General features: G+C 37.9%; 1 non-coding gene and 1 pseudogene across 1 annotated transcript; both read left to right on the top strand.

The window, feature by feature from the left end:
• Window positions 1–136929: 136929 nt before the first annotated feature.
• Window positions 136930–137036, top strand: LOC137771097 (U6 spliceosomal RNA). Its single transcript, XR_011075311.1, has one exon. It is a non-coding gene; the product is annotated as a U6 spliceosomal RNA (small nuclear RNA).
• A 31159-nt stretch (window positions 137037–168195) lies between these two features.
• LOC137770277 (large ribosomal subunit protein eL6 pseudogene) lies at window positions 168196–169038 on the top strand (annotated as a pseudogene).
• The last annotated feature ends 119320 nt before the right edge of the window (window positions 169039–288358 follow it).

Here is a 288358-nt window from a genome sequence, read left to right as displayed (position 1 = left end):
AGAGAGAGAAAACTCTCAAACTCTCAAAGCAAACAGAGGAAGGAGTAATGCAAGATAGCTTATTTTAATGGTATGGACATTAAACATAATGAGGCCTAGAGGAAAGGGCAGGTTCCCTGGAGGAAACGGGACTGAAGTTAGGTTTTGATGGATGGATGAGGGTTGGAAAGGAAGATGGGCAAAGGAGATGCCTTTGAGGTAGAGGAGCTATAGGTGGGGTTTTGGAGACCCGAAGAGCATGCAGCGTTGTTGGGGCAGCTCTTGATGCAGCTGGAAAACAATTTTGAAGACTGGAGTGTCTGAGGTTGTGTGATGAAAGTGCAGCTTCCTATTATAGTCAGGCTTTGTGTCTGAGCCCCTTCAGGGACCATGGAAACCACCAGCGATTCTGACCGCCGTTAAAGAACAAGAGGGGACGGTCTCTGCATTCTGGGCTCTCCTCGAAGCTAATATTTCATCAATAAAGAAGTGAGTAGCCAACCCTTCAACACTTCTTTTACCTAAAGGTGATTGAATTTCCTCTATTAGTCTGCCGTCCACGTTTAAATGAAACACAGTATTTTGAAATTTTTACTTATGGTTAAAAAGTTTCTCAGTGGTTTGGAAACTTGGGTAGTCCTAAATTTCTCTCAGATTTCCCCTCCTTATTAGTTTGTATAAATATTGATTCACCCTAGCAATGAGTTATGGGTAGGAGGGATTTTCCTCCTCTTTTGTGCTATAGAACACAGCATTCCAGAAAAACCTCATTTCCGTTGATGAATGGCTATTGGCATACAGAAATCTGGCATGTGGTTGAGGAGAAGGGATACAGCTGACATGAGAAAACCTGGAGAAGGAGACCATAATCCCCCTTCAAATTCACTGCTTATTAGAGGAGCTAAAATGATTAAGCAGCTGGAGGTTTTGATGTATGAGGAAAGATTAAAAGAATTACATGTGTGTAAGTTGGCCGTAGAGCTAAGGGGTATGTGCATGTGTGTGGGGTGGACCCTGATAGCTGTTTGCAGATAATTGAAAGTATAAGCTCCACAGAGGGAAAGGGATTGTGGAGGTGGTCTTTAGGGGATTATCTAAGGGCAATGAATGAACTGAAGAAAAGGGGGAAAAAATGGCTTCATCAGGAGGACTTTCCTAATGGGTGAGACTTAAGAGGCCATAAAAGAATCTCCCACAAGGGGTGGTGAAATTCCCATCCCTTGAGTCATCTGGAGGAGGCCTATAAAGTGTTGGAAGCACACCATGCTGCCCTGTGGGGGACAGACTTAGTAAGCAAGACCATCCTTTGTCTTGATGTTTTACAGCTCAATTTCGAGGATGAATCAATTGGTAAACAGTAAATCTGGAAACTCCCCAGGAACGGAGTCTGTCTCATCTCACTGATAATTTTCTCCAAGTAAAAGAGACATGTCCCACACCTCTTCCTCCCCTGATTTCCACACATTGTCCTTGACATTATATCATTTCTTAAGGGACATAATGGTCCAATGGTAGAGGGATTGCAAGATGGAAAGTGTAGGCAGCATGTAATTCATATGAACGAACCCTCCCTGCACTGCAATCTCTTCCCCTGAACACGCCTGCCATCTGTTGTGTTAGGAGGATGTGCTGTATTGTGTTCCTCATGGGTCCTCAGTGTTAATGAGCATTTGGACCACGCTACTCCTGGAAATGAAATTGGTCAAGGCTAGCTTTTCTCCAGTACCATGACAAGGCAGAAATTCTTTCTGGTGACTTTTGATAATGAAAACCAGAGTATGTCTATTTTTATAATTTGCACAAACTGAAAGAGGTAGGATCTCAGAGCTCTTCATTTCAATGCAAATGGAAAAAGAAAGAAAGAAAGAAAGGAAGAAAGAAAGAAAGAAAGAAAGAAAGGAAGAAAGGAAGAAAGAAAGAAAGAAATCCCATAACCTTGTAGGATAATATGCTTCAACCTCATAGTTTGCCTCTCAGGTTTTTCCCCTGTGGGAGGAATAATACATGATTCTCACGCGAAGATTTACATCCAAGTTTTTCTGCACAGTGTTATTTATACAACTAATTACTAGAAATAACCTAAATATTAATAGTAGGTTAAAAAGTTTTTACGTCTTTATGATAAATTGTCACAGCTGCAAAATTCATGGTTTTGAAGAATACATAATAATATGAGAAAATGCACATGATGTGTTGGAAGAAGTAAGCAAGACATACAAATACAGGGGCATTTAAAATGTATTTAGATAAGAAGATGGGTGGATAAATGGAGAGACATTTATATCAGCCTTGTTATCTCTGAGCGGTGGGATTATGAATGATGTTAATTTTCTTCTTCATACTCTTTCATGTGTTTTGCAATGAATACATATTACTTATCACACTGTGGTTTAAACAGATTTTTACATTTGAAAGTAAAAGAAATTTTTTTAAAAACACGGGTATTTGGATAAGAATATTTTGCATTAAGCAATAGACTAATCAGAGCTCAGAGTGGACTTTTCTGCATAAAAAAATAGATTAGGTGGAAAAAATTGTGGTACTTCTGTACAATTTAGAAAGAGAAAAATTAAATTTTGTATTTTTTATCCAAAATATTTTTATAAGCTGAAACAAACAGAAAGTTGAGCATTGGTTTATGTCAGCATTTCACAAACTCCTCCCAAGTAACCTAGTGTATCAAAATATTTTATTATGTTTACTTCCAAAAACCTTTCATTGGGGTACAATGTCAGACATTTTATTTATTTTTAATTTTTTTAAAATTTTGAACTCTTCAAGTTTAATTCCACCAAAATTACATCACAGAATTGGGACATAATGAAGTATTTCTAATGAAAGGAATAAACAGAACTTGCCTAAGCACTGGTTCATATTTGTGACATGTTATGTACACACCAGGCCTGGAATTTCACCACTCCTGTCAATAGAAATTCCCAAACTCAATACGTTGTACATTTTAAAAAGTACTAACAAAGATAAACATGTTTCTGTTCTTCTGGACTTACTAGAATCTTTATATAGTGATATGTATTTCTGACTCTTCAAGAGAGAGATATTACGACATCATTTTCTACAGTAAATCAATAGAGGAATTACTATGAAATGTAGCATAAAACGTTTTCTGGTATTATCTTTAGTATTAAGTTTTCTCCTATTACCTTTATTATTTAGCATTGTTGTAGAATATCAGAATTATGAAAAAATTAAAATTATGAGAATCAGAAAGAAAAAAATGATCAAATGAAAGCAATTAAAACTATAAAGAATTCATGAGACCATCACAAGTAAAAAATATAAGATTTCATTCATTCATTTTACAAATATTTATTGTGTGCCTTTGATGGCTCTGGTGCTCTTCTAGAGACAATGAATAAAAAAGGACAAAGATCCCTGACACTGTGAGGTTTTCATTACGGCAAACTTTAAATCTTCCATGGCACACTAAATATTGTGAAAGTAATCTTTATGTGAAGTTTTGCGCTTGTTTGTTTTTCCCTGGAAGTAGAAGCACTGAACTAAAGAAGTTATACTTTAGAGATCCCTGACAGATATTGTTAAAATGGTCTAAATGATTTGATGTTTTTCTCTATTAGTGTAAATTATTGTCTTAGCATCTTTTATTAATTTATCTTTAATTTATTCATCAGTCTGATATGCCACATTCAATGGCATACAAAATATATTATATATACATATATGCATATATATTCTATTTTATTAATCTACCTATTCTACTTTCCATATGAAGAAGCAGGGGACAGACGTATTAATTAACTTTCCCATCCATTAATTAACTTTCCCAACCAAAATATATTATATATACATGTATACATATATATTCTATTTTATTAATCTACCTATTCTACTTTCCATATGAAGAAGCAGGGGACAGATGTATTAATTAACTTTCCCAACCATTAGAACAAAAATATGAATTGTCTAAATTATTTGAAGACGTATATTCAAAACAAAATAAAACAAATAAAGCAGACTATATAGTAAATAAAGAAAGCAGTGAAATTTGAAGCATAACAGAACATGTGATGGCAGGGACAAGACCAAAAAATTTATTGATAAATATGAATGGGCTAAGTGAACCCACAAAAAGAAAAGACTCTGATTGAATCACAAAGCAACACACAACTAGTAATTGCTACTACATGAGATATGTCTTTAAAAAATAATTTAGTAATGTTGAAACTAAAAGCATAGGAAAAGACACAGCATATACACACTACTATATATAAAATAGATAACCAACAGGGACTTACAGTATAGTACTGGGAACTCTATTCAATATTTTGTAATAGCCTATAAGGGAAAAGAATCTGAAAAAGAATATACATATAGATATATAACTGAATATAAAACTGAATATAACTTTATATATATATATATATATATATATAAAAGTATATATATAACTGAATCACTGTGCTGTACACCTGAAACTAATACAACATTGTAATTCAAGTATACTTCAATAAAAAAAAGAAAATACAAACAAAAAGTGAAAGGGTTGTTATCCTCACTGAAGACTGGAGTGAAATAAGATGAAAATGTTACATGAGATAAGCAGGATAATTTATTAATTATCATACACCAAGTTATTTTTTTTTGAAAGTTCCTTTTTTTTTTGTTATAAATTTATTTATTTATTTATTTATTTTTGGCTGCGTTGGGTCTTCGCTGCTGCGCGCGGGCTTTCTCTAGTTGTGGTGAGCAGAGGCTACTCTTCGTTGCAGTGCAGGGGCTTCTCATTGCAGTGGCTTCTCTTGTTGTGGAGCATGGGATCTAGGGGGGCGGGCTTCAGTAGTTGTGGCACGTGGGCTCAGTAGTTGTGGCTCATGGGCTTTAGAGCGCAGGCTCAGTAGTTATGGTGCACGGGCTTAGTTGCTCCGCAGCATGTGGGATCTTCCCGGACCAGGGCTCGAACTGGGTCTCCTGCATTGGCAGGCAGATTCTTAACCACTGCGTCACCAGGGAAGCCCTACCAAGTTACTTTAACTTAGACAAGTTTATTAATGTTTTCGTCCCCCTGCTTCTTCACATGGAAAGTAGAATAGGCAGATTAAGAAAATAAACTGGGCAGCCAGCACTGAGACCAAGCAATCTTGCTTTCTAGCACCACTCCTTACCTGGATCAAAAGTCAGTGCATGGATTTTCCCTCCTTCTCTGACGCAAGAATGTATATATGGCAGACTTTCCTGACAGTGTAATGCCATTGAAGGTAGAAGTTACATCCAAGGGCAACAGAGTCAGTAACTTACAATTGAACCATCGGTAGTTCCACCCTTAAAAATTCTTTAGCCATTAAGAAATTTCACGCCCCTCTTCACAGGGACCTAGCTATCACGTTTCTTGTCTTCTTGTTCTTTCTTTTCTCCTTCAGGCTGGTCAGAGACCTTGACAGTTATTCCCTCTGTATTGGTTAAGTATGTGGTTCTCTTTTCTCACTTCCAACCCATAATGGTCATGCTCTGAGGTCATCCTACAACCAGAAATGCTGATCAAGGTGCTGCTTTGTCAATGGAGGGCATTTTCTTTTCTAACAGGGATTCTGACATCAGTTGTTAAGTTACCTTTTCTTTTTCTTCTTCTCATTGCACACTTTTTGTTCCATAGTTGAGTTTTTTTCCCCTTAGCTTTACTGAGGTATATTTGAAAATAAAATTATATATATTTAAAGTGTACAATGTAATGATTTGATCTATGCATACAATGTGAAATGATCACCACAATCAAGTTAATTAACACATCCATCATCTCACATAGTTACCATTTTGTGCGTGTGTGATGAGAATGATTAAGATCTACACTCCTGCCAAATTTCTAGTGTATAATAGAGTATTATTAACTATAGTCACCATGCTGTACATTAGATCTCCAGTGCTTATCTATCTTATAACTGAAAGTTTTACCCTTTGGCCAACCTCTCCCCATTTCCCTCACCCCTCAGTCCCTGGCAACCACTTTTCTACTTTGTTTCTATGAGCTTGACTTTTTTTTTTTTTTTTTTTAAGATTCCACATATAAGTGAGATCATACAGTATTTGTCTTTCTCTATTTAACCTATTTTACTTAGCATAATGTCCTCCAGATTCATCCACGTTTTTGCAAATGGCAGGATTTCCTCCTTTTTAAAGGCTGAATAATATTCCACTGTGTTTATCATCTCTATCATCTCCCACATTTTCTTTATCCATTCATCTGTTGATGGACATTTAGGTTGTTTCTGAGTCTTGGCTGTTGTGAATATGCTGCAATGAACACCAGAATGCAGATATCTCTTTGAGATACTTAGTTTCCTTTGAATATATACCCAGCAGTGGGATTGCTGGACTGTACTTAGTTCTACTTTAAATTTTATGAAAAAAATTAAAATTATAGTTGAGTTTTGATGGATCAGTGTAAATTATGTCAAATAATTTCATTCTCTCTTTTGCTTTTTAGCTAATACACATGAGCTGATCTTGTCCATGTTTAAAATTTTGATACTTTGTTCATTGTAAGGTTTTTTGCACTCATTTTGATTTCTAAAAATATTACTTATAAAGATTATTTCTCTTATTTATTGAGTCTTTTTGGCACCCTCTTGAACTTTGCGGCCAAGGCAAAAGCCTCACTTACTTAATCCTGGTCCTGGCCCTGCCCATTTGTCAGAACTAGCTATTGGGAAATCCCAAGAGAAAGCAAAGTCATAGCAAAGGGTTTAGCAACACTTTTCCGATAGACGTAATTAATTTTCTTCCCATTTTTCCCTCATAGAGCTAAGATAGCTTGCCAGTTTTTTTTTATTATCATTTTCAAGTCATCTTAGATAACAGTTGGAATGCAGTCCATTTCTTGATTTATTTGCCCATGTGTCAAGCACACTAGCAATGCTTGTTGACCGACAAGACGAACTTCTGCTCATGGTTTAAGTCTGTTGCAGTTTATTTGAGAGAGTTTCTGGAACTTGGGAGACCACATAGCTCTGAAAAAAATCAAATAAGTTGGTGCAGAATATATTGGTAAATTCTCAAATAACAAAACACATAGTCATTTTAACGTTTTCATAAATTATCCTTCCCATCCTTCCCAGAAAAATGCTCTCCTATTTTATGTAAATGAGCAAATGATAGCTTTTGTTAGAGAAGAGTTTTGGACGTCTGAAAATATTGAGTTATTTAGTATCAAGGGGGGCAAGAGAGGAGGGCAGTTGTGAATAGTTTTGGAGGGGGCAGACCATTGGGTCTGTCATTTAAAGATTGTGAATATTTCATATATTCTTCTGGATTTGAAGAAAAAATTCTTATGAAAATAGTGTAATTAAGCTTTTGGAGGAATTGGGGCATCAGATCTAAGAAACAGGCAGAGCAGGAAGAATGTAGATAGAGCTGAAGGCCAGTCTGAGGTCCAAGGGTAGGAGATTTGGGGACTCTGTTTTCTATGTTGAGTCATATATTTAAAAGAAAGAGAGGGAGCTTTTGGTAAAAGAAGGTCAAGACAAAATATTTTTGTTGCCTCTCTGCACCCAGTAACTGCAGCTTTTGGGCGACCAGGATGGCAGGGAGCCCAGCTCTGCTCAAGCAGTTCTTGATTCACCTCCAAGTGACCATTGGTGAACAGGGTCTCCTCACTGTGTTACTAATTAACCCTGGCAGACTTTCAGCATTTTCATTACCTTGGCAGAACGTGGGTTTCTTCCTCAGTGTGCTGTGCTAGCCTCTGGGACCACACTTACCTCTACGCCAGCTCCCCTCTGAAGGCATGAAAAACCATCACATTCCAAACCATCACATTCCACCCTGCTACTAACTGCCGATGTCGAGACAGACCTGGGAACAGGGACGCCTCATTTAGGTGTCATTTGTTTCCTTTAAAAAGTGCTATCCAAGGTCCTGTTTCTACTTCCTGTTCTGAAATAATTATCAGAGTTCCTTGTTTCAGTTGATCCAATTGATTTGGGAATAGAAAAATCATAGGCTAATGTACCATGATTTCTGCCTTGTTAATTACCTGAAGAAATTAGATTTGTGGTTTGTAATTAACACAGGATCAAAGGATGAGAATCACAGCATGTTTAATTGCATGGTTCAGCCCCCACATGTACACATGATCGTCTTTATAACATCCCTGGACATCTTGCCATTCAAAATCTGCATGAATTCTTTTCATATAGTCAATTTCATCTTTGGGAAAGAAGCTTGGTTCAAAGACCAAACAGAAGCTTTTGAGCTGTATAACTCAACCTACAAGACAGAGTTGATATTTAGGAACCATATTGTTTTGGGGTGGGAACTTAGCTCCCCAAACCTCAGTTTCCCATCTATGAAGCAAAATTTACATACCTACTTCAAAGGACTGTTTTGATACTTAACTACCGGAAAATAATGTGTATGATGTGCGATTTCAGTCTAGAAGTCACTAGACTGAGGTCACATTTCTCTTTTATGTACAAATTGCAATAGTTTGAGTTGAACTTCTACTTTATAGCAAGCGGTTTGTCTTCTACCATGTTATCTCATGTTCTTATCATGAATATTTTGGGGAATCCAGTAGGTCTGGGTGTTTCACAGACCCAATGTAAGATTTGTTTTCTGGGGTTCTGCTCTGCTTCTCCCTTGAGCCTTTCCTGCTATTTCAAGGACTCACACTGGCTTCCCTCTGGCTGCTGTTCTGTGTCACATATGGCATCACCACCCACACGGGATACATGCAGACATGACAAAGGCAGGATGCAGCTACAACTTGCAACAAGACGTTGTTAGAGGCTTGGGGAAATGCAAGGAAATTCCAGCAATAAAAAATCTGAAACTGACTACTAAAGGTGGATGTTCTCAGATACGGGAATGAGACCGAGTCCCATTACAGGGCTCCCCTACTGCAGCGTTTTTACTGAGTTCCTGGCTTGCCTCACTGGGGCAGACCTCCAGCTTCCGCCTCTGTTCCCAGCCTATTGCCATGTCACAGCAAACACCTTACCCTCCCAGCAGGGCAGCCCTGGTGTGATTTCACCTACTTCAAATTCAGTCCCTTAACTCTTTGTGACCTTGAGATGGGAAAACATTTTCTTTCTACCTCCACCTCCAAGTCCTCAGCTCTGCTCCAGAATTTAACTGTACCCAGGAAGATGGGCCATGGCAACGTCTACGACATCTGTGGAAAATTTTCTTTCGTACCTCCCCACAATATAGGGTATGTTCAACCATAAAATTTCTAGCAGAGTATAACAATCTAACATCAGTGTTTTCCCCAAAGTTGCCAGCCTTTCCCCCAACTCAAGGTAAACACCAGGCCTGTATTTTTTCCTGCTAATTTTATACACACTCACACACACACACTGCTATCTACTGAAAGTTTATATTCCCCAAAAATTCTTATGTTGAAACCTAACCCTCAAAGTGTTGGAGGTGGGCCTCTGAGTGGTGATTGAGTCATGAGAGCAGAGATTAGTGCCCTTGTAAAAGAGACCCCAGAGAGCAAACTAGCCCCTTCCTCCATCTGAGGACAGAGAGAGAAGACAGCCGTGTATGAACCAGGAAGCGGGCTCTCACCAAACACCCAATTTACTGGTGCCTTGATCTTGGACTTTCAGCCTCCAGAACTGTGAGAAAGAAATTTGTTTTGTTTACAAACCACGCAGTCTATAGTATTCCATTATAGCAGCCCGAAGAGACTAAGACAGAATGTATAGACACACATATACAAATACAGACATAGATATCAAGACACATATGAATCAGTGTAGGGAATTCTATCAAGACGCATATGAATCAGTATACATCTTTCTCCATCAGTATTTGTCAGACAGGACACTTTAGGGAAATATTTCTTTAAAATAATAGTAGTAATCTGAGTTTAAGGGGCCAACCATACTATGATCATAGTTGTTTTTTTTTTTTTTTCTGCTGCTTACAGAGGAATTAGCTAGCACTAAGTAAATTGTCAACTTTTCCCTGTTATACAGACTAGTTTAGCTTCTAAGGTAATGCATTGTCCCAGATCTTTTTTTTTTTTTTCCAGAAGACAATTTTTACTTAGCTTTTGTGCATATAAAATTTATTTATATGTGTTGGTTTACCTAGAAAAAAGGAACAGTTTCATCCTTTTATTTAAAATAATGTCTGTTTCTCACAACACAGAATGCAGCTTGAAACTTATAATTGAGTTTTTCAATTCTCTTCCGTCAGCTGTTCAGAACCATTGAGTGACACAAGAACCAACTTGTCATATATTTAAACTTCTTGCTGCACACTGGGTGTTCAATAATATCGGTTTCCCTTTCTGATCTTTAAAAACTTTTCCTTCAGCTGTGTCAAATTTAATTCTCTTGAATTTTCATTCATAGATTCCAATTCTGTACTTTGGGAAGCTGTACGATTTCATACAATTTAAATTGCAGCTCTGCACAATATTTGGTTTTTTGCAGCTGGCAAAGGGCAGCACAGATTTAACCCTGTGTCTTAGTGAGTGTTGAGGCACAAAGTGTGCCAGAGGAAATCACATGCACACACACACACACACAGACACCTACTTTCCAGGCATGAAATAAAGCACGAGGCTTTTTTATATGCCTATTTTCCTTGGATTGGGAAAGGAAACAAGGAATTTTGGTAATCAATGCTGCTGACTAGTTTTTTGGAAAGGGAAGGTCTATAATTCATGGTTAAAACTTTAGTGCATAAGGTATTATATTTTATCATTTAGAAAACTGGACCAATCGAAGGCAAGATGATTTTCATTATATCTCTGACTTTCCTCTTCATAAAGTCTTTCTCCGTCAGTATTTGTCAGACAGAGGGGGGCTCTCATGCAGTGGGCCTTCCCCAGGAGTCATGTTTAGGTTAACGATGGAATTTTGTCTTTAGTATCTCATCACCTTACTTAACAAAATATCACTTTTTCAGAGTCCTATGAGCCATTTCTCCATCCATCCATCCATTTGATTATTCACTATCTGGTCAACTCTTTGAATGGCTCAGTGACTTACTCTATTATTCCTCTTTAAAAAGAATATATGTGTGTGTGTGTGTGTGTGGCTTAGAACTGGAATTGGTCTCTACAAGCATTCTCCTTTATTGTATTCTGTTAAACAGTTGCCTTGTTCACTTTCAAGTATTTCTTGAATAAAGACATAAATAGCCAATTGTCAAGTTTTAGAAAAACTGCAAGCTATGAGACATAACAAATACAATAGATGTTATTTTCGTTATTTAAAATAATTTCCACAAGTTGGCATTAATAGATTAATACAGGCAAGATAAAATTTAATATAAGTCTACATGAAAAAAATGTAGACATATATTTATGGGTAAAGGGTCAGTTGTACAGGTATAAGCTGGAGCTATATGACTAAACATCAGAACCTATAAAAGATATTTCAGAATTTTTATTGATGTGTGTTTCATTCTATAATGAGGCATCAAAAAATTATGCCATTTTAGTCTGCATTACTAGAAACATTAATATCTGGAGAAAGAGAGGTTATCGCATGCTTCTATATTCTCCTTAGAGAAGATTTGGAGTGCTGTGCTCCCTTCTGGGTAGTTCTCTCTGCTGGGATATTGACAAACTGGGTATGCCCAGAGCAGAGCGGATAGGACAGTATAATCACAGAATCCCTAATACAGGTGACATGGTGGGAGGTACTGGGTGTGTTTAGCTGGGAAAAGGGTAGACTTGCAGAGAAATGATCATTACTTTTGAGTATGTAAAATTTATCTGAATACAGCAATATGAAGAAAATCTTAGTCTCTTCAAATCTGCGTTTGAAATACTGTTTTGCTATTTAGTAACATTCTATCAAGCAGGTTAGCCCTTTATATCATCTAGAAAATATGGGGCTGATGCAATATTGCTTCTCAGTTTAGTTGTGAAGATTAAATGATGAAATCTATGTGAAGTGCCTGTTGTCACTCCTGGTCCATAATAAGACCTCAATAAATGGTAATGATTATTCTGGCTAATATTTTCAGATGGCAGGAGGAGATCAAAGGTAGGAGATTACAATGAGACTGATCTTAATAAATATAAGAGTACAAAAATGAGTATAAGAAAGAAGTTTCTAAAAGTTGGAGCTAATAATAAATAGTGGGTTCTCTATTACTGGGAGTGTGGAAGACAAGATTGTATAACTACTTATTCAATAAGTGATAACTGGATTATATGAACACTCTTCAGTTATAAGTTTCTACGAAAGTCTTAGAAGCAGGATGTTTAGAAGAAAAAGAAATTATGGTTGTGCACAATAATGAGAATAAACTTCCTGGATTATATGATTTGACAAAGTTATCACTTAAAATTTCTTCTGCTCCAAGTCTAACTGGGCTTCAGCATTTTCAGAGGACATGGCTTCAACAAAGTCTTACTTGGCTCTGAATTTTTGTTGTTGTTATTCTTTGTGATGATATTCAACAAATATTTAAGATATTTCAAAATAAAGTTTTTGGTTGAGGAAAATCTAAATTTGGAAAAGTTACAAACTGTTCAAACCAAGAATTCTTCTATCAAGATAAGTACACATTGTTGGATTTCTAGAAAGGACAGACTGGAGTCAACTTTGCTGATTTCAGGCTTCTAATGGCATAACTATTGACACAGTAGAGATATATAGACATTGGCAATGAAAGTGAATGCAAATTTTCATTATTTTTCTTTTCTCAGACATTTTCTAATGATAGACAGTTGTCAATTATTACAAAGAAGAGTATAGTAAAAAAAATTCAGCAACAACAGTGATGTGTGTTGTCATACTACAATTGATTAGGTGAAGCATTATTGGATTTAAGAACAAATTTTTAAATCGAATGTGTTATCTATTATATGTAGTAGGCAATTAGTTTAAAAATGATTTGTGTGTGTGTCTCAGAGACCTTGCATCTGTCCACAATGAGATCAGAAGAACTATCCCCAAGACTTGTTGATTGTGTACCACCTTTTCACATCACGTGATCATAGAAGCTCTGGGCCAGGGGTGTGAGAAATGGTTTTAGAAAGTTACCCTTGCTGGTGTACCTGTAGGTAAGTTTACACTTTCTGCCATTCCTGGTTTGATTTCTTTATAAATTTATTTTATAATTTTTCAGGAAATACATTTATAGTAGACAATTCAATAAAATGAACAAAGACAGGAAAACAGTTCACTTAGTTGCTTTAATGACCAAATAATGAACTACAATTGCGGCCAAATTTCAAAAGTCTTTTATAGGGAAACATGAAAATTATTAACAAAGTGCAAAGTAAAATGTTCATCTTGTTTTTCTTAATGAATATGTGAGACACATGTCTTTAAAATCACTGTAAAGGAAACAAGAGAGTATAAGCAACTGAAGGCTGGTTGAGAAGACTTTTTCCTGTGGTCAATGATCTGCTCCTTGGGAACATTTTGGTTATTTTCCCACACACGCTCCTTGATCACAAACAAAAGAGCACAAAAGAAAAAAACCACTTAAATTTTGCGATTAGATAGAGACTCTTCCTGAAAGGTTGCTTTTCTTTAAAAAAAAAAAACAAAAAACTAGTAATGATTACGATAATTTCGGATAGTTTTAACTATATATTTCCTTCCATCAGCCCTTATCTCTAGAGATCTGCTTAATTTATAGTGGAACCTAAGTGAACTTGCAGATACATTGCAACTAGAAACTTTCACTCACACTCCTATCATTTTCACCCAGAAAACATAAGAAACTAGAACTTTTCCTGCTTCCTGCTTTAAACTCATTACATTTAAAAGGCACCTTGGTCTTCAGCACAAAGGGAGTGTTAAATTCGTGTTTTCACATGTATGCATTCTATAAGCATGTTTAAAGATACATATTTGATATATTACTGTTGCTTTTATATAAACATAAGATCCAATTACCTCATATATTATACTGTGTTATATTTACTGTCCTTGAACTCTTCCTCTAAAAATTTTAAACTACTCAGGGTGCCCATCCTCTAGGTCTATTAATATTTTATTATGTCAGATGGACAATGATAAAAATAAAACCAACATCTATATACTAATGCAAATTCCAGCTTTCTTCCCATTTAGCATCAAACTTAAAAGCTCAAAGTGCATAACTTTAAATTTATACAATAAACGTCATTATTCACAAAAGTTGAACATAATGAACAGTAAAAATCCCAAAGTAAATATCCAACCCAAACACTCTCACTAGAGCAGACCAATTATATATATATACATATATATCTCACATATATACATATATATAAACTTAATTGCATCATGCCCCCAAAATATTTAGTGAGTAAAGTAGGAGGGTTCAGGTAAAGTCTTCCAGATACCTTATTTACATCAGCTTATAGGACTTCTTATTTTGCTTAGAATTCAAGTTATTGAGTTACACAATAAGAATCATAGACTTACAGGACAATAAACATAGCCACAGGTTACATAATACTCAATGGTGAAAAGCTGAAAGCTTTTCCTCTAGGATCAGGAATAAGACAAGGGTGCCCACTCTTGCCCTTTTATTAACGTAGTATTGGAACTTCTAGCCACAGAGTCAGACAAGAAAAAATATAACAGGCATACAAATAGGATAAAAAAGTAAAACTGTCACTATTTGCAGGTGACATGACACTATATATTAAAAACCCTAAATACTCCATCAAAAAACTATTAGAACTAATAAATTAATTCAGTAAAGTTTCAGGATACAAAATCAAAATAAAGAAATTTGTTATGTTTCTTTACACTAACAACAAACTATTGGAAAGAGAAATTTTTAAAAAAATCCTATTTACTATTGCATCAAAAAGAATAAAATACCTAGGAATAAATTTAACCAATGAAGTGAAAGACCTGTACTCTGAAAACTATAAGACATTAATAAAAAAATTGAAGACAACACAAATAAATGGAAAGATATACCACACTTAAGGATTGGAAGATTTAATATTATTAAAATGCCCGTACTACTCAAAGCAATCTACAGATTAAATGCAATCTCTATCAAAATACCAATGGTGTTTTTCACAGAACTGGACAAATAATTTTAAAATTTGTATGGAACCACAAAATACACCCAATAGCCAAAGCAATCTTAAAGAAGAACAAAGCTGGAGTTATTATGCTCTCTGTGTTCAAACTATACTTCAAAGTTATAATAATCAAAATTGTATGGTGTTGGCACAAAAACAGACATGTAGGTCAATAGAACATAATAGAGAGCCCATTAATAAACCTATGCTTACATACTCAATTTACTATGATAGAGCCAAGAATATACAGTGGGGTAAAGACAGTCTACATAAACGGTGATGGGAAAACTGGACAGCTATCTGCAAAGGAATGAAACTAGACCCCTCTCCTACACCATATACAAAAATAAACTTAACGTGGATTAAAGACTTAAATGTAAGACCTGAAACCATAAAACTCCTAGAAGAAAACACAAGCAGTTTGCTCTCTGACCTTGGTCTTAGTAGTATCTTTTTGGATCTGTCTCTGCAGGCAAAGGCAACAAAAGCAAAAACAAACAATTAAGACCACCTCAAATTAAAATGCTTTTGCACAGCAAAGGAAACCATCAATAAAACGAAAAGGCAACCTACTGGGTGGGAGAAGATATTTGTAAATGATATTGCCAATAAGGGGTTCTTATGCAAAACATATAGAGAACTCATGCAGCACGAAAGCAAAAACCAAACAATCTGATTAAAAAATGATCAGAGGAACTGAGTAGACTTTTTTCCTAAGAAGACATACAGATGGCCAACAAACACATGAAAAGATGCTCAACATGGTTAAACATCAGGGAAGTGTAAATTAAAACCACAATGAGATATCACCTCACACCTGTCAGAGTGGCTATTATCAAAAAGACAACAAAAAACAAGTATTGGTGAGGATGTGGAGAAAAGGGAGCCCTCTTGCACTGTTGGTGGGATGTAAATTGGTGCAGCCACTATGGAAAACAGTATGGATTTTCCTTAAAAAATTAAAAATAGAACTACCATACAATCCAGCAATTACATTTCTGGGTGTTTATCCAAAGAAAACAAAAACACTAAAAATTCATAAAATGGTGAAGGTGATATATATGCACCCCTATGTTCATCACACATTGTTTACAATAGCCAAGATATGGAAGCAACTTAAGTGTCCATCAATAGATGAACGTATAAAGATGTGAGATATATATATATATATATATATATATATATACCATTAATATATATACCATTTATATGCACCACATACTATATATATGATGGAATATTACTCAGCACTATAAAAGAATGAAATCTTGCTATTTATGGCAACATGGATGGACCTAGAAGATATCATACTAAGTGACATAACTCAGACAAAGACAAATACCATATGATTTCACTTATATGTGGAATCTAAAAAACAAAATAAGCCAATAAAATAAAACAGGAAGGGACTCATAGATACCGAGAACAAACTGGAGGTTGCCAGAAGGTAAGGAAGTGGGAGGTTGGGGGAAATAGGTGAAGGGGATTAAGAGATAGAAACTTCCAGGTATAAAATAAATAATCTAATGTACAGCATAGAGAATATAGTCAATAATACAGCAATATTTTTGTATAGTGATGGAAGGTTACTAGACTTATCATGGTGGTCAACTTGTAATGTATGTAAATGTTGAATTACTATGTTGTATACCTGAAACCAATATAATATTGGTTGTCAACTATACTTCGATAAAACAATATTAAAAAAAGTTACAAGTATTGATATCAGTACAAAAAATAATGTCATAAATAATGAAATGTGTTGGTCTCTGCGTATTTAAGAACATCTAGAAAGTACAAACTGTTTCTGCTTATCACAAGAACAACTTATTAAATATTACATTCATAAAAAGAGCAATAGCCTTGCCAATCAGTATAAATATATGTAATCTGTGTAAGGTTAAAATAGTCCTTAATTGTTTATAAAGACAAAATTTCGATGATTGATTAGATTTTAATTAACATTAAGCGTTCTTTTAAATTAACAGTTTGCTTCAGTTTCTCAGTGATTCAACAGAGACTGTTAATATTGGTTTATTTTGATTTAAATATGCCGAAATACCTCATATTCTCAATAGCCATGATTACAGAGAAGAGTTCTTTTGTTTTTCTATTTAAAACAATTTTTGGCTTGGCTTAAAATATTACATACCCATGTTTTGTATAAGGATAATTTCAATACTAGTGCCTAAACCTGTAAGCTTTCTATTAAATCTCGGTAATTTTTTAAAAGTATAAGAGCCTAGAAATGGTATTGTATGATAATGTATTTGTAGTGTTGACCTTAAAAATAAAAGAGCCGTTATTACACCAGCAGAATGAGCTTAATTAGGAATATCAGAGAATCGCAATTCGTGACAAGCAAACTATGACGACGCATAGGCAAGTCCGAAGAACAACGGAGGTGAGGTGTTTGCTTGTAGAGAAAAGTGGAAGTTTGGGGGTTCTGAGTCCGGGGTGGCGATGGCTTCTCATTGAGTTGACTGCGGCCAGGCAAGGAGAAACTCTTCCTTCTGCTGGGGCCTGAAAGGAAGTGCGTGAGAGCGCCCCCTTCAGGGATTCCATTTTAAATGAGGTTTCCTTTATTTTCACAGTAGACAGCAAACATAATTATTCTGCTTACAAAAATGAAAGCATACTATGATGTTACATATGCCGACAGAGAATGCTAATTTGATTCATACTTTTTTGTTTAAATGTGTCAAATTGTGGAGTTTCTAATAGTAAAAAATATTTGCCAGCCAAGCCTTTAATTAATAAGACTTCAGACCCCTTAAGCTTATAACATTGAAGAACCAAACTTAAAATTTACTTATTGGACTTCTTTTCTGAATAGGATTGTAGTATTATGGTTTAAAATAGCAGACATCCAAAAGGAAAATCTTTTCAAGTTTCACTCTGAGGAATTTTGGATTTTATATAGATGTTGCCTTTTCTTTGCCCACATGTATAAATTTTAGGAGAAAAGGATGCTGAATTTGTGTGTGTGTCTGTATATAATGATGTCATTATAGCCTATTATACTCCAATAAAGATGTTAAAAAATATATATATAATAAAAAATAGTCAAATATGTGGAATTTTAAGTAATCCTATAAGAATACAGAGAACTAAAGCTTCTTTGCCTTTTTGAGGTAATGTGCACATGTAACCTGTAAAATGAGCATTTGAGAACCGATTTCCTTTTCTCTCTCTCTCTCTTACTTCCTCCTTCACTCCCTTCCTTCTTATCTTTTTTCTTCCTTCCTTTTCTCTTTCTTCCCCACCCCGGCTGTCCCCCACGACTGCATTCTGTAATTGTTGATAGAGCTGGTCATGTACAAGATCTAATTTATAAATTTAGATTGTCCCAAACACACATTCATTATTTTTTAACTTAATTTTTTTTATGGATAGGAACATAATTCTTTTCCTATGCATAAAACAGGAATCAAATTGACAAAGACATCTTGGTTGCCAGCTATAGTTTCTCTTTCCACTGGCCATCAGGAAAATCACTTAACACTAAACAAAGTCTTTGAGATCCATGTGTGAAATATGTAATCTCAAATAGTAGGCCCTTTTCCAATTATGAAAATATTCTGGCCTGTGTCTTTTTTTAAGAATGAAAATACAAAGTTAAAAAGACATAGGTCGTTAAATTTAGATAATGTTATCAATGTAGGCCACGGAACTAAATTCTTCAGGAAAAAAACTAAAGGAGTCTATTTCAGCTACTGTGCAATTGCCGGTTTGCCATTTCCCACACTGCTCTCAAGCTGAGGGCACGTGGATTTTAACAAATTTCTACCTTCCTCAGGAATTTTTCAGGCTTTAAAATTTTTTTTTTTTTAAGTATAGCTGATTTACAGTGTTGTGTTAGATTCAAGTGTACAGCAAAGTGATTCAGTTATGCATGTATATACATTCTTTTCCATTATAGATTATTACAAGATACTGAATATAGTTCCCTGTGCTATACAGTAGGTCCTTGCTTTTTATCTATTTTATATATAGTAGTGTGTATCTCTTAATCCCAATTATCATGCAAGTGAATTAGGTCAGACAAAGACAAATAGCATATGCTATCACTTCTTTTGTTTTAATCACTTCTTTGTGGAATCTAAAAAATGGTACAAATGAATTTATTTACAAAACAGAAAGAGACTCACAGACATAGAACACAAACTTTATCAAAGGGGAAAGTGGGGTGCTGGAGTGTTGGGGGAGGGATAAATTAGGAGTTTGGGATTAACAGACTTTTATTTTAAGAACATTTAAAAGCCACGATTTTATTTAATTATTTAAGGACAGATCTCCGTCAGGATTCAGTAACGTTATTAAGAAATATTTATCATTTTTTTCAGATGAATGAAATAATTTTAATTCAAATCAAAGTCATCTAGGCTAAAAGCGGGGAGCTTTTCTGCATAAGGTAAGGTCAGTGGAAACAAAGGCTTGTGGGTCATATTAAGCCTGCATTAAGCCACTGTAAAGGGTTTCCTTGGCTTCAAATGTAAATGCTATGCGGTCTACAGAGAAACGCAGCAATGGCTTCCTCGTGTTTCCTACTTGTTAAGTGATCAGACTCACAGTTATGATGTACCCACTTCAAAGCCATAGTCTGAGTACCAAGTAATAAAACTAGTTTTGTTAAAGTATTTTTTTTTTAATTTCTGAGGTTAAAATCGAAAAGAAAGGCTATATTCAATATGAATTGTTCTCTTTTACGAAACAACGTAATGAAGCTGGGATATTTTTCTTGTTTCTACAATTTCAGGGAAATGACAAAGCAGGGATTTCAGAAGTTCTGAGGATATATTTTGATATTTTAATAGGCCTCTTGCCAGGTATGATTAGACACTCAATAAATAATTGACTTGAATTGTTTGGGTGTTTTCATCGGGGAGCACATAATATCGATTCCTTTTTGTTTTTACTTTAGGAAAATTCCTGGAAAGTCTTCATTAAGTAGAAAACAAAACAAACCATGAGACCCACGAGGAATAAATAACAAAATTGACTTTGGGGCTATGGAGTTTGACTTTGCAGCTTGTACTCGAAGCCTCTACAACAAAACCTCTCCGCTAATGTGAAGCAGCTGTGGCAATTGCGCAAAATGGTCCAAACTGTTGAAAAGCCATTAAGAGTCTGATGTATGTAGAATAAAAAGGTTCATTCAGCTTTTTAAAAGGTTTCCCAATATGGAGTGTTATTTTATTTTATAACCACGTCTTAGTCATATTAAGTTTAAACGCCACAGAAAATTTTAATGACCATGTGGCTGGCTTTTTTGGTGAAATAGCAAGAATTCTTTAACATGCCTAAAATTCTTTTAGGAGAAAAATGGTACAAATCTATTAGGGACACTGTACAAGTTCCCACTATGAAGTGTATGTTTAGAAAATTGAGTATCACATAGAGGATGATTTACCATTTGTTTGTAGGGGAACCTAAATAAATTAGAGTTAATTTCTTTAATCCTAAGGCATAGAGACGCTTTTGGAAATAATGAAAGCCACTTGCTTTCCCAGCCCTTTCATAAGTCTGAGCCTCATGTATTGACTGTACATTTTAAAATTGATTTTTAATAGATTGTATGATTTTGTGACACACGTTTTGAATCTTTTCCTAAGGATGTATGAAAGATTATACCTTCTGTTTCTCCCATTTTTCCTCTGAAGGTGATAGCTATATGATGTTTTTTATGCATTCATCTGCTTTATTTATCTTGCTTTTTAGGAGGTCTATCTCTGTGCCCTTCAAGTTCTACCTGAAGCTAACACAACGTTGTAAATCAACTATACTTCAATAAAAAATTATTTCTAAGAGAAATGAGGCATTAGTTTATTACTGTAGTCAGTAGTCTACTTGATATGAGTTCAATGTTTTCAGTAGATTATAACTGTACAGCTACAAGAGCTGTAAATGTGTTCCTTAGAAATCCGCTGGGCATTTTCCTGGGTTATTCTGCTGTATACACTGATATACACGCTATGAAGATGCATTCAGCTGGACCGCAGTCACCAAGCCCAGAGAAGCCCTGTGAGTGCTGAGGCCACACACCAGCGACAGGGCAGTTCCGACCTGCTGAACTTCATCGCTCTGCTATGTTCCCCTAAGACCAGTCGCGGTAGAAACCCTGATTCACAGGGAAAACGACTGGTCATCTTCCAAGACATAAACAAGCCCAAGAATTGGGAGCCTAGGGTTTGGTTTGTTGGCTCGAACGTTGGAGTCCTTTGATTCTCTGAGAGCTCCATCGGCCCTGCTCTGTTCAGGGCATTTTGCTAGATGCTGTGAGGAAGATAACATTGCCTTTGACTTCAGAGGGCTTCCTCTTGTTGGAAAGGAGAGATGTATATACTTTTTTTTTATTGCGAGGCAGTGTTGTCATAGCAGTGTTCTCCTGGTGCATGGCACTGGCGCTCAACGCTATGAGAGTGGGGTAAGTGCCCATGGGCAGCAGAGGTTTTCCAAATGCCTCACTGGGCAGGTGAGATTTGAGTAAGACTAATGGTGGGGGATGGCACCATCTCCATGGGGTGGATGTGGCATATTTCAAGACAGAAGAGTCAACCAGAGTAACAAAAACTAGTGCATTCTAGTGCACTATAATAGTGAAAGGGAAGTTTGGAGAAGTCAGTAGAAGTCATATTCTAGTCTCTTAATAAATATTCATTGACCAACAATCCAGATAAGCTATAAAATCCTTGCTTATCTATTTTCCAAAACTCACCAGAGAGCTGAGGATGCAGAGAAGCTGAAGTAAAGTAAATTCTAGAGAGTCACAAGCCCTTCCTAAGAGAGGAGAGACCTGTGGTTATTTTCAGAAGCAAATACACCATTGACTGGGGTAAGTAGAAATGAGTCCAACATTGAATGGACTTTTATTAGCCACCTGTGGGCTGGTGCGATGGATTAGAACTCCAGAGAGCCTTGTCACAAAGTGAGCCCACACCCCCCTGCCATCTCCTTCCCCCAGGGCTTTTGCTGAGTGCCAAAGATTGGGACAGGGCCCAGGGCTGAAAGGGTGTCCCACCTTGCCCCTGTCTGGTACACCAGACTTTCTCGAGTCCATAACAGCAGCCCACTGAAGGCTGGCACAGGGCAGCCGGATGGAGATGAACGTCACACAGTTTGGAAAGCTGAGGACTGAGCCATAAAGCAGAGGGAGGTCTCAGTGTCTCCCTGGTGCTCACACCAGGTCCTGCGGAAGAGATGAAACCAGTGGTAAACTGGACCTAAGGCTACCACAGAGTCCAGAACCATCTCAACAACAGATTAGAGTGACTTGGTCCCACCTACCCCATACCATAGCAGAGGACTGGTTAAAAAAAAAATGGGCATGCCCTTTTCTGGGGGGTAAAGAGTATTATTGACTTCAGTCTCCTTTTTTCTTTTAGCCAAAATGTCCTGCATACAATAAGATTAAGATGAGACGCTTTTGGTTTGCTTTTTACTTGCCTACAGCTATTTTTTTTCCAGTTGTTAAATTATCCTTTTTGCACACACACACACACACACACACACACATACACATGTTGAAATTAAGGAATCTTTTTTAATCCTTTGTATTCCACAGCCACCAGTATTGTCAGCTAGTAGACAGCAAAATTACATAAAATAATTCAATCATTTATTTGACCAACAGCTTAATATTTCTAGGTACTATGAAAATGACAAAGATGAATAAGACACCATACTGCCTTCAAGCTGCTTGTGATCTACGAATTGATTGATTGACATCTGTGATAGACGGAGAACCAAGACACAACTAATCTTTGACAATGTCGTGGCATTTGTCTTCTTAAATTCCAGTGTGATTTTCTTTGATTAGATTCGATTAGATCATGCACGTGAAGTAGTTAGCTGAGTGCTTGACACATAGTAATCCCTCGATCATTGTTATTTATTTATTATTTGAATCATTATCATTATTATAAAATTAAAGTATAGAGATGCTCCGAAGTTCTTTGATAAATTTCACACTACCATTTTCATTACTCTCTAAAATGGCAAGTGAGGTACCCTGAAACTTAAGCTTTTGGATTCATGGTAAATTGGCTTTCACTCCATCTGTATTTAAAAGTGTTTTCAGAAATAAGACAATCAAATTTGTTTGCTCTATCAAAAATTTACTGTTGTTTCAGTGCCACTTTCCTGCTTTCTGTCCCATCATCCCATCTTATGAGGTGAGAAATGTGAGAGATACAGCTTCTACTGATTATAATTATGTTAGGTTCATTGGAAACAAAGGTAGAATAAAGGAAATAGAAAGTAACAAAACTTAAATTTCTTTTGGGATAGTAATATAATTTCTATAGGTCTACCATCAGATCCCCTTTCAGTTTGCCTCCTTGCAAAAATTCTATTGAAAGAGTCAAGCACCTATTTTCTTGGTTGCATCTGCAAGTGTGTGGGTATAAAATATACTCCAGGTTATTTCGATCATAACTCTTGTGCAATATCATCAGTATCTCACATAGGGTGGAAATGCGGCCACATAGAATATAAGCAACTTGATCATAGCCTTAAGAAATTCCATGGATTTTTAAATCCCACAAAATATGTTGAACAGCTACTATCAGGCACTGTGTCTTCCTGAGTCACTAAACTAGCTCTCGCTTTCTTTTATTCTTTTACCTTCTATTACTTCTCCACATCTTTCACCCTCCTTCCTGCCCTCTTCTGTTTGTCTTTAACACGGTCCCTCATGGATTCCTCTGGCAGTGTTAGCTTTTCTCCTCTGATATACTAGTTTCTAGGTGATAAGTTGAGCATTGCGTTCTTAAACATCTAAGGATAGCTTTAATTGATTTAACCACTTGACTTTAAGCCACAGTTCAATTTTCAACTGATATGATGGCACCTTTTATAAGGGAAGAAAATAGGAGACCTATAAGTCAACTGGAAGATAGGGTAAGTGCCTCTATCTGACATCTTGATTAATATGAATTAAGTCAAGCCTGGTTTAGTAGTTCATAGGTTCACATCAGCAATGATAACAGTAGCCATTAGTGATGACACTGAAGGGTCCAGCCTCTAACTAGGATTTCCTTTGAAGTTCAAAGGACCTAGCTACCAAGTTCAACTCCAAGATAGGATGGGAAATAGAGCATAGAAAACTCTGAAAGCATCAAATGGATATAATTTACTTTTTCATCATCATGCTTCCTAAAACTCTCAGGTCATTTTCATGAGTTATGTAATTATGATATAGTGTGACTATTAAATAAAAGCCACCAATTTTATTTTCAGAAAAGAGATCCTAGTACATGTTGAGAAGATACTTCTCTGTAGTGCAAAAAGAAAAGGGATAATTCATATCTTCCTGGAACAGAGTATATAACAAGTTCCATGTAGCTGCTTTGTGAATTTCTCAGTGATCGTGGAAGGACCACATATAGGAACATTACAGTCTAACTGTTAGGTTTTAACATGTCCAGGGCACAGCTGCTTTTCCATTAGTCTGCACGGTTTCTCATGCAGGGGTCTTGAATCATCTGTATTAGGAACACCTGGGGAAATTATTAAACAATGACATCCCACCCCAGATCTACCGAACCAGAATCTCTGGAGACAAAGCCTGGGATTCTGCATTTAATATCTGCTCTTATAACCACTAAGTCTGCTATTTTATTTTATTTTATTTTTTGGCCACACTGTACGGCGTGCGGGATCTTAGTTCCCCGACCAAGGATGGAACCCAAGCCCCCTGCAGTGGAAGCCCGGAGTCTTAACCAATGGACTGCCAGGGATGTCCCTCCCAGTGCCTTCTAAGCACACAGTTTTTCAGTGGAGTATTTATGAAACTTACTTTCTCAGTCCTTTGAACTCAAGGGAAAACTGGGATTTTTCTCTTTAAGCAAAGGAGACATTAGCAAAGTTAAACTTTGGTAGTCCTACATCTTCCAATGAAATGCTTATCACAATCATGGTGCTATCAAATCACAAGAAAGGAGAGTCATAGAATTGCACCTTTCCCCCCAAAACTCAGTCAGTTCTGAGAAGATCTGGTGGGTTGCTTGTAGCATAACATAACTGAGGTCATTAGAGGTGGGATTCTGAGCTCTGTCATCCACAGTCCTCACCATGGGAGCAGGTTTGGTGGCAAATGTCACGGTTAGAAGTCTACTTAAACTGTAATAAACCTCCCACTGGAGAGATGGTGGTGCTTACTCCTGTCTGGGGAGACTAAGTCATTCGACTACGCTGGCCCCGTGTAATATGTGTCCAAACAGGAATGTAACTGAGCTTCTGGTCCTAACTTGGTCAAGAGATGCTATTAAGGCAGGTGGAAGGCGGCTGGATTTGGAGTCTGGTAACATGGTAGCCTGAGTCATCCCTACTTTTGTAACCTCCATTTACATTCCTTGAGCCTGTGCTCAGGCGTTCCACTTGTTTGCGGATCTATTTTTATCTCATATGAACTTGACAGTAACTCTCTTGGGCTCCCCTCGCACCAGAGACTGGAGCTTGATTCCGTGCTCAGACCGTGTATTAATCCAGTTGCTTCCTCAGAGACCTTGAGCCCACGTTCCCATGGAAGCAACAGAGAGCCCTGCAGCATGGTTTAGACAACCTATGAGGCCAATTTCTAGGCCTGTGGCAGCAACCTGCCTTCTGGAAGGAGGTCTTTTTTTGTCAGGGTCTGAATTTCAGGTTGGCTGTTAGTACTGTCTCTTTATCTTTTTCCAGAAATATTGGGGATGGTAGAGATTCATACTGGAATCTAGAAGGTGTTTAATCCTTTTGCCCACATGGACTGTTTTTAAGTGTTCCTAACAATGATCTTATGGATATAAGAGCAAGGGCATGGGAACAAGGGTGCCTTGGTCTGTATATACAAAGAAGATATGATTATATATACATATATATGGAATATTACTCAGCCATAAAAAAGAATGAAATCATGCCATTTGCAGCAACATGGATGGACCTAGAGATTATCAAAATAAGTGAAGTAAGTCAGACAGAAAAAGACAACTATATGATATCACATGTGGAATCTAAAAAGCAATACAAATGAACTTATTTATAAAACAGAAATATCTCACAGACATAGAAAACAAGCTTACGGTTATCAAAGGGGAAAGGTGGGGGAGGGATAAATTAGGAGTGTGGGATTAACAGATACACACTACTGTATATAAAATAGATAAACAACAGAGAGCTACTGTATAGCACAGGGAACTATATTCAAGATCTTATAATAACCTATAATAGAAAAGAATCTGAAAAAGAATATATGTGTATACACACACACACATATATATACTATAACAGAATCACTTTGCTGTACACCTGAAACTAACACAACATTGTAAATTAACTATATTTTAAAAGATGGTCAATACAAAAATACACACACACAGAAGACCAGGATGGTCTAGGGACAGGGGTCCCATAGGATTGGATGGTCAGTGAAGGCCTCTTTAAGGAGGTGACTTAAACTGAACCAGAGTGACAAAGAAGGGCCAGGCCCTTGAGGTTTAGAGATGGGGTCCCAGACAGAGGATCTGCTGAGGCAGATGCCTGTGGCAGGAACAGACTTGTCCTGTCTGAGAGACATTGAGGTCAGTGCAACTGAAGTCAAGCCACAGGGGAGAGGGGAATGAGGTGCAGCTAGAGGTCTGGGTTCTAGGTGAATCATTTGCATTATTTTCTAAGAACAATTGGAAAGCCATTGAAGAATGCTGAGTAGTGCTTTGATGACTTCAAATCCACTTGTTCATGACAAGGAGGAAATTGTGAGTGAAGTTGTTTTGATCTAAGAATGAAATTGTTTTTATAAGTAAAGTTGTTTGGATATAAAAGTGAAATTGATGTGTCAGGATATAGTCATCAACATCTGGTGTTGCTGATAAGCTGTAAATACCCAGAGTCTGTGACGGCTATCCCAGAGTGTTTGATCTGGGCAAGGTGATGTTTTGCTGCTATAAATAGCTTGCTGAAGACCTAGGGCCATTAGCTCCTGCCTGGGCAAGGCGAATATTTGCTCTGCAGTGGTGAACACTGAGCAGTGGCCTCTTGCCCACAACACGGGCAGCCTGGTTCCCTAGCAACAAGGGACTTATTTTTTGTAATGGCAGCTGGACATCAGCTCTGGGTTGGGTAAGCCGTCTCCCCGGAGAACCAACTGGTACAAAGGTACACCTCAACTAAATATGGACATTCTTCCTTTCATCTCCCTTTGCCTGGAACAATAGTGTAATTAATCTGTCATAGGTTCGGACTGTGTCATTTCTTTATTGGCTCATTTAGGGACATTATCCTGTACGCTATTGGCTTGTGAAATTATTATAATTCCCGCAGTGAACCGTGTTCAATAAAATATTGGCAAAGACAGTCCCAGTCTCTGAGCATAACTTGCCCCAAAACAGCACAAAGAGCTTTAAGAATTTAGGTCATGTATTTTTGGCAGGAGTACCTTACACCTGACGTAGCATAAGAAGTAAGTTTTTTTGCTTTCCCTTCTCATTTTATTTTCTCTGCTTTTCTCTTTCTGTATTAATAATAGAGAAGTCATATAGAAATGATAAGGTGTATATATATATATATCACTTTCTCTTTTTACTACCCTTCAACCTACGCTTAGTCTCAATCCCCAGGCATCCGCTTCTCTATTAAGTGAGTTCCTTATGAGGAAACTCGCCTCAGTATCATTTTGGTTAGGCTTTCCCTGGTCTTTTTAAGTATAATTAAAATCACTTATATATGCATTTATCATGGCATTTATTATACTGTGTTGTTAGAATTGTTTTACTTGCGTCTCCTTCACTGGTCATGATTTCTTCCTCCCCTGAACAAAACGAGTTTGTACTTTATAAGGATTTATGTTATTTGCTTAGGTCCCATGAATAGAACACAATTCCTGGCACATAGTGTACATATGGTAAGTGTTTGCTGGATGAGTGTTAACAGGTCAGTTGACTTGCAAGTGAGTAGCCGAGCTGGGAGTAAAACCAAAGTCTTGATCTACAGACTGAATTCCTGGGCAAAAGCATGGAGTCTGCCTTAGTTATTGGAAATCTGTCAATTTATGAACACTGTACGTGTGCTGACTTATTCCTGATATAAGTTCCTGAACAAAATCTGTTTTCACTGCTTTAACTACTGTCTGGCCCTGGTGTTCAGTGTGTGTGTACTTATTGAAAAGCCTCATTAATTCATGCCAATTCTGTGCAAAGGAGTCTACATTAATTAAAAAAAAAAAACTCACAAAATACCTTGTTGGTAAAGGTCCTTGAAGCCTTATTTTAATGACTAGATAAGGCTGCCTTGTATCTTTTTTGTAAAGTTTCTTCCTGAGACCTTTCTTTTCTAATAACTGACAAAAGCTATGAAGGCCTAGCTAAGTAAGGGTCAACATCAGGAAAGTGCCTGTTGAAATTCTTCTACAAATGTTAATATAATCAACATACATTTTTGGGTGAGGTATTTTCTTTCTAGAAGTTTATGGTATGCACCAAGACTTAATCAGCTCAGAGATATTAATCGAGGGCAGCACAGTGGAGAATATAGTTTTATGGGTGAAACATTGAACATTTTTTTTGTTAATATTTCTTTTTAATCCGAAGACAGCCTTTCTACTGCTTATGAACACGATATTAATCCTGCTTTCCTTAAATTCATTTCCTAAATCATATTTTCTTTTAATATAATTGAAAATTTTAATATTATTATGAACATGGTTTCTCTGATCCCTCAGTCAAAATGAGAAAATTTCTAATTTTAATTTTTAAGTGAACTTTGTGAGATTTTAGCTGCATCAACTTAAATAACAATCAAGTGCTTGCTTCTGGAAAAAAGAAACATTGAGCATAATTTAGGTGATTTATTCAACTTCAGGTAATGGAGGAAACCAACTTTACTTTTATGTAATACTTCCATATTTTCTTGGTAGAGTTCCCTAGAGGAAAGCTCACTTTAATGTTCATAAGTCTAACTAATATCTGTTAGTTATAGTAAAAATGAAAAGTTGACGCATTTTATGTTTTTTTTCCGATAACTCACTTGATTAGAAGTGTAAAGTTTATTATATTTTTATTGGATGATTTTTATTCTTAAAAGGAGAATTCTAAACAATGATGATAAAACGATTCTTTTCATGGAGAGATTTTTTTTTTTTTTAAAAGGGGACTTCTGTAGGGAAAGATCACACACTTCCTTGTGTTCTACAGCCAGCATCCTGTGTGTTATTTAGAGGTCCTTTATCATGGAGGGTGGTCCAGTAGGAATTTACCAGAGGGAAAAAAAGGAGTGTACAAAAATTTAATTATTATTTGACCTCAAATAATTATATGCCACTTAACTAATTAAAGAGCAAATTAACAATGTACCACTAATGGGCAGTCTGTTCCTTGCATGACTCACTCATCTTTCACAAAGAATAAGTGATTTGTATTAGAAATGAGTTGTGAAGGATGTTTTTGGGGATAACTATTGCTGTCATTGCTATGGTAAATCACAGACTCAACCTCTGGACAAAAAGAGACTGGCTTATCAGAGCCAGGGAAACAGAAGCCCCAGCCTGATAGCTCTGACTCAAGGCCTTGTTTCAAAGCTATGACTCAGTGCAACGCGGCCAGGCAGCCCTGGCCTTCTCTGTTCCTTCCAAGCCAGCCATTCACCCGCTAATGTGCAGGTTGCGTGCCTCACGCCGATTATTTCTGTGAAGTCCTTCAGAGTCAGCCTTATTTTCTCGCAAGCATTCATCTTCATTTTCAAGTGAGTGAAGGCGGGGTTTCAGTGGTAGCACTGTCCGCAGAGCAGAGCGAGCAGTTCAGTCAAAACAACAGCTGAAGAAACTGCTAGAAGAATGTTCACAGTAACAGAGAGGCTTTTCGTATTTCAGTGTGGGGTGTAGGTACGTTGGCGGTGAGTGTGCTTGTGAAGCTTGTGCAGATCATTCCTATGGTGAGAATCAGAATATCTGCAAGTGTCAGCAGGGATCTCCTCGTTTACGTGTGTTGTTATTGAATGGATCTTTTTATGTTCATTGCTTCCCTTCTTATAACTTTTTATGACTTCTTTTATTTATTCCATCCCTTCTTGGGACTAAACTACAAAGATTTATTTTTTATTGCTTCTTTATTTAATCACTTATATTTTCATGTAATTGGTTGATCAAAGGACAACGACCTAGTGACCCAGCATAAGTAAGACTACATGTCCATCAGCAACAGCCCAAGTGCGATAATAGACAGCAATTGTCAGTGTGCAGACACACAGGGGTTCGGGCTCCAGGGAAAGACCTCAGCCTTGGTACTCAGGACCGGTCTATTACCACCAGGCTTAGAAAGAGGCTAAATCAGAAATCCAGATTTTTGTGTGAATTCAGCTGACACTGTGCTGGTCAACAGTTTCCCAAATTGTTTCTGGCCCTGGGGCTGCCAACAACACGTGCAGCTTCTGATGTGAACTAGAAGTTTCTGCTGGCATCCTCTATTTCACCTTAACTTACTGAGAAATGATCCTCATTTTCTGTTACCTCCGGCCAGTGGAGAGTTTCGCAATAAACCAGTTGAAATTTGAGTCGAGTGATTACAAGTAATTTGATATAAAATAATTATTGTTGCTATTTAATAGGTGAGAAAGGAGATGCTTAGAGAAATTACAGTGATTTGCCCCAACAGTACAAAGCTGATAGAACTTGTACCTTCTAAATACAAATCTTGTGTTCTTTCCAGTCTTTCTGTGCGATGGACTGAATTGTGTCCCCTTCCCTCCCCTAATTCATACATTGTAGCCCTAACCCCTAATATGACCGTTTCTGGAGATAGGGCTTTTAAAGAGGTGACTAAGGTTAAATAAGGTCATATGGGTGGGGCCCTAATCTGATAGGACTGGTGTCCTTATAAGATGTGGAAGAGATACCAGGGGCATATATACATGGAGAAACAGCCGTGTGAGGACCCAGGGAGAAGACAGCCCAGGAGAGAGGCTTCAGGAGAAACCAACTCTGGAGGCACCTGGATCTTGGACTTCTGGACTTTGGGAAAATAAATTTATGTTAAGTTAAAAAAAGAAGAGGCAACAACAGCCTCCTCTACTCAAATGACCAGACATGGATTGCTTTACATTTTTTGATCCAAGTATACTTCATTTGTCTATGATGTTAAGTTCAAAATATTTGAAAGAAAATAAACTGATTCTTATTAACATTTGGATGTCTGGTCTCATGTAGCATGTAATGGGGATGTGATTATATTTGCTGAATGAAAAACGCTGCTAAATAGTTTAATGTTTGGAAATAACAGTTTGATGAAAACATTTCTCTTTTCTTTTGAATGACAAACAGTGAGTAGATATAGATATATAAATCTTCAAAAAGTCATGAGAAAAATGCAATATTTTTCTTAAAAAATAATAATTTGTTGACACAAACCTCCATTTTTTCCTACTTAAAATGTGTGAAGAAAGGTTTTTATTTAGACTTAGTATTATATTAAATTTCACCCAAAAATTATACTTTTTCCGTTCCTATATGTTTTTATATAATTTCTAATTATATATTTTGACTTAGTTGTGAAAATGTTACTAAAAAATGCTAAAAAATCTAGAACATGGCATTATAAGAATAAAATTATAATTAAATATCAACATTTAAAAGTCTCTCTAGTATGGCTATACAGTATTAAAAACAATGAAACTATTACATATATATAAGTTATTTGGAAAAATAATTAGCTAACATTCTCCAAAGTATAAAATACAGAAAACAGAATAATATATATTATTTGGAATGAATAGTTAGGAAAAAGTTATTTTGATTAGAAATTGAATTTTAATGATGGATATCTTCCAAATTTTTCAGAATGAGGAAACTGAGTAACACAGTTGAAAATTATCTCATCTGAAAAAAATTTTCAGGCATGGATGTAGGTGAGGTGGTTGTATTACTCTATAATGTGAGGGGAAAAATAAGGATTAAGAAATTAAAATATGTCTTTAATATAGTACTCAAGTAGAAATGGACTATTTTCAAATATGAAAATAATCAGTTATTTAGAAGAGTGATGTGTATTTGTTACCTGAAAATAAACATTTCTATAAAATTATATTTAACAATGAATAAGGGACATTCATTCTCATGACATCCAAATATAGACTGTGTTTACTGTATGTATATAAATGACATAGAGAAACTGGAAAGAGGGGGGAAAAGGAAGAAAATGCTTTAATTTATAGCAGATGTTTAAATGCACCTTGGGATACATTCCTTATGGACATACACAATTAATCCTTCAGAGACTGCAGCTCGCATCATGCTTGCCTTACCTGTTCACTGGTTTACACCTGCACGTTAGCAGTGCACCTGGCTGAAATGTGAGTGACTCCCAACATCAGCTTCTTAAATTTTTTTCTATAAAATTTCCTCTTTAAAAGGTAACAAAGTAAATTCAGAAACAAAGAAATGCACCTGCATAAACAAGGAGATCCCTGAAAATCATAAGCAGCCACTGGACTCAACCAGAAAGCACAGGTGGAATGAGAGTTTAAGGGACTTTAGAGCACTATGAATATTTTTCATGGCGTCACAATTACAGAAACACCTGGTTCTGCAAATGGGTTGGTCCACTGAGAAAATTTTCCACAGTGTTCAATGAGCCTCCGAGTAGGTTTAACGCCTACAACTCTACATAGAAGATTATGTAGATTTCAGCTACATGCTCCAATGAAGTTAAAAATATCCTGGCCAAAGGTCTTCTTGGTAACTATTGTTCTGTCCACAGTAAATAAAGCTTTATTATGCACTTTTACTTTGCATGTTAGTAGCAAAACTTAAAATATTGTGAAACTTGCCTGATTTGGAGAACATATTGGGATTTAAATCAACTGGTTCTAATTTGGTGTGAAGACCTAAGACATCATTAGGTAAAATAGTAAACACTATACCTGCTAAACAATAACTTCCCTTTCTGTTCCCCACTGCAGCCTGCCACCAGTCCCCCAAAACCACCTCTATACTTTCTGTACTTATGATTTTGATTATTCTAAGTACCTAGAATAAGTGAAATCATATAGTACTTGTTTTTTTGTGACTAGCTTATTCCACTTAGCATAATGACCTCAAGTTTCATTTATGTTGTCGTATATTGCAGAATTTCCTTCCTTTTTGAAAGCTGAATAATATTCCACTGTAGGTATATATCACATTTTGTTTATCTGTTCACCATCATTGGTCACTTGGATTGCCTCCATGTTTTAGCTATTGTGAAAAAATGCTGCTATGAATATGGGTGTACAAATATCTCCTCGAGGCCCTGCTTTCAATTCTTTTGGGTGTATACCCAGAAGTGGAATTGCTGAATCATACCATAATCCTATTTTTAATTTTTTGAAAAATTGCCATAATGTTTTCCACAGTAGCTGTACCATTTTACATTCCTACCAACAGTGCACAAGGGTTCCAATTTCTTCACATCCTTGACAACACTTGGTATTTTCTGTCTTTTGATAGTCGTCATCCTAAGATTGGGTATAAGGTGGCATCTCTTTGTACTTTTGATTTGCATTTCCCTAATGATTAGTGATGTTGAGCACCTTTTCATATGCTTATTGGTCATTCATATATCGTTTTTAGAGAAATGTCTATTCAAATCCCTGCCCATTTTTAAATCAGGCTGTATGGGGTTTTGTTGTTGAATTTTAGGAGTTCTTTATATATTCTGGATATTCATCCCTTTTCAGATATATGCTTTTCAAATATTTTCTCCCATTCTGTGTGTTGCCTTTTTATTCTGTGGACAGTGTCTTTTGATGAACAAAATTTTTTATGGAAATCCAATTTGTCCATTTTTTCTTTCACTATCTGTACCTTTGGTGTCATATCCAAGAAATCATTGCCAATGATTTGAGAAGCTCTTCCCCTATGTTTCCTTCTAAGAATTTTATTGTTTTAGGTCTTCATTTAGGTCCTTGATCCACTTTGAGTTAATTTTTGTGTATGGTGTTAGATAATGGTCCAACTTTGTTTCTTCTTCCTGTGGATATCCAATTTTCCCAGCACCATTGTTGGGAAAGACTGTCCTTTTTGTATTAAATGGTATTGGCACCCTTATCAAAACTCATTTGACCATATATGTGAGGGTGTATTTCTGGACTTTCTATTCTATTCCATTGGTCCATATGTCTGTCTTTATGCCAATACCACACTGTTTTGATTACTGTAAATTTGTAGTCAGTTTTTAAATCAGAAAGTGTGAGCCCTCTAGTTTTGTTCTTTTTCAAGATTGTTTTGGCTACTCAGGGTCCCTTGAAATTCCACATGAATTTTAGGGTGGGTTTTTCTATTTCTACAGAAAAAAAATGTCATTGAGATTTTAATAGGGATTGCATTGGGAAGAATCTATAGATTGCTTTGGGTAGTAATAACATTTTAACAATATTAGGTCTTCCAATCCATAAACGTGGGATGGGTTTCCATTTATTTATGTCTTCTTTAATTTCTTTCAGCTATATTTCATAGTTTTCATTATACAAGTCTTTCACCTCCTTGGTTAAGTCCTAAGTATTTTATTATTTTTGATGATATTGTAAATGGAATTATTTTTGTAATTTCCTTTTCAGGTTGTTCATTGTTTGCGTATAAAAATGCAACTGATTTTTGTGTGTTGATTTTGTATCTTGCTACTTTGCTAAATTCATTAGTTCTAATAGCTTTTTTGTGGAGTCTTTAGGATTTTTTACATATAAGATCATATTATCTACAAAGATAATTTTACTTCTTCCTTTACAATTTGGATGTCTTTTATTTCTTTTTCTTGCCTAATTGTTCTGGCTAGAACTTCCAGTACTATGTTGAATAGAAGTGGTGAAAGTAGACATTCTTGCTCTGTTCCTGATCTTAAAAGAAAAGCTTTCAGTATTTCACCATTGAGCATATTGTTTACTGCGGGTTCAAATTATTTTTGTTAGAGTTTGTGGTTTGTCTTTCTAAATTTCTTTAGTTTCAGCCATTTTGTTTCTGTGTGGAATGTCTCTTCTAAGCGTCACATAGCTAGAGTTTTTTCTTTTTTTTTGATCAAACCTTTAAATAGTATCTAGTCTGATTATTTTATTATGATAGCTAAAATAATTATGTCTGATTTTACTATTATTATTATTTATCTTATTTCATTTTCCCCATTATCTATATTCTATTTAGTTTAATAATCTTTCTTTATTCTGCCTTCTCCTCTCTAATGGGTTGAAAGTTACATAGTTTTCCCCCAGTGGTCATAACTCACCTGTTTGGTGTGAATACTTGACTTACAAAAGTCTAATATTAATTACTATTTTTATCTTCCTTAAAACTATGGAAGAAATCTACAATGTTTTAATTATTATCACCTCCCTCTATCTCACATATTACTGCTTTACAGTATTTTAATTGACTCTATTTTTATAACAAGTAAATTAGTTATTATTTTATGACATTCTTGCTTAATTAGATTTACCCATATATTTAATAATTTCCTTGTGTACCCTTGTTTGTTGCATTCCATCTTTCTTATGAACTCAGTTTCCTTATTCATCAAGTATGAACTTTCTTTCAGTGAGGATTTGTGAAGAATAAACTTAATTTGTATTTCACAGAAAATGAGTTTATTTTACCCTTATTTTTGAGTAATAGCTTAGTATATAGTTTATAATAGTTTTGTATATCCTTGGATATCAGTTATTTTATCAGAGTTTTGAAGATTACTCCATTGTCTCATGGCCTATTATTGCTATTGAAAATCTATTATTAAAAGTAACCTGTCTTTTCTCTTTAATTACACTTAATAGTTTTTTCTTGTTTTGTGTATTCTATCGTTTTTCTCTCATATGTGGAGGTTTGGTTTTTTCTTTCTTATGTTCTCCACTTTCTCTTTTAGTCACTTAATTTTACTTTTTTTATAGCCTCTATTAGGTTGTTCTATTATTTGAGATTTTTGGGAATCTAATTTGGGTGTTCAATTTTCTATTGATTCTTTTTAAAATTTTCTTATTTTATATTGGAGCATAGTTGATTAACAATATTTTATTAGTTTCAGGTGTACAGCAAAGTGATTCAGTTATACATATGCATATATCTATTCTTTTTCAAGTTCTTTTCCCATATAGGTTACTACAAAATATTGAACAGAGTTCCCTGTGCTATACAGTAGGTCGTTGCTGGTCATCTATTTTAAATATAGCAGTGTGTATATTCTTATTCATGGTGGGTTGTTTCCTATGTGTTTTAAATTTTGATTTGTGAACTCCTGTTGAAAAGTTTTTGTCTATGCATCTTAGATGTAAGATGTGTCCTTCCACAGCATTTTTAAAAAGTTTCTGCTCAGTTTCCTGTGAATATCACTGGCCCAGGAACAATTTCTATATTAATTTATCAACTGGAGTGTTCTAGGATTCTGATGAAAGTAAATCTAAAACCTCAAATATGCATGAGGTATAAGCTATGGTTACACATTTTCAAGGGAAACTTATTTATTTATTAATTATTTATTTATTTATTTATTTTTGGCTGTGTTTGGTTTTCGTTGCCATGTGCAGGCTTTCTCTAGTTGCAGCGAGTGGGGGCTATTCTTCGTTGCGGTGAACGGGCTTCTCATTGCAGTGGTTTCTCGTTGCGGAGCATGGGCTCTAGGCATGCAGGCTTCAGTAGTTGAGGCGTGCGGGCTCAGTAGTTGTGGCACATGAGCTCAGTAGTTGTGGCTCGCGGGCTCTAGAGTGCAGGCTCAGTAGTTGTGGCGCACTGGCTTAGTTGCTCCGGGGCATGTGGGATCTTCCTGGACCAGGGCTCGAACCGGTGTCCCCTGCATTGGCAGGTGGATTCGTAACCGCTGTGCCACCAGGGAAGTCCCAAGGGAAACTTTTTTTTCCCATTCAGAGCACAGGTGGAGACAGGTTTTCTTCTTTATCTTCCTATATGGGACAGACTGTTTTCTAGCCTCCCCCTTCATGGAGGGAGCAGTCTTCCGAGCGTCTCAGTTCAGTGAAGGAATTGTAGTTCGTATGTTCATCTCCTCTACTTTCTTTCCTTTCTTCGGGTTGTCCTATTAGCATAAGTGCCATTTTTTACTATGAGACAGCCATTTTCCAGGAGATTCCTGGTTTTTAAACCCTCTGTGTTACTGACACAAAAGTAATTTTAGAAGGTTACAAAAGCCCTTAAAGAAGGTTTACTTTATCTTACTCAATTACTTTTACATATTGGAAGTGGGAGAGCTTTAGTTCTCCATATAGCTTGAACCTGGATTTGAGAACTAATTTTTAAACTTTCTTTTTTGGTAGGAGAATCTTTCTAAACATAATGTCAATATATTATCCAAAATTACATTGTATAAAACAGAAGAAAAGAGAAAGTGCTTAGGTCAAAGTGGATACAGAGTAGAACATCTTCCTTTTTGCCCCTCTGTGACTCCTGGGGTAGCTCAAAGGAGCATTAAGTCTTCAAGGCACAACCTTTACAACCCTCTCTAGTGAGATAAATTTATTTTCATAGCCTCTTGACATAAGCCTGGTGTCACAGAAAATGCAATGGAATTTGAATCAGGTGACCTTGATTAAAGCCCCAACTTCACTGTTAGTTAGCAGTATCACCTTGTGTAAACCACTCAACATCTCTGGGACTCAGTTTCCCCATTTTTAGAAACAAAGACTGCTGAACCAAATGATCGCTAAACAGCTTTTCTGCTGAAATATTGTAGGATTATAGTGCTCAACCAAAAGTGCTCCTAGCACAATATTCTGGAGATACTAGGAATAAGAATGTCATTATAGAACTAAATTAATCGAACTCAATACTCTACTATGTGTACTCTTGGGATTATTTAGCAATTCAGTTATTATATGTAGCTTGCTCACAAGATATATTTTAAAATATTTAAATTTAGACTTTGGCTGAATGGTTAGAAATTGAATTCAAATTATAGCTATATTTGAATGTTTATGACTAAAAATAGCTTAAATGATAAAACAGTCCTGCACACAGCCAACTTTAAGTCTAATGTAGGTGGAAAAGGAATAATTGGTAAAGATGAGTTTTGAAAAGATGTTTATAAATGAAATTCCTCATCAGTCTCATTTATCTTTCAACCACCACAATTGGTCACAGTATTTAACATCTAAGAAAAAGTCTTCAAAACATAAATTTCTTTTTAGTAACTATGACAACATTCAAAACAAAGAGAATTCTAAGAGGGCTCTATTTTTTCTCCTTATTTACTTTTTGGCAATAATTATTTCTGCTTCGAAAACAAGTTCATTTAAATTTATTGTGCTTCTTGACTTAGAGATTAGTACATACCACAAATTAGCTCTGTTTTAGCTTTAGGATAAAACTAACAGCAGTAGAAAGAGACCTGAAAGCGTTGGTGTGATATTGTGTTAAATTATATTTTACAAGCCTTACACTTAAAGTGTCAGGTATATCATTATATAGTTTTCTTTCCATTGCACTTTAAAGTTTCATTTTAATGATCAAATACAGAGTAAGACATATTCTTTGTAAAATAGGTCAGACTTGGACTTGAAGTTGGTGACCTTACTGTATTAAAAATTGAATCTGAGGGACTTCCCTGGTGGCCCAGTGGTTAAGACTCTGCACTCCCAACTCAGGGGGCCCGGGTTTGATCCCTGATCAGGGAACTAGATCCCACATGCCACAACTAAGAGCCTGCCTGCCGCAACTAAGACCCAGTGAAGCCAAATTAAATAAATAAATAAATAAATAAATAAATAAATAAATAAATAAATATTTTTAAGAAATTGAATTTGAAATATTTTAGTATGGTAGATTATTCTAGGGAGGTACAGATTGAGAAAATGCACTTTTACCCCAAATTTTGGAAGTTGTTTCTTACCCTTTTTCTGTGATTTGATTTTCAAATTGAATTTAGGTTTGCAAATTTGAATGATAATATTTTATCCCACACTGGACTTCTACTTAAAGCCAACTCACTTAAGATGGTGTTTGGCAGCAAAAAGAAAAATCAATAAAAATGAAAATGCAACCTATGGAATAAGAGAAAATATTTGCAAACCATCTATCTGATAAAGAGTTAAAATCCAAAATATGTAAGGAACTCACACAACTCAACAGCAAAGAAACAAACAATCCAACTTAAAAATGGGGAGAGGACCCGAATAGACATTTTTTCAAACGAAGACATAGAGATGGCCAACAGGTACTTGAAAAGGTACTCAGCACCACTAATCATCAGGGAAATGCAAATCAAAACCACAACGAGATATCACCTCACACCTATTGGAATAGCTATTATCAAAAAGACATGAAAGAACAAGTGCTGGTGAGGTTGTGGAGAAAAGAGAACCCTCTTGCACTGTTGGTGGGAATGTAAATTGGAGCAGCCACTATGGAAAACAGTATGGAAGTTTCTCAAAAAGTTAAAAATGGAACTACCATATGACCTAGTAATCCCACTTCTGGGTATATATCCAAAGAAAATAAAATCAGGATCTTGAAAAGATACCTGCACTCCATGTTCACTGCAGCAGTATTCATAATAATCCAGAAATGGAAAAAACCTAATTGTCTGTCTATGAATGAATGGATAAAGAAGACGTGATACATACAGGAAAGAAGGACATCCATCCTGCCATTTGCAAAAACATGGAAGGAACTTGAAGGTGTTACGCTAAGTGAATTAAGTCAGAGAGAGAAAGACGAATACCGTATGATATCACTTATGTGTAAAAAAGCTGAACTCATAGAAACAGGGAGTAGAATGGTGGTTGCCAGGGTCTGGCGGATGAGGAAGTGAGGAGATGCTGGTCAACGGGTACAGATTTCCAGTTAAAAGATAAATAATTCCTGGGAATGTGATGTACAGCACGATGACTAGAGTTAACACTGCTGTATTACATTCTTGAAAGCTGCTATCAGAGTAGATCTTAAAAGTTCTCATGACACACACAAAAAGGTAATTATGTGAGATGATAAAAGTGTTAACTAACTCTATTGTGGTCATCATTTTGCAATATGTCAGAGTATCAAATCCCCACGATATTCACCTTAAACTCACGCGTTATATGTCAATTATATCTCAATAAACCTGGGAAAAACATGCCACTTGCTCACCTAGTTGAGAAAAAAGTTGTTGGCTTGAATTCAGCTGGGTAATGATTAAGCATTCATATGTTTATATTTTACTAAATCAGAAGAGAAAATGACCCTATATTCACATGTAAAAATTTAGGATGGTGGGTAAGGCCTATTTTATAAATCAGGAAATAACGTCTGCATGTAGTCACTGGATTCTCAGGGGAATTAGAATAAAGAGATCCCTCCATAAGAGTTAAAACCTCTCAGGCAGAAAGGATAAATAATTTTTCAAATAAGTCATTTTTTAATCCCAGAGAATGTTGAGTTAACAAACAACACGTACTTGTTCCCTCTCCCATTATTGTTAAGGACCCATAGGATAAAAACCCCCAAAACCACAAGAAAGCACCTCATGGTTTTGCTTGTATCTTGTTATAAAAATAAAAGAGATTGAATTAAAATTCTCACAACATTTCTTACAGACATATAAATGAGCAAATGATAGCTGTTTTACATAATTCTTTGGAATACTCTAGTTTTAAAATAATTTTTTTTGCAGGAAAAATAACAGGAAGACCTATGTGGCAATCTTCTTAATAGGTCCTGAGTCACACTATAAAGATAAGTTGCTTGTTTTTCATGGACTTTTCCAGTTCTTAATGGCAGATCTTTCTTATCGGGTAGTATTAAGTAGTTACATTTAGATACACATCATGCTTCTGGTATTCAATGAAACTTAGAATCTTTAAAAGTACTAGACAACAGAAAAATACTTGGTAGTTAAGCCAGTTAAATCTTTTACAAATCAGAAATGTTTTATGGGTTTCTTTAAAACTTCTTCTTTCAGTTGACACCATTTTCATTGAAATGCCCAAATGATGAAATTAAACCTTTTTGGTCGTTGTAACGGTATAAATCTGCAAAGAGTTTCTTTAGTTAGCTTATCTTGAATGCATTCTTTGCTATTGTTACAGAACATAACTTTCCTTTTAGGGACAGAATTTTATAAGAAATTCTCAGTGGTATTACTCATAATAAATATATTTCACGTGCATGAATAATGTTTAGAATCTGTCAAACACCACCAAGACATTTTAAAACCTAAATTTCCCATAAGGCCAAAGAGAGGTGTGTATATGAAAATGCAGGTTAAATTCTTGATCTATAGAGTCACTTAGTTTCAAACATCCTATTAACTGGAGGGAGTTTGTAGAGGTACATGACCTCATTAAAATGCTGCACGATGAACACTCTTCCTGGCTTTTCTATCTTCTCCGGCTCACAACTGGTTCGTTTCACACCAGGATTCACTCTATGGGAAGCACCTTACCCAGCGACTGACTACACAAGTCCTGGTTTGGATAGGTGTTTCCACTTACCAGGGTTTGACCATAAGAAACGTTAAAAAATTGAAGGTTAAAAAATTGTGAAATGTCAGCAAATTCATATTTTTTCATCTAGTACTTGTATGACCCTGGGAAAGTTACTGAATTTCTTTAGGGTTGAAAATTCTCATTTATAACATGGAGAAGATAAAGTTTACCTCATAAAATCACTACAAGAATTAAATGTAATACCAATGTTTTCTTAGGTCAGTCTCCCAAAGCAATAGAAATAAAAACAAAAATAAACAAGTGGGACTTAGTCAAACTTACAAGCTTTTGCACAGCAAAGAAAACCATAAACAAACAAACAAACAACAAAAAGACAACCTAGGGAATGGGAGAAATATTTGCAAATGATGAGACCAACAAAGGCTTAATCTCCAAAATATACAAACAGCTCATACAACTCAACAACAACAACAAAAACCACCTAATTGAAAAATGGGCAGAAGACCTTAATAGACATTTCTCCAAAGAAGATATACAGATGGCCAGTAGGCACATGAAAAGATGCTCAACATCACTAATTATTAGAGAAATGCAAATCAAAACTACAATGAAGTACCACCTCACTTTGGTCAGAATGGCCATCATTAAAAAGTCTACAAATAACAAATGATGGAGAGGGTGTGGAGAAAAGGGAACCCTCCTTCCCACACTGCTGGTGGGAATGTAAGTTGGTGCAGCCACTATGGAAAACGGCATGGAAGATCCTTGAAAAACTAAAAATAGAACTACCGTATGATCCAGCAATCCCACTCCTGGGCATATATCTGGAGAAAACTCTATTTCAAAAAGATACATGTACCCCTCTGTTCATAGCAGTGCTGTTCACAATAGCCAAAACATGGAAACAACCTAGATGTCCATCAACAGATGAATGGATAAAGAAGATGTGGTGCATATATACCATGGAATGTTACTCAGCCATAAAAAAAGAATGAAATAATGCCATTTGCAGCAACATGGATGCAACTAGAGATTAACATACTAAGTGAAGTAAGTCAGAAAGAGAAAGACAAATACCATATGACATCACTTATATGTGGAATATAAAATATGGCACAAATGAATCTATCTACAAAACAGAAACAGACTCACAGACATAGAGATCAGACTTGTGGTTGCCAAGGGGGAGGGGGGGAGGGAGAGGGATGGACTGGGAATTTGGGGTTAGCAGATGCAAACTATTACATTTAGAATGGATAACCAAGGTCCTACTGTATGCACAGGGAACTATATCCAATCTCCTGAGATAAACCATCATGGAAAAGAATATAAAAAAAGAATATATATGTGTATAACTGAGCACTTTGCTGTACAGCAGAAATTAGCACAACATTGTAAATCAACTATACGTCAATAAAAAAAGAATTAAATGTAATGATGCACATAAGGTAATTTGCTAGTGTTTAGTCTACAGTAGTTCTTTTGGTGAAAGGTTAACTATTGTTATAGCAACCCTCCTGCTACCGTGGCAGTAGAGCAGGAGTTTAAGGAAGTATTATTACAAATAAAGTCCATGTTCGTGAGGGTTCCCTTATGAAACAACCCAAAAAACCCACATTCCCTTTAGTGTGTGATACCCAGGTTTCTAGTTTTCATCGGAAGAGTACGGCTAAGTTCACACATGCTGACTTAACAGAATGGTCCCCCCAACTCCATGCAGGGGCTTCCACTGGGGTCACATGCACTGTCTTTTGTTCTAGTTTGAGAGAGTTCAAGACCTTGATGCGAAGATATCTAATCCGGGAATCTTATTATTGGTGTTTTTCCTTTAAATTCTTATTCATCTCATATTCATTCAATTCTTCCATTTTATAGGTTCTTCTCAAGACCCTTGATGTGCCTGAAGTGGTCAGACTAACACATTTCTGTGAAAGGGTCTCCATTTGTCAGGATGCTCTGATCACACACTTCTTGTCCTCACCTCCCATGACTTGGTCCCCCCTATATCCTCCCCACTCGAGTTTCCACCAGGAGCCTCTGGATGAGCCCGGGTATTGCAGAGGACACCTTGTTACCTGCCAGCCCCTCCTGCCTCTGTTTCTCCGTAGGGATATAAGAATACCAGCTGTACCTCACAAAGTCCAGAAATGTGATACCGATGACTCCTAACATACATATTAAAGGTGGGCAGTTTCCAGCGTGAAACAGAAGTACCCAGCACATTCTAAACATTTTAGCCTTTTTCCTCCTCTACCAGAAGGAAATCAAAGTTTGGGGAATTTACGTAATTTGCGTAATATGTCACAGCTAAACGCGAAACTGGCTTTAGAACATAAGTCTAGTCTTACGTCAAAGCCTTGTTTGGGTTACATTTCCCTCCTACATTCTCCTATAAAACTTAGCAATCATTACTTTGTGTGATAATGAGCCATGCACTTTCTGCCTCTTTCCAAACTGAGGGCACGTGAAGGGAGAGGATTATTTTTGTCCTCTTTTAAGTCCAATGCCAGGAATTGCATGATGAATAAGGGGAAGAGGAAACTTTCCTCGTATTCCTGTCACTTGAGACTTTGAGGCAGCTTCAGTATTTTTGATTTTCGCTTTTTCCCTGGCTACAGCTTTTGGCAACTCTCAATTAAAATCTCAGCATCTTCCAAAGATCTTGTGGGCCCCACTCCTCATCCGTGCCATCATCTCTTACATTTTGGTTGGAACCGTCCCTCCTACTGGGGAGCCCCAAGTTTCCATTTGCTTGGTCTGGGTTGCGCCAGGAGTGAAAAGGAGCAGAAAATGGAAAGAGAACACACATAATCTGCGCTAGCAGAGAAATATTGTTATAACTGACATACCGCTGGCGAGTGCAACCTTTCACCTTCTTACATGAGAGATAAAAGCCTTCTTTTCAAAGTCTTGGCAGATTTCACCACCGAGATGTAAGACAAGTGAAGTGTCAGCTTGGTTCAAGTTTGCCCTGATGTTCAATATCTGTGGGATATGTACAGATTTATTTCAGGTTCAAATGAATTTACCATTTTTAAAATAATTGTGTTCCTGTAGGCTTAAAGTTCAGTAAGTTGGTGTAGCTCATTTTCATTTTCGTATTGTGCTTCTATAGAAGTCCTTGGTTACTACTGAGTGATTGGCTGTTATGTTGAAGGTACCACATGTTCACACTCCTATCTTTCTCACTACCGCTTTGTAGGAAATCCAGGTGCCAAATAGATCTTTATTATTATTGTTATCATCACGATTTACTCAAGAAATGTTTATTGACTGCTGACTATTGGCCCGGTTATGGAGGAGACATACAATCAGTAAATAAATATTAGTATGTCAGGGGGTGATAAATTCTATGAAGAAAAATAAAGTAGAGCAAGGTGAGAGAATGTGAGGTAGTAGAAGGTTGTAGCCATTTTACATGGGATGGTGAGATTTGGCTTCTTTTGGTGAGATCACACTTGAGAAGAGACCTGAAGAAAGTAAGCCAAGTGGTCCTCTGGAGGAAGAGCATGCCAGGCAGAGAGAAGAGTAAGTGCAAAGGCCCTGGGGGAGATCAGATGATGTGTTTAAGGAGTAGCAAAGTGGCTGGACGAGAATGAGCCCGAGTTGATGGAGATGATGTCAGAGAGCCGACGGGGACCTTATGAAGGTCTTTGACTTTTACTTAAATGGTGGAGTAGTGACACGACCTTCTCGAAAGGAGAATGAAGAGAAAGGTGTTGGGATCAGGAAGTCCAGGCCAGAGGCTACTGAAAATAATCCAGATGGGAGACAGTGGGGGCTGAGGTCACAGTGGCAGCAGCAGAGGTGGTAAGAAGCAGTCAGACTCTGGATGGATTTGGAAGATAGAGCCAACCGAGTTGATTGATGTATTGGGGAGGGGAGTCCAGGCTAATCCCCTGGCCTCGGGCCTGAGTAGCTGGAAGAGGAGGGTTGCTATGGACTGAGACGGGGGGCACTGTATTAGGAGGAGGCTTCGTGGTGAGAAGGGGGACAGCACCATAAAAAATGCAATGCATTTTTCATTGTAAAATTTAAACAAATCTAGCTGGCTTTAATTTTGGCATCCGTCTCACATGAATCCACTGAGAATTTCTTTGGAGAGACAGATCCTTCTCTTTAAGGCAATGAATAAGATTTTTATTCATCATAACTTAAAGGGACAATAAACCGAAGTTGGTCATGATAAAACACAAAATCTCTACCGTCAGTCTGTGTATACAACTGTCTCATGGATTTCACCTCCTTGAGTAACAGGGGTGATTTTGTGGTGTGTGAAGCCAGAGAGCATATGGTTAATGTAAATAGTGAACTAGCTATCTGGGATTTTAAAAGTCTGGGCTTAGATTAAATTAATGGGAAATATTTATGGAGAACCCAAGTAGTAACGCAAGGGTGATGTCGACTGGGAACTAAAAAGTGTGGCCCCGACGTCCATGGAGATTGTTGGGTCCTGGCTGCTGTGGGGACTCATGAATATTTGGGTGGTTTTCCTGTGTGTATAAAGAGGAGGCCATGCATGGATGGTCAAGAAACCCCTTCTTCAAGTGCACAGAGATACTTACTGAGCGTGAATGGCCACCTTTTCCTCTCTGCATGTGCAACTGACAATTGTGTGTGTTGGTTTACTTTTCATATATTGGTTTGAAATCTACTTTCTTAACAATTAAACTATCCCTCTTATTCAATCAAAACAATACAGAAACTCGAATCTATCATGATGTTTACCCAGAATAGTAGGCGATAAAACCCCACGATTAATAATCCTCTCAGGAATAGCCATGGTAGCTCCCCAGACACACTTGCCAAGGGTCCCTGCACTTTCCTAACAAGTGCCTTTTCATCAACCAAACACCACAAAAGCCTAAGTTAGGAAGTGGAGTCCTAGGAATAACAGACATCTATAAAGAGGTGAGACTCTGACCGGCAGCCTCAACAGAGCAATCTTGTTTCTAAACATAGAAGCAATTTTCGGGCCTCTTTCAGGGCAAGGAGACAATTATTGCCAAAACAAATAGGGCAGTGTGTCTATACCTCAGGCGCTGAGTGGACGCCGTCTGGGCAGGGCCTCCAGCTGGGGAGGCTGTACATCAGCTCAGCTGGACCACACTGGGCTGAGGACCACTCTTGATTGTCTTTGAACAGTTTAAACACGTCTCCTTAATTGATGGATTAGCTGAATACAGAATACGAGACACAAGAGGATTGCTGATGCATTTTGCACCCATTTGCTTAACAACAAAAATGTACTGTCTTCATGAGGGATGGGAGGCTTTCATCAAGAATGTTAAGAACTTTTGAAACTTTAGGATAATTTTCAAGTTGTCTCAGAATTCTGTGTATGCCCCGAAACTATCCCTTCCAATTTATCTTGAGTGTCAGGGCAGGAATGTTATGGATTAATGTTCTTCTCTTCAGTTATGTTAGGATTCTATGCAGGTTTCCATAAATAGCTTCATTGAGCTTCCAAATTTTTGCTCAGTAATGATTACTTCTGGTCACTCTTTTAGACCCCGTGCCACCCACTTACATCAATGGGTTTGCTTGGATTCCACCCCCACCCTACCTCTGATTTAACTCTGGGACCATGGTCTTCATCTCCACCCACCCCTGTGGTTGGGGCTGGATATCCAGATTGTGTGAATCTGTATAGAACTGTAAATAACGCCATAACGAACATCTTCATATGTACACATTTGAATATATTTTGTATTATTTACTTAGTTTAGATCCTCAGAAGTGGAATTATTATGGGAGTTTGTACCAATTTATACCATCAACAAAATGTACGTGTACTTGTTTCTGTATACTTTTACTTTTATTTTCTAACTTAACATTAAGACTTTCAGCACCTACAGATACGTCATTCTTCTTTAAGACTGTTATGAGTTCTTCATCTTATTGTAAATTCTCTTCTTCATTATTCAGCTATAAATGCCTTGTGAGGTGTAGTGTGATTCTTCCTACATGTTGTATCTGCTATTTCAGATCAAAAACTCAGGTATATAAAAAATTAACTTTATTTTTTCTACAAGAGAACCGCACACTCCAACTATTTAACCTCATGGCAGAAAGTAAATCTTGATCAGCTCCAAGTAAATTCAGTACATTCTGGTTTTTTTTTTTTTTTTCCCCCAGTAAGTTCAGTTCAGTCTTGAGTTCATCCTACCTTGCCCTCTAGGGCTGCTCTGCAGAGCAGTATTAAGTCTTCCTGGCCTCAGTGCATCATGTCACCACTGCTTTCACCCCACGATAAGCATGGATTTGGTGGTTCTTACAACTTGTGTCCAGCCCCACTATCTTGGCTTCTTCTGGAAAGTTAAGCACAGGTCTCCCCAATGCTCAGATCTCTCCGACCCTTCTCATCATCTTACTATTTTGTTTCCAACTGAACTTCTCCTCAACCTCATCCAGGGAAATTCTCTCTCCTAAGGCATGGGGACAAAACGAGCTTAGTCAATAATCTTCTAAATCCCCAGAGTTTCCATAAAGTCTAGAAACTTAGGCAACTTCTGCATAATATCATTAAGGACATTTCCAATCTGCAAAAATATAATATAATATTATCTACATTTCCAGACATGTAGGCGCCGTGTATTACATATGATAAGAACTCAGCTTTTGAAGCTCTAAAGTAAAGAATCAGCTTGTTTTGTTCTTTACATCCTACTGGGTTCTCTTCCTTAAGCTACCAAGGGGAAATACTCTGGCCTTCTGGATTGGAGTCGGGGGTGGGTGGGGTGTTGGGAGAACACACAAATTAATACTTTCCACTGTTATTCAATTAACCACATTCATTCTTTACCCATGTTCATGAGAAATGGCCAGCAGAACAATTTCAAGATATGCCTTTGCAATTGAACACATAGGATAGAACAAGCTAATTAGTCTAGGGTGTTGATAAGAAATCTGTGGGTAGTTCCCTCCAGTTCTTTGTCTAATTCCACGGTCAGCCTATTTGAGGTATGATGCGGGTGCTTTTGTTTCTTTGGTGGCTAGGACAGTGCGCCTGCCACCTAATATATTCTCAATAAATGTCTGATAAAGAAATAAATGATAGGGATGCCACAGTGGGCACTATTAGGCAAGCGGGGTCCCCCAGGCAGAGGCAAATCTAACGTCTGTTTGCAGACAAGATCTAGGTAAGCATAGTTGTTATGCAGCCCAGATTTATATGCCAAAGAGCCAAGATCATGGCTATGGAAGCTATGGCAACGGTCACCCAGAATAGGGAGATGACAATAAAAATTAGAGACTGACCAGAAGGCAGAACACAACCAAACCTGGCTGAACACCAGGGCTGTGAGTGGTAAGTACATGTATCCTTTTTGTGTGTTGGTGGTCTTCAGGACAGCTAAAAGGAGAATGGCAGACCTGACTTATTCTCTCCCGTTTTCTGGAACACTGTGTGCTCTTTTGGGGCCCACTCCATGGTTATGCTCACAAATTTATCACATCCTTTCTGCTATGTCCCTGTAGCTCCTCTGACAATGAAGAATAAGGATGCTCCAATTAAGTGACTTTCCTATAATTTCTCATAAATGAAGTAAAATCTGGAGCGAATGAAAGGAAATTCAGCTACAAAATGGAAAGTATGTCATCTTTGAATTCTTCGAACCATGTATTCTTTCTAGTCAAGTGGCTGTACATTCAACCCTTTTTTCCTTCTCCTTTCATAAGTGGGTAAAATTCATTTTCATTCCACATGTGATTTGTCACCTAAACAGCTCCTGGGAAGGTGATTTCTGAAGTTAGAAAAGTTTGTTTACTTTTATGCTGGTATTGGTTCAGTATTTCCTTCCCAGTTTTGTTTATGTTGTTTGTTAGAAATTTACTTAGCAAACTCCGCTTTTGTGGAAGTTCCACAGACTTTGGCTCAGCCTGTGAATATGCATTTACTGACTTGAAAAGATTCCAATCTTTTTACTAAGGCTCACAAAATGTATTTAAGTTTATATTTTAGGTCCCTATTTTCACTTTCTTGTCAACGCTTCTCTACTTAAATAGGAAGGTGCTTTGACTCTAGCAAAACCAATATGGACTAATCTGATATGTACTATTTCTGACTTATAAAATACTCAGAAATTTATTTCATGTTTTTCTTAACATTGCATTTGTATTAAACCTGTTTTGTTTGTTTGTTTGTTTTGTACAAACAAAAAGATTCTATACTGAAATATATATAAAATGTTACTCAGAAGGCATAATATTTTAGAAGATTTAGTTAGTTTACTATAAATCAGAAAGTATACAGATTTAACCTATTCCATTGTCTACCTCCCTTATCAAGAAATATGCTAAACATAACGTTACAGTTTTTCTATGTCAGCAAGAAGGTAGTCAATTTTGAGGAGAATATAGTCTTTAATTTTGTCAAGGGAATGATTAAAAGAAGCAAAAAGAAAGATATGTTGGTATTCTTGTGAATTGCCAGGAACATCTTTATCCTGAGTTCAGAAATGATCTTTTTATAATTTAAAGTTAGCTTTTCAAGTTAATTTTCAAGTGAGTATATTTAAATTAAAAACTAAAAAAAAAAAATCCCAGAACAAACAAAAACATGAGCTTAATCTCATCTCCTGTACTCATTGATGTAGACTGTGGTTGAAAAAAAAATTTTACAAGAAAACTGCTTAATTTTATCAATATAGGCACTGCTCTCATGCTATCATTACTGAAGAAAACATTCTGATGTAATAGCTGTTGTGATTCAAATGAAATTACATACCTCTGTGTAATTCCACATGGCCACAAATTTGTGTGCTTCAGCTAGTATGGACTAATAAAATTCTTTCTGGAAGTGTGTTTCTGTCTAGTGTCCTTTTTCATGATTTCCATCTCTAGGTATTATAGGGAAATATTTGGGATTTGAGAGTGAGAGAGATTTGGGGGGAGAGAGTTGCAACTTAGCTTCTGATTTCTTGATTACTCTGCTTGAAAATCTCCTGATTTCCTTACTCTCTTTCTCTGTTTTCTGGTTTAGGAAACTCAACTCTGTTTTTGGCACTGGCCTTTTATCTTCCTTGGTTAATTTAATTTTAACAATATCTGTAACTCTTTTTCTATCAGTACGTGGACCTTGTGTTCTCTGAGTCTCTTGTCTGCTTCTCACCTTTGATACTTGATGTAGTTGTAGTATTTTCTATGAGCTATTTATTCAACTATTTGATTTTTGCTGTTTTCATCATTTTTGTGTGAATGTCATTCTGATTAATGAATGTTAACCTAATCTTACATTTTCCATATGTCCCTGGCCACTTGCTTACTTCACTTAAAAAATATATTTCATTTATTTTGCGTCTAGTAATAAATACATAATAAATAAATAAATACATGTAGCATAATAAGCATACAAATGATGAATATAGTTTTGACTCAGTTTATCTATTTATTAGGAAAAGAACATAAAAATATTAGAAACAGCATTGGGGAGGATAGGGAAGGGTCTTGAGTTGGGGGTAAAGTAGGAAGCAGGATTGTTTTTAATATGTTATTGTACACACAGAGATTTTCTTTGCTATTCCTTTCTCATCTTTATTCACATTGGTTTTATTTGTATCAAAAGAGATAGGCACAACATTGTAAATCAACTATACTTCAATAAAAAAAATAAGATTAAAAAAAAAAGAACCATCAACAATGTGTAAAAGAAAAAGAATAACTGGGATAGGTAATAATTGAGTGCTTGAAGATGGTAAAGGAACACATTCCTAAGGTCTCTGTGTCCCTCAGAGGTAGAGCGCTGATTGCTAGGATTCCCTGTGACTGACCCCTAAGCAGGCGTGGCCTGTGGTCAGAGGAAAGGACAGAACAAAGAGTCAAGACACAGGAGGTGTTCTGGAGAGAAGGGAGGAACTTGAGATTGAGATCAGTCACCGACGGCCAATGATCTGATCAACCGTGACTACGTCCATAAAATCTCCTAAACGATAGAGTTCGGCGAGCTTCCAAGTTAGTGAACAGACTCACATACCTCACTGACCCCAGGGTCCTAAGACAGAGGCTCCTGTGCTCAGGACCCTTCTGGACCAGACCGCATGCACCTCTTCATCTGGCTGTGAATGTGTACCCTTCATAATAAACGGTAAGAGTAAGTATAACACCTTCTTGAGTTCTACTGTGCTCTGAGCAGGCAGGGTCCTGGGAACACTTGATTAGCAATCGGCCCAACATAAGTGTGGGTAGACTGAGGACCCCATTTGCAGCTGGCATCAGAAGTGGTGGCAGTCTTGTGGGACAGAGACCTCGATCTGCGGAATAACTCTGAATAGTTTGTGTAAGAATTGAATTGAGTTGTTGGGGGACCCCCACTCCCCGCCAGAAAAAAAAAAGACACGGGAGGTGTGGGTGCCTCTATGGAGCTGGCTGTGCTCAAGACTATCAGAGAAGAGCTCTTCATTTGTTCTCTCATGGAGTCCCTTGTGGGCATCAGATTAGAAGGCAAAGGAATTTTTTTAAAACCCCCGAGGCAGGGAAGAAAACTTCACTGAGAGATAAAACATCTTTAATGAAAAACAAATCAACTTAAGTTTTTGGGAAACTCTAATATTTTAAGGTGAGTTTCAGACATCACTTTTGAGCCCCATTAATTGATTCCACAACCAAACACTTTATTGAGCAAGTGTTATGTATCAGGCACTGGGGTAGGAGTTTGCAAGGGTTTGCACTGCTGTACTAAGCCAGACAGTGGGGTGTTGGTAAGAGTGTCTAATACACCAAGGGTGACAGGGAGTAATCATTAAATGAATAGATCGGAACATATTTATCAGTAAACCTGATTCAGAGATGTCTCTCACCATCTCTCTCCTCCTTTCTTGAAATGTTTACTGGCATTTTTAGTACCTTCAGGGTCCGCAGAACTTTCCCTTTGGCATTTGCTGGGTAGGGGTCATCACGCACGTGATTGGGATATTTGTAAGGTCTCCATATGGAAGTGTTCCCTCCGGTGGGTGCAGCCCTCTACATCTTTGGTTTGAGCGCTTTTGCTTTTATATTTTTATACTCAAATCATTTTCTAAAGTATGTAGGCTAATTTAATTTTTGTTTTTAATTGACTCTGTAAATATTTATCAGGTGCCTCCTGTGAGCCAGACTCTATGCAAGATTCTCGGGAACCAACAGTGAAGATGACCATGGTGTCATCCCTCACTGGATGCTGGGGATCTCAAGGTCAAGTCAAGAGGTGCAGGTGAATCACATGAAGGAGGGGAACCTTGAAAGCAGGAGAGCTCTTTGTCTATTTCCCTTCCTGCTACTTGCACAGAAGGTACATAGAAGGTGCATGACAGGCCGCTCATTAATTGCTGTACAGTACATGCTTGTTGAATAAAGGGAAAAAACCCAATAGGGTTATATAAGAACACATTTAAAGAATGAAGAGGAAGAGGAAAAAGAAGAGGATGAGGAGGAGAAAGAACACAACTTGACCCAGGAGTTGTTTTTTTCCACTGGAAGGTTTACAAAAGGCTTCCCTGAACGAGTGACACTCCAGCTGAGATCTGACATATGGACAGGAGATGGTGGCAGTGGGGAAGAATAATGTTCCAAACAGAGAGGGTAGCTCGTTTAAATGTCCTGTGGCTTCAAGGGGTTGGGCTGTGAGGGTGTTTGATGAGGCTCTAGAGATGGACGGGGCCCAGGCCATATCAGACCTTGATGGCTGCACGTAAGGACTTTACCTGTCTCCTATAAGCCGTGAGAATAAGACCACGCCTCCATTTCCTTTAGAAATTCAACACTCTGGTTGCCAGTTATTGGGGTATAATATATTGTTTATTTCCTAACATTCACATTTACTAAAGAATGTGAATACTGGTACATATTGTGGACACTTCAGCTTGTAGAAAATTTTCTCAGCTGTCCAATATTTGAAAACAGATATTGTAATAGAAGGAACACATGAAAGACTGTGGAATCTAAATGCTTTTTACTATTAACATAAAAATATTTATTAGCATCTGATAGAAAAGCATAAGAAGTCTGCATTCCTCTGCTATGGACAGAATGTTTTTGCCCTCCCAAAGTTCATATGTTGAAACCCTAATGCCCCATGTGAGGGTGTTTGGAGATGGGGCTTTGGGTGGCTAACAGATCATGTGGGTGGAGCCCTCATGCTGGGATTAGTGCCCTTATAAGAAGAGCTAAGAGAGAGGTTGTTTCCTTTCTCTCTGCTCTCTCCCACGTGAGGATACAATGAGAAGACAGCAGTTTGCAAACCAGAAGACTGCTATCACCAGGAACCAAATCAGTCACCACTTTGATCTTGGCCTTCCCAGCCTCCAGAATTGTGTGGGTTTTTTTTTTTTTTAATTTTTATTGGGGTATAGTTGATTTAAAATGTTGTGTTAGTTTCAGGTATACAGCAAAGTGAATCTGTTATACATATACATATATCCACTCTTTTTTACATTCTTTTCCCATATAGGCCATCACAGAGTATTGAGTAGAGCTCCCTGTGCTATACAGTAGGTCCTTATTAGTTATCTATTTTATATATAGTAGTGTGTATATGTCAATCCCAATCTTCCAGTTTATCCCTCCCCCCAACCCCCCAGTAACCATAAGTGTATTTTCTACATAAGTGTATTTTCTACATCTGTAACTCTATTTCTGTTTTGTTTTGTAGCTAAGTTCATTTGTAGCCTTTTTTAAGATTCCATATATAAGCAATATCATATGATATTTGTCTTTCTGTGTCTGACTTACTTCACTCAGTATAACAATCTCTAGGTCCATCCATGTTGCTGCAAATGGCATTATTTCATTCTTTTTTATGGCTGAGTAATATTCCATTGTACATATGTATCACATCTTCTTCATCCATTCCTCTGTTGATGGACATTTAGGTTGCTTCCATGTCCCGGCTATTGTAAATAGAGCTGCAATGAACGTTGGGGTGCATGTATCTTTTTGATATATGGTTTTCTCTGGATATATGCTCAGGAGTGGGATTGCTTGCTCATATGGTAGTTCTATTTTAGTTTTTTAAGGACCCTCCATACTGTTCTCCATAGTGGCTGTACCAGTTTACATTCCCACCAACAGTGTAGCAGGGTTCCCTTTTCTCCACATCCCCTCCAGCATTTATTGTTTGTAGACTTTTTGATGATGGCTATTCTAACTCATGTGAGGTGATACCTCATTGTAGTTTTGATTTGCATTTCTCTAATAATTAGTGATATTGAGCATCTTTTCACGTGCTTTTTAACCATCTGTATGTCTTCTTTGGAGAAATGTCTATTTAGATTTTCCATCCATTTTTTGATTGGGTTGTTTGGGGGTTTTTTTTGATATTGAGCTGCATGAGCTGTTTGTATATTTTGGAGATTAATCCCTGTCCATTGCTTCGGTTGCACACAGGATTGTTGAAAAATAAATTTCTGTTGTTTAAGTCACTCAGTCTCTGGTAATTTGTTATAAAAGCCAGAACAGACTAAGACACCTCTTTCCACATATTTTAAAAATTACCATATATATTACATATAGAGGGACTCATTTACAATGATAGGTATATATTTTTGGAATGCTGCAAATACTGGAATGCATTTTTCAGACACCATTTTTTGCTTCAACCATCCTTCCAACCTCCCCCATGAAAACATGATCAGCCTTGTAGGTGACTGCTGCTCTCAGCTCCCCAGTCTGCTGTCACCTGGGCTGTTATGTATGCTGTGCCCTTGCTGTCCTTGCCACGTTTCCTGGCCAACTCCTGGGCGTCCCCCCAGGCAGTCCCCCTACCTAACCAGAAGTTCCCCTCTTTGGCAACTGTCCCACACTCTGGAATGGCCCCATATCCCAATCCTAAAGCAGCTCGAGTCGGGCATCCCTCTTTCCCTTCCCTGCCCTTCTGACTAATCTGTAGGTCCCTGGAGAACAGAGAAGCTCAGAACTCTGTTCTGTCACTTAACTCTGTGATTTGGGGCATGTTTTAAAACCTCTTCTAGCCTCTGTTTCCTTATCTGTAAAATGATAACAACAACAAAATGCTTCGATAGGACATCCATATGCCGGCCATTGTGTCTGTTTCTAACAACATCCTTCCCAGGCAGATGCTGATGTCATTTCCATTTTCAGGATGGGAAAACTTGCATCCTGAGAGGAGAATTAATCTGGCCAAGGCTGCATAGCTAATAACTGGTAGTGGTAAGCGAGGCAGCTGGCAGTAGAGTCTGGTTGCTAGCAGCTCTACGTTACACTCATTAGCCTTCCTTACTGATTCTTGTGAGCGTTAAATGAGATGATTTTTTGTGAAAAGTTAAACACCGTGCCAGGCACATAATCAACTCTCAGTAGCTATTATTTGTACTATTTGCATCTGTAATTTTCAATTATATTTGATTTCTCCTATGTTCAGATGAAAAAAAATAGCATTTTCTAAAATTTGTAAGAAGCTTTTGGTCTGATCTGTGCTTTTTGTTCTTGTTTCGTCTTTTAACCTTAATGCTATGTCCAGAATTACTGTGTTTTGTCTTGTTTTTCTGCACAGCCTGGCACTACTTTTATGACTGAAGACCACATTCTGTGTAAAGCTAAGTTTCCTTTTGAATGGATTACAACAAGTGGAACTGACTTTTCCAATTACCTATTCAATTGACCTGGTACAAAGAAGGTTAAAGTTCCCACCTAATATATGATCATTAAAGCGTTTCATGGACCTTTTCAGACAAAGCAGTCTGGGAAACTCTGAGACAACATCATTTTTGGTGCCAGACTGATAAGGCATTTAGCATTTGTCAGTTACAGGAGAGAGAGATGTTGATATATTAATTAGATGTAATACCTCTCTTTGGGCAAAATGTAAAGAATTTCCTTTTTTTTTTTTTTCTTAAAGAAACATGTCAGATAATAAAAGGTAAATATAGAGTGGCCCAGATAATGTAAAGAACGCTTTAAATTATACCAGAGCTTTAAAATCTACACATACAAGTATTTGGGATTCATGCACTGAAAAATATTTTTCATCATCACATTGTTAATTTCGTGGTTGATAATTTCCGAAGGATGATTTCCAATGCTTGGTACCAGCAAAAGTAAATTAAGAAAAGAAGTTTTGGGTAAAAGAAAAAAAAATCACTTAGGTAGAAAAAATGAATTTCTCAGGCACCACACGCCTCTTCAACTTTGTAAACATTTTCTTTTTTTTGCCAATTTCCGAAATGTCGCAAAAACAAACAGTGAGTAAATCCAATAATTGTCCTCCAAGATTTTAGTCTTAGTTGAAATCAATCATGTAGGCCATTTAGCTCCTCTTTTTCTTTCCCTCCCCCACCGTCAGACCGGTGTGGGCTGGTGACTTGAATGGCATTCACCCACATGTGTTTCAGTTTGGGGATCCTTAACCATAATTGATGAAGGATTATTTTTCTTTTTCTTTAAGAACAGATACACAGCATGCTTTAGGAACTGGGGACCACAACAATTTATGTGAAAAGGACTCTAAATTCCACCTTTTAAATATTTTACACATTTTTAGAACATTGAGTTCTATGTGTCAGTATTCAGGGAGAAAAAAAAATGTCAGCGTTGCATATTTCAGATAAGCGTTTGACTATAATATTCTAGTATATCAATTCATTTTTGTCAGATTTAGAGAGCTAACATTTATTGTAAAAATAACATACATGTTATATTTATTATACTATACTATATTATATTATAATAATATTTATACTAAAACCCTTAGGAAGTTTTTCTATTCCTTACGCTTTGGTGTAAACCAAACTGGATTTGGTTTCTTAATTTATTTCCTTTTATGGAAATAAAAAGTAAATTTGTTTTTGTTTGTGTGTCTGGTTTTTGCTACAGAGTATCTGATTTCAGTATATATTGATGGTGGAAGTTTAGGTTTAATTCCAGCAATTCAAAGTAGCCATTGTAATCAATCTCTTTCTCTCTGTCTCTGTCTCTGTCTCTGCCTCTCTGTCTACCAGAGAAAAAACTGAGGTATAGAGCATTTAGGAAAGCATCGAAGAGCACATGTCTAGAACTGGCAGAATCAGGGTAAAACCCAAATTTCCTTCCTTTGATAAGCGCTGTATTTTAACCATATTCTAAAAAACTTGAGCTCAGGAAGAAAATACAGATCATGGCATTTTCTTTGTATTCTATAGTCTTCATTTAAAACACATCGTTTTTGGTGCCTTTGTTAGTTACAGGAGGTAGATTCATGTCCGTACATTAATTAGATGTAATATTTAATTATATCACAGGTCATATCCTTATTTCCCTTCATTTCAGAGGGCAAAATCTCTCCTTCTAACCTTAGATACAGGGCTTGGAAATGAGGGGCAAAATACCTTGGAATATTGTCTTCAACTTTGATTAAAGTTTGCAGATCTCAGGGTATCACCTGTCATACTGCCATGAAATATTTTATGAAAACAGTCTCATAATACATATGTGTTAATGTTAGCTTTGCCAGCATGATAGGGTGCAAACACTTGCAGGAAGTGCCTGTGTGCTAAACTAGCTGTGAGTCATGAATCCTCCTAACTCTTGATCTCATCTGGACTTGTCTTATCAACCAGTGGGGAGCAGAGATTGTGAGCGCTCCCTTCCCCCCCCCTCCCCCCATGCACGTTTAGATACACAGGGTCAGCTCTCTTGGCGCTGCTGATGCCTGAGATAAGTGTCGAGGGTTAAAGCTTGTGACTAAATATCTGGGGGGAAAAACACCGTAATGCGTTACACCCAACATGTATTTCCAGTGACATCAAGATGCTCGGTTTGGGTTATCAACCTTGTTGCTAGTGTAGCTTGGATTTGCGCAAGAGACTTAGTCACATTATGTTCTTATTCTAACAAGAATATTTTAAGTCTAATATCCTAATTCTCAGAACACTTGAAAGAAATTCTGAAGCAGATCAAACGACTCAGGACATTATCTTTAATGCCACAATGCACCGCCTTTCCAACGGTTTCAGTATTAGGAGTTGGCACCCAGCCTCAGACTTTGGAGATTGATGTTAAATCATCAGCTCTTTGTAAACTATGCTGAAAAAGATCTCTAGCTTTACTGTACACGTTTACAATGTTTTTCTTTTTGCCAATTGGAGGAGACACCGGAGCTTAGTATCCACTCATGCACAGGTTTTATAGGATGTCAGACAAAATGATTTTTTATTGAGGAAGGGTCAAACAAGTTGTGTTTTTTGTTGTGTCACACTATACAATTTGAGGGCCGTGTTATAAAAATTGGGGGCTCCAGCAAGAAGCCAAGTCTCAGAATGGTGATTTAAGACTACATTATCCTGTTTCTAATTCCTCCTCTTTCTTCCTGCGGAAATGTAATTGCAGAAGCTTGGAAGAAGGGGTTGAAGCGTGGGTTTCTATATCTGCCTTGAAGAGAGTTGTAAAGTCTGTTTTATGAGTCTCTCTCCAGCCTCGCTCTACTTTTCCAAATTAAAGGAGACAATATGACAATCTCACCAAGCTCTGATCTTACATCTTAATTTGCAAACTCAGCAGCGATATCAGTATCTGGTCTAAGGGGCTCAGAGAAAACCATGCTGAAATTAATGGCTTATCTATAGAAATTCAGTAAAACGTCCTCTGTATTAAAGTAGAAGCCAGTATTTTTTTTAAAAAAAGAACCTCCCCATCATAAAATTGATGTATTCTGATGTAAAATTGATGTATTCTGTCAGTCTCTTAGTTTTGACAAAGGTACCTTGTGAATGTAAGATGTCAACAATAGAAAGAATTGGGTGACAGGAATTCTCTGCATTATCCTTACAACTTTTCTGTGAATCCAGAATGATTCTACAGTAAATTGATGTGCTCATTTCAAAGCCATCATACTTGTCCTAATATATTTGTGACATCATAGCCTAAAGGGTGGGAAGCTAATTTGAAGTGCACTATTTCTGCTTCAGATTTAACAGAGAGTTTTCATAGTGCGGCATTTTGCCCATTTCTGTGATTTTAAGAACTGAGGGCATTTTGTTTCTTAGCGTATGTCATATAAAAGGACTGTGTGAACCTGTCTGAAAAATATTCACCAACCGTTTGTTTAGAATCAGGTCAAACAGACCCATAACATCTTACATGAAGTCCCTTTACCTGTACAGCCTTTGTCAGAAAACTGTAAATAAACCTTGACTGACAGTGTCCCTTGATTGCGGCCTCAAAGACCACCCACTTCTGGGGGCGAGAGGCTAATTCTGACTCCCCATCAGGCCCATTGTAGACCTTAGGAAAACAAGTATTTCACTTCAATCTTCTCAAACTTGGACAGACCTCGTTAGGAGCTGTGGTTCTAGCATTTGGAGCAGAGACAAGATCAAGCCTTAGTAACTATTTAAACAGAAGAAAGATTAGAGTTTACAGTTTATCTTATTGAGAAAACCTTCAGTGAGGGAAAAAAATGTGTGTGAGCTTTAACTACAACGATTCTATGTGTAATGAGATGCCATTGATCATCTGGAGAGAAAAGTAATATGCTTTGACATATAAATCTGTACACAGTGCTTCTGTAATCTAAATCTATTCCCTTGCTGCAGAGAAACATTGCTAATGAAAGCCAAAAAATACATTAACCTGCAAAAAGAAAAATTTATTGACATGACTTTGCAAATCACAGTTAATTGAGTCACAAACAAAACATCAAATAAAGGAAATAATGTGGTAATTGGGGACCTTGTTCTGCATAATACACTTGTTGGCATACATTATGGGTTTGCTATCTTCTAAGAGTATTAAATCATTGTACAAAAACATTGCCAAGAAAACTCTTCATTTCCTTTTGGTGACTTCTTACTGCCCTCAGTGGAAGTTTAATAGAAAAGGAAGGACATGATGTAGCTTTAATGACAGGAAACCCATGGCCTTCCAAATGAATAAATTCCATCACTGGCTGACACAAAGTGTGCTAATTATTTCCTTTGATAAATTAAAAGCTGTAAAAGTCCAAAGTATATAAACATGTGGTTTACAGTTATAATCAACCTGTCTGCATTATTGAAAGTTCATATTATCCTCATTATTTAATAAGCATTACATTTATTTTTTTATTCCAGAAAAATTGTATTGAAAACGTGTTAAACTTTTATTGACTGGAGAGATAACTAAAGAAACTAACTAACCTTCATATTTATGACTCGCCAGATGCTAAAATCAAATATTGATCTATTCCTCTAATACCAAACTCTGAGAGTGAAGATGGTTTATGTTTGTGAAAAGATGAAACAAACAAAATCAAGTAAGAACCAATCAGGTCCAAAATGTGGAGAGGAATTAGACTATTATACTTGATTTTATTATTTTATTTTAAGCATCAGCTAAATTGTTTGGGAGTGAAATAGAGCAATTCTTTTATTGAGCAACATTTATTATGCACCTCTGTATGCTCTGTATAAATTAATTTATTCATTCCCCAAGTATTTATTTAACACATCCCATGTGTTCTGTGGATACCATAGTAGCCAATACAGGTTCTCATTCTCCACGTCAGGGAGCTTGCAGTCTAGTAGCGGAGCTAGTAATGCAGTGATTATACAGTTGTAAACCTGGAAATGTGATAAGGAGGTTTGCAGTTTCCTGAAAGCCTCCTGACCATGGGGAGAGCTGTCCTTGTCACAGAGGTTAGATCTTCCCAGCGAACGGGGGATCCCATTGGAAGGTGAACAGTGAGCTGAAGGGGACGCGGAGAACTCCAGGCAGAGACGTGGCATATGTGAAGGTTTGTAGTAGGACAGAGAGAAGGCTCAGTGACATCAGGTCAGGACGTGAGGGGGTTCAGAGTCCAGCTCACCCGCACCTCCCCAGCGCCCTTGTGTTCCCTTTCCTCAAGGTGAGTGCAGACAGCACCAGGGCACGTGGATTGTTGGGTCGAGTGGGGGCTGTATCTCAGCCCCATCACCACGTTGTTGAATGCCCAATGCAGGCATGGCCTGCCCAACACGTATGGCAGCCCTGGGGAAGTGAGGTAAGATAATGCAACGGTGGAAAGACAGGTGGAGGTCAGGTGATGAAAGATGCTATACACTGAATCTGTGTCCCCACCCCCCAAATTCATAGGTTGAAACCTAATCCCCAATGTGATGGTGTCAGAAGGTGGGGCCTTTGGGAGGTGATTAGATCCTCGGGGTAGCGCCCCCATAAATGGGATTAGTGCTCCTGTAAAAGAGGCCCCAGAGAGCTCTTTTGCCCTTTCTATCACGTAAGGACACAGCAAGAGGAGACGTTGTGAACAAGGAAGTAGATTCTCACCAGACACGTAATCAGCCAGCACCTTGATCTTGGACTTTCCAACCTCCACAATTGTGAGAAATAAATTTCTGTTGTTTATAAATGACCCAGTCTATGGTGTTCTGTTATAGCAGCCCGAAAGGACTAAAGCATAAGACCTTGCCCTTTGTAGCAATAAAAAAGAGTGGCTTCTCCTATGCTTATTCATATTAAATAAACCAATTTTTCAACTTCAATTTTGCACAATTTCCAACATTTCTCAAGTTCTAACTCTCAGCAGCTCTTCAACTAAGGTGAACAAAACACCTTGTTATACTCATCCTGGTTTTTGCTTCGTCTTGTCTTCACATTCAGGAATGATATCTGTTGCGTTCTCAACCACTTATTCTAGCCCTCTTTAGACTGGCTAAAATAAAAGACACTTCATGTAATCTAGCAGACATATGTGAGCTTCTATTAAGACTTCACGATCCCTTACAGAAAGGTAGTGTGGTTCTGCTAGAATTTAAAGGATATTATAATGATGCCTTACAAAAGAGCTATGAAGTAAATAGATGATTTCATTCATTCATTCATTCACCTTTTTTTAATTCTTAAAAGTTCATCCTAGATTCACTTTTACCAGGAGCTGTGAGAGAGGCTAGGAGACCAAAAGAGTGAGTCTTGGCAGCTGTTCTCAAGGTACTCACTCAGCCTGGGGAGATGGTCACTGAAAAGAAGTAACTAAGAGATCACAGAATAGTAGATCAGTAGAACTCTGACAGTTCCTAACTGAGCCGGTGAGGGAAGGCATTCTGAACAGAGGCTGCAAGGAACTAGCCTAGCAAAGAAAGGGGGAAGAGCCCTCCAGACCCAGAGGGCAACAGGAACAAAATCAGGGGATGAGCAAAGCGTGCTTTAAGGAAGAGACAAGCAAGAACTGAGACGGGGTGGTAGGAAGGGCCAGATCAAGGGGAAGCTTGAGTGGTAAGGAGCTTGGACTTAATTTTTGAGAGATGGGGAACAATTGAAGAATCTTGCTGCTTCTCATGGGATCCATCCAAGGAGTCCATATCGGAGTTTAAGGCTTCTAATCAGATACAATTCTTTACAACTGCGCCATGCATCCTGTAGGAGTTTCGCAAGTGTTTTTCAGAATGACACAATCTGGAATAGAGTGGGAAGGCTGTTTAGTATAACTCAGAGTAGTAGCTCAGATTGACATTTCAGATGTATCACTGGGATGTCTGGATGGAAGAAAAGTTTGAGAGGATCCCAACTCTACACACATACCAATGAGGAAACTGTTGCAACTGTTCAGGTGAGAAAGAATGAGAACCTCAATTAAGACTCTTGGTGCTGAGAGAAGACAAAAACTTATGAGGCACCTCACACCAGTCAGAATGGCCATCATTAAGAAGTCTACAAATAAAAAATGCTGGAGGGGTTGTGGAGAAAAAGGAACCCACTGTTGGTAGGAATGTAAATTGGTTCAGCCACTATGGAGAACAGTATGAAGGGTCCTTGAAAAACTAAAAAATAAGTTACCATAGGATCCAGCAATCCCACTCCTGGGCATATATCTGGAGAAAACTCTAATTCAAAAAGATACATGCACCCCAAAGTTCATAACATCACTATTTGCAATAGCCAAGACATGGATGCAACCTAAATGTCCATCAAATATATATGCAATGGAATACTACTCAGCCATAAAAAAGAATGAAATGTTGCCATTTGCAGCAACATGGATGGACCTAGAGATGATCATATTAAGTGAAGAAAGTCAGACAAAGACAAATACCATATGATATCATTTGTACGTGGAATCTAAAAAACTGATGCAAATGAATTTATTTACGAAAACAGAAACAGACTCACAGACATAGAAAACAAACTTACGGTTACCAAAGGGGATAGTGGGGGAGGGGAGAGATAAATTAGGAGTTTGGGATTAACAGATACACACTCCTATATATAAAATAAAATAGATAATCAACAAGGACTTACTGTCTAGCACAGGAAACTATATTTAATATCTTGTAATAACCTATAATGGAAAAGAATCTGAAGAAGATTCATATATATATATGAATCTTTATATATATATATAACTGAATCACTTTGCTTTACACTTGAAACTAACACAACATTGTAAATTAACTATACTCCAATAAAAAAAACTCAAAACAAATGTAAGAGGAATTTAGGAGATAATAAAAACCAGGCTTCATGTTTACTGCTTAACTGAGTGTTTGGAGTAAAAGGTGGGAGACAGATCAAGGATCATTCTCAGGCATCTAGCTTGGATAACAGAATAGAGTACGGTGGAAAAACAGAAAAGATAAAGATATTGAAAGCACCAAAACATTCATAAATTGAATTGGGAAAAAAAATTATGTGCCACAGGAAATTTTAACAAACGTAGACCTCATTACCAGCCATGTGGAATAGCATTTACTGGCACAATTGTCCATGACACTATTAACAAAAGGTCTGTCTTTGGCAACATGATGCTGTTCCAATGATGCTCGGACAGGCAGCTTCTTGGTCTTGTCCAAGACAAACCCTTCTTGTGGCAGATTCAGTGCATTTTCTCCTATTCTAGCCGTACGTTCCTTCTTGTCATTTCGGATACTTATCAATCACACCTCACCCCCGCATCTCTGTTTTCCCTTCCCAGTTCTAAATAAACCTAATCCTTTTAACTTCCACTCAGAGACTTTATTTTGCAAACAATGAATCATTTTGCTCCTTCGCTTTGGGATCCCATCCAGGGAGTCCATTCCTCATTTTTAAGACCTCAAATCAGACACATTTTTCTACATTTCTATGCCTTGCCTCAAAGAGGTGTTTGATAAGTCTTTTCAAAATGATAAAGTCCTGAGGATGGTGGGAAGATGGTCTAGGAACTCCCACAAGCTAGAATCCTATTTATTCCAGTTTATTATCAACACATTTTTAAACACTAACATGGCATTGATGACTCGTATACAATCCTCTATAATCCCATCTTCTGTTTATGTTGTCTTTGCCGGTAACCAGGTCTTTATCATCAATTCTGTGCAGTTTGTTTCCTCCCTTTTACTTGTCCTGATTAAAATTTTATTCTCATTATTTCTGCCTATTTTTCAAGGTCATTGAAAGTTGTAATTATCTACTCCAAGTGGCTAAGCTTCCCACTCAATTTGGTGCCACTGGTAATTTAATGAGCTCCTCCCAAATTCATCTGCCATTAAAGATGTTATTAAATAGTTCGGATCCAGGGTGATCCCTTTGAAAAAAACATTCATGCCCTCCAGGCTGATATTGCATTGTTGATAACTGACTCTTCTTGAATATTTTTCTAACATGTTTGTGCTCTTATCTAGTTGCAAAACAACTTAAATAATAGTTAATAAAATAACATATGTCTGTGTAGTATTATACTTTACAGAATCCTCCCCTCCCCCCCACCAGATTACTTAATTTGCTGCTTAAATAACTCTACAAGATGGGAAGAAGAAGGGTTATCTTCTTAACCTAGTCAAAGGCTTGAGAAACTTCTAAGGTACCTATTTCAAAGGCTTGGAAACTGAGGTTCAGGTTAGTGTCAAGTTCTCTCAACGAGCAGTTAGTAGAACAAGCTCTTTAATGCATATTTTCTGACTTCAAAGCTGATGTCCTTCCTACTCTACCATGATGAACCACTCTGTTTATATATTAATATGTGGCTTAATATTACATGAAGAACCTTGATTAAAAAGTTCTCATAATTCTATCCCAATGTTGATCTTGCCATTCTTTTAATACCTAAGGCATAATTGGTCTGTACAACACTATTCAATTCAATGTGTACTCATATGGGACCCAGAACCACAAAGGTTGTAAAAAAATTATAGGGTGCTATCTAGCACCTAGTTAGTGGTATTTTGAATTTTTCTGTTTATTGCTTTAAGAAAAATGGCTCACTCCTTGAGGACAGATTCTATGTAGTGTGCATATGCAACCTCAGCCATATCTAGCAAGTTCCGGGCAAATAGTATGAATTTTTCAAATACTTGCTGGCTTCCTTTGCTGGCTGAACTCCATATTAACTGAATCCCTACTATGTGTCCAGTGCTGTGCTAGGTATAATGCAGGTTGCATGACTTTGTCTCTTGCAAAGGGAACATTAATGAACAAGGCATATTGGGTGGATACTTAGGACACCCCTTGACTAGACTAGACTCTTGACCCTTGACTGAAGTCCAGGCTTTGAGCTGAGGAGGAGGAGGAGGAGGAGGTAAGCTTGGAAAGATTAAGTTGTTCTATATTATAGAATACCTTGAAATCAAGCAAAAGAGGCTAGACAATGTGGTAAACAGGAAGTATCATTTCAATATCAAATAAATTCATTACCAAGGATGAGAAGTAGTGTTAAGATTAGGTCATCAATTGTTTTTAACATATGGTAATGTGAGTACTCCATATTATTTGAGAAATAATAAAATAAAGAAAGAAGCTCTTCTTACCTCCTTGAAGTGGATTGTTTTCCTTCGTGTTACTTTTGCTCCCCTATCTAGATGCTTTATCTAGCACATTCATGGCACCCTTCTCCTCTTCCTCAGAAGTCAGTCCTAGTTCTTTTGCTTCTGTCTTTCACACATTTATTGCTTCTGGAGCAAATAAAGTGTTTCAGCCATCATTTGTGTTTGCAAATGACTGTTAAACCCATCATGAAGAATGCTGCTCATTTTGTCCTCGAATCAATCAGCTCATCCAATCATTTGACATGAACGTAGAGGGCAAATTACACAGAAGGAACCTGGGTTGTGTAAGTAACGTAAAGAATAAAATGAGATAGTTGAGGGCACTGAGAACTTCTAAGCTAGTCATGCAATAAAGTGTGATACATCCCAAGTCTTTTGTATATCCCCCAATTTAAGAATACCACTTTTGCATATTGTTTACTCCATAAAGTAAAATACCATTTAAAATATTTAAATATCTCATTACTGTATTCATGGTATCTGCTACAGTTACTATTTTCATGATTCATGTGGATGCTGGGGGGTTGTCTAGGTTCTCTCAATGGTAAATGTGTTTTCTATACTTAATATCCTGTGATAAACCATAATGGAAAAGAATATGAAAAAGAATGTATATATAAGTATAACTGAATCACTTTGCTGTACAGCAGAAATTAATATAACATTGCAAATCAACTATATTTCGTTAAAATACATTTTTTAAAATGGTAAATGTGTTTTCAAATGGATTTCTCGTTTTAAAGAACTTACAAATGACCATACGCCATTCAACTTTTGCTATCACTAAATACAGTCAAACCCATAAAGGTCAAATCTGAGAACATTTAGGTCTACTGAAATGAGAAATAAAGTTATATTTTTAGAAAGTGGCCCAAATAAAAAGAGTTCTAAAATGCAGTCCAAGAAATTTGGATCTGATGGGTTAAATGATGGGGAGTTATGGTTTGAGCAGGAATAAGACATAATCAATATGACAGGCAATTGCAGGCTAAATGCTATTAAAGTCACAGATTAGAGTCAGGAGAAGCAGGGAGAAGACCACCACAGTGATTTAGGTATGACGCGGTTAGCATAGCTGCTAGAATGGTAGCAATGAAAACAGAAATGCAAAGACGAAAGAGTTTCCGTGCTGGTTCTCCAAGGGCTTACAGACCAGTGGGAGAGACAAACATGTAAACAAACTAGCACAACAGAGAAAGAGGTGAAGGATCAGAGATATAAACCAGGACCCATGGGAACACCCAAGGGCTCAAAGGGCCTTAGAGCAGGACACAGGAGGGAGAACTTTCAGAGCAGAAGATGGAGTGCATTGATGGTACCCAAGGCGAGACCAAGGTCCTGATGGGACTGGTGCTTTCTGCTAAGGAGCTTGTTCTATAAAGCAAGCCATTTCAAATATTAGTGTGATATACTCCTATGTGTAATTTTAAAAGTTCACACTGGAAGTAGTTTGGAGCATGGATGGAGGAAAACATCCACACATCTAAATATAAGTATACTAGTGTGGTGAGAATAGCCTTGGTTGTTGTTTGGGGTAAATAAATGTTTTTACAGAAGAGTTCTGAGAACAGCCTCTGGTATGTAGTAAGCTCTTAATGAATGTGGCTTCCAGAATTACTACTATGAACATTATGTTACTCCTATTTGAATCATTGCAATAGTCTTAGTGAGATATGAGAAATCATTAGAACATGTACTAGAGGTCCGGAGGTGAATATGAAGAGGAAAGCTCAGATCCTCAAACTATCAGCAGGTAGGAAAGGCTAGAATGAGGATGATTCTGTTTTGATGACCAGGTAAGGTAGAGGGAGAGGTCAGGGATATACTCTGAGACTTTGAATCACGGCCTATTAGGAGATTGTGAAATCAATCTAGAGGGTTATGAGTGGCCTTATGAAAACCAAGATAGAATAGAATTGAAAAGTTCACACAGAGATATTACCTTGCAAAACTTTTATGTGGATGGTACTTGTGAGAACATTGTTGGTGGGTCTAACGTGTATCCAGGCACATCTAGGAAGTAAGCACAGGTCTGAATGAGTCTGGAGGATCACAGGCCTCCAGCTGCAAGGCTGTCAGCCCAGGTTCCCTGCGAGCAGGCTGATTTCCAGGAAGGCCTGGGGCCCAGGAGCTGAGAAAAAGTGTGCTTTTCTCCTTCTTTCAAATCTGCGTATTAGATGAGAGATCAGTTCTCTTCATGGATTAGAAATAGGAAGAAAGGATAGACTTTTTTTTTTTTTTTCGAGAAAACTCATCCACAGGGTAACAAGAGGAATTAGGAGTGTGTTCCCCTCTAACACATGATTTATCTTCCTCTAGTTTTTGATGAGGTTATTACTGTAACTTTTATTTGTAGATTGGCACTACGATGGACTTAAAATGGCAGTTTTGTGGATTCAGAAATGCAGCCCAACCTCACTCTTCTAAGATCTCTGAAGAATTTTTGCTTCATAGGGAAATAGTATTTTGCTTAAGTGTAAGAACAACAGAGCGTATGCATGTCTTGGCTTTCCTATTGCTAAAGATAATGGTCAGAACAGCATTTTACTGTTCTGAAGCCGAAGACTAGTCTAAGACTCGGAGGGTGAAACCTGAACATAATTTTATTGTAAAAATAATTTATAACTATATCACGAATGTATCTCCAAATATGAACCTACAGCATGAGTGCAGATTCCAACTGAGGAGAGTCCAAACCTCCAAGCTGATGAGTCATTAGGGTACCGGAGTCGGGGGCTGGGGGTAGAGCGTGAAACTGGTCGACTGGACCAGAAGATTTCTGGCTTCCTAAGCTGTAAGGAGCTCTCGGATTCTTTGGAGCCTCCTCCATCCTCGTAAGCCGCAAATACAACCACTTTTGATACTTATTCATGCTTTCTTTGAGGTGTCTCTTGATTCTGTCTCATTCTTCCGGTCCATGATGCCGTGAGGCATAGGCACAATTCCCTGTGCTGGATTATTATTCTCCGCAACTCTGCCTTCTCCAGAAAGTCCTTCCCTGGACCCATGGACCGTCTTCTCAAGGGAATGCCTCAGTGGGATTTCTTGCCTTGCTCAAAACTCCCTTTTTCTTTTGGCTGCACCCTGCAGCATACGGGATCTTAGTTCCCCGACCAGGGATCCACCCCGTGCCCCCTGCAATGGAAGCTCAGAGTTCTACCTATTGGACTGCCAGGGAAGTCCCCTCAAAACTCCTTTTTGGGACAATTAGGTATCCATATAAGAAAAAAACAAAAAACAAAAAGGGAAGAGAGTAGAGTCCTTTCATACATAATTCCATATAGAATTAAAATCCAAGTGTGTGTGGCAAAAGAATAAATAGTTTAGAGGTGATTCAGGAGAACATCTTCATTAAACGGAGGGTTACCAAGGGTTTTTTAGACAAACACAGGAAGCACTGAAAACAAAGAAAGAGATAGATAGCTCTGACTAATTTACATTAGAAATTTATGTTAATTAAGATTAAAATTAAGTTTTATCAAAAGACACCATATAAAAAATGAAAAGACAGCCTTCAGAATAGAAGAAAGCATTTACAACGCGTAATCAACAAAACTCTAGTATCCAGAAATATTTAAAGAACTCCTACAAAACAATATGAAAAAACACACAACCCAAGAGAAAATAAACAGGCTAAAGAACAGGAACTTGGGGGATTTCCCTGGGTGGGCCAATGCAGGGGATGCGGGTTTGATCCCTGGTAGGGGAACTAAGATCCCACACGCCTGGGGGAAACTAAACCCAACTAGAGAGAAGCCCACAATGAAGACCCAGCACAGCCTATATATATATATAAATGAACAGGCACTTTACAAGAGAAGAAGAGGAAAAAAACCTCCTTGATGAATTTTGATTTTCTGCATCTCAAATCCCAAATTCGTCCTTCAAGTTCCTTCCGAAGCTTTCCCCTCTAAAGCCTTACTTACAACCACTTTCCTGAGACCTCCAGTATAGCCAAACTTATTGTCTCTCAGGGAAACCTTGTCTTTTCCTCCCTTCAGGCTTTTAAAAGCTGATACATAAGCTGCAGCTCCTGGAATACCTCCCTGGCTGCAACCACAGATACACGCTAAATCTCCCCTGGTCCGAGGGAGGACCTACATTCATTTATTTCTTGTAAAATCCCTTGTGATCCTTGTATTCTTCCTTTACATCACTTTTTTCCTTTCTCTGTTCTTTTCCTTTCCCTCAACCAGACATCTAAGCTCTTTGAGGTCAGACAGCATGTCTTCCTTCCTTTAAAATCAGCACATTTTAGGACGTACTTTTGCATAGAGTAGTTACTTTTGATTGATGATGGTGAAAAAAGAATGTCTTTTCTGGATATTTTCTTGGTGTCAATGAGGTCAACATAATAGCATCTGTAATCACTCTGAAGTTTTGCCCTTCAGCTCATTTGGTTTGAGAAAATGTTTTCCTGAAATAAAAGTAATTTCTTTCTCATTTTTTCCATAGTGAATGTCATCCCCATCCACCTCCACTTTCCCTTCTCACGTCAAAGGATCCACACAATGTTGCGATCCCATCTCCTTAGTATTTCCTGGGTCTATCTTAGATCTCAGATCCCACGTCCTCTGCATCCCATGGCCACTGCCTGGGTTTGGGTCCCCGTGATTCCACCTGGAACTTTTAGTACAGTCTTTCTTGCTGCTGAGCTGTCCTTCACACGGCTGTGGGAATGAGTTCTCACAAAGCCCAGTTGGAAAGGCTTTCCTTCCGGGATCAAACATAAACTTCTCCTGGGAGGCAGCAGCACAGTGTCCAGGTGTGTGCACAGCCCAGGGCTTGAATCCTGGCCATGACATTCACCCTTGAGTGGGAATAGGAAGAAAAGAAGACAAAGGATGAATGTGAAAAACCTCCAATGAAATAACCACTCAAGGACCGCGAGAGAGGAAGAATAATCAACAATGGCTTTGGGCTTTTGAGTTTGAAAATGGTATGAATGTTGAGACAACAACAGGAAATTTATAGTAACGAGTGGACAAATTGTTCTACTTGCTCAATGAATATTCATCTGGTACCTTTGATCCTTAGAATATTCCTACTAAATTGATAGCATTTTATAGACTCTGTTAATGTTATTTTGGGCAAATTACCCAATCTGTGCCTCACTTTCCTCATCTGTAAAATGTGGATGATAGCACTTGTTCCATAGGGTTATGACAGGCATTAAGTAAGATGAGAAGTTATAATCTTAGAACGGCACCTGGCACAGAGTTTGGGCTTGGAAAATGTCAGCCATTATGATGACCGTGTGGTGGCCTACAAAATGTTTGACCATTCGGGTCCCCTCTCCCATCACGCCCAATTAATCACACTCCTTACATTTACTCTCTCGCCAGAGATGTTCTCATTGTTCCGTTTCTGCAAATAAAAAGTAAGCACCCTTCTCATTCTTCAGAACCGGTTCTCGATTCCCCCTCATATTTCCTTGTTACTCCAGGCAGTGTGAATGGTTCCCACTTCCAGGATCCCCACGATTTTAATACCATTTCTGGAGCACCTGTAATATTGTAATAATATAATTAGGCTATTGTATGTTATGGTATTTAACACAAGGAATTTTTAAATTAATTTTTATTGGAGTATGTTTGCTTTACAATGTTGTGTTAGTTTCTGCTGTACAGCAAAGTGAATCAGTTTTACGTATACATATATCCCGTTTTTTGGATTTCCATCCCATTTAGGTCACCCCAGAGCACTGAGTAGAGTTCCCTGTGCTACACAGTAGGTTCTCATTAGTTACCTATTTTATACATAGTAGTGTATATATTTCAGTCCCAATCTCCTAATTCATCCCACTCTCCCCTTCCCCTTTGGTATCCATACATTTGTTCTCTACATCTGTGTCTCTATTTCTGCTTGGCAAATAAGATCATCTATACCATTTTTCTAGATTCCACATATATGCATTAATACGCATCATTTGTTTTTCTCTTTCTGACTTACTTCACTCTGTATGGCAGTCTCTAGGTCCATCCACATCTCTACAAATGACTCAGTTTCATTCCTTTTTATGGCTGAGTAATATCCCATTATATATATGTACCACATCTTCTTCATCAACACATGGAATTTCTTGATTGCAGCGAAAATGCCTGTTAGAAAATAGGGCTTATTGTTATTTTCTGACTGTAAAAGCTGTTCATTGTAAAAAATTGGGGGAAAAAGCTAAAAATTGATAAAAGTGTCAACTGTTATGTGATCAGCTAAAGAAAACCCCAGTTTATAGTTGATATGTTTACCTAAGGTATCTTAAAGCATTTTTAAAGCTATACTGGGGTTGTCTCACATTTACTGTTTTGATTTCTGTTTTTTCTTGTTTTTGTTTTTTTTTTGCCTTATCATTTAAGGGCCTATATCTTAATTATTTTGAGGTAGCCACACTATCAGTCATAAAATCTCATGTGTTTTCCTTTTCTCATCCTTATCCCTTCTTTCCCTCATTTAAAGAGGGACTCAAAGAGGCTATATTAAATAAATGTGTGTTTCATGAATTACAGTTTATTTAATCTCTACAGCGTTAAATGTTATACTTCCTTTCTAAGAAATGAAACAACTCATTTTCTTCACCTCACTGATATTTCAAATTTTACCTTGTTATCATTCATGGGTTTTGCTTCAAAGGTTTGAAAATAGTTAAGTTGTGAAAAATTAAGTTGGCGTGGTAATGTCTCCATGTGCTTATTTCCAGCCATCTTTCTTAGTTGTTAAAAAATAGAGTATTATAGAGATGGGACAGAAAGTAGTACATTTGTTCTTGGGCACAGGACAAATTGATGTCTGGAACTTGCCTTCATATAGCTGATTCACTTTGTTATACAGCAGAAACTAACACAACACAGTAAAGCAATTATACTCCAATAAAGATGTAAAAAGAAAAAATTTAAAAAAAAAAGAACCAGAAAATGGCTGCATTTAATGTTAACTATGTCCCAGTAGAGTTGAATTCAAAGAGAATCTCACATTTAAAAATTTCCTTTAACTTTAGCTCTGCTTGGGAGTTTAGCTATATCTCTGAGTTGTGCTCTGATAAACATTCTCCCATTCTTCCTTCCAGATGAGAAGAAATGAGCACCAAGTTTTTTTTTGTTTTTTTTTTTTAATATTCATGAAAGTAAGGGTACAATTCTTGCCTCCATCTAACAAGTTTGTTTCTAGTCTTCTGGTTAGTGAAAGGCAGATCTGGAGGACACAAGAGAAATCATGGAGCCAGGTTTCAGAAAGCTCCCTTTAGAGAGAGAAAAAAACATTTTCCAGCTTTTCAAGGCCTTGAAAACACTAGATCTTGCATAATAACGTCAGAGAGATAATATTACTGTTAAAAAATTATGGGGGATCTTTTTTTTTTTTTTTTTTTTTTGGTCTATATGTGTTTTACCAACCCACAGGCATTGGTTGCGTTAATTATTTGGGAGTCTTTCGCTTTTGGCTAGTGGAATGGTAAAAAGATTTATTCAACATTTTCTAATTTCCTAATGTCACAGCTGAGGTGAACTGTGAAAAACTGCAAATATAACAGCTTCTGAAGGAGTATCCCTTTGTGTAGGATCTGCTAAGTTAGAGGGGCCTCATGGGGCCAAGACAATTATCCACACTCATCTGAAGTTTGGCGCTGTCATGAATGGTAGGCATAGGGCCATTATGTGAAGATATGTTTCCCCCTCAATCAACGTGGGGACAACAGGGTAGAATAGAGATGGAACAGTCTCCCCGTGGCTCTCTGAGTCATCTAAGCATAGTCCTTACATGATTATTTAATGCAGAGATGTTGTTCATGCTGCTTGGTGAAGGATTTCAACGTTTTTACCATCAAGTTGCTCTTCAAATATTTGTTAACTTTTTTAGAAAAATAAGCTCTGCTCTGAAAATGGGCAAGTAGTACCTCAGTGTAAGAATAGCTCATTTCATGGGCAGAAGGAAAGAAGCAGACATGTATGGCTCTATAAAAGAATGAATTCTCTTTTAAGCATCTCTCCTTGTTCAAGGAGGATTTCTCCATTAAAACCAAACAGGGCAAGTGTTAGATCTTAAGACTTACATGCACTAAGCACAAAAGGAGGTGAAACACAGTAAAATTTAACCAGCGTTTGTCCGTTAGGGACCAAATTGAATTAGTTTATTTGAAGAAAATACTTTTATAGTGATTTTACTAAATGACTCCTAATTCTTTGCCAAAAGGGTGCACCTAGAGAAATTTGAAAAAGACGAGAAGAAATATAAGCAAATAATAAATTCAGGGCAAGACCTTTTCTCTAGACGCCTTGTTTTGCTGTGACTGTGTTTCATTTCTTTTTACTGCACTTTTAAGAGAAGAGTGTTTGGCAGTGAGTTAGAGGGTTATACACCTCTTCTTCAGGGAGAACCAGGAAAAGGAATTATGATGTGTGCCATATTGTAAAGGAAACTTTTGCTTAGAAACTTGTAGCTGACGTTTTTATGCAAGATCTAGTGTTTTCAAGGCCTCGAAAAGCTGGAAAATGTTTTCAGAGTGTGAGGAGGAACTCACATTAAAATGGACCATACTTACTGGTCTCTGATTAAAAATCGCATGTTTTGGTTTTTCCTCCCACTAGGTGCTGGTTGACCATGAGCATCATATGATTAACACTGTTACAGAGCTGGATTCCCCCTGAACGTACGTACTGTGGTGTTTGGACACATATGTCCAAGCCAAAAGGTTTTCTCCTTTTTCTAGAACTTTTGTAAAAAGTTTCTGATAGTATTTTAGTAAAATATGAAGACATGGTTAAGTTCTTAGAGAGTTCTGTTTTAATTTCATTAGCTCATCAATTGAAATATTTAAAAATTTTGTGTTCTTTCTTTTTTTTTTTTATTTTTTTTATTTTTTTATTCATGTGGGATCTTCCCAGACCAGGGCTCGAACCCGTGTCCCCTGCATTGGCAGGCAGACCCCCAGCCACTGCGCCACCAGGGAAGCCCTGTGTTCTTTCTTGTTCATGAAAGCATCATATTTTTCTTGACAAGTCCAATGCTTCAGGTGAGGACCTTTGTAAAACTGTCTTCGTGTGTTCCACTACCACCTTTTGCCCCTGCCTGCAGGCAAAGTGTTCTGTGGGTAAATATGACTCTCTTTGCTTCTCCTCATCCCGGCTTTTCAGAGGTGTACAAGCAAAAAGGATGCAGAGCTGGGGGCCCTCAGCTGGGGCTCATTCCTGCTCCTTTGAAGGGTGTCTTTTGATGTCAGGATCCAGCATCTATGGAGTTGGAGACAAAGTGGAAAACCTCACATGCTCCACAAACTGTTTAAAATTTTTATGAATATATAAGTTTTAAGAGAGTCAGTATAGCACAGATCCCGACATAATCAGTAATGGTCATTAATGAAATGAACAAATAAATATTATAAAGTAAGTTTTCATTTCACTTAAGATTTTTTTTAAGATCCCCCATTTTCTTGTCACCAATCATCAAGTGCTCTAGGGGATAACAGATCCTTCATTGAATGTTAACTCCACAAAAGCAGGGATTATTTTCTATTTTGCTGAAACAGAGAGATCCCTGGACAATTATTTAGAATACATATACCTAGGCTCTAACCCAAACTGTTGAGTAAGAATTTCCAGGGTTGGTTAAGTAGTCTTCTGTGTTTTTAATAAACACTCTAGTTGCTTCTTATGATCAGGTATATTTGGGAAACGCTGAACAATACAAAGCATACAGACCAAGCTCGGAAGAATTCCAGTGTTTCAAGGGGTGGGGAGGAGAGAGGGGCAGGGATGTGGATACCAGGAAGGAAGATGGGAGAACACAGGGAACATCAAAAACTGATATTCTCAAGCCCTCTTCTCCAGACCTATCAAACAGTCCCCCTAAAATTGCTTTATTTTATATTCTCTCATTTTATATTACTTCTGAAGACATCAATATCTTTATTCAATATGGATTTGCACACACAAGACTTTCCCATACATTTCACCAAATCATAAGGCAGTTGGCAGTCAGAATTACTTTTGCTCTTTCTGTGTTTAAAGTATCGTTTCCCTAGACTAAAACAGTGCCTTCTGAGCTAAATAAGTATATTTTGACCAATTATAGAAGCTGGAGATAAAAACCCTGACCTCATAAATGGAAGCAACCCCAGAACTCTTTCTGCTGCTACGGCTTCTGACCATTAGAATGTGAGCCTTTAAGACCATAAACAGCAAGTACAATGAGGCTGTGAAGATCGCATATGAGGTGTGACATTCTTTTCTGTGAATTCCATAATTGCCATTTTGATTTTTATTGTGGTTTACTTCATTTGCTACAGTGCTATTGGGAGAACCAAAAGGGTCTGATTTAAAGCTCTTGCTTCGAGCTAAGCCCAGGCTACTGAGAGGGAGGAGGGGCTGCAACTCTGCATTTTAATGTCACAGCCTGCAGCCTAAATTCAAATCAGATTATATTCATCAAGATCAAAAGGAATTTGTATAGTTATTTGTTTGCAGATTTAAAGTTAAAGGAAAGAATTAAATAATATGAACTTATAAACTGAACTGGCCATCTCTCCATGAGTGTTTGAAATTGGTTGAGTTTATTCTACAAGGTTTGAGGATTCTATTTTCCGCCTTTTCTATCTAATGTTTAAGTGAAGGTAGGTTTAGCCGATCTGTTTTATGTCTACATGACATGCATCTTCCTTCTTTTTTGGCTCAATTCTCCCTTTTGGCTCTTGACTTCTATCACTGTTCTGGAAAGTCAGGAAGTCAGCCAGAATCAAATGAAGCCTAGCAGATTTCTTAATAGCATTTATTTAGGACAGTAATTCCAGTGGCAGCAGGTCCACCATTAGCAAGGATATATTGGTTACTTTTATTACGTCGGTCTGAATTCCTTGTCTGTCGTGCTACACATAAACCCAGAAGAAAACAGTTAGCAGATTTATGGTTTGCACTGTCTCTGAGATGTTACTTTAAATACCTGATTCACAGTTCTCTGGAGGGAAACCTCACCCTCTGGAAGAGAGGCCAAGGGGCTGGGGTGACCTTAGAAACAGAGCTGGGCTTCTGTGCGTTGCAGAGTTCAGTTTATTTCTCCAACTAAGGAGAGAGCTGTGAGTCTCAAAGATACAGTCAAGAACATTGTCTTCTTGTTTTTGCCTACTTCTAATTGCCAATCAAGGCAATGACTTCAAAAAAATTGAAATCTGGACTCAATGTATTGCAGATATACTTCTGAGCCATTCATGGTGTGGGTATTGTTGCTGAAATCTTGGCTTCTGTACACGAGTGCCAAATATAAATGAGGAAAGAGAAAAGGTGGCTTTATTTCTTTGCCAGGCAAAGAGGGAACACAGTGAGCTAGTGCCTCTAAAAACTGCGCCCCCCCCTTTGGGAGGCTAGTGAGAAGTTTTATAGTAATGGTTCAAAGAGGGCATGATCAGCTCGTGGACATTATTCTGATTGGTTGGTGGTGAGGTAAGTGGGAGTCGGCATCATCAACCTTCTGCTTCCAACTGGTCTGGGGTCTACACGCTTGTGGGAAGCATACTATTGTTAATTGTTAACTTCTCTCACCTGGAGGGGGTTTTAGCATCTGCAAGACAGCTCAAAGATATTGTTGTGTGTGTCCATTGATGGGGAACCAGGACCTTGCCTCAAGGCTGAACTATTGTTTCTCTTGACTTTGTTTCTCCCTTGTCTCATGTCCCCTCCCTTCCCTAATTAACAACTGTTTGAGCCTGTCCATTGGAGCTCAGGGAAGGTCATGGACGTTGAATGAAGGCTATTTCCTGTAATCAAAGAAATGGGGGACACAGAAAGTCTTTGTGCCCCGGAGCCCCACAGGGCCCTGCTCGGTATCAGTACAGACTACCTGATTCAAAAACACATTGATGACGTTTACCCTGACAAAATCTGAATATAATGGAACATGGGGAAGAGCTAGTTGACAAAAGGCATCTGCATTTCATGGCAACATCTGTCCCAATTTAACCTCCAAGAATAACGAGGGATGCTTCTCATAATGGCTTTTGTACCTCCATGCATTTCATTTAAGTTGTTCACCTTGAGAACAATTGTTGTTCCTAGAACTCCAGTGTTGTTCCTAGAACTCCAATGGCGTTTACTTGATGGGTAGGAAAGCAAAAGAGGTAAGATGGAAAACTCAGAGAACAGTGAGAGAGGGGTTGCCTTCTAACATTGGCTTTGTCTGGCTTCCTTGGTGATTCATGTCCTCAGGAAGTGATGGAATGGATGGGTGGAAGTGATGATGGAAATAGTTCTCAATTAAATTACAAAAATACAGGTTCTGGGGCTTCCCTGGCGGCGCAGTGGTTGAGAATCCGCCTGCCAATGCAGGGGACACGGGTTCGAGCCCTGGTCTGGGAAGATCCCACATGCCGCGGAGCGACTAGGCCCGTGACCCACAACTACTGAGCCTGCGCGTCTGGAGCCTGTGCTCCGCAACAAGAGAGGCCGCGATGGTGAGGGGCCCGTGCACCGCGATGAAGAGTGGCCCCCGCTTGCCACAACTAGAGAAAGCCCTCACACAGAAACGAAGACCCAACACAGCTAAAAATAAATACATAAATTTATAAAAAAAAAAAAAAAACACAGGTTCTGATCATGCTACCTATCATCTCTGGAAGTTAGTTTCTGCATCTATAAAACGGAGATAATCACGCCTCTCTTGTTCCACAGGGTTTTTTGGTAAAGATCAAGAGTGATACTTGAGAAAAATCCTATAAAACTCTAAGATTTTATACAAATTTTAAAGTATTTTTATTGAGATAAACACATGCACAACAGTTTAAAGAAATCAAGAAGTTCTAGTATAACCAGTACAGCTGTAGTTTAGTAGAAACTGTAGTAACCGAGGGGGCAGTGGTGGCCCCGATTTGTTGAGCACCTAACGTATGCTAAGAGCTGTTCTAAGTGTCAGGTTCCTTGCACACGTTGCTTTAATATTCACAATAACATTGTAGATTTTTTAAAAAATCTCAACTGCGTAAATGAAGAAACTACGTTTCAGAGGGAAGTGAAGCCATTTGCCCAAAGTCACCCAGCAAGTAAGTGCAGAACAGTGTTAGTTCCCACTAGATGAGCATCAAGTGCGTCTGAGCAGAACAAAACGATACAGGTCATTTGGACCTCACCACCGGCCTCTAGTGGCTGCGCAAGCATTTCTCTTTCCTCCCAGCACTGTGGGTGAGATCTGTGGCACCAGAAACACCCTGTGGAAGGAGCCAGGGATATCGACTCGTGATAGAGGAGAGGAAACTGAGGCCCTGGGCGGGTCCTGCAATGCAGTAACTGAGGCTTTCAGAGAGTGGCACTCATTTGTGCACAGCTGAGAAGTGATCCAGTCAGAACCGGAACCCATTTATTACTTTTGCCTGAGACTCGTGGACTGGGAACAAAATCACGGAGTAGAAGAGTCAGAACCTTGTAACTCAGTGAAACAGGCACCAAATTAGGTAAAATAACACTAGCTTTGCCCATATAGTTCCTAATTCATTGTTCCCTCTAACCAGTAAAACAAAACATTAAAAGTGTGTTTATTGGAGTGCAGCCCTGCAAGTGTGGTCTGGGCCCTCTTTCTAGCTGCAGAGCCTCCATTTGATGCTAGTCGTCTAAGGAAACAGAATATAGGTATTTCTCTGTCTTGTTCATCACTGTATCCCCAAGCCTCTAGAATAGTGCCTAATGTATCTTGGGTACTGGGATGCCAAAGGCCCACTGGACCAAAATAATATTAAAGACATCCAAGGAGAACATCTCTGAATGGGAGGCAAGATTCCTCAGACAGCCGTGTGGCTGACAGGGTCTTGGTGCTCCGGCCTGGTGTCAGGCCTGAGCCTCTGAGGTGGGAGAGCCAAGTTCAGGACATTGGACCTCCGGCCACACATAATATCAGTTGGTGAGAGCTCTCCCAGAGATCTCTGTCTCAACACTAAGACCCAGCTCCACCCAATGGCCAGCAAGCTCTAGGGCTGGAGGCCCCATGACAAACAACTAGCAAGACAGGAACACAAACCCACCCATTAGCAGAGAGGCTGCCTAAAATCACACTAAGTTCACAGACACCCCCAAACACACCATCGGACACGGCTCTGCCCTCCAGAAAGACAAGATCCAGCCCCACTCACAAGAACACAGGCACTAGTTCCCTCCACCAGGAAGCCTACACAAGCCACTAAACCAACCTCACCCACTGGGGGCAGACACCAAGAATAACAGGAACTATGAACCTGCAGCCTGTGAAAAGGAGACCCCAAACACAGTAAGTTAAATGAAATGAGAAGACAGAGAAATATGCAGCAGATGAAGTAGCAAGGTAAAAACCCAACGGACCAAACAAATGAAGAGGAAATAGGCAGTCTACCTGAAAAAGAATTCAGAGTAATGATAGTAAAGATATCCAAAATCATGGAAATAGAATGAAGAAAATACAAGAAACATTTCACAAGGAGCTAGAAGAACTAAAGAGCAAACAAACAATGATGAACAACACAATAAATGAAATTAAAAATTCTCTAGAAGGAATCAATAGCAGAATAACTGAGGCAGGAGAATGGATAAGTGACCTGGAAGATAAAATAGTGGAAATAACTACTGCAGAGCAGAATAAAGAAAAAAGAATGGAAAGAATTGAGGACAGTCTCACAGACCTCTGGGACAACATTAAACACACCAGCATTCGTATTATAGGGGTTCCAGAAGAAGAAGAGAAAAAGAAAGGGTCTGAGAAAATATTTGAAGAGATTATAGTTGAAAACTTCTTTAACATTGGAAAGGATATAGTCAATCAAGTCCAGGAAACACAGAGAGTCCCATACAGGATAAATCCGAGGAGAAACAGGCCAAGACACATATTAATCAAACTATCAAAAACTAAATACAAAGAAAAAATATTAAAAGCAGCAAGGGAAAAACAACAAATAACATACAAGGGAATCCCCATAAGGTTAACAGCTGAACTTTCAGCAGAAAATCTGCAAGCCAGAGGGAGTGGCAGGACATATTTAAAGTGATGAAAGGGAAAAACCTACAGCAAGATTACTCTACCAAGCAAGGATGTCATTCAGATTTGACGGCAAAATTAAAACCTTTACAGACAAGCAAAAGTTAAGAGATTTCAGCACCACCAAACCAGCTTTACAACAAATGCTAAAGGAACTTCTCTAGGCAGGAAACACCAGAGAAGGAAAAGACCTACAATAACAAACACAAAACAATTAAGAAAATGGTAATAGGAACATACATATTGATAATTACCTTAAATGTAAATAGATTAAATGCTCCAACCAAAAGACATAGACCAGCTGAATGGATACAGAAACAAGACCTGTATATATGCTGTCTACAAGAGACCTACTTCGGACCTAGCGACACATACAGACCGAAAGTGAGGGGATGGAAAAAGATATTCCATGCAAATGGAAATCAAAAGAAAGCTGGAGTAGCATTTCTCATATCAGACAAAATAGACTTTAAAATAAAGACTATTACAAGAGACAAAGAAGGACACTACATAATGATCAAGGGATTAATCCAAGAAGAAGATATAACAATTGTAAATATTTATGCTCCCAACATAGGAGCACCTCAATACATAAGGCAAATGCTAACAGCCATAAAAGGGGAAATCGACAGTAACACAATCATAGTAGGGGACTTTAACACCCACTTTCACCAATGGACAGATCATCCAAACTGAAAATAAATAAGGAAACATAAGCTTTAAATGACACATTAAACAAGATGGACTTAATTGATATTTATAGGACATTCCATCCAAAAAAAAAAAAACCAGAATACACTCTCTTCTCAAGTGCTCATGGAACATTCTCCAGGATAGATCATATCTTGGGTCACAAATCAAGCCTTGTTAAATTTAAGAATATTGAAATCATATCAAGTATCTCTTCCGACCACAACGCTATGAGACTAGATATCAATTACAGGGGAAAAGATGTAAAAAATACAAACACATGGAGGCTAAACAATATGCTACTAAATAACCAAGAGATCACTGGAGAAATCAAAGAGGAAATCAAAAAATACCTAGAAATAAATGACAATGAAAACACGATGACCCAAAACCTATGGGATGCAGCAAAAGTAGCTCTAAGAGGGAAATTTATAGCGATACAATCCTACCTCAAGAAACAAGAAACATCTCTAATAAACAACCTAACATTACACCTAAAGCAATTAGAGAAAGAAAAACAAAAAACCCCAAAGTTAGCAGAAGGAAAGAAATCATAGAGATCAGATCAGAAATAAATGAAGAAGAAATGAAGGAAACAATAGCAAAGATCAATAACACTAAAAGCTGGTTCTTTGAGAAGATAAACAAAACTGGTAAACCATTAGCCAGACTCATCAAGAAAAAATGGGAGAAGACTCAAATCAATAGAATTAGAAATGAAAAAGGAGAAGTAACAACTGGCACTGCAGAAATACAAAGGATCATGAGAGATTACTACAAGCAACTATATGCCAATAAAATGGACAACATGGAAGACATGGACAAATTCTTAGAAAAGCACAGCCTTCCAAGACTGAAACAGGAAGAAATAGAAAATGTAAACAGACCAATCAAAGGCACTGAAATTGACACTGTGATTAAAAATCTTCCAACAAACAAAAGCCCAGGACCAGATGGCTTCACAGGAGAATTCTATCAAACATTTAGAGAAGAACTAACACCTATCCTTCTCAAATTCTTCCAAAATGTAGCAGAGGGAGGAACACTCTCAAACTCATTCTACGAGGCCACCATCACCCTGATACCAAAACCAGACAAAGATGTCACAAAGGAAGAAAACCACAGGCCAATATCACTGATGAACATAGATGCAAAAATCCTGAACAAAATACAAGCAAACAGAATCCAACAGCACATTAAAAGGATCATACACCATGGTCAAGTGGGGTTTATCCCAGGAATGCAAGGATTCTTCAATATATGCAAATCAATCAATGTGATACACCATATTAACAAACTAAAGGATAAAAACCACATGATAACCTCAATAGATGCAGAAAAAGCTTTCAACACAATTTAACACCCATTTATGATAAAAAGTCTTCAGAAAGTAGGCATAGAGGGAACCTACAACAACATAATAAAGGCCATACATGACAAACCCACAGCCAACATTATTCTCAATGGTGAAAAACTGAAACCATTTCCTCTAAGATCAGGAACAAGACCAGGTTGCCCACGCTCACCACTATTATTCAACATAGTTTTGGAAGTTTTAGCCACAGCAATCAGAGAAGAAAAAAAGTAAAACTGTCACTGTTTGCAGATGACATGATACTATACGTAGAGAATCCTAAAGATGCTACCAGAAAACTACTAGAGCTAATCAATGAATTTGGTAAAGTAAAAGGATACAAAATTAATGCACAGAAATCTCTTGCATCCCTATACACTAATGATGAAAAATCTGAAAGAGAAATTAAGGAAACACTCTCATTTACCATTGCAACAAAAAGAAAAAAATACTTATGAATAAACCTACCTAAGGAGACAAAAGACCTGTATGCAGAAAACTATAAGACACTGATGAAAGAAATTAAAGACAATACAAACAGATGGAGAGATATACCATGCTCTTGGCTTGGAAGAATCAACATTGTGAAAATGACTATACTACCGCAAGCAATCTACAGATTCAATGCAATCCCTATCAAACTACCACTGGCATTTTTCACAGAACTAGAACAAAAAATTTCACAATATGTATGGAAACACAAAAGACCCTGAAGCCAAAGCAATCTTGAGAAGGAAAAACGGAGCTGGAGGAATCAGGCTGCCTGACTTCAGGCTATACCACAAAGCTACAGTAATCAAGACAGTATGGTACTGGCACAAAAACAGAAATATAGATCAATGGAACAGGATAGAAAGCCCAGAGATAAACCCATGCACATATGGTCACCTTATCTTTGATAAAGGAGGCAAGAATATACAATGGAGAAAAGACAGCCTCTTCAATAAGTGGTGCTGGGAAAACTGGACAGCTACATGTAAAAGAATGAGATTAGAACACTACCTAACACCACATACAAAAATAAACTCAGAATGGATTAAAGACCTAATTGTAAGGCCAGACATTATAAAACTCTTAGAGGAAAACATAGGCAGAACACTCTATGACATAAATCACAGCAAGATCCTTTTTGACCCAGCTCCTAGAGAAGTGGAAATAAAAACAAAAATAAACAAATGAGACCTAATGAAACTTAAAAGTTTTGCACAGAAAAGGAAACTATAAACAAGACGAAAAGACCACCCTCAGGATAGGAGAAAATATTTGCAAACAAAGCAATTGACAAAGGATTAATCTCCAAAATATGCAAGCAGCTCATGCAGCTCAACATCAAAAAAACAAAAAACCCAATCCAGAAATGGGCAGAAGACCTAAATAGACATTTCTCCAAAGAAGACATACACATTGCCAACAAACACATGAAAGAATGCTCAACATCACTAATCATTAGAGAAATGCAAATCAAAACCACAATGAGGTATCATCTCACACTGGTCAGAATGGCCATCATCAAAAAATCTATAAACAGTAAATGCTGGAGAGGGTGTGGAGAAAAGGGACCCTCTTGCACTGTTGGTGCGAATGTAAATTGATACAGCCACTATGGAGAACAGTATGGAGGTTCCTTAAAAAACTAAAAATAAAACTACCATACGACCCAGCAATCCCACTACTGGGCATATACCCTGAGAAAACCATAATTCAAAAAGAGTCATCTAGCACAATGTTCATTGCAAGCACTATTTACAATAGCCAGGACATGGTAGCAACGTAAGTGTCCATTGACAGATGAATGGATAAAGAAGATGTGGCACATATATACAATGGAATATTACTCAGCCATAAAAAGAAACGAAATTGAACCATTTGTAGTGAAGTGGATGGACCTAGAGTCTGTCATACAGAGTGAGGTAAGTCGCAAAGAGAAAATACCGTATGCTAACACATGTATATGGAATCTAAAAAAAAAAAAAAAAAAGGTTCTGAAGAACCTAGGGGCAGGACAGGAATAAAGACACAGATGTAGAGAATGAACCTGAGGACACGGGGAGGGGGAAGGGTAAGCTGAGACGAAGTGAGAGAGTGACATGGACATATATACACTACCAAATATAAAATAGTCAGCTATTGGGAAGCAGCCGCATAGCACAGGGAGATCAGCTCGGTGCTTTGTGACCACCTAGAGGGGTGGGATAGGGAGGGTGGGAGGGAGATGCAAGAGGGAAGAGCTATGGGAACATATGTATATGTATAACTGATTCACTTTGCTATACAGCAGAAACTAACACACCATTGTAAAGCAATTATCCTCCAATAAAGATGTTTAAAAACAAAAAAGGATACAAGTCATACCCATTTTCAGTACTTTGCTTTTCTTCGTGCTTGAAGCTGTTATTACTCTATTCCTAATCTCATATTTCCACTTTTGCTCTAGGATCCAAGAGAATACAAATGGACAGGGCCATCATTTCGCTTAGAGTTTTTTGAAACTAGCACGACTGCCAGAGGCTCTCTGAAACTGCTGAGATCTTTATGTGCAACTCAGTCTGTAAAGTATACCAAACCAGAGTGATGAGCACACTGCATATGGTGTGTGATTCTGTAAGTTTTCAGAATAACCTGATGGAGACTTTGAAGATGCTTCTACCCAAATAAATGCATCAGTGAGGCTAATGTCAGAGAAAAATGGATAGTAACTTTATAAGATATGTTACTCCCTGGAAAATATCCTTGAAATTGTGAGATCTTCTTTTCCCCCAAATGCATGCTACTGAAATAAATCCTAAAATGACAGAGCTTTGGAAAGATCAAGCCGGATAGTTCTTACAAATATAGCAAAATAATGTAATAAGCACACTTAAATAATGATGCAGCATATTTTAGACCATCAAAACTGGGTTCTTAGAAAATAAAAACATAAAATATGGAAAAAAATTTTTTTTACATTAAAAAAACCAAAACAAAACAACCCTTGCAACTTGTTATCAAAACATTCCAATTAAAACGAGGTGAAGTTTTTCACGCATCGAAAGGCCAAAGGCTTAGAAAATTTAGGGAATTCCCTGGTGGTCCAGTGGTTAAGATGCGGAGCTTTCACTGCCGAGGGCCTGGGTTTGATCCCTGGTCGGGGAAATAAGATCCTTCAAGCTGCGTGGTGTGGCAAAAAAAAAAAAAAAAGGCTTAGAAAATTTAAACCTGATAAGGCTTTCCGTGACAGGCCGACTTGCTGCTGATGGAAGGGAAGGCGATAAAACCTTTATGAAAAGACACTTGGAAATATTATCAAGTAACTTCAAAAGTTTCATATGTTTTAATCCATTAATTCTATTTCTAAGCAAATAGCCAGAGGTGAAACATAGATTAAGTATAAGTAGTCATTTTATTGTTGTTTTTTGTAGTCAAAAGTTAGAAACACACTACGTTCAAAAATAGAGAAATATTTTAACGAGTATACTTTCCATGACAGTGTGCTTTTAGCTATCAAAAACAATATAGTTTAGAATGTTATCTAATAGAATGTCTTATGATAAGGTGGGAAAAAACAACTATAAAAAATGCATACCGAATATATGTATAGTTTTGTTTAAAAGCATAGAGCAGAGAAAAAACAGTAGACAAATATACACTAAATTTGGAGGCATAAAGTTTAGCTTTTCTTGATAAGCTTTTGCATTTCCAAGTTTTATACAAAGGGCATATAATAAAAAGCTTAAATGAAATTATTCACAAGCATATTATACAAAATTCAAATAAACTGAGTGATGCTGAGCAAGAAACCTATTTTGACTGTTAATTAGTTAAGTAAGGATTTAACTCCAATAGGCCATCACTTCATTGAAAAGAACAAAATATTTAAAGTTTCCAAAAAGAGTTTTGCATGACATTTTATTTGGTTTTAGGAACCCCAAGATGGTCAGACATTAAATCGTTCAGTTGTTGAAAATGAATACCTCATTACAACTGCTTTCTTTCCCTGGGAGTGGAATTTGCACTTTTTTCCTATTTCTATTGTTATATTTTCTTAGTTGCCCAAATAATCTGTGCTCAGAGAGATAATATTTTGGCAACCCATGCTGGTTGTTTCTTTCTTCATAGTCCCTTAAGAAGTAAATCCTTCAGGAGAACATTTCTTGAGCTTACTTTTTCATTATTTCCAGAGGCAAAAACTGGCAGGGCAATTTATAATTCAATTTTTGCTAAATCCATGACACCCAATATATATGTCAGGCATTTCAACGGCGGGTTACTTTGGGGATAGGTGATAAATTGTACTGATTAGAAGTGCAAGCTGTTCTTCTAAAAACATCATATCAAAAAGAAGGTAGGTATTATTAGGAAAATGTAATGTGTCTTTAGATTGTCCAGAAACATCAGAGATAATCACTTCATGTGAATATATTCCCCTTAGTGTTATACAGCAAAATATGACAGTTCTTACCAACCTTTTGATAGCACTCATCTGGAGAGAGACCCTATGGGTTCACAGACCTATCCTGGGCTGGTCGACTTCCAGCAGCCACATAGCTGTTAGTGCTGCAGTAACTCATACCTGCCAGAATGACTCACTCTGAAACCCGAAACATGGCCCTAATCATTTTAGGACGCTGTTGGTATATACGAGTAGTGTAAATATTATTTTATAATATAATCTCCTCTGAGCTTTTTAAATATCCTTTCAGTGTTCCAGATATTTCCCTGTGTGATATGGATGGCTTAAGCAAAGCCATGGAATCCCCTAGGTTATCTTCAAAAAATGCTGAAAAAAGTAGACGATGGAAATATAAAAATCCTCTCTGGTGGTATACATGCCTCTGTGTGTGTGTGCATGCGTGTGTGCATGTGTGTGTACAGACACATGCTGCAGTTAAGCTTGGCATTCCATTAATGAGTGAAGTAATTAAGCAAAGCAAACTGGTAGGTTACCCCAGGTCTAAGACTAGGGAATGGGCCATGGAGCCTTTCACCTCTAGGTCAACGGTTTCTGTTTAATCGGGCTGTTAATGACTAAAAGTCATTGTTTCCATCTGAGAGCTGTTTGGTCTCCACGTGAAGTAAGTTGGTGGTCTGCTCTCAGTTTTTCATGTGCAAGGTACAGATCATGAAATCCACTGCTGCTTTTTGCTCTGCTGTTGGACAAATCGGTAACAAAACCAAAACCAAAACCAAAAAACATGCTATTTGAAGGAAATGACGAAACAACTCTATCTGGGACTGAGCACACTGCAAGAATGAGATGTCTTCCTAAACAGAGAAAGTTATGCTGAAATAATTGACTTGAAATAATGGAAGACTCATGAATTCGCTTTGACTACTGATAGCTGGCTTTTTATTTGCATAGTTGCTTCCCCCAGAACGAACTGATTTGAACCTCAGAGTTAATGTGTGTGATGTAGGCCTGGCTGATAAGAAACCAGAGCTCAGAATCCAAAGCTCGAAGAGGTCAGGGCTGCCTAAGATCACGCAGTCAGTTTTCCCACAGACGCTGGGGTAGCTTCTTGGCAAAGGAGGACTTAAGGAGGACTTCCAAACACCTGGAGAATTTGGCTAGAAAAGAAAAGTAGCTGATATTCCTGAAGGATGTCAGCATGAGGAAAATCAAAGTAGAAATTTGCACAGTGTGGTCACAGTAGCACACATCACGGGCATTTTACATTCTGTGCTCACACAGGACTACTTTAAAATAGATTTTAACCTGCACACACAATTACATTAATGAACACCCTGTGCGTTCACACAGACTAAGGTTATGGTAAAAAGAATGAACTGTTAGTGGTGTTTTTTCAACAGGAAAACTAGCCTTAAAGATCTCGTCAGAACAAAACATGGAACTATTTATGAGGAAGCAGATGTGAAACGGCTGCTGGAAATAGACAAGAAGTATACAGACCTCTTTTGTGAGAAATGCACAGTGGCTGGATGATAAAGGTTATTATGATTCTAACAGAAGCTAATAAGCGTCTTGATTAGAGAAGAAAGGCTTCTGATAACCCTGCAGCTAAAAGTTGTGATTGTGGGACTTTCCAGTCAAAATGATTCCCAAAGTCTGCACAGAGCGTGCAGCAGGGGCTGGTAGGGCAAACCCAACCAGGTCTCAGCTGGGAGAGATGTTCCCCTACATGCAGGGGTTGGAAAACAGTGGGGATCATTTGTGGTTTTCACCATGACAAGGGCATGAATGGTCAAGGTCAGAGATACCCAGCTTCAGTCTCAGCCCCCGAACCCTTGTCCTGTCCCCTTGCCAGGAGCACCCCGACCAATAAACACTGTTATCACTTTTCTCACCGCCCTTTCTCTGTAGATCCAAGACTATAATTCCAAGACTGACAAAGCAAGAAAATCAGTACTCATGGCCTCCACACTTTGATCTTTACTTATCCTTCGCCTACTTAAATTTTGCCTCCACTTTTGAATGATATTCCTACCAAGCTTGTCACGAAACTGAACCTGTAATCTAACGGAGTCTTTTCAGGTGTCATCTTATTACACACTTTTCTTTTTCTGGAAGCTCTTTTTTGTCTTCACTTCCCAAGTTCATTCTCTTTGACCTTTCAGAACACCCCTCGCTCATCCCCGTAGGTTCCTCTGGCCTCATCAGCTCCCTTACAGCAATGTTCATTAGGACCCAATGCTTAGCTTCCTCTTCTTCTTTTATTGAATTTCCCCCCGACATCCGTTGGCCTTGGCTGCCACCACTGACGATTCCCAAGTTTCTATCTCCAGCACACATCAATCTCTTGAACACAAAATCAACAGTGTCTAGAAAACCAATTGTATACTGCACATCTCATAGGCAGATATGGATTTTCAGGAGTGTCAAATTATGCCACTACACTCTTCTTTTTTTCTGTTTTCATTTAAGTGACATGTTTTTATAAAGTGGAGACAAAATTAAAATTTAAGTAGAGCTGTTTTTTCTATTGAAGTATAGTTGATTTACAATAGTGTGTTAGTTTCAGGTATATAGCAAAGTGATTTGGTTTTATATATATATGTATATATATGTGTTTTTTAGATTATTTTCCATTATAGGGTATTAGAAGATATTGAATATAATTCCCTGTGCTATACAGTAAATCTTTGTTGCTTTTCTATTTTATGTATAGTAGTTTGTTAATCCCATACTCCTAATTTAATCTCTCCCCCCTCCCTTTCCCCTTTGGTAAACATAAATTTGTCTTCTATGTCTGTGAAAAAAAAAAAAAAAAGAATAAAAAAAATTTAAGTAGAGCTGGAATCTGCCTTCTAGGTTAGGTGAGGAGACGAACATAAGTAATTACGAGAAGGTAAATTCATGATCCAAGGGAGACAGAAGAGGAAGGGCTTGACTCTGGAAAGGCAGATAGAAGAGAGGGTGAGTAGTTGGAGCCCAGGAAACATCTTAGGGTGGGTGACACATAAGCCAGGGGTCCCCACATGATGAGAAACATTCTGAACCGAAGAAGTAGCATGTGCATATAGCTGAGAAAGACTAAGGCATGTTCTTGCACCCCTGGGTAATTTGGCATGACGGCAAAGGGCAAGGAGGATGGCAGAATCGCAGTGAAAGAGAGGCAGCAACCAGATCATAAAGGTGTTTTATTTCCAGGCAGAAAAATTTGGACCTTATCCTGTAGGTAATTGAACAATTAAGTAAGTTTAACTAGCGATTGCATGGCAACATCAGTTTTGTTTTTCAGATGATTATTCTCAGTTTGTAAAGAGGATGATGGAGGACAGAGAGTATTGCATTATGAAGACAAAGGCAACGGGGGAAGATTTTTAGCAGCCAATTAAAAAATCATGAGACCCTGATTTAGGAAGCCAGAATTGGAACATAGAGTAAGAAGTGAAGTCCATAGGTACTATTTTTTGAAAGTCGAATCAGCCAGCTGTAGTGACCAGTGAACTTGGAAAGTGAAGGAAAGGATGGAGAATTGAGGATGACCACCAGATGTCTGGGTTTGGTGAGGTAGGGAGGGCATGGTGCCATTGAAAAAGTTGGACCTATAGGAGAAAAAGAAAATGAGAAAAGTTTTATTTTACCATGGGCTTAAAAATGCAAGCTTGAGAGTCAGAGCAGACTAATAAGCTCTTCATTCTAGGATCTGTCCTATACCTACCCTTTTCCCCCTTAGGACAATAAGCTGTGGGCTTACTCTTAATGGTAGAAAGGTCAGGAGTAAAGAAAGAGAGTACATTGGAAAGAAAAGAGAGCATATGGCAGAAACATCATCCTTATTATATTAAAATGCAATGGGTGAAATGTGGGGGGCAGGGATAAACCAGAAGCTTGGGATGAACACACAGACACTACTATATATAAGATAGAGAACCAACAAGGACCTACTGTATAGCACAGGGAACTCTACTCGATATTCTGTGATAACCTATATGGGAAAAGAATCTAAAAAAGAATAGATATATGTACATGCATAAGTGAATCACTTTAGTGTGCACCTGAAACTAACACAACATTTTAAATCAACTATACTCCAATAAAATTAAAAAATAATAATAAATGGAAAAACAAGAAACTGCAATGTGTGATCCTGGGCCTGTTCCTCAGCCTATCTGAGTTCAGTTGCCTTATCTGCTAAGAGAGCAAAATGGTACCTACCTCACAGTGATGATGTGAAAAACAAAAGGGCCCATTTTAAGGTACCTAGACGCGTTCCTTGCACTCAGAAGTCTCTCTTGAAATTGGCCCAACCTTTCCCTTCCAACAGTAGGGTTTTCAAATAGCTTAAAAATTCCCAGATATTCTTCTTCTTTTAAAAATAAAATCATGCTCCTTAATGAAATCCTATGTTCTAGTACCTTCTACAGAGAATAAATAACTTATTGGCATTGTTCTAAACCTGCCTGATGTACTGAAACATTTGGCAGTCTGACCTTACCTAATTGTGATGATTTGTGTCAACTACATATATATATTTTACATAGTGCTTAAAAGAAACTAGCCACCTTTTAAAGGACAGGCTTCTAGAGTCCAGCCAGTTTTTATAAAAGTTACTATACATAAGCACCAAATGACTGTAGCAACTTGAACCTGAAAATGAAGCTTCCCTGTGGGAGTGGGATGGTGTGAGCAGAGTTGGGCAAAACCCAACATTAGATTTGGCGGGTCCAACGGATGAAACACTTTAAAATTGATGGCTAGAGTGGAATTTGATGCAATAGCGTCTCAGGAAACCTGACAACAAAGAAATTAGCATTTATAAAAGCAAGATTGAGGAAAACTTCTGGTATAAAATAAACCAGACCTAACCAAGTTAAATTTCTCTGGAATTATTCCAGCCACTGGGCCCCTTATTATAATCTATATAATTTGGTTTCGTTGATGTAGTTGTTTGGGTGATTTATGCTACTGATAATAGAAGCTTATAAATTTCTTGAAGGGAAGTCTAGGCCTTCCTGGTCGATGTGTTTTAATTCACTTACACAACCCGTTTCCACTAGCAGCAGCTTAAGTCTTTCATATAAATCAGAAGTGCCTGCCCTTTCCAAACTCTTGTCTATGCCCTTGTAGAGCCATTAAAAACATGTCAGGGTGGAACGTAATTGGCAGAACGTTGGATCTAATCCACTTTCCCTCTATCTGAAGCTGTGCTCTGGCTTGTAGATCCACAGAGAAGATGGATGAAGCTTTTTAATTTTTCAGCCGTTGTTTTCAACTTAGTATTTATAGCAACACGAGAAAGAGAGAAGAAGAAAATCCTGTGCCCGTATAAAATGAAATGCAATCGTGAAGTAACCATTGACGGACTTTCATACAGGCATAAAAATGGATGAATTGATTGACAGAGGAAAGAAAGAATGAGACTAGAAGTCCAGGACCGAGCCCTGAGTGACTCAGGACAAGTGACTGGCAAGGCTGTCTGAACATGAAGGGCCATCGAGGAAGGAAGATGAAGACAATTTGTTTTTTACTGAGAAGCCAAGAGAGGAGAACATTTGGTTTTGAAGGGAAGGTGAGAAGTAGAATCTGGAAGAAGAAATGGGGTGAAGGGTATTTTAAGACTTGAGCATCTTTAAATGCTGATAGGAAGTAAACAGCAGACATGACATGGATGAGAGAAGGAAATGGATACCCAAAGAGGTCTTGTTTATGTGGGTTGTATCCATTGCTATTTACTGTGTAAGAAATTAAAACTGAGAAATTATTAAAATACCCATGTATTAATTCATCTAAGTTGCCATAACAAACCCATTACATATCAACAGAAATAACATGTTTTTATTTAAAAAATGGGATCTTCCAAAGTAAAAATAAATTAGTGATGAGTGGCACTGTTTAAAATTTTTTCAATTCTCTTTAATGTCATGTTTAATAGGAGACAGCTGGGTTCTCACATCTGCCTCTGCATTCCATCTGTTGCCTTATGTTGTTTTGGTTAAGGGTTTTGAGAAAATCTGGCCTCATACAGATGTATGATTGGGTAAGGCAGCAGTGCCAGTGTGCTTCTCTGATACCAAACTAGAACCCACCACACGGTGGTTTCTTAAGGATTAGCTGTGGTGTGAAGTCCGAAACCTTATCCCTGTGAAGTTTTTGTACTCTACCATCATTTGTTTGTCTTGTACTTTGAATCGAATTATGCAGATCTTATGAATCTGACATATTTTATCACATGATGTCAAAAAATCGTATTTGTTAATATTATCACTGATCTCATCAGAAATATCTTTAAGTATTGGGAAGCTGTCATGATTGTGATGTTAGATACAAGTTTCCCCAAAGTTAATATTCAGTCAAAAGCTCAAATTTTATCTTTGCCAATAAATACTTTGTTGTCCCTGAAGTGACAAGTTCACCTAGTTCATTTGCAAGAAGATGTCTGCCAGATACCTAAATATGAATGACTGAAGTGGAGTAGGACCCTACGGGGCTTTCCTGGGGACAGACTTCCCCCCACCCCGTGTCGCCTGCCTCTTGTTTGACCCTCTCCCTCACCTTGCCTTTAAAAACCCTCCCTTAAAAGCCATCAGGGAGTCTGGGTCATTTGAACACGAGCTGCTCATTCTCCTTGCTTGGCTCTGCATTGGGTGCCTTGCAATAAACGCTGTACTTTCCACAACGTGGTGTCAGTAGATTGACTTTACTGCTCATGGGTGGGCAAATGCAAGTTTCGTTTGGTTTAACGTGACCATATTTTGTCTATCAGACATTCTTTCAAGTAGAATGGTATTTCATGAAAACAGCTCTCAATTCAAACAATTACACAAGTATTTTCCCTCAGAAGAACTACCATTTTTCACTATGCAGAAGTGTTTTATATGTACTCCTTATTATGTTATCCAGAATATTAAAAAGATGTACACTCAAGAATTGAGGTTTAATAAAATTAATAACTTTTTTTTTTTTTAACTCCGGGTTTATTTATTTATTTATTTATTTATTTATGGCTGTGTAGGGTCTTCATTTCTGTGCGAGGGCTTTCTCTAGCTGCGGCAAGTGGGGGCCACTCTTCATTGCGGTGCGCGGACCTCTCACTATCGCGGCCTCTCTTGTTGCGGAGCACAGGCTCCAGGCGCGCAGGCTCAGCAGTTGTGGCTCACGGGCCCAGTTGCTCCGCGGCATGTGGGATCTTCCCAGACCAGGGCTCGAACCCGTGTCCCCTGCATTGGCAGGCAGATTCTCAACCACTGCGCCACCAGGGAAGCCCAATAAAATTAATAACTTTTATTGCTTCATCAAAGTCATTCTTAAGTAAAATTGGTTCTTAATTTTTTTAAGTGCAAGTGTGTGACGTGTAAGAGTACAATGATTACTGGCACAATTTGTAATTGACACTAAGGCATCCACAGGGCCACCTGCCACTGGCTTTGCTTTATCCGTTCAAACGTCAAGACAGTGGAAAAGTCAAACAATGGCTTAGTGTTTTATGGAAATAGTTTGACTCTTTGTGGAGCCTATGAAATGTTCTAAAGAACCCCTGGGGTCCATGAAACACACTTTGAGAACTGCTCCTCTAAGAAATTACGATGCAAAGTCAGGATTTAAATCACTCCGAAAAATATTATTAAATAAATATTGCTAGGACTATCAGAGATTTATTTGGAAAGAAAAAACTTATATCTTTACTTCATATTATAGAAATAAAATTTTAATGGATTAAATAATTTCATGTCTATGGTTTTATTAGCTAAAACTATTAGAAAACATAGGTGGCTATGTATCTAATTTAGGAATGAGGAAGACTTCTCTCTGCAAAAACACAAAAGAAAACAATTATAAAAGGAAACACAGTTTTTTCCAACAACAACTTGAAAGACTTTTTTATATTGAACAGCTTCGGTGTCTACAGAAATATAAACAAAACAGAAAACTGAGAAAACAGTATTTGCAACATATGTAATCGTTAAAGAGTTGTATCTTTCATACATAATGGGCTCTTATGAATTAATAAGGACAAAGGAAAACATGATGACAGATAACTTCTCAACAAAAGAGCTGCAAATGACCAATGAACAAATGAAAAACAACGTTCAATCTTTCTATAGATACAGACATTTAAATGAAAAGTGGTGAGGATGGGAAAAATGATTGTATTAATTATCTATTGCTATTAAAGAAGTCACCCCCAAACTTAGCAGCTTAAAATAATAAACTGGGGGGTTTCCCTGGTGGCGCAGTGGTTGAGAATCTGCCTGCTAATGCAGGGGACACGGGTTCGAGCCCTGGTCTGGGAGGATCCCACATGCCGTGGAGCAACTGGGCCCGTGAACCACAACTGCTGAGCCTGCGCGCCTGGAGCCTGTGCTCCGCAACAAGAGAGGCCGCGATAGTGAGAGGCCCGCGCACCGCGATGAAGAGTGGCCTCCACTTGCCGCAGCTGGGGAGAGCCCTAGCACAGAAACGAAGACCCAACATAGCAATCAATCAATCAATCAATCAATCTTTAAAAAAAATAATAATAATAAACTGTTTCTCATGGTTTCTGTGGGTCAAGAAACTGAGGGCAGCTTAGCTGGGTGGTTCTAGCTCAACGTTTCTTATAAAGTTGCAGTCTTTGCAAGACTTGGTCTGAGGCTGAAGCATCCTGCTTCAAACTCATGCAATGACTTCCTCTCCAATGGGCTTGGGACAACATGGCAACACGATTCCCCCAGTGCAAGCAATGACAGAGAGAGAGGGGGAAAAGAGAGAGAGGGAGAGAGAGACAGGCAGACAGACAGCGAGAGAGAGAGAGAGAGAAAGCGAGAGAGAGATCGAAAGAACAAGACAGAAGCAGTCTTTTTATAACTCAATCTCTGAAGTAATAGCCCATCACTTCTACTATATTCTATTCAATAGAAGCAAGTCACTATGTGAAGCCCACCCTGAAGGGGAGAGAATCATTGAGGACTTTGTCTTAGAGGTTACTTAATGCAATGATAATCTCCAACGTGGTCAGAGAGAGATGAAACAGGTGGAAGAAGGTACTATTTCCATCTCTTTGGAGGGCAATTATGCAATATATATCAAAGCTCTAAACATCTTCTTGGCCCTTGTGACATGGCAATTCTATCTCTAAAAAATAATGAATACAAAGAATATGTAAAAGACACTCATGGTAACATAAATTATAATAGTGAATAACTGGATGAAACAAATTCCTAATAATATAAAAATAGTTAAATCAGTTATTATACATTCCAGGAGTATAATATTTACAGCCCTTAAAAACATTAAAAAAAAACCTTTTAATAACAAAGGCACTTACTTGTGATCTATAGTTTATCGGGGATGTATATACTATATGATGATATGTTTTATAAAACAATGCATACTCTATGCACTGAACCCACGTTTAGAAGGATAAAATTCCTTTTTTTCTTAGGTTTTTCATTTCTTTATTGAAGTATAGTTGATTTTAGAAGGATACAATTCTAATATTAGCAGTGATTGCTTTCGTGTGGCAGTGTTCAGGGAACTTTTTTCCATCTCTGTCTTTCCTATATACTCTAATTTATCTGTACTGAGCTTTTATTACCAGACAATCAGAAAAGAGAAAAACCATGGAAAATAAAGAAGTAATGAATCAATTTTTTAAACAAATCAACAGAAAAGGAATTTTGATAGAAATGATTCTGAGACCAGCTGCTAAAACACAATATAAAAGTACAATAATTATGTTTTAAGTTGTTATAGTTATGATTCTTTTTCCATACGTAGCATGATACAACATGAGCTGAATGGCATCGCTATTTTAAATCTGTAATTATAAATAAAATTTGAGCTAATAGGGCTGGGGGTTCAAGGAAAGTTATCAACAGTCTAAAAGTTTGTCACTGAAAAAAAATTATTATTTCTTCCTTGATTCCTGAAAAAGCAGATACATTCCAGCTTCTTCATTAAATGACTGCCCTGTTCTAGAAGGACAGGAATTAAGTGATTTAAGAGGTTGCTTCTAGTCTAAATAGAGTGGTTTTGACCAATTTAATTGGAATTCCATCCAAAAGTTTTTAAGAAAGAATGCTAGTTCAAGACATGTTAGCATAATTCAAAGTAACTTTCCCAAGCCACCTCTAAGCATCTTTCCTCGTGTCCCTGGGGAAGCCAAGTGAAGCATGCCTCTTGGTGTTACTCATAATCCTTTCTAAAGGCTCTTTAATACATCTTGTGACTGAGTACATACTGTTTATAAGTGAGAAATTTTGAAACAGGATATTTTTGAGACTATCTGATATCGTATAGGAATTAGTTACTTCAGAGTTGAGCTGAGTAGCTGCAAGCAGGCAAAAGAAAAAAAAAAAGAAAAGAAAAGAAAAAGTAGGCTAAAACATTCTTTAGTAGGTATTGTAGACACCCCCTTAAGAAGTTCCATTCTATAACATGTTCTCATATGATACATGCAAAGTTAAGGTTTCATGTGGAGTTCCACAACTGCCCTGTTGTGATGGTGTTTAGTAGCTGGCCTATTGTAATCTATCTTTGGAGAATGTTTACTATATTTTAAAAGTTGGATCCGAACCCATCCCCAAGCTTAATGCTGACATTCACAAGGGCATGATTGGCTCTGTCTTAGGCTGGAGAAAGCCCTTATTATGGTGGAGTTAACTGAGCCAACTATTAATAATGTCAGAATACCATTCTGCAAAGCAGGGCAATGCTTAGTCAAAGTGGTTCATATTAGCTGAGCATGAGTGAAGAAATCTGAACAGGCTATCTCAGAGTCCTGGACTGCCTTTGACTCCACCGCCCTCGTGAACACAGGGGAAAGCATCAGGGTTCATGCTCCTGGCTGTTCAGATTTCTTAGTAAATGTTTCACTGTGTCCCAAGGAGAAGACAGAGTGTTTTAATGTGGGAAATGGAAACTTCTGTGCTGTCTGTTCTGGAGAAAAGAATGTGGTTTCTAAAATATTACGTTTTGAACTTCCTGTACTGTATTTATACAATTCTGACTCTTTAAAAGGCTAAATTGTGTTATGACTAAACCAGTCACTGATAGACCCAATTTGCTCGAGGAGAAAAGTGTTCCTTGCCATCTGTGTGCAGTTTCCTTTGGGTGGTACGTTCTTTCCCTGGCCTGCACTACCCTGCAGGCAGCAGGGAGGCATTAGCTATGGCAGCCACTCTCCACTGAGCAAGCGACGTAACCATATTCCACCTGAGAACATGTTATGGTTTAGTGTGAAAAGCAGAGGTGTGAAGAGAGACCAGACTGGAATCCAATCCATCCTGTCTTTGGCTTCCCTGCGCTGAGCCTCAGTTTCCTCTTTGTAAAATGCAGATAATAATCAATACCTCTCGAGGTAGTTTTGAAGATTAAAGAAGAGTGTGTGTCTAGCCCAGTGCCTCCTAATTAGGAATTGCTGCATAAATTATAGTTTTTGGCCAGACAACCAGAGCAATTTGGTTTCGTTTGGGTGTGGAAAATGTGTTCAGCTGATGAAAATGAATCGGTGAATTTTCAGACACTAGCATATGCTCAGGGTTATCTCTCTACACACTTTGTGAACTCAAAAATAGGAAATGATGTCAGACTAGGAAGAACAGATAAAGTAAGCAACGCTCTTTTAATTTTTTAAAAAATTACAACGCATAGTAAGAAATAGATTTTACATTGTGACCTAGTTTACAACACATATACACATCATAAATGTAACTGAAATTAAAGTTTAATGAAATAATACTCTTCTATGTGTGACATACTCTGATATTTTTTCTCTTTTTCTTTTCTCTTCCTTTCTGGTTAGAACCAACTAAGTTAATTTCACAAGCACAAATGGTGTATGAACATCTTGAAAAACACTGATTCAATGGAGAGTTATTAATTTATCATGCAAAGTTGTTTAGTATTGGTTCTTGACTGCCATTTCATTTGACTTGTATTTTATATTTTTAAATTATATTAATCAATGTTTGCCTTTAGGAAAGGGGAAAGAAACTAACAGTTGCTAAGTAGGTACAGTGCTAGATATTATCTGTGTTGTTTTGCATATATCTCTTCTTCTGTTACACAAATCTTACTATTATCCCTATTTTACAGATAAAGAAACCAAATTGCAAGTGATAAAATATCTTACCCAAGATTTCAAACCTCTTGATTCTCCATTGTCTTTAAATGCAAGAGGCCAAATGACTTCCAGTGACACATCTGTGAGCTTTTACCTGTGGGCTACTTAAAGGGAAATATACCGTATATTCTTTCCTTTAAGTTACATTATGCATCCTTGATTGCTTAAGAATAGAATTTGGGTTTAAATTACAACACAAAAAATATGGGGAAAAGGTCATGTATTAATTCTACTTTGTATCATCTTAAGTATAGTGTAGCCCTCACCAAAAAGTATTCTGAAATGGTAGGATAATTAGCTAAATTTAGCATTTCTTTAGCATTTCTTTGGGAAACAGAACGTCCAGGTGTGAGACTATTTTGATCTGTGATTCTAAATACAACAGTTTAAATTTTTTCCCCTTAAAAAACACTTTTAGAAGAGACAATACAGGAATCTGTATTCTCTTTCAATTAAAAATAAACCCCGCTGTGATAGTACAATCATAAACCTAGAAGGATTTTCGTTGGATTCAGTGTTTGAAAGGATGATCAAACTCCAAGTTTATTTTTTCATAGTTTTCTTTTTCCCCTACAGATTCTTCCCCGCAGCGGATTAACAACAGACATTTGAAGTTGTACTGTTTAAATATCTTTGAATTATTTTTGTTTAAAAATGTCAATGGGTACGATAGGAAAAGTACATTTTTTTCCTTGTAACTTCAAAACAATTGAACAGAACCTTTGGATTGAAACCAAAAATTGAATGTTTTCGCTTTAAGAAGATTTTCTCTTCTGAAAAATAATGAATGAGTCTCTTTGCAAGTTTAACTATTTCGCGTTTCAAGTCTCTGGTTTTCAACATTTTATGGTATTAAAAAGAAGTAAGGTTTCGTGCATAAATAAGCATAATTTTTCTTTCTCACTTCTCTCTCAAATTGGAAGTTATGTAAACTTCAGATACACGTAAGGCTTCTATACAGATGAAATGCATAACGGTTTACAACATGTAAACAGAAGCGTTCCATTTCAGTAGTGACTACTTCTTTAAGTTTGTGCTAGTGAATGACAGACCTTGAGGGGCCAAAAGGACGGTAGAAGAGGAAGGACATCATTTTCTGCTTGTCTCCCATGGGCTCTGAAAAGAGGCCCATCACCGTGATGCCCCTTGAGGGGCACGGTGGAGTCCAGTAACTTACACTTTCATGGATTACAAAAAGCCCGTGCAGGCTGTGGGGGATCCATCGGAGACTGACCAAGTTCCATAATTTCTGAATCTTTGTGTTGGGACAGTTGACTTCTGAGGTCTACTTTCAGAAGGTCCTGGGGCTTCCACTCTCAGAACTCTAGGGCATCCCAAAGCCCCCAGGCTTGCACCTGCCCCTGAGCTGCGTGTCACTAACACGCCTCTGCTGAAGCCTTCAAAAACCTTCCATTGTAGGAAACATGCCCCCAGGGGAAGATGTGAAAATTACAAAGCCAGATTTGAGATACTAATGACTTTACGAAATCTTTCTTGAAAATTTTAAATGTATACTAGCTCATTTTTTTTTTTCAAACTGTCTCCTTGTGATCAAGTCAATATTTGTAGATGTTATGTAAGAGCAAGGTACATCCCCTTTGCCTTTCCATTCAAAACTGGCTGTAACCATAAGGCAAACAGATTCCTTTTTTTTCTTGAAAGGAATTTGTAGAGATAAGATGACTGCTAACTGTCACTGAATGGTGACTCAGTTGATAGGTGAAGGTTATCAGAAGGAAAATATGGAAAGATAGATTAGTGGACCTGTTGATGGACTCACATTGTTTTCTTATTTTCTTTGTACTCTGATAAAACCAAATTTGTGACAAAGTGTCATAATGCAAAAAATATATAATATTAACTTGGTGCAAAAGAAGATGCATTTTACTTATTTTTTCTAGACTCCTAAGTGATTCTACTGAATATGTGTAATATATAAAATGAGATGAAAAAAAGACTTTTTCAGAATATATATATATATACATATACATAACTGAATCACTTTGCTGTGCACCCGAAACTAACACAATATTGCAAATCAGCTATACTTCAATAAAAGTTTAAAAAGAAAAAAAGAAAAATAACAGACTTTTTCAATATAAGAATTTGTTATTTTTATTGGTCATAATTGAATATTTTATGATTACATAGAAATAAAGGAGCACTGTGTTTAGAACTGTACTTCAGGACAATTAATCTAGCATCATCTGTGCTAAGAAGAGGGGCTGGGAGTGGAAAAAGCAGATTCATCTTTTAGCAATAAACATAATGTTTTAAAGATCGGTGTTCAACATTATTATAAAAAGATAGCCATAGGGCAGACTAAAAAGACACCCAGAGATAAGTTGACACCAGAGTTCTAGTTAGAATTTGCTCTCTAACTGGTAACCTTGGGCAAGTCACTTTACCGTGCTGAAATTTAGTTTTCTGCTCTATAAAATAAGAATTGTCATCTGTATTATTTTTTTAAGTTTGAGAACAAAAATTTTGGGGGGACGTCACTATTTCACCAAAAACAAAGTGCCTGGGAACTTAACAGACGAAATTGCCTTTTATGCTGGGCTCCCCTCTGCAACCAGGAGGAATCTGAAGCACCAGCTACTACGCAGCCGTCCTGCAAGGTGTGAGTCTACCTGTCCCATCAACTCTCCCTCTGCTGTCTTTCCCTGAACTCTGTGCTTCAGTCGTTCCATACTGGCGCCTGTTCCATGAAAACATCATGCCCTCTTCCTTCTCTGGGTCAATTTCTCTCCATACCATCGTCTCTATATTCCCGCCATAGCTACCATCTCCATTATTGGATAATTTTTTATTCTTCAGTCTATGTTTAATCCTGTGAAGGTGCCATAAAACACCTGTAGTCAGAGTACCTAGGTTCAAATTCCTAGTCTATCACTTTTAGTAACAGGTGACTTTGGGCAAATGCTAAGTCTCTACTTTTTCATCTGTAAAATGGGAATAAGGACCTATTAAGTTATGAGATTTTAAAGAGATTTACAAATCCTGGCTCTGTGCCTGTCATGTAGTACACACTCTTGAAGAGTTTACCAATAGTTTTAGCCCCAGAGCTGTCTGGGTTTACCTGCGTGAGAGCATTAGCTCCTTGCTGTGGAATTGCCTATTTAGTCTGTTGTCTCTCTACACATGCCCACTGCCATCTCCACATCCCAGTTAAACCCTACGATTCCTGAAAACAGAAACTGCTATGTCCTCAGCAGCTAAAAATTACCCTGTCTCATGGTGGAGGCCAAATAAATATTGAATGAAAACATGGTTATTCCACCTTACAACTTAATGGGGAAAGAGTCAGACTGCAATTCTAATCCAGAAACGTAGTCTAGAGTTAACCTGAATGAGTTAATTTTTTTAACAACTAGAACTTTTGGCATACCAACAACTCATTTGAAAAACATTCAAGTATTTATTTTAATATTTTGGTCATCTTAGAAGACTAAGCAGGTGTGACTTCCTTCACCAGGGACCCCCAGCTCTTTGGTGATTCGTTCTTTGGAGAGTAAATTCCATGCAGCTCTATATTTACAAAACCATCTCGCAATATGTTCAGGTATTCTTTATTTTGGATCTCATTGGTGAAGGTAACATAACTTGGTAATCAGATTTTCATTTGGCCAAAGTAGCCAAGAAAACACCGTTATTTATTTTCTAAAATCTAATGAGTCATTCAGGAGCAAGAAGGCAACCTGTGGGAAATGCCATAATGAAACATGATTTTTTTTTTCTATTACAAAAATGACAGGAGCTTATGCACATTCATATCTGGGGCACCAAGGTTTCCAATCGAATAGATTCATAATCAATCTCATTTTGTGGAAAAAGAAATAAGAGAAAAAAGAAGTCATTGGTTTGGTCTTTAGGGATTTAAGCACAGGTTTCTTGTCTCTTTTTCTTCATGATATAAACTTTTGCCCAAGCCTGCTGTCCTTCTGCATTGCCCAGCAGGTCAAGGCCATCTCATCCCCTTGGTCCTGTGAGAATTTGGAGCCATTCACCCCCCTTCACCTTCTCTCCACTTTTCATCTCTTCTGGGTCCTCCTGTTCATCTCCAGGATCTTGTTCTCGAAGAATCTCCTCTCTTCAACTCAAGTGCCTCTACCCAAAGTAGCAGCATGGGGGCCACTTGTGCATCGGTGTTAATGAAGTCATGACAAACCTGTAGTAAGTTCACTGCCCCTAAGATGTCAACCCTGAAGGACAAAACTTGGTTGGATGCATAGACTCAGCGGGAGGTGTGTGGTCCTGACTTGATAAGTTAGACATTCTAGATGTGTGTGCAAAACACAAAAAACAATGTGAGGATAACGCAACCTTAAAATAGAGGACTTAATACGGTATCAGAGAAGGGAGAAAGTATGTATGTATATAATTTGCTTTTAAAAATTATGATTATTAGAGTGTGCTATTCCAATGAGTCATTGATGAGAAAATAATGATAAATCTATAAAATCTATGAAGCCATTTTATAATTTAAAACAATGTTTATATGTTCTAGCCATAGAGTGATTTTGAAAACAGAGGCGATCACCACTTACCCTGATTCTCTAAATAAGCATTCCCTTGCTTCAGTGATAGTGGTTTAGTCAGATTATCTTGTAGTTCTTTCTATGATTTAGTCAGCGATATTGAACAGGCTCTAAAGCAAGAAAAGAAGGGATACTGGATAAAGTAAATAAACTTAACAAGGCAGAAGATACATGTACCCAGAGAGTTCAACAATTTAGAGGATTCGTCTGACTTTTTTAAAGTCCAAAAGTCATCTGTGTTGATTATAACAGGAAACTAGTCTTTCAAGTTAGACAGTGTATGTATGTGTGTGTGGTCTAAACCTTCTTTAAAAAAAAAGTGCATTGACAAATGTAAAAGGCCCTTTGAGGAAATCGCAACTTCTGTATTGTCTCTCTTCATTAGGTCTCTGAAAATATTTCAGTCAATTCATACATAGAAATGCACAGTCCTTGAAAAATAGTGTGTGTGTAAAACTCCCGCTGAAACCTAGCTACAACACTGTTTTGTACACAGCAAAATTGTGTACATGTTCACCGTTGATGAAACATGATAGCCATTTTTATTTTGGATCTCATTGACAAAGATAGAATAAATTAACAACCCTTTTTTCATTTGGCCAAAGAGTCCAAGAAAACACCCTGTTGTCCATTGTCCAAATACTAACAAAGTCACAAAATAGTTAAAAGATCTCAATATGACAATACTATCATTCCTCCATTCAACGTTTTAGTGATGCCAAGTGTATTGTGACAGCTTGCAGATGACACACAAAAAAATCTACGTTATCGTGGAGTCTGAGATCCTAAACTTATAATAGTTTTTCACTGAATGTAGCGAACTAAATATTTTTGGGCGGGGGGGGGGGGGCGGGCCTGGGGTAGAGTGGGGAATGGGAGTGATTTTAAGAGAGGGGAAGGGGAGAAAAAGAATGCAAACTGGCAACAAGCTTATTAAAATAATAATGATGTCAGTCTTCCTCCTGTGGAAATATACACTTCATCCTGCTCCAATACTGGGGAGTGCAGATCTCCTGATAAGACCAGGGGACTTAGTTGAGGTTGGATGAATGCTTACCATGTGTGACCAAGTGGGAGGAAACTGTGGTGAGACAGGGAAGGAGAGAAATAACTCACTTCGTGTCTGGCATGATGGTGTTGAATCCCTTTAGCGATGATTTCTGTGTTATGTGTGAGTTATGGGAGTTTGAGCTTGCTTTATGCCTTTTGCAAAGAAACGCCTTTTGGCTCAGATTAAGTTGTGATCTTTTCACTTTGGCACCTCTTCCCCTGGGGTCAGCATTTCCAGTTCATTCCCCAGCCACGGCTGCAGCCAGCCTTTGAGATCTCAGAACGCTAGAATGCAAACCCAGGTTGTATTTAGGCATTTAGGGAACTTGCCAGATCCCATAAGGTAATGACAGCAAAGTCATAAGGCAGCACTTGACTCTCTCCCCATGACCCAGTTTATAACACTGTCAATGGCGGCTCTTACAAGTTAATTGGGTTCATTACAGCAGAAAAGGAATCAGGAAGATCGAATGGGACAAAATGCTTCCATCAAAATGTTTTAGGGCATTTAAATTGGAGGGAGGGGCTCTTGGCTTTTCCCCAGACACCAAAGGGAAAGGAGACACACAGCTGAGGTAGGAATTCTCGTACACTATGCAGATTATTATGATTAAAACCTCCTAAGTAAACTGGGCTGCTGGGGAGCCTTTGCATTTTGTCTTTGTGAAATCCCAAATGCTTTTGAAATTGGAAAACTCAAACTACTGGCCTACGAAACCCTAGAGAACCAGCAGACCAGAAAAGGAAACCTGGCATAATAAGAATAAACAAGGAATCTGCTTAAGATGGATGTGTATCGTCAAAAGAAAGGTACATGCAGACAAATTTTAGTCTCTCCAGAGCCTTTCCAGTTCTTCTGCTTTTCTATTTTTTTTTCCTCTGACAGCTCCCTAGAGTTTTCTGATGTCTTTCTTGAACTGAGTTCCCATCATTGTGGTTCTTAATGTCCCCCAGTTTGTCTAGGCATCGTCTTTGTCTTCCCAAGGGGTTTTCGTGACCTGTGATAAGGATACTTAGACTTATTAAAAAACCTATAAAAGTCCTAACTACATGCCTTTAAAAATTCTTTTTGTTTTGCTCTCTTTTATTAGTTCATTCTTTATTTATTTGTTTTTCTTTATTTTTAAGGGAGGCAAAGTATTGCATATAACCTATTACTGCCCCTGACCCAGCTTCTGAAAGCAGGGACTCAAGCAGGGGCTTGGAAGACAGGCAGGGCTGAAGTTTCATTAGGTCCCATTTGTTTATTTTTGTTTTTATTTCCATTGCTCTAGGAGGTGGATCAAAAAAGATCTTGCTGTGATTTATGTCAAAGAGTGTTCTTCCTATGTTTTCCTCTAAGAGTTTTACAGTGTCCAGTCTTACATTTAGGTCTCGAATCCATTTTGAGTTTATTTTTGTGTATGGTGTTAGGGAGTATTCTAATTTCATTCTTTTACATGTAGCTATCCAGTTTTCCCAGCACCACTTATTGAAGAGACTGTCTTTTCTCCATTGTATATCTTTGCCTCCTTTGTCATAGATTAGTTGACCATAGGTGCGTGGGTTTATCTCTGGGCTTTCTATCTTGTTCCATTGATCTATGTTTCTGTTTTTGTGCCAGTACCATATTGTCTTGATTACTGTAGCTTTGTAGTATAGTCTGAAGTCAGGGAGTCTGATTCCTCCAGCTCCGTTTTTTTCCCTCAAGACTGCTTTGGCTATTCGGGGTCTTTTGTGTCTCCATACACGTTTTAAGATGATTTGTTCTAGTTCCGTAAAAAATGCCATTGGTAATTTGATAGGGATTGCATTGAATCTGTAGATTGCTTTGGGTAGTATAGTCATTTTCACAATATTGATTCTTCCAATCCAAGAACATGGTATATCTCTCCATCTGTTTGTATGATCTTTAGTTTCTTTCATCAGTGTCTTATAGTTTTCTGCATACAGGTCTTTTGTCTCCTTAGGGAGGTTCATTCCTAGGTATTTTATTCTTTTTGTTGCAGTGGTAAATGGGAGTGTTTCCTTAATTTCTCTTTCAGATTTGTCATCATTAGTGTATAGGAATGCAAGAGATTTCTGTACATTAATTTTGTGTCCTGCAACTTTACCAAATTCATTGATGAGCTGTAGTAGTCTTCTGGTGGCATCTTTAGGATTTTCTCTGTATAGTATCATGTCACCTGCAAACAGTGACAGTTTTACTGCTTCTTTTCCAAATTGTATTCCTTCTATTTCTTTTTCTTCTCTGAGAAAAGAAGTCTGTGGCTAGGACTTCCAAAACTATGTTGAATAATAGTGGCAAGAGCGGACATCCTTGTCTTGTTCCGGGGCTTATAGGAAATGCTTTCAGTTTTTCACCATTGAGAATGATGTTTGCTGTGGGTTTGTTGTATACGGCCTTTATTATGTTGAGATAGGTTCCCTCTGTGCCCACGTTCTGGAGAGTTTTTATCATAAATAGGTGTCGAATTTTGTCAAAAGCTTTTTCTGCATCTATTGAGGTAATCATATGGTTTTTATTCTTCAATTTGTTAATATGGTGTATCACATTGATTGATTTGTGTGTATTGAAGAATCCTTGCATCCCTGGGATAAATCCCACTTGATCGTGGTGTATGATCCTTTTAATGTGTTGTTGGATTCTGTTTGCTAGTATTTTGTTGAGGATTTTTGCATCTATATTCATCAGTGATATTGGTCTGTAATTTCCATTTTTTGTAGTATCTTTGGTTTGGTATCAGGGTGATGGCGGCCTCACAGAATGAGTTTGGGAGTGTTCCTTCCTCTGTAATTTTTTGGAAGAGCTTGAGAAGGATGGGTGTTAGCTCTTCTCTAAATGTTTGATAGAATTCACCTGTGAAGCCATCTGGTCCTGGACTTTTGTTTGTTGGAAGATTTTTAATCACAGTTTGAACTTCATTACTTGTGATTGGTCTGTTCATATTTTCTATTTCTTCCTGGTTCAGTCTTGGAAGGTTATACCTTTCTAAGAATTTGTCCATTTCTTCCAAGTTGTCCATTTTATTGGCATAGAGTTGCTTGTAGTAGTCTCTTCGGATGCTTTGTATTTCTGCGGTGTCTGTTGTAACTTCTCCTTTTTCATTTCTAATTTTATTGATTTGAGTCCTCTCCCTCTTTTTCTTGATGAGTCTGGCTAATGGTTTACCAGTATTGTTTATCTTCTCAAAGAACCAGCTTTTAGTTTTATTGATCTTTGCTATTGTTTTCTTTGTTTCTATTTCATTTATTTCTGCTCTGATCTTTATGATTTCTTTCCTTCTGCTAACTTTGGGTTTTGTTTGTTCTTCTTTCTCTAGTTCCTTTAGGTGTAAGGTTAGCTTGTTTATTTGAGATTTTTCTTGTTTCTTGAGGTAGGCTCGTATAGCTATAAACTTCCCTCTTAGAACTGCTTTTGCTGCATCCCATAGGTTTTGGATCGTCATGTTTTCATTGTAATTTGTCTCTAGGTATCTTTTGATTTCCTCTTTGATTTCTTCAGTGATCTCTTGGTTATTTAGTAATGTACTGTTTAGCCTCCATGTGTTTGTGGATTTTACGTTTTTTCCCTGTAATTAATTTCTAATCTCATAGCATTGTGGTCAGAAAAGATGCTTGTTATGATTTGAATTTTCTTAAATTTACTGAGGCTTGATTTGTGACCCAAGATGTGATCCATCCTGGAGAATGTTCCATGTGCACTTGAGAAGAAAGTGTAATCTGCTGTTTTTGGATGGAATGTCCTTTAAATATCGATTAAATCTATCTGGTCTATTGTGTCATTTAAAGCTTGTGTTTCCTTATTAATTTTCTGTTTGGATGATCTGTCCATTGGTGTAAGTGAGGTGTTAAAGTCCCCCACTATTATTGTGTTACTGTCAATTTCCTCTTTTATAGCTGTTAGCAGTTGCCTTATGTATTGAGGTGCTCCTATGTTGGATGCATATATATTTATAATTGTTATATCTTCTTCTTGGATTGATCCCTTGATCATTATGTAGTGTCCTTCCTCGTCTCTTGTAACGTTCTTTATTTTAAAGTCTATTTTATCTGATAAGAGTATTGCTACTCGAGCTTTCTTTTGATTTCCATTTGCATGCAATATCTTTTTCCATCCCCTCACTTTCAGTCTGTATGTGTCGCTAGGTCTGAAGTGGGTCTCTTGTAGACAGCATATATATATGGGTCTTGTTTTTGTATCCATTCAGCGAGCCTGTGTCTTTTGGTTGGAGCATTTAATCCACTCACGTTTAAGGTAATTATCGATAATGTATGTTCCTATTACCAACTTCTTAATTGTTATGGGTTTGTTTTTGTAGGTCCTTTTCTTCTCTTGTGTTTCCCACTTAGAGAGGTTCCTTTAGCATTTGTTGTATAGCTGGGTTGGTGGTCCTGAATTCTCTTAGCTTTTGCCTGTCTGTAAAACTTTTGATTTCTCCATGGAATCTGAATGAGATCCTTGCCGGGTAGAGTAATCTTGGTTTTAGGTTTTTCCCTTTCATCGCTTTAAATATGTCCTGCCCCTCCCTTCTGGCTTGTAGAGTTTCTGCTGAGAAATCAGCTGTTAACCTTATGGGAGTTCCCTTGTACGTTATTTGTCATTTTTCCCTTTTTGCTTTCATTAATTTTTCTTTGTCTTTAATTTTTGTCAATTTGATTACTGTGTGTCTCAGCGTGTTTCTCCTTGGGTTTATCCTGCCTGGGATTCTCTGCGCTTCCTGGACTTGGGTGGCTATTTCCTTTCCCACGTTAGGGAAGTTTTCGACTATAATCTCTTCAAATATTTTGTCAGGTCCTTTCTCTCTCTCTTCTCCTTCTGGGACCCCTATAATGAGAATGTTGTTGCGTTTAATGTTGTCCCAGAGGTCTCTTAGGCTGTCTTCATTTCTTTTCATTCTTTTTTCTTTATTCTGTTCCATGACAGTGAATTCCAGCATTCTGTCTTTGAGGTCACTTATGCGTTCTTCTGCCTCAGTTATTCTGCTATTGATTCCTTCTAGTGTATTTTTCATTTCAGTTATTGTATTGTTCATCTCTGTTTGTTTGTTCTTTAATTCTTCTAGGTATTAGTTCTTTAATTCTTCTAGGTCTTTGTTAAACATTTCTTGCATCTTCTCGATCTTTGCCTCCATTGTTTTTCCGAGGTCCTGGATCATCTTCACTATCATTATTCTGAATTCTTTTTCTGGAAGGTTGCTTATCTCCACTTCATTTAGTTGTTTTTCTGGGGTTTTATCTTGTTTCTTCATCTGGTACATAGCCCTCTGCCTTTTCATCTTGTCTGTCTTTCTGTGAATGTGGTTTTTGTTCCACAGGCTGCAGGATTGTAGTTCTTCTTGCTTCTCTATGGTTACTTCTTGACATGTATAGTTTGCCAGTTTTCTAAGACTCATCTTTCTTCACTGATTACTAACATGATGGAGAGCTGCACAAACTGTATTGTGACCAAACTTCCATGACATTGGGATTATGTACTCCATGAAATTCAATTCCACCTACTCTGAGTTCTAGACTGTGATTCATGTGAGATATGAAAACAAATCCTTGTCTTTAATGAAGGAGTAGTCATTTTAATTTGGTAAGCTTTAACTTATATATATGTGTGTGTATGCGTATGTATGTATGTATACACACATATATGTATATACACATATATGTGGGTATACTTAAACTTTTTGTTTGGTATGAGCTTTCTTTTTGGAGCCAGATGTAAAATACAATTGGAACCCAGGTTTGTAATTCTAGAGGTATCCTTCCAGAGCCACAGACACATTTTTTTTTTTTTTTTTTTACAGAAATATGATGTAGATACAAGGAGAATGATGGAGACTTGGAGATTTATGACTCCTTATGTGCTTCCTAGAGGGAGAGCCTGTTCCTAACAGTGAATCAGAGGCATGAGACAGGCATGGAGCATCTGAGGATGATGAGGAGCCATGGCTGGTGGAGCGGAGAGTGGAGCTCACGTAACTTCAGGGTCCCCGTGTTGGACGTACATTTAGAAACAATCTCCTCTCTCCAGGATAAGAAATTGCTCCCTTAATTGAGGAGCCAGAATGCTTCCCAAGAGAAACCACTGTTACCAAGGATGCCCCAGTATTCTCTGGTAATTCAATTTTTCTTCACCTCTCCCTTCTTTCCCCCCACCCCCACGGCAAACACACACACACACACACACACACTCACACATCCCTCTGTAGAAGCATCTGGCACAATTCCTCTTCCATTCCTTCGATTCACAAAAGGAACTACAAGATTACTTATTCCTGTATTAGATGGAGTCTTGTATGGAACATGATGACATCCAATTGTACATTCAATTATTCACTCATTCATTAAGCAAGGAGCATGAACTGGGCACCTTCTATGTTAGAAACTGCTTAGTTGTCCCACCGTATCCGGTCTCCCCTTCCTCATATGAGTAATAGAACTCTTTGGATTTTCCACAGGACATAAGTCTCCATCTGGATCCTTGAGGGTGGCTAATGTGAGCAACACTTAGGTCACTTCCTTAGAAGAGATGCTTCTTGCCCTCCCCCTTCTCTCTCCCTATCCAGGGTAGAGGGACCAGATATAATTCCAGGGAGCTAGTGACAACATTTTGGATAGTGATCCTGAGGCCAGCAGGGCCACAGGGTGGGAGGAGCCTGGGCCCCTGTGTGACCTTGTGGAGCGCAGAGCCCTCCCTGCCCTGCACTGCCAACTCACTGGAACTTGCTCCACGAGATGGAACAAAACTTCCATCTTGTTTGGCCAGCTGTACTTTTGGGAATCTCTTAGTCTGTATCCCAATGAGTAGACCAACTCTGATGGATATGAAAGTACGGAAATTCATGTAAATTATTTAAAACGTTTTCCTAGGTATGAAATAATTCTGCCTTGCACCTTGACAGCATCAGGCTTTGTTCATGCCCTTTTCTCTTCCTGTGATATCCTTTATCCATGACTAGAAATTCTATTTTTCCATTGAGAGTTTGCTCATATACCACCTACTAGTAGCTCTTGCCAATATTACCTCTTCTCCTGAGCTGACCCTATACCTTCTCGACTGTTCCAGGTAAGAATAATCTCACTTTTTTGCTTCTCTCACAACATATTTTTTTGTCTACTAAAGTAACTACATGCATGCTTATATATTTCACTAGAGACTTCTGAACAAAGACTGTCTGCTACTCATTTTTCTATCTCCCTGACATCTAGAGCAATGTCTTCAATAATCCAATAAATGTTTGCGGGATATTCATTGAATATAAGCCTTACTCTTTGTGTCTTTACCAGGCTACAAGAGTAAATGTTTTCCACAATGAATCTGCAGAAAATGTTCATAGTTACTGCCCTCTTATTCATCAAATGGAAAAGTAAATGTTGTTTCAAAAAATTGCAAGAGAAGGATATCTTCTATCTTGTTTCCAATTAGAAAGTAGTAGCCTGCCTTGAAAACATATGCCAGAAAAGCTGGCCATTGCTGGGATAAGATAATTATGATGGTAATAACCCATTTAAAAGAAATGTCAGCTGCTTCTGTTTTATTCTTCATGAAATAGAGCTGCGGCCTGTTTCAGGATGATGTTTTCAGGACCTGGTATATATTTTTATTTCCCTACATGAGTCTTTCATCCTTTTACTGACATTTATTCTTTTCATGCAATTATCCTGAAAGGAAACTCTGGCCAGGCAAATGGGTTGTTGTCTGCCTCTGAAGAGACACTCCTGTCTAGTTGCTGAGCTTTCAAGTTCTGTCATCAGGAACCCTCAGGCCCATTTTTAAGGGGTTTCAGGCTGGTTGAACTTCCCTGTCTCCCAAAACGTCCAAAATGAGATTACGCCATGGGCAAGATCAATTTACTGGAAGGTACCTAAGCGATAAATCTGGAGCTTTTTGTCCAGTCACTGTTTCTTTCAAGCTTTGTGACAGAAAATTAAGCCACAAGAGCTTTGACAAATTGGATATTACCCCATCTAATTGTGTGTGTTTAAGCTTATCACACTGAATCGCGGTATTGTAACTGACTATGAGGCCAGAAAGGCCTTCGCTTAATCAGTGCAGTGCCATTTAACAGCGATAAATCACCCAACTCAAATGTCATAATAAGGTCACAGAAACTTGAAGGCTAAAAAGAGAGAACATTAAAGTCAGCTGATAAGTAAAGGAAAAGAGCAAGTGGTGCCAGGGGAAGTTCTGAGAGCTTTGCTTTTTTAGAAGCTGGTAGAGCAACTCAGGGGAACTCAGGCTTGGCTTTCAGCTGAGATCAGAAAAGCTGTTAGTCACTTGGTTGAGGAGGAAGTCATTCTGTGAGTTCCTTAGCGCGCTTCTGTCTGTGGGAAGGTAACTCCCGCCCACAGAGTACTTGAGGTTGGTGGTTCATCCTGAAGATGTTTGTACCCCCGTGGGTAACACTTCATGGTTTTTATTTCACTTATTCTTTGCATTTTTTCCTTTGATGTTTCTTTTAAAAAGAAAGAGCTCAGATCTGATCTGGTACCAGAGACAAGAGGAAATAATGCCCAGTTACAAAATATTTTTGGAAAGGAACGATTTGATTCAATTCACTTGTTTGCAAGGGAGTTTCTGTTTCCTGGAAAACTTGCCAATTTGAATGTTACAGGACAAAAGGAAAACGACTAAACACATTGTTTCGTTTTAATTTTTAACACCCAAGGGGGTATTGCACAGTCTGATAAGTCCTTGTAAGCACCTCAAGATAAAACTTGTGAAAAGCCGGACTCCAGCGTGGAGGCCCCTTGAAGGCCAGCACTCCGTCCCCGGTGGCGCATACTGAACACTTGAGCATGCCTGGCCCTAATCAATACTGCTTGACTGGCTGACTGACTCTGAAAACAGAGCTGTAGTAAAGGGTAAATAGAAAACAAAAAGGCACACGTAATGTCTCGTTCGACTGAGGGGTACTAGGCAATTGCCATTCAGCTTGTAGACTTCCTGCAGAACTTTTGAATATTTTGTAATGTGATAAAAAAAACTGAGTATAATGACCACTGTTCAGGCTTGGAATAAAACAGCACAGAGACTGAGAACAAGGACCACGTCTTATAGGAAGAATGATTTAGATTTCATACCCCCTGAGCCTGTCAGCCGGGAAGATATCCATGTTTGCAGCAAGGTTACTGAGATTGCCTTCTAGTTCTGTAGAGCCCTGTGTGGTCCATTGGCCATATATGGCTGTGGAAACTCAAATGCGACCAGTCTAAACTGAGATGTGCTACAAGTGTAGAATACATACCAGATTTCAAAGACTTAGTGTAAAAAAGAACTGAAACTGTCTCATGAATAATTGTATATATTGACTACATGTTGAAATGACAATATCTTGTGCTGAGTTAAACGAAATATATTATTAAAATCAGTTTCAAAACAGAAACAGACTCACAGACTTAGAGAACGAACTTATGGTTACCAGGGAGGGATGGGTGGCGGGGAGGGATAGAGAGCTGGGATTGATGTACACACTGCTATATTTAAAATAGGTAGCCAGCAAGGACCTACTGTATAGCACAGGGAACTCTGCTCAACATTCGGTAACAACCTAAGTGGGAAAAGAATTTGAAAAAGAATAGATACATGTATATGTAAAAAAAAAAAAAAAAAAAAAAAAAATCAGTTTCACCTATTTCTTTTCACTCCTTTTAATGAGACTACTAGGAAATTTAAAATTACACATATGGCTTGTGTCATATTCCTATAGGACAATGAAGAGTCACCTGCGTTGGTATCATCATTGACCTGGGCCAGGTGTAATCCTGTAAAACACAGAGGTGAAACACTTCCTGACCCATCCTAATCCCCTAAACAAGGCTGTGTCCCAGAGCTTTTAGCTCCAAATCAAAGAGCTGGAGTTGTTAATATACCAAATGGAAAATAAATCTAATAGCATCAATAGTATACTTGACAACTAAAGGATTACTTCTGGGAAGACAGGAATTGGCATTATTCAGCTTGAAGGAGAGAATGACAAAGTGCAATTTAATAGGCATCTTTGGGGACATAACGAGACAGGCCAAGATTGAAACATGAATGTTGGAGGTTAACTTGAATGATTTCTTAAGAGTCAGGGTTGTTTAACACTTGAGACAGGTTGTGGCTCTCCTTTTTCTGGAGGGCAATGATAATCAGGTAGGGCCTCCTCTGAAGTGCCAGAGAAGTATAAGATTGTAGAAAACAATTTAAGATAGCAACCCCAATATCAGTATTTTTTCAGATACTTGGAGTGCTTCTGAAAGTTGGTGACAAGACAGGACAAGATTACTGGCCCTTTCCTCGGGTTGGAGCCATCTTTAATTTCTCTCCTTAGATGTTCATGAAATTCGCTATAAAATGCATTATTCTGTGTCATCTCATCATTCTCTTAAAGAACTTGCATTTAAAATTCATCAAAATATTATATCTGGGACTGGACCGAAAACTCCTCAAGATGTGAAACGACGTATTATATTTCCTTTTTATTATTGTATGCCCTTGTATGCATATACTATATTGTGTTTATTATATGAATAAGTGTGTGTCTGTGTGTATATATATATATATATATATATATATATATATACACATACATATATATGCTGTAGGACATGGTAGCTATTCAAAACTATTTGATGAATGGATAGATATATGTTAAATAATAATAAAGAAACCTAAATGTCTGCAATTCCACTGCTTAGGTGGAGAAGGCAGCTAAAGCATGGTAGAAATCCCCAGGTCCCCAATTCTGATCCAGTACGTTTATATAGCAAAATCTTGATAAGTCAGTGCTGCACATAAGTATAATAGAGTTTGGATTTTTTGCCAGTGAGATATAACGTTAGACCAGCCTACTATTTTAGTAAGTTATCAATAATTTCTCTAAAAATATTGATAGTTTAAAATCGTTTGCAAGGTAAGTTTTTGTTAGTATGGCTTTCCATTACTATGTAAAGGAATGGTCACTACCTATATCAGTATGAGAAAATCAAATGAAACAACAAAGCTCTAAAAAGAAAAAAAAAAAAGACATTCTGCTGAAATAGAAGTCCCTGATCAAGTTAAAAGCATGGTTTATAACCTATGCTGCATTACCTGAAATCTACTTCCAATATAACTTCTTGACTGTAAGACTTTGGGTTTTTTATTTTAGACAAATGTTTCTGGCCTCCATTTTTATAGTGTTTTTAGTAAACTTAAATGCTGATATCTTTGGCTGATCATAGATTTATTTTCCCTATATTTATATCCAGACATAATTTTTAAATGGAAACATCTGAGTTTTCAGCGGCTATGAGTCAATCTTGAGCAAGGAAGTAGTGTTCATGCAACACATGGTATCATATCTGGGTGTGGCCAAAATAATGCACATCCATATGCCACATCAGGAAATTAACGGTAGAGTTCGTCACTTCTCAGAATGTGTTTGGGCTTAATCTTACTCCGTTAAGGAGGAAAAGTAATTTTAATTTGGTCTTCCCTTAAAGAATCTATTGTCTCTTCTTCTTCCTAAACTATTAACTTCACATCCAAACGTTTTGAACAATGCTGACAGGAGTTAATTTCCAGACTTTTACACCACCTTCGGCTGGACACGTCCCTTTCCCTTCGGTGCCAACACACACCTATTTGGCCTTTTGTAAAGGTCGCATATTTTCCTTGGAAGTGGAGTTGCCCTAGCTATGTCAGAAAACATGTGTGTCCATTCTTCCAAATGAGAGACTTAACATCCTTACTGCCCAGGATCCCAGAGTGAGCCAGTCAAGCTGTTGTCACTTTGTTGCCGAGGTTGGGGGGAGGGGACACTAGTGCCTGTTTGGAAGATGACTTAAAGCTTTCCAGGTATAGATAAATTTCTTTACCAGACTACCAACATTGGATTGGGTTGTGAGGTTTACATCTCACAACTTTGTTGCACCCGTAAGCAAATCATATGAAAAGATGAAAAAATAACATAAATTTTATCATCTTTCCAACAGGTTCATGAAATCGTTCCTTTAAATATTAGGGAAAAGTACTTTGGCTGGTATATATAGTATATACAGTGAAAACTAAAGTGACTACCACATGCTTTCTTGGAGAATGCCAATGATATTTCTAAATGCCCTAAAAAAAATTCTTCCCTCCCTGCACTGGCTACTCCCCCCCCCCCCCCCCACTTCTGATGAGTGAGTCGCCAGTTGCTTGGGCCAGGCAATTTAGTTCTTAGTACTTTTATCAGCAGGAGAGGTCCCAGCCTAAAGCAGGGAACTTGGTTTTTTTCTTTTTATTTGTTTTCTTTTCAAGATATCGATGATACGGCCCTATCAAATGTACAGTTTAGTGAGATGGATGGCACTTCACTAACTGGCAATTCGGGGCAGTCTGACCCTGCTTGTTTACATGAACACGTTTTAGTTCGCTTCCAGCTGCGCTGCCCACTGCCCAGCACTGAGGGGAAAAGCCATCAGTGGGCCGACAGGTCCGTGATAAACTCACCCCCCATTTGGCAAGCAAGGAAGCAGGACGATAAGGGCTCTGATTTATGTTTTATCTGTCACTAAGTTTTCAGGCAAGTCGGGCAGCCAGCCTGAAATGACTTGGCTCTGTTATCACCTCAGATGCCACAGGTTTCTCAAGTGAGGCAAAGTCTTTGGCGACTTTTAGAAAGAACTTTCTTTCACCTCTTGAGGAAGCTTAGCGGTGTTGCACTAAAACACCCGCATCTGCCTCACTAAACTTTGAGGCTATAAACTAGCCTGGGAGGGCTCCTTCCCAGGAATGATTTTTTTTTTTTTTTAATTTTTATTCGGGTATAGTTGATTTACGATGTTGTGTTACTTTCAGGTGTACAGCAGAGTGAATCAGTTATACATATACATCTATCCACTCTTTTTTAGATTCTTTTCCCTGTAGACCATTACAGAGTATTGAGTAGAGTTCCCTGTGCTATACAGTAGGTCCTTAGTAGTTATCTATTTTATATACAGTAGTGTGTATATGTCAATCCCCAAATCTCCCAATCTACCCCTCTCCCTCTTAAGCCCTGGTAACCATGTTTGCTTTCTATATCTGTGACTCTACTTCTGTTTTGTAAATAATAATATCCTTTTTTTTAGATTCCACATATAAGTGATATCATATGATATTTGTCTTTCCCTGTCTGACTTACGTCACTCTGCCTATATCACCTACATATAATTGAGGTACTCTTTTGGAAGCACAAAACCAGTCTTGACAGTACAATTATGGGAATGCTTGACATTTAAAAAAATGTAGGTACCTAAAAAAAAAATGTGTCAACGTGAAGATTGCATACACCCCTCTATTCAAATTCACCTAAAAAGAAAAAATTCTACAAATAGCATGGATTCAGACTCTGAATAAAATCTAGCTCGGCTTCAGAGAATGAAAATTAACTCAAAGAGGATCATCTGTCTTCGGGCAGAAGAGTGTCAGTGGATACAATTAGAAAGCAAAAATCTCCTGTTCCTTTGTGATGGATGCCGCAGGATGGCCATGGGGGTCAATGGGAGATCACCCTACATAAAAGCACCGAGAGTCCTTATCTAGTGACTAACACAGTCAGTAAATGAAAGCCCTCCTTACCATTCCCCAACCTGTTTCAAGTTGTTTTCTCCCAAGTTTAAATTGGCTTGTCGTTTTACAAGGATGGATGGGTATTATTTTTAAGCTTTTATTTTACAATGGAGGAATGTGAGGGTTTCACTGTGAAGTTTTCCCATGGAGAAGGGAATAGCAACGAATCATAAACAGTGTGAACCCTCCCAAGTGTCTTTCATATATATATATATATACACACATATATATATATATGTGTGTATATATATATATATATGTATATATATATATATATATGTATGTATGTATATATATATGTATACGGTTATGCTGTAATATCTTCTCCCCCAGTTGTGTTTTCTTTCCAAACATCATAAGAAAAGTGGGGGGAAAGGCCCTTGGAAGTTATCTTCTGAAAACAATTGTAGTCTATCTCCTGTATTCCCAACTGTATAATCTTTTTGGTATCTGACGTGGACTCAGAGAAACCCACGATGTATTTTCCCTGAGGAATATCCTTTAGTGATTACCCTCCTCCTACTTTCTTTCTGGCTAAAATCCAAACTTCTTAGCATGAAAACTACTGTTTACCCTTCTGGCCTCATCCACCGTCACTTTCTACAGGCACTTTGTATACAGGTCACACTAAAGTACCTGAAGTTCCCTCAATATTTCATGCTTTTACCCCTTCTTAATTTTACCCCTCTCTAGGAGAGCAAGGATTTTAAAAGATAACGGTTTGATCACTACTGTTTCCCCCAATGCCTAAAACTATTCCTGGAACTCACTTAGTAAGTGTCAAATAACTATTTGTTAACTGAATAACATGTACATACTACTGCTCCCTTAGTCTGGAAAAATCCTTCTCTTTTCCTCTCCGGACTGAATTTTACTTGTATTTCAAATTTTGGGTGACCTAGGGGAAGTCTTCTCTCCCCATCTCCAGATCCAGGAAAGATGTCACTTCCACAGCCCCTTAGAGCACGCCACTGCGTCCCTTCAGCATTTTCTACGCTGCATTTTTTTTCAAAACAAAAAACTTTTAATTGAAACATAGTTGATTTACAATGTTACATTAGTTTCAGGTGTATAGCAAGCGATCTAGTTATATATATATATATATAACTAATATATATATATTCTTTTTCAGATTCTTTTCCATTATAGGTTATTATAAGGTATTGAATATACCTCCCTGTGTCATACAGTAGGTCCTTATTGTTTATCTGTTTCATATACCGTAGTGTCTATCTGTTAATGTACACCACATTTTAATTGTTTGCATCCACTAACAGACAGACAGCCCCCGACGGAGGCTGGGGGTGGGGGCATTCTCCAGTTCTCTATGCCCTGTGTCTATGTGACGATGTGATGAGTCTGATTAATGCCCATGTTTTCTCATGCCCAGAGACCTCAATGATCTGATCGCCTATACTTCTCCCCAGTCTCCCTAACCCTAATCTACTCCCTGCACCTCCCGGCTGCTCCTGCACACACAATGCAGACCTTAACCCCTTCACGCTCTGTCCCTTCTGCCGGGTTGCCCTGCCTTCAGATTTGCTCTGCCTGGAACTCCCTCACTGTTTTTGCTCAGATGGTCACCTGCTCAGCGAAGTCTGCACCCTACCCACCCTACCTAAAATGCTCCCCCTGCCTTCCCCTATTCCTGATGCCCTCTGCCCGTGTTACCTCCTAACTTACAATAGAATATCGTGATTTGTAGGTTCATTGTTTATTGTGTGTCTCCCCACTTGAAAATCAGTTTCACAAAAGAAATGTTCTTTGCTTTATTCATTAAAATGATGCCTGGAACCGGTAGGCAATCAATAGATACTTGAATAAATAAATGCTTACTGTATACATACACATGTATACATTTATATATATATACATAAATATATATTTACTCTTATAAATAAATCAGTTACATAGTTGAATAGCATTGTCATCTACCATAACACATGTCATTTCTTTCCCTTAATACAAGCTATAAAGAAGTTTTCACTGCTTCTTTCGAAAGGCCAATATACAACTCAATGGAAGTTGCAGTCCCATTCTTAATGTGACATTTAAAATTTCCTTTTAAATCGAATAATTTCCCTTTATAAAGAATACTTTCTTTGGCTCAAACTTCTCACGAAGTTGCAATGTTTCCTTATAAGCCACAGTTTCCAGCCCCCTTAGATACTGTGGTTAATTTAAAATCGGTCTTCTCCACTTTAGATGACTTCAGTAAAAACCATGTTGTAAGCTCTTAAATTCCTCAGTGTATTTACACGACATATTGGTGGACTGAGAGAAAGATGCCGGAGCCGGGCCTGGGCTTCTGAAGCTTCCTCTTGCTGTACAATTGACTATAGAGGAGTTTGTATCCCCCATAAAAATATTTTCACTTTATTTACCCACTTTTTATCACAAATAGTTTTTTAACCACTAATAAACACAACATGAAAATATTTGCTCTTGCTTTCTCATCACCGTGATGGCATCTTCCCACTGGCACTGGGCATGGAAAACAGATGTCACTGCAAGTCCCAACTGCGTTTATTATTCTCCACACGGTCCTGTCATTAGAGAGCAGAGAGACCCAAACTTAACTGAAACGTGGCAATTTTATCTTTCTCTTGAGTTTAGATGTGGCTTTTGGAACATTAGATTTAGGAAGTAAGGTCATCTGTTTGCTTTTGTTACTTTTGGTTTTCCTTTTTCTTTATGCCTTGCTGTGCCTTTTCTATCCTTCCTTCCTTCCTTCCTTTCTCTCTTTCTTTCTTTCTCTTCCTTTCTCTCTCTCTCTCTCCGCCCCCCTCTATCCCTCTCTCCCTTCCTTCCTTCCATTCTTTCTTTCATTTTTAGCAGTTTTTTTGTAGTTATTTAACTAGATCACTTTCACTTCATATTTACTTTGTATCTATCTACATTTGTATTAGTATAAGTAGAATAATCCTGTTACACAGTTCCTTTTTCCTTGCTCAAAGATACTACATCGCCATGGGATTGTCTTAGTATAACTGCCGTCTTCTGGATTCGTGTCCACTTGGTAACAAATGAGTCAGTTGGCATGGACGTATTCCACATTGATTATAAGATGTGTAATTATTATGTACAAACGGTATACATAGTTGATTAATATCCTTACATCACTGTTTACAATGTATAGGAAAAGTTTTGCACGTACTCTGTTAAAGAGAGATTTTCAAAAAGTATCTTAATTATTTTGAAAATATTTTCCGTGTCTTAAACATACTGTACTGAGAAACAGGATGTCTGTGCCTTACATACAATAGAGCAATAGCTGGTGTGGATGGGACGTGGCCAAATGCAGTCTCAATCAAATGTTACCATTACTTTCAACATTAACCGAATATCTTCTGAGCATATTAGGTAAAGGCTTGGTGTTGACTTTGTATTTGAACAGCATTGACATGTTTTATGTATTAAATTTAATCTCCACAATCCAGAGAGGTTAAGTATCTTTTAAAAAAATAACTGCTTAAAGTAGCTTTACTCAGTCATCTTGTTGAGTGGAAGGGTTATAACATATTATCCTGTACTGATACACTCACATTTATGAATTTAGTAATGAAGTACATTTCACCCAGCTGATAATAATACATTCCCAGAGGCGAAAGTGGTACATTTTTAAAGGTGTGGAGGGTAGGTTATGGAAGATCTTACGGGTGGGAGTACATCCAGGATGGCCAAGCCCAGCAGATTGTTGTGATGGAAGACTGGTAAGCGAGGGCCTTGAGGACCAGGTAGAGAGAAGAATAAGAGAACGCAAACGGCTGAAGCAAGGAATCTCTACTTCCTTGGGTATCCCAAAAACTTTACAGTGGGAAGTATTCTGTGGGTGTTTTTTTTTTTTTTTTGGTCATGCTGCACAGCTTGTGGGATCTTAGTTCCCGGACCAGGGATTGAACCCGGGCCCTCGGCAGTGAAAGCACCGAGTCCTAACCACTGGACCACCAGGGAATTCCCGGTATTCTGTTTCTGTAATAACACGTAAGGTGGGATAATGTGTTCAACTGTCCCCTAGCTTGATCTGCAATGTATCTAGACCTTGAGGCCTTTTGCTCCACTCAGCTGCACTTGATTTCACCCAATCACACAAAGGAAGGATATCAGAGACCAGGCATTGGGCCACACACAGGAGGGCAAGGATTTAGGAGAAATAGGTTAGGGTTTTTTGCACTCCTGGAGGGTTTGTCTTGGAAGGGAGGGGGAGAGGTGCCAGGTAGGTGGGAGCTGATAGACTCAGAGCTTAGCAGGAGTAGGCAATCAGGCACTTCTTGTCACCAGCGCCCAGACGCCCCGTACGAGCCCTGAGACCATCCACGCACCTTTCAGATGCACAGTGGACGTCTCTTGTTCGTTGTAGGAGTGAGAGCTGTCCTCTCTGTTACTCCTCTTTGAATTTTGCACAGATGGTTTAGCTCAAACATTACAAGGGGAAAGTGACCCAACGTAGCACAGAGACTTTTTCTTCTCTTAAAAGACTCATACCCACTGACAGTCATGCCTAAGCTACAGGCTGTCAAAGGCACAAAGTGAACTGGAGAATAAAAATTATGCTATAACATTAAGAGGGTCAGATAGGCCAGCAGACACAGAGTGTGAAACGTACATTCATTACCACTTAAGTCTTGAATTGCTTTGTCTTCACAGCCAAGCAGGATTTTTGCTTTTGTCATTTGCATAAACTAAAGCTGGATCATTCTAGTAATTCCTGACTATAAATGATGAAAGTTCTAAAGAGAATCTGTAACTTTACAGAAACTAATGTTAAACGTACTATCCTGTATTTTCTGCCACACCTATGTGTGGCAATGGTGTAGTTTGCCATTTATTTGGTTTGTCTCAGGCGGATACTAATAAACCCCAGAATACTGCTGTGAAACGTTTATTCATTTTTAGGATGTGAGGCATGAAGCCACCATCAAATAAAGATAATATCCTAATGCAGGGACTTCCCTGGTGGCCTGGTAGTTAAGATTCCAAGCTTCCAATACAGGGGGCGTGGGTTCGATCCCTGCTCGGGGAACTAAGATACCATACGCCACGTGGCACGCCCTCCCCCCACCAAAAAAAAAAAAAAAAGAAAAAAAATCCTAATGCAAAGGTCAAAATGACTAATTATATCATATTGTTATATGTGCAGACAGCAGGTGTCACTGGTGTTGACAGTCTTTCAGGGAAGAGCATTTGACACTGGGAGCCAGTCCATCCTAGGGCAACCCCTGAGCATCAAACAGCTGCTGTTTTAGTAGCAAATGTAGCAAGCAATGCCTCCTGCACTATTTGTGAATCTGAAGTGAGAGGTCATGTTCTCACATCCTCCTTTCTGAGCTTTGCCTGAGGAGGTCACTGCCTCTGACTCTGGGTTTGGGAGAGAGATTTTCAAACATCTTGTACATTTAGACGCTGCCCCAGAATGCCCCATCAAGACCTTAACACTTTTCCCATCAACTTTATGTATTTATTTATTTTAACAGGAAAGGTCTTTTTTTTTTTTAATTTTCATTTATTTTATTTCTAGCTGCATTGGGTCTTCGTTGCTGCGCGTGGGCTTTCTCTAGTTGTGGCGAGCAGGGGCTACTCTTCCTTGCGGTGCGCAGGCTTCTCCTTGAGGTGGCTTCTCTTGTTGCGGAGCACGGGCTCTAGGCGCGCGGGCTTCAGTAGTTGTGGCGCATGGGCCTCAGTAATTGTGGTTCCCACGCTCTAGAGCGCCGGCTCAGCAGCTGTGGCACATGGGCTCAGTCGCTTTGCCACATGGGGATCCTCTCGGACCAGAGCTCGAACCCGTGTCCCCTGTATTGGCAGGTGGATTCTTAACCACTGCACCACCAGGGAAGCTCTCCATCAACTTTGTTTTGAAAAGAAATGGTTTAGAAATAGCCATGTGTTCAGCCGTCGCCAAGGATATTAGTGAGAAAACACCTAAAATATGTACAGCTTATGTCATACCATTGCCTAATAAATTAGTACAAAAAAAAGCACAAAACCTCAAAAATACTTAATGATGATGGGATATGTTATCACACTGTAGCAGTGTATAGTCTGGAAGTCTTGCCAGAAAATTTTAGGGACAAAATGCAACAGTTCATTTCACATGCCATACAAATACTACGGGTGTCCGGATGTGGAAAACCTATTTGGATGCCCAGACTGGGGACACTCGGGGTCATCACCGAGACATTCTCTACCAATTTTTAAAACAATTTTCAAGTACAGAAAGGTACAAACAATCCTACAATGTGCTCTATGTGCCCCTCCCTGAATTTTAATAGCGACCAACATTTTGCAAGACTTTTTTTTTTTCCTTTAGAAACCTCTCCCCCCCAATATTTTTAGAAGTATTTAAAAAAAAATCTCAGACATCATGCCATTTCACCTGTAAATATTGTCCACATGCAACTTTAACTTATAAGGACTTTTTAAAATTAACCACCGTTCCCCCAACACCAACAAAATTAACAATCACTATCGCCTATATTCATATTTCCAGTCTGTATCCAAATTATCCTGATTGTTTCGAGAATGTTTTTCTTTTTTGTTTTGGAATAGAGAATGTTCTTCTATAGCTGGTTAGTTCCTATAAGGATCCAAATAAGATCAATAAAGACAAATACTGCATGGTATCACTTATATCTGGTACCTTAAAAAAAAAAAAAAGTAAAACTCATAGAAAAAGAATAGAAAAGTGGTGGATAGGGGCAGGGGGTGGGGGAAATGGGGAGAGTTTGGTAAAAGGGTAGAAAATTTTAGTTTTAAGCTGAACAAGTTCTGAGGATCTAACAGAACATGCATGGTGACTGTAGTTGATAACACTGTGGTGTATAATTGAAATTTGCTAAGAGAGTAGAATTTAAATGTTCTCACCAAATATACGTACAGTGATGGATGTGTTAATTAAGTCAATGGGGTAATCTTTTCACAATGTGGGCATATATCAAATCACGATGCACACTTTAAATGTCTTACAATTTTGTCAGTTATACCTCAATAAAGCTGAAAACATGAGATCAATACACAGCACCTTTTTGTTTGTCACTTAAGTCTCTCTTATTCTGTAACAGCCCTCTTCCACCCCACTCTCTTTGCGTCATTGGTTTGATGGAGAGACTAGAATGTCCTCAGTTCTAGGTTTGGCCAGTTGCTTCCTCCGCTGGTCTTTGTTCTTTGGCTTGTTCTTGTAAACCGGCATTTAGATCCAGAGGCTTGGTGACCTTCAGGTTCAATTATCCATGGGTGGTGCTGAGCGCTCCCTGCATCCAGTCCTGAGACACCTGTCTGGTCACCCTGCTCTTGGTGCGGCTAGACTTTGATCGGTGGGATCAGGTGAAGTCAGCCTGATTCTCCTTTATAATGAGCCCCATCACTTCGCTTTTTTTTTTTTTTAACATTAATTGATGACCACTGCATAAATCCATTATTTCACTGCACTTGGCAAAATAACGATTCCCTAATTTTGTCATTTCTGGAATTCCTTTATAAAAAGGACTCTATCAATTATTTAGGAACCCTGAAATAAGGACTCTTTCTCTATTTATAGATGCTCAGAATAGCATGTTATTGCACTAGCAACCCTGAAGGTGTCCAGAGTGGGGTGCTTTGGGGTATCATTATGAAAGCATATATATGATGTATTTTAATCCATTGCAGTTACTGTTTTTAGACTAAAGCCGTTACATCTTAGGCAGCTTCTTCAAGTTGTCTCCTGTGTCCTTTTGACACAATGCAATTCCTCTTCGATAGACTTCTTGCTTTCTGGTGCACTAAGGCCTCCCAGGCTCATCTTACACATTTGCTGGACCTAAAAACAATTATGTCTCTAAGAACCCTTGGTTCTTGTTAGTGGGAAATCTGACCACCAAAATTTGGCTTTTCTAAGAAACATTGTTCTTGCGTCATGGGCATAAACATTGCACATAGTATCTTTTATTTTTTCAAAACTCCCAAAGTATTTGAAAAAGCTAGACATATAAAACCTTAAAGTGGACTTTTCAAGGTTTGGTAAGCCAATCTGTTACTTCTGTAACAATTTAAAAATTTTATGTACACTTAGAGATAGCGTGTGTAAGTGTTTTCATGTACGCCTTCATAAATTTTATTTAAATTTTTTTTGCTTTTCTGAATCAGGAAATACGTACACCAGTGTTCACTTGGCAATTGCAAAATGTAAGAACAATATAGTTTAAGGGATGATATTTTTAATCAAACAATCATCTTTTCTTATTTTTAATGATTTGAAAAAATCATTTGTGAATCTGCTTTTCTTAAGCTAGTATTTCTATAATGGAACATTCAGTGCTAAGACCTGGCATGTAGGTTTGAAGTAGGTTTTTAGTTATAATTTAGAAGCCTAGCATGCAAAGAAATCTACTTTGTCTAAATATCTTTCAAAACAGTGCAATTCCTCAGTCAAATAACCCTGGAAACTTCAGCACTGTTAGAATCTGCCTAAAATCCCTTAAGTTCTCTTCACTGCCCGAAGTGCAAAAGTCTCCACATAATCCTGTCTTTTTTTTTTTTTTTTTGCCTCACTTACTTTGATTACTTGAGCTCCAGTAGGTATATTCCAAGGCTTAATGTTACTTAGGCCCTTAAGCACGTGGGGCCAGTGTCGTGCTAATTAATATTTTGGAATAAAAGTGCCAAAGAATCTCATGAGGACACCCAGCCTTAGATGCTACAGATGGGGGGAAACTGGGTTGGATGGGAGAATCAGCAGTCTCCTCCTCTGGTCCTCTCTGCATTTGATTTCAGCTCTGTGGTACTGGCTGGTCCAATTCAAGTCCTGACATTGGCCTAACTGGATATGGGTCATTCTTTCTCTCTCTCTCTCTTTTCTCACTTCTACTGCCCTTTGACTCATACGGGCCATTCATTTTTAGGTTTTATGTACAGCACTTTTCATTATCAAATAGAGTCTCTTGTGGCCTTCTGGAAATACTTGTCAACTTAGAGGGGGTTTGTTGCTGCTTTTCTCTTATGAAATAAAAGCAAACCTTATATAACACTTATTCTGTGGGCCAGAGTTCTAAGCACTTCACATAGATCAACTGACAACACCCCAGTGACAAGCTTGCTGCTATCAGTCCCATTTTATAGATAAGAAAACTGAGATACCTAGAAGAGATGAACTTGCCCAGCGTCACACAAACAATTAAGGGCAGGGCTGTGATTTGGACCCAGGCAATGTGGTTCCCACTAGTCTCTGAGCTCCTCAGTTTGATGCAGAATTAGCTTCTGTGAGCTGGAGCCATGAGGGGTCCTGGGTCTTTGTCGGATGGTCCGGAACTGTGATAATAGTATAAAGCCCTTCTCCGTTACTATAATGGAGTGAATTTCTAAATGAAACAAATCAACACACATGTAGGTCTCTGATAAATAAAATGGATACTTTAGATTGTCCTTGAAGGAAATAAAGTAGAAGATTATATATTACCATTATAGTGACTGTGTTCTACATCCACTGATGTTTCTGGGATACAATTTGAGAGAATACCGAAATAAACATTGAAAGGTACAAACCAAAGGAATGGTATATTAGAAAGTATGGGCTAAGACTCTGGATGAATCACGATGTATAAAGAAATATTCTCACCCAGAACCAGGAAGCTGAGAGTACCACGACCTACACAGAAAAGCTGATCTATTCTCCCCACCAGACCCTGACTTCTACATGTCATTCTCTACACAGCTAGAAGTTACTGAAGTCAAAACAGAAAGCCTACTGGCCCTGAAGCAGAGTGGAGATGCAGGAAAATGACGCACCTTCCCCCAGTCCTGGGCCTGCGCATCTTGCTGCCAATTTTTCTAGGCATCAGCGTGAAGTCACTCCCACATGCCATTGGCTCCTGTGGCACTGAAATACCTGGTCTCTACAAGGCAGAGACCACCAGCCTCTAGCAAGGCTTGGGACCCAGGTCTCTGAAGGTGAAAGGTCACAGCCTCACCTCACGACACCGTCTTGGGTCTGTTTCTTATTACCAAATAATTTCCAGAAGGTTTCCCAGGGGCAGCACCGAGGGAAGGAGGCTCCGAGGAGGAGAAGCAGTGGCCTCCATGCAGCGTCTTTGCAGTGACTGAGAGTGAGAAGGGCCTGGGGCTCAGGAGGAAGGCGGCCATCTCCCCCCATCCCGGCCCCAGGATGAGCGTGGCTGTCCGAGTGACCTGGCCACTCCTCAGAGGACATGAGCTCATTGTGAGGAGATAGGAGGAAAAGAAAGCTCTGCTGTCAGAAGGGCCACCACCTCTCAGAAGCTGCTGGCTGGAGCCTTGGGCAGGCCAGTCCCCCAAGAGGAGAGGTGCAAACCACATCCATGGACCCGAGGTGAAGGACCACCATTAAAAATAAATACGAAACTCCAAATGTGTAAATCCGATATAAGCCAAACCATATGGCATAAAACGAAAGCATTTTCTCCCCATCCTTTTGGTCACACTGTTTCCTAGTAGATTTTACCCACAGGAAGGTATTAACACACCTTGGGTCCTGGAGCTTCTCCCCTGATCCAGGACCTTGATAAGACAAGCAGCTCAATGGTCCTCCCACTGTGCAGCTCTGTGTGTGAGAGAATGTTGTGTGTGTAGAAGTGCTAAAATCCTGGGGTAACACCTCATACATTAGCGGGCTTCCCTGCCAAACAAGGTCATTTCTCAGACAAGTCATAAAGTAGCCTAAAAAACAAGTGTTGCAGTGTTTGCTCCAAATGAGGCAGTGGCCAGGGGACCGCCGGCCCTGACATCATTTCTGACACAGCCAGCGCGGGCTTGCTATCTGATTAGGGCTCCGCCACCATGGTGCCAGACTCCCTCCTGAAGTGAGGTGGCGGAGGGAAATTACTGTGTCAGAGTTACCAGAAGGTGAGAGCGTCTGCTGCAAGTTTCCTTCGGAGAGCTTCAGCTGGAATTGCCTTTGATTCTTTCCAAGAGAATCTTTTGAAGCTATTTATGGAGTTTGGCAGTAGGTAAAGATGAGCTTCCAACAGGAAACTCAGCCAGCATCAGAAGGGAAGGTGACCTGAAGGATGCAGGCGTTTATGTACAAATGTGGTCAAAGAGCTGACTTGCTGAAAGGACGCTCCGCGGTCTCCCGGGAAACCAAAGCAGCCGTATCCCTTTATCTCTAAAGGCTGAATTTTCACTTGGCTGAGCCCTTGACCCAGCACCTGGTACCAGAGAATCATAACCTCTCTCACTGTCAGTTTATTTACCTTAAACAATAAGAGAAATGTTTTACGCTTCACTGACGCATGGGAAAATTGTGGAGAAAAATACCAAAATGTGTTTTGAGATTATTTGATGAAAGGATGATAGATATATATATATATACACTCATATATATGTATATATATATATATATACATATATATGTGTGTGTGTGTTATTTCTGTAATGTGTTCTTTTCTCCCCCTCCTCCTCCTGGCCTGTCAGCTGCTACATACATAAAACTTATCATAACTCCCAACCCTCTTCATTTCCACCTTCCAGGCAAACTTTTGGAAGTGTAGATGGAAGATTCTGTGGTGTACCTTTGCTTTATTCAGTTGAGGCAATGCACACAAGAGAATTCTGCAGACCTTAAAGTCAGACAGAGATATCCATTACTATTTTCATTTTTTAATTGAGATAATACAGTATGAGAATGCATCAGACAAATCTGGACTTGAATCCTGGCTTAGCCCCTGACACATATGTATAGCTTATGCATGCACACATGCATTCACACATGCACACACTTGTGAGCAACTAGTCACACATATGTACATGCGAACACAGACGTTCCCACTCATGCATCAATTTGGGGCCAGAAGACTGGGTTTGAGTCCTACCTCTACTACATAGCAGGTGTGTGACCTTGAATAAGAGACTAAACATCTGTGCCTCTGTCTCCTCATTTGTACATCAGAAACAATAACAGTACCCATCTCACACCCTTACAAGGCGGTTGTAAAGATTAAATCAACGAGCTACTCAGAACAGTGCTTGGCAATTAGTAAATGCTACATATTTATTTGCTATTAACATTAAGGGGACAAACTCAGCACAGTTAGAAGAGAGATTTCTTTCCCAACATGGCTTTTAATGAAATTTTCCACGTGTAAAGGGGAGAAAGAAACATGTGAATTAACAAAAGTTTTAATGGGTCAGGTCATCTTAATACCGCACACAGAAAGACTGCATAGTTTTCATAGCGAATGTCGGGCTTTTCTGGTTTACCCACAGGGAGAGTCAGGCCTGTGCACCAGTGACTTTCAGGAGAAATGTGAGACCACAGCGGGTAAACACTGTAAGTGCCTCAAGGTTCGTTTCGAGCTGTTCTCCTAAGAGTTTAATGGATGCAATTATCTGCTTTCTCAGAAATCTGGGGGATTGGGTGGGGCCTCTCAATGTGAAAGAAAATAATCCTCACGGTTTAATATCTACTTTCTTGAGTGATGGAATATGCAGGGTCACCGTTCTCGTTGCTGCTCTATTTCCTGCATACCAACCCCTTAGTGTGGCTGTATCATTTTGTGTCATATTTAGAGTTGCGTTAGGTTCATACAAACTGTTTAAAAATGTTTATTGCTTCTCAGATTTTCTCTAATTATGATGTGCTTTGGACAGATTTGGACAGACTTTGATTTGGACTTTGGGCTGAATAATCAGCCGTTTGGAGGTGCTAAGAGAAGAATGAGGAGTATGTACTAAGTGGTGGAACGAGTGGGATTTAAAGAAACACTAAGCCCCAAAGTAACAACCTTGGTTATTAATTCTGATTTATTCTTCATCACAGCCCATCCTAACCTTGATTTCCAGCAGGCTTAAGGAGAGAGGTTCCATCCACAGGTAGTGAAACTTCCTATTTGTACAAAGAAAAAAAAAAAATTCTCCTTTGACATACAGTACGTAACGCTGCCTCTATATGATGGTTTAATATGTAAATCTTTGCACCTTTGATTTCTATATAGAAATTTATTTCTGCATCTTCTCTCTTCTACAACCTACTGCCAGAGGGCTTCCTTAAGGGTTCACATCCCTTTACTTTGACTCATGGAGATATGGTGTGCCTGCCTTCCCTCAACTGTAAATTTTTAGTTACACACATTATCAACTCATCAACTGCTTCTCATTTTAAATTTATTTTTATTTATTTATTTTTGGCTGTGTTGGGTCTTCGTTTCTGAGCGAGGGCTTTCTCTAGTTGCGGCCACTCTTCATCGCGGTGCGCGGGCCTCTCACTATCGTGGCCTCTCTTGTTGCGGAGCACAGGCTCCAGACGCGCAGGCTCAGTAATTGTGGCTCACGGGCCTAGTTGCTCCGCGGCATGTGGGATCTTCCCAGACCAGGGCTCGAACCCGTGTCCCCTGCATTAGCAGGCAGATTCTCAACCACTGCGCCACCAGGGAAGCCCCCTGCTTCTCATTTTTATCTAGGAGTATGAGCCGCTAAAAGTTTTTAGATAAATACAATAAATACTTACATTTACCCAATTAACCATTTCTTTTTTTGAGATACCTCCACCAAAATAGTGTGATATAAATTGCTTCCTGAAAAACTTTGGAGTTACAGTGGATTATAGCTTAAACATTTATATGCAAACAAAATTTTAAAAAGGGTTTAAATGGGAATAAATGATGGACAGGTAATCCATTTTTTGATGCCCTATGATGTCTCAGGCACTACTCTTTATTTAAACTATTTTACTTAATCCCCACAACAAGCATGTGAGAAATTCAGTTACAGGGGCAAGGAAACCAAGGAATTGTTGAAACTCAGTAAATTGCACTCATTGTAAGGGCTAGAGATGAGATTTTATGCTAGATATAAATAACTAAATATTCTGTTTTTCTAATGTAGAAGTCTTTATGAATATTTCAAGCACACTATTTATTTTTAGTACTACTTTTTCAATCAACAGAATTTATTAAGGACTGAGTATCCACAGTGAATGCATTATGATAGCACTGGAAAAATGAAAAATCTGATTCCCATCTTCAAAGATGGGAATTTGGAGAAAACATACAATCCACGCCTTCGATGACCACAACACTCTATGAAACATGGGACAGACAAATAGGGGTAAAGACAACTGGATTGGTTCTCATTTATGGAAAACCTCTTGGAAGAGGGGTGAATTACACGAGGCCCTCAAGGATGGGCGGGGATATATTGGCAGGAGGATCTATCACCAACTTGGGGTTGGCGCTCAGCATACTGCATTCAGGGGACAGTAGGAAGGTCCCCCCACTAGGGATGTGCTCAAATCAAAGAGCTGTGAGAGGGTGGAGGGTATATGACCAATTTGGCCAGGAGTGGAACAATCGGTAGGAAGTCTGGACTTAAGGATATAAACACAGAAGGTAATATTAGAATTTTATGAGCCCCAACGTATCTTAATGATGGAAGTATTTTAAAATATTGTAGGGCCAAAAGGGACTAAAATGATGATGCAGTTAGGAAGATAATTGGGGCAATTTAGGCTCGATGTGATAAAATCTGGTTCAAGATGATAGTGCACATATAAAGGGGGAAAATAGAATGCAGTGATTCATTAAAGCTATGAGATCTAGTGGAAAGTTCCAGTGGTAATTGTTTGATTTGGAAAAATGGTTTTGCAATTTATTTGATTTTACAGGAGAACCATGTTATCTAATCCAATTGGTACTGGTGTTTGGTTGCACAACCACAGAGTTAAAGAAAAGAATCATTAGGAAAAGATATAAACATGTGGTTTGAACATTTAGTTATCTTGAAGACATTTATTGCATAAATGTTCATGCATTTACCAACACTTGGTGCAATTCCAAGCCTTTTCTTTGATGGATATGTCCATTGGAGTTCTAAATCATCCTTCTCGTAAAAATCATACCCTTAGGGCATTACTTACAATTTCAGGTTGTTTTTCTTCGAATGAATTAAAGACTGTTACAAACCAATATGATCAAAAAATTCACCCACATTTTGATTTCCCTCCCAATCTCTCAAAGTTATCTCACCTACACCACCCTTCAACAGCAATCATTTCAGTGACAGTTTTATTAAATCTTTCGAAACGATTCCCTTTAGTTTTCAAAGAAAGATATCTTTCTTTTTGCTCTAATGTTTCATTGATTTATTTGATATCTAACTACATTACATACATATAATAATAAGTACAACTGCCATAAATAGGTTTAAAGAAAACACAGCTGACTTTTGGTTTAAATATGACTCAACTAGAATCCACAAGAGTGCAAACAAAAGCTCCCAGGTGGGATGGGAGCTTTCAGGGGGCTCCCAGCCGCAGCCACCGTGTTGTTTTGATAGCATGAGTCATTAGTTAATCCAGCAAGTTAGAAAGGAGAGGCTGGCGAAGAGCTTGTTCTATACAGAACACAATCTTCTAAGAGCTCAATGGTAACTGATATTTATCATAGTTACCATGTGCATTAAAGTGGAGCCTGGCATGAAGGGTTTCTCATTTTGTAATGAGTATAGCTTGACTTTAAACATATAGACCTTCCACATTTTCTTTTGGGGAACTTCCAGTTCAACAGAGAGTAAATGCCAACTCTAACACTTTTTAAATTTGTAGCAAAATCGAGGCAGCAAGCAGATAAGAAATGAGATAGAACTTGACATTGTAAGGTAAAAGTTTAAAAAATGTGTTTAAGCCATAATTTTATTCATTTCCCACATTCTTTAGAGGTTAATCCACATGAACGCCTATTGACTTTTTTAAACTGTATCTTTTCCAACATTTATAAAATTATGAAATACTTATTTGCAAGAACCACTTTAGGAAATTTTTTTTAGAGCTTTCAGAAACATGAAATAAATCGATCATTCTGATTTCCCAAATAAGTGAAGTTAAGCTGAAAAGTTATCACTAATTCCCTTGAAGTCATCCATCAGGTTGACAAAAGCAAAGATTATAATGAAGCATAAGATACTTAATCCAAGTATACTACTTGGATTAAGTATCTTATGCTTCATTATAGCTAATCCATCTTATCCTTTGACATGATACCCCTCTATCTGTTCTCCCATCTCACTCTCTTTCAAATCTAAGACTTTCACTGATAGATCTGAATGGCAGAGCCGCGGTCACATGCCAGCTCCTACTACATGGCAGGCTGGTTAAGTCCATTCCTGACTTCCACTTTGGCATTCCATGTCCATAAATTAGAAAGCACCCAAACACAGGGAGTTAAAATTACAGATTGCGACAATTGAGCACTATAGCTGATTTCAAATCATGCCATCTCATGCCGAAATGAATCTTTTTCAAGGGGAAAGGATAAAAATGTGAATATCTCAACTCTCTATTTTAAAATATAATCCAATTCAACGGACTGAAATATCTTTAAAAAAAATCGATAGAAGGAATGTTGAGTGCATTCATCATGGAAGTGTATCTCCACCATAGTTCATCTTTCAAACCCCTCTATGTGATAACCATGTCACATCTAGTGTTTTATAAATTGGGTGATTCTCAAAAATCCATTTTAGTGGGTATATGTCATTTAGTGGGCATCAGGACGGCCATTTACAGCTTTTAGGTCTCTCGGAGATTTTTAATTATGACAGGATGGGTAGGCATGCAGTGAAATGCCAAAACCCAGCCATACATTACTTGTACTTAAGAAGCAGGGGAGTTTGGAGCTGAGTACTTTAGCTGATAAAACACACATTTTTCACCTACCAGACCTCAGCTCCACTTGGCTCTGATTTCTTAAGTAAATTAATTTTGTTCTATCAATGATGCTACCATTAGTTGATAATCCAGGAGGCATGCCATGCATATTTCACCCTTCGCTGGCTTCTTACTGTTTCTGAACATCGGCTGAATATAAAAAGGAGAAATTTTGGATGTGCTTGGAGACCCACTACCTTTAGCTTTAGCTCAGAAATTGTACAAGTTTGGTGAATGTGCCAGCAGTTTTGAGCAGGACCTGGGAGATAGTTGGAGTGATTATTCTAATTTCTATAAGGGAACAAAATATTAGCAGATTTAACTAAAGTGTCCCCACGTTCACTGAATTGAGAATGAATTTGTGTTTCTAATATTAACTTTGTGAGGATACCAATTACTTTTGGAGTTCTAGTGTTCTGTGTTTGTCTCCCACTCAGGCCTGGAAAGTCCCTCAGGTTAGGATGAAAGCCTAACACCTTGTGCAGTGTTTAGCATGTAGTTTCTGCTTAAAATGTGTGGGGGGGGGGGCGGGGGGCGGGGCTTGAGGTGGGAACAGAGCTCTCATGTTTATGAGGACCAGATGAAGCCACTAAGAACATTATCAAAGAGGATTTGGGAATTAATGATCAAACAACAGAATACAAGAATTAAGACTCTGAAAAGATAATACAAGAAGCTTTCCAGGAATACCTCAGATAGACAAGAAGCTCATGCAGAAAGAAGAAAAAATCAGATGTCTATGCTTTTTTCCTGGGCTGCTGACTGAGTGGAAGGCCGAGAGTGCAGGGCACATTCGGGTGGGTGCTTTTAGGGTCTACCCAAATATCCCACAACTCAGCCTGGGGAAAACTTATAACAAGTTCTTTGAATGCGGGAAATTAGGAAACTAAAAGAATAAGATCACCCTTCCAGGCTTCATAATCAGGGAGGGAGAACTCAGCTGTGAAGCCTTTGGGACCTTTAATAACAGGCTGTAAGGACAGAGAAAGCCCCGTGGTCTACCCCAGTGACACACCCTCGCTACAGGGCTGGCCTTGCGGTGCAAGACGGCAGGCATTCCCAATCACTGGCTACACTTGGGCTTGATCAGGAGACAGTGTGACTCAGCAGGAGGGGCTATACTGGCTGAATGTGACATTAACAATCCATCTTGGCCAACGGTGGTTGAGTGAAGAGAAGTTCCACGGGCAGCAGCAGGGAGAACGCGTGAGCCACTGGATTCTATCTGGGAGTAGGGATGGCCTTTCCGGGGAAAGTCCAATGATGCTTCTGGCCTCCGACCTGTTCAGGGCCACTTTTTTCATCTTAAATGATTGAAAGTGAGGAGGCATCTTTAGGAACAACATAATGATACAATTGTGTTTTAGAATTTTAAAATAGTATTAGTAATTCTAATCACTTTATGTCTTAAAGTATGTACAGCTTTACCGAGTAGAGATATATAACTAGTCATCATTTGCATCTGGTCAGACACAGGTTTTAGAGAGAAGAGTGGTGTGACCAACATAGAAAACATTCTGTTTTGACTTGATTGTAAGAGACAACTTTTGGGAGGTCAGAGAGAAGAGATGAAAAAGGGATGTTTAATTCCTGAAAACTTTTCTGTCCTATTTGAGACCGTGAATATTAGCAAAAGAAAAAAAAAAAAAGAAAAACTAGTAAAAGTCGTGCTCACTTCGGCAGCACATATACTAAAATTGGAATGATACAGAGAAGATTAGCATGGCCCCTGTGCAAGGGTGACACGCAAATTCGTAAAGGGTTCCATGTGTTTTTGGACTGGGAGTTTGGGGTTAGTAGATGCCAACTATCACATATAGAATGGATGGATAACAAGGTCCTACTGTATAGCACAGGGAACTATATTCAATATCCTGGGAAAAACCATAATGGAAAAGAATATAAAAAAGAATGTATGTATAACTGAGTCACTTCACTGTACAGCAGAAATTAACACAATATTGTAAATCAATTATACTTCAATTAAAATAAATAATAATAAATAATAAATAAAAGAAAGAAAATAAATAAAAAGAAAAAAGTTGATATTGATTTCATACTGAAATGAAAATGTTTGGGATATATTGCGTTAAATAAAATATATTAAGAAAGTAAAAAAAAAATAGTAGAAGTCACTCTGCTAAAGAATGTAATTCACCTAAATCACAGCATTCCATATTCTGAACCCTTTTTAAACACACGGTTTGCAAATAATTAATAACCTGGAAACTGTGACAGATTGTGGATTCTGAAAACAGAAAACCCCTTTTTAAACAAAAAACATTCTTGAGTATTTCTCTATGTACTGTTCATATTATGTTTTCCTATCTATCCTGTCCCTGGTTGACTTGAATTGGGTGGCAAAAGGATATTTGATTATGTTAGATTTCTGCCTAAGGTTAACGAGTAATGTTTGTGATCTGAAACAGGTATATTACGTTGATAGTGTCAGGAATGCCTCCCGCTGTGCAAAAAAGGTGTCAAAATGCCAATAACCAAGTGAGTGGGGAAGGTGATAGGGACTATATCTGGGTACTTGGTGGGCGGATCATAAACTCTAAATAAGTGGCACTTGGGCTCGGACAGCATCATACTTCGTCCACATATGTCTTTTCCTCTGCACCACCAAACCGCATCAACTCGCAGCCTGCGGCTTTAAACGTTTCCCTGAGCAAATCTCAAGGTATTTCTTTCTGACTCCCCTGTAAATAGGTGGTGAAGAGAGAAGTCTCCTTTGCTTTCAAAAGTCTATGTTAAAACTCCAGGGCTTCCCTGGTGGCGCAGTGGTTGAGAATCCACCTGCCAATGCAGGGGACACGGGTTCGAGCCCTGGTCTGGGAAGATCCCACATGCCACGGAGCAACTAGACCCGTGAGCCACAATTGCTGAGCCTGCGCGTCTGGAGCCTGTGCTCCGCAACAAGAGAGGCCGCGATAGTGAGAGGCCCGCGCACCGCGATGAAGAGTGGCCCCCGCTTGCCGCAACTAGAGAAAGCCCTCGCACAGAAACGAAGACCCAACACAGCCATAAATAAATAAATAAACAAATACTTCAAAAAAAAAAAAAACAAACTCCAATGCAGCTCATCCATTTTCATCTTTTTAAAAATAAATTACACCTATGAATTGAATATCTTTAAAAATGACATGCCCTTTAGATGCACTGAATCACAAGCTTGCATTTAAACCTCCCGAAGAAGCTCTGAATCACGATGGCCTTCAGAAGGAGCTCATAGAATTTCTAATCTAGTTACCTTCTTGGCAGCTGCAAAGACTGCCCTGCTTGTCTGGCTTTAAAGTGGATTTAAATATTTTATGTGGGGTTTTTTTTTTCCAAATTAACTTTCATGATAATTTACAAAAATATTTCCTTCTTTCTCTCGTTCAATATTTATTTAGTGCTTACTACGTGTCAGGCAGAATTTTAGGGTTTGAGTTACTATAGTGAAAATAACAGATGTGTTTGAAAAGTTTGCTTTTGCAGAATGCACTAATGGATTTTCACTAGTTTTATGCACGGACTATTTCCGTATCACTGGGATTCAGTGCAATCAGGAGATCACTGTGATCTTTTGTGAGAGGACACTCATGACAATTAATCTCATTATTCTTGCCCAGCCACTGGGCATAGTGCTTCTTTAGCCATCAGATTCAAGGGGACAGTCTTTCCTCCTTGTCCTCCACTCTATCACCTCCCAGTCAAATAATTAGTCTGCCCACCGCATCTTGAATAACTATGATTCAGAACCTCCACCATTCACATCAGGGACAATGCTGGGGAAAGAAAAATTCATAAAAAGGCAAATCCTTGTAACCTCCTAGTGTTCTACTTTTCCTGTCTCTGGCTTCCTTTTTTAGTGCCATCTATATCATCATTAGTTCTGCTTTTAATTCACTGGGAAGAAAAATAAAAGAGATGGGAAAAGGCCACATGGGTGTTGGGACAGGTAGTAAGTAGTTGCATTTTTAGGCGGAGACTTTCCCGGTAGCCCTACTGAACTCATGTCACCAGTGGCTCCCCCTGGTAGCAGGATACAGCTGTGGGACGCAGTGGGTTTCCCTGTTGGATGCTTTGCCATCCTATCAATAGTCCTCATTGCTGGAATTATGTTTGTCATATTGTAAGACATGAAAGATTTGAGTCAGAGGTTAGAGGGCATTTGTCCTCAAGTCTTCTCCCATCACTGAAGAACTTTTCTTATTTTCAGATTCATACTTTTGGATGACTAATAATGTTCTTTTCCCACAAATGTGATGTTATATCTTGAATTTAAATTCTCACACATACCGGGGGCAGGGAAGAGGGATAAATTGGGAATTAATGGATACACACTATTATATATAAAATAGATAACCAACAAGGACCTACTGTATAGCACAGGGGACTATATTCGATATCTTGTAATAACCCATAAAGGAAAAAAATCTGGAAAAGAATATATATATAAAATTAAATAATATATATATAATTAAATATATAATATATAATGTATATAATTAAACCACTTTGCTGTACACCTGAAACATTGTAAATCAACTATACTTCAATTAAAAAAATTCTCACACATCTTGTATGAAAGAGTTTGAATCATATTCCTCCTCTCCCCCCTCAGAGACTTTCTCTGTTGCTGACTATGCAGGATGTCAAGGGAGTTGTTAATCTTTTAATGTAAATCTATGGGAAATAGGGTTTCTTTAAAAGCAACCAAATTGTGAGAAATGTGATTTTACTTTTTTAAAAAGCAATCGAAATAGCTGTATCTCTAAATAGGACATATGGGGATATATGTATATGTATAGCTGATTCACTTTGTTATAAAGCAGAAACTAACACACCATTGTAAAGCAATTATACTCCAATAAAGACGTTTAAAAAAAAAACAAAAACAAAACCAAACTAAGCCAAACAAACAAAAAATAATAATTCTTTACCTTCGTAGAAAAAAGTTTAATTTTCTTTGAAAAAGATCACAAGCTAAAGCACTGTTCATTAGAGAAATGTATTCTGGATGAATGCTTTTTGACAGCAGTACCATCTCTTTGAACAGTTTGGTAAAACATACTAGAAATAAATTCAAGCAAGTTCATGAAATTGCCTAAAGAACTAGAAGAGAGTATAAAGTATAATGCTTTTATTACTGTGTGTGTGAGTTAGAATCCAATAACATTAGTGACTGAAACCACATAAGCAAACAGGTGTATTTGATGACTGAATATTTTAGTTGGGGGTTTCTGGAGCTTCTCAAATAGATTTAGAACCTTTAATAACTTTTTCCACATACATATAATCTGGTATAAAACATGTATAAAATATTCTCTCAGAAAAGTAACTGCCAGTTTGTCTTGTTTCCTATTCTGGATTTTCACTTTTCAGTTTTCTCCTGGACTACAATTTCAGAATAGCTGTCTTACTGAAAATAAAATTCTGTAACAGTTGAAATCCGTGTATTCACAATACAGAGAGCTGAGATACTGATGCAGTAAAAATGGTGACGTCGTTGTTGTAAAAACATTGTGGCACATCATTTATTTCCCTATGACAGTTTCTGTCTCTCAGGGGAGTGAATCAAAGTTTGACTTAGTTAACTAAAACAGATTATTAAGTTAGCATAAACTCAATCAGTGGGAAACCTGGCAGCTGGCACACTTATTTATGATGTGTCAAATGTAAAATCATGTTCCTACTTTGAAGTTTTGCTAGCAAGTCACATTGCTAATACCAGGAAGGAAAAAAAAGTCTCTTCTAAAATATTTGGATGTGAAAATAACTTTACAATTGTATTTATGAAAAGGTTTCAAGGCTTGTTGTATAAGATATGTTGGTACAGAATTATTTGGCAAACAATTTGTAAAATTAAGTAATTATACATTGTAACTGAAAAACAAAGCAACTGAGAAAAGGCCATCATTGAATTGTAAGAAACAGATTTTTAGATATTATTTATGAGGCATTTCAAAATGAAAAGATTCTTACCCAACTTATTTTACTTATCTACAGTTATTTTTAAATTGTCTCCCTTTTCTTTTTTGCACTTTGTACTTATTCTAGTTTTTCATCACTGAATTATGGAAATATTTCTAAACATTACCAGATTAATGAGGCCACCAGGCTTCAGTGTAAAAGTAGATTGTGAAAGTCAATTTTGCTGGTTTAATAGCAGAGGAATAATGGAAAATATGAATTCATGTTGTCTTTGGGTGCATTTAAAGTAGGAGATAAATTTTGTAAACATGTCTATGTAGTCATAAAAATATTTTATTATACTGTATTATTCTGTTAGATGATATAGACGATATCTATGCCTCAGTTTCATCATTATACGATAACATTTATTTTCAATAAAAACATGGGCTGATTTTAACTGTTATAACTGGGAATTTAAATTTATAACTTAGAAACACTATAAAATATTTCTATGAATATCATTCCTACACTAAAATATGTATAGGTACTGCAGCTGGGTATAAAAGAAGTAGCAAAGAAAAAGTACACATTCAATGTAATTCAGTGAGTACTCAGTAAGTCTCTACCACGCACCAAGAATTCATAAGATATAAGCACAACACGTGACACCTGTTATCAAGGAACTTATAATTTGTTAAAAATATAATTTATGCTTCTGTGAATAACATTTATTTATGACAGTACAATGTTTAATGCCATTGAGAGGATGGTGTATTGAAACTTTAGAAAAGAGAACTATAAAGTAAGCTTCAGTGTTTAGGAAAGTCTTCATGGACAAGGAAGGATTCAACTGGAAGGAGTAAGGACATTTTAGGTAGTAGAATGAGCCAAGATGCCAAGACCAGACAAAGAAGAACTTGTTTAGGGAGTTGGTGTGAAGAGCTTTTTGCTTAAATAAGGAAAAGCCTAGGGAAGTAATGGACACTAAGCAGCGGAAGGAAATCAGGTTTTGATGAGATCTGGAGGATTTTAAATACTTTCATAACATGATAATTTCTATAATCTAGACCTGACTAGTTGGTTTCTGTCCCATAAGCCTTGGGAGATACTAAAGGACCTGAGGAATGCAGTGTTTTGGAAAGATTGATCCAACAGTAATATTTGGGATGTTTTAGTGGGAAAGATAACAGAGGCAAGAAGGCTAAAATAATGGAAACAAGTAGTTACTACCAGGACAAAGGTGGAAAGCAGAAGTGGTGAAAAAGAAATGGTTTTTAGAGAGGTGTTTAAGAATATTTATGCTCCAATTCAAAAGATGATTGTTTTTCTAGTCTTCTTATAAAACGTTTCTTTTACTTTCTGCAGCTCTGGTAGACTCGAGATGGCTGAAGATCCTTTGCCACACCTCTCACTAAGAAGAGGTGTTTAATTCTCCGCCTCTTGATTTCGGGCTGGATGTGGTGAGACTTGCTTGGACAATAGAATATCACAAGTAGTATTCAGAGACTTTGAGACTATAGGCCATACAGGACTTAAGGCTTCTGCCCAGGCAGAACCTGGCTGCCAGAGGGTGGCCAACATGGAGGGAACCAAGGCCCCAAATAAAAGCCCCTGCTGAGCTTTCAGCCATCAGCAGCGCCAGTTTCAGTAGCTGCTTTTTCATAGTCAGGGAAAGAATGTGGGAGAGGTAAGGTGGGCAGTTTAGGAGCTTCGCTTCACAGGCTGACTCTACCTTTGATGGAGGGCGATTACTTCTGCTTGTATATTTGGTTATTAGTATTTCATATTTCTACCCCTCGTATCTGCTACAGACATATTACTTTCATTAACTCATTCAAAACATTTCAGTTTAGTCTTAGAAATTCTTGAGACACATGGCCACAATTTCACTTCCTCTTTCCATAACAGATATTCTAATTATTTTTTACTTTGATTACATAAATTCAATGCCAAAAGCAGATTAGAAGTTGATACAGGGCATCAGAATAGAATATAAGTAATAAAAAATTCACATCATAAAAATTTCATGTGAAGTATTGTAAACCAAAGACTTTTAATAGCCACCATTCATTGAGCCCCTGTGTTAGCCTTTTTCCCCTCAAACTAGCATCACTGAATTCTCTGAAAAATAATTTAAATTGTGATTCTGTTACAATGACAATCTAAAAAAATAGCATGTGCATACACTGGGTCATGTAGATGACTATGCCATGTCTGAGTTCTCTCATTTGGGGATGCACTTACAATCCCATTTGCACTCAGGGAAGGCCAGATAATGTCACAATGTGCTGTAGGAATAAAAATTAACAGTATTCTGAATATAGCAAAATGGGGTGAGGCTCAAATAGTTATAGGATAATTGTTAATTATTTAATAATTATAATTATAGAGTAGACAGCCAAATGGACAAGTCAAACCCTAACAATTATCAAGCAAAAACCTTATTTTGTGGCTTTGGGTACCGTACTTGAGCTATAAATGGACAGACTGGGCAATTCCTGTTTGCCCAATTTGCAACAATTCATTAGCGGTAAGTATAATGATAAATGAAGAGTAAAAATATTTCTGTCTAGGATCCAGAAATAATTGGTTTCCATATCCTTTCCATGTTGATTTCAATTACACTCAATTTCATCCTCACTTCAAGTAAACAATATAATTTTACAGAATTGTCAAGAACTACCTTGTTAAAATTGAGAATGATTCTGGGTCGCTACCTTTCATTTTATGATTGTTTTTGTAAGTGACAAGTAGAATAGCTATCATTTTATACATTAAATAATGTATCCAGCGAACTGGCTTTTTTAAAGAATTGAGTAATTCCTACATGCTCAAAATAGTAGGAAAAGATAAGAAAACACATCTTGTTTATTTGTTAAATTTTATGTTGTATAAGTTATTTGCCATATGTAAGTAAAAAATTAGTAATTTTTTAAATTTAGTAACTCTACTTTTTTTCCTTATATATTAAGCCTTAGAATTTTTTTTTTTTCCTTTTAAAACTCCCACCCTAACTGGGTCAATTCCCTAAACACAGGTTTCATAACCATGGGAAAGTTGCATACTTCATGTAATATGTTTGTTTATGGTTCAATATGTCATTTCAGTTTTTTGTGTCTCTCCTCACACTTATAAAGGTACTAAAAGATGCCACAGAGTAATCAGCGAATATACGACTTCATATCAACTAAAAGCACTTTACAGAAGAGGAGAGACTGCAAGGCAACAGATTTCCTATAGCAGTACTTTCCTAAGTGTGCTAAGGTAATTAGCCTCAATAGGAGATAATTTTGGTTCACAGGGGTTGCTGTTGCTTTAATCCTTTCTGGGAAATTTGGATTTTCCATTGATAGCAGTTTTAACAGGTCACACTGGAGCCAGAGTGAATTAAAGTGAAGAGCTACACAGTCTAAACAAACATTCCTCCCCATTATCAGAAGCCTGACAACATAATAGCATAAACTATAGTCATGTGGCCACATTGACAAGTAATGCAGGAACAATTAAAAATCAAAGAAATGCTACATTTCTTAAATCAGACTTGAGTTGGGGTAAGCATGTTTAAAATGACCACTTTCCTCCCCTCCCCCAGAAATTTTATCTTCTGTTTTAAATTGAAAAAATTATAACACTGTTTATTTGAATCATTCTTGTGATTAGTCTACCTCTCTGTTTTGTAAAATTAAGGTAGACTGTGGTAATATTGTTATACAATTTCAGGTATTTAAACCTTGAAAATATTATGTGATTTGGCATGCTTATTTTAAAAAAATTTTCTATTTTACCAAAATTGCACAACTGAACAAATTTAGAGCTGCAATTCCACTACATTTTACATTTTCCCCAAGGATGCTGATAGAACATGGTTTGTTTATATTTACTGTGAAACCTTTTAAAATATATGATGGGTAATGTAGTTTACATGTTAAAAGTGAAATATTTTTCTATGTATTTTTTTTTTTTTTTAACTAGGAGGTTAAAAAAATAACTCATAAAATGGATAGACTTATACTTCAGTGGGCTCTAAGTGACAATATTTTGTCAATACTTTTGGTGTTCTAATATTACTTTATTACTTTTAGATGAGAGTTTTACAGATACTAAAAATTTATCAAAATGCTTTTGGCTACAGAATGTTTGTGTTATAAAGCAGCAACAGATTTTTTTGTTGTTAAGGGAGATTGTATTAATTTTATTTCAAAAATCTTTTACTAGACTTTCTCTGTGTGTGTGTGCGTGTGTACGTGTGTGTGTGTGTGTGCATATGTGTGTGTGCGTGTGTGCGTGTGAGATATTCACCCGCACAGGAGGAATTTACCTGCACGTGCTTTGAGCTTCATGACCACACATCCTTCGCTTTCTAAGACCCTCGGTTTCAAATACTCTGTTTCCACCAGTGTATTCAGATTTGCCCAAACTTATTATTTTTGCTCAGAAGAGGAAATAAATCAATTACCACAATATTAAAACATCCTCAAGTGAGGCTTTGTTGTTTCTTCTGCAGAAAATTCTCCAAGCAGTGGTCTGGCAAACAACTCACTTTACCCTTGATTTTATCCTGGTTTGGTGTCTCTGAAGAACAACTGACTATTGTTCTGAATTCAGGGTTTGGGGTCAAGTGATAAGTGAGCAGGAAATACCAAGGTGCACCAAAATGAATGACAGAAGGAACTCAATTCATCTTATTTTTTAAATACCTACTGTATGCTGGAAATTGTGCAAGGTACTGTATGGGTTACAGTAAAGAGAAATATCCAGCTCTGTCTTCAGAGAACAGACAAGTAGTGGGGAGACAAGCCATAGGAAAGTAATTACTATAGGAAAGCTATAGGCACAGTGTGAAAATGTTAGAAGAAAAAGTGCTAAGAAAACAACAAAGGAGATACAAGGGCTTGAAAATATCCCCAGTTCAGTGATTCCCAAGCCAGCCCATATGTGAGAAACACCAAGGAAGATCTTGATAAAAAATCAAGTACGTTAGTACTTTCCTGGACCCACTAAATGAGAATTTCAGAGGTGGGGGGAAGGTGTAGAAACTAGTAATGTATACTTTTAAAAAAACCTCTCCTGATAATTTTGAAGCACAATTAGATTTGCAAACACTGTCCTGGTGTAGGAGATTACGAAATTTTGTGTAACTGTATGTTTAGCCCTCCTAATTGTTTTCTATTTGAGGCTCATTCACATGGAACGGACTCTTCTAAACTAACTCCCATTGGCAAAATTTCAAACACCCCCTAAGTAGCCCCATGATGCTCCCGTCACTTCATTTCTTCAGACAATATTTATAATTTTGTACAAATATTGGTTGACATATGCTTCCATTTTTTAATGCATTCTTAGCGACTTGCTCATGATTTTTATCTCGAGGAAACTGTCATTTAAGGTCATTGTGAGAATGTTTTCTTGTACTTAAAAGAATGTATATAAATGCATGTATATATAAATCTACATATGTATGCTATGATCATACATCTGTTCACATTTATACATTTTCCCATATCAGCCTAGTCTTGTATTTTGTCTATGGTGGTTGTGAATGGTTTATTGATAGAAAACTTTGGAAGGTATTAGCACAGGACTCTTCACAAGCGTGCTGATAAACATTTCAGTATCAATATTGCCCCTCAACTCCAAACCCATCCTCCCACTGCCCCAAAGCAATCCTGGCTATAAATGATTTCTGGGAATTTATACTTGTTAAGCTTTAGGGCTATTTCAACCAGATTCTTGGAAATGTTAATGATCTGGGAGAGCAATTCTCAACATTCAGCTCAATACCTCCAGGAGAGTGGGAGGTGGGAACACAATGATTAGAGAGAAGACAACAAACAGAAGGGGAGAAGGGGTGGGGACCCAGGAATTTAGAAGAATGGAATCAGTGGGTTATGCATCTTTCTCCCCCCACTTAACAGTTTGTAGACCTAACTTTTGAATTCTGCTTCTCTCATCAAATCTGTCATTTTACTCAGAGTTTATTCTCTTCCATCAAAATGTTTGTTAAAGTGGAAAGTTCATTTTATTTTAATTTGCTCAGAATATACTATTTCCACTAAACTGAGTCAACTTGTATAAGTAGTAATAAAGCCAGGAAGCAAAGTTTTCAGGAAAGTGTAAGTATAAGATATTTTTCCATTAATACGTACATAGGGCCAACGCCCAATGCCAGTTCATGGAAAATGACAATATTTTGTATCTTTGAGGCCATTAGACAAACAGATATAAAAGGATCTAAAATATTTCCGACAGTATCACTGAGTTCAACCAGCTGGATTGCAGTGAGATAGAGAAACTTTAACCAAGAGTTCCCTGTGGGAAATAATAAATGTATCTCCTTCTTGGGTTAAAAACAATAACAACAGCAGCAATAATCCTATGAGGCAGATGATGGGGGAGGGAGGAACAGACTGGCACTGTGGCCTTTGGGCTCCTTCTGTTGAGAACCTTGTGCCGAGGCTATTACATCCTTCCTGGCAAAAAGAACTCAAGTTTACTCACATCGTGCTTCCAGACCATGCAGATTTCTGACCCAAAACAACTCTATTCTCGGCCCATAACAAGTTAAAAATACCTCTGGATCAAGGCCCAGGAAAAAAAAAGTACCCGAGATGCAACGGATACCACATTCTGTAAAAGTTCCCCAACAAAGGAAGGTGCCAATGGAAAGCTGGAACTTTAAAATAGTTCAAAAGGTGCATTGAGTGTTGCTAGAATACGCAGTACAGCTCTTAGTTTCTGAGGGTCACCCCTGGAGTAATGACATTGACAACCAAGGAAATAAGAGTCTATGCTCATCTGATTTTATTTTAGCAGTTATTTCAGGTTTTACTCTAAATACTACGTGGACAGAAAAAAAAAATGTTACTTTATGTATTGACTGACTTTGTAAGTTTCTTTTGGTTTTTTTTTGGGTGTTTTTGTTTTTGTTTTTGCTTTAGCCCATCGTGAGACATTTCCCCAGAAAATGTTGACCAGCTCAGGAACAGTATTTACAGATTTAATAATCATTCAACAAACTTTTCAACCAACAAGTATTTACTGGGCATTGGCTACAACCAACCCTGGCTGAAGGATTCTAAAGTACTGTAATGTCACCTAGAGGGCTGGGATAGGGAGGGTGGGAGGGAGACGCAAGAGGGAGGGGATATGGGGATATATGTATACATATAGCTGATTCACTTTGTTATACAGCAGAAACTAACACAACATTGTGAAGCAATTATACTCCAATAAAGATGTTAAAAAAGAAGTCTACTGGGATTTTGATTGAGGAAAAAAATAAAAATAAAGCACTGTAATGCAAATTTAGAAGACATAGTCCCTGTCCTCAAGGAGTTTACAGTCCCACCAAGAAGATATATGACATGAAAAAGAATACTGTATATGAGGTACTTAGAATAATCAAAATCATAAAGACAGAAAGTATAAAGGTGGTTTTTGGGGACCGGTGGCGGGCTGCAGTGGGGGACAGAATGGGAAGTTATTGTTTAGCAGGTATAGTGCTTACTATTTTACCTAGTGGTGTCTTAGGTCTTCATACCAAATTAGAACCAGTTGATTTAAATCCCAATATGTTCTCCAAATCAGGCAAGTTTCATAATATTTTAAGTTTTGCTATTAATAGGTGAAGTAAAAATGCACAGTAAAGATTTATTTACTGTGGACAGAACAACAGTTACCAAGAAGGCCTTTGGCCAGGATATTTTTAACTTCATTCGAGCATGTACTGTATACATTACACGAATTGCCTGAGGAGTAGGGTGAGTTGGCTGCTACCTGCCTGCTGTGTTTGGGGGGCACCATAGATAACACCCCTCAACCAGCTGGTGTTGGTGGCACAAGAAGTACCTGAACCCCATTTACCTTGAACCTCCCCTCTCACAGCTTTTGTCCTGAAGCCAATCACTTAGCAGTCTCTTAGTGCCTATTCCCTTAGCAGAAAACGGAGACGATAACTTCCCTCATTCATAGAAATAGTGGTGAGAGATTTAAAAAGTGAGATAATATGTATAAAAATGAGTTTTATTTTTAATCATCTGGTTTAATTTGGAGCTCACTGAGATTCATTTACTACGTGCAAGGCTCTGTGCTAAAGGCTTTTTTTTTTTTGAATTTTTGAATTTTATTTTATTTATTTTTTTATACAGCAGGTTCTTATTAGTTACCCATTTTATATTGTGCTAAGTGCTTTGATGGGTGTTATGCCCTTCATAGTCAAGGTCGTCTTGTGCATAAATATCGTTATCCTTCCTAACATATGAGAAAACTGGGACCTAAAAATGTTAGGTGAAATGTGCGCTAAGGTCACACTCGAGTCAGTGGAAGTGTTAAGATCTAGGTTTTTCTGAAGCCACAGAATGCACTCTTAACCAATATGCCATGTTGCTGTCTTTTTGGTGCTCAAGAAGCAATTGATTTCTAAAGTATTCGTTATAAATTCATCTCTGAAATTCCTACACATACTCTTAGTCATTCAACATTGTGGTGTCTCTAGAATATCACCGTTAGTGTCTGTGCTCAGAGGGGGAAGAGAACAGGGCTGGCCTCCTAGCCTTCTCCTGTTACGAGATTAGCGTATTAAATTGTATGATTTTCATATCAGAAGAAACAGGAAATGTGGTACTGAAGGGATGAAGTGTGTGACCTAAGTGCCCTTGAAGAAGAGATGGATAAAAGAGCTGGCCCCATAAGCCCCGGAGACAGACTCCAAGCATGGTCCAGTGGATGAGGGAGCAGGCCTGGATGGTGGTCTTAGACTCCGAGAGAACTCTCCTCCGTAATTGAATGCAAAGTAGGTACGTGAAGAAGATCGACAGATGTGGAAAGGAGGTGAATTTAAAGTGGCCACAAACATTTCCCCTATTTGACCCTGTGTTGCTTGTTGACGCCCAGCCCTGACTTTGATATTAATTGGGTAGGGTCAATTACAGAGAAGACAAAGATGGGAGACGTAGCAAACAGCTGTATCACTTCCTTGGATTAGACTGAAACTATTCAAAATAAGTTTTGATTAAAAAACCCCTGTATACCAAGTTATACAAAAGTAAGCTCACGCAGTCACGTAAAATTGGCTTGTGCATAAAAAGGAGAGCCATGGTATGCTATTTGTGTACGCTTGATAAATACTTGTATTTTGAGATCATTGCAACCATAAAGGGATTCTAGCAGAGTGATTCATATGAAGTAGGTTAAGTATTAAAGTCACTACCATTAAAACTTAAATGAGTCTCTCTCTAGAAATTCCTAATGTGGGGCGTAATTTTGATCTGACATGGTCCATAAATGATTTCCATTAAACAGTGAACCCTTTGAGAGAAAAGAATTTCTTTTTGGTTTTGTACAATACTTAGTGCACTTAGAGAGTTTAGTTTTTTTAAAAAGCATTTGTTAGGCTAATGAAAAATTATTTTAAAAAGGTATGTCTAACAGACATCTCCAATGTACCATGGCCCAAGTTATATTCTTGATCTTCTTGCCAAACCTGTTCCTCCCATACTTGGCCACGTCTCAGTAACAGGCAACTCCTTTCTACCTGAACTCAGGTTCCAAACTTGAGTCATCCTCTCCCCTCTCACATCCACATCTGACCCCTCAGCACTTCTATGAGCTCCTATTAGGGTGGAGGCTAAGCTACCCTCATAAGGAGACTGCAATATAGAGGCTTAAGAACCTTAGAAGTTAGTTCTCTGTCACATAAAAGTGCAAGAAATATAGTAATTATGATCAGGGCTCTGGGGCAGTGGCAGATCTGCCTTCCTCAAACATCCCAAGGTTCCCAGTCATCACCATTTCCAGAAAGAATGGAGACAAGATGAGAAGCAAATGTGGGGTCACCATCTCTAGGAGGATGGTTAGAAACTGTGGTTTCTAGTTGGGTATCCATCTGCCCAGAAAGAAGGAGAGAACAGGTGTGGGAGGACAGCCAGTGATGTCTGCCACGAGTTTATATTTCCAAAATAAATTCATCTCCAGCTATCTGTCATCTCCCCTACTACACCAGCTCTGCACTACTCGATGGTCCCACCATCAACGACCCCATCAAACTGGCGTAACTGTTTCTGCTCTTGCTTCTCTAAATCCATTCACAGCGCAGTCTGTGGTGGTGGTCAAACTCACATCAAACCGTGGTGTATTTCTGCCCTCGACCCAGCAATTACTTCCCATCTCACTGTGAGTGAAGCACATGGGCTGGCCCTGCTATTTCCTGAGCTCAACTCCTACCCACAGAGTGGACCATCTGGCTCCCACATGGCCTGCAGGTTCCCCCCGCCCCCAGGGGACTGGGGTCCCTCAGCCCAGCGTTTCTTCCTCCAGTGTCCCAAAGGCTCCCTCTCACCTTCATCTGGATTCACATGCAGCTCCTGGCGACACCTTGACAGCCCATCCCGTGTAAAATTACAACTCTTCTGTCACCTGACACTCCCTAGCCTTCTTCCTGTCTTATGTTTATCTTCAGCGTCTTCTAACATATCCCGTATTTTACTTATTCATCTTTTTTCTCCCCCCACCCCCTTACCTCCCCAACTCCAGAAGGTAAACTCAGGACAATAGATGTCTTCGTCTGTTTTGCTCTCTGTACCGTATAGGCGCCCTGACCCATAATAAATGCTCAGTAAATTCCTTGGAGTGAATCACAGGGAAAAAATATACAGCCTCAGGCATCCGCCTGCCCATTGAAAGTACTGCCTTCTTGTAAATACTTAGCAGGATATAAGGAATCAATCTTATAATAGGAGTTGATGTTGTGAGGCTCTATGACTAGCAACTAAATATTGAATGAGCTATGGAAGGAAACAGAGGCTTGAAATTGGGAGATTTTATGTTTACGGCCATTCTGAGACTAAACTGTTCATGAAATGAAACAACTAATTTCCACTGTTTGCCTCAGTTTTCTCAGTTCAGTAAGACATAAGTATCTACTTTAGGCTTATAGGGATTTGGAAACGTAAATATGTGAAAAAGGCAATGCACTATCTCAAAAATATTTGCATATAATTTACCTTTAAGTTTACAACCTTTATTAAATTAAAAGAGTACCAAAGAATTTGCTAATTTCAAACAGTTTATCTTGGTAATGTGTACAGAACAGTCCTTTTCTATTTTGTGTTTCAGTCTCTACCCCAAAGTTGTACTGAATCCCAAAGATGCCTTGAATATGTTTAATAAAATAGCCATAGTAATAGTTACTGAGAACTTCTGTATGTAACTTGAATATTTTTACATATTATATTAAATCCTTATAAAAGCCCTATGAGGTAGATTCTAACAGGTAAGATATGATTATAGTTGACTTTAACAACTAAAATATTAATAAAATAAATATAATTTGATCATTTAAAAATACTTCAATTTTGACAATAAAACCCAATTAGCAACAAAAAAATGTGTAAATACATAAAAAAATGAAATTGAGTTATTTGTAGTGAGGTGGATGGACCTAGAGTCTGTCATACAGAGTGAAGTTAAGTCAGAAAGAGAAAAACAAACACCGTATGCTAACGCATATATATAGGATCTAAAGAAAAAGAAATGGTACTGATGAACCTAGTGGCAGGGCAGGAATAAGGACGTAGACACAGAGAATGGACTTGAGGACACAGGGGAGGGGTGGGGAGGGGGAAGCTGGGGCGAAGTGAGAGTAGCATCAACATATATACACTATCGAATGTAAAATAGATAGCTAGTGGGAAGCAGCCGCATAGCACAGGGAGATCAGCTCGGTGCTTTGTGTCCACCTAGAGGGGTGGGATAGGGAGGGTGGGAGGGAGGCTCAAGAGGGAGGGGATATGGGGATATATGTATGCATATGGCTGATTCACTTTGTTGTACAACAGAAACTAACACAGCATTGTGAACCAATTATACTCCAATAAAGATGTATGAAAAAAATCAATCAATCCATCAATAATAATAATAAATAAAATAAAATAAATCTATTTTTCTGAGATGAGTATTTACTTACATGGACTGCTCCTTCACTTTTCTTCCACAATTGGTTATTTCCTCAAGTTCAACCAACAAGGAATGTCCAGATAGATTTAAAATGTAAAAAGCAATAGCCTTCAAAATAATTTCCTCTTTTACACTCTGATAAAGATGCAGTGCCTAGCAAAGGTCACTCATTCAAATCTCATTGCTCCAGTCTTCTTTCCTAAATTAGAAACAAAAAAAGAACACGATTTTTTCCCTACATATTAACTACACATGACCCCATAAAAACAAGTTTTTTATATTTATAAAAGTGACAAACTTAGAAAAAGAAGCAAATCATGTATATAACGACATAGTTTGGAATTATCAAGGAGACAACCCAGATTCCTGCTAATTTAGTTTCAGAAGATGATAATAATGCTTTTTTATCTCAAACTTGGCTCAAGCTTTCGGAAAAAATATTTCCCCAGGAAATTTGAAGCCAGCTGAAGCAATTGATTTTTACTGACTGTATCCAGGATCCTCATTTCTGAAGTTTGGCTACTCCCATGATCGCTCAGTCACACGTATCCAAACGGTTATTCAGAATTGAATCGACAACTTTGACAGAGTTAATATCTCTGCTGGCCTTTCACAGAACACCCTTGTTACTCCAGAAGACGAACAAGAACCAGAAGAGACATCCCCAGTCTCCTAGCCACAGCAATTTATACAATCAGAAACAGTGCCGGAGTAGCCACTGTCAAGACACCATGGAGGGGGCACAAATTTCAGAGAGAACATGGTACCAATCTTCAGGGAATAGAATTCATCACCTTCTAAAAAAAATCTTTTAAAAAAATGACATCTCAAACCTTTTTTTATTTTCTGGACAAGTCTGAACAGACTCACAAAACTTGTTATTTCTTCAAAATTCTCAACAGTGGTGGCCATGATGAAATTCTTGACAGCATTACTCTTAACACAAACAACAGATAACTTCAAATTCATTGAAATAAAAATGAAAAAGGCTTCTGGATGTTAAAAAAAACACTGGCTTTTTGCAAACCTTCTACTTAGATAATTTTACATTGATTATGGAAGTTTTAGTATCACCATGACTTTCGTTAAGTTTTATAATGGTAGCTAAGATAAGTACAGCTAAAAAATTTCCAGAGTGTTCTTGGGTTGAAAGGGTCACTTCCTTAATAGATTGAGGCTATGTCAAATCTACTTTAAAATGAGATAGCACATATAAAAATACTTTGAAAAGTTAAAAGCATCATATAAATGCAGGACCTTTCATAGATCGAGGCCCTGTTTTGGAAGCACTTAACTATAATTACAAATGCTGATAAATGAAAAAAATAGGGCACCCAAAATGCTTTCATTGCCTTTTCCCCCCCAGTGCAAATGCACTCACCGATGAGGAGAAATCTATGTCATACATTAACCTGGCAAGACCATTTAAATACCAAACATGTAACTAATATTCAAATCTGAGGTCTCCTTTGAGCTAAGCCCCAGAATGTATGATCCCTCTTTCTTTTAGCCCTGTATAAATGTAAGTTTGTTATAACAATATTTTAAATTATGGTAGTCTAATGAACATAATTATAAAAATTATTTGTCTTTTAAAAAATGATTCACTCATCCAAAGCTATAAAACTAATACATTTCTTTGAGACTTGTTCACCTCAAAGGGTTGGGATGGTTATGTTTACTTCTTCACTTTTGTAGGAAAAATAATGTACAAAAATTTAGTGTAGGGGTAGCATTAAGAATTAACTTCAGGGACCTCCCTGGCGGTCTAGTGGTTAAGACTCCACGCTTCCACCGCAGGGGGTGTGGGTTCGATCCCTGGTAGGGGAACTATAAGATCCCACATGCCATGTGATGCGGCCAAAAAAAAAAAAAAAAGAATTATTAACTTCATACCAAAAAAATTACTCCGTCCTTAGGCTCTGCCTTATAAAGCTGTGAGGTAGCCCTAGCTCCCTCTACTGGCTGAATCCTCATCCCATTTTCTGAGTTCTGTTGACCCAAGACTGACACTCTCCCCGCAGAAACAAGGAGGAAAACCAAGGAGTGCTCTTCTGGCCATGTGCTGGCCTTTCAGAAGCAGCCCTGAGCCAAACAGGCCTGGGAATTTTCTTTCCATCTTTAGAAAAAAAAAAGTGATTTACCACAAATAAAGAGCCTTCAGTGGAAGAAAGGGAAGTATTTTCCTTAAAAATTAAAAAAAAAAAAAAAAAAAAGGACCAAGGCGATTTTTGAAGATGAAAGTACAGATGTACAGTGCTCTGTATGTATAGAGTACGACTTGTCCCAGGATAAATAAAAAGAGACGAAGCACTTTGGAAAATACAGTCACATCAAATCTCGTGGCTGCAATGTCCGAATGTTAAAAATCCAATATTTACCTTCTTGATAAATGTCTCATTAGGGCCCTCCTACTAGACAGGGCAGAACTGGATTTGGGGTATTTTAAGTGGCATTACACATTTTCTTTAAGTTCAGAGGGTTAAACAGGTAAGTGGTTTCACATGTAGGTCCTTCCTAAAAAAAAGAGGACAAAAAATGATGAGCTAGCTACTTTTTTTAGAGGTGGAAAAAAACGAGTCAGAATACACAATCTCTGGAGACCCAGCTCCGCAGTAAGTGGAACCTTCTGACGGTGGAGGCCGGCGAGGCAGCAGCTGGCTTCTGTCACCCTGACTGGGGCGGCCTTGTTAGTGTAGCGTGACCCCTGGAGGGCTCACACAGATAATACCGGCACCTCACCCCACCCTAATCTCCCACCCGTCTGAGCAATTCAACAGCAGATAGGGGCAGTGAGGCCATATTATTCCAAACAACATTTAGCTGAATGGTAGCTGAAGATTGTGACAGCAAAAGACAAATTCTCCCGGTCAAATACTTTCCTTCCCAGAAAAGTTTCCTGTTTTAGTACTTTTAAGGCACAAAAATGTCATTAAAATGAAACCAAAATGGAAATCCCACAGCACCCTGAGTTGAACCTAGGAAGACTTTTTTTTTTTTTAATTGTATAGTTGCTTTACTGTTACTTTTTTTTAATTGTATAGTTGCTTTGCTGTACTGTTGTGTTAGTTTCTGCTGTACAGCAAAGTGAATCAGCTAAACGTATACATCTATCCCCTCTTTTTTGGCTTTCCTTCCCATTTAGGTCACCACAGAGCACTGAGTAGAGCTCCCTGTGCTATACAGTAGGTTCTCATTAGTTATCTATTTTATACATTGTAGTGTATATATGTCAGTCCCCATCTCCCAATTCATCGCCCCGCTGACCCCGCACAGGAAGACTTTTAAATCTCAAACAGAATTTGGGGAGCTTCCTCTGCTATAAGGGGCAATGATAAACACCACCAGCTATCCAGATAAAGACTAAATCATTCCTTCATATATTGGCATATTTTGTGGACATTATGCCATAACTCCAGATATGTGCAGAGAGACTGTTTTTACAATATGCATACGAATTCTTGGTGGCCTGTAGCCATTCTTCCTGGAATGAGACAGAGTTATGAGCACATAACCTGGGTCAAAACTCTGAAGGCCAGTGACATAGTACTGCTTCATTATACAACAGACCCTACATTTAGGTATCATCAAATGTGTTTTCTCACGGCGCAAATGAGCAAAAGCAAAAACTTTCCTCAATTCTTACAGCTAATTTTCAGGGCTAGAACTGTACCCTGACATTATTTCATATTTCGAAGTGGGAACCTAAGCAAATTGATACTTGATTTATATAAGGAGAATTAAGAGCAGTGCCTCTGGTTGCTTTTTCTATTTCTGTAGTTTTTCCTTTCAAAATATACAGCACCAGGATTTTGCTGTGATGTTCTAATAATCCAATTTGGGTTTTAAATTCTGGCAATGAGACTTATGGGAAAAAAAACATAAACTCTCTCTCCGGTAATCTGCAATGCCTGGTGCTCTCAAATAAGATCAGACAGTGATCGGAGATGATGTTTTCCTGTGACAGGGCGCTGTGTTTTGGGAAAGATTGATTATTCTTTTCATTTTGCTTGCACCAAACATGACCTGGCTTATATGCTATAGTTTGACTGAGTGCTATAGCCAGGGACTCTCACACCTTTGAGGTTCACAATAGCTATTAATTATGAAGGATGCTAATCATTTTTTAAAAATCTCCTTTCAGAAAAATATGCATTTTACACACTTCAGAGGAGGTTAATATATCAATAAAGAGCTGTTTTCTATATCATTCTTTTAAACAATATTGACAGACTTGTTTAATGATAAGGATTAGATTTCCTTCATTGAATAACATATTATATAGCTTTGAAATTCATACTTCATCTGAGAAAAATATATTTCCTGCATGTCAACGGAAATTGATTCATTAGATGTTGTTATGTTGGTCCAAGAAAGTAAGCTCATTCTGTGTGTCTGTGTGTGGGTGTGTGTGTATAAAGGAGGGAAACGTTGGTGAGAAGTGGAGGTGGTTATTCACTCTTGTACACCAAAGTAATTCGTTTGTTGAATCTGCCCATAAGTCTCAATAGATTATGAAACAGAAATGAATGAATCCATTCTCATTAGAACAGTTTCACCAGTTTATTAAGAGCTATGTCTCTGTGTACTTTTTGTCACAAAGACAAAGGGAGAATTGATTAATGATAAACATGCACACTATTTCAACCTAATGAGAAGCATGTCATTTTACAACTGGAACTTGGTAATTTTCAAGCCAATCCTTTTATTTTACTATTTTGGAAACAGAATCAAGAAGATGAAATAATTCTTTTAAATTCACCTAATTGGTTGTCAGGGGAGTTCATGATCAAACCAAGACTGCTGAATGAGTCTGTTTGCCATATCCACTTCCACCTGCTGTACTGGACAATTTTTAGGCTATTCATTATAAGTCTGTTAGTAAATAAATGTAGAAGTAGAAGTATGAACATCCTTCTATGATTAAAATGTATCCCAATAGGATTATAGGAAGAGCCAGATTAAAAAATAGGCAAATCAGGCAATCTATATAAATCACTGCAATAAATCAGAACTATGATGCCAGGAAACTAGGGTTTCTGCAGAACACTTTGTACACAACTGATAAACTGCAACTCGGTCTTGCTCTTGGTGAAAATAAAAGCATTCCTCACCCACACTAGCCTATCTCTGAGTATTTCATTTTGGCTGTGATTCACAAGTTGGCAGGGAGTGCCAGGGACAGTTAGCTAAAGTTCATAAACAAGTAATACAAGGCTTTACTGGAACAGTGATTTATTTTATTATTGAAATAATTATTTAAAATTTAAATTGTTTAACATACTTCCTGAGAAACTGTCTATCCTAGAACATTGGAAATGCAAACTGAAGAATGCAAAATGCAGATAAATGAGAAGATTTTACAGGCATGAAAGCCAGGAGAAAACAAACATTTATATTATTTGTAACAAAACTTTATAATTGTATCTATGCACAGTATAGCTTCCTGTATTTAGTGATGGAGAAACTTAGATAAAAGACAAATTCCAGACTCTTATAATGTTATCTTTTTAATGGATAAGAAAATCCCATTTATGATAGCAGCAGCAACATCAAAAAATGCTTAGAAATAAATTTAACAAGAAATAGTCTAATCCTACATAAAGAAAACTATAAAATACAACTGAAAGAAAAGTATTCTTGAAAATATGAAAGATATTCCTTGCTCTAGGATTGGTTGTCTCAATATTAATATGCTACTCCTTGGTTAGATAATTTATAAATTTAACGTGACCCTAATGAAAATACCAGTGGCCTTTTGTAATAACAGAGTTAGATGAATCCGTACTTAAGGTCACATGAAACAATATGAAAGAATAGCTAAAGAAACACTGAAAGAAAGAGGGAGAACTAATGATAAGAGAACCTACTACAAAGCGTCTATAATTAAAACAGTATGATATTGGCATGTGACTAGATAGATAACCAATGGAATAGAATGCAAAATCAAGAAATAACTGTGCTATGTACAGAAATCCAGTGTATGGTGCAGGTGGTCCTGTAATCACTGGGACAAAGGCTTTTGTTTTGTTTTGTTTTATTTTTAATAAATATGTTGGGATAACTGGATAGCCATTTGAGAAAAGATAAAATTAGATCCATTTCTTGCATTGTATACAAGAATAAAAAAATTTATCAGAGATCTGGAAGTAAACATGCCATACAGTGACCAGAAGAGAATGTGGGTAAATTCTTCTCTAATCTGACTGAAAGGAAAGACCTCATTATGATCAAAACTCCAGGTGCCACAAAACAGAATGATAAGATGGACTACATAAAATTAAAAATTGTAGAGCAAAAAAACCCAAAAAACAAAGAAACAAAACCCAAATGCCAGGGAGATGCCACAACCCCACCCATTAGCAGAGAGGCTGCCTAAAATCATAATAAGGTCACAGACACCCCAAAACACACCACCAGATGCGGTCCTGCTCACCAGAAAGACAAGATCCAGCCTCATCCACCAGAACACAGGCACCAGTCCCCTCCACCAGGAAGCCTACACAACCCACTGAACCAACCTTACCCACTGGGGGCAGACACCAAAAACAATGGGAACTACGAACCTGCAGCCTGTGAAAAGGAGACCCCAAACACAGTAAGTTAAGCAAAATGAGAAGACAGAGAAAGACAGAGCAGATGAAGGAGCAAAGTAAAAATCCACCCGACCAAACAAATGAAGAGGAAATAGGCAGTCTACCTGAAAAAGAATTCAGAGTAATGATAGTAAAGATGATCCAAAATCTTGGAAATACAATGGAGAAAGTACAAGAAGCTTTTAACAAGCACCTAGAAAAACTAAAGAGCAAACAAACAATGATGAACAACATAATAAATGAAATTAAAAATTCTCTAGGAGAAATCAATAGCAGAATAACTGAGGCAGAAGAACAGATAAATGACCTGGAAGATAAAGTAGTGGAAATAACTAGTGCAGAGCAGAATACAGAAAAAAGAATGAAAAGAATTGAGGACAGTCTCAGAGACCTCTGGGACAACATTAAACGTACCAACATTTGACTTGTAGGGGTCCCAGAAGAAGAAGAGAAAAAGAAAGGGACTGAGAAAATATTTGAAGAGATTATAGTTGAAAACTTCCCTAATATAGGAAAGGAAATAGTTAATCAAGTCCAGGAAGTGCAGAGAGTCCCATACAGGATAAACCCAAGGAGAAACACACCAAGACACATATTAATCAAACTATCAAAAATTAAATACAAAGAAAAAATATTAAAAGCAGCAAGGGAAAAACAACAAATAACATACAAGGGAATCCCCATAAGGTTAACAGCTGATCTTTCAGCAGACACTCTGCAAGCCAGAAGGGAGTGGCAGGACATATTTAAAGTGATGAAAGGGAAAAACCTACAACCAAGATTACTCTGCCCAGCAAGGATCTCATTCGGATTTAATGGAGAAATTAAAACCTTTACAGACAAGCAGAAGCTAAGAGAATTCAGCACCACCAAACCAGCTTTACAACAAATGCTAAACGAATGTCTCTAGGCAGAAAACACAAGAGAAAGAAAAGATCTACAATAACAAACCCCAAACAATTAAGAAAATGGTAATAGGAACACACATATCGATAACTACCTTAAATGTAAATGGACTAAATGTTCCAACCAAAAGATATAGACTGGCTGAATGGATACAAAAACAAGACCCATATATATGCTGTCTACAAGAGACCCACTTCAGACCTAGGGACACATACAGACTGAAAGTGAGGGGATGGAAAAAGATATTCCATGCAAATGGAAATCAAAAGAAAGCTGGAGTAGCAATTCTCGTATCAGACAAAATAGACTTTAAAATAACGACTATTACAAGAGACAAAGAAGGACACTACACAATGATCAAGGGATCAATCCAAGAAGAAGATATAACAATTGTAAATATTTATGCACCCAACATAGGAGCACCATAGGATACATAAGGAAAATTCTAACAGCCATAAAAGGGGAAATTGACAAGTAACACAATCATAGTAGGGGACTTTAACACCCCACTTTCACCAATGAACAGATCATCCAAATGAAAATAAATCAGGAAACACAAGCTTTAAATGATACATTAACAAGATGGACTTAACTGGTATTTATAGGACATTCCATGCAAAAACAACAGAATACACTTTCTTCTCAAGTGCTCATGGAACATTCTCCAGTATACATCATATCTTGGGTCACAAATCAAGCCTTGGAAAATTTAAGGAAATTGAAATCGTATCAAGTATCTTTTCCAACCACAACGCTTGAGACTAGATATCAATTACAGGAAAAAATCTGTAAAAAATAGAAACACATTGAGGCTAAACAATACGCTACTAAATAACCAAGATATCACTGAAGAAATCAAAGAGGAAATCAGAAAATACCTAGAAACAAATGACAATGAAAATATGACAACCCATAACTTATGGGATGCAGCAAAAGCAGCTCTAAGAGGGAAATTTATAGCAATACAATCCTACCTCAAGAAACAAGAAACAGGTCAAAGGAACTACCTAACCTTACACCTAAAGCAATTAGAGAAAGAAGAACAAAAAAACCCCAAAGTTAGCAGAAGGAAAGAAATCATAAAGATTAGTTCAGAAATAAATGAAAAAGAAATGAAGGAAACAATAGCAAACATCAATAACACTAAAAGCTGGTTCTTTGAGATGATACACAAAATTGATAAACCATTAGGCAGACTCATCAAGCAAAAAAGGGAAAAGACTCAGATCAATAGAATTAGAAATGAAAAAGGAGAAGTAACAACTGACACTGCAGAAATACAAAGGAACATGAGACATTACTACAAGCAACTATATGCCAATAAAATGGACAACCTGGTAGAAATGGACAAATTCTTAGAAAAGCACGACCTTCCGAGACTGAACGAGGAAGAAATAGAAAATATAAACAGACCAATCATAAGCACTGAAATTGAAACTGTCATTAAAAATCTTCCAACAAACAAAACCCCAGCACCAGATGGCTTCACTGGCAAATTGTATCAAACATTTAGAGAAGAGCTAACACCTATCCTTCTCAAACTCTTCCAAAATATAGCAGAGGGAGGAACACTCCCAAACTCATTCTACGAGGCCACCATCACCCTAATAACAAAACATGACAAAGATGTCACAAAGAAAGAAAACTACAGGCCAATATGACTGATGAAAATAGATGCAAAAATCTTCAACGAAATACTAGCAAACAGAATACAACAGCACATTAAAAGGATCATACACCATGATCAAGTGGGGTTTATCCCAGGAATGCAAGGATTCTTCAATATACGCAAATCAATCAATGTGATAAACCATATTAACAAAATGAAGGAGAAAAACCCGATGATAATCTCAATAGATGCAGAAAAAGCTTTTGACAAAATTCAACACCCATTTATGACAAAAACCTTCCAGAAAGTAGGCACAGAGGGAACTTACCTCAACATAATAAAGGCCATATATGACAAACCCACAGCCAACATTGTCCTCAATGGTGAAAAACTGAAACCATTTCCTCTAAGATCAGGAACAAGACAAGGTTGTCAACTCTCACCACTGTTATTTAACATAGTGTTGGAAGTTTTAGCCACAGCAATCAGAGAAGAAATAGAAATAAGAGTAATCCAAATAGGATAAGAAGAAGTAAAGCTGTCACTGTTTGCAGATGACATGATATTATACATAGAGAATCCTAAAGATGCTACCAGAAAACTACTAGAGCTAATCAATGAATTTGGTAAAGGAGCAGGATACAAAATTAATGCACAGAAATCTCTTACATTCCTATATACTAATGATGAAAAATCTGAAAGAGAAATTAAGGAAACACTCTCATTTACCATTACAACAACAAAAAATAAAATACCTAGTAATAAACCGACCTAAGGAGACAAAATACCTGTATGCAGAAAACTATATGACACTGATGAAAGAAATTTAAGATGCTAGCAACAGATGGAGAGATATACCATGTTCTTGGAACATTGTGAAAATGACCATACTACCCAAAGCAATCTACAGATTTAATGCAATCCTTATCAAACTACCAATGGCATTTTTCACAGAACTAGAACAAAAAATTTCACAGTTCGTATGGAAACACAAAAGACCCTGAATCGCCAAAGCAATCTTGAGAAAGAAAAAAGGAGCTGGAGGAATCAGGCTCCTGGACTTCAGACTGTACTACAAAGCTATAATAATCAAGACAGTATGGTAGTGGCATAGAAACAGAAATATAGATCAATGGAACAGGATAGAAAGCCAGAGATAAACCCATGTGCTTATGGTCACCTTATTTTTGATAAAGGAGGCAAGAATATACAATGGACAAAAGACAGCCTCTTTAATAAGTGGTGCTGGGATAACTGGACAGTTACATGTAAAAGAATGAAATTAGAACACTCCCAACACCATGTACAAAAATAAACTCAAATTGGATTAAATACCTAAATGTAAGGCCAGACACTATAAAACTCTTAGAGGAAAACATAGGCAGAACACTCTATGACATACATCACAGCAAGATCCTTTTTGACCCACCTCCTAGAGAAGTGGAAATAAAAACAAAAATAAACAAATGGGACCTAATGAAACTTAAAAGCTTTTGCACAGAAAAGGAAACCATAAACAAGACAAAAAGAGAACCCTCAGAATGGGAGAAAATATTTGCAAACGAAGCAACTGACAAAGGATTAATCTCCAAAATTTACAAGCAGCTCATGCAGCTCAATATCAAAAAAACAAACAACCCAATCCAAAAATGGGCAGAAGACCTAAAGAGACATTTCTCCAAAGAAGGTATACAGATTGCCAACAAACACATGAAAGGATGCTCAACATCACTAATCATTAGAGAAATGCAAATCAAAACCACAATGAGGTATCATCTCACACCAGTCAGAATGGCCATCATCAAAAAATCTATAAACAGTAAATGCTGGAGAGGGTGTGGAGAAAAGGGAACCCTCTTGCACTGTTGGTGGGAATGTAAATTGATACAGCCACTATGGAGAACAGTATGGAGGTTCCTTCAAAAACTAAAAATAGAACTACCATATGACCCAGCAATCCCACTACTGGGCACATACCCTGAGAAAACCATAATTCAAAAAGAGTCATGTACCACAATGTTCATTGCAGCTCTATTTACAATAGCCAGGACATGGAAGCAACCTAAGTGTCCATCGACAGATGAATGGATAAAGAAGATGTGGCACATATATACAATGGAATATTACTCAGCCATAAAAAGAAACGAAATTGAGTTATTTGTAGTGAGGTGGGTGGACCTAAACTCTGTCATACAGAGTGAAGTAAGTCAGAAAGAGAAAAAGAAATACTGTATGCTAACACATATGTATGGAATCAAAAAAAAAAAAAAAAGGTTCTGAAGAACCTAGGGGCAGGACAGGAATAAAGACACAGACGTAGAGAATGGACTTCAGGACACGGGGAGGGGGAAGGGTAAGCTGGGATGAAGTGAGAGAGTGACATGGACATATATACACTACCAAATGTAAAATAGATAGCTAGTGGGCAGCAGTCGCATAGCACAGGGAGATCAGCTCGGTGCTTTGTGACCACCTAGAGGGTTGGGATAGAGAGGGTGGGAGGGAGATGCAAGAGGGAGGAGATATAGGGATGTATATATATGCATAGCTGATTCACTTTGTTATAAAGTAGAAACTAACACACCATTGTAAAGCAATTATACACCAATAAAGATGTTAAAAAAATAAAAATAAAAAATCCAAACACCATAAACAAACACAAAAGACAGGGAAAACTGGGAAAAAAATATTTGCAAAAATACTACTGAGAAGGCTAATTCCCCTAATACAGAAAAAAGTTATACCATTGAAGAAAAGAACAAAAATCTTACAGAAAAAAGAAAATCAAATGACATGAACAGACAAGTCACAAAAGTAGATATTAAAAATAACCCTTACACATATGAAAAGATGTCTAACTTCATTCAAGTTAGAGAAATTCAAATTAAATTACACAGAAATATTATTTCTCACAGGTTAGACCGGCAAAAAAATCAAAGCTTGACAAACGCACTCTTCTGCTGATGATGTTGAGAAACTAACATTCTCATACATTACTGGTGGAAATGCAAAATAGCACAATACTTATAGAATGGATTTTGCCAATATCTAACAAAATGACTTATTCATTTAACATTCTAAGAATTTACTGTAAATACACCTCCAACTACAGGAATAAAAAAAAATATATATATATATACATATATATATGTATGCATGCACAAGATTATTCATTACAGCAATTATAATTACAAAATATTGGAAATTATTTAAATGTCTAAGCATAAGAGTTGGTTTACTTAACCATATTACAAACACTCAAAGGAGTACTATGCAGTTATTAACATATATACACTACTATATATAAAATAGATAAACAACAAGGACCTACTGTGTAGCACATGGGACTATATTCAAGATCTTGTAATACCCTATAATGGAAAAGAATCTGAAAAGAATATATATATATATGTATATATGTATAACAGCCACTTTGCTGTACACCTGAAACTAACACAGCATTGTAAATTAACTATACTTCAATTTTTAAAAAAAAGAAAAAGAAAATGAAGATTTTTGTGAATTCATATGCAGTGATTTCTAGGACACATTGTGAAGTGAAAAATACAAATGCAAAACAGCATATACATTACACTACTTTTGTGCTACAAAACAGGGAAAGTAAGAAAGCATACATATTACTTGTTTTTACATTTAAAAAAAAAAGCATACACACACAGGAAGTGCAAACCAGCAGACAATGAGGTTGATTACCTACGAAGTGTGGCAGGAACTGAGACGGGCTACAGAAAGGAGTGACAGTTCTCTGAGTTTTTGTAAATTTTGACTTTCTGGAAGCATGTTAATGTTGTTAGTAATCAAAAAGTAAAATTAAATTAAGGATGAGAAGGGAGTTCCTGATATTAAAGCAAATAGAAATAAATAAACCAGGATCTATTTCAAATGAATAACACTGTCACACTGGAGGAGGGTAGAGAACTAATCTAAGTTATTAACAAATGTGGTATCTGACCATATGTCCTGTCTTGGGCAGACAGACAAGACAGATGAGAGAGAAAACTGCAAACAAATTCTGAACTCCCTCTAGTGTAATAGGTTTGTTTATTGTAAGGATATAAGGGAAGCCATTCTATTAGGTATATCGCAGGATTGAGCAAATAAGCAAATGTATTTACGTTGTTGGGAGCCAGAGATCTCAAGTGGGAGAAGGGATATACCAGCCAGAAATAGAGGTGGCAACCCTGTAGGAACTCACGATTTCTAATAACCATATGTGTGTGCGTGTGTGTCTATTGGAGTGTGCGTATGCATACATATATACACATATGTCTGTGTGTATATATACGTATGTATACATGTATATAAATGCACATGCTTTTTAGTTTTCCCAGAAGTAAAGACACGCAGAAGCAATCAGTAGACCTAGTGCCCAGATGTATTGGGGTCTAATGCCATTATGCTCTAAAAGAAGCCAGTGGTTCCCTGAGAAATGTTTGATTCTAGGACTGAGGCAGAGTGGGTAAATGAACAACAGGGAAAACCATGTTCCAGAAAGAAAGAAAGCACTCAAAAAATGAGGAGGCATGTCATAAGAACACAGGACCCACCCTGAAGGGGCTTCAACTGGAGAAACCTGGAAAAATATGAGGAACACAATAATTAAGGAACAGTAATAGACTATAGACAATTGAAAAAGTGGAACCATGAGTCCATACCAATAATAAGTAGATAATAAAGTGAAGAAAGGAAAGAAGGAAGAAAGGAGGGAAGGAAGGAGGGAGGGAAGAAAAGTGAAGGGAGGGCTCTTGCTTATAGAATATTGGGAGTCAACTGGTAAATGTAGAAGGTGTGATGAAGAATTGGAAAATCATAATTTTTCAGCCAAAGACTAGTTCAGGCAAAAATCATCAATGGGAGCTAAATCAAGAGGGGGAAATTTGATGAGGAGCAGAGTATTTGCACGGACTTGAAACTTTTTCGCACAGATTGCTATTACTTGCAAGGAAAAAAAAATTAATAGCATCTTGCAAGGTAAGAATGGCGGGGCCTCTCTGCAGGACTCGATTTCAGGATCCCAATCCTTCGCCATCCTAACCGGGAGGGTATCAAGTCAACAACTGCAGGGCTCGGACACGCCCAGGGCCATTTGGGAGGCCTCCCAGACGCTTCATTTCTCTCGCTTGGGTTTACGGTGGGGCACGAAGAGCGTGCGATGAAATGCTGCAGAGGCTCCGGGGCTGCGGCTGCTCGCCACCCTCCGGGGCTGGGGAAACAGGGCCCCTCCAGGCATCCCCAGTGGGCCAGTGGGGCAGCAGGGACACGGGCGGCTGCGCGCGCTCCGCGTCCCGGACCTGGGTTCCAAAAGACGACGCCGGGCTCGTCTCCGCCGCGTTCTGGATTTGAGGCTGAGGACAAATGCAATTTTTCTCATCTCCCCACGTCTGCGGCCGGAAGTCGCCTCCTGGGCTTTGCGCTTTTTTCAGTTTGGCCTGAGTTTGGGGGTGTGTGTGTGCGCGTGTGTGTGTGTGTGTGTGTGTGTGTGTGTGTGTGTGTGTGTGTGTGTCTTCCCCTCCTAAACCGAATTTCTTGAATGAGACAGTCTGATAAGAGCAAAAGTCCTAAAAGCAAATGGTTTCAAGTTCCAGCCTCGCTGCCTCCTGGCTGTGGAGATTGTTAAAGCTAAGTCTAGGATTTCTAATTCGCAAAACAGAAATAATGGAATAGGGACTTGTGACCACTAAATATATGTAGCAAACAAATAATAGTTGTGAGATATATTCAAGTCGTCAAGAAGGTTATACTGTATTGGGGAGACAACCCAAAAGTGAACCATTTATGAACGTTGCTGCAAATGTGTGGCGATTTGGAGGAAGGCCTATATCTTATAGTGGGAGGGATGAAAAGGATGGAGAAGGAAGATGAGAACTTGTAGTCTGGGAGGCCTATCGATGTATAGCTATGAGATAATTGGTGAAATGCCTTTTAAAAAATATATGTATTGGTAGATGGCGGGTGAAAAGGCTGAGAAGCCAGATACTAAGGAGAAAAAACCTGAAGCCAAGAAGGCCGATGCTGGTGGCAAGGTTCAAAAGGTAAAGCAGGGGAAGCCCCACTGCTGCCCAAACCCTGTCCTGGTCAGAGGAATTGGCAGATATTCCCGATCGGCTATGTATTCCAGAACGGCCTTGTCCAAGAGGAAGTATTCAGCAGCTAAATCCAAGGTGGAAAAGAAGAAGGTGAAGGTTCTTGCTACTGTCACAAAACCAGTTGGTGGTGACAAGAATGGTGGTACCCGGCTGGTTAAAGTTTGCAAAATGCCTGGGTATTATCCTACTGAAGATGTGCCTCGAAAGCTGTTGAGTCACGGCAAAAAACCCTTCAGGAAGCATGTGAGAAAACTGCGTGCTAGCATTCCTCCTGGGACCATTCTGATTATCCTCACTGGGCGCCACAGAGGCAAGAAGGTCATTTTCCTGAAGCAGCTGAGCAGTGGCTTGCTAGTTGTGACTGGGCCTCTGTCCCTCAGTCAAGTTCCTCTGCGGAGAACACACCAAAAATTTGTCATTGCCACTTCCACCAAAATTGATATCAGTGGTGTGAAAATCCCAGAACATCTCACTGACGCTTACTTCAAGGAGAAGAAGCTGCGTAAGCCCAGGCACCAGGAAGGTGAGATCTTCGACACAGAGAGAGAGAAATACGAGATTACAGAGCAGCGCAAGGTTCATCAGAAATCTGTGCACTCACAAATTCTGCAAAGAATCAAAGCTGTTCCTCAGCTCCAGGGCTATCTCTGCTCTGTGTTTGCTCTCACAAACAGAATTTATCCTCACAAAGTAGTGTTCTAAACGTCTTACAAAGAACCTAATTAAAAAACTGTCCATTTCAAAAAAAAAAAAAAAAGTAATAGCTATACAATGGAGAAATGAGACAACACCCTGATAAGATCACCAAAGTTAACGCCACCAGTGAGAGGCAGATGGGCACGATGTCTTGAGAAGGATATAGCTTCCTCTATGTGATATTTCAGCTGAGACTGTATAACTTCAATCGAATAATGAAGAAACAGTAGACAAATAAAAAACGAAGACTGCTCTGTTTTTTAAATGGGGGATTATACTTCAAAAATGTCAATGTTGTTAAAAGATAAAGAAAAGCTGTGGAAATGTTCCAGGTCAAAGGAGGTTAAAGAAACATGAGGACTAAATGCTATACTAGATCCTAGAGTGATCCTTTACTAGAGGAAAAATAATGTTATATGGGAAATTATTAGGTCAATTGACAGATTGGAATACAGCTGGGGGATTAGACAACAGTTAAATATATTACAGTACGTGGTTACATAAATGAATATCCTTATTCTTTAAAAAAAATACACATAAAGTGTTAGGGGTAAAGGGCCATAATACACGAAATATGCTCTCAAATGGCTCAGAAAAATATTATGTAAATGGATGGACAGATTAGATTGGCAGATTAGATGTATTAAATGATAGATGATACAGATAGATGATAGATTGATAGATACCAAATAATAAAGCAAATGGGGCTAAAAGTCAAGAATAGGTGAACCTGGGTAAAGGCTACCCAGGCATCCTCTGTATGATTCTTTTTCTTGCAACTTTAAGTTTGAAATTATTTCCAAATTAAAAGTTAAAAAAATATAGCTTATAGACGGCACATTTAATACATAATTTTGAATATAAAGATTGAAACATTTTAATTCATATAAAATCAATTTATTCACCCCGCTCCCAACCAAGTAAATACTGAACAAATAATTAGCAAATGTTAATTTGAGGAATACCAAACATGGGCCTGCTTGGAATCCATGTCTCAGTGTAGCTCTCAATATTAATGAACTTGTAAGTTAAGTTGCTTTTGGTATCATTTGTACCTCCCGGAAATTAGAACACAAAAACCAGTAGAAACAAACTTCTGCAGCAATTCTTACCAATAAGAAAAACCTGCTTGGTTATCAAAAAAGAAATGTTAAAATCCCAGAAAACAAACAAACAAACAGTAAGTTCATCTTAGAGTCCTTGACAGCCAGCAAGTGAAAATATGGAGGTGGTTACATTTGGTACCCAGAGAGTCAGAAGAGCAGAGTTCAAAAACATTCAGAGAAAAAATAAATTTGACCCCCAAACATGAATTTCTGGAAGAGAGTCTAAAATGTTTGAGAAGTTATGAAGGCCTCAGAAATGCAATTCTAGCTGAGGAGGAATAAAAAGGGAGGTATAAATAGGTTAGGATTACAATGTGTAATGATACATGACCTCAACAAATTTTAGTATAAGCATAAACATTGAAAAAAAACCCAACCAGGTGTATAGCCAAAGATGAATGGAAAGGGTGATGAGGACATATAAAAATAACGTCAGGAAGACTAATTCTCTAATTAATTTGAGATGCTTACCCCGCCACACCCCGAACAGAGCAAAAGAAAACAAAAAGTTTTCTGCTGCTGTATTTGAAGCAAAAAATAAAGGAATAGAGGACCTTTGCTCAGCCTGAGGCGTCATGGATGAGGCATTGCCTGGGCTGAATTTTGCAAGAAAAGTATCAGAAATAAAAGAATCAGGAGGGCTTTCTGCGCAGAAGATAACCACCAAGAATGCTGCAAAGGTATGGCGTTAAGAAGGAGTCATAAGGCTTCTATTAAGAGAGGCCCTGGAGGATCAGATGTCTGAGACAGAGCCAGGGCATGAGAGCCTAACGTATCACACCACAGATTTGGGAATTTGTGCTGCAATTGTAGGAGATGGAGACCTTCGGGAAATTTTAATATTAGCATTTATAATCATGTAGTTCCTCGAAACACTGCTTCTGCCACATCCCACAATTTTAATATGCTACATTTCCCTTATTTTGTTCAAAATATATTTTTTTCCTTTGTGATATATTTTTTGCCCCAGGAATTATTTAAAAGTGGGCCACTTAATTTGTAAATATTTTGTGTCTTTCTAGGTAGGGCGTTGTTATTGCTTTCTAAGTTAATTCCTCCATCGTCAGGGGACATTCTCTGCAAATTTCCATCTTTTAAAATCAATTTGGGAATTATTTCGTTGCCCGGGATGTGATCTAACTTGGTGAGCATTCCACGTTCACTTGAAAAAACTACGTATTCTTTAGTCATTAGGTGTGATGTCCTATGACTGTCCATTTGGTGATGGTTGGTCATTTAGATCTTGTACATCCTTACTCATTTTTTATAGGGTTGTTCTATCAACTACTAAGAGAAGGGTGTTAAAACCTTCAATTACAATTGTGGATTTAACTATTTCTCCCTTTTTGTCTGTGAGTTTCTGCTTCATGTTTTTTTATTAGTAATATATTTGCGCTTATGGCTCATTGTGTGACGAGTAATCTCCTGTCTTGAAGTCTGAAGGGGCCGTCAACTCCCAGATTCACCCAGTGTACTTTGTCTTTCCAAGGCAGGCTTCTCTCTCATTGCTGTCTGCTGTTTCCCAAGCCCTCTGCAGTAATCCCCATGCATGTGTAGCTGCAGTTATCCAGGAATTTGAGGGAGTTTATGCTCAGGTTCTGAGTCACCCCTTCTGCAACTTTCTCATTTCCAGGATTTCGCTCCTAAATTTCCAGCTGCTTTGTCAACCCTAAACCCTGTCTGTTTGACAGCTAGCTAGGTGCTAGGATATGACTTAGAAGCTCATCATTAAGACTTTAGGTACTGTTCTAAATGCGATGGGATGCACTGAAGATTTTGAAAGAGGGCCGTGATGTGATGCAAATTTTATGGCAATAAGATTACTCTTAATGCTCTAGGGAGAGTGTGCTGTCGAGTAGCAAGAATGAAAGTTGGGAGAGACCAGCTAGGGCGTGACTGCAGTAGTCCAGACGTGTACTCTTGAGCTTCACTGTCGTCTGGCTATCTGCAGGAATAAACACACACTCTGGGAAACTGAAAGTAACATTTTTCACAAGGAATCAATCTTTGTAAATGTCTCTGTTTCCGGGTATGTCAGACCTGATTCACTATATATTGGCTTATAAGGAGCAAGCAAATGAGCAGTCCTTTTAATGAAGAAAGAAGCAGTTGAAAACATTATATTTCATTTAACAGATGTTTACCGAGGGTCTGTCAAGCGACTGCCAGGCTCTGATCTAAGTCAGGGGACATACTAGCCAAAGTCCCCAGCCTCAGAGAGGTTACAGACTAGAGGGGGAGATGATAACAAAGAAATAGGCTAATGGACCTGGATTTGGCAGGTGGAGGTAAGTGTGCTGAAAAAAAATAATGAGGGGAAGGATTAGAGCAAGTGGGGTTTAACTTCAGAGTACTCAAGTAAGTCTCCTCCAAGGAGGTTACATCTGAGCAGTGACCTCGGTGAGGGAAGGACAGAGCCATGTACAAATCCAGCAACAGCAGACATCAAGATGGAGGAGTGCTTTGGTGTCCGGGTACTGCGAGGAGAACAGAGTGCTGGATTCAGAAAGATGGCATCTGAGACACAGCCAGGGCCAGGGAACGTCAGGCCTTGGGGGTCACGGTTAGGAGTTTGGATTTTATTCGTCAGCATAACTGGTAGTCATTGGAGCAAGGAAGTAACATGAGCTGATTCATATTTTGAAAGTATCACAAAGTGTTTGTTAGGACAATCCTTCTTGATCAATTCCTTTTGGGGAGAAAATGATCTGTGACTTCTTGCATTTCTGTATACCTTGAGAGTAGAAGTACCTGCCACCTTGGCTGCAGATGATGTTTCTAGGGATGTCTGGGTGAAGAACAGCCTTGGAGGTTAGAGAGAACGTCTTCCTCTGGAGCACGTACCTTAAGCACAGATTCCTCCCCTGTAACGCAGCCCATTGTGTGCATCTCCTGGCTCTCTCTGAGTTTCCCCAGAGGACTGGGGGCTCAGGAAACGAGAGCAAACATTGATTTTGGGGCTCCTGCTATTTCCTTGAGCAATGAAGTCCTTTGTCTGTGACTCGGGAGAACTGTATCTTTCTCCAGCATCCATGAAACGTCGGCAGGCTAACTTATTAGCTTATAAGTCAGGTCAAAGCTCATATCCTTCACATTTCTTGACCTTTTGCGCAAGGAGGATGGAATGCTGCCAGGATGTTCTGGAAAAGGCAGGGGGAGACGCTCTCAGTCCAATTCCCAGGAACGTAGGGAGGGAAGTCTGTGGGAATCAGAAGTGAAAAGGACCAAATCCTACAGTCGACTTGGCAATAAATGGTATCCTTCTCTTCACTGCTTGTTAATGAGGGGAGATTGGGGAGGTGGCTGCAGGTTGACCACAGGGAACTGGGTTTAAAGACAGACTCTAATCCCCAATTCCCCTTCATGAACAAGCAGTGAAGAGAAGGGCAGCATTTATTGCCAAGTTGACTATACGATTGGCGGGGGCAGAGGGGCAGGGTGACAGGAAAGGAGGACTTCTTTCCCATCTGGCCATCAGTTACGTGTTTGTGGAATGTGGAAACTAGGACCAAGGTTCATCTTGGGTGGGTGAAGTTTCCACCCGCCGGCAGATAGCAGTGACAGTGATACTCACTTACATTTAGTGTGAAAAGTGGAAAATTGGCACCCAGTATGAGCAGAAACCAGGCAAATTGTAGACCTTTGGCTGGTTCGGTGAGAGAGGAGAGGTGGCAGTGTGTAGCACTCAGAGAAGAGGGGCAACATCTGGGCCATCGTACAGCTCCACAATTTTGCCGTCTACTGTGCCAGCCTTGAAAGCCTTTCAGAAAGGACAGTAAAACATCTCAAGAAGGTTGTTTCCATTGAGTCTTAGCTGCTGTAAGAGAGCTTTGGCCCCCTGGGAGAAATTCCCAGGAGACACCAAACTCTAGTGGGAAGCCATAGATGAGGCATCGACTAACATTTGGACTCACTGTGGCTGCAGATGTATTTTTTTCAGAAAGATATCCTTTGAGCATCTATTGAAGTATAACTTTATGGTAAACCCTTCAATAAAGTAGTTGTGCTCAAGGTAACTGAATGAATCTCTAAATAACACATTCCTATTAGTCACCCATGGGGCCCTCATCCTTCCTCTTCCCAAAAGCCACGTCTCTGTCCATATCTGGTCTGCATTGCCAAAACCGTGAAGCTACATTATTTCTTAGAGATGCTAGTAAGAGGCCAGTTAAATGTTGGGGGCACATCCAAGAAAATTATGACTCTGGCTTTGAACGAGTCGATCCAGAGGTTTGCTTTCATAGGGGAATTCCGTAGAGATTTTCATAGAGAAATTCATAGAAATAGAGAGCCAGTTATCTTTTGAGGCTAGTCCTAGTTTATTATAATGCAACCATATCATCCTATTTTTTCCAGTACACTGTGGTGGGATGGGAGAAAACAGGACTTGATACAGTGTTTGATTTCTTGATTTCTCCTCCTCTTAACTCTCCAAGGAGGTAATAATTCCATTTGGCTAATGGGTCCTGGAAGGGAAGAAGACTGACCTATTGTTGGAGTCTGCAGCCCTTGGGTTCCTGTGATGCAGAGCAGGTGAGAAAACTTCAGGCCCACCTGCTGCACAGTTTGCAGAGGGTTCCATGGAGAGATAGTGGTCTAACACTTTGGTAAAGTCTGGAGTGAAGACAACTAACCCAGTGGATTCCTGAGGAGGTCCAGCTATTCTGAGCAATTCTTAATAAATATTACTCCTGATGTCTTGCTCACTTGTTATACAGACTCAAGGGAGAAATTTTCCAATACTGCTGACATGGACTTCTTTTGAATAACTCTTCCACAGTGAACTGAATCGTTGCACTCTTATAAAACCAGGAAGACAATCACTGTCTAAAACTGAACTTTCCTGAGAAGTGTCACAACCCACTGGCTCCCTAGATGCTGCCTTCTAAGTAAGAAACAGATTTGTAACTTTTATTTCACCATCTGCTTAGCCCTCCAGGCTTTCCTATAGACAAAGTTAAATGAGTTCAGAAGAAATAAATAACTATGATGTTCCTCATTAGCCTGGTGAGTATCAATGATAATCAGAAAATGAACAATGACCCAACATTTAAGAGTAATCCACACTTTGAAGGATGGAAATGAAATTGAAATAGTTAGAACAGATAGATCCCATTGAAATAGGGGAAATTTTTATGGCAGTAAAGTAATGAAGGAAACAGGACAGAACTAAAAATAATTCAATGAGATCTGAGGGAGAAGTTCTACAAAAAAAAAGAAGTCTTAGAATGATAAAGTTTTTTTGCTGGTAAAAATTATAATAAGTTTAATTTAGAAATTCAACAGAGGCAGTAAAAAAATAGAATGGATACTGATGAAAGCCTCATTAATAATACGGTAAATGAACTGGAAATTATCCTAAGATAAAGAGTGAAAAAGCAAAGAGTAGTAATTAGGAGAAAAAAGATAAACATAATGGAAAAATTGATCCAGGAGATCAAATAACCCAAGAATTCAGAAACAGATAAAGAAACAGATGGGGAAAGAGAAATAGTCAAAGAAATAATAGAATATTTTTCTGACTTGAGTTTTTAGATCAAGTCTCCTGATTAACAGGCCAGATTAACAACAACAAAAGACATTCTACATAACCCGGAAATTTTTGTGAAACTCTAAGGATAAAAAGCAAATCTTCCAAACTTCCACATAGTGAGAAGACTTACCAATAATGAGTCAGAAAAGGGAGAGATATTCCCGCTGCAACTCAGGAAGCTGCAACAGAGTAAAAAAAATGTTTATGGCTTTCTAGAATTCAAGGATCCTACAGGTAGCCAGGATATAACTCAGGGGTGAGGGAGAGAATGTAAAACTTATCTCACAGAAATTGAGTACAGTGATTAAGCTGACAAAATTATAGAAGCATATAAAGAACTTGAAGAATATAAGGTGATACATGAACTGTCTACATCATAAAGACTCAGAAAAGTCATTTTTTCTTATGCCCATGGAATATTTTTTAAAAATGGATATGTACTTGGTCACAGAGTAAATCTTAATCGATTCCTGCAATGCATATTTTATGGCAACATCTTTGGACTAAAATAAAATAGAACAAAAATGTAAAATTTCTGGTTATTTAGAGATAATAAGCATAAGAATACTCTACAGCAAAACCCACAGGATATAGCTAAAGGAAAATCCACAGCTTTAAAAGATTTCACTATGAAATAAGAAAGATTTAAAACAAATGGAATAGCCATTCAATTTAAGAAAGAGGAAAAATACAGGAGTTGGAAATTAATAAAGATAAAAGCAGAAATTACTGATTTAGGAAATGATAATGAGTTAACATTTATAGAGCATTTGCCATATACCAATTACTGAATAAGTGCTTTGTAAGCATTGTGTTATTTAATCTTCATAATAACTCTAAAAGATAATATTCATCATGAAAATTAACAGTCATAGATCTTTATGAGGCAAATAACTACATCAGACTCTATAAAGAAAAATAGAATTACAATTGTCGCAGAGGTCTTTTAAAGAGCTCTTTCAGCCTTTGATGAGTTTAGAAAATAAAAGGCCAACACTCCCTGAAAAACTAAACAAAACAAAAACAAAGCTCAGAGAATTGAATAAGTAGACAAGGTGGAGTACATGCATATTTAGATTTTTCTCCTATAAACCTGCTATATGCTTGGAATTAATAAATATAACTGATATATTAAGACCCCAATGAAAATTAAATCTGAAAAGCTGAACCTCGTACAGGTCACTGTCTTTGTCTAGAATTTAATATATCAAGGAATTAATAAGCATTTCTAAATAGAAACATCTTGAAATTTTAAATATATCCTCATCTGAAATCACATAATATTAAGCAAATAACAAATGAGGATTTTTTCCCCAAAATTTATGAGATGAGGCCAAATCTATACATACAAGCAAATTTTAACAGCCTGAAATATTCTGAATAGTAAACAAGAAAAAGTCAAAATAAATAAACTAATTATTCAACTCAGAAGGTCCTGATATGTAAAAACTAAGGAAAACCAGCAAGGAAGGACTTCTAAAAACAAAGTAAAACAATTATTTTAAAAGACTTAAAAAGGATTGTTAAATCTTTTTGCTTACTTTTTATTTCTTTTGTCTATTCTAATTTATTCAGAGTAAACTCAAGTTTGCATCATAACTGTATTTTGGATCATAACTGAAATTCCTTCCTGTTCTCTCCCGATCTCATTCAGCTACCTTTTCATATGTCCTTCCTTAGGACCATATGACGATAATCTTTCGTGGGCTCTATTGTATCACAGGCCTGTTCCTTTCCATGAACTGCCTACTCCTTCAAAGAGGTTGCACTAGGAGTTGGCTGGTTTGCGCCAGACAAAAAGTGGGGCAAATCAGCCCCTTTTCCCTGAGGGCAAGAGACCAGTTAGGCTCTATCCGGGTAGGTGGACCTTTAAACTGTAAACCCTGTGTGTGCTTCTGGCCACCTTACACGCCACGTGGCCTGGTCCGCCTGCACTGAGAGAGCAAAATGAAACTGATGCACGGACCGGGGAAGGGGGTGTGGAGGGTAGAGGGCAGAATTAAGAGAGAAGCAGCCTGGGCAGAGCTCACGGGGTCCTCTTCCTGCTCGGTTCCGTCCCAGACCTGGTGTCACTGAGCTGCCCCAGCATCTCTCTCTGTCTATTAACCCCATTTCTGGCTGGCTGGAAGCAAAAGAATCCTTTATCAACACATTGTCTTTTCTTGCGTTTCTTATTTTGTTTCTAGTCATTATTGTTCAGTGACTTTACTGAAAAATACAAAGCAGATTCTTTAAATATCTCGTCTTGCTTTCTTTAGTCAATCGCCTCATCTTTCTATTAATAAGCTCCAGGGAGGTGATTTTTTTTTTTAACATCTTTATTGGAGTATAATTGCTTTACAATGGTGTGTTAGTTTCTGCTTTATAACAAAAGTGAAATCAGTTATACGTACACATATGTTCCCATATCTCTTCCCTCTTGCATCTCCCTCCCTCCTGCCCTCCCTATCCCACCCCTCTAGGTGGTCACAAAGCACAGAGCTGATCTCAGGGAGGTGCTTTTTTAAATTTTTGAAGTAATGAGTTCTTGAAGAAGGACAGGTCCGTCCAGTTGTGGGTGGATTCTCTCTGATTCTTTCTACTTTCCTCAGTCAGCTATCCGAAGGGTTCTAACCCTTTCTCCCCGTGACTCGGCTGGCCGGTGTAGGACTCTGCCGGACCTCTCACTGTGAGTGGTCGAGTTCACGTCCAGTCGTTCTGAAGCAGCCTTCCACCTTCTCTTGCCAGAATCAGCAGATGAAGAACCATAATCCCTACATGAGCCACTTTCAGCTCTTCCAGGCTCAGCTTGTTCTGCAGCTGATTTCATATCTTGGAATGTCAAGTGCTACTCCCTCTCCAGCCGGCCTCCTGAGTTTCAGTGCATCGCTGGCAGTTCTTTATCCTGCCTCTAGTCCTGGAGGATAAAGGTTCATGTCAGGCTGTGCTTGTTTGTAACACAATGATACACTTTGCCAAAACCACTGGTTCTACGTGTCAGAGACCACAGATATGAAAACAGGCGGTTTTAATACAAAGACTGCATAGTATGGAAAATACATAGTGTTAGAAAAGTATAGAACTTGTATAAAGAGAATAAATTGCCCTATGGAGACTTAATGTGTAGGTCCCTGTGTATCTCAGGGTTAGTATTTTTTTAGGGAAATAATTGTAAAAGGGATTAGAAATCCATTGAGGAAACTGGATAAAAGGCTATAGGGAGAACTAAGGGAAAGGTCCTCTAGCCTCCTGTTTGCGGTGTGAGGTCTCTCTGTTGCTGTCACTCTCTGTACTCATGCTTTTTGTAGGTCATTATAAAACCTGAACATAAATCACAATATCGGAGAAGCAAAAGTTAAAATGTGTTAATGTATAGCTAATTAAAAGTGAGATAAGAATAACAGATGGTAAAACGAGAAGATTTAACATTGTTTAAAGCAGTCACTATTTAACATAAGAGAATTTAACTACAATGCAAAAAATCAAAATCTTTTAACATTTTTGAAAAGATTAATGGGATAAAGATTGTTTCTATCACCACGTCAACATGAAATGAATAGTATTCTACAAGTGTTTAACTGGAAGACGTTTAAAGAAGGGTCAATGGCAGAGAAATGGGAAGAGAATCAGAGGAATTGGTGAAAAGTGGGGACCACGACCACTTCTAGACTTGAAAGGGGAGGGAGTGTCTTAAAAATGCTGTCTCCTGAACCCGTGAAGGTCACCCTCCACGGAGAGGGTCAGCCCAGGGAAAGGAACAGTGTGGCCAAGTAAAAAGGGAACTCTCTCCTCCACCCCCGCATCTTCTTCCTCTCAGGGCACAAAATGGGGCAGAGGATAGCAGAGAATGAACCTGGGGAGGCAAACAGAGAAAACCAACCAGAAGAAAAATTAAATTCTTAAGGCTAGGAAATGATGACAAAAATAAAAACATGAAGGTAAAGGGGGGAATTATTGATAAGTTTAATCGATAAATTTAAAACATTGAGGGTCTTTAAATAAAAACTAAGAGAGAGTAGTCCCAGTGGGATTATAGACTAAGAACAAGAATTGGGGACTAGAAATCTGAGTAAAAGTATGAAATAATTTGTTTTAGAAAACGAAACCAAGGAAGGACGTTTGAATGTTAGAAAAAGATGATAAAAGTAGAATGCAACAATGAAAATAAAATCAACATAAATCAAGGCAATAATATACACAAACAGGTAACCTAACTATGAGCATTAGCAGAATTACTTTCATTAGTTTTATTTGTATACTTTATATATTTGCAGATTTTTGAAATAATAAGTATGGCTTATTTTTATAATCAAAAGGGGGGAAAGTATTTAGAACATAAACGCATACACACACACAGCCCAGCTGGCCAACTGATATTCAGAGGGATACAGCAATTAAAAGAATGTATTACAGATGAGGAAACTGTTCAGAATTAAGTAATTTGCCTAAAACCACATCAGTAGTTAATTATTGGTTATTTATTTATATGAATAAAGCTTTGAAGAAAAAATAGTAGTGAGGAAGTAAAGTTTTTCTACTGTGCTGTACCCACTCTCAGCTACATTTAAAACTCAGTGGCAGTAGTGCCTCTCTCTCAAGGTTTCTGCCACAATTATTTTGCCTTTTCCCCTCTCAGGTAGAGAAGAGGCAGGAATCTCTATCTTTTATTATATGCCATTTCAGAGAATTTAGGGAAGCAGACACAGTACATTTGGTAAATCCCTAATATGAATGTTCTAACATTCAAAAACAAATGTAAGAATGTCATCGTATTACTTTCCCAAGGCAGCCAATTGTGTGATACCAGCATTGAATGGAAAGAGGGAATATGATGGAGATAAGTATGTTCTTGCTTCCCCTCCAGGGAGGGCGGTACCCTCAGCTTCCCAGCCCCACAATTGCCCCCGCCTCCCACTCTCTTGGGATTCTTACATTTCTCCCACTACCCACCTTATGCACCATGGAAGACGTCTGTTGAGAATCACCACACTTTTTTTGTATATTTCAACCTCCGAATTTTTTTTCAAACTTTACTTTCAGTAGTTTAAATGATAAAATCAAGAGTTTTGTCTTCCTTCTAATATAATAAACAATGATTCAATATTTTTAGAAACTGCGCCAGTTCCACTGCCTGAAAGTTACAGAAAATTCTCCTGGCTGAGAAAAGCAATGCCTATACTGAACTTTCTTTTCATTGTCATGTCCCCCAAAGCACCCCAGAGAAGCCACAGTCAGTAGCTTTATTTGTATGGAAGCAAAGGGTATTTCCACTGCCCTGCACTTCTGCTCTTGACATTTTACATTAAGAGAAAGTCCAGACATCAAAAAGAAATATAAGGGGAAGCTGAAAACTGAATATGGATAAATAAAGGAAGCCCTGACTAATGGGAGTTGTTGATGGTAAATGGTATAATTGGTCCTTGCAACTTTATGGAACAGATGGGATTCCTAAAAGATCTTAAGAAAAGATAACTGGAGGGTGACATATATTATATAACTGTCATATTCTGAACTCAAGGAGAGTTCTGGGGGAATACAACTAAATTAGGAGCATGTAAAACAAATGTGTTTATTGTTATCTATTATTTATGGCCCTCTGGATAGCTGGTAGCTCATTTGACTATACTTCTGCCTAGACCAATTTAAATTAATCTAGCTGGTAAATTGAATAATGTGGTATCAACTGCTTTGCTGCAATCAAGATATATTGCATATAACCCAACTCTCTTAATCTAGTAAACATATTTTCCAATGTTGATGGATAATTGCCTTTAAGTGCATCCCCTGTTCCCTCTGCTTTTAGGTCTGGCTGATAGGACCATTACTGGAAGTGGTGTGTTCCCAGAACCATTTTGAGAATGCAATTTGGCTTAACTCTCCCATCAGTAATATCAGTATAATCTGAGAGTTCTAAAGGCTATTAGCTTTCTGTAATGGTCTTGGACTCCCTTAAATAGTGACCAAAAAGGATCCAACAGACAAGAGGAAACAAACTTCAACTTTCAACCCCCTAATATTTTCTCCATTTCAGTCATTTCAGGATGAATGTTCGCTGTAGTTCATAAGCACATACTCCTAAAGGAAAAGAGTACCTCTGTAAAGATTTGTGTGCTCTCTCAGTGACTACAGAGCATACAGCTAATCAAAGCTGTCATTTCCAAAAATAAATTTGTCACTGTTGTCAATCTGTTTCCAGTTATACTTTCCTCGGACGTTTGTACTGTGACATATCAAGAAGCTATGAAGAAACAGAATGTTGGTGAGTCTTGCTTTGTAGACCTGTATTAACAACTAAGCTAAAAACATTTCGGTAATGCACAAAATCCCAAGTCTCTTTCACCAGTAGGACAGGCTCAGAATTATGAGTTATTTGCACTTCCTGTTTCCTTTTAAACAGTTGGTAGATATTAAGTTTGGCTTTAAAAATCTCAGCTTGTGTATGCTTCTATTCCAGCCTGGAAATCTTTTCTTTTAGTTTTTATCGGTGATTGCTTATTACTTTAATGTTCAATATTAGAGCTGTGATTTTGTGAATTTAGCTTAGATGCCGTCTTCACTTTTTAAGAGTAGGCTCCCAATCTTCCAGTGATCATGATTATCGATAACTATAAAGGTAGACTTGAAGATGGCCCGGTTTCCCCACCGTGGGGCGATCACTGGAAGGGGTTTTCCAGGTGTGGGCACAGCTAACTGTGGGTCCACCTTTGTTTGCTGTTCCCATTTGTGATCAGCGAAACCAAATGTTGGCACAGCATTTAGTTCTGCCAGTGTCGTTCTAGACAAGACAGGAGGGGCTGCCTGTTTTATATCACAGAAAAAACTAGATATTTCCAAGAATTGTCCTTTTCAGTTGAAGAGTAAAGGACACCCAGAAAACCTTGGGGGTTAAACGTTATGAAGATAATCTCTAAATGGTCATATCTTAAACTCTCACGCCAAGGGAAAAACAAAATATATAAACAGACAAACAAAAAATAAATGCTTCTGTGTGTTATATTTCATCAAATGAAACTGTTAATATATGAGTATATTCTGTTTTATCTTGAGTTGATACGAATGTATAATCTAGTACATGCATATGTAATAGAAATATATTTATATGTGTTTGGACCAAAATCAAAATGAGATCATATTTGGGAAAGTAATTTATGCTTTGCAATACATTTAAAATATAAGATTTATTACGTATAGATTTAGGTAGGCCTAAGAAGCAAGATGTTCCTTCACTATTGCATTGACTTATCCAATTAGAAGTGAGTTATCTGATTCTTCACTGACATTTTTAGGTAATCATTTGATCACCGTATAGTTTCCCAGCCCAAATCCTTCCTTAAACGGAAAACTGTAAATCATAAAATATTTACCAGAGGAGCCAAGATGACCGTCTCAAATCATCTCTGGTTTTCAGATGCATGTGTTAGGCAGTATTTCAAAAGGCATAAATATGTATAAATGCTCTGTAAAAATCCGCTTGAGTTATTCATATGTTAGCTAATTCTCTATCTTTATACACACAAACATACATATATACACACATACATATCCATACATAAACATATATATGAGTTTTTAAAAGAAAAAGCTAGGTATAGGCTTTGTACAGTGGCCAGTTTTTATACCTTACTCAAGATGTCATTTTAAGAAACAAAGATGCTTTGCATTAATTTTCTGACAAGTGTTCTAATTCACACTTGAAGCATATAATATACAAATAAATTCAACTGTATGTACCTTGAGGGCAGAAATTGTGTCTTTCGCTCCTTGCACAATTTTACTACAGATTTTAGGATACTGCTAAATCCAAAGTGGATATTTAATAGAGGTTTACACTGAATGGCTGGCTGAAAAATATCTTTCTAATATATTCCCAAATAGAAATCTGTGTTTGACTAGGTTCAGTCACCTCTAATGATAATGAGAGATATATGCTTACAGCATACAGAACACTGGTCCAGGAAGAGCTGAGAAAAGGTGAAGTCAAGCCATAAAACCACCAAGGACCATCCAACCATCTGTAGACTGAATAACTTGGAGTGATGGAGAAGCACTTCTCTTTTCCCAAAAGAGACTTGAGTTGTAAAGCGATGCCTGTTTATCCAGGTCACCCTTGTTTTATTTCAGAGTGTACACTTACTCTTCCCCACTGCTGCCAGACGTGACTAGCATGTGATAGTGACAAATCAGTTACACAGCATCTGAAGTAACGAGACACTCTTGTCAAGTAGATCTTATGAGTCTGGAATGTTCCAGATATGGAGCCATGATATTAATCCAGTAAATGCTCTACTTAGACTCAAGTCAGCAGATTTTTATACAGTGACACTTACATACTTAGCATTTTGATAAGGATTTCTGAGGAGTTTCTATCCCTGGGGATTTGCTCTTGTTGGGGAGGACAGAGCTATAGATTAAGAAACCAACAACAACTAGAGAACAAAACAATGATATGACCCAGTAATAAAATGAATGGTACAGATGATAAGTGTTTGAGGAATAAAGAAATCAGTGTGAACAGCTGTGTTCAGAGGTCAGTTTATGAGGAGAGTGGGTCCTGGGAAATGAGCCCAATGTGGGTTGGTGGAAAAGATGGTAGAGGCTTGAGGGAGGGGTGTGGCTCATACAAAGGTGTAAACATGGCGTGTGAGCATCTGAGTGTCTGTACTGCAGCGTGATCCCAGCAGGAGCCGTGGAGTCAGATTTCCTGCTCAACTCAGAGCCTGTCCCTGTGTTACCTCACCTGCCTTTATCTCAATTCTCTTACCTGTAAAATGAGGGAAATAATAGTATAGATGTATAAATTTATACTATATATATTATATGAATAATGTGTATAATTTTATTGCTTCTAGATCTCTTATCTTTCTGAGGATTTTTTTTTTTTTTTTTTGTCTAAGTTGGGTCTTCGTTGCTGCACGTGGGCTTTCTCTAGTTGTGGTAACCAGGGGCTACTCTTCGTTGTGGTGCGCGGGTGTCTCATTGAGGTGGCTTCTCTTGTTGCGGAGCACGGGCTCTAGGCGCGCGGGCTTCAGTAGTTGTGGCACGCAGGCTCAGTAGTTGTGGCTCACGGGCTTAGTTGCTCCACGGCATGTGGGATCTTCCCGGACCAGGGCTCGAACCCATGTTCCCTGCACTGGCAGTCAGATTCTTAACCACTGCGCCACCAGGGAAGTCCCTATTTTTTTATTTTTAGTTTTTAAACACAACATGATTATCTTTTGATACACAACCAAAACAAAACACCATAGTAAATTGATGGCAATAAAATATGGTATTTCATTTGCATTGCATGACTAATGCTTAACATCTTTAGTCATAAATGAGTTCTTAGAAACCAGCAACAAAGACATTTGTATACCAAGGAAAGTGGGGAAGAAACCCCAAAAAACAGAAGACAATGAAATAACACAAGTGACTAGTAAGGATTAAGCATATCTGAAGATGACTGAGCTGAACAATAAGAGAAGAAAAGCAATTTCTTTGTAATATCATATTACCAAAGATTAAAAATCTAGCATTTATACAGCTTTAGGAAACAGACCCACATATACTTTTAGAATCTTTTCTTCTCTGCCCTCCATTTTATCTGTTTCCTCTAGGTTTCTTTCATCTGTTCGGTGTTTGTTTCTTTAGTGTTTTCCTTTTTCATGTTAGACTTTCCTCAAATATCTGGTAATCCTGAGCTGCCTAGGTCTAGAATGAAGTACTTAAAATTCATTGATTCAATATTCAATAAATATTTATTGAACGCCTATGATGTGCCAGGCAGTGTTCTAGGTGCTTGACATTCTAAAATTAAATAAATTAAATCTCCCTCATTACTATCATAGTTCAACATTTTACTCACGAAGAGCAAAGAGTTTACCCTTCTTTCATAATCCTAATATATACCAATGACTAATATATGTTTATAATTATAAACATATATTTTAAAAATTATTTTTCCATCCTCTAAGTGTATGTTTTTGCCCCACTGCACAGTACATTGTTTCTTCCTATACATCATTCAGTAAAATCTTTGCTGAGTAATTAATATGTCCCAGGTGCCCATTTCAGCAACATGTAAAACAGAAAAAAAGATTTTTAGACAATAAAAAGAAACATGGCCTATCTCCTTGAAAAAAGGAGGTGGCATTCTGGTTGCGGAAGTGGGGCATCGAAAAATACTTAACAGTATAAGTATGACAGAAATGTGTGGAAATTATTATAAGGCAGCAAAGGAGATGAACCACAAGCTGAGCAGGCCATGAAAGTTTGGCAATTCTAACTCTATAGTGTGGGAATTAAACCCTCCGTGCAATAGAGTCAGAAAGAGCTGGACCCTGACTCTGCCTGCTACTATTAGCTGTGCAACCCTGGGTGAGTTACTGCAACCTTATAAGCTCCAAGTACCTTGTCCTTAAAGTAAGTTTCAGAATATTACCTAATTTTTTCAGTGACGTTTGAGTGTCTACCATAGGCCAGGCTCCAGGGATACAATGGTGATTAAGACAGCTTTGGTCTCAGCCCTCATTAAACAATAAACGAGGCGTCAAAATTGTGATAAGTATTCTGAATGGGAGATACGAGAATGCAGCTAACAAAACAAACCCTAAAAGAACTGGTCCTCAGAAAGGAGACCAAAGCTCTGTGCTGCCTGTAGTTGACCTGGAGGGTAAGAAATGTCCAGAAGGCCTGTGGTGAAGGGGTAGGAGCAGAGAGGGGGGCATGGGGACGGGGGCAGAGAGGCAGACAAGGATTTTGACAGACTGTGGATTACAGAGGACCGTAAACCACAATAAAAGGTGTAGATTTTAACCCAAGCATGATGAAAATCTATTGAAGGGTTTTAAATATACTTCACTTAAAGAAGTATTACAAGGATTACATCAGAAATTGCATGTAAAATCTCCTTCCTTCCTTCTTTCCTTCCTTCCTTTTGTTCTTTTTATTTCTTTTCTTTTTTTTTTTTTTCAAATTATGGGCCTTTTCTACTTCAGGGGCAGTAGTACTAATTTACATCTCACTCATTTGATAAAGAGCTTTGTGGTAAGAACCTTGTTATCAGACTGGCCTCTTTCTGATTCTTTCTACACATCCATAGGGCTGCATTCCCCAGAGTGTTGTCCGGATGACTCACCCCTTCATTCAATTCTCATGGGAATAAATTGAAAACACTATTTTAAAACAAATATGACATTTTAAAGAAATACATAAGACACACCCCACTCCCACCCACCCTTGGAATAGTTTTCATTCTTCTCTGATGAAAGGAAGACCTTGGTGGAAAAGTTTTGCAAGCTCTGATGGTGTGAGCTCTTCATAAATGTCCATGTTATTGTTATTTAAAGGAAAGAGAGAAGAGATTGAGAGAGGCCTTGAAGACACAGGGCAGAAGGAACTAGGGTTTGCAGGAGGGGGAGGACAGATGAATGGAGAGAAGAGGAACACGTTCCAGGCTGAGGACTCACTTATTGTGAGTGAAAGAAAATTCACAGCATCAGTTCGCACACAGTACTTTGGAGGGATGATCAACAGAGTAATCTGGATAGGACAGGGTCAGGGCCAAGGGGGTGGGAGGGGTGGAGAATCCAGTGAGATCCAGAGAGAGAGGCAGAATTAGACTACAGTGTGATAAATAACTCCAGGGTAGAAGGCAAACAAACAAACAAACAAAAACTATGATTTTGATTCATTAACCTCCCACCCTTTCTAAGATACAAAATAAATTTTTTCAAAGTTGTAAATATAAAAAAGTAGGCTCAGGGAAATTCCCTGGCAGTCCAGTGTTTAGGACTCCATGATGTCACTGCCGAGGGCCCGGGTTTGATCCCTGGTCAGGGAAATAAGATCCCACAAGCCCCGGGGTGTGGCCAAAAAAGAAAAAAAAAAAAAAAATGTAGGCTCAGAGATTCAATAAAGTCACTAAGTAGAATAAATGCATTTCCCCTCCTACACACGGATGAAGAAAACAGTTAATTAATACAGATGAATGCTGTTGCCTGCCAAACCAGCTTCTGTTCGACCAAATGGAAAAAACGAATCTGGGGTCAGATCCCTTCAAATGAAAATGCATGGTTGTCAGCTTCTTCATAAGCCTGGAATGGGGAGAGTACACTGAGTAATTAACACAGTACGTGGTAGCAGAAATAGAGGCACAGACGTAGAGAACTGACGTATGGATACGGGGGTGGGGGGGTAGGCGGTGGGGAGCAGGGAGGAGGGGGAATGGGATGGATTAGGAGATTTGGACTGACATATACACACTACTATATATAAAATAGATAACTAATGAGAACCTACTGTATAGCACAGGGAACTCTACTCAATGCTCTGTGGGGACCTAAATGGGAAGGAAATCCAAAAAAGAGGGGATATATGTATACATAGAGCTGATTCACTTTGCTGTACAGCTGAAACTAACACAACATTGTAAAGCAACTATACTCCAATAAAAAATTTTTAAAAATACAGTATGTGGTATTGTACTGTATAGTACATTAATTCATATCATATAAAAATAAGTTGATCAGTTATACAGTGGTTTGTTCATTTATCGAGTATTAAGTCAGTCTGAAAGAACCTAAGATAATCATAAAATTAAACGAATGATACTAGTAAAACAAACAAACAAATAAATCTATTAAAAGAAAACTAGCAGTGATCTACTAACAGAAAACTAGCTCCATAAGTTTAATAGACTTAACACAACTAGCACAAAGGTAGTTCAGTGTTAGAGTGCTATTTCCCCACTTTTATTCTGGCCTGAAATCTGAAGTCAACCATGTTAATTTTTTTTAGAAAACTGGAATAATTTTGTTGTAACTACATAAGTTATTAGATGAAATGTTTCCCATATTGCCTCTAAAATGCTAGAAAAAGAGCTGCTGTGCCATAGATAATTTGTAACTGTCTTTGCTTATATAAATTCCGGTTTAGAGATCTTCCCCTATTTTTGATAAATGTGTTAAATTTTTGAATGTGAAGTTTTAGGAGAAAGCGTTTGTCTTACACTATTCTTAGTTTATACATCTTTGTGAAAGCCAGTCAAAAGAAAGACAACAGAGCTATTTTTAGGAGGTTTTCCTACATTTTTATTGCCTTTTAATGAAAGAGATCCTTGCTTTTTGAGGAGGAGATGATGAATGGTAGGGAGTGTGAAGTTTAAAAGAACATATATCTCAGCTATAAATTCCATAATGTGGATACAATCCCTTTTGTTTAGATCTCTTAACTTTTCTCCAAGCAATGGATAGCCCATTTGGGAAACCTTCACATATTTAAGCTATATTTACATATCAGAATTGTGTTTTGGTGAAGCAGGTGATAAAGACATGGGAATCTTCCAGAATGTAAAGAGGAAAAATAAATAAATAGGAATCAAAAAACACCCCAAGCTTGTAAAATATTCACTCATATTCAGACTGGGGCAGCACACAAAAGGCTGAGCACATCCATCTTGATGAAATTTTGTAATTGCAAAAATAAAGAGAAAAACTCTACAAGCTTCCTGGAAGAGAGGGAGGGAAGGGGGGAAGAGAGAGAGGGAGGGAGAGAGAAAGGAAGAAAGAAAGAAAGAGAGAGAGAGAGGGAAAGAGAGAGAGAGAGCCTACAAAGAAACAAGAATCCAACTGCATTAGATTTTTACAAGTCAGATGCTAGACGACAAAGAAGCAACTTACTCAGATATTCAGATTTTCAGGGGAAATATTTTGAATCTAGAATTTAAAATTATATATAGTGCATATATATTACATGTACATATATGTGCAATTTTGTTTTTGAAGATGTATGTTCATATGGTTCAAAAGTCAAAATAATATAAAAGTATATAACATACAAAGAGAGGACTCCCACCTCTGTCCCTTCCTCTCCCTCAAAGATGGTAATTTTATTTTTTGTGTGTGTGTATTCTTTTAATATTTCTTTGTAAATACGTAAACAAATGTGAATATATACATATATTTATTTTCCTTTTTCGTACACAATTTATAGCTTTATGATAAATACTGTTCTATTAGTTTTTAATCACTTAACCAAAAATGTTGGAGACTTCACCTTTTTGGTACCACAGTCTTGGTCAGGTCACTCTTTTTTATAGCTTCCTAGGACTGTGCTGTGTGGATACATCAGAGTTCATGCCACTAGTCCCCTATTGCTGGACTTTAGCAGTTTCCAAACTTGTAGTGTTATAAACAGTCATGCAATTAGTAATATTGTATAAATGTTATTTCTTAAATGTCCACGTGTATCTGTAGGATTACTTCCCAGTAGCAGGATTACTGGAAATGTTAAATGCGTTTACATAAATAATATCAGATTTCTTTCCTTAAGAGTCGTTCCATTTTGGAATCCAGAAAACAGTGTATAAGAGCACTGGTTTTCCCCCAGTTTTGCTAGAAGAATATGTCAACCTTTTGGAATTTTGCCAATAAAAAATGTAAAAAATGATATCTCAGTGTAGGTTGAACCTGCACTTCTCATATTACCACCATCAAGGTATTACTTCTTTTCCTATGTTTGAGGGGCATTTACGTATATATCTGTGAACTATTTTAACCCCCTTTCTTTGGGGCTGTTAGCCTGTTTTATCTCAATATCTAGGAGTTATTTGTATATTAGGGAATAAGCTTTTGTTAATGAATGAATGAGTTACAATCCCCGCCCACCAATCATCACCAATTTTTCATTTATCCTTCGAGTTTTTGTATGATGTATTTTTCATTCCTTGAAGTTCTTGATTTTTCTGCAGTCAAAATTGTCATTCTTGTCTTTAATGACCTCTGGATTTTGCATTATATTAAGAAAGACCTTCCCCATTTCAACATATAAAATAGTTCCATGATGCTGTAGCATTTGCATGGTTTTATTTTCAAAATTTCAACTATTGATCTGTTTAGAATTTGTCCTGGTGTAAGATGTGCAACGTTAACTTACTCCAGATGGCTAGCTGCTCGTTCTAACACCACTGATCAAAAGTTTATATTTTTTAATGAACAGAAACCATGGGTTGATGTTTGTTTATAATTTCAGATTGGGGAAGGCTTTTCTACCATAATACATGATCCAGTAGCCATGAAAAGATGAGACTGATATTCGGAGCACATGAAAATGGAAAGCTTCATCTTTACTCACTGTTTTCTAATGGCACCTTTATCACATATGAAACTCCTGTGCATATTTTTGTCTATTTTTGATCTTATTATTCCGTTTTATGTGCCTGCTTACATATAAGCACTGCACGACTCTACCTGCTGAGGTTTATAGTAGACTTCATATCTGCTAGAACTAGTTTCTGCTCATTGCTCTTTGTCCGAGTTTATCTGGCTAAACTGCTTATCTTTTATGTGAACTTCAGAATCATTTCCTCTGGTCCCAGTCAGTGATCACATTAAATTAAATTAAAACAAACACAAGACCTTGGGAAAGTAGACCCCATTGATATCAAATCTTCCTTTCTGTGACTATATGTTTTTCTATTATTTTAAGTTTACCTTTCTGTACTTTAGAAGTGGTTTAAAGTTTTTTTCATACAGCATTTGCACATTTCTTGCTAAGTTTAGGCCTATGGTTTTATTTTTAATGTTGCTATTAAAAGTGGGGTCTTTCATTACATCTTTAAACCAGTAGTTTTATGTTTAGGTAAATTCTATTTATTTATGTATATTAATTTTATATTCCACCAAGTTACTCTGTTATCCAATACTTGTAGTGTTTTGTTTTCCTACTTAGTGTCCTAGGTGTCCCATGAAAAACATTAGTCTACTGCAAGTAGTAATAGTTTTACCTCCTCCTTTCCAATATTTGTACCTCTAATTTTCTTCTCTTGTCTAATTTATAGGTTAATCTCATTCAGACAACGTTATATTGTCATAATAACAATGCATATTAATTCTTGTCCTAGACTTTAGTGAGAAAGCCTACAGTATCTCCCCATTAGTATGATGCTGGTTTTTGGATCTATATCCATATGTCCACATATAGATAGGTGATCAAATTGAGAAAGGAAGTATAAAGTGATTCCTGTATTGTTGATGCTTTTAGCAAAAATGAATGTGTATTTTTAAAATTTATTTATTTATTTATTTTTGGCTGTGTTGGGTCTTCATTGCTGTGCAGGGCTTTCTGTAGTTGCAGTGAGCAGGGGTTACTCTTCATTGTGGTACGCAGGCTTCTCATTGCGGTGGCTTCTCTTTGTTGCGGAGCGCGGGCTCTAGGCGCGCAGCCTTCAGTAGTTGTGGCACGCTGGCTCAGTAGTTGTGGCTTGTGGGCTCTAGAGTGCAGGCTCAGTAGTCGTGGTGCATGGACTTAGTTGCTCCGCGGCATGTGGGATCTTCCTGGACCAGGGATCGAACCCATGTCCCTTGAATTGGCAGGTGGATTCTTAACCACTGCGCCACCAGGAAAGTCCCAAAAAAATCAATGTGTATTTTGTCAAATACCTTTTCTGAATCCAAGTAGATAATCACATAATCTATATGAACAGTTTGATAATATCAAACCAGAGGGTATATGGGCTCTCTTTCCAATCTGCTCAATGTTCTATAAAACTAAAACTGCTACAAATAAAGTCTATTAATTAAAAAAATTAACTTGTATATATATTTAAAGAAAGGGTGGCATAAGTTTCAAGATACTGTATTAACTGAGAACGACTGAGAAGACAAGAAGGAAAATATTTAGAAATAGAGGACTTGTTAGCCTTAACCTTAGAATATTCTCAATGGAATCACAAAGCTTCAGTAGAAACACATTTCCTTCCATACAAATTCAATATCTTTTGGAGGTTTTCAATTTTCTGATTTACCTTATACAAAGTTACATAAACCTGATTAAAGTTACAGAATATAAATCGATTTTATTAACCTTAATGACACAAAATTATAACAACAAAAACTGGGAAGTAGAGGGTGAAGAAAAGGGGGCAGAGATGGTGAATGTACTTTTTTAAAATGGTGAGATACTGACTAAAGGTGATAAACAAATATAAGATGTATATTTTAATGACATAAAGAAAACAACTTTTAGGATGAAAATCATGTAGTGAAATTTAAAAGTCAATAGAAAGGGGAGATGATATTTGGTGTGTAATTCCACATATTTTCATAGAGGAGAATAAATAAATATTAACTGCTAGAGACCTTCAAGATGGCGGAAGAGTAAGATGTGGAGATCACCTTGCTCCCCACAAATGCATCAGAAATACATCTACATGTGGAACAACCCCTACAGAACACCTACTGAACGCTGGCAGAAGACCTCAGACCTCCCAAAAGGCAAGAAACTCCCCACGTACCTGGGTAGGGCAAAAGAAAAAAGAAAAAATAGGGACTGACCTGCACCAGTGGGAGGGAGCCGTGAAGGAGGAAAGGTGTCCACACACTAGGAAGCCCCTTCGCGGGCGGAGACTGCAGGTGGCGGAGGGGGAAGCTTCGGAGCCACGGAGGAGAGCGCAGCCACAGGGGTGCGGAGGGCAAAGTGGAGAGATTCCCGCACAGAGGCTCGGCGCCGAGCAGCACTCACCAGCCCGAGAGGCTTGTCTGCTCCCCCGCAGGGGCGGGCGGGGCTGGGAGCTGAGGCTCGGGCTGCGGTCGGATCGCAGGGAGAGGACTGGGGCTGGCGGCGTGAACACAGCCTGAAGGGGGCTAGTGCACCACAGCTGGCTGGGAGGGAGTCCTGGAAAAAGTCTGCAGCTGCCGAAGAGGCAAGAGACTTTTTCTTGCCTCTTTGTTTCCCAGTGCGCGAAGAGAGGGGATTCAGAGCGCCGCCTAAACGAGCTCCAGAGATGGGCGCGAGCCGCAGCTCTCAGCGCGGACCCCAGAGGCGAGCATGAGACGCTAAGGCTGCTGCTGCCGCCACCAAGAAGCCTGTGTGCGAGCACAGGTCACTCTCCACACCGCCCCTCCCGGGAGCCTGTGCAGCCCACCACGGCCAGGCTCCTGTGATCCGGGAACAGCTTCCCCAGGAGAAGCACGGCGCGCCTCGGGCTGCTGCAACGTCACGACACCTCTGACGCCGCAGGCTCGCCCCGCCTCCTCCGAACCGTTCCCTCCCCCCGGCCTGAGTGAGCCAGAGCCCCCGAAGCAGCTGCTCCTTTAACCCCGTCCTGTCTGAGCGAAGAACAGATGCCCTCAGGCGACCTACATGCAGAGGCGGAGCCAAATCCAAAGCTGAACCCCGGGAGCTGTGCGAACAAAGAAGAGAAAGGGAAACCTCTCCCAGCAGCCTCAGGGGCAGCAGATTAAATCTCCACAAACAACCTGATGTACCTGCATCTCTGGAATACCGGAATAACAGAGAATCATCCCAAAATTGAGGAGGTGGACTTTGGGAGCAACGATATATATATTTTTTTCCTTTTTCTCTTTTTCTGAGTGTGTATGTTTATGCTTCTTTGTGTGATTTTGTCTGTATAGCTTTGCTTTCACCATTTGTCCTAGGGTTCTGTCTGTCCGGTTTTTTTGTTTTTTTAGTATAGTTTTTAGAGCTTGTTATCATTGGTGGATTTGTTTTTTCGTTTGGTTGCTCTCTTCTCTCTTTCTTTCTTTTTTTAATTACTTAAATTTTTTTCTTATTATTAATAATTTTTTTTATTTTAATAACTTTATTTTATTCTTTTCTTTCTTTCTTTCTTTCTTTCTTTCTTTCTTTCTTTCTTTCTTTCTTTCTTTCTTTCTTTCTTTCTTTCTTTTTTGCTCCCTTTTCTTCTGAGCCGTGTGGCTGACAGGTTCTTGGTGATCCGGCCTGGTGTCAGGCCTGTGCCTCTAAGGTGGGAGAGCCAAGTTCAGACTCAAATCAATAGAATTAGAAATGAAAAGGGAGAAGTAACAACTGACACTGCGGAAATACAAAGGATCATGAGAGATTACTACAAGCAACTATATGCCAATAAAATGGACAACATGGAAGAAATGGACAAATTCTTAGAAAAGCACAACCTTCTGAGACTGAACAAGGAAGAAATAGAAAATATAAACAGACCAATCACAAACACTGAAATTGAGACTGTGATTAAAAATCTTCCAACAAACAAAAGCCCAGGACCAGAGGGCTTCACAGGCAAATTGTATCAAACATTTAGAGAAGAGCTAACACCTATCCTTCTCAAACTCTTCCAAAATATAGCAGAGGGAGGAACACTCCCAAACTCATTCTACGAGACCACCATCACCCTGATACCAAAACCAGACAAAGATGTCACAAAGAAAGAAAAACCACAGGCCAATATCACTGATGAGCATAGATGCAAAAATCCTCAACAAAATACTAGCAAACAGAATTCAACAGCACATTAAAAGGACCATACACCATGATCAAGTGGGGTTTATCCCAGGAATGCAAGGATTCCTTAATATATGCAAATCAATCAATGTGATACACTATATTAACAAACTGAAGGAGAAAACCATATGATCATTTCAATAGAGGCAGAAAAAGCTTTCGACAAAATTCAACACCCATTTATGATAAAAACCTTCCAGAAAGTAGGCTTAGAGGGAACCTACCTCAACATAATAAAGGCCATATATGACAAACTCACAGCCAACATCATTCTCAATGGTGAAAAACTGAAACCATTTCCACTAAGATCAGGAAAAAGACAAGGTTGCCCACTCTCACCACTATTATTCAACATAGTTTTGGAAGTGTTAGCCACAGCAATCAGAGAAGAAAAAGAAATAAAAGGAATCCAAATCAGAAAAGAAGAAGTAAAACTGTCACTGTTTGCAGATGACATGATACTATACATAGAGAATCCTAAAGACGCTACCAGAAAACTACTAGAGCTAATCAATGAATTTGGTAAACGAGCAGGATGCAAAATTAATGCACAGAGATCACTTGCATTCCTATACAGTAATGCTGAAAAATCTGAACGAGAAATTAAAGAAACACTCCCATTTACCACTGCAACAAAAAGAATAAAATACCTAGGAATAAACTTACCTAAGGAGACAAAAGTCCTGTATGCAGAAAACTATCAGACACTGATGAAAGAAATTAAAGATGATACAAACGGAGAGATATACCATGTTCTTGCACTGGAAGAATCAACATTGTGAAAATGACTATACTACCCAAGGCAATCTACAGATTCAGTGTAATCCCTATCAAGCTACCAATGGCATTTTTCACAGAACTAGAACCAAAAATATCACAGTTTGTATGGAAACACAAAAGACCCTGAATAGCCAAAGCAATCTGGAGAAAGAAAAACACAGCTGGAGGAATCAGGCACCCTGACTTCAGACTATACTACAAACTACAGTAATCAAGACAGTATGGTGCTGGCACAAAAACAGAAATATAGATCAATGGAACAGGATAGAAAGCCCAGAGATAAACCCACACGTATATGGTCACTTTATCTTTGATAAAGGAGGCAAAATTATGCAATGGAGAAAAGACAGCCTCTTCAATAAGTGGTGCTGGGAAAACTGGACAGCTACATGTAAAAGAATGAAATTAGAACACTCCCTAACACCATACACAAAATAAACTCAAAATGGATTAAAGACCTAAATGTAAGACCAGACACTATAAAACTCTTAGAGGAAAACATAGGCAGAACACTCTATGACATACATCACAGCAAGATCCTTTTTGACCCACCTCCTAAAGAAGTGGAAATAAAAACAAAAATAAACAAATGGGACCTAATGAAACTTGAAAGCTTTTGCACAGAAAAGGAAACCGTAAGCAAGACGAGAAGACAACCCTCAGAATGGGAGAAAATATTTGCAAATGAAGCAACTGACACAGGATTTATCTCTAAAATTTACATGCAGCTCAATATCAAAAAAACAAACAACCTAATCCAAAAATGAGCAGAAGACCTAAATAGACATTTCTCCAAAGAAGATATACAGGTTGCCAACAAACTCATGAAAGAATGCTCAACATCCCTGGTCAAAAAAAAAAAAAAAGAATGCTCAACATCACTAATAATTAGAGAAATGCAAGTCAAAACTACAATGAGGTATCACCTCACACCAGTCAGAATGGCCATCACCAAAAAATCTACAAACAATAAATTGTGGAGAGGGTGTGGAGAAAAGGGAACCCCCTTGCACTGTTGGTGGGAATGTAAATTGATACAGCCACTATGGAGAACAGTATGGAGGTTCCTTCAAAAACTAATAATAGAACTACCATACGACCCAGCAATCCCACTACTGGGCATATACCCTGACAAAATCATAATTCAAAAAGAGTCATGTACCACAATGTTCATTGCCGCTCTATTTACAATAGCCAGGACATGGAAGCAACCTAGGTGTCCATCGTCAGATGAATGGATAAAGAAGATGTGGCACATATATACAATGGAATATTACTCAGACGTAAAAAGAAACGAAATTGAGTTATTTGTAGTGAGGTGGATGGACCTAGAGTCTGTCATACAGAGTGAAGTCAGAAAGAGAAAAGCAAATACCGTATGCTTACACATATATATGGAACTTAAAAAGAAATGGAGCTGAAGAACGTAGGGGCAGGACAGTAATAAAGATGCAGACATAGAGAATGTACTTGAGGGCACGGGGAGGGGGAAGGGTAAGCTGGGACGAAGTGAGAGAGTGGCATGGACTTATATATACTACCAAATGTAAGTAAAATAGATAGCTAGTGGGAAGCAGTTGCATAGCACAGGGAGATCAGGTAGGTGCTGATAGGGAGGGATAGGGAGGGTGGGAGGGAGATGCAAGAGGGAGGAGATACGGGGATATATGTACATGTGTAGCTGATTCAATTTTTTATAAAGTAGAAACTAACACACAATTTTAAAGCAAATATACTCCAATAAAGATGTTAAAAAATAAAAAATAAAATAAATAAATATTAACTGAAACTAATCAGGAATCAGAGGTATAATGAATTTTCACAGTTATAAAGATATCTAGAATAATTAAAATCAGAAACTGTTATTAGTTGTGACTTCTTGAGTTTGAACTTGGGTGAGGTAGTAGTGAATAAAGGAGAAACATACTTTTTGTTTTATACAGACTGTGTATAATTTTAAAAATTTAATCCATGTTCATGCAGTAATTCAATAGTCATATATGTACTAACATGGTAAGAAGTTCATTACGTAATGCAAAATTATCACCAAATAACAAGCATAATATATTCCATTTTGTAACAATTATACTTGTGTGTGTGTATCTACACACAGAAAATTCTATAAGGTTATGTACCAAACACTCTGGAGTGTGGAAGGAGGTTGAGGATCCCCTCACTTCTAAAATGTTTGAAAAATATTCTCTCTCTCTCAAGAATATATGTCACTTTTAAAAGAATAAATTTATTTGTTTATTTTCGGCTGCACTGGGTCTTCATTGCTGTGCGTGAGCTTTCTCTAGTTGTGGCGAGTGGGGGTTACTCTTCGCTCCAGTGCACAGGCTTCTCATCACGCTGGCTTCTCTTGTTGTGGAGCACAGGATCTACGTGCATGGGCTTCAGTAGTTGTGGCACACAGGCTCAGTAGTTTTGGCTCATGGGCTCTAGAGTGCAGGCTCAGTGGTTGTGGTGCACGGGCTTAGTTGCTCCCTGGCATGTGGGATCTTCCCAGACCAGGGCTCAAACCCATTTCCCCTGAATTGGCAGGCAGATTCTTAACCACTGCACCACCAGGGAAGTCCCTATGTCACTTTTTCTTTTAAAAAAAATTGTAAATCTAAACAAGAAACAAAAATCCAAAACACCTAGAAAATATGGAGACCCAGAGGCCATTCACCATGGGCTCCCTCATATTCAGACTTACAAGAATCCTCATCAGCTACTTAGGGAAAACCACCTCAATAAAAGCCAGGTAGAAAGAATTATGCAGACACTAAAAGTTTCCAGAACACACCATTAAATTCACCAAGGAAAAAAGTAAAAAGAGGGAAGATTCTTGAAACTATAACTATAGACACTAATTGATTCATTAATTTATTCAACAAGTATTTATTGGATTGCTTAATCTATAACAAGTACCATCCATTGATTACCTATGAAAGGAAAATACAATTCATGTTCAAGATAGATGATCGTGGGAAGAAGATCAAGAATTGTACACAAAGGATACATTTCAGGATCAGCTCACCACATCCGAAGTCTTCAAGGAAAAGTAAAACAAATCAACTCTACCTTTCTTTCTCTTAATGCTATGACCCTCCAATTAATGACTCGCCTGTTGTCCTCCCTGGTGTGGCCATCTGTGGTTTTGATCCATCCGCACCAAATCTTTGATGTCTAGATCATGTTATGTAATTAGTACTCTTGAAGGAATGAAGACATTAAACAATGAATGAATCAATGAATTCCAGGCACAAAATCTACTTCATTCTTGATTTGAGGAACTTAAGAGTCCCAGAAGATGTTATGGTAGTGCCTCAAACAGACTTCTTGCTGCTGATCTGGCTCTGAGTTTGTAGTGGGGTGGTTACAACTTGCTTTTTCTCCTCTTCTTCTTTCCCCTGCCTGCCCAGATCCCTCATTTGATTCCCTGTCCACTTATTATACCTTCCATGGGGTCTACCTTTTTCATGCCACTCTTCCTGAACATGAGGGTCTTGCCCTGAAACTCCATTTCCTGTCCCTGGATTCCTGATTTCTTCTCTCAACTATACCTGCCTATAACTCTTGTGTCTCAACGGTCAGGGACCCCTTTGATGTCATGTGTTATCAACCTACCAGGGCATCCGTTTCAGGCACATGTTTTCTATTTCCTCAGATTCTCCTGGCTCGCCAGGAGAGGCTGATCAACTCCTAGTGAGCTCAAGGGGTTCCACTCGCTGGGGTCTACCAAATGCCCTCCCAGATTCTGTAGATCCTCCTATCACTTGGGGACTTATATGAAACGTCCCACGGCAGAGGTTTCAGAGTGGCTGCCAAAACATCTGGGATGACAAAACCAGAAGTGTGGGAGAACTGTCACATCATGGGGTAAATTTTAAACAATATAAAACAAGAGATAAGAGGGAGCTTAGAAGATAAATTTTCTCTTTCTTCTCTCCAAGGCACAGATTTTCCTATAGTCTGTTCAGAGCAGTCCTACATGGAAATTTCTGCTGAGATACATACTGGTTATCTCTGCAGCTCACATGAAAGCAATGGCCAGAGCAGTAATACATTTCTTTCAGTTATTTCTCGTCCTTCTGCCTCATTTCCCCATTCCTCACTCTTGCTTCTCTGAGTTTTTACCTCCCAGTAAAAGCATCAGCTCTTGATACTTGCTATGGACTGAATATTTTTCATTTATTGAAGCCCCATGTGATGGTATTTGGAGATGGGGCCTTTGGGAGTTAGTTAGGGTTAGATAAGTTCATGAGGGTGGGGCCCTAATGATGGGATTAGTGCCTTTAGATGAAGAAGCACCAGAGAAGACACAGAGAGAAGATAACCATCTTCAAGTTAGGAAGAGAGTCCTCACCAGAACCTAACATTGTTGGTACCCTGATCTTAAACTAGCCTCCACAACTGTGAGACAACAAATTTCTGTTGTTTAAGCCACGCAATCTGCATTATTTTTATGACAGTCTGAGCTGACTAACACAATGCTGAAATCAGGCTTTATTTTCTAGGGAAACTGTGCTAAGCCAACATCCATCATTTTATGAATATTGGATATCCATTTCACCTACTTCTTCTTTGCCTGAGTCTCTGTCCATGATCCTGGTGTTCTGCTCTATTCAGTAGAGCTCCTTCGTTTCCATTATTGAAGGAGCAATCTTGTATCTCATTGCTTGTGCTGGCATGTGCATCTGGTCTCTGAAATCCAGCTCTTGGGACTTAACTCAATTGAGGGTTCTGAGTCCAGATTTGCTGCCCTAACAAGACAAAAACACAGACCTTGGGAAGGAGCTCTATTGACTCATACCCAGAACTGCTAACACTTAGCAATCTGGATGACCTATAAAAAGAATCATCTATGAAAGGAAGCATTGGCAACTTTTTTGTATATCTTTTGCCCTATTGACTCCAGCTAGCCTTCCTGAAGCTGGATCATACATACTGTATCCTGTGAGTAAATAGAACTACCTCTTACCAACATGGTATTCCTGGTGTAGGTCTTGATCACAAATTTCCTTGCACAGCCTTGATGATAAACTGTGTTAAGTTTTGCCTATTTAGCATAACAGGCTGTTACATGAGACTCTTTCTGTCTCAGTATTGATGGAAACCCCCAAATCAGAGAATAATGGGGGTCACCTATTCCTCCCCCACCCCATCCTAAAGCAAAGTGCTCAGCCCTATAAGCAAGCTACATTTGCAAAGAACTACACTAGATCTCCCAACGCTCGCCCATTATTCAACTTCAGAGTATAAAATTATGAGGTTAAAAATTCTGGTAAGGTGAAGTGTTTTGGAGAAGGGTGTCAATATTCTAAGTGTCCCAGGAAGGAAGCCAAGTGAGTGAGAGAGGGCTCTGAGAAAAGCACTCTGGTCTTGGTGGTGCCGGAGCTGGTCCCTCTCAGTGGGAGGAATGTGAAGGTGAGAGCCTGGCTGAAGTGGCCGCGCCTCGAGAAAGGTTTGCACTGGGAAGTAACTGCCTTCAAACTGCAGTGGAACAAAGATATTTATGGACCAGATGTGGATCCTGCTGTGGTATACTGGCCTAGGGATGCATTTAAAAATTATTCCACTCAAGGGACTTCCCTGGTGGCGCAGTGGTTAAGAATCTGCCTGCCGATGCAGGGGACACGGGTTCGAGCCCTGGTTCGGGAAGAGCCCACATGCTGTGGAGCAACTAAGCCCACGCACCACAACTACCGAGCCTGTGCTCTAGAGCCTGCAAGCCACAACTGCTGAGCCCGTGAGCCACAACTACTGAGCCTGCACTCTAGAGCTCACGAGCCACAGCTACTGAGCCCATGAGTCACAACTACTGAGCCTGCATGCCACAACTGCTGAAGCCCATGCACCTAGAGCCCATGCTCCGCAACAAGAGAAGCCACCACAATGCCCGTACAACGCAACGAAGAGTAGCCTCTGCTCGCTGCAACTAGAGAAAGTCCACACGCAGCAACAAAGACCCAACGCAGCCAAATAAATAAATAATCAATTAATTAAAAAAAAAATTATTCCACTCAAGATCACTTTGGAAGACCATTTTCATCTAATGGATGGGCCACAGGAAACCAAGTGGAAAGATGGAGTCTAGCTGGCTGGTGAGGGGACGTTAGGATAAGGAGAACTTCAGTAAGAGAGTCCCAGCAGGGATACCCTAAGAGACTCAGTTCTACATATTCTCCAGCAGCAGGTCCCCCTAGGCCTGATCACATCTGTACAAAGAGCAGTTAGCGAGTGGAGAAGGAAGTGGGCGAAGAAGAGGACAGCCACGCCTTCCTTCCCCCACTGCGGTATTCTCCGCTTAGTCAGGCCTTAGCTTTGGGAAGGAGAAATTTAAATTGGGTAAGAGTTTAGGATTTTGAATTACCCTCTACTGGGCCAGTCTTCCTATGTTCAAATAACGTCCAGAAGTTAAGGAATCAAGCCTGCGAGTCATCCCGGGAGTAGGGAAAAATAAGTTGTGAGACTGATCTGAAAGAACAACGGGAGAAAATACATAAAGTTGGTTTCTGGTTATCATTCCAAAATCCAATTTTTAATAAATCAGAAACAAATATACACCTCTTTTTTCAGGTCTTTTCTACATATATGTATATTCCAGCAAAACTGAACCAAGATTCCTATACTTAATGAAGACCCTCTTGGCATTTTGCTCAGAATAACTCATCTTTTGCAGGGTTGGCTCACGTATTGCAGAGCTTTTGGCATTCTACATTCTTGCCCATTAAACATCAGTTAAGCTCTCCAGTAATTTTGACAAATGTTTCCTAAGAGCAGTAGCTCCACAAATTGAGAAGCACTAACTCAGGGTAAATGCATTAATGCTGACAACCGAGGTATCTTCAAATGACATGGTTACCCCCAGGCACATATGGCAAAAGGTGAACCTTGGGTGGAAAACTCTAGATTCTCTCCCCAGTTAAGATCTCAGATTTAATAATTTACATCTCAGTAGGAATAAAAGAAGAATCCACTGAAACCAATTAAGTTCTTTGGGATGCACCTTGCCCCTTGAAATGGAACCTACAGCCCAAATATGAATCTAGAATAAATTCCATGTTGGAAATCCTACCCAAACATAATATGCTACAAAAGTTTATGATCCCAAAGTGTCATCTGCAATAATATGGTGAAAATGAAATCCAAGAGAGTTATCAACTGTGCACAGTGGCAAGTACTGATTTGTCAGAGATCATATTTGCTGCAAATATTGCCAAAGAATTTGGAACCTGTAAATAAGAGTGTCTAAAATACAACTCTCTACGACATTAAGAATTTATGATGGGACTTCTTGCAAGTGGGGCCTGAAAAGATGGCATCGTCAAAAAGAGGGATTCAAACAGAAGAAAATTAAATAAGGAAATAAAAATAAAACACGTTGCACTGTGTCAGGAGCATAGATGTTTAAACAAACCAAAACACACACAAATGCACACACATACACACACTCACACAAACTAAAGAAAGAGGAGGTCTAGGAGGAGGAATAGATGAAGGAAAAGGAAGAGGATGAGAAGGATGAAGAGGAGGGAGGAGGTTAAGTAGAAGGAGGGAAGGAAGGGAAGTAGAACCAGCAATTATACATCAAAGAATTAGTCCTCTGTCTCCCAGGGATTTGAGAGATGACCTGCCATCGGTTATCAAGGAGTGAGAATCTGAAAATAAAGGGGATAAGATCAGCACTGGCTATATTAAAAATTAAAATGGATCCAGCTTGAAGGAAATAAAACTAGAGGCAAAAGTATTCTATGCAAGAGGTTCTTGGACCGAATCACCCAAAGGTAAATAGACATCAAAGGCAGATGTTGCAAAGTATACATTAGCCTCCGAGTTCCCTCAAAATAGCAGGTTTATGACAGTCACTAAATAAATAAATAGATGCAATGGAGACCGTAAAATAAGTGATCCCAGGGGACTAGTCCTGTAAACTAGAGCTTTGTCTACAATAAATGCACTATGGCTGAAGGTATAGAGACTCTTTTTACAAAGTAGAGAGATGAATTAATTACATGAAATACAACATCTAAACTACTATGACATAAATAATATAGAAATAAGAAATTTTAATAAAATACACCTTTAAAAGTCTCTACTCTCATTATTTGGTGGAAGTGCACAATGCAACCTTCATTCGACTTAGCTTACTTAGCTTACTCTTCTCCCTTTAAGGAAACAACTCTGGGAAAATAACAACGAAAACATGATTTTAAATTAAAATTTTAAATAATGAAACGAGCCTCCGCATTCTTTCCAAAACTGAGAGTGTAAGACTTAGCAGACGCGTTCAACCAAAAAGGAAGATGGAGTGTAAATATCAGCCAGTTGTTGATACTTTTTTGCTTGTTCCCTCTTCATTCCTTACTCATAGCCCCTGAAATCTTCTCATTCTGCCTGTGAGGATGATTATACAAAGTGCTACATCTCCCAGAGATGTCTTTGAGCAAGCTAATTCATGCTTAAGAATCACTAATGCATCAATAAAATAAATTTTTAAAAAAAGAATAGCTAATGCAAATCAAGCACTTACCAAACACTCAGCACCTTACATGTAGCAATTTATTTAATTCTCACAACACTCATATGAGATTGATATTCTTGTCAGCCACATTTGACAAATGAAAAGTTGCGAAGGCTGAGCTACCAGGAGATGAAATAACTTGCCCGATGTATGCAGCCAGGAGGAAGGGGGAGAGCCAACTTTTAAACCTGTAATGCCTCTCCACTCCCAAGCAAAACAACTAACTGCTGATGTACTTGCATGAATAGAAAAATGAGACACACCTAGTGTCTTTCATAAACAAGCTTAGAGACTTGACCCGGGGGACCCATGAAGGAATGAAGACCCTCAGAAGGTAGAGAGTGTTGACTTGAAGAAGAGAGATGCAATGTGTAGAATACGTGGGAGGCTCCCGGCTGTGTGGGGGGTGGTTGTCATGTCATTTCTCATCAGATGTGTAACTTCCAACCCTCCTTTTCTTCTGACCAGGAGGTGAAGCAAGGGGAGAAATAGTACTGAAAATGGAAAATCAATTTTGAGAAGATAGATGGTCATTTGGAGGCACAATTATTACACAGATTAATTAAGATAAATCTGGACCAGCTGAAAAAATAAAAGTTAAAAATATTCTAACATTTCTTACCAGAAATAAAATTTTGAAGGACAAAAACCCATTCTAGAACACCTCTATACTACACTTTTATGCAGATGTGACATAACACAGTTCTTTGTTTCCAAATTGTTGGATCTCTAATGACTTTTGAAATTACTAAAAGAGGTAGCAATAATTTCTTTCTCATTTTACAATTTTGTAAATTACTCCTTAATTTATCTTACAGAATTGTAATGATCAAAAAATAATAATTTTATCTGCAACTTTATTCAATTAAAACCCTTGAATTCTTTTTTCATTGATTTCCCAATTTTCAAATTTGCCAAATGTAGCATTTGCTTATATTATATGCCTTAAATATAGATATTTGTTTGCCTGTTGATATTTTAAAGATGCACTAAGGAAGGAATCTATAAGGCCTGAGATTGTTTACCCCCAGAAAAAATAAATAGGTAAAACACTAGATTGATCAACCAATATTTTATTGATCATTCGTTAAATGGACATTTTATAAATGTTCACCGAACATTTTCTATATGCTAGATATAGGGTGGAGTACAAGATTACAGAAGGCATGCTGGCCCATGCTCTCCAGAAAAGGGCTATAATAAACACACTGTCATCATGGGAGGAGGGTTTTTTTTTTTTTTTTAAAGATTTATTTATTTATTTATTTGAATGTGTTGGGTTGCTGCTGTAAATTACTGCATGCTAATTTTCTCTAGTTGCGGCGAGCAGGGGCTACTCTTCGTTGCGGTGCATGGCCTTCTCATTGTGGTGGCTTCTCTTTTGCGGACCATGGGCTCTAGGCACACGGGCTTCAGTAGTTGCAGCACTTGGGCTCAGTAGTTGTGGCTCGCAGGGTCTAGGGCACAGGCTCAGTAGTGTGGCACGCAGGCTCAGTAGTTGTGGCTTGCAGGCTCAGTAGTCGTGGTTCGTGGGCTCTAGAGCACAGGCTCAGTAGTTGTGGCATGCAGGCTCAGTAGTTGTGGTTTGCAGGCTCAGAAGTTGTGGTTTGCAGGCTCAGAAATTGTGGCTCGCAGGCTCAGTAGTCGTGGCTTGTGGGCTCTAGAGCACAGGCTCAGTACTTGTGGCACATGGGCTCAGTAGTTGTGGCTCGCAGGCTCAGTAGTTGTGGCACACGGGCTCAGTAGTCGTGGTTCGTGGGCTCAGTAGTCATGGCTCATGGGCTCAGTAGCTGTGGCACACGGGCTTCAGTAGGTGTAGCACACGGGCTCAGTAGCTGTGGCACACAGGCTTAGTTGCTCCGTGGCAGGTGGGATCTTCCCAGACCAGGGCTTGAACCCATGTCCCCTGCATTGGCAGGTGGATTCCTAACCACTGCGCCACCAGGGAAGCCCCAGGGAGGAGGTACTGACAAGTACTTTGAAAATGGTATATGATGGGTCAGAGAACAGGGAGGAAGTCATTTGTGCTGGTGGGCAAAAATAAAAGAAGACAGTCTGGGAACTAAAACTAAGGAATGGAGGAGGCAGAAAAATAAATTTTCCAGATTTGCTGAACTATAGATTATTATTTGGGGAAAATGGAAGCATAAAGAAAAATGTAACTTGGATCAAGGTGATGAAGGGCCTAGAAGTCCAATCTAGATCTATTTGTATTACACAGATAAAACATCTGGATGACTGATCTTTTCATCCAGATACATGGCATTATTCCAGCACTTGACTCGGAATTTTCAAATAACAAATGTCAAGAAAACATAATCCTTGGGTAAAGGTCAAGGAATATCTGAGTTTGATTTTGGAATTTTTTCCCAAGGGGAAGTCTCACTACTATCCCTTCCTTGGGTAAAGGTCAAGGAATATCTGAGTTTGATTTTGGAATTTTTTCCCAAGGGGAAGTCTCACTACTATCCCTTGAGACTTAAAACAAAAAGAAATCAAGGTTAAGAAAATAAATCCTGACAAGATGTCAAAAGAGTCAGATGGTCTGTAACATAAAATGGGTCTATTCCAATTCTCACTGACATAATTTTATGGACATGAATATTTTAAATGGTCTCTAAAGTGGTATAGTACCCTCAACCCACACGCAACCAAGACGCGAGGTTGTTGCATTGGCTATTCCTGGATCAGTATTTTAAATGGTAAAATGCACACTGGTGTCCCCTGAACTTACTTTGAGGTTCAGGAGTCTTTATTTATTAGTGCATGCACTTAAATCTGTAAGCTGGAAAGTCGTGAGTTCAATCATAAATTTGGGAGTCATGAATTTGTAGGCAGTCTAGAGTTCAATCATAAATTCTGGAGTCATGAATTTGGCATTGGTTTCAGTCTTACCAAAATGTATCTTCCTAACTCTAATCCAGTGACATCACTGTGGCCTCCAAACCTTAATCCCTAAGTAGGCACAACTCCAACTATAAACACTGGGAGTTTTTCACATTTTAAACTGTAAACCCCATATAACCAAGAGTTTGGTTGTGACTTTAAATGTGCATGAAACTCAGATTTTGACCCCTATAAGCATAAAATAAAAATAAAAATTCTTCAAGCACGTATTTTAGCAAAAAAAGAGTGCTTTTCTCTTTCTTGAGTGGGGCATGAGTTAAGAATAATCTGTCACCATAACTTTGAACTACTTGATCTTGGTATGCTTTTTTGGTCTAGTTTTAATGTTTCTTAAACTCAATTTCTCTTGTTTCCTTTAAAATGGACTAATCTCCAATCATCATGGAAATAAGTCAAGTAAATGAAAAATCATAAATTACATCGGGACTCACTAATTCAGTCAGTTTATTTGGAAACAAATGCCTGGGGCTTCAAAGAGAACCAACTGCCTTAGCTCCAATTCATTGTATTCATCGGCCAATTTAACTTGCCAGGGAAATGATAGATGATTTAACAAAGTGAGTGGTCAATGTGACTTTCTGTTCCATCCACAGAAGTGTCGGGGGTGGGAAGGAGGTTGGGAGCGGGGAGGATGGAAAAAGTCTGGAGCATTCATTCTACATCATGGTTTTAATGAAACATTCAGGTTAGTTACATCTCCACCACCCCCAAGGAAGTACCATAAAACAACCCCAACATTTTCAAAGTTAAATGCTTTCAATTCAATTCTCCTTTAATTATACATACTAAAAAGCATTTTTAGGAAGGTATGAATCCCCAAAGGCTATGAAATATCAAATGAGATACGTACCAATCAGAAAATAATTGAACCCCCTTACAGTTTGTTACATTGTTAGAAACGAAAACCAGAGGATATCAACAAGAAGAACAACATCAAAATGAATTTGAGAAGTAAATTATATATTTATCTTATAGCCATATTGTGGTTTCTAGGTGTAAATGTATGTCTGTATTATGACCTAGTCATTTGAGATCTGAGAGAGATTTTATTGTTCCCATTTATCAGAAAAAGAAAACTGAGAAATGGAAAGATTTAATGATATATTCAAGACCACACACTTGATAAATAGAAAACAGATATCCATAATCGTTCCAACTTTCCACTATAATTCACTAATTATTAAAATGTAAGTGAGGGAAAAGAGCTATAGACAATAAGATATTTTATAGAATCCAATATGATATTTATTCATTCATTTGTTTAAAAATGATTTCATATATTCACTGTCTCACACTTTATCATGAACTAGTGAATAGGTAAAATGAAAAATAAAATATAGTTTTAAAAGAAACAGGTTGTCAAATATAGAATTTCTCGAGTGGCAACTAGTTAGATAAAACTGATATTTTCTCATAACTTTTGCCTCTATACCATTTAGAGAGTTGTTAAATTCTTCCTTGCTTACCCCTTTTTAATTTTTTCTGCAGATATTTGCAATGAGAACTCCAAAATAGAATTCCACTTTGAATTTCAAAGTTTCATTATAGGAGATTTTCTACAATTCTTAGCTCACTACCAAGTAGTTTATTTGAAATATAGTAATGTATTATTGGGCCAAAATACTTAAAAAATTAATAACTGAATTATGGTGAATTGACAATAGTGGAATCAAGTTGGAATTTTAACTCTTTTTTTTTTTTTTTTAACTCCCAAATTCTGGGTGAATACAGTATGGATTGGCAAGTGTAGACTTAGCCTAAGGGGTAATTTGGAAAAAGATTCCTGAATTCTCGTATTGATATACAGGAAGTAGAAAGCAAATGTCAAATATAAATGTAAAACAGGACAGAATAAACTATGACAGCAGACCACAAAAGTGGCTCAGTTCAAACGGGCTTGTCTGGGAATTTTGTGCTATCCAGATGGGTCAATTTGATACATGCATTTATATACATCCTACGAGAATCAACTAAAGTCTCTTATAACTGGAATGTATCACAAGCTGACAGCTTATGAAATACCAAAGTATTGAAATACAAGCACGGTGTGATGAAAATTAGAATAACATACAAAAAATCAACTTTAATTAAACTGTGCATTAATTGGATCCAAATTAGTTGTATACTCACAAGTCCATTTGGATGGATGAGCGGACATCTGCTAGTTGTGTAGGCAAAGGCTGAAAGATAATTTTATTTTTAGTCACTTTAGGACGGAAACAGAGAAAATACAGCAAATATGACAGGCTAATTAAATAAAATAGATATTTTCAATTACCGTACAATGAATTATCATGTTAACCAAAGAATGACCATGTTATTTTGAGCGAAGTCATTAGAAAACAAAACAAAAATTTTTTAAATATATAATAAAATAATCATGAAGACAATGTGTTTTTAAATAAATACATAAGTCAGAACCTTGGGAATGAAGATTAAAAACTAAAGTGGAATAAATATAAATAATGAAAAATTAAAATCTATACATTTTTATGTTTAAAGGAGGGAGGGAAGCTTTCTTATCTGCTGTTAGCAATTGTTACGTTAGTCCACACAGAACCAGAAAGATTACTAGGAGGGATGGCCACCTTTAGCTAAGTTGTAGATAATTAGGTAAATTAGCAGGAAGGAGGCTGCTTCTCTCTGCATCTTTGCTCCTTTCCTTCCTACCATCTTCAGAAATATAGAATTATCATAGTACATGCCCCAGAACTTTATTCTGTTGATACTGCTTTTGTCTTGGTCTATTTCTGGTCATTGTAAGTTGAATTTACACCCTGACCTACAGAGCTGGATAAAATCCATTTCGTTAAGTCCCTTCATGTTTAGGAATCCTAAATAAACTACCTTCAACAGACTATTCCTGTGCTTGTGTCCAGATTTAAAGCCATGTAACACCTGGACTTTGTGAGCTTAACCTGCTGTGACAAATAAAAATAAATAAGAAAGTTTCCCGTAGTTGACAACCCAGGTGGAAGTTTTACTACAATTTCCATCAGTCACGGGGGCAAGGCTTCAAGTGAAATAAACTGTATTTACACACAAGTTTTCTCAGAAAGGTGGCTGTATTATATAGCTTTATACAGCCTCTGAAACTTGCAAAGAGACTCATGGATATAAATAAACAGTGAAAACTAATCTCCTCGTCCACTTGAATTTTTTTTATGTTTACTTGAATCTTTTCTGTATCTAGACAACTTACACCAAGTAAATTTTGCCCTAATTCAGGAGGGAAAAAAATGGGCACTCTACACTGAATGACATAATGCTTTGGGGGGAAAAAAAAGCCCAGTATAAGGTGTACTCATTCAAATCCATATCGCAATTGATTCTGTGATTTTCATTTCTCTTTTATTCTGATTTACTAAACTGATAGGGTAGGTAAGGTGTGACAATTAAAATTTTGGAAAATACCGTATAAAGACAAAAAACCCCAAAACTTCATGCAACTACAATCTAAGGTAGAGCGCTGGATAAAGGAATCAAAAAGTCTAGGATTTGGATCAAAATCTCAAAGGTATTTTTTTAACTAACCAGATTTTTTTTAAGCATATGATGTGAAAATCCAAGGCAAGTAAAAACGATTTATGAGAGGGACTTGCAATAAAATATTAAAATGTTATAAAGGTACTATACTTAATAAAGTATGGTGGTACTGACACAAAAGTAAAACCAAACTAGAGTTCCAAAAAAACAGAAAACTCTATAGAAAATAAAAATATGGTATATTATTAGGATGACACAAAGTAATTGGAAAAGGATGATTTTGCCGTTAGTTAATGTATTTAGCTTTTCAAGAAAAAATAAAGTTATCCTTCTACTTCTACCAAGAAGCAACATGGTTTAACCATCGAAACCATTTGGATGGTTTAACAGTCTTGATATCTACGAAAGAAAGAAACCATAAAAGGTGAAGAAGAAAATATAGATGAGTATTTACTTGATATTGAGGCATGGAAAAACTTAAGCATAGAAGCTAAGGAAGATAACCTCATGGCAAGAGCAGAATGTTTTAAAGCATAAAAGTGAAACCCCTGAATCACAAACAGAAAGAACATTCAAAGGAAACGACAAATTAGAACAGCATTACAACACACGTGGTAAATTAGTGATCACAGCCCTAACTAATAAAGAACTACAAATAAAGTTAAAAAAAACCAAACGGACCAATAAGATTACACACAAAAGAAAGGAACAGACAACTTTAAAAAAAGGAATAAAAAGTCATTCAACGTATCAAATAGGGTTCATTCCATTTTAATCTAAGAAATATAAATTAACATGAAATAGCACTTCTCACTTTCTCTTTGGAAGATCTAAAAAATAAACGATAATACCCAGTGTTATCTGGGTAAAGTAAACAGTCCTATACTTTGCACAGGAGAATAAATTAAAGCATTTTGAAAAGATACGTTGCCAATATGGATCAAGATCCTTAAAAATGTCTATGCACCTTGATTCAACAATTCCATGTCTGGGGATTAATCATATGGAATTAATTTAGAGATATACACTAAGATTTATGTATAAAGATAGTCATAACAGCTTTATTTATAACAGGAAAAGTTACTTAAAAACTCAATTAAAAAAAGATGAGCTGAATAAATTACAATACATACATTAAATGCAATCTCCTACAACCATTATAAATCATATCTTCAAAGAATATTTAGTGACATGCAAAATACTTACAAGCAAATTGGGATACAAAATGCTATATACACTGATTCAAATTTTGTTATTATACACAGACACATGCAAACACAAACAAACACAGGAAAAGACTATATCAAACTACATCAAAATGTTAACGTGGGTTAAGTATCAATCTTGGATGTTAGTTGATTTAAATTTTCTTCTTTACACATTTCTGCATTTTCCATGAATGCATATTGCTTTTCTAATTTAAAGGTAAGAACTTTATAAAATTCGGTGTTTGACCATAGCTTCACCAGCTGTGTGAAAGCCCTGGGGCACCTGATCTTCTCTTAGGATCTTCATTTACAAAGTGCCCACCATCCTAGCTCTGCTTTTCAGAGGTAGATGTCTAATGTGTTTCATAGTTTCAAAAATAATAATAAAAGGATTCCACATATTGAAAGTTGTTTTAAAAAATAAGAGGGCATTTCTGATCAATCTCTGACACCTTCTGGAAAATTAGGGACAAAAGCTCAAAAATGGTTCAGGCTTCAGGGTCAATAGAATTATTGGGGATGGTATTTCTAACTGTAGTTTCCACACTATGGTTGCTGATGGTAAAATGCTTACACCCTCCACCGATTAATAAAATAAAACCAAGTTGAAAGAAAATTAGAGCGTCGGCATGAAGAAGAAAGCTTTTTGTTAATATGAAATGTGAGCACCATTAAGGAAAAAAGGAAAACAGATTTCTGCATTGCCCACATTGGTACATCATTTCTGAAACATTGGATCATGATGGATTCTGTCTCTTAGTCAGGAGTCAGAGAATACTGATGTCTAACAAGCCTTGGTGTTTGGTAGACCCTCATTCCTCTTTGCCTATATCTAGCCAACGTGAAAGTTTTAAAATTATTATGTTGGTGATAAGAAAGGGGTAAGATAGGTGACTGGACATAAAGAATAAATGTGATATATGGAAATAGAGCAGGTGGGACTGTTGTGCTTCAGAAAGGCAACAGTTGCATTTAAGTGGAATAATAATGATATTACTGATAGCAGCCAAGAACATGTTTCACCCTACTGAATTTCAGTCACCTTGACAATTAGGAGTCATATGCTGAAAATTATTAAATGTATCTCTTCATTATACTGTTCTAATGGTTTTTTTAATTTAATAAGGCAAAGATTTTTACTATTTAGGGAAAATATTTAAGACTTAAGGTTTTTTAATATTTAAGGAAAAAGATTAATTGCCGTGGTCATGTTTATAATCTACCAAGAATCGTCTTATATTTGAGGTCAGAGGGTCTACCATCGGGTAGAAAAAAATCAATCAAGACATAGAAATTTCTGATACTTACATTTTTAGGTATGGAATTATAGAAACTAAATTCTGAAGTTCTGAGGGTTCTCCAAGCTTCGATTTCACGGAGGATTTAGAAATGTTTACGTTTCACCTTTGTTGAATATCTAGTCATATTGTATCTTTAATAAAAATTGGTGAGATCTTTTGCATGCTGGAGAAAAGAATAAGTCATTTCACTTTTATCCTCCTTTGTAACAGTCTGTTATTCAGTCAGTAACTTACTACAGCAGTGATTTTGAATGGCGGTGACTTACAGTGGTAGTTACAACTTTAATCCACTTGGGTGCTCTGGTACAAGCTGGTCATCTTTGTTTTTAGAAAGATTCAGCAAGCCATGCTTTACTATTATAAATTCAACCTTAAAGTATATTTCTTTGATGAAGATATTTGAAAGAACAGGAATAAATTCTATGGCTCCATGTAATAACTTCTCCCCTTTAAATCACTACATTTCTTCATGTCTTTTCTGGAAGTTGAGCAAAAGCTCCCCCAGGAGTGACTAAGATGATCAGAGTATCAGTGTATTTTCAACAAAAGCAACAGAAAGTTCACTGAGCTCCTCCTTTTCCGAGCTGCGCTCTCAGTCACCTTCTCCCTGCATTTTTGTGATCGGGTCACCCACATGCTGCTTCTCTCATCCACAGTTTGGAGACAAGTTCAACAGTTATTTGCACAGAGTCACACACAGTATATATAAAGTTTCATGCTGCTAATGTACTCAGCTTTCTTTTAAGAGTGAAAGGATATTTGTTCTGCAGACACCTATGCCTTTTTAAATATGTAAAGGTGGTAGAGGCTTGTAAGTGTGTCCACCATGTGCATTTGGCGGGACTTGGTATTGCACGTGTAGCAAGTTCAGAGCAAATTTGCTAAGCACTTAATCAATTGATGATAATGATATTCAATGATAATGACTTTCAGAGATAATGAAAGGAGTTTTTATTACTTAGCATTATTGAGAGGGACTGTTGAGAGACAATAATGTTGCAAAGAATATGGACCTTGGAGCCAAGTAGTATCTTAATTTAATCTCAGCTCTAATTTACAGGCTCTGTGATAGGATGCATATTACTTAACCACTCTGGTCCTCCGTGTCTTCATTAGTAAATAGCTACATTTTGGGGGCAGGGATTAAATGTGATAAAGTATGATGGAGAGATCATACATAATATACACTCAATAAATGGGAGTGAGCTTTGAAATTCTTGATTAAAATACACTAGAAATTATTTAGCAGGCTATACTTTCTGTCCATTGAGAATATGTCCTCTTCCTGTCAAAACTATTCAGAGCATGAGGTGATCGCTAAGAAAAGTTGTTTGAATTTTCAAGATCTAAATAATAATTGAAATATATAATTGGTATTTCATTTCCTCATTTTTCTTATTTGAAGGCTGAAATCCAATTGTTTATTTTTGACTTCTTTAACTCTCTCTCTTTCCCCTGGATTGTAAGCTTTTTGACCTCAGGTCTGTTCTGCTCCTCCTTGCTTTCCCAGTGCCTAATATACAGTAGGTATTTAATAAAAATGTGTTGATTGAATGAATGACAACCAGCGAGCCTCCTTCATGAGACAGCGAGAGATGAAAGTGATAACGGCACAGCCAGCCTCACGGACCTTCCTGCCTCACTAAGGGCTCAGCAGAAAAGCACGGAGCCGCAAATAGCACATAGTTCTCCGGACCACCTGATCTCTGATCAGCCCACTGAATCTTTCCTATCATTGGTACAAATAATATATCAATATACATTAATTTCATTTTATATAAATGCAAATTCATAAATCTTAATTTATCCCAGAGTTGGGAAAAGAATAAGAAAATGTTCTTGTCTGTAAAAGAAATCATGGGAAATGCCCAATATTTACCTCGTTATTGTTTGGCTGCATCTGAGACCTTTATAATGGGCCCACTTGAGGGATCGGTGGCATCTCATGAAAGAAGAAGTCAGATAGATCCCCTTGTTCTACCAAAATGTTAGGCGGCCAGCGAATGGGAAAGCCAAGGAAGGGGTAGTTTAGCCTTTTATTTTACTATCTGCCACTGCTTTTGAACAGCATGGGTGGTGCTTGGGGCCTCTGGCACTGTTCCCAGAAGCACTGGCCCTGCCAAGCAGAATTTGCACCTTCATAAGTGCTGATTGACTGTGGTAGAAAGATACAGTCCCCTTTGGGAAGCAACATTCTGGGAAAGATATTATACCTTCAGTCTGGTTGAGGGGAATACCCAAGGAAAAAAGGAGTATATGTCTGGTACTAGTAGGTAGCAGATAATTTGATTCTTTTCTCATTACATCTCTTTAGTCTACCATGTATTTTGAAGACTTGGGTTCCCGAGACACGGGTCATAGAAAAATAAAATATGAAAGCAGTAGGGTTTTTCTTTTTCTTCTTTTTCTTCTTCTCTCTTCTCTCTTTTTTTCTTTTTTACAGAGTATTGTAAAAAATTTGTTTTCCTGGCTAACCACAGCAAACTTACAAAGCTTTCTTCATTACGGTTTGCTATTTAAACGACCAGCTCATTCTGCGAGAACATCAGACATATGTCTACCAGATGCTGGGAACAGTGCAGTCCTAAGGACCCCGCTCAAGTGAACAATAATCTGTGGACAGCGGGTGTGAACCTGAGCTGGGCCAACACCTCATCAGACCCAATGGCTAATTGATTTCAAAATTAGACTTGGTATTTCTGAACAATAATCTTAAAAGGCAGCCATAAAATACATCAGGATCCTTTGAGCTAGCCAAGCTTTCATCCAAATGGCTTATTAGGAAGAGCTGGCACACCTGAACTTTGGCACAGTCAAATAAATCCAAAAACAGCAAATGGAAACCACATTTGGCACTGGAGGTCTGTCAGGAGAAGGTTCTATTCATGAGGAAACATGATTGTTGATTGTGAAAATAATTTTTGTGTTACAAGGCAGGAAGCGGTTCATTGAATGTGTGTTACTTTGACATCTGTGATTTACACAATAAAATATGCATAATAGGTATTTGAAGGCTTTTGGGTGTCACATAATCTTTGGAACACCAGAAGAAGGCAGGGCATAGCAAGGGTTATAGTAGTTCCATTAGTGATAACTTAATCGCATGTGTAGACCTACCCCTTTGAACTCTGAATTGCTGTTGCATGGCATCAGGGTCCAAAAGGGTTTAAATCCGACTGCACTGCAGTGACAATAAATTATAACAACTATTTTAGAAATGCTTGGAATCTTATCTTGCCTTCAGAGTGTGCAAACTAAGATTACAAACCCTGGTTTAAGGATGGCATAAATTCTGAGAACAAACAGCTAAGATTTACACAATGTCAGTGGTGTATTTCTATACACTTGCAACATTTGATTAGGACTTCTACACATACAAATGGAAAGCCCTGTGTTTTTGTTTGCTTGTTTTGTTTGTTTGATTTTTTCAAAAAAGCAAGCAATAAGGTATATCTAGATGGGCACAACGACTTACAGAGTTGACTGCACAATCCATGTAAAAGTGGAATTCTTATTTTAATCTTCTGGCTGTTTTAGAAGAACAGCTTTTGGCATTTTCTTTACACTTCTTATCCAAATAATTGACTCAAGTTTTAAAATTAAGTTTACGTAAAGGCAGTCTGCTTAACTGGATGTATTTGTTAAGCCTTCTCACGTCCCTTTTAGACTTTATCCAAGGGTAACAACATTTTTCATAGAAGGAGGAGAGAGAAGAAAACAAAATTTAAGGGCAGGAACGTAATTACTAGCCTTGGGACAACCCAAAACTCACACAGCAAAGAATCATCATGAGAACGAGGAGGGCAGGACGTGACCCTGGAGAATTTATCTCCAATTGAAAACATTTTCCTCTCCCTTGTGCTCTCCCTTTTCTAGGGCAGTATCTCTCTGATTGCTCCAAGAAAAGCTGACAACCTAAGAGCAATCGTGATTATGAATTTTTACCTAAGAAGTTACTCCTCCCCACAGCCTGAGCTGTGCTCATTAGGGGGTGACTGCCACTTGGGGATTAGTGGTTGGACATCTAAGAAAGGCAGATATGAGTTCTATCCTCTGCTCTTCCATTAATTCACTGGATGATCTGGGACACATCTTCTTTCTGGACTTGTTTCCTCATTTTTAGATGTTGAGAATTGGACTAGATGATTTCTAGGGGCTATTTCAGTTCTAAAATATTATTAAGCTATAAAATAGTTCCTTCAAAGTTGAGATAAAGAAGCTTGGGGCATGGATCACTGGAAAGAAAACAGAAGAAAAGAAATATTTAGGGTGTGATACTTAATGAACTGAATTAGGACACATGCAGTGGTTTTAGAAATTTGATTTATAACCACATTTTTCATTATAACAAGATAGAGAACTAACCGACAAAAACTTTAATGAGAAAATACTATTTGAAGTGGAAATACTTTTTTAGCCAGAACTAAGTAGATGGAAAAATCACTCATTAGCTCTACTAGTACAGGGTAATAGCAAAATTCTCCAAAATAAAATTAGTTTCTAGGAGTTCATCCTTCAAATCACATTCTCCATTTATCTAGTTAGCCAGCATATTCTTGAGTGTTTCTTTTATAAAGACAAATAAATACTCAAGACACACAAATTCTCTCAAGAATTACTAATGTTGAGTTCTGGAGAGTTTTAGATATTATGAAGATTAACTACTTGGTATTCTGTTTATATATTGTGTCAATATAAAATAGAAAGCATGTATTTAGTTTCAAAATGTTATTGACGAGAAGACTCCCCTGGTGGCTCAGTGGTTAAGGGTCCACCTGCCAATGCAGGGAACACGGGTTCGAGCCCTGGTCCGGGAAGATCCCACATGTCGCAAAGCAACTGAGCCCGTGCGCCACAACTACTGAGCTTGCACTCTAGAGCCTGAGAGCCACAACTCCTGAAGCCTGCCCGCCTAGAGCCCGTGCTCCGCAACAAGAGAAGCCACCGCAATGAAAAAACCCCAACAAAGAGTAGCCTCCCCTTGCTGCAACTAGAGAAAGCCCACGCACAGCCATGAAGACCCAACGCAGCCAAAAAAATAAAATAAATAAACAAAATGTCGTTGACTCTCAAAAATTAGAATCCAAAATTAATGCTTAAATTGCTAAAACACTTTTTGTTCTACATTCAAATCCAAAATTCTTAGGATTTTGCATTTCAGTATTGAAACTGATATTACCATGACATTGTGTTAGCTATACCTTTAAATAATTCTATCTGGAATCTTAACTAATGTATATGTTTTTTTAATTAAAAAAATTTTTTTTATTGTTAAACTTTTTATTGAGTGAAAGATTCTCTAAACTCTATAGCGCTTTACAATTTTCAAAAATTTCACACACATGATTTCCTATAATCCTATAATGACCCTTTTTTTCTTATCCCCTACCCTTATATTGCCCCTTCCCCCTTCCCTCTCCCCACTGGTAACCACTAGTTTGTTCTCTATATCTGCGTCTGCTTCTTTTTTGTTTTAATCACTAGTTTGTTTTATTTTTTAGATTCCACATATATTAACTAATGTATTTTAGAGGATACTTATTTGTATTTCATTGAATACGCCTTTTGTCTCATTTTAAGTCATTTTCTAATTTTTGTAAAATGGCAATAATAATGACAACAATATTTAACAAATGTATTCTAGTGTGCCAAGTATTTTAAATGCAGTAACTCATTTAAATTTCACAATAAACTCACAAGGTGGGTACTACTGTATCTATTTTACTGATTAGGAAAACAACTTTAAAGAGCCTAAGTAACTTGCCCTAGTTAACACAGTAACTTGTAACTATTACTTACCAGTTCCTATTTTCTACAATGAGCATCATTATTACTGGAATGAGTGTAATTAATTCACTTATTCATTCTATATACAAATACTCCTGGGTGGCCTACTAAATGGCAATCAGTATTCTAGGCATAGAGGATAGAGTGAAGCTACATTCTAGGGTGGGGAATCAGAAAATAAATAAGTAAATATATAAATAAACAAGATTATTTCAGTTAGAGGATAAGTACCCTGAGGCCCACCATGTTGTAACTGTGAGTATCATGAAGAAAATAAAGCAGAACAATGCAGTGGAGAGTGATGGGGGGAGTGATTTTTGATTACGTAGTCATAGAAGCCTTCCCGGAAGAAGTGGCATTTGAGCAGAGATTTAAATGACAAACAGCATCCAGTCTTGGAAATATCTTATGAAGGGACACCAGGCAGTGCAAACAACTAATACAAAAGCTTTGAGGTTGGGACAGGTTTAATGAAGACAAGAAACATAGAGAAGGCTGTGGCGTTAGAGCCCAGTGAAAGGGGGAGGGGAGGCAAGATGAGTACAGAGAGGAGGGGGTGGGGGCCAACGTGTGGCCTTCCTGGCCTGGCCGTGGTAAAGAGCATGAAATGTGTTACTAAAATACTAATGTAATCCTACCTTTTAAATGAGCATCATTAACATTTGTTTTAGTGACCTAATGCAGAAATTTCTGAACTTTTCTCTTAGAATGCTTGGAGAAATTTTAGGGAAAAAAAAAAAAAGGAACGGACCATCTCCCTGGAAAAATGCACATGTACAAAGAAATGTTCACACAATTTCAGGCGTTAATTGGCTTCCTGTTCCCCCAGGACTTATATATGGGCCCATGGATTTCAATTAAGAAAAATCAGAAAAACGAATAGTGAGCTAAATGAATTGTGGTCATTAAATCATAATTATGATCCCTACCTAAGTAGACAGTTTTCCCCCCAGAATTATGTAGTGCAGACCACAAGGCATGCTGCCCTACACAAGGCTAAGTTTCCAGCTTCAACTTCAGAGTTGTATTTTTTTTAACAGATCTCAATCGCCTTTCTGCAATTCTGACATGCAAAAGCCAAATTCTTAAAGCTGAAAAAAAATGTTAATAAATTAACTACCAGCAAAATTTGACCTAATGTGAGATTATTTATGATTTATGTTTATTTGTGCCACTCATGTCACTCATGTGTCTTGTGGCAAAGATAATAATGTGTCGGATTAGAGAGTGATGTCTTGGTTTCCACTAGTGATGTTAATAGGTGATAGATAGATACATAGATAGATACATAGATAGATGATAGAAAGATAGATAGATAGGTCCCTACATTCCCCCCACCCCCCCAAAAAATCAAAATTCTGAAACACATGAGGCCTTGAGATTTTGGGGTAGGGAAACACGGACCTGCAAAACTTCTTTCCTTCTGAAATATTTCTTGAGTATTTTACACGTCAGCACCCAGGGCTCAAACCGCTTACATCCAGCTGGTACCCTGACAGGTTTTAGATGACAGCCCAGTGTTTCCTCAGTACAGACCACCTCTGGAAGGCTACAGGACACTGGAATGTTCTCCCTCTGCGTATAAAAGAAACACCTGAACCAAATTAATCTGTGCTCATCCAGTGTGAAGTTCATAGTGTCCCTCAGCTGGTCTTCCCTTCACAGGGTGGTCTATCGACTTAGCTGCTGTGCAAAACAAGCCCAAGCAGGGAGTCTCCACTTCTTGAGGGGCTTTTCCCGGAATTATTCCTAACCTATTCCCAAGCTTGATGCTTCCTTTGTTTTCTGCATTCTTAACCTTTATTTAAATAGAGCAGCTTTGTATTTTCAAGGCATTTTATCATCATCAAATTGCTAATACATCTCACATTGTCTTAAAGTAGGCATTACCGTCCCTGTGCTCTGGAGAGACCCAGAGATGGATTAAGTCATTTGCTCAAGGAATCCAAATGTGACAGTGATTAGGCTTAAATTAGAACTCAAGAGTTTCGTACGTTGTTCATTTCTCTAGTCTCTGGGGCACCATACTATTATCTGGGAAACATTCCCAGAGACCAAACTAATTATCCCTAGCGATAATGCTTCTGCCTACCATATAAACATTTCAGAGGCAAAAGAGGAGGGAAGAACTGTAAAAGAATGAACTTTCCATAATGTATTAATGTAATGAATACAGTGACTGTATTAACTCTCATTCTTTGTATGATCTTTGCCAGATCATTTCTCCATGATCTGAATATATTTTAACAGGACCATTTAAAACCTAAAACAATTATACTCTGAGAAATAAAATATTAGATTAAAGCCATTAGAGTTGAACTTTTATTTATTTGTTTACCTTATGTATGTGCTCAATGGAAAAGTTAAGATTCGTTTTTGCAGGTAGTGAGAAACCAGAAAAGAATGTGTATTTTATAAAAGTTTCTAGCGGAGAGCTGCCAAACTTAAAATATTTCTTTTAATCCAAACCTGAAAATTTGGCATATGACTCAATAAGGAAAGGAGGGCAAATTGGAGGAATTATTCTTCTCTAGCTTTTCCCAAGTCTTTCTCTCCCCTGCAGTGTCTTATGGACACTCTTTAATTCCTTTTTTTTTCTTCCTCTGTTCCTCTCTGCATCACTGAAACTAGCCTGCTTCCATTTACACGCAGCTTGCATCCAGGTTTTTCTCGACCTGTACCTCAGCCCCTTAGGTTTTGGTGGAATCTGCTGTTATAAAAAATCTGCAAGATGTTAACTAAAGCAGTATTATAGGTAAGTGTATAGCCTTAAATACATTTGATAAAAGCAAAAATTTGATGAAAATAAATGAATAAAAATTTCAACTTAATAAATTAGCAGGGAACACAAGATAGAAAACTAGAAAAAGTGGTTAAAAAGTTTATTTCTAATAAACCAATAACCGTGACTATATTCCAATGGATAGTCAAACATAAAATTCACCCAAAATGACACAAGGCGTAAACACCAAGTCAATTTTGCTGCAGTCTCAAAGGACAGAAAAATGTCCTCATATCATCTGCTTCAGGAAAGAAAAGGAAAAACAGAAAGAGAGCTAGCCAGTCTTTTTATGAAGCTATTATAACGTGGATCCCCAGAGAAAAGGGTTGCACATGGAAACAACACTGCAGATCAATTTCATTTATAAATATAGATGCAAAATGAATAAATTTTAGTAAATACAATTCAATGGCATATTAAAAATCCATGATAACTAAAAAGGATTTATTCTAGAAATGTTAACTTCTTTTCTCCATTATAAAATCTACATTTCTATTTATTTCAATATATGAAAAGTAAGTTGATAAAATTCAACATTCATTAATGATTTTTTGAAGTTCTAACCTAGAATAGGCAGCAGTTTCCTAACCTGACAAAGTCAATCTATCTAAAAACTGTATTTCCAAAATGATGATGTGAGAAGTGTGATGGATAGTCTCTCAAGCAAAAAGCCTTTACCTACTGAAGATTATAAAAAAACATTTAAAGTCTTTGGAAACTTGCCTAAGGGCAGATAGCAAATGAAAAAACATCTACTCAAGAAAATCTACTAAATCTTGGTAAGAACAGTGAGAATCTGTGGTATTTAAGCCACGACCCACATACACCTCCTCTCCCCAGCTCAGTGTGAAGGAAGATCTTCTCCAGGCACATGCCAGCAAGAAGGCAGGGCTCCCTTTCCACCTTGCTCCCCATGCAGGGATGTGGTTTCACCCAGGGAGGGGCTGGCCACCAGCACTTCTCATATCCATCCCCCAGTTCTGTCTTGCAGAAGTACTATTCCAGGCAGGCTTGGACAAGAGAACCTGTCTTCGTTCCTCAACTCAACTCCCACTCACAGAGAGGAAGCTCTAGTCCAGAGGCAGTATGTGGAGAATACTGAGCCTTAAATGCTTCCACCCAAGCTCACTTCCAGGGTGAAGATTCCATGCCAGGAGGAACAAATTGAGAAGATTGACATCCACTGTCCCCACCCAGAGCTCTTGTCAGAAACCAAGAGTATCCTTTGGGGAAAGAGGGTCATTGTCTTGGCTGCAGTTCCAGTGTACTGGCACAGAAGGTGTGCCTAGGTGGACACACAGATTAAGAGAACGAAGCACAACACAGCTGTGCTTAAGGAGACTGTATTTGGAACAAAGTACGGGGAGGGTCATGAGTAAGACTATTGCAGGAAACAATGGAGATCTCGGTGGTGAGCAATGAAGAGAAGGTCAGTAGCTGCTGAGAGAAACATGCTAAATTGTAAATGAACAGACTGAAAGAGAAGCTCAGATAATTTCTTATCTGTATGGAAAAATAAAGCAAAATTAGATCCTTACCTTGTATCTTACATAAAAATCATTTCCAGATGGATTAAAGATCTAAATATGGAAAGCAAAGCAATAATACCTGGAGAAGAAAAGTATTAGATAGCATCTTCATGATGGGGTAGGTAAGAACTTCTTAAAATATAGAAAGAAATCATGTAGAAAATGATTGATAGATTCGACTAAATTAAACTATAAAAGTTCTTTTTATAAACAGACACTAGAAATTAAAATATAGGATTATGTCTCTCTGATTTTGGAACAGGGAGCGTGATATTTTGATCTAAGAAACATATATTTCAGTCTTTGTTCCCAGCTCCTGGCCAGAGCTCCTAAAACCCATGTAATTTCCTAAGTGACAGGAGTTTTAGAAGCATTTTTTGTCAGAATACTTGTGTTTTTTGCCAGTTCCTGAAATAGCTCCAGAGTGATATGTCTTTTGCCATCCCAAACGAGCTCCTTTCAGCCACACCTGAGTTCGGGTTAAAGAGGTGACTTTTGGAAAGCCCCACCTCCCCCAGGATGGGGGTTGGTTGCTAGGGAAACCAACCACAAGATTAGAGGCTTGGAACTTTCAGGCCCACCTCCAACCTCCGGGGATAGAGGGGCTGGAGTAGAAGCAATCACCCAATGACCGATGATTTAATCCATCATTCCTATGTAATGAAGCTGCATAACCGTAAGCAAAGAAATTGGCTGAATACAAAGAAGTGCTGAGAGGGAGGGGCACTCAGAGAGCACAGAAGCTCTACATCTGTTCCCGTACACCTCGCCCTATGCAGCTCTTCTATTTGGCTGTTCCTAAGTTATATCCTTTAACATAAATCGGTAACAGTGGCCATTCTAGCAAATTATCTGTGAGCCATTCTAGCAAATCACTGAACCCAGGGAAGGGGTCACAGGAACCCCTGACTTACAGTCTGGCAGTCAGAATTATAGAGGGCTGGGACTTTCACCTGCTGTTTAAAGTGGGGGACAGTCTTGTGGGATTGAGCCCTTAACTTGTAAGGTTTGCGATAACTCCAGGTAGTTAGTGCCAAAATCGAATTGTAGAACCCTCAGTTGGTGTCTGGAGATTTGGAGAACTGGCTGGTGTGGGAAAACCCCTCACACATTTCACATCAGAAGTGGTGTGTGAGCAGAGGAAAGCAGTGTGTTTTTCCTTTTAGGGAGAATTTCTTGACAAGACAGACACCCACATACACACAAAAAAGAAGGAAAGATGGCTCTATCTATCTCCATTGTAGGTTAAAACTCTCTTTTTTTTAAACAACATACCCTATAAATAAAGTAAAATGACAAACCACAATGCAATGCATATGCATAACAATGTAAACCAAAGAAGTAGTGTCAAACACTTTTAAAGAGCTTCCAGCATAAAAAGACATAGATGCCAGTAGAAAAATATGGAACTGGTATGAACAAACAATAGAAGCAGAAGTCCAAGTGGTTAATATTAACACATATTAAACCTTTGTAGTAAAGAGGGAAATACAAATAACTATCACAATGACATAATATTTCACACCCCATCAGATTTGGAAGACCTTGAAAAGTCTAGCAAAGCAAGTATCAGCAAGAATGTGGAGAAAACTTCTCTCACTTGAAGAGGTATTTAGCAATATCTAGCAGAGTTAATTGGTGTATCCTATGGTCCAGGGGTTCTACTAGCTATGTATATATTCCAGAGAAACACAGATATATGTATAACGAAACTTATCCAAGGTATTTATTGCAGAACTGTTTATGATGCAGCTTTTAGAAGCTTCTTAAATGTCCATCAGTATAGGCAGATGGGTAAGTAAATGTTGGTACATTTACATAAAGAAAAATATAGTAGATAAAACTCAAGCTTCAAGTATCAACATGACTAACTCTCAAAAGCATAATGTTGAAGGGAAAATTATAGATTCAATATACTGTTTATAAAAATACACAAAACCCTGCCTTAGAGAGTTTGTAAATGTGTGTGATAAAATTATTGAAAATAGCAGGGAATGTACACAGTGACCTCAAGATAGTGTTTAGTGCTGAGTGGCAGAAGAGATATAGAAAAGGAACTGAACAGGAGATGTACAGAGATCTATATTTGAATAGATCTATATTTTATTTTCTTAGACGTTTTTGAAGCAAATTTGGCAAATGCTGATCAATTTTAGTATTAGGGAGTGAATTCACGGTGTTAGCTATATTATCGTCTAAAATTTTCTATATTTTTGAGGTATCTCATCATAAAGATATTTAAAATAAAATTTAGGAAGCAGTAACAGTAGATATGTGCAGTATTGTACAGTGGAAAGAGAATGGACTTTGGGATCTGATACAGGAGCTGTGTGTCCCTGGGAAGTGTTTTTAACCTCTCTGAACATCGGATTCTTCTTTTGTAAAATGACCCATCATGACATTTGCCTGCTGGTGTAGTGATGAAGATGAAATGAATTGGCATTAAGAACAGGTGCCTGATATCTAAAAAGCACACGATAAATACTAATGATCTTACCCCAGGAACAGATTTCGTACTTCAACATAAACACATGCAGAATTGCTTTTTATCATGTCTGGTAGTATTACTGAAAAATTCAGTTCTGAGACTACACCCGTCTGGAATAGGCTTGGCTGCACAGAGAGTTTTATGTTTTTGACTCGAGATGCCTTCAGGGACCTGAGCCTGTCCTGTCTTCCTGTCTAGCCACTGTCAGCATGTGCTTTGGTCCCCCACACCCCTCACTTCCGCTCACAAGGTGACTACCTCTACCGTTATATTTTTTTGTCCAGGTATGAAAATGAGAAAGAGCAAAGTCGATTGCCTCTTTTGAAATAATTCTCCAAGAAGCCCTAAAAACTTCTATTAACTTCCCATTGGCTAGAACTGTGTCGCACGGCATCTGTAACAGCAAAAGAGGCCAGGAAGCTGATCTGTGGCTGGGCGTGCCCCCTTGGACAAAAGTGGACTTCTGTTAGTAGGAAGATGGAGACAATGAAGAGAGCTGGGCTGGGAACCAGCAAGAACTGTTGTAGAGATTGCTGTTCTATGCATCCCACAGGGACCTGCATTTTGAGTTTGGGTTTGCCTTTCTAGACTCTGATGGCTTCAGAATTCCTCCCTAGAAATGATTCTGTGGTGACTATATGATTGTAAATTAATTTCCTTTAGTAATTTTATTTAAGCCTGTGTGCATAGCAAGTTCACTGCTTTGTTTAAATGACATGGATAAATAGGGGGCGCCTTGCGGGGGTGAGGAAGTGGTTGATGGAGCTGATGAATAAGGGGAATCCTGAAGGCCCCCAGAGTCCTCAGCTGAACCCCAGATACTAATACTTATGCTTTTAACATCTCCAGACACAACGCTTAAAATTAAGGGGTTTTTTGCTCTTGGAATAAATCTGCAAAGTACAAAGATCGCAACTCTTGTTAATATTTTTTCATGAGGGGGCTTAACTGGATTTTAGCAAAATTGTGCTTTTCTCCCTTTGGCTTCTACCTTTCTATTCTTATGGTCTTATAGGAAGAAACTCAGTGAACTAATATATATATTTTTAAATTTATTTTATTTATTTATTTTTGGCTGCGTTGGGTCTTCGTTGCTGCGCGTGGGCTTTCTCTAGTTGCCGCCAGCAGGGGCTACTCTTCGTTGCGTTGCGCGGGCTTCTCATTGCGGCGGCTTCTCTTGTTGCGGAGCACGGGCTCTAGGCACTTGGGCTTCAGTAGTTGTGGCACGTGGGCTCAGTAGTTGTGGCGCACGGGCTTAGTTGCTCTGCAGCATGTGGAATCTTCCGGGAACAGGGCTCGAACCCGTGTGCTCTGCATTGGCAGGCGGATTCTTAACCACTGCGCCACCAGGGAAGCCCCGAGACCTAATAGTTTTCAAAGAGAAAGCAGTATTCCTCCTCAGCGGGATCTTGCCTGAAGCAACCTCGTTTACAGGCGCTTGCTTGGGCACTCAGCCCAGTCTGTTACAGACATGGTGCAGCACGGGTGTGGTAGAGCTGCAGTAATGAGTTGCATACGCTTCCAGTTACATTCTCATTTATGATGTCATCAGGGTCCAAGAAAGCAAGAATATTACAAATTTTGTTTAAAAAGAACAAGGGAAGATTCTGAGGCTCTTTTAAAAGTTAAGTATTCTGGGAATTATGATTAAAATCAAAATTTTGAACTCTTACAGAGCACCCCATTTATAGCAAAGCATTCACCAATGAAAACTGCGTAGAGAGAGAACATTTTAAAGTCTATGGGGAAAGAAAGGGGGAGAATAAAACAAGTTTTCCCGTAATGTCAGTTCGGGCCAACCTTGACCAACTACCATTCTACCTTCAAAGTGTGGTCCAATACATTGATCTTAACACAAGTTCTGTTAACACTGGCTTTTAAACAGGATAAAAAAATAAAACCAGATTAATGACTTACCTTAAGTCTTAGCTTCATTGGACACTGCCAACAAAGCCTTGGGCTCCATAAAACTCTGATTGGCTCATGTACAAAATTCAACCTCGAATTTTATCTTGGTTTCATTTAGAAGGATCTCTCCTGTCATGATCAAAGGTGGTACGCATGGCTCTCCTTTGGGGAGTGATCTGAATCTTCAGAATCTCCCTCCACCTCCAAACGGGATCTGGGTTAATATGAACTGCCTTGGATAAGGATGTATACCTGTGCTCCCTATTGTATTCACATGGAATAATCAAGTCATGCAATTCACACTTATACCCTTTTCTGTTGCACAAAAGTGTGAAATTGTCATAGAGGCAAATGCAAAAAAGTGCAAATGTTTCCACTTTGATTTTTGGCCCTACGCCATCTGGCAGGGAGGGGTGAAGGGAGTAAAAGCAAAGGGACCAGCGGAAGTATCAGCCTTTTTTGTCTAATGTTGTAGAGGTTCAGGTGTCAAAGAAGTGGGAGAAATGGAAGAATATCTCGATAACAATTCTGAACTGTTTAGTCCCTTCCAGTGGAGACTGGTGACTCAGGAGCTGCAAGGCCAATCACGAGAGGATGGGATGAGGTCAGACACTTGACCCCAAAGCCTACTATTTAAAGCAAAAGCAAAGTGGGAGACAGGCCAGTCACAGACCAATCAACCAGCAGAATTCACCAAACCCAAGCAGAGCAGATGTAAGAACCACGATCCTGGGGCACATTGAAGATTAGAGTTGACCAGAGTTGATGAGGAGGTGGGAGTCTAAGAAGCGTCTCCATTTGGAAGACACAGTTCTTTGTGGTGGCTTCTTCTGTACACATGTGCCCTCCCCTGTCCTGAACATCGTGCTGTCTCTGGTATTCAAGGGGCAGCATTTGACAATGTGTCATCAGGTTGTCATCTCCCCCTCAACAAACCTTTCTAGGTGTGACACAGTTCACGCAGTTGTCACACCCACCGTCCTCAGACAAGTCTGTGTGCCTGTGCTAATACATGTGTCTGTAACCGATAAGGCATCTGGAAGTCTCATGACAGCTAAAGAACTCTGTCCCTTCCTCCTTCTCTCCTTGGAAACTGATGCCCTTCCATCTTTCCATCTAAACACTTGTTCTTCCAAATTTTCTTTCTTTTTTTTATTACAAGATATTGAATATAGTTCCCTGCAGTATACAATAGGACCTTGTTGTTTATTTATTTTACCTGTAGTAGTGTGTGTCTGCCAATCCCAAACTCCTAATTTATCCAAATTTTCCATTCTCGCCAAAGCAATGATAATTCTTCCAGGTGGCAAATCTGTCATTTTTGACTCAACCCTCCCCTTTATCTTCTCCATGGAATCTCATCCTGTCTGCCAATCTCTGCTTTTGAGTTCATGTTTTGTTTTGTTTTGTTTTCCTCTCACTATCAACACCTAGACTAGACCCTCACAGCAAACTTGGATACTTTGAATGGTCTTCTAATTTGATATGCTCGTTCCAGCCTCTCCTCTCCCTAATCTGGGATCCCTGAGAAGTCTCATTACCTGCAACACTAAGTCTAAACCCTTCCTGTGACGCTCAGTATCTGGCCCACTTTCTCTATCCATCCAACCACGCTTCCCCCCTTCCCCTCCTTATCACCCATTTCCCTATTTCCAGTTTTGCCATGTTTTTTACCCACTTCTTCTAATCAATTTTCCTTGCTTAGCACTATTCACCATAACCAAGACATGGAAACAACCTAAACGTCCGTCGACAGAGGAGTGGATAAAGAAGATGTGGTACATATATACAATGGAATATTACTCAGCCATAAAAAAGAATGAAATAATGCCACTTGCAGCAACATGGATACAACTAGAGATTACCATACAAAGTAAGTAAGTCAAAAAGAGAAAGACAAATACCATATGATATCACTTATATGTGGAATCTAAAATATGACACAAATGAACCTATCTATGAAACAGAAACAGACTCTCAGACATAGAAAACAGACTCGTGGTTGCCAAGGGGGAGGGGGTTGGGAGAGGGATGGAGTGGGAATTTGGGGTTAGCAGACGTGAGCTTTTATACATAGGATGGATAAACAACAAGGTCCTACTGTAGAGCACAGGGAACTATATTCAATATCCTGTGATACACCATAATGGAAAAGAATATGAAAAAGAATATATATGTATAACTGAGTCACTTCGCTGTACAGCAGAAATTAACACAACATTGTAAATCAACTGTACTTCAATAAAATTAAAAAAGAAAAAGAAAGTGACTGCTAATGGGTACAGGATTTCTTTGCGGGTGATGAAAATATTCTGAAATTAGATACTTCAATAAAAAAGAAAGAAAGAAAGAAAGAAAGAAAGAAAGAAAGAAAGAAAGAAAGAAAGAAAGAAAGAAAGAAAGAAAGAAAGGAAGGAAGGAAAGAAGAAAGAAAAAAAATTTCCTTGCTTAAAATGCCTCCTCCTTTCTCTCTAGCTATCCAAATGCTACTTATCCTTCCAAGTTCATGCCAAATTATCTCCCTTAAGCCTTCTCTGAAAAATTCGGTCCCTTTAATTCCACAGTCCTAACTGTCAATACCACGCATTTAGGTATCTAGAAGATTATGTTCTGGTTTGTGATATTTAACGCATGTTTTAGAAATTCAAGTGTGCCTCCTTAAACTGCTTTTGAGAGCAATGACTTTGTGATTCATTTCTCCTATATTAGGCTTTCTCCCCTGCAGGGAACAACAGGCACACAAGGGGTGCTTACCACATATTTATCACATATGCCTGAAAACATGGATAAAAGAAAAAAATGATATTAAGATGGACTCTTAGAAAGTCAGCTTGGGGTTCAGAGAGGTTTAAACACATTATACAGAAGAAATATTCAAAGACACTAAGAATGAAATATTCTTCTCCCTCTCTTCTTTGGACCAGCACCTACGTTGGCCCATTCTACTCTATTTTTTGGCCCTTTGACCAATTTCCGGGCTGCTAAATTGGCCTACATTCCAGCTTCATCATTGGCAAGTAAGATATCACCTCCATATTTAAATAAATAGTTAACTCTGACCTCTGGCTTTACCAAGTGGAACAGTGGTTTCCAAAAACGGGACCCCGCTGCTCTGCCACATCTTTTGTGACTTGGGGAAGGGTCTGTTGCGATCCCCCCCACTTCCCTGTGTTGAGTTCACTTTCTCTTCCCCTGAAAATGACACCAAAGCAAGACAGTGGTAAAAGCAGAGTCCATGGGAAATGGGCTGAAGGATGAAGTAAATTTTATTTTGAGCTGAAAAACAGTTTCATTCTAAATAGCTAGCATACATAGTACTTTCAGTTGAACAAGATAATGTAATTTTTTATTAAGCACCAAAGAAGCAGAGAGCCTGGGCGAAGTAGGTTGCCAGCTCTGGATCCTCTCAGCAGTTGGGTGATCTAATAAGTAAACACTACTATAAAGGTAGAAAATATACCCAGAATATGAAAATTTATTAAATAACAACAGAGTGAAAATTCTCCTCAATTAGTTCTTCCATATTCCATCTTCAGGGGCTGTAGCACAGTTGTTTAAAGTATGGAAGCCATGTAAATTTTGTAAAATCCTTAAAGGAAAGGAAAGCTGATTTTAGACTGTATAAACAACACTGGACTGAGATCCTGGAAAATTGAATTGGCATGTATAATCTACATGCAGAAGTAGAATCTGGGAGTAATTCAACAATTAATTTTGAATAAGAACATCTCACTTTTATCATTCTTTCTTAACACACGTGATTTAGAATTTCAGTCATCAAGCCATAATGGGTTGAAAATACGAAATTAGCTCACCACATTTATGTGTAGACAAGATTAACATTCAATAATGTGCTGACTCATCTCACTCACCCTAAACGTATTATTTTCAGATTTGACTTAAATAGCTAAGTTACCACTTTATCTCTTTCTTTGTCCAAGCCAACCTCTTTCCTCCCTTCCTTTCCAAGGACAGTCTTTTCTTCTTGCTCACTATTATCAAACCAAGCCACAAATCTAATTAAGCTGTCTTGATGCCAAAATCTCTGCTCCTGGAGAAATGTATCATGCAGCACATCTAGGTAAGTGAATTAAAAACCCATCCAGGCAGGTATCTGGTGAATGTCTCAGTTCATCCTTGCATAATAAACTAGCTTCTCCTGCTCATTCATTTGTCAGTCACAGTAACTAAGGATTATTGTTTGCTGAATGTACGTGACACCAGCAATTTGCAGTCTGTTGGCAAGAAAATCAGGTTAGAATGACAGAGTGAGAAATTAAGCAGAAGCCTGATGTAATTAGCTACAACAATCAGGGCTCTAATTTCTGATTTATTGTTTCCTGTTTTCCTGCTGCGCTCCACGCTGTGTATACTGTATGCGCTCCATATAGGCCAAACAATGGCCTTATCAGTCCTGGCAAAGTGAGAGGTCAGAGTTAACAATATTTATTTAAACAGGCAGGATGCTTCCCGCTGCAATTAGGAAATAACTATTACTAATAGGCCCTTGGCACTACTTCCTCATTTATACAATTTTTTTGGAAGGAAAAACAGAAACAAGAAGGAATTGGGATTCATTTCTTACAAATGCACGAGAGTTGATTCATCTCTCTCTGGGGGACTCTTTCTTACTCTCAAAAGACCTATGATTCTAAATGAGCCAAACAAATCATTATTGTTATAGCTGAATATTCATAAAAATACGGAAAAGCATCCTTCCTGATAAATAGTACAGTTTTACCTTCAAAGTTCTATTAAAAGTTTATTGCAGATCGCTACCCACTCCCACCCCACCCCTGCCTTGGAAACTAGTCTGTAATGAATCTCCTTGCTTTCCATCATTGAAACACAAACATAAAATGGAGTCAGGCATTCTTTTTATATTTTGAGAAGGTGTTCTTTAAAATTGCCTGTAGGATCTATTTTGAAGAGGAATATTATGAGCATTCTTTTTTTTTTCTTTTCTAGAACTAAGTTTCCAGTTTTTTAAATTTACTTTTATTTTTGGCTGTGTTGGGTCTTCGTTTCTGTGCGAGGGCTTTCTCTAGTTGCGGCGAGCGGGGGCCACTCTTCATCGCGGTGCGCGGGCCTCTCACCGTCGCGGCCTCTCTTGTTGCGGAGCACAGGCTCCAGACGCGCAGGCTCAGTAGTTCTGGCTCACGGGCCTAGTTGCTCCGCGGCATGTGGGATCTTCCCAGGCCAGGGCTCGAACCCGTGTCCCCTGCATTGGCAGGCAGATTCTCAACCACTGCGCCACCAGGGAAGCCCCAACACAGTTCTTTTCTTTTAAGTTGACAGATGCTCCTTGTCTTTTAATTCTCCCAATAGTCTATGAAATAGGAACTCATTTTCTCTACTTTACAGATAAGGAAACCGAGGCTTTGAAACTCAGTAACTTGCCTGAGGTTATTCAACTGGAATAAGACCCAGGGATCATTCTCCACTAGGTGCTTAACTTTTTGTTCTTTAGCCTTACATCTTAAGATCTTAACACAGTAAGATTCTAAGCAAACATCTGCACGGATACATGGAGATGAACACAAAAGTGTTCATTAAACTTTTATTAAAACCATCTCAGCTAGATGAATTATCATTGGATACCAGAAAGCTAAATATCTGTCTGTAGACCCTCCAAGCCTTAATACTGTAGTAGCTGACAAACCATCAGCATGTTAGAGAATCCTAGTGCTCCCCTCACCCCTCCCCACTTCAACTTATGTCTGCTGCTCCTTCCTCAATAATTAAAAAAGAAAAAAAAAAAAAAGCTGGGCAGAGGCAGATAGCCAATAAGAATGCGGATCAAAACTCTCCATCTCTCTTACAGTCAGTAGATGTGGTCACACGTTGAAGTTCTGGTCAATGGTGTGAAGGAACGTGTTACGGGCAGGGCTCAGGAACCTCCTTAATGTCTGTCATTCTTGCCAATCGCTCCACGTGGGCAGTGATCCCACTTTCCCTGCCTTCTGCAGGACTTCATTCCAATCATCCTCCCCCTGTCTGTCATAAATCATGGATACTTTTCCTTTCTACTTGATTATTTTCAAAAGAATATGACCATGATTATACTTCACCCATTTTTATTTATATATTTATTTTATTGAAGTACAGTTGATTTACAGTGTTGTGTTAGTGTCAGGTGTACAGGAAAGTGATTCAGTTATCCATATATATATATTCTTTTTCAGATTCTTTCTCACTATAGGTTATTATGAGATATTGAGTATAGTACCCTGTGCTATACAGCAGGTCCTTGTTGTTTATCTATTTTATATACAGTAGTGTGTATATGTTAATCCCAAACTCCTAATTTATCCCTCCCCCACTTTCCCCTTTGGTAACCACAAGTTTGTTTTCTATGTCTGTGAGTCTTTTTCTGTGTTGTAAATAGGTTCATTTGTGTCAGTTTTTAAAATTCTACATATAAGTGATATGATAGTTGTCTTTCTCTGTCTGACTCACTTCACTTAGTATGATCATCTCTAGGGTCATCCATGTTGCTGCAAATGGCATTATTTCATTCTTTTTTATGGCTAAGTAGTATTCCTTTGTATATACGTACCACATCTTCTTTATCCATTCATCTGTCGATGGACACTTAGGTGGCTTCCATGTCTTGGCTATTGTAAATAGTGCTGCTATGAACATAAGTGTGCAGGTATCTTTTCAGATTAGAGTTTTTGTCGGATATATGCCCAGGAGTGGAATTGCAGGATCATATGGTAGTTCTAGTTTTAGTTTTTTAAGGAACCTCCATACTGTTCTCCATAGTGGCTGCACCGATTTACATTCTATTTCATCCATCTTTAAAAGAATCTTCTTCTGACCCCACTTACCTTGCCAGTTACCATCTCATTTCTTTTCTCCCCTCTGCTGAATTCTCAGAAAACATGTCAAAACTCACTGTTTCTAATGTTTTAATTAATGCATCTCCATGCTCCCATCGGAATCATTTCACTTCTGTCTGAAGAAATTCTCTCAAATCTTTGCTGCTTTGGGAGCTTATCAATACCTTCAAACAATTATTTTAAAATTTTGCCCAGATTTTCTACTTATTCTTGGTAAGAGTACTGGTTTGAAATAAGCTAGTATGTTATCACAGGAAGCAGAAGTCTCACTGGATGTCTCCCTGGCAGACCTCTCGCCCAGATTCAGATGCACACTTCGCATCGCTGTACAGATGGCTAATAGCTCAAACAGTATTGAAACCCTGGCCTTCCCCTCACCACCTGCCCCCACCCCACCAAATCCTCACCAACCAACCTTATCTACTAGGTAATATCAACTTACTTGGTAATATTATCAACCTTTTAGTTGGTCAACCTCGAATCCTTGGAGTCATCTTTTATTTCTCTTTTTCCCCTCAGACCTCCTAGTCAATCTTCTGAGATTCTGTTGACTTCATCTTCAAGATTTCTCCAGAAATTAATCATTTCCCTCCATCTGTACTGTACAACTCTAATCTGAACCACTGTTAGATCTTGCCCAGATTGCCACAATAATCCCCCTAATAGGTCTCTCTGAGTCTCCCCTGATCCCCTACAGTCTATCCTCAACAATGCAGGTAGAATGATCCTTTTAATAATTAAATCAGATCATGTCACTTTTCAGCTCATACCTTCCAATAGCTGCCCAACTGAATAATCAAAGACCTTACTATAACTTATAGCATGCTACTTAATGGTCCCCTCCTTCCCATTCTGACCTCATCTACCATTTTTACTGTCTTTCATCATCATACTGGCCTTTTTGCTGTTTCCAAAACATGTGAGGCATTTTCATATCTCAAAATCCTTGCTCTATACACTTCTTCTTCCTGGAGAGCTCTTCTGGTTAACTCTTACCCTCTCAAATCCCACCTTTTCAATGAGGTGAGGACTACCATGACCAATCTATTTTAAACTGCAGCTTGCCCAGCTTTTAAAATGACCCTCTCAATTCTCTTTACTGTGCTATAGGTTTTATTTTTTCCATTGAATTGTTCACCTTCTAATATGATATATAATTTTGCTTTTTGTGGTTTATCTTCATTTGTCTTCCCCTGCTAGAAAACATGTTCCAAGAAGAAAGGAGTCTTTTTGTTTTCCATGGGTGTATTCCAAACATCCAGGACAGTACCTGGCATATAACAGGTTCTCCATACATATTTGTTGAATGAATAAGTGAGTCAATGAATATACACATTTCTCTTTCTACACATCCTTAGTTAGAAGAAGAATGAGATGTTTGCTTATCTTGAACCATGAGAATATATACCATATCCTAGTGTATTTGTGTTCCGTGTCTGCTGTAACAAATTACAAGTCACAAACTTGGTGACTTGAAACAACAGAAATTTATTCTCTCACAGTTCTGGAGACTAGAAGTCCAAATCAAGGTATCTGGAACCACACTCCTTCCAGAGGTTCTAGGGAAGAATCCACTCTTTGAATTCAAAACTTAGAATGGAATGCTGTGGCCACATTACTCCAACCTCCAAGGCCAAAATCTTCAAATCTCTCTCTGCTCTGTTTTCGCATCACCTTCTCCTCTCTCTGTGTGTGTGTGTGTGTGTGTGTGTGTGTGTGTGTGTCTGATATCCCTCTACCTCCACTTACAAGGATACATGTGCTGGCATTTAGGACCCACATATGAATAATCCCACATAGTCTCCCCCATCTCAAGATCCTTCACTTAATCACATCTGCAAAGACTCTCTTCCTAAATAAGGTAACGTTTCAGGTCCCAGGTTAGGGCATGATACCCTTGAAGGTCATTATCAGCCTTCTACACCTGGGGATGATGCTGGAGCACGTTTGGTTCCCTCAGAGCTGCACGGAGCAAAGTTGTGATGCCAGCCCTAGAATCCTTCCTTTGGGATTTTAGGCTAAAGAGAAATAAACCAATTTTAAGCCACTCTTATTTTGGGCCTTGTTAAATTCGACCAAATTGGATCCTAACTGATAAGAGCTGATGAGTCATTGTTAATATCTTTTAATTGAAATATTACATTTACCTAAGATGAAGTTTCACAGACTAACCCTAATGTCACGTTTCTTTAATTTAGACTGGAAATTTATGGACTCATTGGGTAACGCTGGTAATTTCGCGGTAATCAGAAACTCTGATAAAAAGTGAAAGAAGTTATCACTTGATAATGAAGCTTAATAGAAATTTTTAAAACTTGAAATGTTTAGAGAATATAAAAAGTTATATAAAGACATCTTATTATAGAACTATTTAGAACCACTGCTCTATATGAAAGCACATTAAATAGCTGAACAATTATCTTCTTTACCTACTACATTTTCTAAATAAGCCTAATGAAGAGCAAATTACAACAGTCTAGACTGAGTCACAAAGATATGAACATTCTCAATAAAGTATGAGCTAAACAAATACTGTATCTGATAAGTGCCGGTGAATGGTGACTGAAAAGCTTAGCTTTTTAAACAGAAAACTGCCTCTTTAGCCCAACTGTAAAAGCTGATATTTATTTTGACATGTTTGTCAAACAATAAATTAACACAATATTGGGCAATTCTAATTCTGCAAAGATAAGCCCCAATAAACTTTCAGAGAGATCCTTGAGGGAGAGGTATTATTGGAGATTATAAACTAAAAAAGTGTTAGGAGATTAGAGATGTGAAAGACAGTTTGCAGGCTGTGGGATTCCAGAGGACATCTGTGGCTGGTCCTTTCCCTCTATGTCCTATTATTAAGTGACACTGTTAGGGAAAACATCTCAGGCCAAAGTAAACTCTAGGACCTGGTAGACTTATGTATTAGATGTGAACGTGTTATAATTAAGCTACCTTGGCTCCCAATGGCTGCCCAAATGATCACGTACCTCATACATTTTATCAAAACACTAAAATTTTATGTTCTTGCTTTTCTATACATTATCATTAACTGGCGTATCCGGTAGTTAACGCACCACCATCCAGCCAGGTGCCCAAGCTGAAAGTCTTTTTTCCATTCTTCCCCTCCACATCCGGGGCGGGGCCAGGGCTGGGGAAGTGGGGAAGCAAGTCCTAACGTATTTAATATCTCCTTCCGTGCATCTCCCATTACTATCACTTAGGTCGACTCCAGAACTATCTTTTCCCATCCAAGTCCCGTTAAGCTCCTAAATGACCTCCACACATCTATTGATGCCTCTCTAATGCCATCTGCTTCCTGCATCCAGAGGAATCTGCTAAATGTACTAATACATCCTTCTTCTGCTGAAAACCATTGGGTGGTTCTTCAAGCCCATTCATAATCTGGCTATAGAATTTCACGGTGAGAATATGACCGTTGGAGAACAACTCAATGAATATATCATAGCAGGTTCTAATTGGTTCTCCAAGTGGCACAAGATAAGCAACAGCATTTAGTGTATCAAAGAACCAGATCATCAATCATTGAACGTCTCTAACAATCTCCCTTTGTCTACTCGTCACAGTAAATTGCAGGTTTTCATTCCATCTTCTATGCTATTTTCAGACTTGAGTTATTCCTTTAGATTCTTCTTTCAAGTGACTCATGTTCATCCCTTGAATTTTATTCCTATTTTCCATTGTCTCCATCCTCTAGTCGAGATCCTTCTCACTTTCTTCCTCCACTTTAACTTTTAATGGAAACCTCTTCTTCCTCTACACCAATGATTTCAACAGTCAGCAAGGAGCACCACTAGGACACATGACAACCGTCTTACCATGATCAGAGTGAGACAGTTCTTCAAGTTCAGGTAAAAATTCATTTTGAGAATCACTGTTCCAGTTTTCCTCAAAATTTTCCTTAAAATGACCTTCCTAAAATATCCCTGTGATCATATTACTCCCAACTCATCCACCTTCAATGGTGTGTCATTCTCATAGAATAAATTGCAAGCTCCTTAGAATTTCACATTACCTGGCACATCTACCTGTAACCTATGCATCTTTCAAGCTGGTTTGCCACCATCCCCAGAACATCCCGTCTCACCTACCCCCGAGTCTTTTCGCACTGACTCATTACCCCGCAAGCCTCGTGGCACATCTTAGATCATAACATTCTTATTTATTTTTATGATTTAATCTTTCTATCCCCACCTAGACACTAAAATTCTTCGACAATAGAAACCAAATCTTAGTTATTTTTCTCCCTCAGTGTTCTTGCACAACATTCTAATCTGTAGTCAACAAATTAGTTGGTTTAAAAACTTACTCACTTGGGACTTCCCAGGTAGTCCAGTGGTAAAGAATCTGCCTTCCAACTCAGGGGATGAGGGTTCGATCGCTGGTGGGGGAACTAAGATCCCACATGTCACGGGGCAACTAAAGCCCACACGCCACAACTAGAGAGAGAAAAAATCCACACGCCCCAGCTAGAGAGAAGCTCGCGTGCTGCAACAAAAGAGCCCGCGTGCTGCAACAAAGACCCGACACAGCCAAATAAATAAATATGTAAAAAAAAAAAAAAAAAAGTACTCACTTGATCCACCTTAGCTCTTTACTTTATTCAGGTGTCAAAGACAAGGAGATTCAACAAGGTAACCTGTTAAGTTTCTTATTCTGGATTTCCACACTCAGTTTCCTGAATGCCTGAGACCAGAGACTGGACTGAAATTCAAAGGAGCCCATTTGTTCGGAAACGCATTTAAAAATCTCTGTGAGACCACCGGGCACAAGACTCATTTTCAGAAAAGCTAAACTTTCATATTCATGTAATTTCTCTCGTAAGTCCCCAAAGTTGTTTTTATTTATTTTATAAATAAATAAACAAATCTGACGGTTATTTTTTTAGATAAGTCATAAGTTCATGATGGCACACAGCCTCTAGGAATTTACGGGGGAAAGAAAATTCCTACGTGAAGTGGTAATTGTTTCTATCCCCTGGAACAGCAGACCTGACCTTTGCTAGAAAGGTAGAATAAAATTTGGGAAGGTAAGATTCAATTCAAATGAGCAAGGCCCTGCATTTTTCTCTTAAAATTTTGAAAAGTCTCTGATAATAACGATCATACCTTACAGATCAGTATCATTTTAAAAAATAGGCTTAGGATATATATCTGGATCTATCTGTCTGTCTGTCTATCTCTCCATCTATCCATCCAACTAGTCTGTCCCCCTCCACCTCCGCTTCTGATCTAGGCTCACCAGCGGAAAATATAGCACTGCGAATAAGAGTATTGCTCCATCTGAACTGCAAAGCAAAATTAAGTATAAGTATTATCTAATGCTGATCACCTAATATCTGCACCTAGCCAAACACACAACAATAAAAACTAAACTCTATACCAAACATACATATGTACATACATACATGTGTACATACATACCTGCTCTAAGCATGATCTGCTAATGCCTGATGGTTTGATTTTCTTAAACATGAAAAAAAATTATATCCGGGGGGAAGGAATAAATAATTAATAAGAACCTGCTGTATAGCACAGGGAACTCCACTCAATACTCTGTGATGGCTTATATGGGAAAAGAATATAAAAATAAGGGTGGATATATGTATATGTATAATTGATTCACTCTGCTGTACACCTGAAGCTAACACAACACTGTAAATCAACTAGACTCCTATAAAAATGGAAGAAACAACAAAAAAACTATATCCTATTAAGAGCTACACTTACGGAAAGAAATCAAAGTGAAAGACACCACTTTGCTTGTTTAAGTGGACCGAGATCTACATAGTGTTGTCCCAAACAGGCACGTGCTGATTTTCGCAGGGGTCCTTTAAGAGGGCAGAGTCACTACAAGACAGAGTAACCGCAAGACCTGATCGCTAATTTGCTGCCAGTGAATGCGGGACACAGATCAGAATTTCAGATTGGCCCTTGATTTTATAAGTTAATACCAATATTCCTTACATTATTAGTTTTACTGGTAAATCAGGAGCAAGTTGTTGGAGCCAGCTGTGACCCCAGGGCAAGAAGTCTTTGCCTGCTGTCACCTTCTGACAGTTTGGGCTGTTAATTACCTCAATCAACTAGAACACAAGCACCTCTCTGTCTGCCAGCTGGCAGGCTCTGCTTCAGAAACTGGCAGCTAGGGAAGATTTAAAACCTGTAAAAAGGGCTGCTATGTAAACAGTTTATTGTATAATATTCGATGACCAGAGTAGACCCGCATCAGTAATCAAAGGTAGGGTCTGCTATCGGGCCTTGAGAGGGTAGCAAAGGAGGAAGTTAAAAATAGCTTTTGTTTATATCTTCTTCATCCAGAAGAATGAAACTAGGGCTTGTGGCTCTGGAGGAAGGACGCTGGTGCCTTGGAGGAAAGGCAGCCACTTAGCTCTCCTGAAATAAACGTGGACACAAACAAAAAGACGTAACTAAGCAGTTGTGTTTACTTTGCAGAAATCACAGAATGGGTGGAAAAGCTGAAAGCTCTCTACCGGTTCAGGATGCTGTGTGGGCATTCACTCTAAAAGGGAATCTGTACCCATAACACATGTGTTATGTATTACGTGTGTGCTGTGTCGTGTAGCCGATTATACTCGCTGCTCTATTCCAACCAAAATGGCTTTCCTAACATTCAAGGACATTTAAAATACATTTTTCAAAATCATGCTAAAACTTTTGAGATTGTATCTGATACTTCACAATCTCCTCTCCAATTCTATAGGTAATTTTTAAAACATTAATTTGATTACACTATCAAAGGATAAATCAAAATGCTAAATGATTCTTAATACTTTACATTCCACTTGAACATTAAAATTCAGAGACATCTGGTCTTTGTTGATTTAATGGCTGGTTTCATAAGCCAACTGGCTTAAGTTCAAATCGTGATCAGAATCTAAATTATTTATTTGTTTTAAAGAAATATAAACAAGCATAATACACTGTGATAAAGTAACACCAATTTTCAACAATGAAAGGAAACAAAATTAACATGTATCTGCCTTTGATTCATTTCTTGGAGGCATTTTTTTCATAAATCTTTCCAGAAGAAATAGTAGCCTTCTTGATATTTTCCTTGGAGTCTCTTTTCATATAAATTATCAGACCAAATTAGAATTAAATATTTTTATACACATACACACACACATACACACACACACACACACACCTCGCCCAAATATTCTACAGATAAGAATTATAAAGATGCCTGTATTGCAAGAAGACTTGAAAAACCCCACATCTAAGAGTAAATCCTACAAGTTTGTAATCTTTGCCTTGCCTTCCAGAGAAGCAAAACTTCCATCCCCTTCTCCCTCATTCTTTGCAACCTCCCTGAAGCGTCTGTTACTCTTGTTGATCATAGTAGATAATATTGATTGCTTGCTATTTGCCACGCAAAACGAGAAGCCTTTTAAGATGATTATTTCTCATTTATCCTTTGCAATAAATAGCCTTATGAGACAGGTTATAAGATTGCCTTCAGTCTACAGCTGAAGATAATATAACCTGCTCACAGTCATACAAATATTAATACAGAGATTCTGTAGCAAATCTTTCTGACTCGTGGCTCTAGACTCTTAACTGCTCTGCTACATCACCTCCCCCATCATCGGCACTTTCTTGAAACTCTCTCTTGGAAGACAATCACGTCTCCATGCTTTCTTGCTCCCCTCCTTCCTTCTGCCAGAACTTCATCAGTTCTATTATATTTTCTCTTAGGTATATATCCATTCCCAGGGCTTCTTCCCACTCACTGTTGTCATTTATTTCAGTGGCTTTGACTTTTACTTCTGTGCATGTGGCTCCAAACCTTCCTGGACTTTCTGGAGCTCCAGTACCCTCCATTTGGTCTGGGTAGGCTCCCGTCTGCAGCAAACCTGCCCTTTCTCTTGTCGCTGCATCTTAATTAATGGCATTACAATCCACCCAAGCTCAGGATTCTGTTTCATCTCTTCATGCATCACCCACTCAGGTGAAAAAAATCTTAAGAATCCTACTTTTGAGAGAAATCTTTTTTTCCTACCCCCATCGCATGGCTAGTTTGAGTCTCCATTCATTATTAGTATCCACTAAAGTAGCATTGCAGCAGCCAAGGAACTGCTTTCGTTACCTCTTGTCTCATCTTCTCTAATCAATCCCACATTTTGCCATCAGAAACATCCTTTTAAACCCAGAATGGCCCTTAGAACTCCCCTTCTCCAAAACCTTCAATGGTTTCCCAATGTACACAGACCAAAATCCAAGCTCCTCAGTTTAGTAAATCCCTTGGCTTAGTTCTGGTTTACCTTAATCCAGCTTAACTTCTACTTCAATACCCCAAGATGCTCACTCTGCCTTTCCTAATCAGCCCTGCCCTTGTCTCCTCCTGACTGTCCTTTCTTTGTGGGCATCCTCTTCCTCTTTCATCTTAATCCCTCTTAAACCACCTCTGGTTTTCTCCTATGAAACTCCTTGTGTTCCCACTGGAAATTCATCCACCTCTTCATTTATTTCAGATATATTTATGGAATACTTACCATGTGCCTTACACTACACTAAAATCTGAAGGCTTAAAAATAAAATACTGGGTCCCTTCTCTCAAGGAATCTATAATAAGCTAATGGAGAAGACAAACAAGTAAATAAGCAACTAAAATGACACGTGGTTTTCATGAAAGGCACACACTTCTAAAGTGCACTCAAGAAAAAATAACCTTAAAAGTACTATGATTACTTTTTTAAAAAAAGAAGAAAAAGAAGATTGCTTCATTAGTGAATTCTGCTAAACACTTCAGGAAGAAATGTTATTAATTTAAACTCTTCCAGAAATGTTATTAATTAAAACTCTTCCAGAAATGAAAGATTCCACCATTACTCTGATATTGAAAATCAGACAAAGCCCTTACACAAAATAAAACTAAAGACCAGTATCTCTCATTAATATAAATACAAAATCCTATATAACATTTTATCAAATCAGTTCAAGAAAAATATAAAAAAGAATAGTATATCATGACAAAAGAGGGTTCATCCCAGATATGTTAAGCTTGTTTCAACATTTAAAAATCAGTAAATTTACTTTGTTATATCAATAGACTACAAAAGAGAAACCATTTTATCATCCCAATAAATGGAGAAAAATTATTTGACAAAACTTAAAGTCATTAGTGCACAATAGAAACTCCTCGGAAAGTATAAATAAAAGGAAACTTCCTCAACTTGATAGAGGGTATCAACAAAAGTCCTACAGCTAATATCATATTTAATGGTAAAAGAGCAAATGCCTTCCTCCTAAATACTGGGATCAAGAAAAGGATGTCTAATCTCAGAACTTCTGTTCAATATTGTATTGGGGATTTTAGCCAGTTCAAGTAAGAAAAGAAAGTAAGAAAAAGAAAATAAAAGTCATGCAATTTGGTAAGGAGGAAATAATTGTATCCTTACTTGCAGATAACATGAAACATGATGATCATGGTAAAAATCTTAAGGAATCTACAAAAACATGACTAGAACAATAAATGACTTTAACAGAGTTAACATACAAAAATCTATTGTATTTCTATATATTAACACCTAACAATTGGAAATTTTAATTTTAAAAAATCACACAGCATCAAAAACGTAAAATATTTAGGGATAAATTAAACTATTAAATAAGTACAAAATCTGTACATTGACATTTTCAAAACATTGCTGAGAGACATTAAATAAATTAAACAGAGAAGTATACTGTGTTTGCAAATTGGAAATTTTGATTTTGGGAAGCAATCAGTTTTCTGCAAATTAATCTGTAGATTCAGCATGATCTCAGTCAAAATCCCAACAAGCTTTTGTGTAACTTTTCGTGTGTATTTTGTATATTTTTGTGACAAGCTGACTCAAAAATATATATTGACATGCAAAGAAACCAGAATAGAAAAAACAATTTTTTAAAGGACAACAAGATTAGATGACTTGCACTATCTAATTTCAAGAATTATCACAGTGCTACAGTGTGGAATTAGTGAAGCATAGAGGTATAGCAAACTTAAGGTAATTCAGAGGAGAATGGATAGTCTTTTCAACAAATGGTGCTGGAACAAGTAGATATTTATATACTTCTTACCTAGGACAAAAGAAGTACATATTAATTAACTACCTCATTATATCAAGGGGGTATGGAAAGAGAAGTGGATGATAAAGTAGGAATTCCAGTAGGAACCAGCTCTGGCTCCACCAGTATCTGTGGTTTTGGCAAGTCAGTCCATCTCTCTGGATATTGTCAGCAAAGTGAAAGTCGTGGGCCAGATTATCTCCAAAGCACTTTCCATTTTTAATGTTCTGACAGTCTATGAGGCCATCAACCCAAAGGGGCTTATCCTTCAAGGATTGACTGTTTTGGTGGCAGAACCCCAGCTGGAATGAAAAGAGAAGGAGGAAGGGAGACAGAGAGAAACCAAATTGAACCAAAATGCCTTTTTACATTGGGAATTTGTCATGTACAACTAATTCTACTCCCGGGGAAATTACAGTTATTTCTATTCTTCCCACAAGAGGTTATTTTGGGCCCAGAAAATCAGTTGTCTTTGCCACAGATCATAATCTAATCCACCCTGGGCTTTATGATTGTGAATAGGTTATAACAATCCAATAGCTAAGACAATAACATGAATATTAAAAATAGTGAAATTTCCTGATTTGCCTTTTAATCAATTTCTAAAGAGTAACCACAAATAAGATGATTTAGGCCTCAGAAGTGGCCACATGAAGTAGGAGAAATAGTATAGATATAGAGTCTATATTCTCTTCTCTGCTCCGCCCCGAATTATTTGTATGATGTTGGCAAGTCACTTAAGATCTTTAGATGTCAGTTCCATTATTAGAGATGACGTGTTTGGGTTTTTTGGTCTTTAAGATACCTGACAATCATGGAATTCCTTGAAACTATGAAAAATGAAGTCCAAATTGAGAAATACAAATACTCGAATAATACTGAAAGCCTATCCCAGATAAATCTAGCACAAAGACTCATAAGCAACATTTCCCTCAAGAACTGGCATTCTGGGTTATCTTGGACCTAATCACCATTGTTATAAGAGAAAGCAAAAGGGCAAGTTTTGTATTCAGTTTAGAAGATAAAAGGGTGAATTACATCCATATGCCACAGATCTCAAAAAACCAGCAAAGTTTAAAGGTAGAATAATTGAAAAATAATCAAATATGTAACTTCGATCAATGAAAAGGTGAGAAATTTGTCATAGTTTCCTATCACTAGATCAGTTAAATGAGAGACGTAAACGCTCCTTGGGAGAAATAAATTTCAGTTTCAAGGCTTAAAACCCTCCAAGCTTCAGGTAGGTAAAAGAATTCTCCCATGCTGTACACCCGAAACTAACACAATATTGTAAATCAACTATACTTCAATTTAAAAAAAGAGAGTGCTTCCAAAGAAAGCAGGAAGAGAATATATACTGAAGAATGATTCAAAATAAAGTGAAATATGTTTTCTAGCAAAAATTGCTGCTGCTTTTAGAACTTAAGGTGTAAGAAAAATTTTCAAAAGCGAAAGAGTTCATTCTCAGAAATCTTCTCATAGCAGGAGATTTTTCTAGACCCATGTCAGAATATCTCCTGAATAGTAGGGCAATGAGTAACTTAATTTCTCTTTAAATTATTCTGTTGCTGCATCTCACACGTCAAACATCTTACTGGTCGAGGTTGTTCAATTGTATAATTACAGTACTTCTCATTCTTTTGGTTATTTCTTAAATTATCTCTTTAGAACTGTCAGATAACTTAGATTTTATCCTTGAGAGGACAGTTCTGCTGTTAGAGAAACAAAGACTGGTGTTTAACGGAGTAGGTCTTAGGCGAATCATAAGGATTTAGAGTCATAAAAACCAAATAAACAAAAGCAGGTTTTGCCTTCCTGTCAACATAATGAGCACGAAGTTTCTCTGGCTTTAAGCAAATGTGGACTGTCATTTTACATTCCCCCCCGCAGTGTATGATGTAACAAAATATTTCACAAATAGCCAGAAAGGAAATCAGACTCTGGTGAGGATTCTCAAGACAGTTAGTGTGAGTGCTTGTGTACACACATTCACACACACACAGACACACACACGCACACACAGCCTGTTTTGCAAATGAGGAAAAACATGGTCTAATCATTTCTGCAGAAAATACACCTTATTAACCCTTGGGCAAAGCATCATAGCTGAAATCTTGAACAGGATGGGTCCTTTAAACCATTCATTATTCTTCTATTAGAAACCACTCCTACTTTCTCATGCAATACCTACGATGTTTAAAGTAATAGAGGTTCTAAGTACACGAACAAGTTAGAAATATTTCAAAAATAATGACTCAGACGTCATTTTATAATTCCCCTTCACAGTAAATATCTAAAAGAATAATTTTGAAAATTATGCTTTGCTTTCTCTCTGTTTTTTGTAACTTTCCATGAATTCTTACATATCTTCGAATCATCAGTTCCTCTGTTCTCAATAAAATTTCTCAATGAAGGAAAAAATTTAAAAAACAAGAAAAAAAGAGAAGCTAAAGGGGAAGAGAGGAGAAATGAAAGAAAGAAAAAAGGTAAGAATTTAACATTTTTAAAATAATGACGAAACATGCCTTCTACACTCTTTCAGATTTTCAGCATTGACCGTGGGGACGGAAGCTTCTGCGGCTTGCGTGAGTATGTTGAAAAACTTCACGTACTCTTTAATTCACTAACTATACCCAAAGGGAAACAAAATTCAACAGGAATTTGAAAGCTCTCCTGGATGTCACAGATACCTCACACCTTATGTGTGTCCTAAGAAGAAGGAAGTTCTCCAAAAATTTGCAGGATTAGGTGTTTGTCTATTCTGGACACATCATCCATTGACATTTAGAAGGCTTTTAAATATGCCACGATAGATTCTACCAGTAGCCTTTGTGGAACTGACTTTTCTTCAACTCACTGGACCAATACCCTAACTGGCAGTTGCAAGGGACAATCCTCAGCCCTGTAATGGCAGACAGTATCTATACAATTCACAGAGAATAAACTGGAATCTCAATAAGGCTTGCACACCTGTCAGAGGTACGCTGCTACAGGTTCAACAACAGGCTCTCTAGAAGAAGAAAAATGTGTGTGTATACATTTATTCTTTATTATACCTTTTACTGATATAAAGAATGTGTAGCACACAAATTACAAATAGTAATAAAATATGTAAAACTCTTTTTTTCCCCCAAATTTCACACAGCCAATTTACTCTTGCAGAGGCTTTGGTTGATCTTTGCCAAACTCTTAAATTCATTATCGATCTCTGGTTACAATGGATGAATATAATTCTAACATCAACATTGGTTAATATTTTCATTTACCTTAACAAGCAAGATGAAAGTAAAAACAGCAAAGAAATAATTTGGAACTTCACTCATTATCAATGATATGAGCATTTCCTTTGATGAATCTCATAATAGTTTGCAAATACTAGGAGGATATGTCATTAAGCATCGCACTATTCACATTATAACAGCTACAGATATAATGCACTTTTAAATTTGATCTGCATTATCATTTCCTCCATCATTTTTTTAAAGTCTAGACCAAAAAAAAAAAAAAACCCAAAATCCAAAACAATAAATAAAGCCCTAATTCTCAGCGTTTGCCAGTTTCTATGGCTTGAGTACTTCTTCTCTGATAGAATTTAAGCTACAAACATGCATCCCCAAAGGCGGGAAGAAATATTCAACAGCACACTGTTATATGGTACTTCCAAATACAGATACAATAGACATGAATTATCTCAAGAGCATGGATGATAGTACAATGTAGTAAATTAAGTAGGAAGGTCTGGGAGTTTGGGATTGGCAGACGCAAACTATTATGTATAGGATGGATAAACAACGAGTTCCTCTTGTATAGCACAGGGAACTATATTCAATATCCTGTGATAAACCATAATGGAAAAGAACATGACAAAGAATGTATATATATGTATAACTGAGTCACTTTGCTGTACAGCAGAAATTAAACACAACATTGTAAATCAACTATACTTCAATAAAATTTTTCCAAAATTAAAAAAATTAAGTAGGAAATAATAAATTTTGAGTATGTATTACTTTTGTTTTAATGTAATTTACTTAATTGTAAGTTTATGTAATCCAATTTTTAAGAGTGGCTATGTTTAACAACCAGCTCACAAAATTCCTTAATATTTAAAATCTGCTCTTGGGAGCCAGTGTGGACCAACTATTCAAAGTCCACCAGGGGCTTGAATACTTGCCATTTTGTCATAGCTTCATGAACCTAAATTCTCATCTAGGTGAAATATTACTGGAATTACCAGAAGAGAACTTCTTTTAATTTCACTTAAGAATATACCACTTAATAAATAAGTCCAAATTTGGCAAATGCTTGTGAAAACCAATTTGTTAATGATATAAACATCTTATACCAATGTGTATTTACACACCACAGAAGAACAGTAGAGGGTTTACATGGGTTTACATTTTATATAGGTTTCAGGTTTTCTGTTTCTTTGTTTCCATAACAGATTACAGTGATCAGAATAAAAGTAGCTGGCAAATAGCCTGCTTATTCTCCTTGAAACCATTCAGAACAAAATTTATTTATAGTATAAAACACCAGAGCCTATAAAATTACCAAAGCCCCATCTTCAAGAATGTAAGCAAGATACTTGCATTTGTAGATCAGAGTTTGGCCGAAATTCCATCAAGTGATCCTGAACCCTGTCAGAAATCTAAGTTAAAAGATACCTACAAATAAGTCATATATTTAGTTATGAATCAAACTTTCCACCTGAGAAAGAAAGAGGTGTAGTATAGAAAGAGAAAGAGCATTGAAGGATTGGCATCAAAGAGGGTTTGGGTCTAAATTCTAGTCAAGCCACTTAACCAACCATGTAACTTTGGGAAATGAATTAGCTAGTCTAATCCTCTGTTTCCTCAAAGATAAAGTGGAGATTGCAACACTTAGTTTACAATGCTCTTAGGATTACATAAAGAATATCTGTGCATTACAGGGCACATAGTAGCAGATGAGTAAGTGATAGTATTATGAAAACGTATTCTTTTCTGCCTAATCAGACTTGTGGAGACTAAGGTAGGAACCCATTAGAGAATAAATATTCATATGCACTCAAGTTTTTTTCCAGGAAGATTTTATTCAAAGCAAAGTAAGTAGACATTTTCACCAACTCCAGAGGATACCTCAGGCCCCAAATATCTTAAAAAAAACAATAACAAAAACAAAAACAAAACAAAACCCATCATCATTGCACTTCTTTGGGTTAAGACAATGCAAATTAAATCTGAGACTCTGAAGCTGTATTTGATCCATGAAGTACAACATCTTCAGAAGTACTGCAAGTCCCCCACAGTCTTTACAACTCAACCCTCTCATAAAGAAAAAAGAGATGTTAAATATCTGCTATTTGCTCCTGGAAGAGTCACATTGCATTCAAATGCACAATTTAGGCATGGTGATATTAGAAAAGTCTAGTTCAAATGCATATTTTACCTAAAATTGATTTCCTTAGCCCTCAGTACCCACTAATTCATTAGCATGCACCCATTTTTCATTTAGTTTTCCTGAGAGAAGATGAGGCCAAGAAAAGATAACTTATTGGGAGTGGGTGAAAGCTACTATCACATGGAAAGTTCCTGTCTGGGAGAGAAAGTGATGCACTTGGGGGTACCACATCCTCTGGCCAGTGCCCTGGGGAAAGACAAAAGGGAGCTTCGTAAACAAAGTTGTTCTATTTTGCTGTATTATGTGAAAGCAGTACTGGCCACAGTCATAAAAAAATCACTATTTTTCTTGAGCCACAAAGAATATTTTCTTGGAGAATTCTTATTAATATAGAAATACCAATATCAATTATTACAATAAGTCAATACCAACAAGTGAATATTTTTACTTGGGCTTTTCTCTAGTGGCAGAAACCCATCTTCTGAGGTAGCTAGCTCCTGGCAGGAGTGCTTCAATAGAGTTAAAAGTATCTCTTCTTCGTACTTTATGTCTCTAGAAAAAGTGTATGACCCAGAATCCCTGAAATAACAGTTAAAGGAAACAGCAGCCAGATGGAAAATTGAAGTCCCAAAGCAAAAGCAGGGGCAACTGCTGAGAATGTCCTGCCTGAAAGGGGCTCAGAGGTAACCACCAGGCTGGAGGGGAAACGAGAAGATTTTCCTTGACACTATTTGGTTAGCAAGCACACAGTTTTTACCTAGAGAATATATTTATTTAGGGCAAATTAGCACCAAGAGTTGGAGTGAGCCCTGATGGAGATGATGAAGGAGCTAAACCCTCTACAGGACAAAAAAAAAAAAAAAAGAATCCCATGTGCCTGCAATCACTCAAATGAGGAGAGAATAAAAATCTAAATTTATACTTTACCTGAAAAACTTTACCCAATTTTTTTATTATAAGAAGCTAATTTAATCAATAATCAATCAATATTTATTGATTGCCTACAATGTGCTTGGCCCTGGGTAGGAGTAAGAGATGTCCCCTGCCCTCTCGCTGCGTGGAGCCAGGAGGGGAGATGGACCCTGGGCAATAAGGTGACGTGATTAGTCTCAGAAAAGGGGGACCATGGAGATTCAATATGGTCTAGAGGGTCAGGGAAGGTTCCCTGAGGAAGTGATGTATCCAGGAGAAGTTACCTGGGCAAAATCTGAGAGGTAAGGGGTGAGAGAGGGAGAACAGAAAGAGGAAACAGCCTTAGAAGAGAGAACTGAGTGTGGGAAGTCAGGAAAAGAACCATAAGTAGTTTGAGGAACTTAAGAAATCTGTCTGGAGATGAATGGATAAAGGTGTGGTACATATATACAATGGAATACTACTCAGCCATAAAAAAGAATGAAATAACGCCATTTGCAGCAACATGAATGGACCTAGAGATTATCATACTAACCAAAGTCAGACAGAAAAAGACAAATATCATATGATATTGCTTATATGTGGAATCTAAAAAAATGGTACAAATGAACTTATTTACAAAACAGAAACAGACTCACAAACATAGAAAACAAACTCATGGTTACCAAAGGGGAAAGGGCGGGGGGGAGGGATAAATTAGGAATTTGGGATTAACATACATACACTACTATATATAAAATAGATAAACAACAAACAAGGACCTACTGTATAGCACAGGGAACTATATTTAATATCTTGTAATAACCTATAATGGAAAAGAATCTGAAAAAGAATAGATATATATGTATGTATAACTGAATCACTTTGCTGTGCACCTGAAACTAACACAACACTGTAACTCAACTAAACTTCAATAAAAAGTTGTTTTGGAAAAAAAAAAAAGAAAGAAAGAAATCTGTCTGGAGCAAAGAGGGTATATCAGCCAGGATCCGGAAGGAAATGGAAATCATGCTGGTTATTCTAACAAAGAGAACTGGGAATTACTTCCCAAGTGTTTGGCAACAAGCGACAGTCACTGAAGGAAGCAGGGACCACCCCCCTCCCCCCCAAAGTGTGGGGTAACAAAGGCAAGAGGACAGAACTGGAAGCTTTGAGGAGGGGCCAGAGCTGGAATCCAGACTCAGAGGAAGGGATTCCGGCCAGCAGATCCTACTTACATCTGAGGGGACACAAGGAGACAGGATTTGGGAAAATGTTAGAGGCTGGAAACCATTGCTTCAGGAATGAAGAACTATTGGTGCATAATCAAGAACAAACAGAAAGGAGCAGGCCTTTTCTCTCTTCCCCCACTCTCCCTGGCACCTCCTGTTGGCCAAAGTTCACCGTGAATCTGACATTCCCTATGGGTCTCCATGGGTGCATCCAACTGCATTTTGATATGGAGCTGGTCCCCCTGTTATATTAATACTTGATTTACATCCATAGTATCATAGTCAAAAACTACTATTTCATTAAAATATTATCAAGTTATTTTAGTCTCCATTATTTTAGCTTGCATTTAACCCCTTCGGTTCCCATCCTGAGTTAGAAATATCTCACTTTGGCCAAAGCTTAGGGTACACGTGTGTGGCCGATGAAGTATGCTCCTTTGCAGCCGCGTCTTTAAAGGGGCGCCACCAAGCACGCCCCACGCTTCACAACTATTGATACTTCAGGCAGAAAAGTACAGGCTCTTCTCCCGATGAAAACAAAAATGAAGCAGAGTGCCTTGTTCTTCTGCTGTTTTAAAAGTGGACACTAAGAAGAACTTCAGTTTCTGCCTTTGATCTCAAAGCAATTTACATTGCAAGAATAAATAAAGAGATGGGATTTACCCTTTTCTCTTCATCTCGATGGATTGACATTTCTATCTACTCCTAAAGAGGAAAGAGGTCAGATGTCTGCAACAACTGTACGTGGCTGAAGTAACAGATATAGTTGTATAACATCTTTAAGTCTTGAAGTCCTAAATTATACTAGAACGAAATTACAGACTTCAGGGAATTGGCAAGTTTTGCCTGACCTGTGTATTTTTTTCCCCCTCAAATCACCTGACAAAGCCTGAACTCCCATAATTTGTAAATAGTGACAACCTTCAGAACTTCTCATTTTATTTTGCTTGGGCTCCTAAGTCTCTTTCATAGATACTAGAGCAAGAGTTGGAAAAGGCGAGGAAAAAAAAAAAAAGCAAGGCTTGCTTCATCATCTTAAAACATCAGAGCTAAAATATATTGTGTACATAAATACCAACCCAGAGTTTCCAAAATGGATATAATTTGCAAGGCTCAGTGTTTGATATCTAGATATATTTGTAACATCTCAAAGCACTCTGGGCTGATTTTTTTAGACAGATTTTACAGAACCCAGCTTAGGCGAACAGAAGTTGTAAATTATGTCTAAGTGGACTTTATAAACAAAAGTTAAAGTCGAGCATGCAAGGGAATATTGAAAAGTTTGCATAATGCTGTCAACATCTCCCGTGCCAATGTTCATCCTTTCTTTTATTATTTGCTGAACTTTTTTCTATATACATGGATATATGTCTACCTAAGTATGTGTGTACAGATTTATGTTTTCAAATGAAACAAAGCTGTGCAGTTATTATTGCAGGGGTCGCCCAGTCTCTGCAAGCACATGCTTCCCGGGCACTATTAAAGTACAGTACCGACATTTCTCCTTGTAGCTTGTGTGTGTGAGCCGCCCTGGGCTTGCATTTCGGGAAAGCGCCTGGAGAATACCAATTTCATTTAGAAACTGCCCTGCTTAAGTGTTTGGAAGGGTTTGACAGTGTCGCATCAGGTGATCAGATATATTTTCAGAGCTACCACAGAGAAAGTTAGAAACGTCACCCGAAAGTTTAGATTAAATGCATTTTTCCTACAAAGGAATTGATTTTAACCATCATTTAAATTTATAACATGTGCCAGTTTCCAGGGTTTTGTTACATTACAGAATTTAGATGCTGGTCTCTGCTTTCAAATTATTTTAGTACCTGGTATGGACTCTTTCTTGAAAGGCAAAAGTTGTTATCCTGCTGCACACTCTTCAAGGAATGGCCCAACTGGAAATTCTCATGTAATAGAGATGAACAACCATTTCTCATGCTGCTTCAAACACTGTTATACTGTGAAAACAACATTTTTGAATATGTTCTTTCTCTTCTACAAGATTTTCCATTCCTACTACATAGAACTTTAAAAAAATGTACAAAATCTTGTAGTTTAATTAGCCTTGTAATATCTTCCCCAAAATTATATATATATAAATATATATGTATATACATATACATATGATGTATCCTTCCCCACTCACCACCCTCATTTGAAGAGCAGACATCCAACTCAACTTTTACTGACTATACCCAGTGTATCTTCAACAGTATTACATATTGTCCCTGAAATTATGGGGACGAGGGAAACTATGCCAGTCTAGGTGAAATCTGTTCATCAGTAACTCGTATGAAAATAGTGTATTTCCAAGGATAATCAACTTTTTTTGATGATACCCTGGAGAGAGAGAAAAAGCAGTTTAATTCAAAATTGAACAGTGTCTTCTGCACTGGTCTATCAGCTTGCTTCTCTGTCTGCCTTTTTATTGAATCCATACTTTGTATTTCAGTGGCCCATTAAATTCTTCCCACGTTTTAGAGTTTCTCTGAAAATATTTTGTGCACACTGAAGGAGCAAAATTGCACTAACAGTCTTGCAAATCTGTATTCTCTAAACAAGGACAGAGATGTCGTCAGGTTTTATTTTGTTTTGTTTGTTTTGTTTTGTTTTGCTTTTGAAGGAGGGGTCAAACATTAACACATGACAACAGTGAGATTACACAGATAAATTTTCTTTCCTTTTATCTAGTAAACATTCTAATGGTGGACTTCAAAGGCAGACGGGGAAGGAGCTTCCCTGTCTTCTGTGCCAGAAGGAGAGGCAAGGCTCTTTACCACTCATATGGGAGAGATGAGGAGCCTTTGAACGGATCATTGGTTTTTATGAGTAGTAATGAGGTGAGAAGTATTCTAGTGTGTGGTACAGGCCTTCATTAAAAAGCGTGAAACAGAATGGCTTACGGTTACAGGGGGTAATTTGTTCTAACATACTTGCTAAATTGTGCTGTAACCATGCCAGTTAACAGCACTATATTTTCCATAGGATTCCTGAATGCATTTGTGTGCAATTATTCTGCCCATACAACATTCAGGGATTTTTCCAATCGCTTATGTTAACTACTTGACAATGCTCACTCTCTCCGTGGAAAGTATATTGAGCCCCACGGTTAAAGAGAGGGAAAAGGATCCAGCGATGTTCTCATTTTCCTCTTAAAGCCAAAGGGTTCTTGTAAAGTGAAAAATTCACAGAACCCAAATTTAAATGAATACCATTTGCCGAAAAGGTATTATCAGAAATAATAGCCAGCTGAGTCACTCCAAAGCTTAAGGTTTTAAACTACATAGTATAATAAGTACACTACATAAGAAAAAAAAAATAAGATTTGGTAGTTTCAAGTCTATCATTTAGAAAAGAAAAGAGAAAAAAAAAAAAGCTGGAAAGTAAGAACAATGATTTTGCTACATTGCTGAGGAAATTCTGCCCCTAAGAGAACTTAAAGTTCTGTAACATATACCAAGAAGGTTGCTTCTTCAGACTTCTACTGGGAACATTGGACTGAAATTTTATTCACTGGAAAAATCATCCTACTGAGAGAAACAACATGTCCTTGTTTTTCACATGACCAGCTATGAAAAGAAAAAATGTTGTAGGATAAAAATGTTGTTTTGGACAGGACCTAGAATTTGGGTATATCCTGAGGGAAACCGTTTTACGAGTGATAGCTTTTTAAGACAGGTTTACTATTACACTGAAAATGTCATAACTTAGACTTTTGAGAGGGGGAAGAAAAACTCCTTTGGATTTTCTACAATTTTCTTAAAAGGCAATAGTACAAAATTCATTGCTTCATAAAACATGCCCCGATTTTATAACTGATGACACAAGTATATTGGAACAGCAATACATGAATTAAATACAATTGACATGCCACCACGGACTAAAGCTGGAGACAAATTTAAACACCAACAGACTTTACAGTGAGACAGGAAGTATCAGTGTCTGTCCGCTCAGTGGAATTTCTAGGCTTAGCAGGGGGGAGAAGAACTTTGTCACTATCACCCTTTTCATTGTTGTTTTGTCACTTTCCACCCTTTTCACCATTATTTTGTTTTTGCGGGTTAGATATTTGATATTTTGGGGAAAAACTATTTACAACCACGGTTTCGTACCTTATTCTAGCCTCAGAAATAAATACTGTCCAACTTAATAGAAGCCAAGCAGTGGGCCTACAGTCAACGAAATAAGCTCAGCCTCCCCTTTCTACTTCTTTTTATTGGGTTTTCAGGAAAGTCTATGAAGGAAATTCTGATTGCAAACCTCAGTCAGTCCTTCCAGCCTAAGAGAGGGAAATGGTAGCCCTGGGCTAGGTGTTACAATCAGTGGTATTTTTTCAGGCTAACTTGAGTATGTGAGCAAAGTGAATAAGGAAAATTATATTTCACGACGGTCAGTGTGCATCATTGTACCACAAGTAGTTCGATCAGCTAAGGGCTGTTATTGAATACATCTTATTCTATGCTAGATCCAGGAACCTAGAACATTACCCAGAGAAAAGAACCAATCTTTTTATCACTGTCTAATTACTGTCCGTAATCAAAACATCACTCTTCCTCAGTTTCACGCGAATGTGGACACTCTGAGTTAATTGGTAACAACTAGAATGAAAAACCTGGAAACTGATGTAGAAGAAAATGAACATTAAAAGGACATTTATCATTCTTTAAGCTTTCTTTTGCATGTATCTCATTTAGGTCTAACTGGAGAAAGGAAAGCTTTTCTGATTGATAAAAAGAAACAAGTGTTAGGTGTATACAGTGTGAGATGAATGTATATGTCTGATTCCCTTAGGACGTCATGGTTCCCCATGACTGAATATCCCAATGGTTGATGATGTCAGACACCTCTATTTACTTTCATCTATTCTCAAAGTGTCTCTGAAATTAAAAAAAAATATATTAAGGAAGAGAAGAACAAGTATAAGGAGACTAAAAAGATAATAAATACGGGACAGAAAATACTTATTCAAATAAAGGCTAAAGGCTGTGTAATAAAAACATGAGTCTGAGGAGACAAGATAGTTAAAATATCCTATTTATATACCCACACTTGGGAAAAGTTTTTATTGGAGACTACTAGTGGTTGCCTTTTCGTAAGAAAGTTGGAGCCATTTAACAAAACCTCCAGGGCTTCCCTGGTGGCGCAGTGGTTGAGAATCTGCCTGCCAATGCAGGGGACACGGGTTCGAGCCCTGGTCTGGGAGGATCCCACATGCCGCGGAGCAACTAGGCCCGTGAGCCACAATTACTGAGCCTGCGCGTCTGGAGCCTGTGCTCCGCAACAAGAGAGGCCGCGATAATGAGAGGCCCGCGCACCGCGATGAAGAGTGGCCCCCACTTGCTGCAACTAGAGAAAGCCCTCGCACAGAAACGAAGACCCAACACAGCCATAAATAAATAAATAAACCCAAAAAGTGGAAAAAAAAAAGATGTTAGAAAAACTTAAAAAAAAAAAACAAAAAAAAAAACCTCCACATGCTCCAAACCTCTGGCAGGTGTGGAGACCGACAGGTGTAAAGGAATCCACAAAGCTCTGGTCAGTGAGAAAGAGCTACCTGGGCGGTTGGGATGATGTTACAGCTCCATCCTCTCTGTCTGTGGGCATCTCTACTGAACTATAATTTTCTTTTTAATAGTTATTTATTTTTGGCTGTGTCAGGTCTTAGTTGCGGCACATGGGATCTTTCGTTGTGGCGTTCGGGCTTGGTTGCCCCGTGACACATGGGATCTTAGTTCCCCGACCAGGGATCGAACCCACGTCCCCTGTATTAGAAGGCAGATTCTTAACCACTGGGCCACCAGGGAAGTCCCTCTACTGAGCTATAATTAACGCAGCCGAATGCATAGAAGGTTTAGTAAAACATCTAATTTTATTTTGTTTCGCTAGAGTGTCTAAAAATTGGGGAGTAGAAAGGAGGAGAGATAAATATACTTAGACCAACATTAGAATAAGCCAAAAATTATTTTTATTTTGAAGCCATTGAATTAAAAAAATTTTTTTTTACTGAAGTATAGTTGATTTACAGTGTGTTAATTTCAGGTGTACAGCAAAGTGATTCAGTTATAGATAGACAGGTAGATAAATAGATAGATAGAATTTCAAATTTTTTTCCCTTATAGGTTATTACAGAATATTGAGGATGGTTCTCTCTGCTATACAGTAGGTCCTTGTTGGTTATCTATTGTATATATAGTAGTGTGTATCTGTTAATCCCAAACTCCTAATTTATCCCTCCCCCCTCTTTCCCCTTTTGGTAACCATAAGTTTGTTTTCTATGTCTCTGGGTCTATTTCTGTTTTGTAAATAGTATCATATTTCTAGATTCCACATATAAGCAATATCATATCATATTTGTCTTTGTCTGGCTTACTTCACTTAGTGTGATCATCTCTAGGTCCATCCATGTTGCTGTAAAAGACATTGTTTCATTTTTTATGGCTGAGTAATATTCCGTTGTATATATCTATATCTATATATCTCTATATATACATATAGAGATATATACCACATTTTCTTTATCCAAAGAATAAGCCAAAATTTTAAAGCGACCAATGTTGACTTTGTGATTCCCTTTCTTTGATTATATCCACGTACCTTTCCAAATCCTCCTCACATGAGTCTTTGATGGATACTAGGTAAACTTAGGAATTTCTTTCATGATCCAGCATATTCAAACTTATCTTGGCCATATTACTAGTTACCATACTTGGAATTTCTCTTCTGTTTCATCCATTCAGAGACAATCTCTGGACTCCCATTCTTCCTTTGTACAGTAATCCAAGGCCCAAACTCAAGTTACTTCCACACGTAAACTAGACATTAACTCCCACCCATTAAGAGCTCCCCTGTCCCGGCTACTAACTGTATCACACGTGTTTGAAATAGTTATATTTAATTTCTCAACTTGTTATTAGTTTTCTTGAATTGTTCATAGATTGTTTCAGGTGTATTGATTGTCTCACGATAAACCGTTTGAGGATACAAAAAAAATATATATATAGCATTTTTGTTTCACCAAGAGCAATATACAAATGAAAAATAATATAAAAGTAGAAAGTCTGAAGGAACACACTAGATTCAGTACCTTCTTTTTCATGGCATATATTTATGTCTTTTAAGGCAATTCTCTTGCTCTATTGCCTAACTTCTAATGAACCTAGTAGTAGTGGAAATTACTGTCCAAATAAGAAGAAAAGGGGTAGAATTGGTAAACAGCAGAAGATTGGTCTTTAGCTGAGCATTCTTCGTCATACTCCTTTAAACTTCTCCCTGTATTACCCACTTTGCTTGGGATTATCTAGGAAAAGAGAGACAGAAAATGAAAGTAAAAATGACACTGAAATTTAGGATATTTGGGAAAGAATGGGAGACTAGTTTGAGGGGATAAACGGGGCAAAGACATGCTTGCATTTTGAAGGCCCTTTTCCAGAAGTTTTTCAAATGCCAAATATGTTAATTTAACATATTGAACCAGTGATTCGGTTTATCCTGTTCTGGGTTTCTGGAATATAAAGAAATTATGACTATAGTGAATGCCTAAAAATGGCAAAGTACAACCAATCATGTTTCTTATTCATTGAAAAACACTATATGAACATAATATGTATTTGTCCTACTCATGATATTGAAATGGGTATTTGGTAGAATGAGTTTATACTTCACTGAGCAGAAAGCCTTTTATTCTTTTAATCAGAACAGCATCTTTCCAAATTATCTTACAAGTCATAAAATTATCTCTCATAGCATGATTTGTCATATTTAGGTTACTTGTCAAAATCCCCTTTGAATTACTAGTCATATATATGAATCCAAAATATTTATAATTAAGATCTCTGTGGTAAGACTAATCCATTTAATTGTCTTGTTTATGCTACCCATCACTGGCAGAATTTAAAGACACTAATAAACATTGCTTCCATATTCTCTTTGCTCAATTTCTATGTAGAAACAATGGAGTTTTCATTCCAGCGTACAGAGAAGTGCCATATTTAGAGACATTTAGCAAGACATTCCAAAGCTATACATAAAATTCCAACTTGATTCCAAACACAGTTCTGTACCTCAATAAGTAGAACCATAGAAAAAACCTGGCTGGTTGCCAAAAATTAAGGAGTGTGATAGAAAGCCTTTCTCATATCCAAGTTAGTGAAATGAGACAATTAAAATGAATGCTCCCCAGGATGTGGAGAAATCTACATTATCCATAGGTGAACTCTCATGATTCCAGTTTCCATGTTAATATCTCTAATGCAAATAGATAATTGTGAAAAGCCTTGAGTTTTTGTCTAAATGCTTTCTGGCAGTGGGGAGAGGGTCATGCAAAAGAATTCCCCTGCTCTCCTCTCCTCACAGCTTAGAATTAGAGTGAAAGTGTTAATGCCCCTTGTAATTTTTCTTTCTCAATAGCAACATGCTAAAATCCAAGCATTTCTCATTATATCATTACAATTTTTAAAAATTGCTGGCTAATCCAATTCTGATCTGAAAAACCTTTCTCTAATTAGTTTCTTTGCAAAATTGGACACAGACAGATCGTAATCCCTCATTTACTGATTTTATTTTAATGCTATTACTCAGCATATGTTGGCTCTATTAAACCATTACAGTAAAAAATTAAAATGAAAGTCATATGATTTATCCCCCTTTAAAAGTGCTCAACCGGTCTAATAAAAGTCGAGTGCCAAATACCAGATGTCTGATTTAAAAGAAATTCTGAACAAAAAAGAAAAACTCTCCCATTATTCTCTTAAGATATTTGGTTGAGATTAATGCCATCCAAGGAAAAATAACATGTTATAAAAATAATATTTATAACATTTATAAATAACATTTAAGTAACTGTTAAAAATAACAGTTGTATGGGTATATTCAACTTAAGTAAGAAGATGCAATATATGCATATTGATCTTGGTTGTTTTAAACCCTCATCTTGAGAAATAAATTTGTACTGCTTTTATATGCTTTCATCAAGCCAACCTGATATTTTAAAAAGGAAATGAGGGTGGTTGCTTCCATTTAGAATGCAGGAGTTCAGAATAGGAATACAAGATATCATCAAGATAGATATTTCTAATCAGGTTTTGCCCATTACTTGTCCTTCAAACTTTAGTTCCTCCTCATTATTTAATTATCAGCATAATATCTAGCCAAAATCTATTGTCTGGGAAACTAAATTGATGTTCTCAGGTCTATAGAAAGATTTTTTCAAAAGAAGAGCCGAATAAAGGCAGCTATCTTTTCAGTTTTTATTACACTTTCACTCAACTACTCCATGTTCACCACTCCCCAAACAGTTATTTTCAGATCTTTGCTCCAGATCTTTGCTCGTATTTTTTTTTTCCCCCAAGAACATGTTTCCTCTTTCCAACAGTTAAGATCTATGCCTCAAAGATGATCTCACATAGCATTCTTTTCACACATTTTTTGTTTCTGATTATTCCTCCCTCCCACTGCCATGACTACAATACTGTTAAGGGTAGTCACTGGCTAGCAGGTCCCCAGACACATTTGCCTTTCCTCCTGAACACAGCAGTTTACATGCCCCCGCCTCCTCTTCGGTGAGGGGTGGCCACGTGGTGGTGGGTAGACCAAGGGATTGTCAGAAGTCCTGATACCCTTCTGTGTGAGGGACACTCCCTCTCCTGCTGGTTGGATTTGATTCTCGGTATCATCATCACCACGCTGGACGTGGCAGAGCTGGGTTACTGAAGACTCTGAGAAGCTGAGCCCACTGCCCTGCCCATCCGCCATCCTCTGCCACCGATTGAAATTGTCATGGCAAGAAATAAACTTCTATTGTGTTTATCCACTGAGAGGTCTGGATTTCTCGGTAGCTGGTATTATCTCAACTAACACCACCAAAAGTATGATCTCTCCGTTGACTGAATATCCATAATCCTTTGTGTTGCTCTTGCCACTGTCTATATCTTCCCTGTGTGTTTAATGATACCTCTTCTTGCCTTTGTCCTTAAAGTCAGGGACTCCTCTCTTTTTCAGTTTTTATTCCTAGCAGTACTAAGCACAGTCTCTGGTACAAAGTACATCCTTAATAAATTGCTCTGTACCCGTCAATCTGAGTTTCTTAGACTGTTCCAAACAAGCAGAGTCTCTTGGTTCACTCATTCATTCTTTTATGTATTCTAAATATCTGTTGTGTCCCTACTGGATGTCAGTACAGGAGACCATCTTTGGGGTGTCTGCCCCACTTACGTGGACTCTCCTTTTTGAGGACCCCCATTCACGAGGGGTGGGTATCCAGCGGTCATGGACACATCACATGAGCTTGGGGCTGACTTGCCCAGGGTTGATCATGTCATTCAAGCTGGGTCCACTAGATTCTGTCCCCATGAAGGTAATAGCCAGTTAATCCTTTATCGCGACTAGAATTGTTTCTTGTATCCTTGGGAACAGAGGGCAGCTGTCTAATACCACGTTGGCCTGAGACGCCCCAAAGCGCTAAGCTATGGAACAAAGAAGGAAAACAAAATAAGCACCCAGAAAGAAGATTATGACTCAACTGGTCAGGAATGAATTCTGTCATTAGTGTTTTTTAAAACCCTCCTCCTCCCAATGATTTTAATGTGTTAATGGGGCAAAACAAACTTGATTTTAAGCATCTGGACCTTCCACAAAAAATGATTTTTTTTATTTCTAAAAGATCTTTCTAGTTAAAATAGTAAAACACTGTACAGAAAACTTGAGAACTGTGACATTTAATAATATGGAGATGAAAAGCAAGGCAGAGGGTAAGGGGGGGAATAAAACATGGGTTAAAAAATTTATTAAGGGAGCTTCCCTGGTGGCACAGTGGTTGAGAATCCGCCTGCCAATGCAGGGGACACGGGTTCGATCCCTGGTCCGGGAAGATCCCACATGCCGCAGAGCAGCTAAGCCCATGTGCCACAACTACTGAGCCTGTGCTCTAGACCCCACGAGCCACAACTACTGAGCCTGCGTGCCGCAACTACTGAAGCCCTCACGCCTAGAGCCCGTGCTCCACAACAAGAGAAGCCACCACAATGAGAAACCCGCGCACCGCAAGGAAGAGTAGCCCCGCTCTCCCCAACTAGAGAAAGCCTGCGCGCAGCAACGAAGACCCAACGCAGCCAAAAATAAATAAATACATTTATTTTAAAAAAATTTATTAAGCAATATAATGGGTCGAAGGGTAAATTTTAAATAATACATATATTCTGTAAGTCCTGCTCCCGCTGTTTGTTTTCTTTGCCTCACGTACTGAAGCTTCTGATGACAGAAAAATGCAGAAGATGGCAAAGGTGACTCTGAAGCAGTTGAGTTTCCCTTCATTTCTGTCTCCCTGCTGAATCCTCAGCGCCTTTTCCCGACCATGCTCGGTGATCATCTGTTCCTTTCACTTCAACGGGTAGCCGCTCCTTATGGCTCTGGCCTCAACTTTTCAATGTTTTTTGGGACGGGAAAAAAGAATATCATGAGCTGGTAATTAGCTAAAACATTATTACTAGTTAATTACCTATTAAATAATTACCTCCTAATACCTAATGAATGAATAAGTAGCCACTTTAGAATCAGCTAGAATTTTGTCTCTTCTTCTCTCCAAAAGAGAGAAGAGGCTTTGTCTAGCATTTATTAAGTAAGCATAAACAAGAACTGAAACCAAACCGGTGTTCTCCTGCCACACAGAATGGACAGATAGACATGTATCCATGAAGCATAAACCATGTAATGGAAAAAAATGGAAGGTAATGGGTTTGATTTTAATAGTAAGTATTTTACAAACAGATGTCCCAAGTCAAATTTCATAGCAGTCAAAATGACAGAAGTCTGCCAAGAATGGATAAAGTGTGTGTGTGTGTGTGTGTGTGTGTGTGTGTGTGTGTGTGTGTTTAGGGGAAGGGATAGATTCCTTTTCAAAGGAAAGTGTCAGGAAAAAAAAAACCGTATCATGCCACCTAGCGGTAGAAAATAAGCTGACTTCTTTTAATCGTACAAAGAAACTTTGCCTTTCCATCAGAAAATCAAATGAATTCAGTCACATAGTGGAATCTCGATTTGACATAGTGGAATCTCGATTAGGCAGTAGTTAAAGTTTAAATGTCATGGTTGTGTTTTAATTTCTCACCCACCAATGGCATTAAGAAATACGGTGGAGTTTAGAGAGCCCTGGAGTCAGAGCTGGAATGACTCCCACTTCTCTTTCTAACCAGGTGGCTTAGCCAGTCTAGAGATCAGTTTCTTCCATAAAGGGGCAGGATAGATGGGCTGTAAGCTGCTGTCACGCTCTTAAATCCCATGTTTCAAAGTAAGCCACAGACCACATAATAAAGGTACTCTTATCTAATGCAGCTCTTCGTGACAAGGTCAAGCCACCATGTTTACTAACCAAATGCTGGATGACACAATATGCTTTCCACACCCCTAGTCCCATTCTGGTCACATTTTACAGACTTCACTTTTCATTCCAAGCCCTCTAGTAAAGGGCTTGCTACGTTACATTATTGGATGCCTAGTGCAAATAAGCCCTTGATTACAATTCTTAACTTCTGTGAACCTCAGTGGTACGTATTTGTAATATATTTTTCTAACTTATGTAAATATCCACGTAGTCCCCTTTTCCCTGTGAAATCAGGTAAACTATTCCTCAAAGAGGAAGAGACGTGGAATTTGGGATTATGTATCAGTATTTCTCAGATATTGTAAAATATAATTTATCCTTCACCCGACTCTCACTAATAATAAACAGTATATCCAAGGGTGACCCTGTTAATCAGAATTAGGAAAGGCATTAAAAACCAGAAGTTCATCTCAGCTGTTTGGAATATTTAACCTCCTAATCAGCAGTTTATTCTTGCAACCAAGAAATAAGAATGTTAAGATTTTTTTTTTATTCCAAGAGGAAGAAAAATGCCTTAAAATAGAACATGTTTATTGTTCCAAATGTGATGGGAAGACAGTACCATTTCTTCAGAGCAACTGTTTGAAGAGTGTCAGAGTCATCTGCAGAAAGGCTTTTCATTTGGAAATCTGGCTTTCTCTGTCACCCCTGCCTTAAGCAGCAGCGAACAGCAGAGAGCTTTCTAGAGAGCATGGGTGGTTCACGCAAGAACATGTTGATTTGCTCTAAGAAGCCAGCCTTGAGATTATATTCCAGCTTTATTGTGTGGTCACTGCTGACAACACAGCATGTCACAGATGAAATTATATGTGGAGGAAAATCAGTATTATTTCCTTCTCCAAACCAGAGAATAGAAAATAGATGGTAAATTTGGAATTCGGAATTAACAGACACACACTACTATATATAAAATAGATAAACAACAAAGACCTACAGTCTAGCACAGGGAACTGTATTCAATATCTTGTAATGACCTGTAATGGAAAAGAATCTGAAAAAGTATATATCTATCTATATATAACTGAATTACTTTGCCGTACACCAGAAAAACATTGCAAATCAACTCTACTTCCATCAAAAAATAAAAATTAAAAATAAGAGAGAATATATGAGACAAGGGTAGGCAGGGGATAGCATATACATTAGCCCTCTATAAGCTCAAAGACGAACTGGAGATTAGATTCATGGTGAATATTGCTGACGCAAACTCATGAGTATAAGATAGAAATAATTTTCTCAAACATGCTTATCTCTGTATTTATTATTTTCTCAACTCCCTTCTTTATCATTCCCAGACATCCTTCAAGCCTCCAGCCTCCTCCACAGACACACATACAAATGCATCCAGCACTTCACTTTCCCCACCCCGCCCCGGCCCTTTATAATACTTCTGTTTAAGCCTTCAGCCCTTTATATCATAGGTTTACTTGTCTGTCTCATAGACTGTTAATTATAGGAAGCAGGGACCTCATCTTTATTAAACTTAGGACCTGAGACTGGCATATAATAGGCATTTTTAAATCCTTGATGGGATTGAACAGATTGTGTTAATATAAACAGAGTGTGCCTTCCATACGGGACTAGATGAGTCTATCTTACTCCCTGCTTTTCATTGCAAAGGGGATGTGTATTCTCCATAGCGAGGTTCATAAATGGACTGTCCTCCTATCCCATTTGGAACTACTAGCAAATACCGCTTTCCTTGGTGCTCTTTTTGGAGTATAGACAGCAAAGGTCTCTACTGACTTTTATTAAACTCTTCTGATGCGGGGAATGACTAGAAAGTCCCCTTCAATGAGGTCAGAGGCAAGAATCCATTTTCAGAATATTATGGGGTAGGATGAAATTTTAAGTGTCCTTCAAATACTTCATTCCTTCCTGTCTTCACCTATAGAAAGAAGATTTTTTTTAGCATAATAACACATTAAAGTTAAACCATTAGACACGGTAAAACTTAGCCTAAGAAAGATGTTTGTTTTATCTTTGTTGATGTTTATGCTTTGCAAATAGTTCTCTCTGGAGAAAAATCTCGAAGAACAACCTAAGCTTTTTCCTAGAAGAGATCTATCAATGCCTATAAATGGGGCCAGAGGCTTCAATCTTGACGGGGTACTAAAGGGAAACCAGGAGCTTGGAGTAAGGGATGTGGTAAGGGCAGATGAGCAGAATAAAACAGGAGGGTTGCCTCTTATATTTCTATTTGAAGCTGACGCTGTCTGAACCATGAAGGAGGTGCCATGATGGAGAAATACTTGGCCGCATCCTCCAGATTTCATGGATCTTTATAAAAGGCTAACATTAAGATTATTTTTCAGTAAAATCATCTTTCTGGTACTGGTCTATACCTACCTCCTTCCGGACATTGGGGGAAATCATGGCTACAGTCTAGACATGAATGAAGAAAAGGTTATCTGGGGTCTGCTTGTTAAGACCATAGACAGGTTTATATCTAAGGGTAGTGGAGGCAGCATACTTTGGAGGCAGTGGTGCTGTTTGCTGTTTCCTTCTATCTCCTCCCCATCTTATCCTTCCCACGGTCACTCACAGGTAGTAGTTTCTCCCCAAAACAAATTCTAAGTGCGACAAAATCTTGAGTTTATTGTGCATGGGATGCAGCTAGTACTAGAAGGAGCTTAACGAGTACTTCTAGGTGAGAGAAAAAGTAGATATGATGAAATGTGGAAGGAACTAAGGCAAGAGGGAGAAGTTAAATTTTTTGTGCCTGATGATTTTAACTAATTATAAAGTCACTATTTACTGAGCTCTGATAAGGTGCAAACTCCTATGCTAGATATTTTCATATATCATCTAATTTCATTCTTATAAGCACTGTACAATATTGGTTCTTACTAGCCTGGTTTTTCAGATGAAAAAATCTAAGATTGGAGCGATTGACTTGCCCCAGTTCACCCTGAAAGTAAGTGATCAGCCGGCACTCAAACCCAGACCTGCCAGACCCTAAGTTCCTGATTTCAGCTCTGATCCCAGAAAAGCACTTCTCACGCTTCACAGGGGGTGTCTTGCTTGTTTGGTTTTTGCATGTTTGTTTGTGGCAGAGGAGTTGTAGTTTAACTCATGATGATTTAAGAAATGTTACAGTAGCATTACAATATTCCCGAGAACGTAAAGAATGCTATAGCAGCGTCCCAACAAACTACTTTGACGTCAAGGATATTATTTTGCCATATTTTTTTTACATAAGGATCAAGACTCTTTTTTTTTCTCTGGGGACCCAAACACTCACTGGCTCCACCTGGACGTCTCATAAACCTCAAACTCATTGGTCGAAAACAAAGCACCAATTTCCCACCCCAATCAAACGTCCTCTTCCTCCCCCCTTTACTCATCATTTACTCATGCAATCTTCCAAGTCAAACTTGAGACGCATTTTTAACTGCTCCTCATGGTGGTGGTTGCCTCACAGATTGATTTGTCTCCCCTCCTATTTCTCTGGCACTCCTCCTCAGCTCCATCTTGGGACTCCTTCTGCACCCCTGTCCTCCGCGGTAGTGTCAAGTTTCCAGGTCTCGGCTCTTTTTTCTGTTCTCGCCATCTACCTTTCTTATGTGATGCTCAGTGCCTTCTATACCATCTTCAGATGCTACTATATTCGAAATCTATGTCTCTAGCCCAGAACTAACCACGCTGTCTTCTCTCTCGTCCTTTCTCTCCCTCGTTCCCCCACCGCCCTCTCGTTCTCCCCAGCAGACCCCTGAAAATAAACATCTCTGAAACAAAATTTGATCTTCCTCCCCAGAACCTACCCTTCCTCCAATGTTTCAAGGCACTACCATCCATGAAGTTGATCAAATCAGGGATGTTTGTGTCATTTGTAACTCTTCTCTTTGCTCCGCCCATCCCCACCTAAACATCAAACCCCGCACAAGTCCTGTTTACACCGTCTCCTGCGCACTTCCTAAGTCTCTCCACTTTATACCACTCCCTTGGTCACTGCCCTCGTTCGACCAGGCACCTCCCACGCCCAGCTTCGCTCACTCAGGTTACTGCTCAGCCCCTGAGATGGTTTTCTTGCCTCCAGGCTGGCACCCATTCCATCTGTTCTCCCTGCAGTCCCTGCAGTAACTTTTCTTAAAAAAGCAAAAGCAAAACCAAAAACAAAACCCTATCTTTATTGACTTTAAACATTTCCATGTTTTACTTTTTTCCTCAGGATAGAGACCAAACTCTAATGGGACCTCAGACCTTTGTGAGCTCACTTTAATCCATCCCTAATTTGGTTACCTTATAGGCTCAAATTATTTAATTTTTTATCAAAATTTTAACAATGTTTTGAAGCTCAAATGATGATTACACAATATTGTGGATCATGTGTTTTAGAAGTTATTATTTCTTCTTTAACTGAGTTTTATGATAGTTGTATCCAAGACTATATATTTTATATTCACTCTATCTGTACTAAAGGGAAATAATCATGCAACAAGCATGAATTAAGAATATTGTTTCCATTGGCCAAAGTTGGAGCTATTTGAGCAACAAAAAAAAGTAAATGAAATCAATTGAATATATATTTTAAAAATAAGTTTGTTGTTCTACCAGAAAGAAAGAAAGAAAGAAAGAAAATCAAAACAACTTGAAGACACCTTTGAAAGTAACTAAGGCACTAACCCCTTACTATTCAAAGAGAAAAATTGAGCATTTAAGCTGACTTTCTTGTAAGAGTTGCATTTGATTATGGACTGCATATTAAATGACACAATTACTGTTAATTTTATTAAGTGTGATTGTGCATAATCATACCTCATAAAATATAGGGGTAAAATGACATCATGTTGGAGATTACAAAAAATACTTCAGCAAAAAAAAAAAAAAAAAAATAGATGAAGCAAATGTAGCAAAATCTTGATAATTGTTAAATCTGGGAAATGTATTATATGTGATTCATTGTTCTGGTCTCTGGACTTTTGTCTGCATTTGAAATATTTCAAAATAAAAATTTTATGAAAGAAATATTGACTTTCTCAAGGGTTGGTTAATGCCAGTGTAATAGGGTCTAAAATGTACCATGTCAGGTAGGTACCAATTCCTAAGTGTAGATGCTCTCAAATCTGTCCACTCCTCTCCATTCCCGTAATGAACATTCATTATCTCTTGGCTCAGTGAATGAAATACCCTGGTAAGTGCCCTTCCTAACTCAAATCTCGTAGCCCATGGGGTGTGCCATGGTCCTCAGCCAGGCACCAACGAAAGATGCTGAAGTGGCCATCAGGGAACACCCACGTAAAGGTAGGTCACGCAATCACAGGGAGTAATGGCCAAATCCGCGAGAAAATCTGCGAAAAGACGAGGTTCTAATGGTGATCCCAGTGGGGGGCTTCTTGGATTCACTAGATGGCAAGTCAGGTGAGTATGGGCCATTTCCAGGTACCATGACCTCTATTCTTATGTATAATCTTCCCACTGATCAAATATTAGGTGCTCTCAGGAGTCTACCATCTACCTCTGGTTTCCACTGTTTTACTCTGTCATTTGAATGAATTGACCATTTAAATGAATTGACCAGCTTTCTTGTGGTTCTCAGTCTAGGGAGATTTTTCTCAATTAACGAGCTTAATTTTCTAATTTTTCTTCAAATAAAATATGTCTTCACACGGAACATAACTCTTGAGGTGATTCTGGAAGGAGTGAATAGGATGGTGTTTAGAAATTCAGGTGGCATGGGAAAGGGCGTTCTTCCAGAGGCAGGATAAAGAGCACACATGTGGAAGGGTACGGAGTCCCAGGAGATAGCTCTGTGGGTCTGCTGTGTGGGGTAGGTTGATTATTTGTCATGAGCTGCTATGTGCACTAAGTTCCTTTCAGGAGATACAAAGATGAACCAATGAAGTCATTCACACGTGAATGAGACAGATACGTGTTGAATGTGTACTATGTGCCGGACACTCCAATAGAGGATAAATAAGACAGTGTCCCGGTCCTCTTACTTACAGGTGGGAAATTCAGGTGCGTTGTTCATTAGGCTGCTGACTGGAGAACAGGGGGTCGAAGCTAAGGGTTATGACCTCATATCTATATTGTCCAAAGAGTTACTACTGTATCTCTTGCCACGGCTTTTTCAATACCTAGAAAATTGAATATAAGAGGTGCACCAAACATAATTATTGGGTTAGAAAATTTTTTAAATCGTGCGTTTAATGGAAGAGTACATTTTTAATACATATGCCCTTTGTCGGAGAGGTATTTGGTATTCGAAAATGAGAGGCACATATAGCAAATGGGAACGGAAGTGAGCTCTAAATATATTTCCTAAGTCTACTTTGACAAAATTAAATGTACAGATTGTGGTAACTCAATATAAAGATTGGCTAGAATGAAAACCTTGTGAGGTGCTAAAGGTAACTCGTTTCTATCATTTCAATTTGCATTTTGATTACCAGGATGCAGGTAATCTGTGGATAATTTCTTTATTATAGAATTCTGCCCACTTCAACTGAACCCAAATTTTACTTGCATTGCATTTGAAAGTGCCATCGTAGTCATTAGGACTTTCTTTTCTTTCTGTTGTTTCTCAAATCACAAAGACCGAGACTGCAGGAGCTAAGCTTAGGAGGTGGGTGGACTACAGGCGTGTTACAGTGAACTTGAACAAGGGTTATTAAATGTTCTTGTAAAAGGGGGGTGAGGAGTAATGAAACAAATTCTTGAGGTTGGAGCCAAAAAATAAAAGTTCACACAAATCTGCTTCATCTTCATGTCTCTAAATTTGGAGTATGTTTCCTTTAAATGAAATGTAAAGCACTAATCTTTTTAAATTTCAAAGGAGACATTTTTAGATGGGCTATTAGTAAATGTGCTATGATAGTAAAATTCCAAATAAATGATGGGTGGGAACTGATCATTGTTAGTGTAAAAGCAGGACATCCCTGTGGCCTCAGGTACTGGAATATTGCCTTGGTTGATACAGAGCCAAGACCAAAGAAATGATCCCCAAAATATTTTAAAAGACTTCCAAGAATATGCAACAACTAGAATGTGTGGGCCCATACTTCCGTCTTATAGACTTTGTCATCAAAAGGCTTTTAAGTCAATCTCTTGGAAGTTGTTTTTCCAGTGGAAATATCCTTAATGGAAACGAAATAGAAAATGGATTCACGTTTCCAATATTTGCTTTACAATCATTTTTGCTGAAACACTTGTATTGTTGGAAGCAAGGGCTACCCCACTTCTTACAATTGTGATTATTTCAACCAAATGTTTTCAGTATAACTCTAAGACAATTAAGTTATTTTTAAAAATATGACAAAGTAATGCAAGTCCTGCAATTATATGACTACCTGATATTGGAAGTCTCGATTTTAAAAATTAAGAATTAGAATGCTATATTTATTTGGTGGGTGTAATGAGAACCCACCACTTAAAGCCTATTCTGTAGATTTCATCTGAAAACTAAATACTACCTTAAGGATGACTTACAATAGCTACAAAAACTTTTAATTATTAAATCAGTTGCATGAGGCATCAAATAATTGATCAATTCATTTTAAAAAAATCAATTCAAATAAAGAAGATAATCCAGACCAATTGTTTTACAGTGGCAAAAGCGTGTTGATTGCACATTCCCCTGAGACATATAGACATAGCTCAGTTTCAACAATGACAGGAAAAGTTTAATAGTAATCCAGCATAATATTCAAATTATGCCAATTTTTTGTTATTTTCCTCTTTCGGATAAAATTCTTACATGAACATATAATATTTATTAGTTTGTTTATTTATATATTTGTAGAATTTCCCTACCAGTAATAAAACTAAGAAAAAACATAATATAATTAAGGATCTTTAAGGAAAATTACATTTCAGGGTACCAAATAATAAAAATTACCAAAAAAGCTCATGGCTATTTCACTTATTGAAGCAAGATGACAAAGCTTTATTTGTAAATACTATACACTATATTATGAAAAGTAAAATAACCAGATTAAATCTAAAAATCAAAGGTACAGAAACACCAATTTTTACATCTACTAATGACAATTCTTTTTTAATGAATAATATAATTTGCTTGGAATTTTGTGGCTCTCTAATGCTTAGTAGAAGCATTCATTACTTCAATTAATAACTCTCAAGATTGCAAATGATCTAAATAATTATTTTTAGAGCATTTTTCAAGGAAATTTTCCCTAAATGTTTCAACTGTGAGGAAGGAAAACATATATAATAAGAGGGGAGCTATAAACAATAAAAGACGAATATATTTTGTACTAGTGTTTACTAAAAATCAAATACTAGTAAAGAAAATGTCAGAAATGAAATTCCAAATCCTGTGAGTGTGTTTTTTAACATTCAAGATCCCACTATGACTTTAATTCTAGTATTGGACTTTGGAATTTTTGTTGTTGTTGTTATTTAGTTTAAGAAACAGCTCGTATTTTTAAAGCTCTGGAATGGTGTAAATCATTACAGTGGTTTCACATTTTCATGAGATCAAGGAAACAACAGTAAGCTCATAAAACAGATACCACTAATTATGCAGAGGAGAAGTCATAAAGTCACTGGGAGAAGCATGTTTTATATTCATGGACACATCATTAAAAGTTTAAGACATGCTATCAAGTTCTACATTTTAATACTATACCCAACAGCATTAAACCCTTCCAACAAGAAAATCAGATTGTTTAATGATCCTTTTTTGTCACACTGGTTTTATATGTCTGCAGTTGAAGCAGATGTGGAATTTGTATTGCTGAACTTTTTAAAAATAACTGGACAATTAAAAAATCACTTTATCCCTAACAATATCTACTTTAAAAAAGATCTGAATCATCTTTCAACCTACATCTCTTAAATAAAGTGTATTTATTGAGGTAATAAGCCTTGATTCTAGATCAAATGTCTGATTTTTTATAATAATGATTTGGGTTTTCTTCAGAACATATAAAAACATAAGGGGGCTTAATAATGATGAATCACCTTCCAGTTTAAATTAATTTCTAAAATGCACATTTAAACTAAGAAATAAAATAAACTCGTATTTCATGGGGCACATGAAAAAAGTCTATCCTCTCACCTAGAGAAATCACTGAGAAATCCAAAAATCATACAAAATGTTAATAGTACAGAAAGCACTTTTAAGAGATGTTCATAGCTAGACCATCACAAACATTTGCCAACGCTGGGATGCATATTTCAGCTGCAGCCTTCTTCACTTCTCCACAAAGGGGCTGAGATGCTCTAGCTTCATCTGTGTACAATTCTAAAATATTACCATTTGTACATAAATGCTTTGCATTCCACTGTTTAAGTACATCTTAGAGTCGGCTCTAGAATATACACTTTCTTGAGCATTTTAATGGGGATTTTACATGCTGATAGCTTCAAGCTTAATCTCAAAGTGAAAGTAAAATATAGTCCTGGCAAATTCAGAGATGAGACCCAAAAGGCTGCACATGAAAGAAAAAAAGGAGAGTGATTAGTAGTTGGGGATAAGAAATAAAGCATGGGAAAAGCAAAGTCACTGAAAATACTTAGACTCTACAGGAGAGATTTATGCAGCGGCTCAGAGCCTGGACTAAGGGATCCAATCACTTAAAGGAATTTGGTGAGGGTCTATTCCTGGAACTCGGTGAGGTCAGCCTTGCCGATGGACACCCATGGGAAGCAGGCAGAGAGCCTGGGGCTGCTGCCTGATTTGGTGGGCTTACTTTGCTATAATTTCACCATTATCCAATTTTTCTTTCTTTCTTTCTTTCTTTCTTTCTTTCTTTCTTTCTTTCTTTCTTTCTTTCTTTCTTTCTTTCTTTCTTTCTTTCTTTCTTTCTTTCTTTCTTTCTGTTTTTCCACATTGCAGAGGACTTCAAAGGGTGAGAATGTATGGATAAAATACTGAAAAAACATTCTCCAGCTTTAATTTTGGGACTCACCAGATCAGGACAGACCCTGGGTTACAGTTTAAAAGCTACACTACACACATCAAAATGGACATCAGTACGTTGCATAAACACAAATTGATCAACGTCATGAACTACAACATGAGCAACATTTCCTCAAAACTAATTGTACTAAACTGAATATAGAGGAAAAGTCAGATGATAGATCATAGCTAGATAGAGAGAGAATGGGAGGGAAAGGGAGAGAGGTCATTATTATATGCCAACCTACCTTTTGACAAAACTGTTCAGTTTATACACACACACACACACACACACACCAGCAATTCCTAAACACCAGGCATTATTCCAAGCACTATAGATATAGATATAGATATAGATATAGATATACATAGATAGATAGAATTATTTAATCCTTTTGACAACTTCAGAGGTAGATACTATTCTTGTTCCCATTTTGTAGTGAGGAGACAGAGGTAAAGCCTGCCCAAGATCCCAGAGCTTGTGAATAGAGAAACTGGGTTTAAAAACTAAGCAATTTATGAAAAGTTCTCAGAATATAACGTAATCTTGGTCTACCTCACAAATCAGGTAATATATATACAAATTACAGAGCCTTTTAATTATTTATAGGTATTCTTACCATAAGTACGTGTATTTTATTAACATGTAAAAGCCTGTATGTTTCACACTATCTGAATCTCTGCTTGTGGGCAAATCTTCAGTGCAAGGCACCAAGGACATGATAACTTTTGCACTAAATCCATTTAATCTGCAAACGTGAAGAAGTACAGATTTGGTCCTTTGAGGTTAACCGATATGTAAATATTTTTAGTGAAACTACTGATACATGAACTAGCCCAGAACTGTTCTAAGCTGTCAGGAATCGGCTCTTACAAATTTGGAGCTGGTTTTAATTTAAGCACTGCAAGTGAAACACAACAAACTTAGAAGAAAACATGGTTACTCATTTGCATCTTCAATTTAATAACGCCTCTAATTGTCCAGTTACCAAAGTCAGATCCAAAGGCTTCTTCTCTGCTAGAGGCAGCTGCTCAACAAAATGAACACTGATTTGATTTTTCTGCAGGGTCCATGTTCATTCGCCATTCTCATGATGAATAAATAATGCCAGGATGCCGCGGAGTTGTGGACCTTGCCCTGCTTGTGAAAAGGGCTGCATCTGTTTATTCTCAGACATTCATGATCCTAAAGGAATAAGACACCAGAGGCCTGTGAATGAGAAGGCCTTTTCAGACGTACAAAGCCTTCGCTCCTGAATCCACCTTAACCAGTTTGGAGAAAAGAGCTTTTGGCACCAAGGCATCCTTCAGGGAAGACTGATAATGATCACTAAAGACATACTCGGGGCTGCTGCCTCTCTCACTTCAAAGGTTTTCTCTCTTAATCAACATTAAATCATCATTCTGCCAGGGATATGGGGACAGCTGTCCACAATCTATTTGTTTTAAAACAGATTACAGTCAGGTCCCTCTGCCAAAGTATAAACTTCTTAATGTTGCATGTGCTTTCATATTTTTTAACTTGGAACTTTTATTTCTAATTTAGGGTCCCACATTAGCATTTCTATCTTGGCTTATGGATTGCATCTTCCCATAAAAGCTGAGCTAATAGTTTTATCAATTATCCAGATAATTTAAACAACCAAACAGAGTAGGCCAAAACTAAACTTTTTAAAATAAATCATCCAAATGTTTCAGGCTGAAAAATATGAAGTCTCAACTCCCTACAGCATTTTGTGTGGTGTAAACACATATCATACCAGGGTGGTTGTCTTATTATTTGATATTAACCATCTCATACATGTAGTCATGTCTCTTCTTTTTTCTTCTCAGAAATGTAGATCCACATGCCCTACATCTTTTACCTTTGTTTTGATCCCATGACACTGGCAAGCTTAATTCTCCTTATTCCCTGGTGGTCCTGATAAGTCGGGGATAACTACAAAGACATTTTATTACCCAATTAAAGAAAAGATTTTTTTTAAAGATAATGACCCAGGGGCCTAAATTTCACCCCGAGTTGATCTCTCCAGGTTGGTACAAAAGAATATTAAGCTACAATATCTAAAGTCAATCAAAGATCATCACTTCAAAATTGTATATATTAAGTAGATACAATGTACATTAACTAGATAACAATTTCTGCTACATTGAATTATAGTCAACTAACACCAAGTCTCACTTAGTTAAATTTGGTTTGAAACAATACCATTAACAGTATAAATGATTATATAATTAGAGAATGTCCATGTTATGTACCGTTTTTATTGATTTTTGAGCAGTTTGTTGATAATTCAGTCTGAGTCATCAGCTCCTTTGTACTGATTACTGAATCAAACAAGAGGCCTTTTACTAAATTACTTTGCTACACTATTAGATGAGAATCAATGAATATTTCTTTTGGTCCTATAATTCTAGCATCTCTTGCTAGCAATGTCTTTTTAAATATTTTACATTTGTGTTAGAAATACAGGAAGGAGAAAATAAATGTGGATTAGAATTTTCTTTTTTAAGACATATACCAGAAGATGTTGCTTTTATGGCTCTAAAATCTTAGCTTAATAAAAGCCCCCTCTACTGAATCAATTTTTTTTCACTTATAATTTATATTATGCAGACACTAGTGAAGGCTTTGAATGTTTATTAGAGAGGTCCATTTGGTTTCGATAGTTTTCCGTCATCAAGCGTTTTATAAATGAAAAACTGAAAGAAGTGAAGACCCACAGAATAGAAGGAACTAAAGACCTCAGAAGATGAGCAGCTCTTTTCTCCTATTTACATTTAAAAGAGTGCCAGTTACCAGTAAAGGGAGTGCCATTAAGCCTACCCCCAAGAGTGAATACAGTCTACAGCCCTGACCTCCTCCTACCCACATGTCCTAAGCCTGGAGACATCCAGGGATGGAAACATTTTAATCATCACTCTGCTACCATCACACCTTCCAAGGCAGGAGGAAACCTCGGCCTCTGTCTGTATTTCAAGCGCTGACACATTTCACAAGTGGTTTAGAGAAAGTCCAAAAGGAACCCTGCCTCAAGACCATGCTAGGACAACTCAGCAGTGGAAGAGCAGAAGTTTCTACCAGAGTGCAGGAGATCTGGAAACTACTTCTCGCCTTCCCTGCTGCGTTCTCTCCCTTCCTTATTCCCAAGCCTTCAGCCCTCCTGATAAAATTCCTAACCCTTCTTACTTAGTTGTTGGGTCCCCAAACATCCAAAAATGGTAGAGTTATGAGGCAGTGTAACTTGGTGATTGAGAGCATGAGTATTAGAATCACACACTCTACTTGAGTTCAAATCCTGGTTCTGTCACTGTTTACGGTGTACCATTGAGATGCTACTTACATTCTCTGATATATAATAGAACCTATCTGTAAGAGTGCTATGAGAATTAAATGAGAAAAAATATATATAATGTGCTTAACATATCGCTTGGAAAAGATAAATGCTCAATAAATATCATTATCACCTTATCATACATAGCATTCAGATCTGTGAAGGCAAAGCGTAAAAGCTACAAAAGAAATTATTGTGATGAATTACAGGGTGATACTATTATTCTATTATCACTAATTGGCATAATACCATAAAAAGGATTCCAAGCACAATTCTCCTTGCTTTCCTGAACAAAAACGAATATGACTCCAAAATAACAGATAACCATTAACAGCCATAATTGGGAGAGAGGAGAAATTTACTTTATAGGTTGATTTATATGATGGTTGTGAGCAGCTGTCTTCAGAATTCCTGAAAGGACACCCAACTCCCAAGGGAAGCAATGGAAACCCTTTGATTGCTGCATTCCTCAACCATCATCAAAGTGTTTATTTAGTCTGAAAGCCTAACTGGTTCATCATCTCTAGAGGTTTTATAGCTAACAGTTTATCCTTGAGTTCAAGAATTCATATCACCAGTGGAATTTTTTCCATCAGAGCGAAATATCTAGGTTTCAACACTGAGGGAGCACATCCAAGCATTTTATGACTGGACTTCTTAGAACTTCTCAAGACTGAAATAAGAATTTTATTTGACATGTTGTGTGATGCAAACATTTACTCTTTATCTTTTCTTCAGATTCTTAATCAAAACATTTCTCTTAGTTATTTGTACTTGCAATAATCTTTGATTAGCTTCTTGTAATTTTTTTTAAAGAAATCAAGTTCTGTTATTTTATATAAGAAAACAATATTTTTTGTATCAAGTTCTATATTTTATATCAAAATATTATATATTATAGATATAATTATTTTATATATTTTCATTGCCAAAGTTGCACAAAGTTGAAGATATTTGTCCTGAAATATTGAAATATCAGAGTCCTGAATGTGGAGTAGGGGAAATTATGAATAATTGAAATATTAACAAAAGGTCACTTAGAGCCCCTGAAACTCAAAAACTTCATATATACTAGGGCAGGAAAATAACTGACTGAAAAATGTATTTAAAAGAAACTCAATGAAATAACCAGAAGAGGAAAAATTCCTCCTAAATAGGAGCATGTTTGAGCTGATTTGAAGAAATTAAACATAAAATGAATCATATTTCATGTCTTTTAAAGGGCAGTATTGACTAAAAGTATTGATAAAGGTAATATTCCACTCAAAAGTTATCCAGGTAGTATAACCATTCTACTTATTATAACAACATTTAATCATATGAAAGATGCATTATGGGGCGTTATCACTGGAATAACTTTATTTTGGACGGTTGAACTTCTTAAAGTAAGGCTGGGTTTCCATCCTTTGAGGCAGAGCCAGCTAAGTGGGCAAACCTAGTATCCACCACTTCCTCTAATCTAATTACGTTTTACTAAACATAAAAGTCTATGTTTTGATGTGTTATCCTTTTCAAGAGTTAGCGGGTGATTTCTCAATAATTAATAATTCCAAGTGAATAATAAATGCTGAAGTCTCTTGCCTGTGAGAGTTTTTTGAAATTTCATGTAAGAAATCACTTGCTTCACCCTCATATATTGTAGGCATTTAGTCCCACAGTATTTGCTGTGCTACGTCATTTTATCCAAAGCTGCATATAGATGATTCCTTAGAATGTTCTTACTTTGGGTAAAATAAGCTACGTGAAATCATTTCGCCTACCTTCTCAAAATTAGAGATAAGATTTTTCAACATTTTAAATGATAGGTGAGGGGGACATATTTAAGTAGAAAAATGGCTCTTATTATTCAAGGTTTTCCAAGTGTTATATATTTTTGGTCCACGTATGAGAAAATATAACTAAAACTGTATTAAATAATTGATCAGCTATACAAATTGTGCCCATACACAGTGAAGAGTTAGAACAGTCATCAAAAGATGGGTCCATATCAAATGCTCAGTTTCATGAAATATTTATCTAATTAAGACAAAATGACATTCTAGCTTGAACTATGTGGATAACTGGTTCAATTCTCCAATTTACTGTGCAAATATAGTCACCATCAGCATGATAAAATTATATCTATTAGAAAGAGACCTCAAAAGGCTGAGCCATCCGGGTCAGAAAATTGAAAACAAAGCCAAATGTTTACTCGAAATCAAACCCAGAACTTCTTTTGAAATTCACTGAAAGAGCAATCATTTCCAATGTCTTTTCACCTTCTGGTATGAGATGGGAGTCAAACTGGAAATACTGAAACGCTTTAAGAAAGGCGGTAAAACAAAAACAAGACTTCTTGTACGACTTCCAGATGAAAGAGTTTTGAATAAGCATTTAATCATGTGGATCCTGGTTCAAGCCAAGCTGAACCTCAAAGGTTTACCTGTGCTCATTATTTAGAATTCACTAAGGAATGGAAACTCGTTGCATCTACTGGGAACACTGACGGTGAAATGATTTCTTAAGGAAACTGAATGTTTATGTTAAGCCCATAGTTGTGGTCCATCTGGCAAAAGGGAGCAAAAGAACTCTGCGGTCCTGCCAGGCTGTTTGGAGGTGGTTTTGTTTTCAAATCCTGTGCTCTCGAAACCTTGAGACGTTTTATTCTTGCACAGGCTTTTAAGTCTGAATCAATGTGCCAGCTGATTTTCCTAGCTGATTTTAAATTTCTGTCAACTTGTATAATGGAAGTCTGTTCTGATTTTTAAAAAATGCTCTTGGAAAGGTAGTTGTTTAGGATATGACAAGGAATATTAATGAAATGAAATAGTATTAGTTATCTATGAATTGTTCACAAAACACACATTTGACAAATCACAATTTCAAGTTAAGTAGTGCAGTGAGCCTGTTAAGAAGGTTTACCTCCAAAGATATTTTTGAACTTGTCGTATTTTGCAGTTGATTCAACGTTGACGGTCCGCCACATCGGCAAATCAACCCAGTAAAACCCATACTTTCTACTGTGTCATGAAGATGCAGCCAATAATCAAAGAGAAAAAAAATCAGGATTTCTCCTGTAAACAGAACTCTCCTTCAGAACACCAGGGTCAACTTTCCTGAGATCTTGTCTTAAGACTCACTGGAGAATCTAAACTGAATAAATTGGCACTACCTAGAGGTGGCTCTAACGTAATTTGGCATAAATCCAGAGCTGATTTTATTTCTCTTTCCTTTTAGAAGGTGACAGCACCTCTTCCCTGAGACAGGATACCCAAGCACACTGTATACACACTCTGAAAGATCATGCTTACAACTGTCACGTGAAGGAACTTACAAAGTTACATTTCCACACTGTTTTGGCTATCCTCCACATCCTGACAGTAACCAGACTATATGTTTCACTTGTTCTGAAGCCATATATAAACAATAGAATGATATAAAGAATAAAACAAACTGCTTTCCAAAAACGAAGTCTGTAAATCACACAGTGCAGCAAGTTTTGCTTCCAAAACATCTAAACTCTTCCCAGTTGCCAGTAATATCTACCACAGAAGAGTCACTGAATTACTTTCAATAGGGACTGGCTAATCTTACCAAAGGCGATTACTGAAAAATGAAAAAAAAATTAGAGATCCTGGGAACATTACTTTAAAGAGTTTATCATAGATGAAGTTAATAGCACCACGAAAAGGGGGTGCTTTACACAGCACTAGAAAAAGTACCCTCTTATTGAGAACCCAAACAATGGGGGGAGTGAAATCAATGTTGATATTCTATTGACCACGGTGCACTGTCATCCTTAGTAACTCTGCCCGGAAGCATCTGAAGGTCATGTGTTTAGGTTTTTTTAAAAAATTAAACTCTTTTATGGAAGTATAACATACATATATAAAGTTCAAGAATCATTGCAGCTCAGTGAATTTTTGCAAAGTAAATATTCTAACTGATCACACCCAAATCAAGAAACAGATCATTACCTACATCTTAGAAGACCCCCTCACGGCCCCTCCAAGTCACCATCCCATCCTCTTCAAACACCATGAATTGCCTGTTCGGGAAGCTTAAATAAATAGAATCACACAGTATATGCTCTTTTGTGTCTGTCTTCAGACATAATTTGCTTAAATTCCACTTGCGAGATTTGTATGGGTTGTGGCACGGGTCAGATCCTCTTTCTTTTTCAGGGTTCATAGTGTCCATCCTGTGAATATACCACAATGCATTTGTCCACTCTACAGCTGCTGCACATTTGGGTCATTTCCAGTTTTGTACTCTTACAGACAATGCTGTTCTCAGTATAATCATGCTTGTCTTTGGGTGAACATTTTTGTGTCTTCATGTGGTAGGTATACCTAGAGGTGGAATTTTGGGGTCATAAGGGATGCACATCTTCAAAGTGGTCCCGTCAAAAGACACCCTGACACCACCAACAGTTATCAGGGCTCTGGTCGCTCCACACCCTCACTAATAGTTGAAGTGGTCTTTTCCATTGTCGCCCTTTAATTGCTAGATAGTGGTATACCATGTGGGTTTTCTGATGATTAATGAGGCTGTACAGCCCTTCATAGGGATAGTGCTCATTTGGATATATCCCTTTGTGAAGTATCTGTTCAAGCCTTTGCATAGCTCAGTTTTGCTTCAAATATTTCACTTTTCTCCCCTTACCAGTGAGAACTTTATATTTGGGGAAGACCAACTCAGAGCAGTCTTGTGCCAAGTCACATCTGGCTCACTCCATCCTCCCAGTTCTACCGGGTAGGTCTCACTTAACTACCCCTTCCCTTTTTAATCAGTGAGGATGTGGAGTCTCACAGAGAGTAAGTAACGGATCAAGGCGACACAGTTCATAAGACCCAGAGCTAGGATGTGAACCTAGGGTTTTCTTTAAGTTTCTGATCTTTCCATTTGAAGTACTGAATCTAGGAACATTTGTCATAACCAAAGGAATAAACTCCAACACATAATGAAGACTATTCAAAAGAAAATATTTGAAAAATACTTTTGCATTTATTCTCACGTCTTTGGTACAGTTAATATTCTACTGAGGAGAGAAGTTATTCAAGTCAGTAAAGTCCCAGCCCAGCAACGCTTACGGAGCCACAGAATAGAATTACACTCTCAGAAGCCAGGAGTCCTTAGTCATATATATTTACAATGTTACTCATCCTTTCCACAGAAACTTGGCGTAATTACCACATGTGACATTTCTACAGATCGCTAAGTTAACGTCAGGAACACAGAACTTCAACTTCACATTTTATCTAATAAATTCTCGTGGTGGAGACACATTTTACTGACTCATTCGATTGAAGAGAGTTAACTTGCTCATCTAGGTTTCCTGGGCCTTTTAGTAAATTTCAAACACAGAAGATGTTCTTTCAATTTAGACGACGTTTATTATTATTTTTTTAATTGGAAGTTATTTTGAGTTCATGAAACTCATTCTCAGTTAAAAAAATTTTTTTTAACTTATTTATATGGTTGCGTTGGGTCTTAGTTGCGGCGCACGAGCTCTCTAGTTGTGACGCGCGGGCTTAGTTGCCCCGCGGCATGTGGGATTTTAGTTCCCCGACCAGGGATTGAACCCGCATCCCCCACATTGGAAGGCAGATTCTTAACCACTGGACCATCAGGGAAGTTCCTAGATGACGTTTAAATTGAGAAGGAAAGAAAAGGCAGAAAGGAAATCTGTCATGCCGCGTTCTCTGAAAATCAGTTCTGCAATTAAAAATGTTTGAAAAATACTAGATTAGACACAGTTAAACTGTTTGCTTTGCAGCATACCTTCTGCAGAACTTTCAATATCTCAGTATCGCCATCTGTCTCCTAGGAGGTGACAGAGTGTGTAACTGTGTCAAAATGTATTTTACTGTAAGATTTTTTTAATTTTACACATTAACATCTACGAGCTACTGGTGTTCAACAGACCATGGTTTAGAAAATTCTGGCTTTTTTTTTAAAGGCCAGACACCACGAGGAAGCACATAAAAGTTGAGAACAAATTAACACCAATATCAGACTATCAAGAGGAACCCACAAGCCAAAGAACAGCATTTTAATGGAGACACTTGGAAAAGTAGCTGTCACAGGCCAGTGGCTAGAACCATGCCCAGTTTCTGGTAGAAACTCGGTGAATTTGTGTTGAATGATGAATGGGTGAATACGAGTCAGCTGTTCTGTTTAAAGAAATAGTGATACGTTTTAAAGAAAACACATCACTATTTCTTTTCCTTGTCCTATGTAGAATCAAAGTTACAGAAAGAAAGGGGGAAGAAGTGACAAAATACTTCAAAATGTTGGTGTCTTTATTGAAATTAGGCAAAAAGATTGTGAAAGGTTGTCTATCCATTTTTTAATAAATATTTGATGAAGGAAGGAATAAATAGAGAGAAACTCAGTGCAAGAAGGAGGCTTGTTTGTGGAAGGGATGCTAGTACAGAGCCAAGGAACCAGACCCTCAGGAATAAAGACCACACATGCATGTGCCTGCATGCACACACACACACACACACACACTCACACGCACACACCAATATCAAGTATCCTTTAGAAAAATTTCCTGACTCTCTAGAGGCAAACCTTCAACTATTTTCACTCTATCTCTATGAAGTAGATATTGCTAAAGGCAGGAGAGCATATGTGATGTGGGGAGATTTTGATATGGTTTTGAATTTTTCAACCACAAATACTCCAGATTTATGTTGGACAACAGGACTGATTTTTAACAGGGGAGAATGGGAAAAGACAGTTGGTCATTTAGCTCTTGAATTACTTTTTCTTTAGCATGTCTCTGTACCTCCCCAAACCTTTTTCTTCTCTGCGTCCTTCTCCATGACCTATTTTGGTTATTTCTCATTTTGATCTGCCTTGTCTTACTAAGAAAACGTGGTGATTAAAAAAAAGAATTCAGAAAAATAGGGAAATGGATCAAAGACATTTCTGGTGAAAGAGATTTCCAGTTGAACATTAGAAGTGAAAAATTATGTGTAGCCTAAAGTTCTTCCCAGAAATATTCTTAAGTTTAAAAACTAGTAGCAGTGAATGTTGTTTTCTTCCTAATTTCATGGGGTCACATGTCTGGAGGGGCCCAAAATAGACTCTTGGCCACAGATGCATTCGTTCATCGCCCCAATGCCTGGTTTTTTGCTTTCTATACAGTGAAAACCCACTATTCCAGCCCTGTCTTTTTTGAACCATGGCTCCTTGTACTTTCTCAAGCAAGGTGCCAGCGCTGGTTACAACCATTACTGAAAAAAGAGGTTAAGAGAGAGTAAAAATGCGAGTATAAATGCACGGGCAAAATATAAAAGTCTTCCCCGCCGTCTTGAGCTGCTCCAAATGCTTCTGCGGCTTAGTGGCAGCCCTCAAGGGGGGGCAGCGTGTCTTTTTGTCCCGTGTATAAATTTGCTCCGTAAATTAAAATGTTGGCTTGTGCTCCCCTGGTGTTTAAGAAGGTGAGTGATGACCTTGGGGGAGTAAGTTTGTGTAGAAATGTGTCATAAAAGATGATGTCTTGGCCCAAGAAACTTGAGGTCCAGGTTTAGTCATTTGTTAAAAAAAAAAAAAAAAAAAAAAACCAGAGTTAAACATAACTAACACATCAAGAGAGTAAGGCTCTTGCCAAATGTAACTTTCTTTTGAGTCTGAAATGTCAGCTTTCACCCTGTGTTTTTAAGGAATATTTTTAGCATTTTTCCTTTAAAGAGTTTCCCTGCTGATTTTGATCATTTTTTTAAGTTAGAAAACAAAGCAATAAATGTTGTATGTTTTTCACCAATAAAGACCTTAAAATGCTATCCATTGATTATTCTCCTCTGGTGCATTTATTGGATAATTATGGATTCAATTCAATGTGCCATTTATTTTCTGAAGTGACTAGGATTTGGCAGGTTTTGTGTATCCATTTATACTCTCGTTTTGAGGCTTAAACATTAAAATATAGGTAATAGTGAGGAACTGCTCTTTTAACCATCTTCTTCCTATCATTTGTGTTACTGGTTTTCATTTTACCTGTTAAGTAAAATGAGTAGGTCTATGCCATCCATCCACAGAGCTCTTTGGCAAATCACATTTTAGAGAAAGCCCCAAAGACAAATATCAAAAACAGATTGGCTTCATCCCATCCATGTTGTTTCCCAGAAAGTGGTTCCCATAACGTTCTGATTTTCTTACACTAGTTAATCTATTTTTTTCAGGCAGAAATAGAATCCATATTTCAGGTTGACAAATATTGCCACTTAGGGCGATTAATTTAACATATATTAGGTTGTCACATATGCCGATAATGTGCTATTTCAGAAGCGACTATATTACAGAAGTGTGCTATAGATGCAGATTTTATAAACCTAAAAGGAAATGATAACTCAGAAAAGGATTGAAAGCATTATATGCACCTAAAATCTTTAATGCAAGTTTTCTAAACATTCTCCAAAAGTTTTATCAATGGTTTAAGATCTCCAGGGAATGCCTGGATTGATAAAGATTTCACAGGGAAGAAGATGAAATGTTACTATTTTTCTGTAGGGACAGTAGAGAATTACCACCAAATTATTTGCTAAGTGCCACTCAGCCTATGCTTGTAAAGATGAAATAAAATTCCTGATGTTTTGAGCTACGTATGAACATTGTAAATTGTATGTTAGTTTAGTCTAACATGCATGAACACTCATGCAAAACTCAAATAAGTATATTCTGTTCAGATTTAAATTCATGCTCATGGATTCAAAGTGCTATCTGGAAATTTCACTGTCTTAAAGTCAAAAAAGCTTGTTCTTAAATTCACTGACCACATAAACACTGTCTGCCTTCTCTGGGCCATTCTTATCTATTAAGTGGAGATGCTCGTTCATTAACATTTAAATAATGCATTCTTAACTCACTTTTGTTGACTGTCTCTGATAATAAACTGAGGTGCCATCTGCTTTATTTGGCCATAAACGCAGCTGTCAAGGACAGTCACGAAGAGAAAGTCATAATCTGAGTGACCTGTCATGCTTTCGGCACAAAACTTTCTTTAAAATTTTTCTATTTTATAGTAGATTTACATCAACATAAATCCGATTCATCATCTCTCTTAAGAGTCTCTTCTTTGGGTGATCACTTAATTTCTTTTCCCTCCTTTTTTTTTTTAAGGATGTCAACCTTTTGTAGAATTTGCTGGTTTTCAAACTCTCTTGATACTTCAGCCAGTGGTAAAATTTAAGATCTTAGAAGTGGACACGACCACAAGAATAGGCATATTCCTCCAATATTAGAGCAGGCAGACACCCAGCTGATGCAAATCTCTCCAGGCCCACAAGAGAACAAATACTTGATCGCTCACTGCAATTATTTTTCAAAAGCATCTCTCGAGTTGTACATTATGGAAAAGAACTCCATCATAAGCCTGTGCTTGTTGCTGGGGATGGTAAAGATACCACAGTTACTGCTGCCGCTCTCTGCACCCAAAACACATGCAACATTCTCAATTACAGAGAAGGAAGTTCTCCTGGAAGGCTACAAAGATAAACAAAACAGTTGCTTTTCTTTACCGTAAAGATGAACAAATTAAAATTCTGTTAATGAATAGAGCTTGCTGTGTGGGTTTTTTTTTTCCTCTCTCTCTCTCCCTAAGTACAAAATTAAAATTTAAAGTCTATGAAAGTCATCTGCTTATAATAGCTGACTTTAATTGAATGTTTTCAGTTTGTTACAGGATGAACTGGAAAGGTGGGCTTGAAGGACAGAGTCTTCATAAAATCAAAAGACATTGTAAAAAAGATAAAGTGAGCCTCCAAAATATGATAGGACGAAAAGCACGTGGGAAGTAAATCTGTGTTCAACCACCGTACATATTAGATTCCACTCATTTTAATTCCATTTTCATTTCAAATTACACGTTGGAATTTTTTTCCATAGTAAATGCTTCCAATGTGAAACTATAGAAGGTGCCTAGTAAAATTAAAAGGGGGAAAATATGGCAAAAATCTGAGTGATAGCATTCTCTTACTTTCAAATGCTGATATAATGATTCATAAGGCAAAGCATTACAAGGCGTAAAAGTTAAAATGTTTTCTTTTCTTGGCCATTTCCTCCTTCACCCCACAACCTCCATTTCTCCTACTTTTATTGTCTTTTAAAGTAAAGCTCATTTTTTTCAACCCTCTTGAATCCTTTTTGATCAGGGTCTCCTTACACTGACAACAGCCCAGCTACTGCTTTCAATGGAACTTCTGCAAACAGGCACCGAGGAGTTTCTGCATTTTGTTTGAAGCCTAAACTGGTCCCTCAATGCACTCACGATTTCCTGAGTAAAAGGGGAAAGCTAGCAATTGAGCTTGGCCATTCATTGAAAGTGTCAGTGTTTTTAATTCACTTTTACTAAAACATTCATCTCCCCCTTTTAAAAAGATAAAACTGATGATTGGTTACGAGGTAGAGGAACAGGAACTCAACGTCAGAGACTTAAACGAATGAATGCTCTACAGTTTGTCTAATGGCACTAGTTTGTGATCACTGGTAACATCTGAGCAGGCGTGGAGTGGAAAACAGGGATAATACTGGGAAAAGGACAATTACAGAAAAAGAAATGCAAAATACATATAAAGAAGAATAGAGAGTGCAATGGAAAATAATTTAAATAGTAATAAAAGAAAAATGTTCCTAATACATATCTGAGGCATATATGGCTGTTCATTTTACTTCATTTTTGATGTTTTGAAAATGTGATTTTTTTTGTTTGTTTCTTCAATGTGGGGAATCGAGTAAAACCTAAAACAAAATTTTAAAAATTTAAAGTAA

The sequence above is a fragment of the Eschrichtius robustus genome, chromosome 10 (genome assembly GCF_028021215.1).
Source record: "Eschrichtius robustus isolate mEscRob2 chromosome 10, mEscRob2.pri, whole genome shotgun sequence".
Classification (NCBI taxonomy): Eukaryota; Metazoa; Chordata; class Mammalia; order Artiodactyla; family Eschrichtiidae; genus Eschrichtius; species Eschrichtius robustus.
Note: the sequence above shows the minus strand (reverse complement) of the source record. Positions and strands in the feature narration are given on the sequence as shown.